The 288358-nt window shown below is 29.5% G+C and overlaps 10 protein-coding genes across 19 annotated transcripts; 6 read left to right on the forward strand and 4 right to left on the reverse strand.

The window, feature by feature from the left end:
- Positions 1–26731: 26731 nt before the first annotated feature.
- LOC135962326 (angiotensin-converting enzyme-like) lies at positions 26732–32663 on the forward strand. The gene is made up of 7 exons (XM_065514189.1): positions 26732–26815; positions 26887–27803; positions 30516–30861; positions 31005–31225; positions 31292–31432; positions 31494–31672; positions 32537–32663. Exons 1-7 carry the CDS (start codon positions 26798–26800, stop codon positions 32593–32595), a joined length of 1881 nt encoding a protein of 626 aa, XP_065370261.1. The 5' UTR covers positions 26732–26797; the 3' UTR covers positions 32596–32663.
- A 3570-nt stretch (positions 32664–36233) lies between these two features.
- On the forward strand, positions 36234–50510 carry LOC135962152 (angiotensin-converting enzyme-like). 4 transcript variants are annotated; one of them, XM_065513918.1, is made up of 9 exons: positions 36234–36748; positions 36812–37094; positions 41922–42669; positions 45051–45414; positions 45479–45824; positions 46091–46311; positions 49880–50020; positions 50077–50249; positions 50321–50510. In XM_065513918.1, exons 2-9 carry the CDS (start codon positions 37068–37070, stop codon positions 50335–50337), a joined length of 2037 nt encoding a protein of 678 aa, XP_065369990.1. In that variant the 5' UTR covers positions 36234–36748; positions 36812–37067; the 3' UTR covers positions 50338–50510. The 4 variants fall into 4 exon arrangements, with proteins under 4 accessions (XP_065369990.1, XP_065369991.1, XP_065369993.1 ...); XM_065513919.1 differs by having other exon boundaries at positions 36234–36577; XM_065513921.1 differs by having other exon boundaries at positions 36234–36504.
- An 18790-nt stretch (positions 50511–69300) lies between these two features.
- Positions 69301–175937, reverse strand: NKAIN (Sodium/potassium-transporting ATPase subunit beta-1-interacting protein). 5 transcript variants are annotated; one of them, XM_065514188.1, is made up of 7 exons: positions 175452–175937; positions 111007–111144; positions 103926–104006; positions 102890–103087; positions 102765–102825; positions 87132–87186; positions 71685–71850 (listed from the first exon to the last, which is right to left on the reverse strand). In XM_065514188.1, exons 1-7 carry the CDS (start codon positions 175503–175505, stop codon positions 71838–71840), a joined length of 600 nt encoding a protein of 199 aa, XP_065370260.1. In that variant the 5' UTR covers positions 175506–175937; the 3' UTR covers positions 71685–71837. The 5 variants fall into 5 exon arrangements, with proteins under 5 accessions (XP_065370257.1, XP_065370260.1, XP_065370258.1 ...); XM_065514186.1 differs by having other exon boundaries at positions 71714–71850; positions 86645–87186; XM_065514187.1 differs by lacking the exon at positions 71685–71850 and adding an exon at positions 81310–81515.
- Positions 168968–171731, forward strand: LOC135959745 (piggyBac transposable element-derived protein 4-like). The gene is made up of 3 exons (XM_065510778.1): positions 168968–170295; positions 171277–171295; positions 171705–171731. The coding sequence occupies exons 1-3, from the start codon at positions 168968–168970 to the stop codon at positions 171729–171731; spliced, it is 1374 nt and encodes a 457-aa protein (XP_065366850.1).
- An 11221-nt stretch (positions 175938–187158) lies between the features above and the next one.
- On the forward strand, positions 187159–204322 carry uno (univalents only). The gene is made up of 2 exons (XM_065514191.1): positions 187159–188594; positions 203847–204322. The coding sequence occupies exon 1, from the start codon at positions 187287–187289 to the stop codon at positions 188592–188594; it is 1308 nt and encodes a 435-aa protein (XP_065370263.1). The 5' UTR covers positions 187159–187286; the 3' UTR covers positions 203847–204322.
- LOC135961442 (uncharacterized) lies at positions 193565–194313 on the reverse strand. Its single transcript, XM_065512942.1, has 3 exons — positions 194128–194313; positions 193820–193970; positions 193565–193758 (listed from the first exon to the last, which is right to left on the reverse strand). Exons 1-3 carry the CDS (start codon positions 194311–194313, stop codon positions 193565–193567), a joined length of 531 nt encoding a protein of 176 aa, XP_065369014.1.
- sand (sandman) lies at positions 203725–231083 on the reverse strand. Of its 2 annotated transcripts, XM_065514193.1 has the most exons (8): positions 230843–231083; positions 209271–209830; positions 206427–206554; positions 206122–206354; positions 204399–204667; positions 204212–204338; positions 204046–204147; positions 203725–203981 (listed from the first exon to the last, which is right to left on the reverse strand). In XM_065514193.1, exons 2-8 carry the CDS (start codon positions 209579–209581, stop codon positions 203910–203912), a joined length of 1242 nt encoding a protein of 413 aa, XP_065370265.1. In that variant the 5' UTR covers positions 209582–209830; positions 230843–231083; the 3' UTR covers positions 203725–203909. The 2 variants fall into 2 exon arrangements, with proteins under 2 accessions (XP_065370265.1, XP_065370264.1); XM_065514192.1 differs by having other exon boundaries at positions 203725–204147.
- A 5030-nt stretch (positions 231084–236113) lies between these two features.
- On the reverse strand, positions 236114–250371 carry sut1 (sugar transporter 1). The gene is made up of 7 exons (XM_065513415.1): positions 249684–250371; positions 242567–242671; positions 242338–242498; positions 240491–241085; positions 240201–240413; positions 240026–240128; positions 236114–236747 (listed from the first exon to the last, which is right to left on the reverse strand). Exons 1-7 carry the CDS (start codon positions 249837–249839, stop codon positions 236491–236493), a joined length of 1590 nt encoding a protein of 529 aa, XP_065369487.1. The 5' UTR covers positions 249840–250371; the 3' UTR covers positions 236114–236490.
- Positions 250372–254990: 4619 nt separating this feature from the next.
- slv (saliva) lies at positions 254991–256444 on the forward strand. The gene is made up of 5 exons (XM_065511752.1): positions 254991–255246; positions 255307–255384; positions 255457–255683; positions 255796–255971; positions 256040–256444. Exons 1-5 carry the CDS (start codon positions 255167–255169, stop codon positions 256157–256159), a joined length of 681 nt encoding a protein of 226 aa, XP_065367824.1. The 5' UTR covers positions 254991–255166; the 3' UTR covers positions 256160–256444.
- A 3365-nt stretch (positions 256445–259809) lies between these two features.
- Positions 259810–269926, forward strand: Topors (Topoisomerase I-interacting protein). Of its 2 annotated transcripts, XM_065511353.1 has the most exons (5): positions 259810–261049; positions 261126–261482; positions 265586–266007; positions 266080–268480; positions 268545–269926. In XM_065511353.1, exons 1-4 carry the CDS (start codon positions 260433–260435, stop codon positions 268473–268475), a joined length of 3792 nt encoding a protein of 1263 aa, XP_065367425.1. In that variant the 5' UTR covers positions 259810–260432; the 3' UTR covers positions 268476–268480; positions 268545–269926. The 2 variants fall into 2 exon arrangements, with proteins under 2 accessions (XP_065367425.1, XP_065367424.1); XM_065511352.1 differs by having other exon boundaries at positions 265586–268480.
- Positions 269927–288358: the final 18432 nt, after the last annotated feature.

The following is a 288358-nucleotide window of genomic DNA, read 5'->3' on the forward strand; positions in this document are numbered from 1 at the left end:
CTAAGATGCCTTAAACTGTTAACAGCCACTGCATCTAAACCAATTTGCATCTTATTTCATTGACTTGTATTTATTATTATATTTTATGAAAGATCTTGTGAAATTAATTGAATAAATTAATTGAATTTAAAAATAATTTAAATTAATCTGATGGTAAAATACTAAATATATGATTTAACCAAATGCTCTTAGAATTATAAGCGTAAGTGGAAATCTAAACACAAATACAACCGCATGTCAAATAAGTAAATTTTAAAATAAACATTAAGCATTAGCATTGATTACAAATGTATTTAATTCCATGTTAATACCTACTTATTAATAACAAAAGTTATTAGGTTGTTATCTAATTGTAGAAGAAACAAAGAAAAATATTTGAATTATTACATTCGAATTCATATTTATCATACGCCACCTGGTAAATAGATGCAACAAAAGGTTCAACGAAACGTATGAGTGTTATGGGAATTATTTGTAAATGTTACTTATACGTTCTAGTGTTCTACAATAGTGTAATTAATAGGGTATTCAATCGATTAACCTTTAATCGGTTAACCGATTAATTTTGGACGGTTAACTGTTCGAATAATTTGAAATTGCCGATTTTCAAATAACAAATAAACCGATTAATTTGTGTCGATTAACCGATTAACCGAAATTCCTTTTTTTGCACATTTTTTTTGTATTTATTTTTCCATTTCAATTCAAATACAAATTAAAATTAGATATTTTTTGAACATCCAATAAACATGTTTAGTGAGTATGTATAACAACTGACATATTTAATTTACATGTATTTAAAACTTTGTTTGTATTTACATGTATAGACGAAACTTTTTTTTTGAAATGAGTCTTTTATCATAACTGAACGAAACTATTAAATTAATCAATATCTAAAACAATCCAAAAAGGAATATTCTTGATTTCTCCAAAATATACAATCAGCGAGAGAGTTTTTCCAAGAAAAGTTTTATTAAATCTAAAGAAAAAAATCGTTTAAATTATATTCTTTTTATAAAAGATTATTTCAGAAGATCTCACTAAAACTATAAAAAACTCACACAACGCTCATTTGCTGCAACAAATTCATAATTCAAAAAAAGTCGTTTCGAGAAAAACATCTTTGAATATTTTGTGACATTTTACTATTTCTTAAATAAATTTTCAACCAGTCATGCGATTTCAGAAATTTAAATAGGAGATTTTAATATCTTTCTAACCTGTATTAAACCCAAATTTTTACTTATCAAATAGACGAGAAAACATGAATTTTTACAATGTTTACAACAAAAAAACACCCTCACACAAAAAATAATTTATTTTTTTGAAAACTGATAAAACTATATGAAAGATTATAAAACAGCACATATTTTGTATTACTCAGTTCAATAAACACGGAAATGATCTCAAATACCTTATTTGCCATTTTTTATGTTTTTGTATACAAACTTCGTTTTTGTATTTTCAATTTGAAATGAAAATATAAATTATTCGGTTAATCGAATAGTTTTAAATTAACCGATTATTAACCGATTAAATCTAAACCTCGATTAATTATTTGCTCGATTAACCGATTAAACCAGAAACCCGATTAATTGAATACCCTAGTAATTAAGTAAGGGGTTTGAAATATTGTAAAGTTGAAAAAGATATAAATCGTTGTTTTCTTGTTCTAAATAAGGTATAACCTAAAGACACTTATTTTCTTCCAACTACAACCCAGTAGTAGCTAAAACGTTACGTCTATGATGAAATGCAACTTTTTAAACTTGCAAATGCTTAAGGGGTAGTTTTGTATAAAAATACAACAAAATTCCGTTATATTTATAAAAATACTCACGCTTGCATATGCACTCTCACACTCATCTACAGTTATATACAAACAAACATACATACGTATGTATATTAATAAATGTATAGGACAATCTCTCACACTTTCACTCAAATTGCAATTGAAATATTCTAGCAGAAAATAATAAAGAAATCAACTCGTATAGGCAGCCGGAAAACATATATTATAAAATTGTAGCAACTATGACGGTACACGTAGTTATTAGCTGTGAACTTTTATAAAACCAAAAAAAAAAAACAGGGGGCTATATTGATTTTGTTATTCCGTGTGTCACTCATGGAAATATTGTTTGTAGATCCCCTAAATTATATAAATATATATATGCACTGGGACCTTAATAAATTCTAAGACGATCTAGCTATATCCATCCTTCCGTTTGTTCGTTGTTGGCCTAAAGGGTAATATCGCTCTCTCAATAAAACAATAGTGTAAAAGCATATACACCATTATTTTTTTAATGCATAATAATGTACATAACTGATTTTATATGTGGTCAAAATTTGGTGAAATTCTACTTCCACAAAGTGGTTCAAAAGATCAATTGAAATATTACTTTTGTAAAATTTTAAACTCAATTATTACGAAATGGCAAACAAATTATACACTATTGTATTATTAAGGGGACGATATAAATGAAAACTTTCTGAAAATAAAATAATTCCATCCGTCCGCTTTCAAAAAATAATTTAAATGCATTAGATCCTAAATGAAGAGACATATAAAGTTTTTTTTCAATTTAACGATTTTAAAAACAGTTTTCTCTCAGAATTTCCTAAATTGAACTCAAGTTTTTGATATGCATATTTTAATCAGTTTAAAATTAAAAACATATCGTTAGGTTAATGTGCAAATGTATAAAATCAACTGTTTTAAATATGTTCAAATTCTGTTAAAGCATTTACATGTTTTTTATGATTTAAAGTGATATAGAATCACAGTTTAAAAGAAGTGCGTTGGCGAATTATAAATTAAAAACAACTTATGATGATTTGTTCTATTTTTGTTTATTTTTTATCCACTTACTAGAGTTTGAGTCGGAAAAAACCAACCAATTGTAATGTATGAAAAGATAAAATCACTGTTGATTGTTACTTTTTTTGTTTAAAATTTGTTATTTTTACAAATAATATTTATTCACTCTATAGATTGATTTCTATAAAGAATTTAGATATTCTTAAGTTTTTTAACAGTAGTATTATTTATTAATTGCGGTAGCCATAATATGTTTAAGTTGCCATTCACATGATTGTATCAATCATATATATGATTGTGGTAAATAAATATATTTTTATGGCAATGATGTTGTTCTCAGAGTATGATAAACATAATCCGAGAACAACACAATATTGCAAAGTATTAAATCATAAAGATGGTTGCCACAAACATATACTTAATTACAATATTATGCATGATTAATACAATCATGTAAATGTTAAATTGAAACATATTTAGTTGCCGAAATCATATAAATAATTACAGTGATTTATAGTTTCTATTAGCACTAAAGTTACAATCAAAAGCAATGTTGGCTACCGTTACCCCTAAAATAATCTTTCAGTTCTATTAACGTTACCGCTGATCTACCGTTACCGAAAAAACTGAAATTACCGTTACCGCTATTCTTTAAATAATTTTAAATTATGAAAATACAAATTTCTGATTTCAATAAATGAACGACTCAAGACAATTTGGAAAAAAGTGAATTTGTTATCAACCTTAATTATCAAATCCTAAAGCAAACCTTGGTTTGCTTTATGATGTATCCCAAAATATTTTGGATCTAGTGATAACCGTTCGTGATCTGGACCATTTTCAAAAAAAGCATTATTTTTTTTTAGTTTTTTGAAAATATTTGTATTTTCTCCCAAAACAACACATACAACATCGTGTATCATTTGAAAGTGGTCTTCCAGTCGCATATACCTATGTCAGCTTATTTTTAATTTTTGTGAACTTATTAACCATTTAAGTCAGATCTTACAGCTACCCCGCTCAGCTACCGTAACCGAATTATCGGAAAATACCGTTATGCTATTTTTACCGAAATAATCCAAATTAGAGTTACCGTTACATTTTAACAGTTTTGAATCAGTAGTCAAAGGAAATCAAAGGCAATGTAGCAACGCCTTTGTTATCAGTAGTCGAGATGATAAAAAAATTGAAAATTATCAAATATTTCCTTAAAAAATGTATGACCAACGTTCTTTGATTAAAAAAATAATAATTAATCCTCCGTTAGTCGCAACTGATCTGGTTGATATAGGCAAACATTATTTTATTATAAATTTTTTTAAACAGCCTAAGTTTTAAGCTATTTTTTGATAAAAATATATTTTTACTGCAATTTTATTTTTGTTATTCTTTTAAATACTTTGAATTTAATAATGTTTCTATGTTTTTGAAATAAAATGTGAAGAGATTATTATCAAACGCGACTTTCTTTTGTTGATATCAAATTGATACATTGCACATATTGGTATCATTGAAAATGTAATTTTCTCTAGATTTCAATTATGTAAAAATATTATAACCCACCGAACAAATTAAAGTGAAAAATACTGAAATAAAAAAATAACAAAAATGGATTTTTTTTTAATTTTTTAATTATTTTATCAGTCATTTAAAATACATTAAATTACATTATATGTAGTGTTTATAAAAAACTGACTTTTTAAAAATCCAGTTTGTCGGTCTACCGAAAATTATCCTTTTTAGAAAACCGGTTTTTCGACTTTCTGATATGAAAGAGAAAATGTTCCAAGTTTCAAAAAAGGACAGATAAGATGCAAACGCACTTCATTTTAACTGTGATTATTTGTCATTATAAATCTTACCAAATAATTAATAAAACTCCATTATCAGGTTTCAAAAATATTTCAAATCATGGATTTTAGACTGTTTATTTCTGAAGAGGAACTTTGTTCACTAAGCTAACAAAATTATTAATAAATGATTAATAAAAAATGCAACAAAACATGAGATTTATTGATTTTAGTCCCAAATTTTAAAAACCGGTTAACCGAGTGATTAACCGGTTAACCGAAAATTAATATTTTAAATTAACCGATTCGCAAAAAACCGAGATTTTGAAGAAAACCCGGTTTTACGGTTAACAGGTCATCCGGTTTATAAACACTAATTATATGTGATTTTAAGAATAAAAAGTAAAATAAAAAATTAAAAATACATACATAAAATACTACAATTATTCTAATAACATAATTTTCATCACTACTATCGCTTTCATCTGAAATTGATGTACTTAAGAATTTTGATAAACGTTTTTGAATAAAGGCCTAAAATTTTAAAAATTTTACATAATCGAAAACCGCAAAATGTTAAAATAGGATATAATTCTATGCATTCCCTTCTTTAATCAACATAAAATTGTAATGGGCATTTTAGCGCATTTATGCTACTTTTTTACTTCCAAAGAACTTTTTCATGTAAAAAAATTATAATAATAGTTTGTTCGGAATTTACTAAAATTTAAATACGTGCATTCATAATTTCTTTAAAAAAAGATCACAAATCAGTTCCCAACAATATATATCAATGTTATTAATACAAAAAAACTATTTTATTCAATAATGAATAAGATATTTTAATAATGAAATATACACCTTAATATTCCATTTTTAATAGATATTAAATGTAGTATATGTTCTGAACAAACTATATGTAGAAAAGTGTCCTCTTTCCAATGACATATCATTTGTTTTGTAAAACGCATTTTTAATTTATCGCCACAAGTCACCATATCGCTGCCCCTATGTGCATTACGACTAGTCTCGATTGAAAATCATTGCGACTAACGGAGGGTTAAAACATCAAAACAAACATTTTACTGAGATGATAATTTAGAAAATTTTCACAAAAAAAAAAGAAAACAATACAATGCGATCACATTTTCGCAGAAAAAATTTAAGTGATAAAATCAGTCATATAGAAGAGATGTTACCATTTTGTTACCATAAATCCAGAGAGTAATAGAGTGAAAAATTGCATTTTCAAAAGCTTTCATATAATATTAAAATAGAAAATTGTTTCTTTGGAAAAAATATGAATTGTATTTCTTTCTCTATTGTATTTATTTGATTTCAAATTTGACTATCTCTTTTTATTCCTCTCCAGATTCGAACAATTTCTACCCCATAGAGCGAAAACTAGAAAAAACTGAAACAAAAAGATTACTGAACTAAATTACGATTGTAGGACCTACACTGTAGGTTTCGTTTTCACATAATTCTATGAACTAATACATTCTCAGCAAATAGATTTTTGATAACTGAGTTTGGTACTTGACAGGAGAGTTTCCGATCTATGTGTATTTATCTATGATTTAAACTCTGGAGTTAACATTAAAATGTTATCATGAACATGAATAAAAGTCAAAATATTGAGAAAAAATACAAATCTTTATTTAGTTACAAATTAAGATAAACTTTTATTTATGTTTTTGTGGAAATAACGATGATTTTTTATCAACAGATGATTTCACAAAGTTGAAGAGACTAATGAGACTGGAGTTAAATTTATGGGTGTTTGAGATAGTATGTTCCTTTTAACAATGGGCAGATCTCATCAATTGGTTTCTCGAAATATAAGAGACACCTTTTTAAAAATTTCAAAAAACTCAAAAGATTGTCTTCTATTTTAAGAAATGCTAAGTGAGGGTTAACATAGGGTAACATATAGACGAGACGTAATTGTCAAAAACCTAACTCTGTTGTAAAAAACCTAACTTTGGCGTCAACAAAATACATGCTAGTCAATGTATTTTGTTGTTGTATCAGACATACATACATATATATGATTTGTTGTATTTTTGTTTGACAAATCGGAGTGTCTCGCCTCTATTTATAATTCTCTATGAATGCAAATTTAAACGATTGAAACTATTATGAGTTGGTAACCGATTTACATTTGGAGAATTTCGAGAAAATTTTTTCGGTCACAAATTTATTAAAATTGTTTCATAAAAAAGTATATTATAGCCTATTATTTAATATTTAAATTCCGATTTTTTTTATTCGGCATTTATTAATCGAATAGTTTTTTATTCTAAACAGAAAATTTTTATTCATTCGAGTAAAACTAATATTTTTATTTTGTATCTTCTTTCAGTTTTGTCAAAAATAGTTCAAATATTCCAATAAATTGCAAATATTGTATTTTTTAGCCATAGAGTAAAATATATTTCTCTATCTTTCTTGTATTTAACATGTATTTCTTTCGTGCAGCCACCATTTTTTTCTTTTTTTGTACGACCCCTCTGTGAAACGTTTCGTTTGCACATAAACAATATTCACTATTACCTAAGATTATTGTAACCAAGATGATTAAAAACACAAATTAAAAGAGTACAACCAAGTAAAAATGCTAGATTCATATATGACGACTATTATATACCATTCATCTTAGTATGCATTAAAATAAATTTCAAAGATATTTTTTTTTTAAGAAACAATTTTAATTCTGATTAATAGGCTTTAACTATCCACAGAACTGGGTATTCTAGACATTTCCAAAAATCGAGGTAGTCGTGTTTTGTTGCTCATGAGCCGATTTTTGTGATTTTCAATATTAAATTTTCGAATGTTGCAGTAATATGTTGATAAAGATTGAGGTCTGTATGATATATGGGGCCTTCAGGAAGATAGATGGACATCGTTATAATGACCTTTCCCAGCTATAAGGATCCATATACTTACACTTAATAAATATTGTAGAAATAGCAAACGGAATGACAAACTAATGTACATATTTATGCACATACCCTTGCCAATCATGGAAAAGTATATAAAAAGCAATTGAAAAATGTTGCTCACGCACTAACGATAGCAATTGCTGTCTTTACTGGGTATTGTTTTAACTCTTCTTGTTTTCCTTATTCTATCTTTGCTGCTTGTAAGTATTCTGTTGTAGTTAGAAGAACCGTACGTATTGCTGGCAAGTACTGGTGACTTAAAGACACCCTGACACAGTGACTGACTTAAATCGTTGTAATGTACTACATACAAGCAAACGATACTAAAAATATATTTTGTATACAGTGTTGTCAATGTTATGAAATTTAGGGTTTTTGTAAATGTTCCTTTAATTGGATTTGTTATTTAGCATATATTTTAAAAATTTACATTGTATGAGGGATGATGTTGAAATAATGTTGACAGTATATGGTTATTTTTTTATTAATATAAAAATTTTTGGTTTTTGGACAAGAAAAAAAGTAAATAGGGCCTAAACGATAGGACATAGAAAATGTTTCTCTTTTTGACGATTTTGAAAAATGTTTTCTTTCAGTATTTCGTAAACTTAACTTAGTCTGTTACTTCTTATACATATATTTAAATAAATCACTCCACTTTTAAATTACTAAAATGTACAATGACAAGAAGTGGTGTAAAGTTGGTACAAAGATTTAAGTTCATATAAAACTTTTTCATGTCCAATTTCGTGATGAAATTAAGACATGTATAAATGTTCAAATCATTTTCTGAGGGGAAACTTGTATGGGGACTAGGAACAAATATTGCCCGATTTTCACTATACTTTACAATATAATTTCAGAATACTTAGAAATATTTCCTGTGATTTCCTAATCCAAAAACATGTAAAAGAAAAAGTATCAAAAAATTAGTTTTTTTATTTCATGTTTAAGAAAATCGAAAACTCATATATCCTTAAAGTTCATCGTATGGAAAGATTAGTTTAAGAAGCTAGAAATATTTCGCATTCTAAAACAAGTAACAAAAGTATTGTCGGTCAAGCCCGACCATACACTAAGTAAAAGAGCAAAAACATTTTTCTTTTAAAATTTCAATAATTTATATTTTTGAGTGATTTTCGGAAGTGGGCCTTATATGGGGGCTATGACCAATTATAGACCGATCACCATGAAATTAGGTCGTGTCTATATAAAGTTTACTATGTTGAATTTTGTGAGTATACCAACATTTTTAAGCGATTTATGCACGTTAAAGTGATTTTCGGAAGCGGGTCTATATGGGAGCTATGAATAATTATGGACCGATCGTAACAAAATTTGGTGACATGAATTTTGTATATATAAAACTTATTTGGAGATCAATTTGTGGAGATACATTTATAAATTAAACATTTATGACCGATAAAGTCCAATTTCGGAAGGACATTTTGCTAGGTGAAATAATTTACCGATTTGAGCCAGTTTCAATAGGCTTGGTCCTTGGGCCGAAAAAATAATATATACCAAATTTGATCGAAACATTTTCAAAATTGCGACCTGTACTCTGCGCACAAGGTTTGCATGAACAGCCAGCCAGCCAACCAGACGGACGGACATCGTTCAATCGACTCAGAAAGTGATCGGTATACTTTAAGGTGGGTGTTAGACTAATATTTTTGGGTGTTACAAACATCTGCACAAACGCATAATACCCTCCCCACTATGGTGGTGTAGGGTATAATTAAATCACTTGTTTATTTTGAAATCTAAATTATCTGTATTTTCATATTTCAATTTGTAAAAGTCCGTCCTTATTTTGCCCTTTTTCGATTTTCGAATGTCACAAAGTCTAAACTTGTTCTCCATCATCTAAAAACCTGGTGTTGAAAATTTTATCAACATCGAATTTTGGGTCAAAGTTCAAAATTTTCAAAAAATTTTACTTTGACAATAACTTCTAATAAAAAATTGTTTTTATACACACTGTAAACATTTTGTGACATCGATAACTCATTTTAATTTGAGACGACAAAAAATATTACATTTTGAAAATTGTGGCTATCAGCGCAAAAGTGGTGTAACCCCAAACGATTTAATTAGTATGGTAAATATTTGTTTGAATTTAATTTCTTTGGTGAAGATTATTTTAATTGTTTTGTACATAATTTATAAAAATAACTTTAAAATTTATAGTATTTTTGTATTTTTTAAGTTAATATTATAAGAAAAAATTTAAAATAATAATCAAGTTACACCACTTTATGACAAATTTATTATGAAATCAATCAAAATACATAGTACAAGAGGTATGCATTATCTATCTCATCATAATACACCACATCCCTGACAGTTCTGGTGCAATTCAGATTGCTATCAAAAGTGTAATGTACTGGTGGGATGATCGGCTTTTCCAATGGTCGATTTTTCCAATGGATCTATTTGTGTTATGGTCACGACTGCTTTTTTAACATTTACTTCGTTAAAGAGGGTATCTTCATTGTTAGAATACTTTAGAAATTTAATTATCCACTGAAGTTTCAATCACACCACTTTGGTGTTATTAACCGAAATTTTTCTGTTGGTTATATTTTTTTCCAGCGATTTGGAAGAGTAAAAATTACTTGCACTCATTCGTATTATCTTATTATTATTTCGAAACAGTTTTCTGGAATGTATATTTCTTTAAACAATTCTTTTTTTTCTATTACACCAAAATCCACTGATCAAAAATTGAATCGGCTATAAAAAAAGTACTGATTATTATACCCTACACCACCATAGTGAGGAGGGAATTATGCGTTTGTGCAGATGTTTGTAACGCCCAAAAATAGTAGTCTAACACCCACCTTAAAGTATACCGATCGACTTAGAATCACTTTCTGAGTCGATTAAGCGATGTCCGCCCGTCCGTCTGGTCGGCTGGCTGGCTGGCTGGCTGTCCATGTAAACCTTGTGCGCAGAGTACAGGTCGCAATTTTGATATTTCGATCAAATTTGGTACATATTCGGCTCAGGGACTAAGCCTATTGAAACTGGCTGAAATCGGTCCACTAATTTACCTAGCCCCCATACAAATGTCCTCCCGAAATTGGACTTTATCGGTCATAAATGTTTAATTTATATATGTATCTCCACAAATTCCGCTCCAAATAAGTTTTATATACACAAAATTCATGTCACCAAATTTTGCTACGATCGGTCCATAATTAGTCATAGCTCCCATATAGACCCGCTTCCGAAAATCACTTTAACGTGCATAAATCGCTTAAAAATGTTGGTAAACACACAAAATTCAACATAGTTAACTTTAATATAGACATAAATCACACGACCTAATTTCATGGTGATCGGTCCATAATTGGTCATAGCCCCCATATAACCCCACTTCCGAAAATCACTCAAAAATATAAATTATTGAAATTTTAAAAGAATTTTTTTTTTGCTCTTTTACTTAGTGTAGGGTATTATATGGTCGGGCTTGACCTCATCTGATCAAACCAAATTTTCGATTGTATCGGCTCGAAACTGTTTAATGGCAGAGTTCAATAAATGACAGAGTTCAATCATTCCAATAAAACCAGAAATTTGAAAGAAATAATCAAATACATTATGTTGTGTGCAAAAATGTTTTTTTTGGCTCCATCTGCTTTCGAATACCAAAAGGTGGCCTACTACACTTACACCACTTCTGCGCTGATGACCTCAATTTTTTTTAACGAAATTTTGAAATTGTTCCTCAATTCTATTGGGTTAGCGTGGGATAGAATAGAAATCTGCGAATTTCGAGGAAATTTAATTTTTATCTCAAATTATATCTTAAAAATACATTTTGCATTACAGATTTAAAAAATATTTAAAACAAAGGACTTCCACAAAATCTGTAAATGAAAATTTGTACTCAAACAAAAGTTCGAAAGAAACTCTTTATTATATTTCCAAAATCAAAATAAATTTTATCTGTTAACAATTTCGTTAATGAATTCATTATGAATTAATTCATAGGCTAAATTCCTTTGTACTTCAAATGTATTGAATGCATTCCTAAATGGATTAATTGAATCATTAAATGTTTCTTTAATTCTAAACCACTACATTACATTAGCTTTGACTGATTAAATTTTCTTCAATTCAAATCTATTACAAACATTTTGTTCAATTCATTTTGCAAATGATTAAAAGATGAATTAAACCCCAACTGAATGAAGAAAACATATTTTAATTCAATCTGTATTGGATTTGAATTAAAAAATTTAGTAATTTAAAAGTTAAATGAATTCCGTTATGAATTGATTCTATTATGAGTTAATTCAACGATAAATGAATTCTATTAATTAAAAGCCCTTAAATAAAGTTAAAGAGTTAGTTTTTTGGAGCGGATTTATGAAATGAATTACTGACATTTTGTAATTCCGAATTAACACTCTAGTGAATTAATTAATACGAAGCACTGGGTATTTTCTTGTATGTTTTGGACAATATATTGTGATATTATTTTTCTAAGTGTTTTTACGAGGTAGACAATTAAATGAATTTCCTGTTGTGGAATCTTTACACTAAAATTTTTGCAATATTTTATTAAATTTACTGTTTGATTCCAGATTTAGTAAACATTTTACAATAGCTGCATACTTGAAAATTGTTATAATTGAACTTGAACCGGAAGCTGGAACCATATGCAGCACCTTACGAAAATTGGGCCACCCAGATTTAAATCCTTGTTTTTTTTTTAATGCCCCTCATAATTTTTTGTTCGAAAAATAAAATTAAATCTTTAAAAATATAATTTCATTTAGAATTTTTTTTGAAAAAAATTTGAATTTTTAAAAAAATTAAAGATTGTAAAATATTAGTTTAATTTCAAATGAATTTATGGAGACAAATTTTAATAAAGTTAATTTTATTTTCTTTTCTTATATAAATAAATATGTGTGAAAATCCAAATTGGCATTACTGTTTATACGAAACTGCTCTTTCAACTGGAGCTCCAGTGAGTGAGCGTAAGTATGCGTGAGTTTGTGTGTGAGTACAAATATGTTCGTAACGAAGACCAGAATGAGTGCGAGCAAGTTTTTGTTTTTATTGCTGGCTTTTTATCCTGTTTCGTGTCGTGTGCTGGTATGCAACACTTTTTGTTGTTTTTCATCGACTGTAAGTGTGTTAGTGTGTTTGCGTGTTTTATTGTAGTTGCTGTTATTGTTGTTTTTAGTTGTTATTCCTTTTTCTTGGCTTTTTCATGTTGGTCTTTACAAAAGAATCCTACATTGCGTGCGTATGGGTGTGTATGAGCAGGAAGCTTTAGGCATGTATGAGTATTTGTTGTTTTTTTTTATTCTCCCCTTTTTAATCAAAGAGAGTAAACTCACTTTTGTTTCGTTTCTTTTTTTTTGCAGTTGTTAATTTTTATACATTCTTTTTTCAAATTTAAAATGTAACGAGAGCGCACGATTTTTATTTCCAAAAAAAAAAAATAGAGCTGCCGCGTAGGAAATGTAGGTTAGTTTTTTTTTTCAAAAAAGGTATAAAATAAAACAAGAAAACTAAAATATTTTGATTTTTTTTGTTGTTTTAACTTTTTTTTATTATTTTGAATACATTTTTTAGGTTTAACTATAATTTCTATTTAAAATTTTCTTATTTTACACTTAAACTTTTTAAAAATATTAATTTAAATAATTTTTTTTTGGGGTTTTTAGTATATTTTATTATTTTTAAACACTTTTCTAGTAATTATATTATTTATTTAATTTTTTTATGTTGTTTTCTCTAGTTTTATATTTAAGCACACAACATTTCCTTTTAATAGTTCGTCGGCGACTGAACAGTTTTTCCGATTGACGTAATCCTTATGGCTACAAAAACTAGTAATTTCCCCATATTTGTTGGCCCTTTTATTATGAGTAACTAGACAACAACTCGAATTATTACTTCTCTCTTAATGGTACATTTTCGGGCATTTACACTCTCTTGTGTTTATTCTCTTTGGTATTGGTTGTAAGAGAAATCCTGTGAAAATGTTAAATGTTAAAGTGTGTTTGTTTGGTAACCTGTGAAGATTGGAGTTGCCAGGATAATGAAAATAAGCACAATACTTATAGCTTATAATAACATTAACCCCAACAGGCAAACGGCCATTGCCAGTCCTTTCTAGAATTGTATAGTGACCCAGAATATATATAAAGTGTGATGCATTTAGAGTTATTTTTATACCATTCACAATCATATATTCACTTATATATACCCCATAAGTGTGACTTTCCATTTGTAATTACTACATTTTTAATTTGCGACACCAGCTCACAAATGCATGAAATATAAGCAAAAAACAACAACTACCTCGAATTTTTAAATATTTTTTACTCCGGATTACTAGTTACCAACATAGACAATATGGATATCTAATGATAGACATTTCAAAGATCTTTTCAACAACTTATATATCGTTATAGATGTTTTAACTTACAATGTGCCAAAATCGGGAAAAATATTTTTAACCCGAATTTTTTTTTTTACAAAATTTTTTTTCTTTTCAATCATATCATTTAAAATAGAATTGGATGTCGGAATCTTTATCATGATTCCAAAGACCAATCTCAAACATTTAATTTTTATCGATAATTTCATTCAAATGTTTCCAGCGATAATGTTAAATTTTCTATACCTCGGTACCTCGCGAATTACGCGATTAATATTCGCTTCGACGAAGACTTTTGGCTTCACAAAACCCCATAAAAAACAAGTAAGAAAGTATGGCCGGTCAAGCCCGACCATATAATACACTACACTAAGTAAAAGAGCAAAACCATTTTTCTTTTAAATTTTCAATAATTTATATTTTTGAGTGATTTTCGGAAGTGGGCCTTATATGGGGGCTATGACCAATTATGAACCAATAACCATGAAATTACGTCGTGTGATTTATGTCTATATGAAAGTTATTTATGGTGAATTGTGTGAGTATACCAACATTTTTAAGCGATTTATGCACGTTAGAGTGATTTTCGGAAGCGGGTCTATATGGGAGCTATGACTAATTATAGACCGATCGTAACAAAATTTGGTGACATGAATTTTGTATATATAAAACTTATTTGGTGCGGAATTTGTGGAGATACATATATAAATTAAACATTTATGACCGATAAAGTCCAATTTCGAAAGGACATTTGTATGGGGGCTGGGTGAAATAACGGACCGATTTCAGCCAGTTTCAATAGGCTTGGTCCTCGGGCCGAAAAATAATATGTACTAAATTTGATCGAAATATCTTCAAAATTGCGACCTGTACTCTGCGCACAACGTTTACATGGACAGCCAGCCAGCCAGCCGACCAGAAGGAAGGACGGACGGACATCGTTTAATCAGAAAGTGATTCTAAGTCGATCGGTATACTTTAAGGTGGCTGTTAGACTAATATTTTTGAGCGTTACAAACATCTGCACAAACGCATTATACCCTCCCCACATTGGTGGTGTAGGGTATAAACACTTAAAATAGAATTGGATAGCGAATTTTTTTTTGACTCGAAAGAATTCAAATGTTACTTGCTACTATGTCTAATTTTTGATCATTCTTTCAAGCATTGTTAACGGTATCTCACATAACCTGCCAAAAAATACGGTGTTGCGGTATCACGCGGTCTAAATAGGCGACAATATGACAGGGAAATTATCTGCTCACTAAAATGATTTCTCAAATTACAATGACATAAAACAAATGTCGCCTGAATTTACTTGATCCGCTGATTTCGAGTATATTCAAGTATGTCTTAAAAGTGTTGGATTTCATAACTCTTTTCGACAAGATTCTAACGTAAAATTCACCAAATTGTACAATCGAAAGCAGAGAACTTTTTACGACACATTTTTAGAATAACCTGAAATTTCATGATTTAGTGATTTTTCGTGAAGAAAATTTTAAAATATAATTTTAATAAAATTCGAACCGATTACTCGAACCGAATTTCAAATGTAATATAGACCAAAAGAACTTTTCGTCAACGGAATGATAACACTGATATACCGTTATTTCAAAAATGGATGAGGTTGCACAGCATATATTCGCGTAATTCAAAAACGGTTTAGTTTATTGAATAAAGTGAAAAAAACCGAAATTCTGCAATAAAATTGCCTTTTAATACGTTTTTAATATTCGCAGTAGTTTTAGAAATATAAATTTTTATTTGGCAAAAAAATATTTTTTTACAAAATTTTCGAAATTTTTGGTTTTTAAAACGACATTAAAAATTGGAAAATGTATTTTCCACATATAGAGAATGAAGTTCCAAATTAAAAAAGCCTAAATAATTAAAATCTGTCCACAACTTTTAGTTTTATTCACAAAAGACAATATATGTACATAACTCGTAGTAATTAGCTACATCTTGAAGTGTTCTTCTATGTTTAGTACTCCAATAATCGGCAATGGAGTAAATTTTCAGTTTGTTGTTGATTTTGAATCCATACATTTTAATAGTAGAAAAGATAAGATATATTCATTATATATCAACGTTTAGGAAATTGTGTCTTCTTTTCAAAAATGTAAAAAATTTTTAAGAATTAAAAAAATTATAGAAGACTTTTTGTAAAAATATAGGAAAACATGTTCAAATGTTATTAGGGAATATTTGCTTCATCTTTTGTTTATAAAATCAAAAATTGTGGAGAGATTTTAATCATTTAGAGCTTGTTTGGTTTGGAACTTTATTTTCTATACGATTAACAACGTAGCCTTATTTTTCAATTTTTCTTGTCGTTTTTAAAAAACAAAAATTTCGAAATTTTTCTAAAAAAAGATTCATCCAAAAGCAGGGAAATTGTGTACATTGAAAGACGATTTTGTATGCCTGAAATGCTGCTTAATCGATATAAAAGAAAATCATTTTTGCACCGACTCATTACTTGCGTTGTAAAATGGATTCATTACGATAACCCGAAGCATAAGAGATCATATGTGAAGACCGACCATCCAGCCGAATTGAAACTAAACCCAAATATGCATGGTGCTAACGTAATGATCTGTATTTGATGGGCCCAAAAGGGTCATATCTATTATGAGCTGATGGAAAAGATAAGATATACATATTATATATCAGCGTGTAGTAAATTGTGTCTTCTTTTCAAAAATGTATAAAATTTTTAAGAATTTAAAAATTCATAGAATACTTTTTTAAAAACTATGGAAATAAAAATTTTATTGTTGATTTTTTTAGAAAATTTTAATTTCTGAAATGCGATAAAAGTTTTGTTTATGAATCGTTTTTGATTCGTTCGTTTGTGACCAGATCACTTCATTTGATTTTCGGGTATCATCATTTTTTTGAAGGTTTTTGCGTAATAAAAATAATGGCGTCCTTTTTTTTGGAAAATTTTCGCTCTTTGCGCCCCCTGTTGTGTGTTTTTGGAACTATTTTTAAGGATTCAAAAAACACCAATTGTATTAATTTTTGATGGAGAATCGACTGGTGAATTCATATTTGCAATATATTCAAACGTTTTTGCTCTACAGAAAAATGTGCTCAAAATGCGCGTCTTTAGGTGCGTTGAACCACCAAAGGACGCCATTATTTTTATTTACGCAAAAACCTTCAGAAAAATTATGATATCCGCAAATCAAATTTTTGAAATTAACTCTAATGTATATAGTATATAGAAAAGTGAAAAACAAATTAGGAAATTTAAAATTTTTAAATTATTTTTCTTCAGTAGTACTTCCCAAAATGTTACCATTCATACTTGGCGTAGTAAAAAAGCAGAAAAGCTATTTATTGACAAACATTTCAATTTCTAAACTTTGGGTCCTTTAGGCCCGCCACACCATAGTGTTTGAAGTCTAAATTCAAAACTTAAACTCAGCAACACCAAGTCCTGGATTTTATTAAAATCGAAATATCAGTTTAGAAGTTACAGATTTGTTTCCACTTTTTTTCATTTCCCCCACTGCACTATGGTTTCAAATCGAATTTTTATGGCATAAATTAAAATAATCATGTCAGAGATTTAATTTCAGCACATTTAATGTCCATAGCATATAAATAAATTTAAACAAAAAATTGTCAATTGGACTACGCCCACTAAATGGGAAGGTATCCAAACTGAATTATTTTTTTATAAGTAAAAGCAATTAAATACATTTTGATTTTTTTTGTTACTATTCTGATTTTTATTGATTTTTTTAAGAACTGACTCTATTAGTATATGATATTTTCGCCCGTTTGTTGTCCAATTCGAAAGCATAAAATTACAATTGTGGGAGTTTGCTGAAAAATGCTGGTGAGATATGAATATACATTCAAAATACACACTTTGGCGAACACTACCACATTTAAACTTCCATGCAAGTTCGTGCCCAAACACAACTTTTGGTCCACGATACTTATAGGTTATGGCGAGACTAATCACAATATCAAGAATTACGACAAGGACTCAACAAAAATAAAATTCAAAAATATATAATGAAACTATTTACCTTGGGCTCCATTTGCCATTTTTGAAATACTTTATAACTTTATTTGTTAAGGTTTTCTCATTATACAATTGTAACACTGTTTTAACACTTATTTAAGAACACGTGTTTAAACTTTCAACTTTGAAAGCCTAGCAGACCGGCAGTGTTGCCAACTGTTTTATTTAAATATATTTTCTTGATTGCTTGAAGTGTTGCCTTTAGGAAAATAAATGAATTTTTACCAATTTTTAAAATATTTTTTTTTAATTTTTGGCAAAAAAAATCGATTTGGGACCATAGTGCACTGTGGGCTGTGGCACTATTTACCTGGTGATATTTTATCAAAGAAATTATCCAGTTTGGAAAGGGCTGAAGCGGTAATTATTCCTTTAAATGAGACAACTTTTATTTTAGATGCATTTAGTTTAAGTTTTCTTTTCGATATTCCGAATTTGTATGCGTGTAATTTTTAATAGGGACCAGATACTTGTAAAGAACTTCTTTTATTTTATTCGAATTATTATCAAAAAAAAACGTTGTCAAAAATTAAAAAAAAAATTTGTCAACTTAAATATATTTTGAAGCCACACATGTAAGGGTTTTTTTCAAGTGCGTACTATCTAAATATAACATGTTTTGACAGTCGGATAAGAACTGATTTTTTAAATGCTGTAGACACATGGTGCGCAACTTTTAGAGGCCTATTGTGAGCAACTTTGAGAAGCCGCCCACTAGCCCGTTTTCCAATTACGAACCCAGCTTCAGAATTGTTTCCAAAATATAAAGTTTCTACACTACTGTGCATTTATAATAACATTTGCAAAATATGAATAATGTGAATCAGTATGTACTCAAACCCTAAATTCAATATGTAGTCGTATGCAAACTTGATGGTATTTAAAATTCTTGTTCTTTTATTTAAAAAAAAATGCTCTTAACCGCATGCTGTATTTTTTTTAATATTATTGCTCTTTGCTATTATCAGTTCAGGCTCAACTCTTGATTCTGCGACAAATGCTGTTGCTGTTATCGTGATTTTTTTTTTGTTTGTTCTGTTGTTGCTGCTGCTGGTAAAGTAGTTTCCTAACCTAACCTAAAAGGAAATTGTTTGTGTGGTCGTGTATATTGAAGAGACGCGCCAATTGAATTACTGTTGATGTTAAGTTTAGGGTGAATGAAAAAAATATATAAAAAAATTAATCAAATACTTGTGTATAAAAAAATTTGTGTTTAAAATAATTCGTTTTAAATGTTTTCTAAAAACTAAAATCCCTTTATTATGATTTGTAACAGTTTTTAAAGTAGCTACCGGCTTTAAAAGTATGTAACAATGTAATTGTAATAGAGTTAAAAAACACTCATACACACACTCTTTTTTTGGAAGACAGAGAGCAACACACAACAAAACTAAATATCCCCCTATAATGCTCCTGCATTGCAAACCTGGGAATAAGGGCAAACAAGAAAAACACAGACACACTCACTCACTCACCAAATCTGGCAACAAAAACAAAACACAAAAAATATATAAATAAAACAACTACAAAAAGCACATTAACTTACAATTTCACTTAAACATGTGATATTATGATGCTATCTGGAATATCGCTATATACGAATGTTTTTGTATAAGAGTGTGTGTATTTAGGGTTTCACTCATACAAAAAATGAGCACAGGAAGCTCAAACACACACAAAGCAAAAAAGGAGAGAAAATTGGATAATCAAAGCAAAAAGTAAAAAAAAACGAAATAGAACAGAACAACAACAAAATACAACGATAAATATTAAAATAAATGGTTAAAATGTTGTATGTAGCTATATATAAACACATATACATTAGGTAGGCCCCAATTTCGAACTTTTTGGATTTTAAATGCCCCAAAGATGTAAAATTATTCTCCTTCATACAGAAAACAAATGAAGAAAATTTTAATATTTGATACATATCTCACTAAGAGACTAAAAAAGTCTTCAAGGAAAATATCTAAGCTTTCTTTTGAACAAAAAAATAAAAAAGGGGCCATTTTTTAATAAAAAAAAGTCAACAAACATTTTTATTTTGCAAAAAAAATCAAAAATTGTATGTTTTGAGTTAGAAAACATTTATTTTGATAGCAATTCCACTAAGCGACCAAATAGGTCTTTAAGGAAAATATCTAGGCTTTTTTTTAAAAAAGTCAGAAAAGTTTTTGATTTCGGAAAAAAAATTTCAAAATTTCTTTCTTTTTTTTAAAAAAAAAGTCCCATTTTGAAAAAAAAAGTCAAAAAAGTTTTTGAATTCGGAAAAAAAAATTTCAAAATTGCTTTAATTTTTTTGAAAAAAAGTCAAAAAAGTTTTTGATTTCGGAAAAAAAATTTCAAAATTTCTTTCTTTTTTTTAAAAAAAAGTCCCATTTTGAAAAAAAAGTCAAAAAAGTTTTTGATTTCGGAAAAAAAAAAGTCAACATTTTTTTTTTTAATATTTTATTTCGAAAGATTGAAAAAATAGCTATCTATACTATTTGGGACACATTTTCCTATGATCAATAGGTAATAAGTTACATGGATGAGAAAAAAAACACCTGCTTGGGTAAAATCCCCCCTCAAACTCAGAGATAATTTACTGAGAGACAAAGAACCTAAGTCTGTTGTCAAAAACCTAAGTCTTGCAACAACAGAATACATGTAAATCCTTTTCTTGATTAAACGCTTTTTGGCCAAGTTACCAACGAATTTAGATATTTTGAGTTTTTATACAAAAAATCGATTATAGGTCAGAAATATGAGCTCCTTTTCTTGATTAAACGCTTATTGGCCAAGTTATTAATGAATTTAGATATTTTGAGTTTTTATATAAAAAAATCGAATTTTGGTCAGAAATATGAGAGATCAGAGATCGAACTCATTTTCCTGATTAAACGCTTATTGGCCAAGTTATTAACGAATTTAGATATTTTGAGTTTTTAAATTAAAAATCGGTTTTAGATCAGAAATATGAGTGATCACAGATCGAGCTCCTTTTCTTGATTAAATGCTTATTGGCCAAGTTATTAATGAATTTAGATATTTTGACTTTTTTTATGTAATATCGATTTTTATTCAGAAATATGGGTGATCACAGATCGAGCTCCTTTTCTTGATTAAACGCTTATTGGCCAAGTTATTAACGAATTTAGATATTTTGAGTTTTTTATAAATATCGATCACAGATAGAGCTCCTTTTCTTGATTAAACGCTTATTGGTCAAGTTATTAACGAATTTAGATATTTTGTGTTTTTATATAAAAAAATTGATTTTCATTCAGAAATATGGGTGATCACAGATCGACCTCCTTTTCTTGATTAAACGCTTATTGGTCAAGTTATTAACGAATTTAGATATTTTCAGTTTTTATATAACAAATCGATTTTCATTCAGAAATATGAGTGATCACAGATCGAGCTCCTTTTCTTGATTAAATGCTTATTGACCAAGTTATTAAAGATTTTAGATATTGTGAGTTTTTATATAAAAAAATCGATTTTTGACCAGAAATATGAGTGGCCAAGTTATTAGAGATTTTAGATATTTTGAGTTTTTATATAAAAAAATCGATTTTTTAAAGAATTTAGATATTTTCAGTTTTTATATCAATTTTTGTTTAGAAATATGAGTGATCACAGATCGAGCTCCTTTTCTTGATTAAACGCTTATTGTCCAAGTTATTAGCGATTTTAGATATTTTGAGTTTTCAAATAAAAAATCAATTTTTGTTTAGAAATATGAGTGATCACGGATCGAGCTCCTTTTCTTGATTAAACACTTATTGGCCAATTTATTAGCGAATTTCGATATTTTGAGTTTTTATATAAAAAAATCGATTTTTGGTCAGAACTATGATTGATCACAGATCGAGCTCCTTTTCTTGATTAAACGCTTATCGGCCAAGTGATTAACGAATTTGGATATTTTGAGTTTTTATATAAAAAATCGATTTTTGGTCAGAAATATAAGTGATCACAGATCGAGCTCCTTTTCTTGATTGAACGCTTATTGGCCAAGTAATTTGCGATTTTAGATATTTTGAGTTTTTATATAAAAAAATCGATTTTTGTTCAGAAATATGAGTGATGACAGATCGAGCTCCTTTTCTTGATTAAACGCTTATTGGCCAAGTTATTAGCGATTTTAGATATTTTGAGTTTTTATATAAAAAAATCGATTTTTGGTCAGAAATATGAGTGATCACAGATCAAGCTCCGTTTCTTGATTAAACTCTTATTGGCCAAATTATTAACGAATTTAGGTATTTTGAGTTTTTATATAAAAAATCGATTTTTCTTCAGAAATATGAGTGATCACAGATCGAGCTCCTTTTCTTGATTAAACGCTTATTGACCAAGTTATTAACGAATTCAGATATTTTGAGTTTTTATATAAAAAAATTGATTTTTGTTCAGAAATATGGGTGATCACAGATCGAGCTCCTTTTCTTGATTAAACGCTTATTGGCCAAGTTATTAACGAATTTAGATATTTTGAGTTTTTATATAAAAAATCGATTTTTGTTCAAAAATATGAGTGACCACAGGTCGAGCTCCTTTTCTTGATTAAACGCTTATTGGCCAAGTTATTAACAAATTTAAATATTTTGAGTTTTTATATAAAAAACCGATTTTTGTTCAGAAATATGAGTGACCACAGATCGAGCTCCTTTTCTTGATTAAACACTTATTGTCCAAGTTATTAACGAATTTAGATATTTTGAGTTTTTATATAAAAAATCGATTTTTGGTCAGAAATATGAGTGATCACAGATCGAGCTCCTTTTCTTGATTAAACACTTTTTGTCCAAGTTATTAACGAATTTAGATATTTTGAGTTTTTATATAAAAAATCGATTTTTGGTCAGAAATATGAGTGATCACAGATTGAGCTCCTTTTCTTGATTAAACGCTTATGGGCCAAGTTATTAACGAATTTAGATATTTTCAGTTTTTATATAAAAAATTGATTTTTGTTCAGAAATATGGGTGATCACAGATCGAGCTCCTTTTCTTGATTAAACGCTTATTGGCCAAGTTATTAATGAATTTAGATATTTTGGGTTTTATATAAAAAATCGATTTTTATATAGAAATATGAGTGATCACAGATCGAGCTCCTTTTCTTGATTAAACGCTTATTGGCCAAGTTATTAGCGATTTTAGATATTTTGATTTCGATTTTTCTTCAGAAATATGATTGATCACAGATGGAGCTCCTTTCTTTGATTAAACGCTTATTGGCCAAGTTATTAACGAATTTAGATATTTTGAGTTTTTTAAATTAAAAATCAATTTTTGGTCAGAAATATGAGTGATCACAGATCGAGCTCCTTTTCTCGAGTTGACGTCTATTTTCCAAGTTATTAACGAATTTATAAAAAATCTATTGTTGTTTAGAAATATGAGTGATCACAGATCGAGCTCCTTTTCTTGATTAAATGCTTATTGGCCAAGTTATTAACGAATTTAGACATTTTGAAACGTTCGGGTGTTGCGTTCGGTGATCCCCGGAGGGCAGAATACAATAATGAGGTGAAAATGGTGATTTGGTCAGAATTTCCCATGGGTGCAACGATGGGTGTGATATTCAAATAAAATTTGCAAACTCAGTATCTTGTTTTAACTTAACAATGAACAACTTCTAGACCTCGAGAGCATAATAAATCGGGAAAATGCTTAATAAGGCCACCCTAATACATACATATGTATATATATGTATATGTGTATTGCTGTTTATGTATGTGTTTGCGTGAGTACAATGTGTATGAGTAAGAGCATAAAAGAGTGAATAGTTAGTGTGAGTGCTAATCTCATGCTAATCACAATCATAAATTAAATTATTTTGTTTGTTTCGAATGAATGAAAAAAAAACAATGTATGAAAAACACCAAAGAATAAAGTTGTATTTTAATATAAATTCATGACGTTTGCATTAAAAATCCTTAAAATGCAAATAATTAAGGCACACAAAAGCTAAAACAACAATTTCAGATGTCAAATGGAGATTAAAAGTTGACCAATAAATAAATAGGCCAATTTAATTAATCCTTAGGTTCACAAACTAGTTTTTTTTTTGTTTTGTTTTTGCAGAACTAAAAGCCAAACACACTAGGTGTTGTAATAATAAGTACATTTTATATAAAAGTCGTGATATTATTAAACAAAATTAAAATTAACTGTTTCTGGAATATTCTCTGCGAGTTGTTAATTTTTCCCTAATTAATTTACCACGTAAAAAACATAAAGTTGACATTTTATAAATCAATGAATAGAGGATTTAGTCTATTTTTCAAAAATATATATAACTTTGGACAATTAAAAAATTCATGGAAAAATATGACAAAAAATGTTTTATTGCGTTTTTGCAAAGATACAAATTGTTCAAATTGAAATTAAATTTTTATTTATAAAGTAATTAAGAACATATTCGGCCATCTAAAATAGGTTATTATATTTTGATATTGACTATGCGATTTAAGAATTTTTGCCCTAAATTTGAATTTTACATAAAATCTAGCTGACCCGACAGACGTTGTTCTGTCAAATTAAAAAAATGCTTGTGTTCGATTTGTGAATTTGTGAGAAGCGATTTGAAGTGGGTAAAAATAGTTTAAAAAAAACGTATTGTTGAATTATAACTTTTATTTATATAGGTTTTGGTTATGTTTGATTTACATTTGATTTTAAAATATATACAATGAATCTTATGGTCATAGTATAAAATATACATAGAAGCGTTACTGAGAGACAAAGAATATAAGTCTGTTGTCAAAAATTCAAGTCTTGCAACAACAGAATACATATAAATCAATGTACATATTTTCAGAATTGAATTTTGGTCTGAAATATGAGTGATTAAAGATCGAGTTCCTTTTCTTGATTAAACGCTTATTGGCCAAGTTACTAACGAATTTAGATATTTTGAGTTTTTATATAAAAAAAATCGATTTTTAACCCAAAATATGAGTGCCCAAGTTATTAGCCAATTTAGATATTTTGAGTTTTTATATAAAAAATCGAGTGATCACAAATCGAGCTCTTTTTTTTGATTAAACGCTTATTGGCAAAGTTATTAGCGAATTTAGATATTTTGAGTTATTATATAAAAAATCGATTTTTGGTCAGAAATATGAGTGATCACAGATAGAGCTCCTTTTCTTGATTAAACGAAATGTAGATATTTTGAGTTTTTATAAAAAAAATCGTTTGTGTTCAGAAATATGAGTGATCACAGATCGAGCTCCTATTGTTGATTAAACGCTTATTGGACAAGTTACTAATGATTTTTGATATTGTGAGTTTTTATATAAAAAAAATTCGATTTTTGTTCAGAAATATGAATGATCACAGATCGTGACCACAGATCGATGTATTTAATAAGTGGACGTAAAACTTTTTCGGACTATTGCGAACATTAACAAAAAAATTTGCAAAATCGGTCCAGGCGTGCGATTTTGGATATATCGAAACAGAATTGGCGTGGTCAATTTTTCTTTCAGTAAAAACTTAATTTGGATTACTATGAACATTTAAACAAAAAATTAGCTAAATCGGGGCAGCTATTTTTAGATTTTGAATAGAGTGGGCGTAAAGTGGGCGTAGACGATTGTTCATTCCGTAAAAACCTAAGTTGGACTATGACCAACATTTTAAAAAAAAAATTGTCTGCATCGGTCTGGCCGTTCTCAACTGATGCAACGACATTTGATATCTTATTTTTATAGATAAGCGTTTTTTGGATGGACCTGTTCCCCTCAGTATCAACAATTTTCAAATTTATTTTCATTTAAAATATTTAATAGAAAGTTGGCTTTTCAAAAAGTATAAATTCCTAATACATTTTCCTAGAAATTTTTTAGATAACTTAAAAAGAAAAAAAGTATATTTTTCCCAAAAAAAACTAGTGAAAAATCGCTTTTTTTAAATTCAAATGTATATAACAATTTTTAAATAATTTTTTCTTGATTTGACATATATATACCTTTGTTGTTTATCCAATAAAAGAAAATCGGAAAATATTTTCAGCCGCTGTTATCAAAAAAGTGGAATAGGTTGGGTACAAATTTTGAAAATTTAATATTCAAATGCGAATATATCCTAACTTATAAGAGATAATTCATAGCTAAGACAAGGAGATTCTATATATGTATTTTTTAAATCGGAACACATCGTTTTAAAAATTTAACACACTTGAGGTGTCCTACTTTGGGGACCTCTGGCCCGACCCCTGGTTGACCCATCCAAATTCAAAAATTAAACTCGACAGCACTTCTTCTTTACCCATGTCAAATTTCATTCAAATCGGAGTAAGGGTTTAGAAGTTACAGATTTATTTCCCTCTTTTTTTCTACCATTACTTCACTAAAACGAACTGATCGTAACCTATGGTCTCCAGCAAAACAGAATTGCTACATGAGAACCTCTGAATATTTTTTTCGTTTGCTTTTGTTGTGTAATTAATTTTTAATATAAAATAATTTGTATTAAAATTCTCTATTCCTAATGCAGGGCAAATATTAAGTAAAATTGTGTGTATTGTGGAATATTTATTTAAATAAAGTTTCTTAAGAAATTTTGAGCCTCACTGTTAGCATCATGGCACAGGTCTACGCAAAGGTTATCACTAGAATTTATACAATTCAAATTTTGAATACATACTTGTGCAGTATTTGTGAAAAACTTTAAATAAACAGAAAAATAAAAACTCACTTTATCTGTTAGTATTTCAGTTGTCATTTGGCAGCTGAATCGAAAACTTGGACAAATAATATAAAATAATTAAACATGGCCAACATACTCAAGGTACTTACAAAAATAAAATAAAAGTAATAAATTAAAATACAAATTTAATTAACATTCCTCTATTTTATTAGTTTTTGGCCTTCGTCATGGCCTACATTGCAGTAAGCCAGGCCCAAAGCTTCTATGATCAAACCAGACCACTCTATTTGAATGAAACCTGTGCCCAACAGCTGCTGTTAGAAATCAATGACATGTATTGGAAGAGTGCTACGGCTTACCGTAAATTTGCCGATGACACTTTTGCACCCGAAATATTGATGCGTGAAAAATTGCGTCCCTACTATCAAACGATGGAAAAATTTGACTGGCAAAACTTTCAAAATCCCATAATCAAAAGACAATTTGAGGTTATTTTAAGAGGTGCCAAATATCCTCCCCTAAATTATGACTTCAAGAGAGCCACACAAACTTTGAAAACCATGTCAAGGCGACGATATGTATGCGATAAGAATAGACCGCGCAAGTGTCAGTTGGCTTTTGTACATCAAATTAAAACGATTTTCACCAACAGCGACAATTTGGAGGAAATCAAATGGTATTGGAAAGAGTGGCGCAATAAAATGCCGCAAGACATAAAAGATGCCTTCCACTACTATATTGAATATTATCAGAATATGTCAACACCGGAAATGCCCGCCTCAGCCATTTGGTATGATCAATATGAAGATCCAAATTTCATTGATGAATTGGAGGGTTTAATGGATGTTATTCGCCCATTCTATCGTGAGTTGCATGCTCATTTGCGTCATGTGTTGCAAGTGCGTTATGGAAATGATGTTATTCCGCAAAGTGGTCTGATACCTCATCATTTAATGGAGCAGGCCTTGTATCAGGCATGGAAAAAAGATTCCGTTCTGCGTAATCCCTTTCCACAGAGGAAACTGCCTAATTTGCAAATGGAAATCGATGGAGTGGGATATTATCCTTTTGATTTTGTTAATATGAGTGCAACCTATTTCAATACATTAGGTTTTGCCAATTTGACAGAGTAAGTTTTGTTATTACAATATATTTTTAAAGCTAAAACAGCAAAAACTTTCAGTGACAAGTAATAAGTTAAAATGCTAAATTCTGACATTTCACTAATATTTTGTGAAAATGAGCAAATTAACTTAATTGTAAATAAGTTCGAACAGAATACATTGATTTTTATGGTCGATATCTCATTTCGTTCCCATTACATGTGGCATTGCGAAGAAGCAATAAACCTGAACAATTTTTGCCGTTTCAGATTTTTCATGATTTTTTTAAAACAAAAAAATTTCCAATTTTCACATAAAAAATATATTTTTTGCTTTAATTTCTTAATATAAGTCAGAAACTAATGAGCCGATTGAAATAAAATATATATATGAAAATCTGCACATAGGACGAGGAAATTGTTTTCAAAATTCAATCAATCAAAAAAAGAACATTAACTACTCAATTTGATGTATATCAAACAAAAAACTAAAATTTTGTGAAAATGAGCGAATTCACTTAATTGTGAATAAATTCGAAAAAAATCAATTAATATTTATGACCGATATCTTATTTTATTCCCATTACATGTAGCTTTGTGATGGAGTAATAAATCTGAACAGTTTTTGCCGTTTTCTATTTTTCATGATTTTTTTAAAACAAAAAAAATTATATTTTCACGTAAAAAATATATTTTTTGCTTAAATTTGTTATTATAACTCCGAAACTACTGAACCGATTGAAACTCGATATACATATGAAAATTTGTACATTGCACGGTGAAACATTTTTCAAAACTCAATCAATCGAAAGAAGAACATTAACTACACAATTTGATGTATATCAAACAAAAAAAATAAAATATTGTGAAAATGAGCGAATTCACTTAATTGTGAATAAATTCGAAAGCAATCAATTGATATTTATGACTGGTATCTTATTTTGTTCCTATTGTATGTGGCTTTGCAATAAAGTAAGAAATCTGAAAATATTTTGCCGTTTTCGATTTTTCATGATTTTTTTAAAACAAAAAAATTATCAATTTTCACATAAAAAATAAATTTTTTGCTTCAATTTCTATTTATAACTCCGAAACTGTTGAGCCCATTAAAACGCAATATATGCATACAAAATTGTAAATAGCATAGGAAAAATGTTTTCAAAACTTAATCAATCGAAAGAAGAACATTAACTACTCAATTTGATGTATATCAAACAAAAAACTAAAATTTTGTGAAAATGAGCGAATTCACTTAATTGTGAATAAATTCGAAAGCAATCAATCGATATTTATGACTGATATCTTATTTTGTTCCTATTACACGTGGCTTTGAGATAAAGTAAGAAACCTGAAAATTTTTTGCCGTTTTCGATTTTTTATGATTTTTTTAAAACAAAAAAATTTGATTTTTTTAAGTTAAAAAATATATTTGTTTGCTTCAAGTTGTTATTATAACTCCGAAACTAATCAGCCGATTAAAAAGTAATACATACATAAAATATTGTAAATAGCATAGGAAAAATGTTTTCAAAACTTAATCAATCGAAAGAAGAACATTAACTACACAATTTTATGTATATCAAAGAAAAAACTAAAATTTTGTGAAAATGAGCGAATTCACTTAATTATGAATAAATTCGAAAATAATCCATAACTTTTTATGATCAATATCTCATTTTGTTGCTATTACATGTGACTTTGCGATGAATTAACAAATCTGAACAAATTTTCGATTTTGGATTTTTTATGATTTTTTAAAACAAAAAAATTTGCTATTTTCACGTAAAAATATATTATTTGCTTAAATTTGCTATTATAACTCCGAAAATTCTGTGCCGCTTGAAATGCAATATATATATGAAAATTTTGTACATAGCATTAGGAAAATTATTTTAAAATTCAATCAATTGAAAGAAGAACATTAACCACACAATTTTATGTATTTCAAATAAAAAACTAAAATTTTGTGAAAATGAGCGAATTCACTTAATTGTGAATAAATTCGAAAAGAATCAATCGATATTTATGACCGATATCTCATTTTGTTCTTATTACATGTGGCTTTGCGATAAAGTAATAAATCTGAACAATTTCTTCCGTTATCGATTTTTTTAAAACAAAAAAATTAAAAATTTTCACATAAAAAATATATTTTTTGCTTCAATTTCTTATTATAGCTCCGAAACTGTTAGGCCCATTGAAACGTAATATATAAATGGGTTAAAGGTTATGTAAATCTTAATTTTTCTAAGTTTCCTTTAATAACATTGGACTAAGGATTTTTGAGTTATCATTAATTATGTGGAGAAACGTCTAAACAAATTATAATTTTACTTAAAAAGAATTTTAAATTTGGACCATATTTGTGCTATTGGTTTAAAAAGCCTTTAAATTTTTTTCGGTTTTGTTGCCTTGAGTAATAAATAAGTCTTTCAATTACTTAATAACTCACTTTTCAATGACTACTACATACTTAGAAGTAGTCATATATTATATGACTACTTCTAAGTAATGCAGACGGTATGTAGTAGTCATTGAAAAGTGAGTTATTAAGTAATTGAAAGATATTACCAAGTTTTTGCTGGGTTCTGAATATATAAAGAGTAATCAAGTTTAAAACTGGAAATAGTCCGCAGGTTGTAACTCAGCTCTCATTATTCTATATTTAACTCTGTTTGAAGACATTAATTTCTCTTAAAAAACGAGAGTTTTAACCAACAAAAATCTCTTTATTTACAGCGAATTTATGCGTGATCATTTCATTGAAATGGAACCCGGTGAGGGTGGTCCCGATTGCAAATCACGCATTTTTACTTATGGCGAAATTGAACTCAACTACTGTCCCAAGGTTTACTACAAAAAGTTATTGCAAACCCATGGAGATGTCACCCAAATACAATATGCCTTGATGAAGAACAATTTACGTGTAGGTTTGAATCAAGAAGCCTGTCCTGGTTTCGGTAATGCGATGGGTGAGGCCATTATTTTGTCGGTATCAACACCACAACATTTGCAAGAGTGTCTAGGTCTATTGCAAGATTATGATTATGATGATATATTGAATTTAAATAGACTGTATCGTTTGGTAAGTAAATATATTTACTGTATATATAAATATAATTTATTTACATACAAACTCTTATCTCATATGCTCTTTCTATCTCTTTATAAATACAATACAATTTGTTGTTCCATATTTATTATTAAATTAAATTCAAACTCTTCAAGGCCGTTCATACAGTGCTGTCCATACCCACCTACTTTGTGCATGAAAAATTATGGTTGGACATTATAGACAAAAAGGTGACACCCGAAAACTACAATTGCCACTACTGGAATCTCATGGAGAAATATATGGGAGTTGAAAGACCCGTAGAAACTCAAGCCAATGCCTATGATATGCCCTTTAAATTCTATGAGGGCATAGTTGATCAATTTAGCAGCACCAAGTGAGTATTTCATAAAACTCTAATAAAATATTAAAATATTCAATATATTCCTTATTTTTTTTATAGAAAACTATTTGGTGAATTTTTGGGCTATCAAATCTATAGAGGCGTGTGCTTAAAAACTGGCGAGTATATCAGAGGCAATGCCTACAAGACCCTGCACAATTGCGATTTTGATAACAGTAAACATGCTGGTGTTATATTCAAGTGGGTAGCTTTTGTTAACAGATGATAAAGTAGAATTTAAAAATGTTGTTTTCTGATTTAGAGAAATGATGCAGGCTGGTTCCACTAAACCCTGGCGTGAAATTATTCAGCATCTAACCATACAAAACTTAAATAAACTATCTGCTACTCCATTCATGGAGTATTTTGAACCACTACACACTTGGATCGGTGAAGATAATTTGGAAAAAAATCTACATGTTGGCTGGATGACAACAAATCGTAAGTAAATAAATAATAGTTATTTTCTTAACAATGAATTACGAAATTTATTTATAAATAATTTTATACCATTAATATTTGTCATTCCGTTTGAAATTTCCAAATTTTTTTTTTCATTTACGATATAGCCATGTCTGTTGAAATCAACTTTCCAAAAAAGTCCCAAAATAACTTACAAACATGATTGATACATCAAAATGTCGGGTATAGTCCTGGTTCGTTTACAAATGTCTGAGATATAAGGAAATCATGACTATTTCGTTTTTTCACCAAAAATGTTTTCAATATTTATCTTAATAACAAATTTAAAAAAAAAATAATTAAAATATTTTCATTAATTTTTTTTTTTAAATTTTTTAGTGAAAATAATTTTATGCTAAAATTTTTTTTTTCAAATTAAATTTTTTTAATTTAAAAAAAAAAAATAATTTATTAGTGAAAAAAATGTTGTATTTTTTTGATGAAAAAAGTTCTGGTTAAAAAATATTTTTTTCCCGATTTTGACCCATGGCTTACAATGGCGTTATATTCGTTGCAAAGGACTTTGAAATATCTATCATTAGACATCCATATTGACTTACTAATCAAGATATAATTAAAAAAAATTGGTAAAAAATAGAGGTTGTCCTGGTTTTTTCCTTATATTGGCATTTGTGGGCCGATTTGCTCGATTTTAGATAGTAACCAAGCCGGTCTATGTATGTGAATTATTTGGGGACTACCGCTATCTATAACGATCCAGAATATACATATATACTTTGTGGGATCGCAAATGAAACATATAGAAATTACAAATGGAATAAAAAACTGTCACTCATGGTGAAGGCTATAATAATGATTATTTTATCTTAAATATTTTTTCAGAATGCCGGCGATCGAATGCCTTTAACGCAACCGCCACTTTTATAAATGATAAATTTTAAAAGAAAATGGATATTTGCAGTGAAATTGTAAACTATAAGTGCGTCATTATTTTTTATTAGAAAATTAACATTGTAATTAAACAAAAATAAAATTTAAAAACATAAAAGACAAACATCTGAAATTTTTAAAACTAATTTTCAATAACAACTTGAAAAGTATCATCCCAAATTGTTTTAATATTTAAGACAAAATCAAAATGTGTACCTTATAAAATATGATAAGAGTCTTTCATTCTTCGCTTGCTATCATTAACTGAGATATTATTCAAATTTTGTATTCATTTGAAAAGCATATCGATGCCATTATGTATGGAATATAACATAAAATGTCCGCCGTATCTTTCCTGAGTGTCATACATCCAAAATGTTCTATTTTCCATGACTCCGGAGCTGTGGTTTCTTATTTGCATAGACCTGCGACTTAAGAAAATCACACAAAAAAGTCTATCGGGATCAAATCAATGGATCTCGGTGGCCAGTTCACATCACCTCAACGTGAGATGACCATGCAGAATTTCCAATGCGCCGTCCGGCTGAAACCACATGTCCATATCATCCACTTGAGGCCAAAATAAATTGGTAATCATCGACCTATAGCGCTCGCCGTTGACGGTGATGTCTAGGTCAGCATCGTTCTCACAAAAATATTGAGTTTCAAGAGATCGCTCTAGAATCTCTAGTTGATTTGCATCGTCCCAAATTCGGCAATTTTGTTTGTTGACATATCCACTGATCTGGAAATGGGACTCATCGCTGAAGATGATTTTTTGATGAAAATTAACGGAACGTTGTCCGAATAATTTGATGTATAATTTGGTGTATGATTTAAATATATACAATTTAAAATGGTTAATAATTTCTATGTCATTTTGAAGGTTACATATCTGTCATCTTTTCTGACTTAGTTATTGAACCTTCTTGCAGTGTAAACAACAAAGTTTTCTTTTGCTTCGAAAATGTCGAATTTTGTCCCAAGAAAGCGTCATATGAGGGAAGTTTTGCTTTACTTCTTTAATTTGAAAGAAAAGGTGCCGCTAAAGTATACCGATTGCTCACCAAAGCTTATTGCTTATTTGTGAGGTTTAGAAGTGCTGATTTTGACAAAGAAGTTAAAGATCTACCAGGTCAGACGAAAAATGTTGAAGACCAAGAATTGGAAGCATTATTCCATGAAGATTGTGGTCAAACTCAAAAACTTGCTACTCAAGCAACAATTTCAAAATGTTCGCAAGCAGCAGCTTTATCCAAATGCAGATAAATGGGGTACCATACGAATTGAAGCTGAGAGACCCTGAAAAACTATTTTATATGTCCAAATGCTGCTTGAAAGCAATAAAAAAAAAAAGTGGATTCACCGAATCATTACTTGTGATGATAAACGGTGATTCTGACACGCAAGAAAATGATCGCCCAGGCCAGCCAACGAAGATCGGATACCAATAATTGAAGAATTGCTGTCAAATTCAAAACATTTGCAAACAGCAGGTTCTTCCAAAAGCTAAGAAATAGGGTATCATACGAATTGAAACTGAGAGACCTTTGCGCCGAATCATTACTTGCAATGAAGAATGGTGATTTTGACACGGAAGACAAAGATCGCCCAGGCCAGCCAAGAAGATTGTTGCCAAAATGAACAAGAGATTGCTTAATTTGGGAGCTACTCAACCAGCAATTTCACAAATTTTTAAAACTTGAAAGAAGGTTTTGAATGTTTGAACGCTATAAAAGAAAATAATTTTTGCACCGAATCATTTCTTGCGATGAACAATGGATACATTACGATAACCTGAAGTTTAAGAGATCATATGTGAAGCCTGGCCAACCAGCCGAATCGATAACAAAGCCAAATATCCATGGCTCGAAGGTAATGTTCTATATTTGGTTGGTTCAAAAGGGTCCTATCTATTATGAGCTGCTGAAATCTGACCAGACCATCACAGGGAACCTGTATTGAACGTAACTGATTAGCTTGAAAAGATCATTGACCAAAAAATGCCCAGAAGATGAGGCCAGATATAAAACTGTAATATTATAGTAAGTTGCACTACCTGTAAAAAACTGTTTCGAATGAAGTGGTTGGTATGTTTTGCTTCAGCCGTTTTATAGTCCAGACCTTAACCCGTCTGGCTACTATTTGTTTCGATCGAAGCAGAACGCTCTTTCTGGCATACGCTTCACTTTGAACAGAGTATACGATATTGACTTGCTTCGTTCTTGGCCTCAAAATGTGAGAAGTTCTTTTGGCACGGAATCCATATGTTACCAGGAAGATGGGATAATGTAATAGCTAACAATGGCCAATACCTTGAACAAATTTATATTTAAACATATATTTCAAAATAAAAGCTAAACAATTTAAAAAATTACGCAATTTTAAGTCATACAATAAAACAATTTTATCATTTGGCCGTGTTGTTGAACGCTATATCCGTCCATGATGATTTGGCAAAACAAACTGTATAAATGACAGCTAATTTGACAGATGCAGCTTCAACAATATGGGCGCTATTGGAAGACCCTATTCCCTATTGGAAGACCCTTTACATCAGGAAAGAATAAAAAATCCTGTCTCTTCCTCTGTCTTTGCGTTATCGTCTAGAGTTGAGACGATCATGCAGAAAATCTTTCATTGTAATGATCTAGATCTTGCACAAAAATCTACCAAATTTGTTGAAACCTACCAACTACATACGAGTATTTATAACCAACACACAATATAACAGTGCACCACAAGGCTTGTAAAAATTAAAATTTTAAAATACAATCTCCAAATCGTCTTTCACATTATCTATGGACGAAAGGGAACTCTCACAGAACTACTTCAACGTTGATACCGCTCCTCTCTCTTCTCTAGAAAAGAAAACATTTCTATATAAAATTCCTCCCTTCTCTAAAGGAGACAATTTTGCTATTGAAAATTCCTCCATTTTCTAGAGAAGAAAATTTTTGTACAGACATTTTTTCTCTTATCTAAAAGAGACAAATTTTCTATATAAAAAGTCTCTCTCCTCTAGAGGAGACCAATTATAGGAAATTTATCTATTCGTTAGTTGAGACAAAATTACTGTATAGAAAATGTCTCTCTTCATAGCAGAACCAAATTTTATCTATAGAAATTTTCTGTCTTATTTAGTAGAGAAAAATGTTCTCTATAAAAATTTCCTTTCTACTATAGAGGAGACAAATTTTCTATAGAACATTTCTGCATTCATCTTTTCAACTTCTCTATTACGTTTTATTCTATAGAAATTTTCTCTCTTCGAGAAATTTTCTATGGAAGGAATATTGTTCACTGATTTTCTAAAAAAAGTTTCTAAAGATATTTTTTATGAAATTGTTCTCTTTATGAAGTAGATTTAGTAAATTCATTCTACATTCTCTAAATTAGCTATATCAACAAATTTTATTGAATGAATTTACTATAATCTATTACAAATTATTTCTTTGTGTATTAGGAACTACAGCAAAAATGTAAGTACAAAATAAATCCGCATTTCTTTATGAGAGAAAAAACTATCAAAATCCAATTTCTGCTCTAACCATGATAAGGCTCTGTTCTGTGTATATTCAAATCAGCTCTGACTGAGGTTAAGCACATTTTTCAAAAATTACAATTCAAAGTCAGTGTTGCGTGAGATGTTGATCGTTAAACATTCAAATAGAAAAGCAGTCGTATTTAAATTCAACACAAAATAGAAAAACAAACAAACTAAAACAAAAACGTTTTAGAAAAAGGATAAAAGTGCTTTAGCAATGAAAACAAACCTACAAAACCTCTAAAAGTCATAGAAAATTCATTTAATGGCGCAAAGTTGTTGTGTTTTTTTAGCGATAAGTATAAAATGAAATGTTTTAAGAATCCAGCAAATACTTGTGCAATCCAAAGTTAAACAGTTGAAATAAATTATTGTAGGTCTTTAAAAAAAAAAGAATCAAGGAGAAACTCTAAATAAATATTTACGTCATATTGTTCTGGATCAAGGTCATTTAATACATTTTTTTTGTGTAACATATTCCAAAATAAATAAAAGCTTTAAAAAAGAAATAAAAAAATAGTTTTACATTTAACGTACACACACAATCGTCAACAGCAAAACTCTTGAATTTTAACATTCACTTGAATGGTTGATGGATGGATGGATGTATTTGTTGAGTATGTGTTCGGAAATTCTTATCTTATTTTGTATTTTTTTATATTTTTGTATTTGTTTGGTAGTGTGAATAAACTATGGAATAAAAAAAAAGTTGAAAATATAATCAAGGAAATGTTTTTATTTCTGCTCTCACAACTTTTTGCAATCATTTTTGAACAACAACTACAAATAAAGGCAAATAATCAAAACAAACTATAAGAAGAAAACAAATTTGAACTTAAAGTTGAATAAAATAAACTATGTACATTGTACATAAAACAACAACAACAATAAATAAAAAACGGAAATAAAAGTTTTACAACTAGACACACAAAAAAGATGAAATCCATCTCCTTTCAAATAACGGTAAGTACTAAATTACATGAGTTGTTTTCCTAAAATTGCCCTGGGCACTTTGGTAATTTGTTGGAGTCACTCAGCAGTTTACTTAAAAAACAATTTATTTATTTATTTGCAACAGAAAACATTCGAGGCAAGGGATTATCACTTTCATTATTCAAACATAATGCAGTAGTTAGCTAAAAATGCTTTAATTTCAAGCATACAATTTTGATGAATGCTGCCAACAGCTTGATAGATTTGATGGACTATATAGATTTGATGAATCTATCAGTTCTATGGATAGATTTTTTTTAAAAAATTTTAAGTAAAATTATAAATTTTGTTAGCTGTTTCTCCACATAATTAATGATAACTCAAAAAGGGTTAATCCGATGTTATTAAAATAAATTTAGAAAAGTTGAGATTTACATAAACTTTAATCCGTTTATATATTGCGTTTCAATCTGTTCAGTAGTTTCGGAATTAAAATAACAAATTGAAGAAAAAAATATATTTTTTATGTGAAAACAACAATTTTTTGTTTATTAAAAAACTCATGAAAAATCGAAAACTGAAAAAATTGTCCAGGTTTATAGCTTACAAGCCTGTACTTTGAGTGAAAATTTTACAATTATTTTGTTATTGTAACAAATTCCCACTCAAAGTACACACTTGTGAAAATGAGCGAATTCACTTAATTGTGAATAAATTCGAAAAGTATCAATCGATTTTTATGATCGATATCTCATTTTGTTCTTATTATATGTGGCTTTGCGATAAAGTAATAAATCTGAACAATTTATGCCGTTTTCTATTTTTCATGATTTTTTTAATACAAGAAAATTTGCTATTTTCACGTAAAAAATATATTTTTTTGCTTCAATTTGTTATTATAACTCCGAAACTATTGAGCCGATTGAAACGCACTGTATATATGAAAATTTGTGCATAGAATGGGAAAAATGTTTTCAAAATTCAATCAATCGAATGAAGAACAATAACTACTCAATTTGATGCATATCAAGCACAAAACTAAAATTTTGTGAAAATGAGCGAATTCACTTAATTGTGAATAAATTCGAAAACACTCAATCGATATTTATGAGCGATATTTTGTTTTGTTCCTATTACATGTGGCTTTGCAATGAAGCTATAAATCTAAACCATTTCTGCCACTTTAGATTTTTCATGATTTTTTTAAAACAAAAAAATTTGCTATTTTTACGTAATAAATATATTTTTTCCAATTTCATATTATAATTCCGAAACTACTAAACCGATTGAAACACAATATATATATGAAAAATTGTACACAAGAGGGGGAAAATGTATTCAAAACTCAATCAATCGAAATATGAATATTAACTACTCAATTTGATGCATATCAAGCAAAAAACTAAAATTTTGTGAAAATGAGCTAATTCACTTAATTGTGAATAAATTCGAAAAGAACCAATGGATATATTAGATCGATATCTTATTTTGTTCCTATTGTATGTGGCTTTGCGATAAATTAATAGATCTGCACAATTTCTGCCGGTTTTTATTTTTCATGATTTTTTTAAAACAAAAAAATTTGCTATTTTCACGTAAAAAATATATTTTTTGCTTCAATTTGTTATTATAACTCCGAAACTACAGAACAATTGAAACGCTATATATAGATGTGAATTTATACATGGCATGTGGAAAACGTTTTCAAAATTTAATCAATCGAAAGAAAAACATTAACTACTCAATTTGATGCATATCAAGCAAAAAACTAAAATTTTGTAAAAATGAGCTATTTTACTTAATTGTGAATAAATTCGAAAAGAATCAATGGACATATATGATCGATATCTTATTTTATTTCTATTATATGTGGCTTTGCGATAAATTAATAGATCTGCACAATTTCTACCGGTTTTTATTTTTCATGAATTTTAAAAAAAAAAAAATTTGCTATTCTCACGTAAAAAATATATTTTTTGCTTCAATTTGTTATTATAACTCCGAAACTACAGAACAATTGAAACGCTATATATAGATGTGAATTTATACATGGCATGTGGAAAACGTTTTCAAAATTTAATCAATCGAAAGAAGAACATTAACTACTCCATTTGATGCATATCAAGCAAAAAACTAAAATTTTGTAAAAATGAGCTAATTCACTTAATTGTGAATAAATTCGAAAACAACCCATAAATTTTTATGATCGATGTCTCATTTTTTGCTATTATATGTGGCTTTGCGACAAAGCAATAAATCTGAAGAACTTCTGGCGTTTTCCATTTTTCATGATTTTTTTAAAACAAAAAATTGCTATTTTCACATAAAAAATATATTTTTTGCTTCAATTTGTCAATTTGTCACTACGAAACTATTGAGCCGATTGAAACGCAATATATATATATGAAAATTTACGCATAGCATGGGAAAAATGTTTTCAAAATTCAATCAATCGAATGAAGAACATTAACTACTCAATTTGATGCATATATCAAAAAACTAAAATTTTGTGAAAATGAACTAATTCACTTAATTGTCAATAAATTCGAAAAGAATCCTTTGCTTTTTATGATCGATGTCCAATTTTGTTGTTATTACATGTGGCTTTTCGATGAAGCAATAAACCTGAAAAATTTCTGGCGTTTTCGATTTTTCATGATTTTTTTAAAACAAAAAAAGTTTGATATTTTCATGTAAAAATATATTTTTTGCTTCAATTTGTTATTATAACTCCGAAACTACAGAACCGATTGAAACGCTATATATATATGAGAATTTATTCATGGCAGGTGAAAAATGTTTTCAAAACTCAATCAATTGAAAGAAGAACATTAACTACTCAATTTTATGTATATCAAACAAAAAACTAAAATTTTGTGAAAATGAGCGAATTCATTTATTTGTGAGTGAATTCGAAACAAATGAATCGATTTTTATGATCGATATCTCATTTTGTTGCCATTATATGTGGCTTTGTGATAAAGCATTAACCATTAACAATTTCTGTCATTTTTGATTTTTTCATGATTTAAAGAAAAAAAAAAAATAGCTATTTTCACGTAAAAAATATATTTGTTTCTTCAATTTATTATTATAACTCCGAAACTATTGAGCGGATTGAAACACAATATATATATGAAAAATTGTACATAGCATGGAGAAAATGTTTTCAAAATTCAATCAATCGAAAGAAGAAGTCAATACTCCATTTGATGTATATCAAGCAAAAAACTAAAATTTTGTGAAAAAGAGCGAATTCACTTAATTGTGAATAAATTCGAAAAGAATCAGTCGATTTTTATGATCGATACCTTATTTTGTTGCTTTTACATGTTGCTTTGTCAAGCATTAATAAATGTGAACAATTTCTGGCGTTTTCGATTTTTCATAATTTTTTTAAAACAAAAAATTTTCTATTTTCACGTAAGAAATATATTTTTTCTTCAATTTATTATTATAACTCCTCAACTACTGAGCCAATTTAAACGCAATATATAAACGGATTAAAGGTTAAGTAAATCTAAATTTGTCTAAGTTAACTTTAATATGTGGAGAAACGCCTAAAACATTTTACTTAAAATTTTTTTTAAAAAAAAACCTCTCCATAGAATTCAAAATTTGTACTATTGGAACCACAATACATCAAAATTGTGTAGTCGTTTAAAAAGTCTCTAAAATTTTTTTCGATTTTGTTGATTGTTCTCCGCCTTTTAAAAACCAAATGCTGAAAATTTGCACAAAATCTGTTAACGTTTCGAACATAGATGGAAACTAGATATCTAGAGATATTTTGAGGCCAAGAACGAATCAAGCCAATTTCGGATACTCTGTTCTGAAGTGAAGCGTATACCAGAGAGCGCATTGTGCTTCGAGGCACAGTCTGGACTATAAGCGAGAGAGGCAAAACTTGCCAACCACATCATTCTAAATACCTTTTAACAGGTATGACAAAAAACGAATCGCTTCAAACGAATCAGTTGCGAACAGGTTCGTTGTGATGCTCTGGTCAGAATTCATCAGCTCATAATAGTTGGGATACATTTGCTCCCACCAAATACAGAGCATTTCCTTAGCGTCATGGATATTTGTCTTCGGTGTCTATTCGACTGGATGGCCGGGTTTCATATACGATCTCTTACACTTCTGGTTATCGTAATAGATCCATTTTTCATCGCAAGTAATGATTAGGTGCAACAATTTTAATTTATCTTCAAGCATCATTTCGTTCATGCAAGTACTCTCGGATTCACTTAGTACTATATTTAATTTCCCTAGTTTTGGATGAATCTAAACGTTTTGAAATTGCTTGAGTAGCTCCGATTAATTTTGCAAGCTCTTACTTAGTTTTACAATAATCTTCATGAAATAATGCCTCCAATTCTTGGTTTTCAATCTTTTTTGGCTGGACTGGGCGATATTTGTCTTCCGTATCAAAATCACTTCTTAACCGCACAAATCATCTCTCGCTTCGGTGAGCAATAGGTGTGCTTCAGAGTTTTTTCAAATTGAAGAAGTAAAGCAAAACTTCCCGCATATGACGATTCGTTGGTTCAAAATTCAACATTTTTGAAGCAAAAAAAAAACAAACATTGTTGTTTGCACTATAAAGCTTAGTAAATAAGTGAGAATAAATAACAGATATGTACCTTCTTCCCTATAAAAAAAAGTTTGACTTCATTATAGAGTGCACAGAATACATATATTCCAACAAATGTCCTTTAAAAAATTTTCTCTTTTTTATACATTTTGTACAAAAAATTGTCTTACTTCAATTTAAATCAATTGCCTCTTAAACATTTAAAACTTGTATGCAAAACTTGTTTGTTTGTTTGTATTTACATAAATGTTTCTTTTCAGTTTGTTATTTTTAGCTTGGCCCTTTGCCAAAGCACACCATCATCCAACAACAACAACACCACCAACACCTTCAACTCTACAGCATCCATCTCCTCAAATTCGAAGAACACAACAACGACATCCAGCAACATTAAGAATGCATCACTAGCAACAGCAACAATAGCAACGACAAATGGTACAAATGCCACTGACAAATACCTTCATTCCTCCGTTTATGAAGCTCATGCTTCAAAGGCATTGGATACGGCGATTAAGCGCATGCAATCCATTTACAATCGCAAACGTGAACTCTTCTATAGTCTTACACAGGGCAGAGGATACAGCGTTAATCAAGCACCCATCAAACAGGAAATAGACAGAGACTATCATAACCTGGTCTACGAATTGGCAGGTAATCTCAGCGTTATACCAGTGCAACAATTAAAAAATCCAACACTGAGACGGCAGGTGCAGCGACTCTCGAAACTGCAATTATATGGCCTGGGCAGGCGAGACTTTGAGCGGGCCAAGGAGCTACTGCACACCATGCAAACATTTATAACATCACGTTTGGTGTGCGTCCAACAGGACTGCACCCAGCAGTGGGCCATGGTGCCAACAATTATTGGACACATTGTGCGTACGAGAAACTATATGGATTTGGAATATCAATGGATTAAATGGAGACAGGCATTGGCTGAACGTGATTTAGGCAAATCAACATTTATCGATTTTGTGCGCCTGCTGCGTGTTGCTGCCACCTATAATGGTGAGTACAAGTGATTGTCTGATTGAAATGATTGGAGTGAGAAAAAAAACATCAAAAGAACAGCAACAATAATACTTAAAACCAATTGATGCAGAATTTGAATTGAGAAAATTTTGCATAGGCAAGTGGTCATATCCATGGCTGTTAATAACCATGACAACTATGGAGAAAAATACTTTTTAGATTTTTGCAAAGATAGGAATGCAATTAAGTAGGTCAACGTATGGGATTTGTTGCACAAAATCTTTCAAGAGTTTTTGTTTTTTCCTACTTAAAAAGTCAAGCAAATATTAAGAAGACAAGAGAAATTTTCTATAGAAAAATGTCTCCTGCTAGACAAGAGAAATTTTCTATAGAAATATGTCTCCTGCTAGACAAGAGAAATTTTCTATAGAAAAATATCTCCTGCTAGGCAAGAGAAATTTTCTATAGAAAAATATCTCCTGCTAGGCAAGAGAAATTTTCTATAGAAAAATATCTCCTGCTAGGCAAGAGAAATTTTCTATAGAAAAATATCTCCTGCTAGGCAAGAGAAATTTTCTATAGAAAAATTTCTCCTGCTAGGCAAGAGAAATTTTCTATAGAAAAATTTCTCCTGCTAGACAAGAGAAATTTTCTATAGAAAAATGTCTCCTGCTAGACAAGAGAAATTTTCTATAGAAAAATGTCTCCTGCTAGACAAGAGAAATTTTCTATAGAAAAATGTCTCCTGCTAGACAAGAGAAATTTTCTATAGAAAAATGTCTCCTGCTAGACAAGAGAAATTTTCTATAGAAAAATGTCTCCTGCTAGACAAGAGAAATTCTCTATAGAAAAATGTCTCTTGCTAGACAAGAGAAATTCTCTATAGAAAAATGTCTCTTGCTAGACAAGACACAATTTTCTATAGAAAAATGTCTCCTGCTAGACAAGACACAATTTTCTATAGAAAAATGTCTCCTGCTAGACAAGACACAATTTTCTATAGAAAAATGTCTCCTGCTAGACAAGACACAATTTTCTATAGAAAAATGTCTCCTGCTAGACAAGACACAATTTTCTATAGAAAAATGTCTCCTGCTAGACAAGACACAATTTTCTATAGAAAAATGTCTCCTGCTAGACAAGACACAATTTTCTATAGAAAACTGTCTCCTGCTAGACAAGACACAATTTTCTATAGAAAAATGTCTCCTGCTAGACAAGACACAATTTTCTATAGAAAAATGTCTCCTGCTAGACAAGACACAATTTTCTATAGAAAAATGTCTCCTGCTAGACAAGACACAATTTTCTATAGAAAAATGTCTCCTGCTAGACAAGACACAATTTTCTATAGAAAAATGTCTCCTGCTAGACAAGACACAATTTTCTATAGAAAAATGTCTCCTGCTAGACAAGACACAATTTTCTATAGAAAATAGTCTCTTGCTAGAGACAAGACACAATTTTCTATAGAAAATAGTCTCTTGCTAGAGACAAGACACAATTTTCTATAGAAAATAGTCTCTTGCTAGAGACAAGATACAATTTTCTATAGAAAATAGTCTCTTGCTAGAGACAAGATACAATTTTCTATAGAAAATAGTCTCTTGCTAGAGACAAGACACAATTTTCTATAGAAAATAGTCTCTTGCTAGAGACAAGACACAATTTTCTATAGAAAATAGTCTCTTGCTAGAGACAAGATACAATTTTCTATAGAAAATAGTCTCTTGCTAGAGACAAGACACAATTTTCTATAGAAAATAGTCTCTTGCTAGAGACAAGATACAATTTTCTATAGAAAATAGTCTGTTGCTGGACAAGTGTAAATGTATCATTGAGTTTTTTAACAAACATTTGCATCACCTTAACTAAACCTATTAATTTGTGTGCGTTGCTCTAATTCCTATCTGCCTCTTAATTATGACCTCTCCAGTCTAATCAGAAAAACTTTGTCTCATCTTAGCCAGTGGCATCATCATTATTATCAACCTTATAACGTTAAATATATTCCTTTTGCCATATTTTCAACTGCACACATCTTAGGGTGGCCCATATTTTGCACTTTGTAGATTTTCGAATATCCCAAGGTAAAAAATAGTTCTCATTACATATTAATTTGTTCATCAAAAATCTATAAAAACCCAACTTCAAAATAAAATAGGCAACCTCTAAAGATTATCCGATTTTGATGAAATTTTCTGCATTTGGTTGACGAGAAACAATTTTAGACCTAGGAAGCATCGAAAATCCCAAATGTTTTTAATAAAGGCCACCCTAATACACATGCAACGAACATGCATGTATCTATGTATCTGATGAGTTGCAACATTGCCATGTTAACAATTCTCATTCCGGGCTCCACGTAGTATAAAACATTTGTCTGACTACGATTAAAGAAATTTAATTAATTTCAGGTCATGTTACACCATCTCGCACTTGGTATTTGTATTACGAAACGGAGAATTTCCAACGTGAATTGGAAGATGTGGTATGGGACATAATGCCATTATATAAGGAATTGCATGCATACTTACGCTACTGGGCGCGCAAAACTTACAGTGACTCATTGACAGCATCGGATGGTGCTATACCAGCACCCGTAATGGAGCAAATGTTAATGCAAGCCTGGCATCCGCGTTCAATATTTCGCACTCCCTACCCCAAGAAACAATTGCCCACCGTCAAACAGCGGCTGGAGGAAGTCTATGTGACACCGGTTATTATCAACAAAAAAGCGGCCGAGTTCTTTGAGTCGTTGGGTTTGAATCATATGTCAGAGTAAGTTAAACAATAATTATGAGAGAATTCATTATATAGTTTTGTTGTATTTCTTTTAATTTAGTGCTTTTTACCAAAAATTCTCTCGCCGCATGAATGACGATGAAATGGGTCCAGAGTGTAAATCTGAAGTTCATTACTTTCCTCCCGAAGTGGCTTTGCGCTATTGTCCCAAACTCGACTATAAAGTTTTAATGCAAATGCATGGTTATATGGCCGAATTGCAGTATAATATCTATAAGAAAGAGTTACCCTTTGGTTTGGATCGTGAACCCTGTCCTGGTTTTGGCAGTGCTTTGGGTGAATCATCTGTTATTGCTTCGGGAACTCCACGTCATTTGAATCGTTTGCATATCTTAGTCAATGCCAGTTTACCAGCCGAGGAATCAATGAATCGTTTGTTCCGTATGGTGGGTGAAATCAAGAGCCGAACTACCCAGGCATAGAGAAATACACATAGAGCGGAAACTAGAAAAAAATTCAAACAAAAAAATTACTCAACATAATCACACATACGAGTGTTAGTTTGCTTTACTAATAAATTCTCACCACATAGGTTTTTGACAACTGAGTTAGGTCTTTGACAGTTGAGTTTCCGATCTATGTATATTTATCTATAGCCCCAGGTATTTTGCTTGTTTTATTTGTTGATTTTTTTATTGCGTTTTCTTTCTAGGGTGTTCACACTTTATTGGCCATACCCCAGTATTTTATCAACGATAAGTTTCTGGTGGATGTCATGGATGGCCGTATTGGTCCTCATGAGTATAATTGTGCTTATTGGCGTTTACAGTATAAATATGCTGGCGTGGTACCACCTCATCGTCGTACAGAAAAACATTTTGATCCAGATTATAAGTTCTATCGTGGTCTAAATCCTGAGAAGCCGAATACAGCGTAAGTGGTTTAATTATAGTTTTTTTTTTAGAAAATTTCAATGAATGAATCTCACAAAAAGTTACTTCAAAACGAAAAAGGAAAATCACAGAAAATTTTAACATTTAAAACAATAAAAATAAATTCCATTAAAAAAATTACGTAAAATTTACCAATGCATTTGTTAAATTGTTAAAAAAAATAAATAAAAAGTGGACGCAGAAGTTGTGGGGCACGTGGAAATTGATTGAATGCTATCAGTTATCTCGTGCGACCTTTTAAATTTTACTGCTGAGATCAACAAATAAGACTCGTATGAATTGTAATTTCAATTAAATGTTTAGCAATTCAATTAAAACTTTAGCAAAAATTATTTCTATTGATTTTGGCTTGTGACAAAACACGACAAACAACAACATGCCCTGTATTTGGCTAACCAGATACATTACCAATAACTCAATTACCAACTTATAATAATGTTATGAAAAATTACCTATCCATTACACATGAACTGAAGCCTAATAAAAATGCATGGCATATTAGAAAGATCAGCTCAGTATGTTTTAGACATTTTGCAAGCATCATTGCAAATTGTCAGTCTTAAGAGAATACTACAACTACCATGCACAGCGGGACAGAATCAAATTTTTTTGGAAATAAATCTGTCATTTCTACACGGCTGGTCCGATCTGGATTAAATTTGACGTGAGCATAGTCAAGGAGTATTTGAGTTTATTAAAATGGTTCCTACAAATGCTCCAGGGCCGTCAACTTAGGGTACCATCGGCATGTACAATTTTGAAACATGTGATTTTTAGAAAAAACATGCATGCCAGTGCTATTTATCTCTTACTATCTGACATCCCCGGCTTTGCTCGGTAGTTATTTATGAGGAGGCAATAAATATATTAAAAATTAAAATTTCTGAATTTTTTTTTTCTTTACAAACCATCCTCTGAATATTTCGAATCGAAAAAAAAATAATCCAAATCGCTCCAGCCGTTCTCACGTGATGAAATTATACACATGGACCATTTCATTTTTATACCCTACACCACCATAGTGGGGAGGGAATTATGCGTTTGTGCAGATGTTTGTAACGCCCAAAAATATTAGTCTAACACCCACCTTAAAGTATACTGATCGACTTAGAATCACTTTCTGAGACAATTATACGATGTCCGTCCGTCTGGTTGGCTGGCTGGCTATCTATGTAAACTTTGTGCGCCGAGTACAGGTCGCAATTTTGAAGATATTTCGATCAAATTTGGTACATATTACTTTTTTGTCCCAAGGACCAAGCTTATTGAAAGTGGCTGAAATCGGTCTAATATTTCACCTAGCCCCCATACAAATTTCCTTCCGAATTTGGACTTTGTCGGTCATAAATGTTTAATTTGTACATGTATCTCCATAAATTCCGCTCCAAATAAGTTTTATATATACAAAATTCTTGTCACCAAATTTTGTCACGATCGGTCCATAATTGCTTATAGCTCCCATATAGACCCGCTTCCGAAAATCACTTTAACGTGCATAAATCTCTTAAAAATGTTAGTATATACACAAAATTCATAATTGGTCATAGCTCCCATATAAGGCCCACTTCCGAAAATCACTCAAAAATATAAATTATTGATATTTTAAAAGAAAAATATTTTTACTCATTTACTTGGTGTAGGGTATTATGCGACAATCTCTGAATGGCTTGACCGACCATATTTTCTTACTTGTTATATATATAGATAATTTCCGAGTTATAGACATTTAAAAATTGAAATTTTAAAATTTTTCGATGCCTTGGTACGGAGTATTTTTGTTAGTTAGACAATTAAATTGACAATAATAAACAAGAGATATCAATTATGGATCCATAAATAAACGAATTTCAATTTAAAAATTCCAAAAATAGTAGATTTTTGCTGTTTTTTTTGGGAGAAAAGATTACTTACCTTTTTTTTTATTAAAAAAAACTCTCTTTAAGAACATATAACACTTTGATGTTATTCTGTAAAGTATCTTTACGGAGAACATTTTGGTTAAAAAACATGTGCTATTTTTCGAATATGTCGCCCCTACGCCCATCGGAATTTGACCTATTTTTTTAAAAAATTTCAATTTTGGGCCACATATTCCAAAATCCCAAAGTCGGAATTAAGTAACGGAAAGCAGCTTTGGAAACCTTGATGTGTTCCCTATTTATGGCCAAAGTATTTTCCCAGCCCCAAAGGAAATGTGGACCATCTGAGCAAAATTGTAAAAAAATACCATTTTTGGGATTATCGCTCCAATTTTTAGGAACTGCGGAAATTGATCTTTTGACAATTTTATTACATATTTATTAACTTTCTAAAACTAAAATTTTGTATCAAAACTTTAATAGCATTGGAAATATTGGGAACAATTTGAAATTTGATTCATATTTATTCCGAACTATTTTTTTTTTATACGTGAGTGGCAAGGGTATATATAAGTCTGTCGTTCAGTTTGTAATTTCTTTATTTTTCATTTGCGACCCCATAATGTATATATATTCTGGATCGTTATAGATAGCAATGTCGATATAACCATGTCCATCTGTATGATGAAATCATCTTTCCGTAGCACCCAAATAACTTACATACACGATTCATACATCAATATATCGAGAATTCTTCCTTCTCGGTTGCTATTTAAAATCGGCCCACAAATTACTGAGATATAAGAAAAAACCGGGACAACCTCGATTTATGGCCTATTTTTTATCTATATCTGGATTGCAAAATCATTAATATAGACAATATGGATATCTAATGACAGATATTTCAAAGTCCATTGCAACGATGTATATAAGGCTATAGTGGACCTACAATGGGTCAAAACCGGGAAAATAATTTTTAACCCGATTTTTTTTTAATCAAAAAATTTTTTTGTCATACCTTTTTTCCAAAACCAAAAATTTGGAAAAAATAAATGTTTAGAAAACATTTCGAAAAAAAAAATTAAAATTTGTTTACCTTATAATATTTAAAAAACTTTATTTTAAAGTATAATTTGGTGAATAAGATTCGGGATATATAAGATTCGGCACAGCCGAATTTAGTACTTTTACTTGTTGTTTAGATAAATTAATTTTTGGGCTTACAAATTTCAAGTCAATATCTTAATTAGATTCAAAAATATGTCACTTTAAAACTCCGTCCTACAATTGGGCCTTATTTGGCAATTTTCCCATTTTCAAAGATCACATTAATCAAAATTCAAATGCTGCAAACTTGAACAAATTCAGATAACGTTTAGAGGTTGGACATCTTCTATTTGCCATTTAAATATTTAAACACTCCAATTAATCACAGATTAAGCATAATTTCTCTTAAGTCACAGTATTTATGAAGTTATTAACGATTAAAAATATCTAAGTTTTTATACACAAAATCGATTTTAGGAATAAAAAATAAGTGATCACAGATTGTCATTCAAAATTCCTTAAACCAATCATTTTAACCAATGATTAGAAAATATTATTTTAGCAATATGCTAGCTAAATTAAATAATTTAAATCTTTTTTCCATTAAAATCATTATGAATACAACTTATTAACTATTTCCAGCAAATTCCTATCCGAAGTTTTGGGTTTCAATTTCTATCGCAGTTTCTGTTTGGCTAGTGGCGAATACAAACCGGGTAATACAGCTTATCCGCTTTACAATTGTGATTTTTATGGCAGCAAAGCAGCGGGAGATATAGTCAAGTAAGTATCCCAACTTAAGAAATATTTTAGCACATCAAATGTATTGGCCATTTTAGAAACGTCATGCAAATGGGTGCCACCAAACATTGGCGTGAGGCTATGGAAAAGGCAACCGGTGATAAACGTTTGAGCGGCAAAGGTGTGGTGGAATATTTCGGTCCTTTATATGTTTGGCTTAGGGCTCGTAATAAGGAGCTGGATGTACAAAGTGGCTGGGATGATGATCCAAGTAAGAATTATTTTTTTTCATTCAAAAACTGTTTTTTAAATTTTACATTTTTCTTTGTTTTATCTTTGCAGATTGTGGCAGTAATTAAACCAGCACATAAGAGTAATAATTGCATTTTAATTATAAAATGCTGTTATATTCAGTTGCACAAACATACATTATATAATAATATATTTAATCAATGGTATTTTCCTTAAGTATACGATATTACATAATATGACTATATATATAATAAAGTTACTAAATAATTATGAATTTGAATTCAAATTAGTTACATATTCGACCGTACCTTATCTTTTATATAATGATAGGTTGTGTTTTTTGTTTTTCGGAGTAGGTACGATTAGAAAAAATATGATACTTGGTATAAAACTTGTTAAAATTATTTGATTTGGTTAAACATTACCAGTGTTCGACTCAGAAAGTGATTCTGAGTTTGTAATCGAGGCAATCAGCCCACAAATGGCTGAGATATAAGGAAAAAACCTGGACAACCTCGATTTTTGAGCTATTTTTGATCTGGATTACTAAGTCAAGTAAGCCTTTACCAAATCATACATTCAAATACAATTTTTAAATATTTTTAGGTAAACAAAATTAAAATTTTTTCTCAAAATAATTTGAATTTTTTTTTCGAAATTGTTTTTTAAGTTATTTTAAAACAGTTGTTTCCAAATTTTTTTTATTTTTTTTTAAATTTTTAAATTTATTTTATTCTCAATTTTTTAAAAAAAAATTTAAGAGAAAAAAATTTTTTGAGGAAAAAAAATTCAGGTCAAAATTTTTTCCCGATTTTGACCCCTTGTAGGATCCATATCCATATCGTCTATATTAATGACTTAGTAATCCAGATATAGATCAAAAATAGGCCAAAAATCTAGGTTATTCCGGTTTTTTCCTTATGTCTCATTTGTGGGCCGTTTTTGTCGATTTTAAATAGCAACCGAGCCGCAAGAATTCCCGATATATTGATGTATGTAAGTTATTTGCGGGCTACGGAAAGTTGATTTCAACATACAGACGGACAGACGGACATGGCTATATCGAATATATATACTTTGTGGGGTGGCAAATGAAAAATGTAGAAATTACAAACGGAATGACATACTTATATATACCCTTGCCACTTATGGTGCAGATGTTTGTAACGCCCAAAAATATTAGTCTAACACCCACCTTAAAGTATACCGATCGACATAGAATCACTTTCTGATTCGATTAAATGATGCCCGTCCGTCTGGTTGGCTGGCTGTCCATGTAAACCTTGTGCGCAGAGTACAGGTCGCAATTTTGACCAACGACCAATCCTATTGAAACTGGCTGAAATCGGTCCATTATTTCACCAAGTCCCCATACAAATGTCCTTCCGAAATTGGACTTTATCGGTCATAAATGTATAATTTATAAATGTATCTCCACAAATTGCGCTCCACATATGTTTTATATATACAAAATTCATATTACCAAATTTTGTTACGATCGGTCCATAATTAGTCATAGCTCCCATATAGACTCGCTTCCGAAAATTACTTTAATGTGCATAAATCGCTTAAAAATGTTGGTATACACACAAAATTTAACATAGTAAACTTTCATATAGACATAAATCACACGAACTAATTTCATGGTGATCGGTCCATAATTCGTCATAGCCCCCATATAAGGCCCACTTCCAAAAATCACTCAAAAATATAAATTATTGAAAGTATGGTCGGGCTTGACCGACCATACTTTCTTACTTGTTTTCTATAAAATAAATCATTATTTTTAAAAATTGTATCAAAGTTTTTCATAACTATAGAAACATATATGTTTGATTGATTCTAAAGAAAATATATTTCATTAAAACCGGTTAACCGTCTTACAAAAACCGGATTGTCTAAAAACCGAATAGTTAAAAAATCGAAACTGGTGCAGTTTACAAAGATGAAAAAACCGGTTGACCGGTTTTCGATACTCTAACTCCAAGTTCTCGTTTCGTGACTCTGGGTTCGTGTGAGATCGGTAGTAAGAAATCACCAAACACGTCATGTTAATTCATTCTCTCACCAAATAGAAGAGATATTCAAAAAGCATTTATATGGAAAATTATGACTTCAAGTTGTGACTTAAAAATACCATGAATATTGCGAAAAACTGGTTTTGTTAAAATTTTAGATTAAGATATCTCAATGAAGGAATAAGATATAACAGAGGTTATAACTTTATTTTTAAGGTAATTGGTAGAACTTTCAGACGACATAACAAATTTTATAAGTAAAGGTGAATTCCCCCGGTTATAAAGTCTCGAATATGGTGAAAATAGAGTGTCAGATTCGTATTCATCGTACCTGTGGACGCGTCCGGTAGCATTTCAGCTGATGCTTTCCGATACAGTTAAGTATCAACGAACTGCAGTTACATAAGTTCGTTGATACTTATCAGCCAGGCGGAAAAGTTATGGAAGTTATTTATGTTGAATTTTGTATGTATACCAACATTTTTAAGCGATTTATGTACGTTAAAGTGATTTTCGGAAGCGGGTCTATATGGGAGCTATGACTAATTATGGACCGATCATAGCAAAATTTGGTGACATGAATTTCGAATATATAAGACATATTTGAAGCGAAATTTGTGTAGATTCTTATATAAATCAAACATTTATGACCGATAAAGTCCAATTTCGGATGGACATTTCTATGGGGGCTAAGTGAAATAATTGACCGATTTCAGCCAGTTTCAATAGGCTTGGTCCTTGGGCCGATTGAGACCTGAGACTTTGCGAGACTTTGCGCACAAGATTTACATGGACAGACAACCAGCCAACAGCCAGACGGACATCTTTTAATAGTCTCAGAAAGTGATTATAAGTCGATCGGTATTTTTGGGCGTTACAAACATCTGCACAAACGCATAAAAATCTTATTATAAAATAATAAAACAGATTTTATTTTGAAACATTTGTACAATATAAATTTATTCAAAGTATTGACCATTGTTACTTATGACCTTTTCCCATATTTCTGACAACATATGGATTCCGAGCCAAAACAACTGTTCATCTTTTGAAGCCAATCGGATACTCTGTTCTAAAGTCAAATGTATTCCAAAGAGAAACAAATAGTAGTCGGACAGAGCAAAGTCCGAACTATTAGTCGGATAAGGCGAAACTTCCCAACTTCTTCATTCTAAACAGGTATTAGAATATTTGGCCTAGTGTTGTCATGATGGAATATTACAGTTTGATGTCTGGCCGCATATTCTGGGAGTTTTTCGCTAAATGCTAGCGAATCAGTTGAATTCGGTACAGTTTCTATGTTCAGATTTCTGCAGTTCATAATAGAAAATGAAAATTTGGCTATAGTGTCAATTCGCCTGATTAGTCGGGCTTCACATACCATCTCTTACGCTTCTCGGGTTATCGTAATGGATTAATTTTTTATCGCAAGTAATGATTCGATGCAAAAATGATTTCATTTTATAGCGCTCAAGCAGCATTTCGGATATGCAAAATCGTCTTTCAAGGCTTCAATTCGAATGATACCAAATTTCCCTGCTTTTGAATGAATCCAGCTGCTCGCAAACATTTTGAAATTGCTGCTGAGTAGCTGCCAAGGATTTTGCAAGCTCTTGTTGAGTTTAACAACAATTTTCATGGAGCCACCAATTCTTGGTCCTCAAAGTTTTTTGGCTGTCATGGGCGATCTTTGTCTACTTCTGAACTGCACAAACCATCTCTCGCATGTTGAAACCGATAAAAAGTAAAAATTTTAAAAAAATTCATTGGTGTTGAATATAAAAACAAAATATTAAAAATAGTACTTAGAATTCATAAAATGTTTCAGAATTTTCCAAAAATAAAAATTGTACTTAAAATTTAACTTTTGACCTTAAGGCCAACACATTTGAAAATAAAAACACAAAAGTTTTATAATCCTTAGCCTTCCATTATTTTCTAAAAATCACATTGCTCTGTAAACCATTTACACAACCGAATGACCTTCCCTACACACCCAACATCTTGCTATACAATCAAATTATCTAGATAGAAACAGAAAAAAAAGTAACATTTAAGTATCATTGAGATATTTCTTTTATATCTTTACTGCATATTATAAATGAAATGATTGTAAAATACATTTAATTACAAAAATGACACTGGTAAATTGGGAACCAAAGAACGTTAGTCTTTCTTTTGCAACCCGATAAGAGCAGAACAATTCTGGGGTAGGGGAGGCACTAAAGAAATAAAGAAAACGTTTTGTAACATTTAAAGCATCAATGGTCATTGTAATTATGTTTGGTTTTCATTTTCCAGTTTGAGGTGACAATGTTAAACTGAAAACATATGTATGGTAGCAATTTGTGAGGTAAAACCTTTACCCGCATTCAACTATTCAAAACATATGTATACTGCTTCACTCCATCCATTGGCCATTAAACATTATTAGTTTTGGTTTTCAAAACAAAAGACAGACAGACAGTCAGGAAAGGAAAGGACAGGACTCATGTGTGTATTTGGTAATATTGACATTTAAAGTACGAACGCACATACCTACTTGCATATTAGAACATTAGGGAGGTCCGATTTGTATGGATTAAAGAAACATTTCGATGTGTCCAACTGATATCTACAGGCCAATCTTGAAAAATTGCTGTCGAATGCGCAACAAAAGGGTATCGAATTCGATTGATGAATGGGCGTTAAAAGAGACGGAATGTGGGAGGACTACGATTACCACTTATAGAATATCCAAATATCAACCTTTCCTGCAAGGAAAAGGACCAGTACTATCTTGGAAGAAGCACGAATAGTCTTCTTAGAGCTTTACTTACTGGGCACTGGGTCAGTATACCGAAAGTTAAAAGAAGGAAACTCGCACTGGCTCAGGAAATTTCTCTGATAAACTTGGCCTCTTGATTTCTCTTAGATTGATTGATACCTTCAACGATTTTCTCACGAAACTTATGCTATTGATACGTGGATATTCGTAGATATACAGGCTCATAACCCCATCGTTATAAGGCCAAAATATCTTCTCATTTAATTGTATTCCCTGGCCGATCATGAAGACACCCGAGGAAAAAATAAAGAATGCGTATATGATTGATGGATGGGTGTTAAAAGAGATGGAACTCAGGAGGACTACGTCTTTCCTGCGCGGAAAAGGGCCAGTACTCTCTAGGAAAAGGCACAATTAGTCTTCATAGAGCTATACTTGCTGGGTTCGCTATTATCCCACATATGTCAGAAGGTATTTCATGACAAAGAAGAGAACGAATCGCTACAGAATCTTTTACAGTATCTGAAATGTCTGACAGATATAGTCAAATACAAGGTGGCGCAAAAGTAATCCTCCTATCAGAAAATGCTATCAATTTTGCGATTGGCCCCTAATGTCAGTTCTCTTTTGACATTTGTGTAGTAAACACATGCGAAATACACATTAATAAACAATGTTACGATACACTGCTCCAGAACGCGGAATATTGCCGACTATTTATTTGACCAATAATCGGTCGGTGACCTTGGCACAACGTGAATTATATCGCAGATTTCCTGGCCGTCCAACGCGTACGTAATTAAGCAAAATTTACGCTTCTGTTGCACTGAAAATCCACGTGTAACCCACGAAGAGCCAATACACCCGCTCAAAGTCACTGTATGGTGTACTGTTTTCGCTGGAGGAGTCATCGCACCTTTTTGAAGTCGCGGGTTTATGTCAACAAGCCTCAGACTCTTGCAGCTCTTAAAGACAATATCCGTCAAGAAAGTGAGGACCTATCGCCGGAAGTTTTGGGCAAAGTGGTTGAAAATGCCATAAAAAGGGCTCAAATAACAATCAACTGAGGCGGCGGCCATTTACATGACATCATATTCTCGACTTGATGCAAAAAAAAATTAAAAGACCAAATAAAAATAATCCACAAGAAGAATCAAAGTTTTTAATTTTTTTTTTTAATTACAGCCAAAAAACATCGGATGTTTACTTTTGCACCACCTTGTATATAGACCTAGTTGGTACTCAAACCGCTAGATGTAAAAAGTTGTCCGGATTAGAAAATTCCAAATGAATTATGTGTATGAAAAACATGTCTATGGTTATTGAAGTGAGTCTAACGATATCCGTGTGTACTTCCTAATTGCGAGGAACCATTAAATCAAAGAATTTAGAAATTTTTAAAATATGGCTCCCCCCTACTACAAACCATAAACCTTGTTCAGTAAAATTGTAATTTTCAGGTCATGTTACAGCCACCATCCATCTCAACCACTGGGTATTTTTATTGCAAAACTAGAGGCTTATCAGTGTGAGCAGATGTGAGGCTGAGGAAAAATTTCATTATGTTTTAAGTAACAAAATCCTTTAATTTATTTTAAATTATTGATGACTTCAAAGTACTTTTTGGAAACGAAATATTACAAAACATTATTTAAAGGTGGCTGGCTTAATTGTATAATAAGATGAGGCCATGAAATTGTCAGCATTATAAACGTTTTGTAAACTCTATAATTAAATAAAGTTTTTTTTGGATATTTGAAATAATTAAAAAAAATATAACAATTCATATGTGTAACGAAAAGTACTTAAAGATGTTTTAAATGAAGAATATAACTTTAGTTTTTTTTTATTAAAACCTAGATTGAATCTTACCTGTTTGCAACATACAAAACGAGTTTTTGTATTTTCTTTTTTGCAAATAAAAAACACATTCAGTTTTTGATTTTTATTTTATTTTTTTTACTTTTAACTTAAAAGAGTGCAATATTTTAACGAATTTAATTTTCGGATCAGTTATAACTCAAAATATCGACTATTGCTTTGAAGCAGAACATAAACTAGATTTGTTAAAAAATCTTCTATAAGGAATAACATTTTAGAACTAAATGATTCAATTATTTCCATCGATTTAGTCGATAGCTGTGGGTTGAACTTGGAACTTTTTTTACTCATACCAAAAGCTGTCTTTTGAATCGATGGCACAATATCGACTGACCCTCCATAATGTCTACCGTTTAATTAAAAGAATCAAGAGGTCCGGCAAAGTTAACTCTATAAAAATTAAAGACAACTTTTTTAAATATATAAAGAAATTTAAATCCCTATTATTGTCATTATTTTCTATTGATATTTATAACCCTACATATTGCCATGTTATATACCTTAATAATTCCTTTAAGAACTTAAATTCGTTTAAGCCGATCAACTGGAAAAGTATTTTTTTAGTAGGTTGCAAATCGAATTATTCAGTCTTAATTATTGAATTTTTCTGTTGTGTATAAACTATTTTAGAATCGAAAAAATCGATGGAAATAAAATGTTATTCCTTATAGAAGATTTTTTTTAAATAAACTATTTCATTCAAGTTATTTTTTAAATTTAATAAAAAAAAAAAATACACTAAATATTTTGCCGTTTAAAAAATGCGTGGTCAAAATTAATCAAAATTGTAAAAAAAATTTAAAATGGATTAACTTACTACTTTCTAATACACACATATTCTTAAGTCTGCTTCCTTTAAAAATTAAATTTTTATCAGCACTGAAATTGACAAGGTTTTTTATGATTTTAAAAGTTTGGGGTCATTTTAACCTCAAGCTTCATTAAGGGTTAATTTCCATTTTTAAGCATCTAGTAGTAGACTTTATTTTATATTTTTTTGAAGTTTCACCAAAATCGGCCCAAAAATGTATAACATTTTTTAATCTTTCCATTAGAAATTGCAAATATTGAAAAAATTTTCCAAAAATATATAACATTTCGCTATCTTTCCATTAGAAATTGCAAATATTGAAAAATTTGACATTTGACCTTTACGATTAAAGGTTTAACGTTTTCCAATTTTAGTAAAACTTTCATAGTATATTTAGAATTACCTGAACTATAATATTCTAAATAAGTAGTTTCTACTTAAAATTCATAACACTAAGCAAATTGAGCTCATTCGCCAAAATATCGCCATATAATTTATTTTTCTCGAAAATTGCAGGTACGAAAAAACTATAAGAGATATTTTCATAATTTTTTCACATTTGTAATCCCTATTATATTCTCAATAAATCCCAAATGAGATAATCAAAAAATTCTGAAATTTGTTTAATAAATTTTTTAAAAATTTTAAAATGGAGTTTTGAAACTGCCATTAAACAAAATTATTTTGGTCAACCTGCGAATATGTTAACGGTATCCTACGAAGTTAAAAACTCATATACAAGTAAATATTGATATATTTTAAGTAAAAATTGGATTTTATTTTAATATTTCTCAAAATATGTTAATTTTGTTCTTACATTTCTTGTTCTAGTGGCCTGAGACACATTAATGGCCTGGGAAATTTTTAATAATTTTAACATTTTTTAAACTATTGCTGGTTTTTATGTCTCATTAGAAAGACAATTACGTACAGATTTCTATTCTTTTAAATTAAATTGCAAAGTAATTTTTTAATGCCAAAATTTAAAAAATTGCATTTTTCCCCATGTAAATGCATTTCAAAACTTCAAAGGGCTTGCAGCACACGTCTTAATCCAAGCCGATTTACCTAAAAATTTTCCAAGATAATTTTTTTTACCAATGTTCACCAAACTGGAGACTGAGACTGGCCAAAATTCAACTATAGTTTATTAACCCTTATATGTGTGACAGGGTATCCGGGTAACATTTTGAAATTTAATTGCAATTTTCTCTGTATTCAGAATTCCTAGGCGCTAGAATCTTTCTGAGAACTCATAACCTTTGTTTATATTTATTTTTTATAATGAACACTTTTGTGTCTCGACTTGGGAGGTAGTGGTAAATCATTTTACATTTTACCCCCTTAACAGGGTACCCGGGAAACTCCATAGAAATTATATGGAAAATATTACTCATACGCTCACAACACAATATTGAGTACTCTTTCTACTTGCTGAATTTATTTGAGTACACTGTGTATATATGTAAATGGGAATCACCATTTATTGAATTGACGTTAGGCTAAATTAAAACATTGTTCTTGCATTAAATAATATGGAGCATTCGTATATAGTATATTGCCCAATAATATGAAACTTCATTTGTTCGGTGTGTGGTACCCGGGTACCCTGTCACCCTGTTAAAGGTGTTTTCTGTAAAGGGCCACCCTAGTGTACACTCCTGCATTGTACCTGGTGAAAAAAATCCTTGTCCAAATGCGGTCGTATTTTTCAAATTCTCATTAAATCGACCCAATAAGTTGACATAATATTCGCCATTGATTATTTTATCGGTTTCAAGGTAGATCGCGTGTGTTGGCTGACATACCTTGGCGCCAATTCACTGCGATAAACCCACTGTTTGGTCTCTGGTGTGTTGTGGTGAATCCACGTTTCGTCCACCGTTACGGTGCAAAACCTCGTCCGCATTGCGGTTGAACTCCCCACACGATTGCGTTTGTTGTCGATTGTGAGCAAACGCGGCACTTATCTTGCGGAAAGCCTTCTCATATCCAAGAGATCATTCAAAACTGAAACCATTGAGCCAAGTGTGATGCCTATGGCTTCCGCATACTCTCGCAATTTCAATCTCCAATCGGCCAACACCATATCGTGATTTTTGTTGAATTGTTTCGGGCATCCAGAGTGTTTGACATCTTCGGTGCTATTACAGCCACAATCACTTTTTTTATAATTGAAATTGATGGTGCAGAGTTTATTAACAAGCTAACCCCCATCTTCTCAATATCTGGTTATCGTTTTTCGTAACGATAAACCTCCAATTAACATTTTTTTTGTATGAGAACTGTTAGTTTATCGTCACGATAAAAAATAACCAGAGATTGAGAAAATGGGGGTAAGTCTTGGTTTGACTGATGTTTATTTTTACCGCAAAAAATAATGCATTTTTACATTTTCTCCAGTGTTGCCCTTTAAGTTAAAAAGCGGAAAATTCAAAAAAATTCATGGACTGGTTGACCTGTCCTGGTATTTTAAAACCATAAAATAGCTTGGACCAATATTGGACAACCATACAAATTGTATACTTCTTTTCTTATTCGAACATTTTTCGCTTAATTTAGTTTTAACAAAATTCGCAGAACTTCCCGTGAATAAACATATTTTTTATTATATTCAAGGAATTACACCAGATTGTTAGAGACCCTGAACTAAATGTTACAAACGTACATAAACTCCTCTTAGATGCCCAAAAACATTGGAATTAATCTGAATGGGAGAGGACATTTAAATAGCTGGCAAGTTTTGAAAGAAAATTAGAACTCGTTTAGGATACCAATCATTGAATTTTATACCCACCATCAAAAAAGATGGGGGATATTTTGATTTTGTTTTTCCGTCTATAACATATCAAAATATTTGTTGCTGACCTACATTAGTATTTATATTCTGGGTCCTCATAAGATTCTAAGTCCATCTAGCTATGTCCATCCGTCCGTCTGTCCGTCTGTTGAAAATATGAAAGGAACTAGCTTGTTGAAATTTTCCTCAAATACCCTCTTGATAAGGTTTGCTTGGTATTAAAAATGTACAATATTGGTTCTTGATTTCACCTAGCCCCCATACAAATCTCCCCTTGAATACTATTTGAGTTGTCATGAAATTATCCAGTAAAGTATGACGATAATCGATCAATATTTGTCCCTTGTCCTTATACAACATGAACATGAACATTTTTAATTGTCTTAAAATAACACTGTCCAACAGCATTTTTGAAACAGAATATCGATCCTATTATTCTGAAAGTTCATGTTGAGTAGATCATTTTTGTAGAATAAACTTATAGTCCAGATGGTCTGAATTTTTTTTTACAGTTGGTAAAATTTTTAATTTTTTTATCGAAGGGAAAACAATGTTGTTAGTTAATGTCTACGAGAATTCTTATTGTCAGAGTTATATTGTGAAATTTTATGGGGATTATTTTTGTGGAAGATCTTAACCCTCTATCTCCTCTCTTTAGGTGTCAATTTGACCCTTATTCGAGAAAATTAAAAAAAGTCCTTTCAAAAAGGACATTTAAGGATTAAAATATTCTACGAACATTTTTGCCGGAAAATTTTAGTGGGGGTCACCAAACATACCAAAATTGTAAATGAAGTTCTTTAAGCTTAATTAGCGAAACTACTAGCCACCTTGGGTCTCACAGTTTTTATAAAAATCGCCAAAAATCTATTTATGATCCAAATAAGCTGATATTTAAAATATAAATAGTCCTAGAGAAGATCTATAAAAGCATATATACTTATTTAGGCTATCGCTTTTAGGTCAAGAATTATTTAGGTTTATTTATTTATTTTTTAATTTTACTAGATCTCTTTTTAGTTTTTTAGATATGTCGGGCCTACGGCGCACAGTGAATAATATAAGGAGAATGCATATCATAATTATTTTTTGTAAATATTTGAAATTATCCATTAAACAAGCAATAATTATTTGCAGAAATAATAGTTATTATGTCAACAGAAGTATTCGAAAATGGCGACAGAACACACTACTTTCGACTTTAAAGATTTGGGGAGTTAAAATTATACAATATTCAAGAGCGTATTTTTAATATTTATAATTATTTTTTTTAGGATTGTTATACCTTGTTGGAAATCTTGTCCAGATTCTATTTTGGTTATGAGTTTTGTATATGTTGTTAGCAGATTTGAAATTTATTCATTTGAAATATATAATGCTTTATGGCTTAACTTCACAACTTTTACTAGGATTTTAGCTGTTGGCGCCGTTTGCCAGCGATCCAGTACTAACATAGAATCATAGCTTAACTTATTACCTAAAAGATATATCAAAATTAGCTGCCTTTTGGTGCCTATAAACAAATCGCATGCAAAAATGTTGAGCAACTCAGAAATTAAAAAAGAAATAATCAACATTTTATTGATTTCAGTAGCTTTTCATTGCTTATTTTCCTATGATAGCTTATAAAAATTTATAACTATATATACAGCAAATTTAGTTCTTAACAAAACAGTGTTTTATTTTTTTCTCCCTCAGTACATATGAATAAAAAAAACAAAAACTAAGTATAACAAAAAATTTTGTACAATTTTTAATTTACAAGGTAAATTTTTTCGCACTTTTTTATAAAAAGTTTAATAACTTTTGCAAATATACACCGATTTTAACAAGTAATGTCTCATTTTTGTCTATATAAAATTATCTTTAAAACACTGTGCAAAAAAATAGCTTTTCATAGAAAAAAATTAAAATAACAATTGTTGAATTTGAAAAATTACGAAAAAAAAAAATGCGAAACTTTTTATAAAAACTTACATAATTTCATGAAATATGCAGACATTTATTAAATAACTATTTGATGCCTCTCCATAATTGTTTAAAATTTTGAAATCGGTCTAAAAATATGTGAGTTAGAGGTACTATAGTTCTGTTACTTTTATAAAAAATCTCAAAAAAAAATTATAAATGTATTTTTAAACGTGTATAACTTTTTTTTTAATAATTCGATTTTTATGATTTAAAATACATATTAAAGCTTAAAGTCCCACCTATTCAACATATAAATCTTACAAAAATCCTCATCCATTCAAAAGTTACAGATTTTTGATCCGAAAATTACCAAAATTTTCCACTGTGCGGTGGTTCGAAATTTTTTATTTCAAATAACACCTATACTTCGAATACTATAAAAATAACTTTCTAACAGTTATCTCGTCCCTATAAACAGTTACACGCATCCAAATTTGGAACATGTAAAAATGGCCGTATTTTTTATACCCACATATTGATGGTGGATATTCAAGATTTGGCACAACTTTGGCGGCCACCCACTAGGCCCCTTTCCAACTACCTGTAAATACAAATCAACTCAGAACCACTTCAGCTCTGAATGTTTTAAATTACATAAAGATATCACAACTCGATCAGGAGCTAGCTAATTGATTCCAAAATAAAAGGTTTCTAAACCACTGTGTGTAGCTCAACTAACTTTGTACAACTTTTTGAGATCAAACACAATTTTTCTAAAAAAAAAACTTTATTTAACACTCTATAAGTTTAGAAACACTAACTCAAAACATAAAGTAAAATTTTAACATTTTCAACTTTTTAAACCTATGAAACCAAGTTTCATTAACACTACTGCTGCCTGGCGAAATTCCTTGTCATTGAAAAATTGTATTAAACCAATAACCATAGACAGCATGGAAGTAAAACAACACCTCTCCCCCACATAGTTCATGTCAACTGAGGAGCATATAATTTTGCTGCTCAAAAGTCTTAAATACTTTTCTACATTCAATTTGCCTACTCTATGTTCAAAAATGCCTTTAACTAAGCCCTAGCAATTCTGTTTTCAGTTTTTTTCACATTTACATTTTCCACATCATTTCCCAAAATGTTACTAAAGTTTTCAGTTTTCATTACACTTTTTTCCAATGTCGTTATTTTTGTTGCTGTTTGCTGTAGTTTCTAAGCCTGTTTATTTATAAAAAAACAGAAAAAACTTTTAATCAACAGCACACTCACTGACTTATTCACATACACACAAACACTCATATATATATCCTTTATCCTTTTTTCGAATTTTTGCAAACAATTTAAGTTTGTCAGAACCTTTTACGTTGGCATTTGCCCAAAAATATAAAAAATTGTAAATAAAAAGGACCTTTTATGAGAATCAACAAGAAAACAACTCAAAATGAGTGGAGCTATCATGGTTAAATACTTATTATAGTGTTTGTTGAGAAGGCTATGATGGCAGAGGGGAACTAAACTATAAAAATATTTGTTTGTAATGATTTGATAGTGCTGTCGGAGAAATGAGCAGGATTTGTTTATTTGAAACAAAAGGTTAATGATTTAGAAAGTCAACAATACAAATACTTATAAAAATGGTTTACTAAATGCTCATTTCTAGGACTGCCGAAAACAAGGATAACCCAGCAACAAATGTTGCAGGTTTGTAAGTAGGTTCGGTCTGTAATTAAATTTGGTCCATATTGGGGAGTGTATTATAGGTTTGTGCTGGACTCAGAATCACTTTCTGCGTAAATTACTTTAATCATCTAAAAATTCGCATCAAATCCAATAACTCTATTTGAAATATTGTTATAAAATTTAACATAAATAAGTTAAATTTTTCTACAATTCCCCATGGCCAGCAAGCCAATCTTCCGAGAATTATTTTAAAGCTTCAAAAGAATAAGTTTTATACAGAAAATCTCGCTTTTAAAATATAATTTTTGGACTCAGAGACCTTAAATACAGCCACTAAATAATTTTGTTTAGTTAGGTTTGAATTTGGACTTGAAAAGTTGTCCTAAACATTTCTTTCTATGGCTGTAAAAATGTAAAAAGTCGCCATGACAAACAAACAAGTATTTCAAATGTACTGCTATACAACTCTCCTAGTAACTGCTAGAAAGTCTTGTAGACATTTTTCTTATAGGTTGCTGTCCACAATAAAAGCTCTTAAATAACAGTACAGCAATATAGGTAGCTTTTACAATATGGTTTCATGATAAAAGCTAAAGCTTTGAACAAAAATGTATATTAACAACAGTTGGATGTAATATTTAGGGATGGTAAATACTATCTACACAAATCAAAGTTTATACAAATTATCAAAAATTTGGGGTTGTTTTAAGCTTCCTACAATACACAGTGTATCTTCTATACTACAGGTGCGATTACAAAGCGATGTAGGAACGAATCGTACAGGACTAGTGACCACACTTTTAGAATACAAGGCACATTGGTTTAGAAACATTTTATTTTTTTGGAAATAATTCGGTATCTCGGGAACTATTAGATGCCCATGGAATATATGAAAAAAACGTTAAAACTTTTGAAATTTTGCAAGCTCCTCAAAGCTTCTGAAGAATAAAAAAAAGCTTTTTTGAAGTATTTGGTATTGGTGAAAATCTCAGTTCTTGAAGATTAATACCTTTATGAAACTAAACCATTTTATGAATTTTTCGGACATCATTTACCTTAAAAACTAAAAAAAAATATAATATGGTGATTTTCCATGAAGTAAAATATAAAAGTTGAATTACCCCCAGTAACACGAAGTCTGGTTATGGGTTAACTAATAGTTATACTGACAGTTTTCATACAAAAATAATTTTAACCGACAGTACAACTATTAGTTTAGGCATAAACAGGCTTCGTGTTAATGGGGGTTAATGTAAAATTTTAACATTTAAAGATATTATAACCAAATTTTGAACTAATGTAAATCCAAGTGTCCTTAAATCAATGGTATTATAATTTTAGACATTTTTTATTTTCAAATTCCGTGAAAAATGTGTTCCAATAACTGAGTTTTTTTGAAAAAAGTGCCTACAGTGACGTTATTTACCGTGTGATATTTAAAATACTTTGTATGTATTTAAATAAGATATAGGGTTATGCAAATATGGAGCTTTTTCGAGGATCGGTGCTTTGCATTTTTAGAGTTTTTTACACAAACCTAAAATTGTTTTTTAAAATTGGCCAAGTTTTGATAGATCTGGTGGGGACTAGGTCCGCTTAAGTGAGCCAAATTTTATCTTACATGCTTTTACATTAAGTTCTCCTTTCGAGTCGTATAAAAAATGTATATAGACCCGAAGAAAATTTGTTTCTACACAGAGAATAGAGATTCGTGATAGCAACCGAATTTATTGCCAATCGAATGATTCGGTTGTACACATAGAATTTTTCGGTTCTATCAACAGAAAGACAGTTGACAAAGAAGAATTTCGATTAAAGCAACCAAACTTTTGTTACCCCTTTTAAAATTCTATAGCCACAACTGTAAAATTCGGTCACAAAGGTAGAATCATTCGATTGGCAACAAATTCGGTTGCTATCACGAATTTGTTTTCTCTGTGTGCAAAAGAAAAAATATATGGGGTTTTTTGGGGGAAAACGTAAAATATACATGTTCCAACATTGTATGCGTGTAACTTTTTATAACGAGATAACTGCTAGCAAGTTGTTTTTATTATATTTTTATCGGCAATATAGTCGATTTTTAAAAAAAAATTGACATTCCGTAGGTCCGGCAGGTACCGTGAAATAGCTCCCAAATGAAATAACTCCCAATGAAATAACTCCCTATGAAATAATTCCCATCAAAAATGAAATAATTCCCAAACTTGAAAAATGAAATAACTACCAAAGGGTAAAATGAAATTACTCCCAATAATCGGCGGTTTCATAATTTTAAAAATATTACTCCCAAAAAAGCGAAATAACTCCAAATGAAATAAATCCCAATAGAAATTAAATAATTCCCAATCCGAAGCAATTTATTTATGTAATCTAAAATAAGGAACTTCAGAAGTGCAATTATTCTTCGCTTACCAAACATTTTTTGCATTGCGGGCATATGGCGTAGCGCAAAGTTTTACTCCTCTGGGATGTGTCAAAAACTGGCTTCACTTAGAAAAGATTTTTGCATTGACGGCCTTCGGCCGGGCTCTAAAGTTTTCTCCTCTGGGGTGTATCAAAATCTGGCTTCGCTCAGAAAAGATTTCTTTCATTGCATAAAAGTTTTATAATATTTCAGAAAGCCGATTTTCATTTCGCACCAGATTAAGAAATCGTTGCAACCTGACAAAGGCCGACGATGTAAAAAGAATATTTTCTGAGCGAAGCCGGTTTTTGATACACCCCAGAGGAAAAAACCTTTGTGCCCGGCCAAAGGCCGACAATGCAAAAAACTTTTCTGAGTGAAGCCAGTTTTTGATATTTATGGGTTCTGCTTTTGCAAAGTAGAACCCAACAAAAATGAAATAACTCCCAATACGTTGAAATAACTCCTAATTCCCAAAATAAAATGAAATAAAACCCAACAAAAAATTCATTGGGAGTTGTTTCATTGGGAGTTATTGCATCATGAAATAACTCCCAACAAAAAATTATGAAATAACTCCCTATGCGTTAGGAGTTGTTTCATAATGAAATAAGTCCTAAGTTGTATGAAAAATTTGTTGGGTGTTATTTCATCTTTTCGTGGGGAGTTATTTCACGGTACCGGTCCGGCATTTCTAAAAAAACAAAAAAAAAAGATCAAGCAAATTTAAAAATAAATAAATAAGTCTAAATCTTCAACTAAAATAGATAACACAAGTCAACAGCAAAAAAAAGGCTTCAGTAACCACTATATAGATTTGATGCATCATGGTTACCTAAGTACAAAAATGTTAAAGTTTTTAAATTCTATGATTTTTTTCAAAATTTTTTTTTCTAAAATTGTGAATTTTTTTAGATGTTTTTCTACATAATTTATGATAACTCCAAATGGGTTAGTCCAATATTATTGAAGTTAATTTAGAAAAGTAAAATCGGTAAAATTTTTGTCTACATTCCCGGGTACCCTGTTATTCCCGAAATATATAATACTACTATAAACTATGAATATTATAGCAAAATTTCATATAAAAACTTAGTATTATAATCATTATATATAGACCTTCGAGCTTAATTCAGTAAAATCTTAATACGTAATTAAAAAATGTCAGCCTTTCATTTCATAAATCCATTCTCAATATCTAATTCTTTAGCTTCCTTCAAAAGCTTCATTTAAATTGAATTAATTTTGAAGTTAATTAATAATAGAATTTATTCAAACTTTGAATGATTATATTTTTGTTGATTCAAATCTACTACAAATTGAGTTAAAATGTTTTTTTCTTCATTCAGTTTTATTTAGCTTTTAATAATTTTCAAAATGAATTGAAAAAAAATTTCTTAAGCCTTTTAGTAAAATGAATGAAAGTGTAAAATTTATGTTGATCTGGAAAATTTCCAAATTATTGGATTCAAAGGTGAATTTTTATAATAAAACATCTGCAAAACACATTCATTATAAAGCTGTCATTGTTACCAAGGACTATTCCTTTCAAGGCCAAAATCAATTCTATCAAAAGTAGGGGACTTTGTTCTACTAGTGTTTTCTGGAATAATTCGCACTGGTCAATCTTGGCATTGAAGATTATTCACCTTTATTTCTAGATCGTGTAGTTTTCCATATGTTTTTTTGAATGTTCATTCGAAAAACCCCAAATAAATAATAATAATAATAAGCGGTCTATTATTGCCTAGATAGTTTCGTCAGTTTTTAATTCCCGGGAATCCCGACTAAAAATCCCGGGAATCGGGTAGTAAAAAACTGGCAAAATTCCCGGGAAATTTGTAACGGGAATTCCCGGTATGAAAACCCTATTGAAAATAGCAAATTTTTGAGTTTTAAAAAACTTATGAAAAATCGAAAACGGCAGAACTTGTTCAGGTTTATTACTTTATTTATTATTTGCTTAAATTTGATGTTATAACTCCGAAACTACTGAGCCGATTAAAACGCAATATATAAACAGATTAAAGGTTTTGTAAATTGGAAATTTTCCAAGTTTATTTCATTAATATCGGACTAACGCTTTTTGAGTTATCATAAATCTACAAAAATTAGCAATTTAAAAAAAAAATAAAAACAATTTTTAAAAAATCTATCCATAGAATTAAAAAATGTTACCATTAAGCTTTACTAACCACTATATCAAATCTATATAGTGGTTAGTAAAGCCTTTTTTTGCTGTTGACCTGTGTAATTTATAACCCGGACCTCGGTACCGTCAACAAAGTCAAAAATTTATAAAATACCATTTTTGGGAATTTGGAAAAGTTTTTTTTGGGGAATTTTGGGATTTTCAATAACAAATCACAAATTTGTTTTTCACTTTTGAATTTAGCTTACTAGTTTATATAACTGTAAAATTTCATTAAAAACGAATTAAAAAATATAGAAAACTTTTTGCAAAAATTTGGAAATAAAAAATTTTAACTAATTTTTTTTTGAATTTTTTTATTTTTAAAATGCAATAAATGATTTGTTTATGAATTGTTTTAACTTTTGTGATGATGGGTCCATAATTGATCCTACCCCCCATATAATCCCTATATCAGAAAAATATTTTATTGTCTGTAAATAAAAAAAAATACCCACATATTGATGGCTGGAGGGTATTCAAGATTCGTCACAGCCGAATATAACACTCTTACTTGTATCGGTCGTGATTGACACATTCATGGAATTGCCCATATGTTTTTAATTTTTACCCTACAATTAAAACATTTAACGTATATTTTGGAAGCAGTTTTTAGTTTTTCTTTATTTTACAAAATTTTAATAAATTTTTAAGTGTTTACAAAAAAAAATAATAAAATAATTTTCAAATATTATTGTTATAATAATTTAAAATCATCGTTTAAAAAAAAATGCTAGCAATATTTACAAAAAGTACTTTGGTAAAATTGGTTTAATTGAAAAAGAAAATAGAAAATTTTAATTTAAAAAAATCAATATGAAATCAGAGAAAATTCCTTTAATGATTTCAGGCTTAATATTAATAATATATAGGAAAGATTTTTTAATATTTTTTAATTAATTAAAGCAAATGCAATATTTCTGCTATGTATTTAGTAAAATATGGTTTAAAACTAAATTAAACTTAATATTTTATATAAATAAAATCTATTTATAGTTTTAAACTAAAATTTTTAAATAAATTTAGGTTTTTTCTTTTGTTTTCAATCAATTGTATTTAAATACAAACTTAAAGCTATTTTGGGGGGAAGTTTTTGTTAAATATTTTTTGTAGTTGTTTTTAGAGAGAGAGAAAATAAGTCAACTTTCTGTCAAATATCAGCTGCATAAAATCTCCAAGTTGTTGTAGTTATCTGCTGACATTTGACAAGAGATATGAACAATTCAGGGAATGTCATCACGAACCCTAAATTTACAGCTGTCAAGTGCATTGTCCTTGAATAATTGTTATGTCTGTTAGGATTTAGTTCATAACTCATAATGCAAAGAGAGTTTCAAACAAAATCGTTTGAAATATTAACACGGATTTCTCGGCTTTGCTTCACCTTTACAAAATAGTAATTGGCCAATAAATAAATTTTGGATTTTTTGTTGCTTAACTGGTTTTTGCAATAAACGATTCAATTAAACTAACATTGTATGCACTTTTTTTCTCTGTTACAATCTGATCAGCTATTGATTGTGGTTTTCGTTTCATATTTGATAATTTTAAGAACTTCATTGACATTCGAGTTTTTTACAGTTATGTTCGGTCCCTGGGGGCTATGAGAGCCCAACAATGCTCTAAATGCATACGTTAAATTGTATTGGTTTAAAACGTTGTTAAAAATTTCAAAAATCAAAGTTGTTCTCTTGGAAATATTATTTTCTTTCTCTTTAAAAACAAACTACTAAAGGCAAATTGGTGTTATATTTATGGACGGTGTTCCAAGTGATGATGCAAGGTGGCTTTAAAATTTTCTATTCTCGGTGTTACATCGTTGTCTCCGAATCAGGTGGTGTATGATAATTAAGATTATAGGCTGGTGGTCCACTATTTAAGAAAGCCATTGAACGTATGCTTTCCCGGGAGGCAGTACGTTTATGGAAAGGTATCGGCTGAGGCTGTGACGAGGTGTATGGTGGATCTGGCAAGGGTGGTGGAGGTGGTAGGCTGTGCTGACTTAATGATGATTGATGCAAAGGATGTTGCTGATACAGTGGTGGTGTGGAAGGTGATTCATGGGGCAGTTGTTGTTGTTGCTGCTGCTGGTGAAACGATGAAATGGCCGGTGAAGGTGGTGGATGTTGGGTGGCAGAATTTTGTGCTGTATTACTGGCCACTAAACTCACAAAGACATTTTCCGTATTATTTGAGGATGTCATGTACGAAGACATGGGTCTAGCACCATGAAAATTCGAATAACTAGATCTTACCGAGGGTGGACGATTATTATACAACTCATCGACATGTTCACCATCGTTTAGGTTGGTGGTTGAATGTTGATAGGTAGGATTATAGTGGCCACCCCCCAAAGAGGGCGTTAACGTTAAAGTGGGTGATTGTGGCTCATCGAGAGTGGGTATGGGAGAGGGTATCTGTTGCATTTGCTGCCATTGTTGCTGTTGCAAATAAGCTGTCTGGGCATTGGTATTGTAATAAATAGGATCTGGTGGTATATTCTTGCGAAATGATTGATAATGATTATTATTGGTCTTGGTGAGACTACCACCCACAGCCACAGACGAGGATACAGCATTAATATTATTGTGTATTTCCTGATTCAATGACTGCAAGTTGGAGGCTGTCAGGGCAGGTGTTGTATCCTTGTGATGGAATGAACCAAACTGCTGCTGTGGCACCGTCTGTTTGGGATGGTGACCATGTATATGCATGGTAGTTTGCTGCTGTTGATCCAATAGTTTGGTTACGGGATTTTGATGATATTTACGTCTGGAACTTCTGGTGCTGCTTCTGGAATGAGTACCCGTAGAGCCGGCTCCTGCTGACCCTCCTCCTCCACCTCCTTCTCCTCTTAAGGTATTTTTATGGCTGCTATGGCTGGAACTGCGTCTACTGGCCGTTGATTGGCGGCTATTGCTGCCCCTGTGCATAACCGAGCGCCTTTTGACTCGTCGCGGTGTCATGGGTTTGGGACTCAATTCGCCGTTGTCGCCTTCTAAGCCGCCACCACCACGTTCATGCATTTGCTCGTCACCATAATCGAGTATAGTATCGGCTCGACTTCTTATGGTATCCAAACTCGGTCCAAACTCAATCGAGTACAATGACTGGCGATGTTTCGATTTCTTATTAACATGCTTCACTGTTTGTTTTAATTTTTTTGTGGGGAAATAAGAGATTAGAAAAATTTTAATTAGTATGAGAGTTTAAATTTAATTTTATTACATAGATGTTTGTGAAAATAATTTTGGAAAGCACAGTGGAGAAAATTATGGAGTTTTAAAAGCTTTAAGCCTTGCAATTGTAGCTTAAGCTTTTTATAGAAAGTGGTAAAGTTTTTAATTCAAATAATTTTTAATTAAATTAAATTAGTTAAAGCTTAATGCCAATTGCAAACCTGCTTTTGGTAAATATATCTTTAAAGCTATGAAAAAGCTTTCTAAAACTTCATTTGTATTCATAAATGAAATTTTTAAGCTCTTATCAATTGATGACAAATGTTCAAGCTTTAGAGTAGATTAAAAAGCTTGAAATGGAATATATATGAGTAATTTAAAGTTGTTCAGCTTTCGAATGAAATTTTAGTTAAAAGCTTATATAAAGCTTTCTTCGTTTATTCATAAAGCTTAATGATTAAGTAAGAAATATTAAAATTATTTAATTATATTTAAATTATTTATATAATTTGTCAGGACTATTAACAGTTTAAGTCCAACTCAGCATTTTTAATTTATAATAATGTCTATTGACAAATATAAACTTTAAACTTTAAGCTTTTGTATTTAAATTTTTAAAATGTTCTCCAAATTTCCACCACTAAGCTTAATTTAAAATACAATTAAGTTTACCTTTTTAAATGGTGTTAAATAGATAGAGAAATTATACATACAAGCTAAATAGTTGGTTGATTTATTTTTGTTCTGTTATCAAAACTACAGGGTTAAAGAAATTAGTTACAAATAGAACGTTTTTTTTTAAACTAAAAAATACATATTTTTTTAAATAAAAGCAGCAGGAAACCACAAAAGATTAGAAACTAAATAAATAAAAAATCATAAACAAAATTAAAATAAAACAAAGAAACAGTGTTAAGAACATTCGTAGAATTGAATTCCCAATCACCAATTTCTTGCCTCTCACAAAATCACCTAGTGGTGCAGAAAAACAAAATTTTATTTTTTTTAAGGACTTTCATTTTCTTTAAATTTAAGTTCATCTTAAAATTATTGTTTATTTTTCGAATTAATTTGTTTTTTTTTTTTGTATTTTTTACTTAAATTTATTTAGTTTTTACAAAAAAATTGTAATATATAGAATGTTTTTAAATCGCTTAAACGAAGTGGTAATTATACATTCAAAGTTTTCGTTTTAGTGGGTTTTTAATGCATATATTTAGTTGGTTTTTTGTTTATATAATTAATTAATCTCTAACTAGGGAGCTTGAAGTTTATTTAATTTTTTTGTTTTTAAAAAAACCTTCCACTTGTCATTTTCAAGCTTTAAACACATTGATTACAGCAGGCTACTGACCACAATCTCTCAAAAATTAAATACAAACGTTTATATGAAGACAATTATTTTGACGTCATCAAAGCTACACGACTATTTACACAACCACCATTGTGGTTGTAGCCTACTTAAGATAATTTCTATTTTCGTAGGCGAAAACGAACAATATTTATCGAAACGTCAAACTTCAATGTCAGCTGGTTACAATGTTGCTGTCGATTTCATGATAATTAAGTAGATGACTGCAGGACGACGAATGCTACCAACGGTATTTGTAGTCGTGTAGCTGTTTAGCCTGCTATAATCTATGTGTTTAAAGCATCATTTCAATTGTAATTCCATCAAATTAAAAATATTTCTTCGTGTTGCTTGCAAAATGGCCTAAAAATTGTCAGGAGAGCCACAAAATTGTTTATTTTTTATGTTAAAGGCATAGAAATTTATATACCATACTTTGTGTTAACTACAGAATCAATAGAGATGTTTGAAAATATTTTGAATAAGGCCAAATCATATATTGTGATTTACATTTAAGTCGTTTTGCAGACAATTTGCACGACAATTTTAGCGTAACCCATAGATATCTCACGGTCCTATATTCAGTTGCAGACAATACAACTATATTCCGTAATTTCAGTTTTCAAAAAACACAAAAAATTCTTGAAAAATATAGTAAACTTCAAGGTTTTTTCAAGTTTAACTACTCCAAGACAAGATAATTTATTAGCAAAAGAGTTTAAACTAAAATTGAAAATTAGTTCTCGTACGGTTAGCCGCAGAGCAAATGATGTTGATTAGGGCTTCTATAGCTCTGTGGAAAAACTTCTTATTTCTAAACAAGTAAGAGTGGTATATTCGGCTGTGCCGAATCCTATATACCCTTCACCAAATTATACTTCAAAATTTTAAATATTTTTAGGTAAACAAAATTTAATTTTTTTCCAGTTGTTTTTTATTTTTTGGAAAAAATTTTTTTAATTTTTTTTTTTAATTTTAAATATTAAAATTTTTTTTTTGGTTTTTTCAATTTTTTTTTTGTGAAAAAAAAAATCGGGTTAAAATTTTTTTTTCCGATTTTGACCCATTGTAGGTCCAACTTACTATGGTCTTATATACGTCGTTGCAAACGTCTTTGAAATATCTGTCATTAGATATCCATATTGTCTATATTAATGTCTTAGTAATCCAGATATAGGTCAAAAATCGAGGTTGTCTTGGTTTTTTCCTCATATCTCAGCCATTTGTGGACTGATTTTAAATAGCAAAATTCTCGAAAGCATGTCTGACAGAATTATTGAAGATTTGGATCCCGAAGATATCTGGGGTCTTCAGAAAATTGATTTCAACAGACGGACAGACAGACAGACAGACAGACAGACGGACATGGCTTAATCGACTCCGCTATCTATAAGGATCCAGAATATATATACTTTATAGGGTCGGAAATGAAAAATGTAGGTGAAGGGTATAAAAAAAGTTGACATTGGAATACTATTCTCTATTCGGATGAATACTAAGACAATTTAAGAGGCCGTGATGGAAGACAGATCTCCAAGTTCACAAATAAGACAGTTTATTAAGGCAGTGTCAACATTATGGTGTAGGGCTGTTTATCGGAGCATGGTATAGCTCCAATTCATATCATAAAAGATAATATAACTGGTTACAGAAAAGAAAATATGCCCCTAGTTTGGAGATTCCAGCACGACAATTACACCAAACACAACTCTAAAGTTGTAACCGAGTGGTAACAATCCGCTGATGTACATGTTTTGAAGTAGCCTGACCAAGCGCTGGATCTCCATCCTATAAAAAGCCTATGGAAAACTGTAGATCGCAAATATCAAGACAAAATTGTAACACGAAGGAAGCTTTATCAGGTGTGCACAGTGGGGCAGAATCGAAATTTTTTGCAAATAAATCTGGCATTTATAAACGGCTAGTCCGATCGGAATAAAATTAGACGTGGGCGTAGCCAAGGAGTATTCGAGTTTAAGTTATTAAAATGGATTCTACAAATGCTTCAGGGGCGGCACTATGGGAGCTCAAACTAGGGTACCTTCGACATATACAATTTTTATACACGTGCCATTTTTTTTTTGTTTCCCATCCGATTTCAAAGATTTTAATATTTTTGGAAAGCGCAAGCACATGCTTGGGTGTGCTATTTATCTCTAATAAATTCCGAGTTAAAGGCATTTCAAAATTTAAATTTTAAAATTTTGCCATACCTTGGTCCGCTTTTTTAAAAATATAGGGCGTACTTTTGGACCAAATGGAGTCGAATTTTTTTTTGTTAATTAGACAACTAAATTACCAATAATACACAAAAGATTTCAGAGCAATATCAATTATGAATCCAAAAATAAATGATTTTCAATTTAAAAATTCCAAAAATAGTAGAATTTTGCTGTTTTTTGGGCGAAAAGGTGACTTAACTTTTTTTTTAAAAAAAGAAAAAAACTTTCTTTATGAAAATATAACAATTTCATGTTTTTCTGTAAGGTATCTTTACGTAGAACATTTAGGTATAAAAAATATGTTCTATTTTTCGAATATGTCGGCCTTACGTCCTTCGGAAATTGACCTATTTTTTATCAAAATTTCAATATTGGGCCACATGTTCTAAAATCCCAAAGCCGGGATCAGAAAACTAAAAGCAGCCTTAGAAACCTTGATATGTTCCCTATTTATCCCCAAAGTATTTTCCCAGCGCCGAAGGAAATGTGGACCCTATGGGCAAAATTGTAAAAAAATAAAATTTTTAGGATTTTCGCTCCAATTTTTAGGAATTGCGGGATTCCCTTTGTTCGTTTGACAATTTTTTTTCACTTTGTTATTTAGAATAATAAATTTAAAAAACCTTGAAAATTTCATTGAATTCTGCTGATAACTAAAGATTTTATTACATATTACATATTTATTGAGTTTCTAAAACTAAAATTTGTATCAAAATTTTAATAGCATTGCAAGTATTCAAGCCTGTCACAGATCGAAAGTGGAATTCAGAATTCAGCTTCTTCAGAAAAAGTAAAACGAAAATTTCTTTCGGAATGAAACCACTTTCAGTTTTCAATGTGGAATTGATATTTCTTTATATTTATTTGTTTTTCTAAAAATTTTAATCAATTTCTGTACCAAAAACTTCACTTTTTTCAAATATTAAAAACGTTGTCAAATTAAAATCAGAAATACAGAATATTTAAATATTTTTTGAATTAATAAGTTACACGGAATCTGAAGACTTAAAACGAAATCGATCGGAATAAAAACTACGGAATTGAAACCATTCCGAACAAAACGTGTGACAGGCCTGATTAGGACCAATTTGATTCACATTTATTCCGAACTGATTTTTGTTGTTTAGATAGTTAATTTTTAGTCTTACAAAAAAAGTTCAAGTCAATATCTCAATTAGATTAAAAAATATGCCACTCAATCTTTCGAAAATATTGCACATTTTCAGATTTTTTTTTTTTGATAAATATTCTCAATATTGTATTCAACAACAAGTCAAAGGTTCTGACTAGTTTCATTTTATACATTAGTTGGGATGTTTTGCCTCATCCACATTATAGTCCAGACCTTGCTCCGTCCGTCTACTATTTGTTTAGATCGATGCAGAGCGCTCTCTCTGGGATACGCATTACTTCAGAACAGAGTGTCCGAAATTGGCTTGATTCGTTATTGGCCTCAAAAGATGAGCAGGTCTTTTGACTCAGAATCTATATTTTGCCAAAAAGATGGGAAAATGTCATAGCTAGCAATGGCCAATACCTTGAAGAAATGTTTCAAAAAGAAAGCATTTTTAAGTTTCAGATATACAATTGAAAAATTCTGAAATACAATTTGAAAGTTCTGAAATAAATTTGAAATTTCTGAAATATTTTTGGAATTTTCTGGAATAGATTACTGAAATAAAATTCGAAATTTTCTAAAATATATTTTGAAATTTCTAAAATTCTGAAATAAATTTGGAAATTTCTGCAATAAATTGAAATTTTCGGAAATACAATTGCAAAATTCTGAAATATAATTGGAAATATTTGAAATACAATTGAAAATTATATAATTATTTTCGTGATATCAATGAATTAATTCATCGCCTTGTCTTAACAAGTAGTAACTTATCAGAACATTAGCATTTTATCTTGTTCCTTTGTAATGAAAATTTATTATTTAATTATTTTGTTAATTTTAAGTTCAAGTGGAAGGTCATTTCCATCAAATTCGTCGTAAGCCTTATAGTCAAAGGCTCTCTCTGCGAATTTGTTTTAAAAAACTAAAACTAAACAACTTTAAATTAAACATTGAAGCTTGTTAGTTTTTAATTTCTTAATGTTTTTTTTTTTTTGTAATAATGTTAAAGTTAAACTATAGTTTTTATTTTAAAAAATATTAGTTAAATAGTTAGAAATATATTCTAAGTTTTCGTGTTTTTTTATTTTTTCATTTCATTATAACAATTTTAATAGTTTTTCTTGGTTGTTAACAATTTAAATTTTTTGCTTTTATTATTAATAATATTTTTATTAATTTTTTTTTAATTTTTTTTTGTAAATAATTAATTTTACATTAATTTGTTTTATGTTTTTCAAACTTGAAGGCATTTCATATATAATTTTTCTTTAGTTTTCGGTTTTTTTTTTCAAAAAAGCTTTATTTTTTCCATAAATTTTTTCTTTTCTTAAGAATTCAATTCCTACACATAAAACATTTAATTATTTAATATTTTCTTTTATTTTATTTTTTTGTTTAAACATACATAATTTGTTTTAATATATTTTTGATTTTTAAAGTTTTTTCTTTTGTTTTTTTTTAATATCACAGTTGAAAATAATAAAACAATTACATTTATTTGTTAATATATAAGTTTTTCTTTTTTTCTTTGTTTAATAATAATTATTTTCTTGTTAAGAAGGCTAAATTTATATAATAAAAAATTTGTTTTTTTAGCTCAGCTAAATTCAGCTTTATTTTAATAAATTGAACAAAATGTTTAGCTGCTGGTTTTTTTAAAGAGCACAAAGCAGTTGTAATGTAAACTGCTATTTATTTAGTAAATAAAAAAATTAAAAATTTGTTTTGTTTTTCTAGCTTGGATAGTGGTTTTTAAAAGAATGATATTTATTGAAATTTTGCTTTCAAGTAATCAGGACTTTTGCTTCTTAAATTTCGATATTATTAGGACACTATTGCTCTTCAGAGCTGATCACTACATTTCACAATTGATCATAAATTTATTTTTGGCGATGTTTTAATAAAATAAGGGGCTACCACTAAAATTTTAGATTTGAGTAAAAAATTCTGAAAACGCCAAGCACCGATCCTCGAAAAATCTCATTATTTATATAGCCCTATTTGTTACTGAAATAAATACTAAATTCTTTTACTATCGCACTGTAAATAATGTCACAGTGGGCCCTTTTTTCAGTTTTTGGAACACATTTTCACCGTTTCAGGAATTTCGGTATTTGGAAACAATAAATGGCAATAATTATAATACCATTGACTTAAGGATATTTAGATCTATATTATTTCCAAATTTTGTTACGATATCTTTAGCCGTTAGCATTTTATAATAATTCAAATTTTATATTTATCTTCATGGAAAATCGTTTTGTGTTTAAGGTAAATGATATCCGAAAAATGTATAAAATTACTTAATTTTACTAAAATATCAATCTTCAAGTCCTAAGATTTTCATTAATACCAAATACTTATATAAAAAGCTTATATTTACTCTTCAGAAGATCGACAAATTTGCCCCCTTTGAAATTTTTTTTTTCATATATTACATGCAAAATGTGTTATGTTCCTTCAAAATGTACAATGAATGTCGGCCTTATATGATCAAGATTGGATAACGTGGTGGGCCGTGATCATACTGTTAATTATTTTCCTATTTTTCGCTATTGCAGCACAACAGAGAAAAAGTGTGCACTTGATCATACTTTTTTAACAAAAAAATCTTTGTTTTTTTTTTAAGATATAAAGTGATTTTTATAAGCTATTTAGAGTACCTAGACACAATCACATTGTATTAATATGTTCCCCTTTACCTTAGTTACAACTTTACTAAATATTGTTAGTGAAAAAATAAGAGTCCGTAAGTTATTCTAAAAAAAAGTGAAAAAAAGTTTTTCTTACAAATTTTTTTTTCAATAAAAGGACACGAAATAGCTAATTTTTGGCAAAAAAATCTAAACTAAATTTGTTTGGTGGACTTTTAGTTATATTACTACCATATATAGTTGAGCGGTATCACCAATTATCAATTAGTTGTTGGCCAAAAACTGATGACAACTTTTTTTGAGGGTCCACCGATTTTCAGAAACTTTGAAGGACCATAAAAAACCATTGGTCATCAAAATTGGCAAACGGAGTATAGGGCTTTACTACCCTTTGGTAGTAGAGTCGAACCTATACTGTCACGACCGTGATGACACCAAGTCTGAATTAGTTGTTGGCAAAAAACTGATGATATAATTTTTTGAAGGTCCAATGATTTTCAGAAACTTTGGAGGACCATAAAAAAAAATTGGTCCCCAAAATCGCCAAACTGAGTATAGAGTTTTACTACCCTTTGGTAGTAGAGTCGAACCTATACTGTCATGACCGTGATGACACCAAGTCTGAATTAGTTATCGGCAAAAAACTGATGACAACTTTTTTTGGGGGCCCACTGATTTTCAGAAATTTTGGAGGCCCATAAAAAAACATTGGTCTCCAAAATCGCAAAACTGAGTATAGGGTTTTACTACCCTTTCATAGTAGAGTCGAACCTATACTATCATGGCCGTGATGACACCAAGTCTAAATTAGTTGTTGGCAAAAAACTGATGACACCATTTTTGATGGCCCACTGATTTTCAGAAATTTTGGAGGACCATAAAAAAAAATTGGTCCCCAAAATCGCCAAACTGTGTATAGGGTTTTACTACCCTTTGGTAGTAGAGTCGCACCTATACTGTCATTACCGTGATGACACCAAGTCTGAATGAGTTGTTGGCAAAAAACTGATGACACCTTTTTTTGATGGCCCACTGATTTTCAGAAACTTTGGAGGACCATAAAAAAAAATGGTCATCAAAATTGTCAAACTGAGAATAGAGTTTTACTACCCTTTGTTAGTAAAGTCGAACCTTACTCTGGTTTTGGAACGGCTGGGTATATTAAATAGAAAATTAAATTTTTGGCACTGAAATATTTGAAATTAATCTTATTTTAAAATCAACTAAGCTATAAAATTCTTTTTATTCAAACGTTTTCGATCTTTTTTTATTCAGTATGTTTTCTAGCGATTTATTTATTTCCTTAAAAAGCACCACAATTAATAAATCGCTATAATTAGAAAAATCTCAATAAATTTCATTTAAAAACCACTTTAATTCCATGTTATCATGTTAGTTTCTTAATTTCCTTGTATTTTATTTAATATTTATAACAAATTTTGATTTTTTTGTATTGTTTTCAAATCACTGGGTTGTCTTATAATTATTTGCTTTAGATTTATGTATATCATTTGTAAAATCTACTTTATTATTCCCAAAAAAAAGCTTTCTTTCTGTTTTAACTCACTTAGAATCATTTTCTCAATCTCTGATTATATTTTCGGTAACGATATACTTTCAATTAATATAATTTTTAAATGAGAAATGTCAGTATATCGCCACTTTAAAAAATAACCAGATATTGAGAAAATGGATTTTAGATTTAGTTTTAATTTTTGCAAATTTCTTAAAAATTTAAATTTCCACAATTATTTCCTTTTAAAGAAATAATTTATTTAAATTTTGAAATTTAGTTTTTTGATCGTTAATTTCAGTTGCTATCTAACAAAAAAACAACAAAGAAACCAACTTATATTTTACACACATCAAACATTAACAAAATAAAATTGTAAGTCAATATTTTTTAAAAAAATTTTGAATTTTTAATAAGAAATAAAACAAACAACACAACATACACACACTTCTTGTTTTAGTACACAACATTTAGGAAACAATATAATGTTGTAAGATTAGTACAAAAGTAAATTTATTTAACAAAATATTTATATTTATAATAAAAAACTGAAACAATACTATACAGCACTTTATTTTTTATTTATTTGGCAGCTTAAGGCAGGCAGATTTTTAAAGTCTAAATGAGAACAAGTTCTTTAACGAGTCTAAGTTTAAGCAAGAGATCTCGGGCATCAAATGAAACCTTAATGCATTTTCTTTTCATTTTCATGGTTTTTTCTTTCTAGCTTAAAACTACATTGTTAAACGTCAGCAATCGCAGTCTATCAGGCTAAAACAGAAATAAGTTTTACGATACGATACTCATTTGATAAACGAAATAATTTGAAAATAAAAAAAATTATACATCACATTTAGCGATTAACGAAAAAGTATAGAATAGTGCAGTTTATCGGGCGAAATGTTGTGTATTAATGGGTGAGAGCAATGAAAAGTGATTTAACAGTTTTTTAAGACAGCAAGAGAGAGAGAGACACATATTTTAGTTTGATGAGTGAGTTCAAGGCGAAATTATATTCCAGGTAGAGTCAGCGGCGAATTAAGGAAAATAAGAATTCAATTCATTAATTTTTAATATAAGGAGTTTGACATTCGAAACAACTCTCAAACTGTTTCTTTAATCTAGTACGAAACTGTCGTAGGCGTATGACGTTTACGCCAACCACGATAAGGGTGATTGTCAAACTCTATAAATAAAAAAATTAATGAATTTTCTCCTATTTGCCTGAATTTGCCACCTACACCATCTGGTACATAAATTCGCCTTGGTTTAAATAAGTAATTATTCAAGGCGAATTCATGACTGCATTTCGAATACAATTTGTTTTCTGTCTTGTCTTTCTATACGGAGTTTAACAGCGATAGTTGTGGGATATATTTTGTATAAGGACATTCTCGCTTTAAAATTGTATAAACAAAAAATAATCCGCAGTTTTAATGGGACCACCTAAAGGCGTATTCATTATAAAGTGGAGACGATTGCAGAGCTCGATCTGTCAAATTCACTAGAGTTTGTTGTTTCAAATACTACAATAGACGCAAAAACAACAGGTAGACTTTGAAAGCATGTGGGTTTTGTAAATGTTGTAGCAAGGCGAATTTATATACATGGTGTCGGTGGCGAATTCAGGAAAATACGAGCGAATTCATTATTTTTTTATGTATGGAGTTTGACATTTGACACAATTCTCTTATTGTTTCGAATGTCAAACTCCATATATAAAAAATTAATGAATTCGCTCGTATTCGCCTGAATTCGCCACCGACACCACCTTGTATATAAATTCGCTTTGTGTTGTAACATGACTCTCACCTTATAACGAATTCGCCTTAAGCCACCTTGTATAAATTCGCCTTGTATTTGACAACGAAAATACAAAATTATTTTGCGTCATTTTCAGCATAATAGCCTTGATGACCAAATTTTGTAGCCAATCGAATGATTCGATTATATTTTGACATATTTTTTCGGTTCTTGCTAAAGAAAGTCAGTTAAGAAAAACGAACTATAATTGAAATATCCGAATATTTGTCACTTCAACTTAAATTTGTCAGCCAAAACAGTAAGAATTCGGTCACTAAGACTGATTGATTTGATTATCAACAAAATCGATAGCTGATGATCTAAAGCAGTGATCACATAGAGAATGTGTTATTTTGAAGGTATCTTGGCGGAATGCTCTAAAATTAACTTCACTTTCAGGATATCGTATCTTGTTGTTATGAACTGTAACTGTTATGAACTGTAACTGAGAATCCAATGAAATGTCACGTACGAATTTTTTGTGTCCGCGTGAAATATTACGCTTTGATATTTTTCAAAAGTATGAGACATGAAAGCTAACAAAACAACTGGTTGAAGTTTAAGTTTTCTCAGGTTCCGAATGAGACTCTACCCCTGCAGAGTAGATTTTCTGTATGACTTAAAAAAACAGGAAATATGGCTGACTATTTTATAGAAGAATATGGAGTAAAATCGGAAAGAGCAAATGTCTGCTATCAAAAGCTAATTAAACAACGGTTTGAAGTTTAAGTTTCCTCAGATTCCGAGTAAGAATCTACATCCTGCAGATTAGATTTTTTGTATGTATTAAAATGAGGAAATATGGCTGGCTACTTTATAGAAGAACATGGAATAAAATCGGAAAGAGCAATTCTATGCTACCAAAAGCTAATTAGCTTAGGCGGTCGATAATGAAATTTCGAGTGTCTTCTCAATATCTAGGTTAACCAAAGAATTCGGGAGTCTCTAAATGAGATATCTAAACATTCTAGGATAACGCTAGGGTCCCTAGTCATGGTAACTGTTATAACCTCTTCCTTGGCATTCCTCTTCCGTTGGTCCAAAAGAAACTATTTGGGCTTGCTCAGATTAGGTGGTTTAATCAAATCAACTATGCTATTGCGAGATCGCCTTGTCACCTATGTGATACTGATGAAGTGAAACATATTATTGAATTCCATCGCAAGGAAACTAAATAGAATAGCATGCCATGAGACTGAGGTTACTACAGAAATCGTCATTAGGAGAATGAATGTTTGACCTTTGCCTCTAAAAGAGATCGTATTTTAAAGCCCCATGCTTCTTATTCTGGGAACAGCTATCGATTATGAATTTCAGATACATCTACACATTAATGAGAATATCTGACAAATGTGGAATAAAATACTTTCTGCTAACCTCTTGGGTATCACAAATTGATCAGTTTTTGATGGACCCAAGTAAGTAGCTTCAAGATACAACTTCACTAAACTTATCTCTGGTTAAAAGTTCCAAAAGTATTCTTGAAATACGCAGTATTACTTTCAGAAAATTCAGTGGTAAAATTTTGAATTCAAAAACTAGTTTTCTGAAACAAATCATCTACCTAAAATTAGTAATTGCTCTACAAAATGACTCACTACTTGTTCGCTTTCAGTGGCTCGTTAATTCGCCACTCAGTTTACATATATTAAAAACTTGTAACGGAGTATTCAAATAGCTTAATATTTTCAATTGAAACCTAAAGCTGTCAGTCTAAATTAAGTTAATTTTTTTAAACTATTTTTTATTAAAAATCGTTCAGAACTGTTTCTTATTTCAAACACTTTCTAATTAATTAAACAAATTATGAGTTGCAAAAGCTAGTTGACATACAATCTGAATATCTCCATCATGTGTACAAATCTAAGGAACATTTTAAGGTGAAACCCTTGGCATAAATTCATCGCCATATAATCATGCTACTCTAAGCTGGCTTTAGCACATTGAGGGCCCAGCAGTTTAAATAAAATACTTCCCTGGCTGCAAAACATTTTTTTATTAGGAATGAGTTTAAAAGAGATTTATAAAACTTTCTGAAGCAGCCAAGATCTATTCAGTTTCTTTTTTTAATCTCTTATATTTAAAGAAATTCAAGTAGTTTCGTGTGAAAATTACCCACAACAAGGGTGAAGTGTGAAATCCCTGTGGCACGCCAGGAAGTATTAGGTCTCGTACGACATGGCACTCAATGTGTTATACTACTTTTCCTACTAAAATACAAATATTGAAAAAGTTTGCTCTTTGTAGGTCTGTATTATCAAAAAATTATTCTATCTACGTTTTAATGCTAACAGGGGACAAAAATTTGTTTAGGCTGCATAGCCCAATTTGCGATCATTGGAAATATTATTACGAATGACACCCTCACCTCCCGACATGGAATTACAATAGGAGCGTGGTCTGATTTTAACACCATCTCTGCGGCCACTACGACGATTGACATGTGGGGCCAGCTCTTGTTCCTGATCATGCTGACTCTCTTTAGTATTAGAGCGTTCATTGACGACAGCCCGCTCCTTATCTCTTAGCGAACCATTTGTATTTCGGGACGACGATAAACGATCATGAGATCTGGCCTTCGAAATGGTGTAGGTGTGTATGGAACCATTGTCGGCTGCATAGCCGGGTGGTGTGTCACGTATTTGATCACAAAAATTCGCCGAACTATTGAGTGGGGCATGAGATCGTTCGTTGTGCGAATTTTGCTGACGTTGACGTCTAGCTATACGCGAAGCTACCGGAGATCTCGGTATATACTGAGTGGGCATGGCATAACGTTCGGTTACCTCGGGCGAGAGATCCGGATAGGGAGCGGTGCCAGTACGTGGCTGAAATATATGAGGTCTAGGCTGGGGCGGAGGCGGTGGTGTTACCTCCGAGGGTGACAAAAATTCCGCATTATACGAAGCCGGCACTTTGGGCAGCGGTATGTTAGTAGGTCTGGGTGTCTGCTTTTGGGCTGGACAAGCTGAATTTTGCCTATAAGGTGTGGGTGAATAGGCCGGATGGAAAGGCAAACCGTTTTGCTGATACAAAGCTCTTTGAGCTGGATTAAGATCATGGGGAGTTAAAGGCTGTAAAATAGCACCATGTTCCAGTAGAATACCAGAGTTGTCATGATAATTGTGAGGCGTTATTTGTGACGAATTATTATTCGGACTTGTGCGCAGCTGCTGATGGTTACTGTTATTGTTCAGAGAATTTTGCGAATGCCTAGAATTCAAAGAATGAGGCGAATTATTGTTCTCCAGCAGCTGGGCAGAAGGTGTTAGAAAGTAATTACCCGGTGTGGGTTTGGTAAAGGGTACATAGGTTACACCCTCGTCGGCCTTAAGGTTTTGTATGGAAAAATTATCCTCCTCAAAGGATTCATCAAATTGATTGGACGTGGTTTCGTTAAAAATTTCTGAATATTTTATATCTGGACGTTGGGCAGCCGAACAGGCCGAGGCGGCAGCAACTGCATTTGCTGCACTAGAGGCATGTTTAAAACTACTATAGCTGGACGATTTGGCCGGTTTAGGTTTGGAATGTATGCGTGCAAAATGTCCTTCACCAGCACCGCTATGAATGGCGGCCTGTGAGGAGAGATGTTGAGACTGGTTATTATTTAAACTATTGGTTAAACTATAGTTACTGTTACTTAGCGAACTGTTCAGGGCATTGCCACCCGAACCCAAACTGGTGGTGGCATTTTGTTTCAAACTCGAATTCAAGTTTTGTGTGGAATTTTGCAAAGAGGCATAGGAGAGAGACGGTGTGGTGTCTTGGGTGGGAGACTGGGTCAATAGCATTTGTCTCCTAGAACCATTAACATACAACTGATGATCGGCCTTAGCTGTGCTATCATCATAGTAGGCCGGCATGATGGGCTGTTTCTGGGCCAAATCGATATTGGCCGGAAAGATACTGTTGGTGGAAGTGGGCTGAACTTTGCGACACTGCTTAGGACTATAGAGCATGTGGGTTAGAGAGTTACTGGCATTACTAGGATTAGGTGTAAAACTACGGCTAGTGGGGGACATGTTGCGATGTCGCCGTCTATGATGATGACTACTACCGGTATTAAAGGGTTCAAACTGACTACTGTTACTAACCAAACTACCATTAAAACTGCCCTCTCCTATAACAGCGCCCCTATTGCGACTCTGGGAATTAGAATGTTGTTGTTGCTGTTGCTGATTATGATGATGATTATGATGTGTGTGTATTAAGAAAGTGTTGCTGTTGCTGTTGTTTGCATTGCTGTTGTTGCTGTTGTTGCTATATCTATTGCTATTGTTATGGCTAATGCTGTTGCTGTGTTGTTGGTGGTTGCTGTTGTTGTTAGTTGTTGCAGTTGTTGCTGATGTTAGAATTTGTTTATGAAGAGATGTTTGCTGAGAGGATGAGAATTTTTTTTTCGTTGCAGTTGGAGTAGTAGTAGAAGTAGTAGTATTTGTACAAATTGCATGGTTACTGTTACTGAGATGATTGTTACTATTACTGAGAGTATGGTGAGTATGATTTTGATTTTGATTCTGATGCTTATTTGAGAGCATAGTGGCACTGGCTGATGTCGGTATGCTTGTATAGCTCACGTACATTGGATGGACCACCGTGTGTTGTGGACTCTTGGCATCACCATTCATGAAATCGACTGCATTTTCATCATCAATCCGCCACAAGATATCGCCAGCATATAGAATTGTGTTCGAACGATTTCGAAATACACACCCACACAGAAGAGAGACAGATAGAGGTTTGTGTGTTCGTTTTTTGTTTTTTGTTTGTAACATAAAATGAGAAAAAGAGAAGAACATTAAATGATTAAAAATGCATTTAATGTATCTTTCTTTTCTTTTTAATTTTTACTTAAAACTAATTAATTAATTTGATAATAAATTGTAAGTAGTAACATGTTTGTGGGCATCTATGTGTGAGGAATTGTTGTGGAGAGTTTATGATGATATTTGGTTATGATATTTCGGGGGAGGAGGCGGGGTTTGTGTTATGATATATGGGACATGATGTTTTATAGAATGTTAACTGGGAGTGGGAGTGGTTTTGGTGTTACATTGAGTGACATTATTATGAATTTATTATTTTACAATAAAATTTTGATTTTTTTTTTTTGAAACAACTCTTCATATACGAGTATTTAGTTATGATGAATTTCAGACAATACACACAATACAAAGAATAAGTAGTAAATATATATTAAGTTAAAAATTATTATAAAAAAAGGTATAAATATTTGTGTAAATACTCAAGCAACATGAATAAATTTATATGTATATAATTAAGGGTAAACACAGCAAGTTTTAAGAAATTTAAATTGGATAATCAAAAGATGGTTTAACAAAGGCAAAAAAATTAAAGTTCGCTTTTCAAAACTCTTGGAATTTTCTCATATAAGATTGTCATTCGGTTTGTAATTTCTACAATATTTATTTACGACCCAATAAAGTATATAAATCCTGTATTCCACCACAGACCTTGGGACATCCGATTTTGACCATATTAGGTAAATACTTACACTTTCGAATCATGTGGATTTTTCCATTTTTTAGTTTGTCATTCCGTTTGTAATTTCCACAACATAATTTTCCGACTCTATAAAGTATATATATTCTTGGTCCTTATAGAGAGCGGAGTCGATTAAGCCATGTCCGTCTGTCTGTCTGTTGAAATCAATTTTCTGAAGACCCCAGATATCTTCGGAAACCAAATCTTCAATAATTTTGTCAGACATGCTTTCGAGAAGTTTCCTATTTAAAATCAGCAAAATCTAATGATAGATATTTCAAAGACCTTTGCAACAACGTATATAAGACCATAGTAAGTTGGACCTACAATGGGTCAGAATCGGAAAAATATTTTTTAACCCGAATTTTTTTTTCACCAAGAAAAAAAATTTAAAAAAAAAAAAAAGTTTTAAATTTGAAAAAATAATTTTAATTTAAAAAAAAATTTAAATTTAAAAAATTTTAAAATAATTCGAAAAAAAATTTTACAAAAAATTAAAAAACAACTTTGGAAAAAAAAATTTTGTTTACCTAAAAATATTTAAAATTTGTATTTTGAAGTATAATTTGGTGAAGTATAAGATTCTGCCGAATATAGCTCATTTATTTATTTTTATTAATTTCGAAAAAACCGATTTTATTCAAGATTTAATTTTGTTTAAAAATCAAGAAAATTACATGGCCTGTAATTTTAAATACACAGAGAAAAAAGTTTTGACTGTGATAACCGAATTGGTAGATAATCGAATCATTTAATCTTAATCAAAGAATTTTTATTAAGTGACAAAATTCGGATATTTTAATCGGTTGCCAGAACCGAATTGGCTACAAATTAGCTCATCACAATGAATCTGTTTTCCGTGTGTACTCGTATTTTATGATACCCAAGTCGTTAAGAATAGCGACCCTATAATTCTGAATGGACATGTTGAGTATATCATTTTTGTTGAATAAACTTATCTGAAAACTGATCTGAGTTTTTTTACAGTGGATCAGAGTTTTAATTTTTTGATCGAAGGGAGCATTATACTAAATGAAAAAAATGTTGTAAGTTAATGTCTGAGAGAATTCTTATTGTCAGAATCATATGGTGGAATTTTATGGGGATAATTTTTGTAGAAGATCTTAACACTCTAGCTCTTCTCTTTAGGGGTCAATTTGACCCTTTTTTCGAGAAAATCGAAAAACGTCCTTTCAAAAAGGAGATTTAAGGCTTAAAATGCCGAAAGATTTCAGTGGGGTCACCAAAGACAACAAAGTTGTAAATAATGCTTTTAATGCAAAGTTACACACCATCTTGTGTCTCACTTTTATTTAAAAAATCGTCAAGAATCCATTTATGATCCGAATGAGCTGAAATTTAAATAGTCCTTGAGGAAAAAACACATATGCAAATTATCTCTTTTAGTTCAAGAGATATTTAGGTTAATTTATTTATTTTTATTTTGTTTTTTTGTATGGGTCTAAATCGAAATTTTTTTGGAATATCAGTTATATTTGCGATAAAATTCTGAACAAAATAAAAAAAGTTATCTCGTCCGCATACAAATTTCAGGCATCCAAAGTTGGAACATGTAAAAAGGGCCATATTTTTAAGTTTTTTCCCAAATAGTCCGTATTTTTTTCATTATAAAAAAAAATTTCTTCGGGATTATATAAAATTTTTTATAATTGAAAATTGTGTAAAGTAAAATTTGGCTCATTTACACGGACATAGTACCCACAGACGTATCCTAACATGGCCAATTTAAAAAAAAAAATTCAGTAAAAAATTATTAAAATATCAAATCACCGTTCCTCAAAAAAGCTCAATATTTGTATAGCCCTATATCTTACTGAAATACATGCAAAGGTTTTTTACTATCACACGATAAATAACTTTACAGTGGGCACTTTTCTGAAGAAACTCAGTTTTTTAAACACATTTTCCCTGTTTAAGAAATTTCGATATTGGAAAACAAAAAAAGGCAACAATTGTAATGTCATTGATTTATGGATATTTATATCTATATTATTTCCAAATTTTGTGATGATATCTTTTACCGTTAAAATTTGACATTAATTCAAATTTTATATTTTTCTTAATGGAAATCACCATATTTTAATTTTTTTTAGCTTATAAAGGAACATTACGGCCTTAAAATTTATAAAATTATTTCATTTCACTAAAATATTAATCTTCAGGTCCTATGGTTTTTATCAATACCAAATACTTATATAAAAGGCTTATAATAACTCTTCACAACCTCCACAAACATGGCCCCCTTTCAAAAATTTTACCATTTTTTCATGTATTGCAGTAATTAAAAAAAAACCTAAATATCTTTTGAATTAAAATAGATAACATACACATGTCAGTGTATTTTTTATAGACCTCAATTACTATTTTAAATTTCAGCCCATTCGGATCATAAATACATTTGGAAATTTTTTTTAAAAAAATTGAGATCTGTCCTTGAGGGGCCACCGACTGGCCCCCATTCCCAGATGCACAACTGTATATCAACTCGAAAACACCTCAGCTCTAACCCTGTGAAATTTCGTTACGATTTACTTACACCTTGAATGCGTCGTAAATCGAAAACATGCCAAATAAGGGCAACATATGTTGTTATCAAGATGACATATAAATAGCTGGCTAATAAATATTTTTTTGAAACAACAACTTTAACTGATATTAACTCATTTTTTTATAAGATTTATTTATCGCTCTTCAAATTTAAAGACTTTAAAACTTGCTGTAATTTTTACCCAAATTTATATATATTTTTTTCTTTAAAAAAGATATTTAATGACACATTATAACAATAATAGTTCTGGTTTATTTAGTTCTATAAAAAATAATCTTAATTTTGTTTAATTTATTATTATTTTCATTTTGATATATTTACAAACAAATTATTAAAGAAAAACAAAACTAAATAAATAGTAAATGTAAAAATACAAACACACACATTGCAATTTGATAAAAAAAAATGATATGAAAACTTTTCGTTGGTAATGAATTTTTCTTTTTTTCTAAATATATGTAAATTAAACTAATTTTACACAATTAGGACACACACATTTAAAAACAATTATAAAATGCAATCAAATTTGAAATTTTTGATTTGAAAACTTTAATGAGAATTTTTAATTTAGTTAAATATAATGAAAACTGGTATTATTTAGTAGTGGGAAATTGAGGGGTGAAAATATTTAAAATAATAAACAAAAATCAAAAATACTAACATGCAAATTGTTGTAAAAGTATTCATGCCATTCACAATAGGTAATAATCAACTTAATTGCAATAATTTGTATTGAAGACTCAACTTTTATAAAATACTAAGGTTAAATATGTAAGAAATAATTGAAAACAAGGGTATATAAGATTTGGTTATGAATTTTTTAAAACAAAAAAAAATTGATATTTTCATGTAAAAAATATATCTTTTTATATATATGAAAATTTGAACATAGTATGGGGAACCTGTTTTCAAAATTTACTCAATCGACAGAGGAACATTAACGACTCATGTTATGTATATGAAATAAAAAACTAAAATTTTGTGAAAATGAGCCAATCTCTAATTTTGAATAACTTCAAAAATAATTAATCGGTTTTTATGAACGATATCTCATTTTGTTGCTTTGCATGTGGCTTTGCGACCAAGCAATAAATCTCAACAATCTCTACTTTTTTCGGTTTTTCAAAATTTTTTTAAAACAAAAAAAGGTAATATTTTCACATAAAAATTATATTTTTTTGCTTAAATTTTTTATTATAACTCCGAAACTACTGAACTGATTGAAACGCAATATATATATGAAAATTTGTACATAGCATAGGGAAAATATTTTTAAAATTCAATTAATCGAAAGAGGAACATTAACTAATCAATTTTATGTATATCAAACAAAAAACTAAAATTTTGTGAAAATGAGCGAATTCACTTAATTGTGAATAAATTCGAAAATAATCTATCAATATTTATGATCGATATCTCATTTTGTTCCTATTACATGTGTCTTTGCGATAAAGTAATAAATCTGAACAAATTCTACCCTTTCGATTTTTCATGATTTTTTTAAAACAAAAAAATTAGCTATTTTCACATAAAAAATTTATTTTTTGCTTCAATTTCTTATTGTAACTCCGAAACTACCGAGCCGATTGAAGCGCAATATATATACTTTGTGCATAGCCAGGGAAAAATGATTTCAAAATTCAATCAATGGAAAGAGGAACATTAACTACTAAATTTTATGTATATCAAACAAAAAACTAAAATAAAGCAATAAACCTGAACAATTCCTGCCGTTTTAGATTTTTCATGATTTTTTAAAAACAAAAAAATTTGCTATTTTCACGTAAAAAATATATTTTTTTGCTTCAATTTTTTATTATAACTCCGAAACTACTGAACCGATTGAAACGCAATACATATATGAAAATTTGTACATAGCATAGGGAAAATATTTTTAAAATTCAATCAATCGAAAGAGGAACATTAACTAATAAATTATATGTATATCAAACAAAGAACTAAAATTTTGTGAAAATGAGCGAATTCACTTAATTGTGAGTAAATTCGAAGAGAATGAATCGATTTTTATGATCGATATCTGAATTTCTTGCTATTACATGTTGCTTTGTGAAACGTTAATAAATCTGAACAATTTCTGGCGTTTTCGATTTTTCATGATTTTTTTAAAATAAAAAAAATGTCTATTTTCAAATAAAAAATATGTTTTTTTCTTCAATTTGTTATTATAACTCCGAAACTACTGAGCCGATTGAAATCCAATATATTAACGGATTAAAGGTTATGTAAATCTCAACTTTCCTAAGTTTATTTTAATAACACCGGACTAACCGTTTTTTAGTTATCATTAATTATGTGGAGAAGCGTCTAACAAAATTTATAATTTTACTTAAAAATTTTTTAAAAAAAATCTATCCATAGAATTGAAAAATTTTACCATTATTGTACTTAGGTAGCCTTTTTTTGCTATTGACCTGTGTAATCGATAAAGTACTATTTTGGGAGTACATTCGTATGGGGGCTATGTGAAATAATGGACCGATTTCAGCCAGTTTAGGATTCGTTCTTGGGCAGAAAAAATGAGTATCCCAAATTCGGTAGAAATATCTTCAAAATTGCCACCTGTACAGATTGGCATACTTTAAGATGGGCGTTATACTAATATTTTAGGGCGTTACAAACATCAGCACAAACGCCACTATCGTGGTATAGGGTATAAAAATAGCCTTATATATAAAAATAAATTGTAATTATTGTAATAATAAAGTTTTTTCACAAAATATGGAGTTAGCCACTTTAATTTCTAAGCTTACGATGTAAATTTTACACACAACCTAACCTTAGTATTTTATTAAAAGTTAATGAATTTTTAAATAAATCTCTAGCGACCATATAGTATGTTAGTTTGAAGTAGTAATTAATTAAATAAAGCTATTTTAACACACAATATTTTGTAATAAACTCAATCTATGTATTAATTAAAATAAAATATTTATTATTGTATCATAACTACATACGCGTACATTTTTAATAAACAAATTATATTTATATAATGGACTCTTTTTTTTTTTTGTTGTTTGTTTGTTTTGTGGAACAATTTATTAAACCAAAAAAATAAAAAAAACATTATTAAAATAAAACAGAAACACACACAAAATACAGAATTTGTTAAAAATGAAATAGGGAGATGATAGAGTAGAGTAGAGAGAGAGAGTATGAAGAAATGTTTCTGTTTAAAAGAATTATAATTATTATGAAACCCACAAGCATTTTATTAAAATTAAATTATATATATGAATATGAATGTTTGGTATATGGATTTTGTATATGTGAAGTAAACAGTAGAATTTCAATTATATAATAGAGTAGAATGAATAGGAATAAAAAAAATATCAAAATGTAAGCTATGCAACAGATATTACAAGGCTGATAGGTAGGTGTACAGTAAATAACAAAAGTTTTCGTACACAACATTAGGGTGGGCCTTAATTGCACTTTTCGGATTTTCGATAATTTTTCTACGTCATCTAAAACTCAAATGGTGAAATTTTAGAAAAATCATCTAACGTTTAGAGTTTGAAAATTTTATTTGAAATTTCCAGTTAATAAATGTTAAAAATAAATTTCAATTGGAAATAGTTTAAACATTTCATTTAACCATTAAATATTTGGGTGTATGATTAAAAAATTAGCGATTTTTTCAAAGTTTTAGCTTTTATTTTAAGACAATTGTACAATATAAATTTATTCATAGTATTGGCCATTGTTAGCTATGACCTTCATTCTGGCAACATCCCATCCCATCATTTTGGCAACATCTGGATTCCGAGCCAAAAGAACAGCTCATTTTTTGAAGCCAAGATCAAATTAAATCAAGCGTATTCCAGAGAGCGCTCTGCTTCGATCGAAACAATTAGTAGTCGGGCGGGGCAAGGTCTGGACTATAAAACGGGTGATTCAAAACTTCCCAACCACATCTTTTTAAATAGTTTTTAACACGTCCGAGTAATATCATGAGGGAATATTACAGTTATATGTCTGGCCGTATATTCTGGATGTTTTTCGGCAAAAGCATTCTTCAAACGAATCAGTTGTGTTCGATCACAGGTTCCCTGTGATGGTCTGGCCAGATTTCAGCAGTTCATAATCCTGTACCATTTACCAAAAGGAGAGTTATTAGACTCATAGAACCTACATTGAATGGCTCATCTATAGGATTTTTTTACAGAAAATATCTTAGGTTTACACTTGATACGACTCTCACTTATCCAACACCATCAAAAAAGCTCTATGCTAATATATGCCTGGTCTTTTATTGCCGCCTTGGCATGGTGGAATAAAGTTGAAGAGATGACTGCGACATCATTTCTTGATAAGGTCTATTGCCTCATCTGCATTTCAATTACTAGGTCCCACCTACACATCCCACCTTTACATATATTTATAATGGAGAAAGCCTATAGGAGTGTATCCAGATTACGGAGGATATCTGGTTAGGCACATGCACATTCTAGGCATCTTTGGGAATGATCCTAGTATTGCAGTATCCTAGTATTGCAGTTTTAGGTATAAGGACCCTTGATTATTCTGGTGGCAAGATAATGCCAAGAAAGTGTGGTTTACAGCAGGTTCTAAGCAGGCTAATGGTGAAACTGGGGCTGGTATTTATGGATGTTTAAGATCAATATTAAGGACTACTAGGATATTTGCTATGTCGGATAGCTAGAGCCTTATCATCATATGAAGTAAGGTCTGGGCCGTTACTGCGTAACTCAATCCGAGAATGAAGATGTTCGAAATTACATTGTAATTCGAAAATACTTCCTTTCGAATCGAATTAGGGAGTAACCCCTTGGTATTGTTGTGGACTGTTGGACTTCTTTCAATGAACTCGACGCGCAGAATGGCGCAGGTAACTGGCCATGAAGGTAACTGGCCATGGTCTAGCCAACACTAGCGCCCGAGGCTCATTTATAGGTCCTGAACCGTTCTTTGTCATCCCACGTGGATACTATGGAAGGTATTCGTTCTTGAGTTGAATCGGAATTTGACCGATTTTGGCCCAGGACCTTATACAGTCCAAACGGTTCATTACTCTATCCAAACGTAGATCTTAGTTGTTGCTATCGCTCGGAAAGGGTGATTGCAGAATACTTTCTGTATTATTCACCGGACACTGGTTTAAGGTATCACCATTTTCATGCCGAAACCTCTGAAAATTTTCTATGCGACTGCCCAATGCTGCCAATATGCAGAACTAAATGACTCGGAAGAGACTTTATGGCCCTGGGGGACGTATTTGTTCTTTCATCAAATAGTTGGCTTCATACGTAGTCTGCACAAAATATCCTATGGTTCGCAGTGTGTAGAGCCTCGCTCCCTCAAAATACAGAGAATTGTTTAGCGCCATGGATATTTGGCTTTGGTGTCGATTTTTCATCGCAAAAATTATGTTCTCTTATACCGTTCAAGCAGCATTTCAGACATTCAAAATCGTATTCCAATGACTCTCAGTTTCAATGCATAGGTACTCAATTTCCCTGCTTTTGAATGAATCCTGCTGCTTGCTAACATTTTGAAATTGCTGCTTGAGTTGCTCCCAATGATTTTGCAAGCTTTTGTTGGGTTTGGCAACAATCTTCTTGGTCTTCAAACTTTTTTTGCTGGTCTAGGCGATCTTTGTCTTCCATGCCAAAATCACCACTTTTGAGCCGAACAAACCATATATCGCACGTTGATACCGATGGAACACATTCGCCTTAAGCTTTGGTGAGCAAATTAAAGAAGTAAAACTAAACTTCCCGCATATGTCGCTTTTTTGGCACAAAATTCGTATTTAATTTTTTACATTTTTTTTTAAACTATTTCAACTTTGACCCAACACATGAAACTTCAACCTCTAAACGTTATACGATTTTTCTGATTGTTTTTTTTTTTGATTTTTTTGACGTTTTATTTTTTTAGATGATGGATAACAATTTTGGGCCTTGGGACCATCGGAACAGTGCAAAATTAAGAGCCACCCTAATATACACAACCTCAAAAGTGAGTAAACACCAGTGAATTATTTGATTTTTAATTAAAATTTAAGAGTTTTGGCTTGTTGCAGATGAGGCCGAATATTAGGTTCGGTTTAGGACTCTAAAGTTTTTCATTATTTTTAAAAATTACTACAATTCATTGGTATTTACTCACTTTTGACACCCATAGTATATATTTTGAATATAATAGAGATTAAATTTGTGATGGTTTTATATTCAACTGCTTTCAAACAAAATATTTATGAATAATATTTGAAAACTTTACAATTTTCATTAAAGTATTCGGTAATAAAAAAATCTAAAAATTCTCATTTATATAATTGAAATTCCTCTGTACTTAAAATGACCAAAAACAATAAAAAAACACAACATGTAAAGTCTTTTATTTAGCCCCACTATTATTTTATTATTTCCCTCAAAAATGATTTTTGCTGATAAATTTAACATAATTTTATTAAATACAAACATGTATAAAACACAAAAATAATAAAACGAAAATTCAAAAATAAAATGTTTAAACTAAATATAAAATAACTAAAAGGGTTTGTCCACATGCTGAAAAGAAAAGCATGTGGAGTAAAGGAAAAAAAACCAACGACCACCAATCTACCTAACAATCATGTCAAGGTAATATTCCTACATGGTTGTCGACGGAAATTACAATTTTATTTCCGTTTTGTTTGCACTTGGGCGTCAAGAAGAAAATAACAATCAAAATACATGGTTAGAGGGTGATTAATGGTATTTTCCCTAACAATTCCATAGTGGGTACTACTCGTACACTCACATTTAGTTTAGGTTTTCTTACATGGCTTTTATCTATTTTGCATTTTACTTTTACCACCACCGACCGTAAAAGGAGGAGCATTATTGCAATGCATATGTGTATCTTTGGCTGTTTGTTCAAAGCGTATTGTCAATATTTATCAAAAGATAAAAAAAACGAAACGAAACTACAGGCGAGCAAAAAAAAAATGAGAAACAGATGGCGGTATCAATTCCTATGTACAATGTATACAATTTAGTTTGGGGAACAGTGGTTGGCAAAGGTCAAATATGCAGACAAATATTTTTAGATTTATAAATTACATTAGCTAGTGTAGGTTTTAGATTAATTATTTCATATCATTGGTTTTAAACGTTTTAAAATACTACCGAAATCAGAAATTGATGCCAAATATGGTTTTGTAACTTAAAGCTCTAATTATCAATTGAGAGAAAGCTTAAACAACTGGGGTATTTATGGGCAGAGAAGACATCCGAACATCTACATTTTAGCCAAATATTTAGTAACTAACTAAACACTTTAGCATTCAAATAGTTGAACTAAAAATTTTATTTTTTTTTTGTGCCAGAGGTTATCATTTATACATAGAAACCAATTTTAAAAAAGTTGGCCTCAAAAGCTCAAATATAAAAGCTTCCTCAACTCAATTTGAACTATGACATGAAACTCTGCACATTCGAAGCAACATACAATACTAATAATCATTGCTGCTACAAGCTAAAGTAAGCTAATATAACATTATTGTAAATAGTTGTTTCGAGGTTGTCTCATAATTTGGTCCATAATTTTATTTCTACTGAACTAATTTCACTGGTTTTCAATACCAAACTGTCTAGGATAATGATAAACATTTTTTTGTAAATCTCCTTATTTTTGGTTGGGTATTTTAGATGTGACCATGATTTACACACACATATAGATAGCTAAATCTTTTTAAATGAGAAATGAATATATTACTCATTCACAACTTTTGGTTTTATAAAAACAAATAATTTACGAGTGAATATAAATCATCTTTTAAGATTAGAAAACTTTTAGATTTCCAAATACTTAGGCGATCAAAGGGCAGCGATCTGGCTAAGGTATTATAGGATATATAGGACTGTATTAATTTATTTCTGAAATGCCGAACATCCACAAAGAGAGATTCAATAGTCACACTCATCAATGATGATGGACTGGCAGAGATACAGGCAAAGCACGTTGTATGTGATAACCAGCTATCAGCCTGGAAGAAGGAAAGAAGTATCTGGTAAGTTAATCTTTCGACAGCAGGTTCTGAATATCCACCATATAGGGTTCTATAAGTCGATTGTTCGAACAATCGACTTTTTGCTGAAAAAAGTCGAAATCGACTTTTTGGTCGGAAAAAAGTCGAATATTCGATAAAAGTCGAAAATAGTCGATAAAAGTCGGAAAAAGTCCAATAGTCGATAAAAGTCGTAAATAGTCGATAAAAGTCGAATAGTCGATAAAAGTCGAAAATAGTCGAAAAAAGTCGACATTTTAGATTGTTAAAAAAATATTTAATTTCAACATTAAACTAAAACTATTGCAATTTGGTACACTTGCATTTTTTGTAGTGTATGCTAATATAAATAATAAAACACAAAATTATTCCAACATTCTTCTAACTATTATCGCCTTGATAAATTTTATTTTTATTGCTAAACATTACAAAAGTCGCATCAATAAATGTACAAACTATATATTTTGTACAAGAAATGGTAAAAAGTTGTAAAAGTCGAAAAGTCGATTTAACTAAAAAGTCGAAGAGTCGACTTTTTAAAAAACGAAAAAAGTCGAAAGTTCGAAAAGTCGACTTTTTAAAAAACGGAAAAAGTCGAAAAGTCGACTTTTTGATTCAGCTATAGAACCCTACCACCATAAAACTTGATGGAATACACTTTTTATGAAGAACTGTAACTGCTTTTATCATTGAATTCATATCAGATGCGACTAATAATCTATTTTACTATTTATGATTCAATATTTCGTCTATTAGTTTCTACTCGATTGTTATGCTTCACATAAAATAAAAAAAAAACAAACACAAACCGCGAAGCCTTTTGGCTTGTCTGCAGAAAACACTCAGAATATTTGGCGGGAATCGAACCCGCAACCCTCAGACTAATAGCCTACCAAAATATTTAGTCTATCGCGCAACGAGTGGATTGGAATATATGTTTGTCATTTTGTTTGTCGGTTGAAATCAACTTCCCAAAGTTTCCTGATATCGGACGGAATTAAATCTTGTATCAATCTGTCTATATACATACAGAGAGCCTCAAAAGCGAGTAAACAGCAGTGAATTTTTTTAAGATCATGAAAATCATTAAATCTTTTTTTTCAGAACCGAATCTATTATTCAGCCCAGTCTCCAACAAACCGAATCATTTAAATTGTAATCGATTTTAATAAAAAATTTAATAATTTGTGGTGTTTACTCACTTTTGAGGCTCTCTGTATATAAAAGACTAACATTACTGAGTGACTGACTGATTCAACATCACCCAGCCCAAATGCCAAAAGCTAGAGACATGAAATTTGGTCTATAGCTTCCCCTATCCCTATGTAGATTCACTAAGAAAGAATTTTGGGAAATGCGAACTTCTAAACTAATACAGATACAGTGAATATTTAAAATGCATATTTATGCATTTAAAAAATGAGTAGACAGCTGTTTGGTACTTTTATGGGATAAATCGGGTAAAACCTGTATTTTGGTACTATTTTTGCACTCTATGTACCTTTTAAACCAATAAACATCGAAATAAATTTAAAATCGTATTCTTTACTTATCAAAAAATACCAAATATAAATTTGGTACTTTTTGGAAATTCGAACTTTTGAGGGTAAAAATTGTATTTAGTTTTGGTGTTTTTTGTTTTAATAACATAGGTATAGACATATGAATATTTTATTATGAGCTACAACTACAATGCTTCAATTTATTTGAATAAAATTTGTATCATCTCAATGGGAAACAAAAAGTGCCAAATAGGGATAAACATGAAAAAATACACTTTATTCAAAATTATTAACACAATTTCCTTTTACATTTTAAACATTTGTACTTCCAGTCATACCAATATTAACTAACAGAATGTAATTTGGAACTCTAGGGCGAAGTTGTAAATTTGTCAAAATCCGGGTAAACAGTTTGGTACTATTTTAAAACATATTTTTTCTGGAGCTTATGAACACAGATTTGAATCGTTTGAGACATATCGGAGTCACAAAATAAATTCGCCAAAATTGAGTATTTGAAAATTGACGTATGTTCAAAAGTAAAAAGGGAAATTGGAACTTTTTTACTATTTTAAATTATTTAACTTATCGACAAACAATAAGCAGATATGCTTCAGAGTGAAGTAAGAATCAAGAATAAGGGTATCAAAAGGAGAACTAATGATACTTTTTCGATATTCTAGCGGTACTTTTCTATAATAATGGAGTAAGTATCGAAGAGGGATTTCTTCTGGTACTTTTAAAATTATTTATAACAATCAACCTGATATCACGAAAATATACATGCTCCTGACTTGGACTCCAAAAAAGAGGTATTACAGGTACTTTTTACAAATAGTACTTTTTGAATATTTTATATTAATGGACCTAGAAACATGAAATTAAGCATAAATGGCGGTACTTTTCTATAATAATGGAGTAATTATCTAAGAGGGAGACGGTATGGGATCTTTTCTGGTACTTTTAAAATTATTTCTAATAATGAACCTAGTATCACGAAAATATACATGATTCTTAATGAGTTAGAATTCACTAAGGTACTTTTTACCAATAGTACTTTTTGAATATTTTATGTTAATAGGCCTAGAAATACCAAATTAAGCTTAAATGGTTCTGAGTGAAATTCCGAAGAGATTTAGACATACATGATCCTGCATGAGTTAGAATTCACAAAGAGGGACTTATTGGTACTTTTTCTATTTTTTAATGGTACTATTAGTTTTTTCTATAATAATGGTTCCAGAATGGCCCTAAATGAGAAACGACAGAGGGGTAATTAATACTTAGTACTGTTACGAAATTGTATTCGAATTAAAATATAACTTTTCCTAACGTTTAGTTTCAAGATGCATCATGTTTCTCAACATTTCTATTTCTGGAGACTTCCAATTGTGGACAATGTTGTTTACCTCCCGATTAACAGCAGTAAACATAACAGTGGACCTTATTAACATAGCTGTGGAATATACAACATTGAATAAAAGCTTTAAGTGGATCATTGTAGAAATAGAACTTTCAAGAAGCATCGATAGATGTAGCTGGAAACATCTGGATGGTAATGCAGTGTATATAAGGTGGACGTGAGAACATCAACCAGTTAGACTAATTTAAAGCATCGTTAAGTAAATATAAATTAACTGTCTTACAGTGTGCTTTATAAGTTGTGAATTGTAAACAGAGTTGTTACAAATTTTATACTACAAAACTGCTTTTATTTGCAATCAAAAGAATACGGTTTATTTAAAGGAAATAAACCACCGTTTTTAAAAGGTCAAAACGTAACAGTACCTTCCTTTTGATGATATTTTTGGAACTGATTTATTTGAAATGGATACCAACGACATGTGGTTTCAAGGGGACGGGGCTAGGTGCCACATTGGAATACTGCAGGAGAGAGTTTTGAGGGCTTCTAATTTTTTAATGGTGAAATTTCTTCTTAAATGAAGTTGTAGTTAGTATTCTAACTAAAACCAAACATGTGTTCTAGAGATCAATATAAAGATAGACAAATTTAGAAGGAAAAACTTTGAGACCATTAACATTTGGTAGACTTCATTTGAATTAAAAACTATTTTAATTTGCAAATATTGTGAAAACAATTTTCAAGTGTCTTAGCCACTGTTTTATTTTATAAACAATATCCTTGAAGTCTTCTTTATGTTGTATGGCTGCCATTCAAAATAAAATAAACAGACATATTTGTATAAATATGTACATTCAAAGAAGACAGTTTTAAAAATAACATATTTACTTTGTATTTAATATATATACTAAATAAACAAACCTATTAGCTAAATAAAAATATATAAAACTAAAAATATATTCATAAGCAAATTAAATCATCAAGATGATTTTAGTAATTCATCATAAAAAAAAATCATTTTGACAATCAGCCTGACATTTGATTATTTCGAACTTGGTAACTGGATCTAGGGCAAACAAAAGACTCTAACATGTTGTGCTTTTTTTTTTTCTTTGTTATAAAAATACCTTATAGTTTTTACTAAATCTATAGATATATTAAAGTAAATTTAAACTAAACTAAATAATAAATTAAAAAATTTGTTTTATATTGAAAAAGAAAATTAGAAATTAAAACTTACATCTGTCATCTTCATCTAGGAATATGTAACTTATTAAAATGGCTCCCAAAATACCAAAGAACTAAAAGAGTTTTAAAGAAAAATTGTAAGTAAAATAATATTAATGGTTAATTCCAGTTTTTTACCGCTAAAAGACATTGTACGCCAGAGTGTACAACTTCCACTATGTCGTAGGTTAGTAGACAATCATCTACAGTTTCGGGACGTATAGGACGATAGGGATCCTCTGAGGTTATATTTGTATTATAGATGGGCTTACAGCCGTAACCATTCACTTCAAACCAGGAGACACTGCCAGTACCCAGATTTAGTAAATCGCTGTCCTAAAAAAAGAAAAACGAAGTAAAAGTTAAACAAGATTGATTTATTTATTATTGGCTTAAATGTTCCTAAATTGAGATAAATAACTTTATTGTATTTAATAAGTAAGAAAGCTATATTTGGCTGTGCCGAATATTTTATACCCTTCACCAAATGATAAATATTTTTAAATAAACAAAATTAAAATTTTTTTTTTTTCAAAATTTAAAAAAAAAAATTTAAATATTTTTCCAATTTTTTTTAATTTTATAAAAAAAATTATTTTTCAAATTTATTAGTGAAAAAATATTTTGAAAAAAATACTTTTTTGTTAGAAAAAAATTCGAGTTAAAAAATATTTTCCCGATTTTGACCCATTGTAGGTCAAAACAAAATTTAAAACATTTTTTTTCCAAAATTTAAAAAAAAAATTTAATTTGTTTCCAATTTTATTTTTAATTTTTTCAAATTTATTAGTGAAAAAATACTTTTTTGTTAGAAAAAAATTCGAAAAAATTACTAAATAAAACATTTTTTTTTCAAAACTGTTTTTCAAAATTAAAAAAAAAAAATTTCAATTTTTTCCAAATTTTTTTCAAATTTATTAGTGAAAAAAAATTTATTGGGCCGATTTTATTGATTTTAAATAACAACCGAGCGGGGAGAATTCCTGATATACTGATGTATGAATCATGTATGTAAGTTATTTGGGGGCTACGGAAAGTTGATTTCAACATACAGACGGACAGATGGACATGGCTATATCGACTTCGCTATCTATAATGATCCAGAATATATATACTTTGTGGGGTCGCAAATGAAAAATGGTGAAGGGTATAAAAATATTCCATAACTACTTACTCTGTCCAGTGTCCCCACATTTAAATAGAAACATATTAAAAATGAATTCCAACCAATCCATAGAAAATTCCATATTAAATACTAAAAATAGAAAGAAAATAAAACAAATAAAATTAATATGTTACTCATACGAAATAAATAAATGTGATTTCAATAGGATATAAAATAAAACCTAACAATTGAATAAATGATTAATGGATTTTTCTTGTATAAAAATATTTATGTTCGAAAAAACTTCAATTTCATTAATATTCATAAACACTTGAGATAATCATGCAAAACTTATTAAATAAACACAGCAAACAAACATTTTATTTCTATATTATTTATGTATATTCTTTCTATAAACAAATCGATAAGATAAGATACCAAATACAAAAATATTGATATGAATGTGTGATGAAATTTTTTTTGGGGGGCTGTAGGGTCCTAAGAGCCCTCTTTATCTAATTTTCATACAAGTCGTGTGTGTTTTTAGTTTTTAGGTCAATATTTAACCTGCTCTTCTGTGCATTGTTTGTGTTTGATTTTGATTGTAATAAATTTATAAAAATGATTTGTAATCAATAAAAATTACAGAATGGCAGACAGTACAGTGACAGACGGATATTAATGGCGTGTGGCCACAAAACAATAAACTATACTTTTTATGATGTGACTACATATTTTTTTTTTATTTATAGTGTGTGTAAAGGAAAATTAATATACAATATTTTATACAATACATACGATTAAATAAAAATATTTGAAAAATATATAAAAAAAGTATCACTCATCAAAATCACTATCAGCCTATTTACATTAGGGTCAGAGCTTCGAATTAATGAATTAAATTTTAGCTTAATTCACTAAAATCTTAATTCGGAATAAAAAATAATGTCAACCATTTATTCCATTAAGCCATTCCCAATATCTAGTTATTTAGATTCATTCAAATGCTTTTATTTAAATAGAATTCATTCATCTATGAATTAATTCATAAAAGAATTCATTCTAGATTTGAATGAATCAATTTTTGTTAATTCAAATCTAGAAATTGATTTAAAGTAATTGTTCTGCTTTTAATAACATTGTCCAACAGCATTTTTGGAACTGAATAGCGACCCTGTAATTCTGAAAGAGAATGGTGAGTAGATAATTTTTGTAGAATAAACTTATAGTCCAGCTGGTCTGAATTATTTTTTACAGTGGGTCAAAAATTTTGTAAGTAATGTCTGAGAGAATTCTTATAGTCGGAGTTATATTGTAGAATTCTATGAAGATCATTTTTGTGGAAGATCTTAACCCTCTAGCTCTTCTCTTTAGGGGTCAATTTTATCCTTTTTTCGAGAAAATCATAAAAAGTCCTTTCAAAAGGGACATTTGAGGATTAAAATATTCTATGAAAATTTTTGCCGGAAATTTTCAGTGGAGGTGGATACCAAAGTTGTAAATAAAGCCTTTTACGCTTAATTAGCAAAATTACACACCACCGGGTCTCACATTTTTTAAAAAAATCGCCAAAAATCCAAGTATGATCCAACTAAGGTAAAATTTAAAATATAAATAGTCCTTTTCCATTAAGATATTTTGGTTTTTTAAATTCTGAATAAATTCTGATTGATTTTGATTTTTTCGAAAAAAGGGTCAAATAGACCCCTAAAGAGAGGAGCTAGAGGTTTAAGTTCTTTCTTAAAAATGATCCCCATAAAATTCCACAATATAACTCTGATAATAAGAATTCTCTCAGACATTAACTTACAAATTTTTTTTCAGTTAGTATAATGCCCCCTTTGATCAATTCCGGCCAAAAATCCATAACTTCTTTATTTCTTCATAAAAATGTTTGAAATTTGGTATTTGTATTAGAATAAAATAACCAACCGATCGATAAATATTGTATTGTTTCTGAAATTCGACAAATAACTAAAGACAAAGGAACTTCGATCACTGTAGATGATCTATAAATATATAAATATTTCTGCAAGAAGTTACAATTCTAAAAACAAATCTTTAAACATTTTTAACTTAGGACTTGAACCAATGAGAAAAAGGTACGGAATAAAATATATTGTTACGTTTTAACCTTTTCAAAACGTTAGTTTATTTCTTTTAAATAAACCGGATACTTTTAATTGCAAATAAAAGTTTAGTAGTTTAAAAATTGTAACAACTCTTTATTTATTCAAAATGTACAACAACCACAGAATTAAATAGCCACTCAATGTTTTTTATACACGTTTATAAATTCTCAGAAATACAGACACAATTTATAATGTACACGAATTTACTTGAAAAACACAACACACTTTAAGGCACTCAGTTGATGTTTATTCGAAAAGCGTCTCTGATAAACTCTCTAACGACTGCAACCTCTGCCACTATTTATAACACTGCCATCTGCACTAGGGATATAACTATTGACAATTTTTGCAAATATGCAAATTGGCATAGCATAGTCGAATAGAGCATTAAAAAATATAAAAAAACCACGGTGTTATTTTTTCGCGGTTGTTAAAAAAGTATTTTCAATTATTTTGAAATACAATATATTTTATTTTAATAATAACTGCGGACAGACTTCAAAAGATAACAGATATGTTACAGTTTGCTATTACAGCACTGTTATTTGAAAGCATTATGCTACTTTTAAATCAGCCCTTAAAATCGTTATATTTGAATTCAAGTACAATTTCATAACAATATGTTATTTAGCTGGCGAAATATTAATTAGAAGAATCGCAATTTATAAACAAAATATTAACTTAGATTAAAGTGGAGTTGAATGTGAGAGAATGTGATTTTGAAACGTCGTCGAAAGTGATATTGAGGATGACATTTATAATGATTACATTGAAATAGATGAAGGCCATGATCTTAAAATATATGTATATAATTAATGATGTTATTAACTGCGTACGTAAGTGTTGCAAAATATTTAATAAATCGAATGATAAACAAATTAGAAACGTTCACTGACAATGATATCAAACTTTGGACAGATTCCCTTTATTGTGTAATACGCCAAGATCACTTTATTAAGCAAAGATTCGGCAACGTTGATACCCTTGATGTATAATACAATTTGTTATAAATAATTTAGAAATAGTGAATAATTAATTTACTAAAGAATTAGTTAATCAATTTAAAACCCGAATTAATGAACGACATAAAAAAGTTCTGAATACGTTTATATTGTATTTGAATTCAGGATCATGTCCAACTAGCTCAAATTTTTTAAAACAAAGCTCCAAAGCGGAAACTAAAGGGTTTGCTAGTCAATTGTTTTGTGGATTGGTCGGGAATTAATCTGATCAGAATATTTCTGTTGAAAATTTAATGATGGACTTTGTTTTCGAATGTTTTTTAACATTATCAATACTTGAATTGTTAACTTTAACGTTATTTTTTGTTTTTCTTTAACAATAAAATATTAAAAAATGGACATCAAAACTTCATTCTTTACTTTTTTAAAAAAATTAAATTAATCGAATAATTCGATTAATTTTAAACGTGTGATCGAATTATTCGAACAAGTTAAAATCTCTTATTCGAATTATTCGTTTTATTCGAACAAGACAAAAATCGAATAATTCGAATACCCTAGAGGCACTGAAATCGTCTGGTTTTTAGAATGACAGATAATTGCTGCTGTAAATTATAGTACTTACTCCTGATACTTTACAGTATTAGATGTAATTTACACTTAACCTCTAATAGCCCCTTTTAATTTGTTCTGGCATTTCAAACTTTTTTAAAATTTAGTTTCTATAGATCTAAAACTAGTTCCTAATCACTTCACTTTTATATAAAAAGAACACACAAAAACTCCTTAATAACTAAGTGGAATGGTTAACTGCTAACTGTTTTATAAAAGCATGTGCTACTTTCCAAAAAAAAAACTTTAAAGAAAAAAGCACAGGCTACTTCAATTCAAATGTAAAAAAAATCACATTTTTCTAATATTAAAATGACAAGAAAAAAGCTTTGACTTTACAGCTCTTTAAATAACCATATAGCTACTTTATAGCCAAAATAATTATGATACTGTATATTCTGAAGTGTTAAGAAAAATTTACCATCAAAATTTTATAAAAATAAAACCAGCTAGACTATTAGTTTATTCTACAAAAATGATCTACTTAATATGCTTTTTCAGAATTATAAAAGTCTCAATTTGTTGGATAGTGTAATTTACAAAATGAAATTGACTTTAGCCTTTTTGTAATATATTTGAATTAAAAACAAGTAAAAGAGCTTTATTCGGCTGTGCCGAATCTTATATACCCTTCACCAAATTATACTTAAAAATATTTTTTTTAAATACTTTTATTTAAACAAAATTAAAATTTTTTTTTAAATTGTTTTTAAAATTTTTTTAAACCGAGCCGGAAGAATTCCCGATATATTGATGTATGAATCATGTATGTAAGTTATTTGGGGGCTTGATTTCAACATACAGATGGACAGACGTACATGGATATATCGACTTCGCTATCTATAACGATCCAGAATTATATATACTTTGTTGGGTCGCAAATGAAAAATATAGAAATTACAAACGGAATGACAAACTTATATATACCCTTTTGCCACTCATGGCGAAGGGTATAAAAATGTAATCATTCATTACATTTTTAAAGCTATTTTGTAATGGATTTGAATTAAAGAAAATTTTATTGATTGAATAACAATAATGAAATTCTTTTTGAATTTCCCGCCTCTTAATTGAAAGTGCAACACTGCTCTTGTCAAAAGGCATCTGTCAGTTGACTCCTGTCAAAATTTGAACAAGCTGTGTTATTTAGTTTGTGTTTGACAGTCATTAATAGCAGACTATCGCGTGAATTGAGGAGAAAATGGAAAAAAGTGAATTTCGTGTGATCATAAAGCATTATTTTTCGCTTAAAAAACCATCACCCAAACCAAGGCTAAGCTTAGTAAATACTTTAGGAACTCTGCACCATAAATTTCAATGGTAAAAAAGTGGTTTACTGAATTTCGTTGTGGCATGGAAGATGCCGATTGTTCTGGACGCCCATTTGAGGTATCTACACCCGAAACAATTGAAAAATTCTGATCGAAGATTGAAAGAACGAGAGATTACGGAAGCCATAGGCATCTCACATGGCTTAGTGGTTTTAATTTTGAATGAACACAGAATAATCGAATAAAACGAATAAATGTTCATATATATTTAAATTTATTAAATTGCTTAAAATTTTTCATAATTTCAAATTTAAATAAGTAATAATGACTCACAAAAATTGCATTATTTCTGAAATTCGACAAATAACTAAAGACAAAGGGACTTTCGATCACTGTAGATGAGTGTTCCGATAGCTCCTTCTATAAATATATAAATATTACTGCAAAAAGTTACAATTCTAAAAACAAATCTTTCAAAATTTTTAACTTAGGACTTGAACCAATGAAAATAAAAGGTACGGAATAAAATATTTGTTATTTAGCTGGCGAAATATTAGAAGAATCGCAATTAATAATCAAAATTTTAACTTAGATTAAAGTGAGTTGAATGTGATGGAGAATGTGATTTTGAAACGGTCGTCGAAATTGATATTGAGGATGACATTTAAATGATTACATTGAAATAGATGAAGGCCATAATCTTAAAATATATGTATATAAGTGATGTTATTAACCGCGTACGTAAGTGTTGCAAAATATTTAATAAATCGAATGATAAACACAAATATTGCAAACTAACGTTTTGTTGCAAGAAAAGCATTCGTCTTATACATGATTTTGAACATCGTTGTACATCTTTGTCTAACATGGTAATAAACTATTTGCGTATTTGTAAATGCGTCAATCATGTACTGCCTGACTTCAAATTAGCCACGTTCACTGACAATGATATAAAACTTTGGACAGATTCCCTTTATTGTGTAATTCCCCAAGACCACTTTATTAAGCAAAGATTCGGCAACGTTGATAGAGCTTGATGTATAATACAATTTGTTATAAATAATTTAGAAATACTGAATAATTAATTTACTAAAGAATTAGTTACTCAATTTAAAACCCGAATAAATTAACGACATAAAAAAGTTCTTAATGCGTTTATATTGTACAAAGCATAGCTCCAAAACGGAAACTAAAGGGTTTGGTATTCAATTTTTTTTGTAGATTGTTCGGGAGTTAATCTGATCAGAATATTTCTGTTGAAAATTTAATGATGGACTTTGTTTTCGAATGTTTTTTAACATTATCAATACTTGAATTGTTAAAAATCGAATAATTCGAATAGTGGGTATCCCAATTAAATCATTTTATTAGCAAAAGTAGCCACAAGGATTTTCTTTTATCTGTGCAGATAATCAAATTTGGTTAGGGTTCAATAAGTCGATTTTTCGATTGTACGAACAACCGACTTTTACTGAAAAAAGTTGAAATCGACTTTTTGGTCGACTTTTTTAGAAAAATTGTTTTGATCACTTACTCATTGTAGGGTATTATATGATCTATAGTATATTGAATGACTATACTTTCTTACTTGTTTTTACACTAAGATTTGGTAAAAAGTAAAAAAAAAATCGAAAAGTCGACTTTTTAAAAATCAAAAAAGTCGAAAGTTCAACTTTTTATTTCAACTATAGAACCCTATTATGTAACGCCTTAAATATGTTACCCCAAACTCAGAATACATACCACTAATATTCAAAAAACTATTATTTGTTTATTTTCTTTGCAACACATTTGTATACTAAATGTATATATCGTTACCTTAAATGCAAAACAATGTAACAACAAAAAATCCAAAATCTAATGTTTGATAAATAACATAAAATGTAATAAAAGAATATTAAATCTTAATTTCGAAATGTTAATGTTTAAAGACTAAATATGAGATATTAAGTTTAATCAGAGATACTTTTCATTTTGCAATGGTTTTTTGTTCATCCACTTTAAACATTTTTGAAATGAAGTTACGTTATTTTACATTTTAGGTGACGATATGTATGGATATTGTTGTTTAAATGTTACAAAACTTTGTGATAACAATTACACTAAATAGATATGTACATTGAAAATGTGTGTTAAAGTTAAATACAAATAGAAATAGAATGGAAAAACTTACCGTTATTATATATTTTATTCTAAAATGATATGCTCCATAAAATCCAAATATTATAAATAGAATGTGAAAAAAATTAACAAATATTGGCGCCCACATGTATCCAAGAAAATCGAATACTTGGCGTTCGATTATAGTTATCTGGAAATAGAAGAAGGAAAACAAATCAACAAAAATTTATTTAGAGGAAAAACATGAAACAATTTTCAAAACAATAGAAAAGCAATATTTATTTATATGTGGTGTATTTAGAAGAGAGGAAGTCAAAAGTTTAGTGCGAGTAAATAAGTTTATTTTATTTGTTATGTTTTGTTATAAATATTATTTAAAAAATAATTACATACAAAAAAAAAAGAAAATATTTGTATCAAGGTTTTTCCTTATTGTTTTAAATATTGGGGGTAGTATAATGGGGAATTTAAATAGTTTTTATTCATTACATGAGTTAATAGAATTTTTTGAAAGACAAAAGAAAAAAAATAGCAAAAGCTTTCATTACCATATACGAGTAGTTTATTAATTGTAATGAAACTTCAAAAGGTCGTGTACATTAGTGTGATTTCAAAATCTAATAATCTCGTTATAAGTTTTACAGTAGACATAAAAAACGTTATAAAATTCTTCATTTTAAATATTTTTCAAACATTTTTATTGGATTTATAATGATAAATAATCACAGTTTCGAAAAAGTGCGACTTATAGGTGCTGCGATAGACTAGGTGATACTGTGCTGAACTATCAGTCCGAGGGTTGTGGGTTCAATTCCCACCCAAGACTTTGGGGGTTGCTGCAGATTAGCCAAATAGCTTCGCAGTTTGTGCTTGATTATAAAAAAAAAGTCCTTTTTTGGACTTGGCTCATTTTGTATCACTTATTTTGTACTTTTTCTTATAAGAATTTTTTTTATTTTTATCATTTTAACACTGCTATTTGATTTAAGTCTCTATTGTCACAAAAATTTGCTATTAAAAGACAATGAAGCAACGTTTTTTGATATCAGTAGTCGAAATGATAACAAATTTCACATTTTACTGAAATCTGAAAATCATTTCAACACCGGGGTCAAAGGTTGTAAGGTTTAATATTCACAATATTTTATTTTGAACTTTACAGAAATATTACATGAGGTCTACAAATTACATTTTACAGCTCAAGGTTTTTTAGCAGCTTGGCTTTATCTCAAAATATTTTAATTGCGAAAATTATTTAAGTTTTTAAAAATTCGCTAAAAAAAAATATATTTTTTTTACATTTTAAAGGGGTATAACTTTGTTAATATTTGATGAATATTATAATATTTGTTCTCATTTGACAGCTTAAGGTGTCTATAATAAAAGTGTGGAATATTTATTTTTAATAGCTCAAATCTGTCTTAAGTTATTTGATATAGAAGACAGATAAAAAAAATATATTTTTTTTAATTTTTCTATAATTTTTATATATTTTCTATATATTTTTCTATAGTCTTGTAACATTATTGATACTTTATGAATCTTTGAGATTTTGGCTTTATTTGAAAGCTCATACATTTTATAGCATAATTGTGGTATATTAAATTTTAGCAGCTTAGTTCTATCTCAACGAATTTTCAATGTGAAAATTACACAAATTTTGAAAATCATAGTTAAATAATTAAATAATTTATTGTACACATTTTAAAGGTAAATAATTTTGTTAATATTTTATTAATCTTTTAAGATTATTTTTAATTTGTCAGGTGATAGTGTCTTTAACAAAAGTAAGGAATATTTCATTTAAAAATCTGTACCACATTTTAAGTTATTTGAAAAATAAAAGAATTCAAATTATTTTTGATATTTTTCTATTTTTTTTTTTGTATTAATTTCAAAGTCTTGTAACTTTGTTGATAATTATGAGTTATTTTAAATTGAGTTATTTTAAATGAGTTATAAGGAATATTTCATTTAAAAATCTGTACTACATTTTAAGTTATTTGAAAAATAAAAGAATTCAAATTATTTTTGATATTTTTCTATTTTTTTTTTGTATTAATTTCAAAGTCTTGTAACTTTGTTGATAATTATGAGTTATTTTAAATTTTTATTTCATTTGATAGCTCAATATCTTTAATAAAATATTGTAGAATATTAAATTTTAGCAGCTTAGCTCTACCTCAACGAAATTTCATGTTAATGTTAAAATTACACAAATTTTGAAAATCATCCCAAAAAATAATTTTTTGTACACATTTGAAAGTTAAATAATTTTGTTAATATTTCATTAATCTTTTAAAATTTTATCTTATTTGTCAGCTTCTAGTGTCTTAAATAAATGTGTGGAATATTTTATTTTAGAAGCTCAACTCTCTTTTAAGTTATTTTAAAAATAAAAGAATTAAATTTATTTTTGAGATTCTTCTTTGTGCATGAATTTCAAAGTCTTGTAACTTTGTTGATAATAATGGGACTTTAAAAATTTTAATTTCATTTGATAGCTCAATGTTTTTAATAAAATATTGTAGAATATCAAATTTTAGCCACTTAGCTCTATCTCAACGAATTTTCAATGTTAAAATTACACAAATTTTGAAAATCATCCCAAAACATAATTTTTTTTACACATTTGAAAGTTAAATAATTTTGTTAATATTTCATTAATCTTTTAAAATTTTATCTCATTTGTCAGCTTCTAGTGTCTTAAATAAATGTGTGGAATATTTTATTTTAGAAGCTCAACTCTCTTTTAAGTTATTTAAAAAATAAAATAATTAAATTTATTTTTGAGATTCTTCTTTGTGCATGAATTTCAAAGTCTTGTAACTTTGTTGATAATATTGGGACTTTAAAAATTTTAATTTCATTTGATAGCTCAATGTTTTTAATAAAATATTGTTGAATGTAAACTTTTAGCACCTTAGCTCTATATCAACGAATTTTCAATGTTAAAATTACAAAAATTTAGAAAATCATCCCAAAAAAAAATATTTTTTTTTACACATTTGAAAGTTAAATACTTTTGTTAATATTTCATTAATCTTTTAAAATTGTATCTCATTTGTCAGCTTATAGTGTTTTAAATAAATGTGTGGAATATTTTATTTTAGAAGCTCAACTCGCTTTTAAGTTATTTAAAAAATAAAAAAATAAAATTTATTTGTGAGATTTTTCTTTTTGTATTAATTTCAATGTCTTGTAACTTTGTTAATAATTTTGGGATCTTTTAAATTTTAATTTCATTTTATGCTCAATGTTTTAATAAAATATTGTTGAATGTCAACTTTTAGCAGCTTAGCTCTATCTCAACGAATTTTCAATGTTAAAATTATAAAAATTTTGAAAATCATCCCCAAACACAATTGTACACATTTGAAAGGTAAATAATTTTGTTAATATTTCATCAATCTTTTAAGATTATATATCATTTGTTAGCTTATAGTGTCTTTAACAAAAGTGTGGAATATTTTGTTTTAGAAGCTCAACTCCCTTTTAAGTTATTTAAAAAATAAAAGAATTGAATTTATTTTTGAGATTTTTCTTATTGTATTAATTTCAATGTCTTGTAACTTTGTTGATAATAATGGGACTTTAAAAATTTTAATTTCATTTGATAGCTCAATGTTTTTAATAAAATATTGTAGAATATCAAATTTTAGCAGCTTAGCTCTATTTCAGCGAATTTTCAATGTTAAAATTATAAAAAATTTGAAAATCATGCCCAAAAAAATGTTTGTACACATTTGAAAGGTAAATAATTTTGTTAATATTTCATCAATCTTTTAAGATTATAACTCATTTGTTAGCTTATAGTGTCTTTAACAAAAGTGTGGAATATTTCATTTTAGAAGCTCAACTCCATTTTAAGTTATTTGAAAAATAAAAGAATTCAAATTATTTTTGAGATATTTAATTTTTTTTTTTGTGATAATTTCAAAGTCTTGTAACTTTGTTGACAGTTTTGGGATCTTTTAAGTTTTAATTTCATTTGATAGCTCAATAATTTTAATAAAACATTGTTGAATGTCAAATTTTAGTAGCTTTGCTCGATCTTAACATATTTTAAAAGTGAAAAATACACATATTTTTAAAAATTTTCTCTATTTTCAAACCTGGAAAAACCCCGTTGAAACCAAATTTAGCCCACACCAAAAGGTCATTTATATCTCTTTATAATATTTATAATTTTCTATCTCCTCTATAGAATAAACACCTAAATTTGAGTTTAACATATACAGATAAAACTCCAGGCAACGAAAATCTACATATTATTTCCACTTTCAATCAAACTTTAGAATAGTGTTTTTTTATATTTTTTGTTTTAATTTTCCGCAAATAAACGTCTATTCAAACTTCGCTAATTTAAAACAGAAAAGAGGAAAACAAACACCTTTTGTCAAAAACAAACGAACAAAACCCAACTATAAACCAAATCGAAGTGAACCAAAAGTTTTTTTTTTTAATTTAATTTATGCCAAAAATGCAGTCAAGCGTTCAACTTAATTTGCTAACAAACACTAAAAACTCGCATCACAAAATATTGCAGCGAAAAAGAAGACCCCTCAAATTTTGTAAGGGACAATAAAAGCATTTTTAATAGCATTTGATACTTATATGAACTTTGTAATGAAAGGGTTAATCAATTGGCTACTTTGCACTTAACAGTTTATCTGGAGTAGGGTGAATTGTCTGTTAAGTGTCCCTAAGTAATGGTTAGTTTAAAGTTGTTTATGCTATTCTAACAAGTAGAAATCTATTGCAAAGAAATGTTATAATTTTAGTTAGTATGTACGCAAATACGTAGTCGTATAATTGATTGCTGATATGAAACTTGGTATTGGACTGACTATTTATTGGTTTGTCGCTTTGTAGTTTTTATCTGATTTATTTGGAGTCTATTAACATTCTGCTAGCACCCTCATAGATTAAAATAACTATTTAATAGCTAGTAAGTCTACCATGGTAGTGCAGTTGTTATCAAAAACTGCATTACCATGTGTAGATTACTTTGTATCAGCAGCTAACAATTGACAGCCTTTGGCAATTGACTTCCTCATACGACACTCTCAGTAGTTGATAGTAGCTAGATGAAATCTTTAGTTCGTGAACAATCATCAGAACTGCTGGGTATATACTCCCTCCCTCTCTCTCTCTCTCTCTTACAAACATTAGGAGTATTTTCCATTTATTTGAAATAAAAACAAATGATTGTTTTTCTATCTGCTATAAAAACAAACCATGTGGTTGTTGCTGTTGGCTTTGTTGATTTTCGTCAAAAAAAATTTAGGTAAATTGCATGAATACTAATAAAATTAGAACAATTTACAAGAGAGTTTATGTGTTTGTAAATAATAAAAAAAGACACACACTCACGTGCAAGTGCAGGCACTGACAGGCAGATGCAAAACTAAAAGCTATTAAACAACAACGATGGGTGAATGGATGAATGGTTGGTTGGATGTACCAGGCTAACTAACACACTATCTGCTGTACAATACTCTTGGCCTAGACAACAGCAAGCCTACAATCATGCAATACATTTGTGTAAAATATTAGTAATTTTCAGTTTGTAATTGTTGTTGATTTTATACAACATGTTTATCAAATATTGTATAATACATAATTGTTGTTTTTGTAATAAACATTTACAAAATACAATGCAACACATTACCCTGCAGCTTTTTGGAAGTAGTTTAATTACTGAACGCTATAAAAGAAAACCATTTTTGGATCGAATCATTACTTGCGATGAAAAATGGACCCATTATAATAACACGAAGTGTAAGAGATCGTATGTGAAGATCGGCCAACCAGCCGAATCGACACCAAAGCCAAATATCCATAGCGCTAAGGTAATGCTCGATATTTGGTGGGAGCAAAAGAGCTGCTGACCAGACCATTACAGGCAACCTGTACCAAATGCAACTGATTTGTTTTAAGTGGGCATTGGCCGAAAAATGTTCAGAATAATCGGCCAGACATGAAACCATTATATTCCATCATAGCAACACTCGTCCACATTTTGCAATACCTGTATTTAGAATAAAGTGGTTGGGAAGTTTAGCCTCACCCGCCTCATAGTCCAGACCGTTCGGCTACTATTTGTTTCGATCGATGCAGAACGACCTCTCTGGGATACGCTTCACTTTGGAAAAGAGTTTACGAAATTGACTTCAAAAGATGAGCAGTTCTTTTGGCGCGGAATCCATATGTTTCTTTCTTTTAAAACTGCTGGGTAATTATAGTTTTACTGCTCATATTGTATTGTATAATTGTTTGAATATTTAGTATTTGGCAACAATCTTACTGGCCAACAATATTCAAGTGTTTTTTGTTTAATAGCAATAATAAGTCTTTGCTACCATGTAGCACAAGAGAGGGAGTAATTGTTAAGGGGCTGGGGTAAGGTGCTGGTGAAAAATTAGCCAACATTTGGTTTGAAATCTTAATAAGTGTTTAGGTTAATTAAATCCGGAAACATTTGTATGTATGTGCTGTAATCAAATAAAAACATATTGTAATTAATAGAAATTTACTTGTGGTCTGCAAAAAAGGCCCACGTGTTTTTGTTTTTATCAAATTTTCGGAGTAGCCAAAAAAAGTTTCTTTTTTGTATGAAAACCCTAGAAATGTTGCAAGTGATCCTGGACTACAACTTCAGAATCAGTGGAGATATTGGGAAATATATTAGTAATTGAAAAGATTGAATAATTGAAAAGAAGAATGAAGAAAATTTCTAAAGATTATTCATAGGCCTCTTTTAAAATACGATTGGTTTTACCAAGGACGTAATGTTACGTAAATATTCCATATTCGCTCATATTTCGCCCAATTAAAAAGCGATTTGAATGATCCAATATTGGTGGTTTTCAATACCATATTCTTGGTATATAATATATTAATGTATCAGACTTATCCGTCAGTTATATGGGAACTTCGAAGAGCTGTTTTCAGCAGACATATGAATCTATAGACACCGTGGATGGATATATAGCAGGGATACCCAAAGCTAAAACTGCAGTTGTTTCGGTGAGCGAGAGAGAACTGCACTTAAAGAAAAGTTTAGTGAACTATAAAAAAGATCTCAATATTTTTCAGGTTTTATTTGTTAAATTAATGAAGTCCACAATCTTAATAAAATTTTCGAAACATTTTTATAAATTGAATATTTTTTTATTACGTGCTTTCGATCAACTTAGTTTTAAATCTGAAATAGTAAACAAAAGTAAATTGAGAGAAAAAACGAAACAACAATTCAATCATATTTTACAACAATCCAAATATTTCTTTCAGTGGTCATGAGAAAATAGCAATAGCACATGAATGAAATAAACAAGCTTAGTGACGTCAACATTGACTAAAACTGATTGTATTATATGAAAATTGTATGTGATTTATAATGGAAAAGTCAATAATTATGTTTAAAACTTATTTTTGTTTAATAAAATAAAATGTATTTTAGGTTTTGTGTTATTAGACATATTTTACTTTATTAATTTACAATATTTTTGCTATATTTTAGTTCACGATTTTGATTTTTTATTATTATCTTATATATAAATAGGCCACACGTTTTTTTGTGGTACACTTTTAAGTATGTTATTGTCCACCAATATTGATGAAACATATATGGTTTAAAAGGTTATTTTCTCTAGATTTGCAGAACATCATATTTTTTTAAATTCTTTCCATGAAAGTGGTAAAAAGCGTTTAAAAGTGGTCGAATTTCGGCCACCGGCGATCCTAGTTATTATTATTATTATTGCAATTTTTGACTGCACACCACATTTTAATTTTTAATTAATTTTTTTATTTATTTTTCACTATTAGTTTTGAAATTTCATATAAAAAGTAAGTATTTTACATTCAAAACATAAGAAAACAATCATTGCTGACGTCACGAAAAAAGAGTAAAAGAGTACACTAAAATAACGGAATTGTCGATGTCGTAATCTTGTTTATTTCATTCATGGCAATAGCATGTGCATTCGTCGCTGTCTCAGTAACGAATAAACAAAAGAGAATAAGAATATTTGTGCGGTTGGTTAGCTTGCCCAGTTGTGCTATAAAATGGGCATCAGTGATCTATACTATAGATTCTATAGACACCTATATATAAATAAGGATCTATTACTCACGGTGAAGTTTAAATATTTTGTATACAAAGAAAAAGCAGATTCGTAGTAGTAACCGAAATTGTTGTCAATCGACTGAGTCTGCCTTGGTGACCGAATTTCATAGTTGTGGCTACAAAATTGTAAAAGGGGTAACAAAATTTTGATTGCTTTAACCGATATTTTTTTTATTTACATAATTTCTGTTGCTAAAATCGAAAAATTCTGTGAGTGCAACCGAATCATTCGATTGCCACTACAAATCTGTTTTCTCTGTATATAAACAAATTTTTTTTATGATCGTTTCGTAATTGAGCTTAACTATATTTTAAAGCCTACTTCCGGTATCCAATAAGATACTATTAAAATAGTTTTTAACAAATCCTTTTAAATCACTTTAGCTTCTATGGTTTTAACAAACTTAATGAAACCTATAATCCCAAACTTTCATTACTATGTCTACATATTGTAGACAATGTTTCTAAATAATAAAAATTACATTAAAGTTTGTGAGCACTAATTGGATTAAACATTAAGGGCTTTAATTTCTCTACGTCTTTGCTTTTCACTATTTGCTTACAAAATAAGATTAGCCGTGTTAAAAAAAAATATAAAATAAAACTAAAGTTCAATTTACCTTTTTCCGGCCAGTCAAGGAAGTCATTAAAACTCCCCCATAATAAGTAAATACATACTATGTATGTATAGTTAAATCTGTTAGTAGATGACCAGCACCACATACTTTAATATATAAATGTCAGCACATTACCCACCAGACCAAACCATAGAATTTGAGAAACTTTTCTAATAATAAAGGTTGTGAAATTATTACGAATTTTACAGATTTTTAAAATAACGAAATTATCTAATACATATCGTCAATTCCAGGATATACAGTTAGCCTCAAAAGTGAGTATACACCAAAAATTATTTGATTTTTTTTAAAGATAATGAAAATCCTAAAATTTATCCATCGATTAAAATTTTATAGTTTCGGTTTGTTGGAGTTTGGGTTGAATAATAGATTCGGTTGTGAAAAAAAAAGTCGGAATATAACGATTTTCGTGATCTTAAAAAAGTCTAAAAAATCGCTGGCGTTTACTCACTTTTGAGGCTCACTGTATATGCCAAAACTTGATCGAGGGTGTTTCAATGTTCACAATATTTTTTTCTCACATACTCTATGGAGCCGTATGCTGATTTCAGTTTTTCGTTATTGATTCGCTACTGATTCGTTAATGATATCGTTCTCAAATCTATGATAATTAAGGTTTTGCTGTTTTGAATAGTTTGTGATAGTTGTTCTCGATTGATTGTAAGATAAACCCTTATATATAGTTCAATGGTTCAAACGTAATTGTAGAGAATTTTAAAAAGAATTAAGTTTTGTAATAGTAAACAAATCTCCATCAATATCGCTAATGATTAGTTATCGATGACGTTCTCAAAACTCCGATAATAAAGGCTTTACTGTCACAAACTGAAGGAAAGGAGAACATTTTTCGAATTCGTTCTCGACTGTTTCTAAGATAAACGCTAATATAAAGTTCAATGGTTCGAAGGTAATTGTAGAGAATTTTAATAATAATTAAGTTTTGTAATAGTAATCAAATCTCGATCGGTATGGTTAATGATTCCTTCAACAGGTTTTTCTGATACAAACCCAGAGGCAGGTGAACATTTTTCGATTCGTTTGCGATAGTCTTTCTCGAATGTTAGTAAGACAAAAGTTCCAATAAAGTTCGATACTGAAGAAATATTCGAATGCTTTGGTCTGGTGGGTAGGAGGAAATGCTTTCCCATTAGAGAATGTATGGACATAAAACAGATGAGAGTGTAGAGTACTCGAGACTAAATTTATAAGTTTCTAAAGCATCATAAAAAACCTTTAATCAAACTAGGAAAATTAAAAAGTTTTTTTTATACCCTACACCACCATAGTGGGGAGGGTATAATGCGTTTGTGCAGATGTTTGTAACGCCCAAAAATATTCGTCTAACACCCACCTTAAAGTACCGATCGACTTAGAATCACTTTCTGAGTCGATTAAACGATGTCCGTCCGTCTGACTGGCTGTCCATGTAGACCTTGTGCGCAGAGTACAGGTCGCAATTTTGAAGATATTTCGATCGAATTTTGTACATATTATTTTTTCGGCCCAAGGACGAAGCCTATTGAAACTGGCTGAAATCGGTCCATTATTTCACCTAGCCCCCATACAAATGTCCTTCCGAAATTGGACTTTATCGGTAATAAATGTTTAATTTATAAATGTATCTCCACAAATTCCGCTCCAAATATGTTCTATATATACAAAATTCATGTCACCAAATTTTGTTACGATCGGTCCATAATTAGTCATAGCTCCCATATAGACCCGCTTCCGAAAATCACTTTAACGTGCATAAATCGCTTAAAAATGTTGGTATACGCACAAAATTCAACATAGTTAACTTTAATATAGACATAAATCACAAGACCTAATTTCATGGTGATCGGTCCATAATTGGTCATAGCTCCCATATGGGGCCCACTTCCGAAAATCACTCAAAAATATAAATTATTGAAATATTCGGGCTTGACCGACCATACTTTCATACTTGTTTAGATATGAGTTTGAAGCGATTTTTACTACCATCAAATCTATTTCAAGGAATTTTTGAAATTCATTTAAAGCTCTAAAATGGTAACTATAATTAAGGCTATGGCCTGATTCCGAAAATCACTCATTTTTCAAATTATTTTTTGAGTGTTATTCACAACGATTGCTCACCGAAGCTTATGGTGAATGTGTCCATCGGTTTCAACGTGCGAGAGATGGTTTGTTCGGTTCAGAAGTGGTGATTTTGATACAAAGATCGCCCAGGTCAGCCAAAAAAGTTTGAAGACCAAGAATTGGAAGCATTACTCCATGAAGATTGTTGTCAAACTCAACAAGAGCTTGTAAAATCATTGAGAGCTACTCAAGCAGCAGGATTCATCCAATAGCAGGGAATATGAATTGAAGCTCAGGTCTTGAAAGACAATTTTGCATGACCAAAATGATGCTTGAACGCTATAAAAGAAGATAATTTTTTCACCGAATAATTATGAAATGGATCCATTTCGATATCCCGAAACGTAAGAGATCGTATGTGAAGCCCGGCTAACCAGACGAATCCACACCAAAGATCCATGGCGCTATGGTAATGCCCTATATTTGGTGGGAGTAAAAGGGTCCTATCTATTATGAGCTGACAAAATCTGACCAAACCATCACATGGAAACTGTACCGAATACAACTAATTCGTTTGAAGCGAGCATTGGCCGAAAAACACCCAGAATATGCGGCTAGACATGAAACCGTAATATTTCATCATGACAACGCTCATCCACATTATGCAATACCAGTTAAAAACTATTTAGAATGAAATTGTTGGGAAGATTCGCCTCACCCACCTCATAATCCAGACCATGCCCCATCCGAATACTATTTGTTTCGATCGATGTAGAACGTTCTCTCTCTTGGATACGCTTCACTTTGGAACAGATTGATTCGTTCTTGACCTCGTTCTTGACCTCAAAAGATGAGCAGTTCTTTCGAATCGGAATCCATATGTCGACACAAAGATGGGAAAAGGTCATGGATAACAATGTCCCAGTTAATTTTGAAGTAATTTTAAGTCATACACCCAATAAACATATATTTTTTTTCATTTAAAAATTTAAAACTTTTTTGTTGAACCTCGTATAATTACAAACAAAAAAAAATATCTTGCATGTGTGCACTGCGCAATGTATGTATTCTCCATTAGGTTAAATAGGTTTATTTGTGGTCATTCTATTTATTACATTACATTATAAAGTGTGGCGTAGATGTTTTTGGTTTGGAACACTCTGCCACTCGGGAAAGTGTTAGAAAAAACATTAAACTCAACTATACTCCACCATACTCTACACTACACTAGATTTACATTAAATAAACATGCATAAACAAGTAGTTTACATTGAGGTTTTTGCTCTTTTATTTAGATTTTTCTAGTATGACAATTTCAATATGTTGTCGCCTTTTGTTTGGTTTAAATGGCAACAACGTATGTCTGTCTGTGGGTCTGCCTGCCTGTATCTTTCCTAGTTCCCTAGTTCATTTGCCTCATATTGCATGTATTCCAGAATTAAGTAAGTTTGTATTTTAGTTTGTTTTAAAGTGTAAAGTTTTTTATTTTTTTTGTAGTTACTGTAATATGAGTAGAGTTCAAGGAAATTAACTAATGCAGTAAAAATACATACATACATCTGTATATATAATACTTAGATTAAATAATACATATTTACAAACATATGTAAAAGGTATACATAGCTATGGTATAACTTGGTTTAAATGACTTATCTGGAGAAAGAAATAATTAGTAGTTTCAAACTGTTTATAAAGTTTATAAAGAATTTAATTTGTAATAAAGATTCTTGGTCTGATAGCAAAGGAAGCAAACACAGAACTAGTCCTGTAATTAGTTCTTCGGGAATGGGAACCTGTTCTAGTTCTAAAACTTTCTAGAAATTTTGTTAACTCTCATGGAACTATATGTAGAAGTTTCTCCACATAATTAATGATAACTCAAAAAGGGTTAGTCCGATAATATTCAAATAAACTTAAAAAACTTTAAATTCACACATCTTTCAATCCATTTATATATTGCATTTCAATCAGCTTAGAAGTTTCGGAGTTATAATTAGAAATTTAGGCAAAAAAAATATTTTTTACGTAAAAAAAACAATTTTTTTTGTTTTAAAAAAATCATGAAAAATCGAAGACGCCAAATTTTTTCAGATTTAATACTATATCGCAAAGCTACATGTAATAGGAACAAAACGAGATATTGAATCAAAAAATTGATGAATTATCTTCGAATTTATTTACAATTAATTGAATTCGCTCATTTTCACAAAATTTTAGTTTTTTGTTTGATATATATTTTGAAATAAACTTAGAAACATTTAAATTCACATATCCTTCAATCTATTTATATATTGCGTTTCCATCGGATCAGTAGTTTCGAAGTTATAATAACAAATTGAAGCAAAAAATATAATTTATATGTGAAAATAGCAAATTTTTTTTGTTTTAAAAAAATCATGAAAAATCGAAAACTTCAAAATGTGTTCAGATTTATTACTTTATCACAAAGCCAGATGTAATGGCAACAAAATGAAATATCGACCATAAAAATCGATTGATTCTTTTTGAATTTATTCACACTTAAATGAATTCGCTCATTTGACAAAATTTTAATTTTTTGATTGAAATACATAAAATTTTTTTGTTTTTAAAAAAATCATAAAAATTCGAAAACGCAGAAATTGTTCAGATTTATTTCTTTATCGCAAAGCCACATATAATAGGAACAAAATGTGGTATTGAACATAAAAATCGATTGATTATTTTAGAATTTATTCACAATTAAGTGAATTCGCTCATTTCCACAAAATTTTAGTTTTTTGTTTGATATACATAAAATTGAGTAGTAGTGTTCTTCTTTCGATTGATTGAATTTTGAAAACATTTTCCCCATGCTATGTACAAATTTTCACATATATATTGTATTTCAGTTTCGGAGTTTAACAACAAATTGACAAAAAAAAATTGTATGTGAAAATATAAAATTTTTTTGTTTTAAAAAATCATGAAAAAAATTGTTCAGATTTATTACTTTATCGCAAAGCCACATGTAATAGGAACAAAATGAGAAATCGATCATAAAAATTGATTGATTATTTTCGAATTTATTCACAATTAAGTGAATTCGCTCATTTTTACAAAATTTTTATTTTTTGTTTGATATTCATAAAATTTAGTAGTTAATGTTCTTCTTCCGATTGATTGAATTGTGAAAACATATTCGCCATACTATGTAAAAATTTTCATATACATATTTCGTTTCCATCGGTTCAGAAGTTTCCGAGTTATAATAACAAATTGAAGCAAAAAATATATTTTTTACGTGAAAATAACATTTTTTTTTGTTTTAAAAAAATCATGAAAAATCGAAAACGGCAAAAAAATTTCAGATTTATTACTTTATCGCAAAGCCACATATAATAGGAACAAAATGTGGTATTGAACATAAAAATCGATTGATTCTTTTAGAATTTATCCACAATTAAGTGAATTCGCTCATTTTCAAAAAATTTTAGTTTTTTGTTTGTTAATGTTCTTCTTTCGATTGAATGAATTTTGAAAAAATTTTCCCCAAGCTATGTACAAATTTTCACTTATATATTGTGTTTCAATCGGCTCAGTAGTTTCAGAGTTATAAAAACAAATTGAAGCAAAAACTATATTTTTTACGTGAAAATATAAAATTTTTTTGTTTTAAAAAAATCATGAAAAATCGAAAACGGCAGAAATTGTTCAGATTTAGTACTTTTTTGCAAAGCCACATGTAGTGGGAATAAAATGAGATATCGAGCATAAATATCGATTGATTGTTTTCGAATTTATTCACAATTAAGTGAATTCGCTCATTTTCACAAAATTTTAGTTTTTTGTATGATATACATAAAATTGAGTAGTTAATGTTCTTTAATATAACCGATTTGATATATAATTTGTAGAGAGTAAAATTACTGCATTACCAATGGATCCTGGTAAGTAAAAAAGAAAATTTCAACTTGTGTTTGCTATACAAATACGGTTCATGCTAATGTACTTGAGTACTGGGCTACACTTGCATGTTATTAGATTTAATTGCAATGTTATCGGTAACAAAAAACACGACTAATTTTAAATGAAGTTGGTTTATTTTAGCGATTCATAATCATTCATAATTTATAAAGTACGATACTGTTGTAGGTCATGCAACTTTTTGCCATTGAAATTATGTTTGATGCAATGAAGGACTTGTGACATTCATAAATTTTATAATATAAACCGCACTAGATGGGATCCTAGGTATAGTTATGAATAATAACACATTACACAGATATAGTATTTTCTACGATGAAGGTCCTTAGCACACTCTCGTCATCGATTGCTCACCGAGCGAGAGATGGTTCAACGTCCAAGAGATGGTTTGTTCGGTTCAGAAGTGATGATTTTAACACAGAAGACAAAGAACACCCAGGCCAGCCACGACTACTATTTGTTTCGATCGCAGCAGAACTCTCTCTGGGATACGCTTCACTTTGGAACACAGTATCAGATATTGGCTTGATACGTTCTTGGCCTCAAAAGAAGAGCAGTTCTTTTGACTCGAAATCCATATGTTGCCAGGAAGGTCATAGCTAACAATGATCAATACTATGAATAAATTTATATTGTACTAAGCAGATCAGCATGAGGCACTACTGCAAAATATCTAATAAAATCATCCTTTTTTTTTTGTTGAACACTGTAAAAGGTTAAGAATTTTCATGCCAACAATTGCCAGCGAAATCATGGTTAAACCCTTTATTAAATAAATTATTTAAGTGGACATAATGACATTGTACAAGTATTCAAGAGAGTGAGAGAGAGAAAACTCAGGTCAAAATAATTATTTTGTATTATACTTCTTACTATTTCTGGTCACGCAATTAATCCTTTGACTTAATCAAGTTGAAAAATAATTAAAGTTTACGTACAGTACTGGTAATTGTTTAGCAAATTGAGTAAAGATTGCCTGGGGCCTTATGAAAGGCCTTATAAGAATTTTAAATAGAACTCGAAATAGTCCAGAATATTGACAAAAAATTTAAAAAAAATCAGAGAGATTTGATTTGTTTAACAATATTTTTGTTTATTGTTATGAATTCTTAATTGAAAAATTATGCCTTTAAATCGCTACGGTATTGAGTAATTATGATTTTGTCGTGCTACCCCATAGAAGGGATTTTTGCTAATTCAAAATTCAAAAACATTACAATTTAAAAAAAAACCAAACAGTGATTGTTACTTTTTTTAAATTCAAGCATTTTAGAAGTGAAAACATTTAAAAACTGTATTATGTTACTGTTTCATCAGCATATTCTTCACTTATCAAAGTATAAAAAGTACGAAATTCGATTTAGTACTTTTTGGAAATTTGGACCTTTAAGGCGTAAAAAGTTTCTGTGTTTTGGTTACTTTTTATAATCATTTAAAACCAGGACAACCTCGATTTTTTACTTATATCTGGATTACTAATTCATTAACAAGGCAAGGATTTTCATGCACTAAAAAATTAAAAATATGCGCTTATAATATGCACTATAAAGAGAGAAAATAATGGACCGATTCTAACCAATATTCAATAGATTTCGACCTTGGAGCAATAGAAAAGATTGTCGAATTATCTTTGACAAAAAGACACGTTTTCGTTACATCATATCGAGCCCTTAGCGCCAAATTATCGTAAGAGACATTTTCAAAATTTTTTTTTATTGGAAAAATTTAAATTTTATGGACCGACTGATGTTTTAGCGTTCTCAGAATATAGGGGGTAAGATTTTATCGTAAATCAATGTTTACATTTTACAGTAAACGAATTTTATCGTAAGCGACACATAGTGGTATAGAAAAAAAAAGGAAATAAATCTTTAACTTCTAAATGGTTAGATTAGTTTGAATGAAACATGCGCAAAGAAGAAGTGCTGTCGAGTTTAAGTTCTGAATGTGGACCTCATGGGCCCACCAGGGGCGCGACCAAGGGTCCTCAAAGTAGGTATGGGTATGTTACATTTTTAAAACAATACTATTTCTTCGTTTGTGTTCCGATTTCAAAACAATTACACATATAAAAACTTTTCATCGAGCGAGACCTAGTCGTAGCTATTAATTACCTCTTATAGCTTAGGAGATATTCGCATTTGAAAATTAAATGTTCAATATTTTTACCCAACCTACTCCTGTATTTTTGATAACAGCGTATCCAAATATTTTCCGATTTTCTCCAGTTTTTCTTCATTCGACTAACAACATATGTATGTGTCAAACAGAAAAAGAACTGTTTAAAAACAATGACTAAGTCCAAAGTTATATGCATTTGAATTTATAAAATTTAAAAAAACTGATTTTTCGCTAATTTTTTGGGAAAAAAGAACTGTTTTTATTTTTAAGTTATCACAAATAAAATTTCTAAGAGGATGTATAAGGAATTTATACTTTCTGAAAGCTAAGTTTTCATAAAATATTTTAAATGAAAAAAAAATTAAAAATTTTTTTTACCGAAGGAACCAGGTCCATTAAAAAATACACCTATTTTTTATGTAAAATTAAACTTTAGGGCAAAAATTCTCAAATCGCATATTCGATATCAAAATATAATAAACGATTTTGGATGGCCCAATATGCATTTAATTATTTTGTAAAGGGTTCCGACCCTGGTATGGATATTATAGCCAAAAAACAAAAATTTCCATTTTTGGGATTTTTCAACACTTTTTTGGGAATTGCGGGATTGCTGATAATTAATTTCAAAATTCGTTTTTATTTTTCTATTTTGAAGAGCAAATTTTACATAACTGTGAAATTTCATTAAAAACTATTCATAAATAACAATTTCATTTCAATTCGAAAAATTTGTATCTATGCAAAAAAATAAAAAACATTTTTTGTCATATTTTTCAATAAAGTATTCCATGAATTTTTAATGCTGAATTCACCCATGAGTTTCTGAAACATTTTTTGTTCGGAACAATTTTTTTTTTATATGTACAGGCAAATCCCGGTATAACGAATCTCACTTTAACGAAAATCCGATATAACGTACAACAATATTTTTAACATTAACTACCTTATATAACGAACGTTTCAACAATTTTGTACTCGATATAACGAATGTTGAGAAAAATAAAACAAAATCAAATGAACGATAAAATTGTTAACATTGAGGGTTATATCAAGCTATCAAAACTGGCTCAAATAATCATCGATCTATAAAGAATGATGTGTATCCTCTTGTGAAAAATTGTTGATTAGTCGACCAGACACATTCCAGTTAAAAGAATTGCTTTAAAATCCAGAGCCCTAGAAATACAAAAAGGCTTTATAATGGTGGATTTCATGCAAGTGATATATATCTGTATTCAAAAAAATACTATTGAAGGCTTCTTAAAGAATCAGCATACAATTTACAGTTGAGCACAATCTAGCTCCTGATGTTAGTCTCAAAGCGAATAAAACTGATATCTATTGGTAAATAATACCAGATAAAATGTTTTTTACACTAGAGAAATAGTGCTCCTCCAGGAAGAAATTTATTGGAGAATAATAGACTAATAATTTTGGTTAACGCTAATGAATGTGGAACAAAGAAGATTAATATTTTCTTTGAAAGGCAAATAAACGCCGCTCTTTTCATAAAAAAGTGCTGTTGTAAATTATCTTCATTGAAATAATTAATATTTTTAATGGTAGAACCGGAATCCCTTTCAATGAGGGCTTTAATAATCCTTGGTAATGCCTCTCTAGTCAAGCTAATGTTACACAGCTTAAAACTTATTCATAAAATATATATCGATATAACGAATTTTTCGATTTAACGAATGGGCCTGACAACATATCGTTCGTTATACCGGGATTTGCCTGTAGTTTGAAGTCTCTCTCAAAAATAGAACGTCAAACTACATATAAAAAAAAAATGTTCCGAACAAAAAATGTTTCAGAAACTCATGGGTGAATTTAGCTTAATTGTCAAAGGTTATAAATATTTTTGAAAAATAGACAAATAGCTTGAACGAAATTATATTATATCTGATTTTCGTTTAAACTACATACAATTTAAAGACTGTCACAATTATACTTCCGCAGATATTCGAAAATAACTATTTACTTGATATGGGTCCCACACCAATTTATCCAATTTCAAACATTTTCAGCCAAGAAGCTCACAATGGAACCGAAGTAAATTCCGCGAAGTTTTGCGGCTTTGTATGCATTTGTGTCAGAGATCGGCCTAAAAAGAATATGAAACAAGGATCCTGGTTCGGCCCCTGGTTATTATTGAGTACTGACCAATAATAATTGACCCTAATAAGAAACCCATTACAAATTCAAATATTGTCATACGTAGTGTATTTGTATTTTCAATGACTGTAATTTAACTTATTAAGCTGCTATGAAATACCTAAAATCCTATGATCTAATACCTTAAAAACCTTCTTAAATAAAAACTGTTTATTTGCAAATAAATTGCATGTCATACAAAAACAAAAAAAAAGAAACGAATAACTAAATATAACGGTAATTCCCAAGAAAATCCCTTTTCTGCTGCTTGTTCGCTCAATTTATGTTTAATAAAACAATAAATAAACCATCATTCGTTCACACGATTTAACACACGACGACGACAATGATGTGTACGATTGTTTATGTGAGTGTGCATAGACAATTGCCGACAAGTTCAAGGTCTTAAAATTTTTAACGGTTTTTTGATGTTGTTTTCAAACTATAATTGTAGATGTACGAGTACATACATACAAACATATGAAGACGTCAGTCTACAAATGCAACAACAACTAGAACATAAACATTAAATTATTGCTCGTAAATATTTATGCAGATGATTTTGTTAAAGAATGGCTGGCAGAAACCAACAAACTAGCTGATTCGTTAGTTACTCGTTAATGTTGAACAGCTAAAGTAAAACATCATCACCAAACTCATGACATGAATCATGTTGAACAAACAAAAACAAATTGAAAACATACAAAATTTGTATTGAAAACAAAAGCGCCAATCAACACCCTCAGACACTTACTGGAATTAGGGTGTTTACAATATAGTGGGGAACTGCATAAATAGGGATTATAGGGAAGGGAAATATTAACTTGCGACAGCAGCAACATAATCCCAACTAGTATGATGAGGGTCGTTTACAGCTACAAAATAAAAATGTCAAATATAATTTATATTTTTTGCGAGAAACACCAGTGAAATTGAATTAAAAGAAAATTTTTAATGACATATGTACATTCATACAAATGTAAGTACTATATGTAACTATATAAAATCATAGAAATTTTTATAAACAAGTCATACGTAGTCCAACATTTCATACTCTGCTTTTATTTAATTTCTACCATAAAAAAAAACACAAAGAACGCGGAACACAGAGGAAATCAACGCAAAACCATTTTTAGCACTCAACAACAAAACCACTTACAAAAACCACAACGGTTATTTTAAATTAACGTACATTTTTAGTATAATTTTTATTAATTTGTATTTTTACACTGACAGCAATTTGGGTTAATTATGTTCTTTAGTTTACCGCATAAAAGAGAACATAAATTGAAATCAGAGTTAAAAGGGTTTTCCTAATTAACGTACAATTTGCACAATTTATGTTTGTTTCCAATTTTTTAATTGCAATAATAAAAACAAAAGAAATTTGGTTTATGTTTATTTTTGAAACAAAATAATGTATGTAATTTAACAAAGTAAAACTGGAAGTTATGTCTGAAGCAGAAATTGAAAATTACTTGTCCACAAATCTTAGTATTAGAAGTAACCATTTAACTGTTAAGAAGTATTAGAACACTTTTACTTTAATCAAGGTTAGTTTATTATAAAAAGTAAGAAAAAACAAGTAAGAAAGTATGGTCGGTCAAGCCCGACAATATAATACCCTACACTAAAGGTACGGTCACACACAGCTAATATTTGACGTTTATCGTCAAATATTTCATTGCCTGAATCTGACCACAAATAAAATTTAGAGCAAACAACAAAACAGATGATTTTAGTCAAACAAAATTATTTGTCGGCAAACAAAATATTTTCTTAATGTGAACAAAGTGTGACCACTAGCTACATAAATACCTAAAAAATATATAATTTGATCTTGCAAATATTTTTAAGGTTAAAGCACTTATTTCGAATTGTAAAGTAATCATTTTATTAGAGATTTATTGAATTTTGTTATCATATATTGAATTTAATTTTTCACTTTTTGTTTGACCAAACTGCTGCGAAAAAGAATCAGTAAATATATTTGCCGTGTGTTCACACTATATCAAACACTTTCATAAAATAATTGTTTGATCAAATAGAAAAAAACAGAAAATTATTTGCTCAGCATGGCGGAAAAATAAGAGGAGATTATTTAAATATTTTTCGTACTAAATTAAAGACACAAATTCACTATTTTTTTTTTAAACATAAATAGATATTCAATATTTCTTGAATATTTGTTATTTAAATTATTTTCACTAAATAATTGCATCAATAAATGAAGTCTTCTTCTTCACATAAAAGTCATTCAGCCTAGGATGACATACTGGGAGAAAAACTAATTGAAGACATGAAGTCTATGTTGCGATTTTTGCAATTTTATGCGATTTATATTTTTATACGTTTAACATAGTCTGATGTTTGATTATTTTTTATTTATACATGGAGTTTGTCTATTTTCAAAATTTAAAATTGCTCATATGTACATATGGAATATTAACTGAAATTTTACAGATTGAATTTAAAATCAAAGAAAATTTTTTATACATACATAAATAGTATGAATTGATTGTAATTAAAAAATAATTCTTAAACAGTATGATCTGTTTAATTTTTTTTTACTGCAGAAGAAGAATATGTCTAATAGCATTTTTCACTTTTCTGATTTTAGTATCATACAAACATTTTTATTATAAATTTTTAGATAATGCGATTGAATTGGAATTAATTAAAAATTTATGTAAAAAAGGTAAACATTTCCATAAAATTTAACAATATTTGTGAACATGTTCTTATTCTGAATGAAATAAGTTTGGAAAAAGTCGTGTTCGATTAATAATATGTATTAAAAAACCAATATGCATTTTTACTGGAATTCAAGTTGATAGCAAGTGTAATTCAAGCCTTGAGTTATAGTCAAGCAATTGAATTATAGTTGTATTACACTTTATTTCAATAGCATTCTCCAGTAAAAAGGAAACATAAATTCAAGCCATATGTTTTTTGTTTGAAAAATATTTAATATTTCAAATATTTTTCAAGTATAAAACATGATTACATTTCCATTCAATTTCAATTATGAATTGTGATAGTAATATATTTAATAAATAAACATTTAATAATTATATTATTAAATTGTTCAAGCTTGTGTTCTTTTCGCGATTTGTTTTCATTATTTAGCGATTTTTAATTTAAGATATAGCAACACTACTTTTGCGATAACACATGATGCAACAGATGTTATTTGACGCTGTTTGATCTTGCAAATGAATTGCTATTTTCTTGTTTGCAGTGCAAAAATATTTTGTGTTCAAACTAGAAACATAAAATATTTGACGCTTAAATAAAAGTACTGAAATTTCATAATTCTTTCAAATGTAAAGCAAAATCTGGTAATATTTTACTTTCTAGAAATGTCTTTTTTATTGATGAAATAAATTAAAGTTGTTTTGCAGCTTTATTTAATAATTATTTAGAACAAATATTACCATAAATGTGACCACAAGTCAAATATATTTTCCCCTTTGTGTGTTTGATAGTATTTCGGTGTAGTTTGATTAAACAAATATGGCAAATAAATGTGTACAGTGTGAACACAAAATCAACCCATGAATTATTTGATGTAGTTTTGATCAAACACATGAAACATCTTGTGTCAAATAATTTGCGTAGTCTGACCCTACCTTAAGTAAATGAGCAAAATAATTTTTCTTTTAAAATTTCAATAATTTATGTTCGTGAATGAATTTCGGAAGAGTGCTATGATGGGAGCTATGACTAATTATGGACCGATCGCCATGAAATTATATCATGTTATTTATGTCTATATGAAAGCTATGTATACCAACATTTTTAAGAGATTTATGCTCGTTAAATTGATTTTCGGAAATGGGCCTTATATGGGAGCTATGACTTATTAGCTATGACTTATTATTATTATCGCCATGAAATTTGGTTGTGTTATTTATGTCTATATGAAAGTTATTTGTGTTGAATTTTATGTATATACCAACACTTTTAAGAGATTTATACCCGTTAAAAGTATTTGGGGAAGTTGGCCTTATATGGGAGCTATGACCAATTATGGACCGATCACCTTGAAATTAGGTCGTGTGATTCGTGTCTATATTGAAGTTATTTATGTTGAATTTTATGTGTATACCAACATTTTTAGGTGATTTATGCACGTTAAAGTAATTTTCGGATGCGGGTCTTGTATGGGAGCTATGACTAATTATGGACGCATCATAATAAAATTTGGTGACATGAATTTTGTATGTATAAAACTAATTTGGAGCAAAATTTGTGTAGATACATATATAAATTAAACATTTATGACCGATTAAATCCAATTTCGGGAGGACATTTGTATGGGGGCTAGGTGAAATAATGGACCGATTTCTGCCAGTTTCAATAGGCTTCGTCCTTAGGCCAAAACAATTATATGTACCAAATTGTATCCAAATATCTTCAAAATTTCGACCTGTACTCTGCGCACAAGGTTTACATGGACAGCCAGTCGACCAGCCAGCCAGGCGGACGGACGGACATCGTTTAATCAACTCAGAAAGTGATTCTAAGTCGATCGGTAAATTTTAAGGTGGGTGTTAGATTAATATTTTTGGGCGTTACAAACATCTGCACAAACGCATTATACCCTCTCCACTATGGTGGTGTAGGGTATAATAAATCAAAACATAAAAAACCACCCCTTTCTAAGGTTTTGGTGGAGTGGTGTGGTTAGTTTACTAACCACCGTAGCTTTAAACATTAAAAATAATTATGATACAAAGTTTCGTAGCGTATAAATTTATATGAAATCTAATAATTTTGACTATATTTTCAGACCAAACAAACGAAATAGCAAAGTAACACTGAATTCGATGAACAATAAATACTCTGTGACTTTTTATTGTATGCGTGAAAGTCTTTCAAAAAACTTCGGTTTTCAATATTTTTAAATTAATATATTTACCCTGACGGCAAAGTTTTGCAAAAAAAAACATAAACAATGACTTCCGAAAATCTAATTGTTTAGCAAAATGCTAATAGATGCTAATAAACTATGTTTTAAAGACTATAGAAAAGGTGGTTAGTAAAGTGACCACTAAACCGCAAAGTGTTAACCAAATAACTGTTTTACATTTATAGAAATTGTGCTTGTGTATGTGGTTTTCATCATTTCTAAAATAAAAATTCAAAAATTGTGTATAAAAGTGATAGAAATAATTATTTCTATTTGGAAGTTAAATTACAAAGAAAGAAAATCAGCGATTTCAATTAATTAATTGAGGTTCCAAACAGTTAAGTTATGTGGAAAGAATATCTGAATCTTTTTTTACCAAAACCTGCTGTCTGAATTTATTGTCTAATTCATGTATTTTTTTGCTATTTATCTTTGCTATGGTTTCAATCGTAGGTCTCTGCACAGTCATATTTCAGTTTGAATCTCAATGCTTTATCTTGTCTTGGTTATATTTTAGCTTCAATGGTTGGTCTTTATACAGTAATAATATTTCAGCTTCCATTATATCGTCTTATTCTTGCTGCAAGCGTAGGGGTTTATATTGTCCTATTTTAGCTTAAATCATAATGTCATATTTTAGATTGAATTGTAGGTATTTTTATTGTAATGCTTTAGCTTTAATCGTACTCTTCTTATAGTAATATTTTAGCTTCAATCGTAGTTCTTTATATAGCAATATTTCAGCTTCATACGTAGGTTTTCATATTTCAGCTTCAATTATAATTGACCACGGCAACAAAATCGAAAAATGTTTAAAGGTTTTTTAAATCACTACACAATTTTGATGTATTGTGGTTCCAGTTGTACAAATATGGTCTAAATTTTAAATTCTATGGAGAGGTTTTTTAAAAAAAAATAAAAAAATTAAGTAAAATTGTGAATTTTTTAGACATTTCTCCACATAATTAATGATAACTAAAAAAGGGTTAGTCCGATGTTATTAAAATAAACTTAGAAAATATAGGATTTACATAACCTTTAATCCGTTTATATATTGCTTCGGGTTTTGTGTATATCAAACAATAAAACTAAAATTTTGTGAAAATAAGCGAATTCACCTTATTGTGAATAAATTCGAAAAAAATTAAACGCTTTTTATGATCGATATCTCATTTTATTCCTATTACATGTGGCATTGCAATAAAGCAAATAATCTGAACAATTTTTGCCGCTTTCGATTTTTCATGATTTTTTTTAAAACAAAAAAATTTGCTATTTTCACATAAAAAATATATTTTTTTGCTTCAATTTGTTATTATAACTCAGAAACTACTGGGCCAATTTAAACGCAAAATAAGTATGAAAATTTTTTTATAGCATGGGGAAAATGTTTTCAAAATTCAATCAATCGAAAGAAAAACATTAACTACTCAATTTTATGAATATCAAACAAAAAACTAAAATTTTGTGAAAATGAGCGAATTCACTGAATTGTGAATAAATTCGAAAAGAATCACTCGATATATATGATCGATATTTCATTTTGTTCCTATTACAAGTGGCTTTCCGATAAAATAATAACTCTGAACTATTTTTGCAGTTTTCGATTTTTCCTGATTTTTTTTAAAACAAAAAAATTTTCTATTCTCATGTAAAAAATAAATTGTTTGCTTCAATTTGTTATTATAACTCCGAAACTACTGAGCCAAATGAAACTCAATATATGTTTGAAAATTTGTACATAGTATAGGGAAAATGTCTTCAAAATTCAATCAATCGAAGAAAATCTCGAAAGAAAAAATCCTGCTCAATTTTATGCATATCAAACCATAGAGAATAGACATAGAGCGGAAACTCTCCTGTCAAAGACCTAACTCAGTTGTCGGAAACCTAGGTGATGAGAATGTATTAGTAGAAAAAACTATGTGAAAACAAAAACAACTGTCGTATGTGTGATTATTTTGAGTAATATTTTGGTTTGAGTTTTTTTTATGTTTCTCTATGTATCAAACAAAAAACAAAAATTATGTGAAATTGAGCGAGTGAATTGTTAATATATTCGAAAAGAATTAAACGATTTTTATGATCGATATCTCATTTTGTTGCTATTACATGCGGCATTGCGATAAAATAATAAATGTAAAAAACTGTTGACGTTTTCAATTTTTCCTGATTTTTTTAAATCAAAAAAATTTTTTATTCTCACATAAAAAATTAATTGTTAGCTTCAATTTGTTATTATAACTCCGAAACTACTGAGCCGATTGAAACGCAATATATGTACGAAAATTTGTACATAGCATGGGGAAAATGTTTTCAAAATTCAATCAATCGAAAAAAGAACATTAACTACTCAATTTTATGTATGTATATCAAACAAAAACCTAACATTTTGTGAAAATGAGCGAATTCACTTAATTGTGAATAAATTCGAAAAGAATCACTCGATATTTATGCTTGATATCTCATTTTGTAGCTATTACATGTGGCTTTGCGATAAAGCAATAAATCTGAACAATTTTTCGATTTTTATTAATTTTTAAAAACAAAAGAAATTGCATCAAGCGTAGGTTTTTATATTGTCATATTTTAGCTTCTATTTTGGGTCTTTATATAGTCATATTTTAGCTACAATCGTAGCTCTGTATTCTTTCTGAAGAAAAATTAATTTTCAATTATTTTTCAAACATTAGATTTCTGTTAAATTTCAATATTTTTCAATCCCTGCATGACATTTAATACTAAATGATTGTTCATGCTGGCACGCGTTAATCTTTAAAATAAATAAAGAAAATTAATTATTAAAAAAATATGAAAAATATAAACAAAATAACAAAAATAAAAAAACCGAGCCACAAAAGATCAACGAAATGAACGTGCTCAGTTTTGTGGTGGCTGTCAGGCAGGCAGACCTTACAGAGCTGGCTGGTAAGTAGTTTGTTTTTCTTTAATGGATGAATGGATAAATACATTCAATCTGATTTTTTTTTTCTATTTGAATAAATACTTAGTATGTGCAACAATACAAATGTATCTACACACTTGTAAACAAGTGTGTGTAAATAAAATAAATAGAAGAACAAAACAACAACAAATAGATACAAATATTTAAAAACCAGAAATCTAAAAAAAAATGTATAAAATTTTGTTTATTTTTATGTTTAACATTAGAATACATTTAAAAATTTCAAAAAATATTTTGCAATAAGTTATTTTTTCCCCTCTTCCAATTTTATATCTAGAATCTTAAGGCAACAAAATATTTTGAAAATTTCCAATAGAATTTAGCTGTTTCTTCTCTTAATTTCATTTAATATAATTTATCTCCAAATTGACCTTTCATGTTGTTTAGTGATTAAGTTCAATACAGAATTTATTTTAATAATTTCGTTTCATTAAATTTATTGCTAAATGGAATTCTATTTAATTGTTTTTATTTAATTTTTCTTTTTTTACTTTATTTATTCTACTGACCCCTTAAGATCGGGTTGTTTTTGAGAAATTTTTTTCATAAATTTTCAAGTATCTTTTAAAATTAGAACAAATAAATGTGTATGTGTCAATTAAGTTGTAAAATTTAAAATGTTAAGGCATAAATTAATAAAATAGATGTTCTAAAATGATTTGAAATATTTGATATTTTTTTATTAAATAAAATGTTGAAATCGTAAATTACAATATATTGTTCTAAATATTTTAAAATTAAAAAGTTTAAAGACAATTTAATTATCATATTGTTACGAAATTATACTTGAATTCAAATATAACGATTTTAAGGGCTGATTTAAAAGTAGCAGAATGCTTTCAAATAGCAGTGCTGTAATAGCAAACTGTAACATATCTGTGGGCATTATTAACATTGAATAAAAGCTTTCACTTGACTATTGATCGTAAGTTGGCAACGAGGTTTGCTGCGACCGTATATTCGAATTCGAATATTCAGTTAAAGAATATTGTAGAAAGTACACCTCAGATGACGTATGTATTAGAAAGCCCTAGACAGTTAAAGAGCAATCTAGAATGCAGATGTCAGTGTTATAAATAGTGGCAGAGGTTGCAGTCGTGAGTGAGTTTATCAGAATAAACATCAACTGAGTGCCTTAAAGAGTGCTGTGTTTTTGAAGTGAATTCGTGTACATTATAAAGTGTGTCTGTATATCTGAGAATTTATAAACGTGTATAAAATAAAACATTGAGTGACTATTTAATTCTGTTGTTGTACATCTATATATATAAAAATGAAATGGTCCATGTATGTAATGGCATCACGTGAGAACGGCTGGAGCGATTTGGCTGATTTTTTTTTTATTCGATTCGAAATTTTCAGGAGATGGTTTGTAAAGGAAAAAAAAATTAAAAAATTCCGGTTAAAACTCGGATTTTTTTTTGGAGTCCAGTCAACTGTAATAAAAAAAGCTCCCTAAAGTATGCAGTACAAATTTAGATATTTTATTTGCAAATAAATATGAATAGGCAGAAGTATGCGGGTTGGAGAAACTTGAAGAACTAACATTAGTAAATGCTACCAGGTCAACTAGTTTTAAATAAATAAAGAGTTGTTACAATTGTCAAACTACTAAACGGCTTTTATTTTTATTTGCAATCAAAAGTATCCGGTTTATTTAAAGGAAATAAACCAACGTTTTGAAAAGGTTAAAACGTAACAATATTATTTTCATCGTTCTGGCAACATATGGATTCTGAGCCAAAATAACTGCTCATATTTTGAAGGCAAAAACGAATCAAGCCAATATCGGTTACTCTGTTCCAAAGTGAAGCGTATTCCAGAGAGAGCGTTCTGCATCGATCGAAACAAATAGTTGTTGGACGGGGCAAGGTCTGAACTATAAAGTGAGTGAGACAAAACTTACTAACCACTTTATACTAAATAGTTTTTAACAGTTATTGCTACATGTGGCAGAGCGTTGTCATAATGGAATATTACATTTTCATGTCTGGCCGTTTTTCGCGCAATGCTCGCTTCAAACGAATCAGTTATGTTCGGTATAGGTTCCCTGTGATGGTCTGGCCAGATTTCAGCAGCTTATAATAGATAGGACCCTTTTTGCTTCCACCAAATACGGAGCATTACATTAGCGCCATGGATATTTGACTTTGGCGTCGATTCGGCAATTTGGCCGAGATTCACTTACGATCACTTACGCTTCGGGTTATCATAATGGACCTATTTTTCATCGCATGTAATGATTCGGTACAAGAATGATCGTCTTTTATAGCGTTCAAGCATCATTTCGGACATGAAAAATCTCTCGCTCATTGAACCCGATAAAACACATTCACCATAAGCTTTAGTGAGCAATCGCTGAGCTTCACAGGCACTTTTAATTTTATAAACATCCAAATAAATCCATACAAAACCATTACCATTCACTGTCTCATTAAATTAAACCCAACAATTTGTTTATATTATTTGTAATTTATGACATAATTTTAACCCATCTTACTTAATACAGGAATTCCGCATTACATTGACTAAAATATTGTATGAAAGCTAAACTAATTCGAGTGGGTTTTTGTTTAACAAATTTTGTAAAATATTCCACAAAAAAATTAATTTACACACATAAACATTTAAAGATTCTGCAATATTCTACATTCCTGTCTAATTTTTATTACTCGTTATTTGTTTGTACACAACTAAGCTGACATCATATTTTTTTAACGCCAATTTTCTTCGGCGTTATTTTTTTTTTAATACGTGACAAGTAATTTTGTCATTTCTATAAAAAAAATAAAATTCAATTAAGCCTCAGACATGGCGAAAAGTTCTAAATAGGCAAAGTGGCATTAAATCATCGTAACATTTTAATGCTGTGAGTGCGGGATGAAGAGTGTTAGGAAAAATTTCACAAATTTAATGATTTATTTGAATGAAAATCAGCAGGAAAATGTTTTTTTTCTTATTAAATCTCATAAAAACAATAACAGAGTGTTTGAACAAAGTTGTTTACTCTATCTTTGATGTACTTATATTATTCAATAGGGATGTTCTTTTGGCAAATTTCGAGGATTTCAAACAAAAAAGTAAAATTTTGTGATAAGCGAATTCACTTAATTGGGAATAAATTCGAAAAGAATCACTCGATTTATATGATCGATATTACATTTTGTTCCTATTACATGTGGCTTTGTGATAAAGTAATAAATCTGAACAATTTCTGCCGTTTCGATTTTTTATGATTTTTTTAAAACAAAAAAAATTACTATTTTCACGTAAAATATATAGTTTTTGCTTAAATTTTTTATTATAACTCCGAAACTACTGAGCCGATTTAAACATAATACATATGTGAAAATTTGTACATAAATCGGGGAAAATGTTTTTAAAATTCATTCAATCGAAAGAAGAACATTAACTACTCAATTTTTTGTAAATCTAACAAAAAACTAAAATTTTGTGAAAATGAGCGAATTCCCTTAATTGGGAATAAATTCGAAAAGAATCACTCGATATATATGATCGATATTTCATTTTGTTCCTATTACATGTGGCTTTGTGATAAAGTAATAAATCTTAATAGTTTTAGTAGTTTTCTATTTTTCATGATTTTTTTAAAACAAAAAAATTTACTATTTTCACGTAAAAAATACATTTTTTGCTTAAATTTTCTTTCATAACTCCGAAACTACTGAGACGATAGAAACGCTATATATATGTTAATTTATACATAGCTCGGGGAAAATGTTTTCAAAATTCAATCTATCGAAAGATAAACATTACCTACTCAATTGTATGCATATCAAACAAAAAACTAAAATTTTGTGAAAATGATCGAATTCACTTAATTGTGAATAAATTTGAAAAGAATCCATCAATTTTTATGTTCAATATTTCATTTTATTCCTATTACATGTGACTTTGCGATAAAGTAATAAATCTGAACAATTTCTGCCATTTTCGATTTTTTATGATTTTTTTAAAACAAAAAAATTTACTATTTTCACGTAAAATATATAGTTTTTGCTTCAATTTTTTATTATAACTCCGAACCTACTGAGCCGATTGAAACGTAATATATGTACGAAAAACTGTAAATAGCATGGAGAAAATGTTTTCCAAACTAAATCAATCGAAAGAAAAACATTAACTACTCAATTTTATGTATATCAAACTAAAAACTAAAATTTTGTGAAAATGAGCGAATTCACTTAATTGTGAACAAATTCAAAAAGAATTAATAGCTATTTATGATCGATATCTCATTTTGTTCTTATTACACGTGGCTTTACAATAAAGTCATAAATTTTTGCCGTTTTCGATTTTTAATGATTTTTTTAAAACAAAAAAATGTACTATTTTCACGAAAAATATATATTTTTTGCTTCAATTTGTTATTATAACTCCGAAACTACTGAGCAGATTGAAACGCAATATATATGTGAAAATTTGTAAATAGCACGGGGAAAATGTTTTCAAAATTTAATCAATCGAAAGAAGAACATTAACTACTCAATTTTATGTATATCAAACAAAAACCAAAAATTTTGTGAAAATGAGCGAATTCCCTTAATTGTGAATAAATTCGAAAATAATAAATCAATTTTTATGTTCAATATCTTATTTTTTTTCTTATTAAATGTGGCATTGCGATAAAGTAATAAATCTGAAAAATGTTTGCCATTTTCGATTTTTCATTATAATTTTAAAACAAAAAAATTTAGAATTTTCACGTAAAAAATTTATTTTTTGCTTCAATTTGTTTTTATAACTCCGAAACTAGGAGCCAATTGAAACGCAATATATATGTGAAAATTTGTACATAGCACGGGGAAAATGTTTTTAAAATTCATTCAATCGAAAGAAGAACATTAACTATTAAATTTTATGAATATCAAACAAAAAACTAAAAATTTGTGAAAATGAGCGAATTCACTTAATTTTGAATAAATTCGAAAATACTCAATCGATACTTATGATCGATATCTCATTTTGTTCCTATTACATGTGACTTTGTGATACAGTAATAAATCTGAAAAAGTTTGCCGTTTTCGATTTTTCATGATTTTTGTAAACAAAAAAAACATAATATATTTATAAAAAATTTAATATAGCAGGAGTAAAATGTTTTAAAAATTTAATCAATCGAAAGAAGAACAGTAACTACATAATTTTATAAATATCAAACAAAAAAATTGTGAATAAATTCGAAAATAATCCATAAATTTTTATGTCCAATATCTCATTTTGTTCCTATTACATGTGGCTTTGTGATAAAGTAATAAACCTGAAAATTTTTTGCCGTTTTCGATTTTTCATGATTTTTTTAAACCAAAAAAAATTTACTATTTTCACATAAAAAATATATTTTTTGCTTCAATTTGTTATTATAACTCCGAAACTATTGAGCCGATTGAAACGCAATATATGAATGGATCAAAGGTTATGTAAATCTTAACTTTTCAAAGTTTATTCTAATAATATCGGACTAACACTTTTTGAGTTATCATGAATTATGTGGAGAAAAGTCTAACAAAATTCAAAATTTTCCAAAAAAAAAATAAAAAAAAAATCTCCATAGATTTTAAAATTTGGACCATATTTGTACTACTGGAACCACAATACATCAAAATTGTGTAGTGGTTTAAAAATCCTTTAAAATTTTTTCGATTTTGTTGTCCTGTGTAATCGTTTAATTATTTGATCACATCGACAATTTTGCAAAGCAAAAAATGAGCAGTAAAAGCTCAAGAAATTGAACATTCTAGTTTTGTCCTTTATATAGATAATTCATGAAACTGCTGCAAGGTGTCACTGTGTATATAAATAGCAACATAAAGTTGCAGTCACTCAGTTTCAACTACATTACCAGTGTATACTTGCACATTATAAAGTCGCTTTTATTTGCATTTAAAAGAATACGGCTTATTTAAAAGAAATAAACCATCGTTTTTAAAAGGTAAAAACGAGACTATACATTTTAATTTTTCTCAACATTTTCACATAAATATTCAGTGAATATCCCTACTATATGCAAAACTAATGCAGTAATTGTTTTGTGCAAAATTAAAAAAAAAAAATGTTGCTGTTGTTTTTGTTGTTGTTACTTCTTACACACACAAACACACGCAAAACAAACTAAATATTTAAAACTGTGCTAAAAGTTCACTTTTACAAACATGTGACGACATACTTTTTGCCGTCTGTCGGTGGGTCTGGTTCTGGTTGTTGCTGTAATTGTTATCGTTGTAGTTCTAATATGACTCTCAAATAGAGAATATTTTCAGTTTATACAACAGTTCGTCGTAGCTTTAGGCAAATGGCCAAATGGTCAGAAATTTATAATCGTACACATGAACATCATCTAGAAAGCAGAGAAAAAAAAGTACCTTTTTCGTGTTGCAGACAACACAATAAAAAAGGAAAAAGGATATAACTAGAACATACACGATTATTTGGTTATAAAAACACTTTTTTACTCTACATATTCCATTCCAACAGATTTATAATATACGACTACAAATTGTTTTGTTTCTGTAGAACGAAAAAAAAAATATAAAAACAAAAAATATGTGAGAATGTACACGAGTTACAAGTTTAAATATTTATGGGTGTGTTCCAAATTGCACTAAAGTCATGTCATTCATAACGGTCATTACTTGATATGTTTTTTTTTATTTTTCTACATACATATTGTTATTTTATATTTTTTTTCTTTGTTCATATCTTGACTTGAAGTAAAATAGTTTTGTGTTAAAAAAAAAACAGTTGAATATTTCCTGTTCACACCATATGAGCTGTGTATAGCCTTTGAATGTCATGTCATGGCGCATTATATGGTTTGTTGTCATCCTCCAGTTGCCATAGACAAGAACCGTATGTGTCAACTGTATGTCAGGTTAATCAATCAACCACTTATATATGTATTTTATGTTTCTCTGGAATTGGGTCGTCATAATTTATTGCTTAGAGATTCTATGGAAAAATCTTAATAAGCCTAATTAATAGAGCGGAAAATTGGCAGGATTTTATATTGTTACATTTAATTTCATGAATTTAAGAAGAGGTCCTCATCTGAATGTTTCAAAACAAAAATTACATTAGAATTTTTATGGAATTTCTATGATTGTTAACCAAATATCGATATTTATATGAAAGATCTAATATCACTCATAGATCGTTAATAAGAGGTGCTAGAGCGAAAACGACAAAATTCTGTGATCACTCATATTTCCAACCAAATATCGATTTTTATATGAAAAATCTAAAATCACTCATAGATCGTTAATAAGAGGTCCTAGAGAAAAAAGGACAAAAATCTGTGATCACTCATATTTCCAACAAAATATCGATTTTTATATGAAAAATCTAAAATCACTCATAGGTCGTTAATAAGAGGTCCTAGAGGAATAAGGACAATAATCTGTGATCACTCATATTTCCAACCAAATATCGATTTTTAGAAAAATCTAAAATCACTCATATATCGTTAATAAGAGGTCCTAGAGGAAAAGGGCAATAATCTGTGATCACTCATATTTCCAACAAAATATCAATTTTTATACGAAAAATCTAAAATCACTCATAGATAGTTAATAAGAGGTCCTAGAGAAAAAAGAACAAAAATCTGTGATCAGTCTTATTTTCAACCAAATATCGATTTTTATATAAAAAATCTAAAATCACTCATAGATCGTTAATAAGAGGTCCTAGAGGAATAAGGACAATAATCTGTGATCACTCATATTTCCAACCAAATATCGATTTTTATATGAAAAATCTAAAATCACTCATAGATCGTTAATAAGAGGTCCTAGAAGAAAAAAGACAAAAATCTGTGATCACCCATATTTCCCAACAAATATCGATTTTTATATAAAAAATCTAAAATCACTTATAGATCGTTAATAAGAGGTCCTAGAGGAATAAGGACAATAATCTGTGATCACTCATATTTCCAACCAAATATCGATTTTTAGAAAAATCTAAAATCACTCATATATCGTTAATAAGAGGTCCTAGAGGAAAAGGGCAATAATCTGTGATCACTCATATTTCCAACAAAATATCAATTTTTATACGAAAAATGTAAAATCACTCATAGATCGTGACCTGTGATCACTCATATTTCCAACCAAATATCGATTTTTATATGAAAAATCTAAAATCACTCATAGATCGTTAATAAGAGGTCCTAGAGGAAAAAGGGAAATAATCTGTGATCACTCTTATTTCTTCCCAAATCTCAATTTTTATATGAAAAATCTAAAATCACTCATATATCGTTAATAAGAGGTCCTAGAGCGAAAACGACAATAATCTGTGATCACTCATATTTCCAACCAAATATTAATTTTTATATGAAAAATCTAAAATCAGTCGTAGATCGGTAATAAGAGGTCCTAGAGGAAAAAGGACAAAAATCTGTGATCACTCATATATCCAACCAAATATCGATTTTTATATGAAAAATTTAAAACCGCTCATAGATGGTTAATAACAGGTCCTAGAGGAAAAAGGACAATAATCTGTGATCACTCATATTTCCATGAAAAATATAAAATCAGTCATAGATCGGTAATAAGAGATCCTAGAGGAAAAAGGACAAAAATCTGTGATCACTCATATTTCCAACCAAATATCGATTTTTATATGAAAAATTTAAAATCGCTCATAGATCGTTAATAACAGGTCCTAGAGGAAAAAGGACAATAATCTGTGATCACTCATATTTCCATGAAAAATATAAAATCAGTCATAGATCGGTAATAAGAGATCCTAGAGGAAAAAGGACAAAAATCTGTGATCACTCATATTTCCAACCAAATATCGATTTTTTTATGAAAAATCTAAAATCACTCATAGATCGTTAACAAGAGGTCCTAGAGGAAAAAGGACGATAATCTGTGATCACTTATATTTCCAACCAAATATCGATTTTTATATGAAAAATCTAAAATCACTCATAGATCGTTAACAAGAGGTCCTAGAGGAAAAAGGACGATAATCTGTGATCACTTATATTTCCAACCAAATATCGATTTTTATATGAAAAATCTAAAATCACTCATAGATCGTTAACAAGAGGTCCTAGAGGAAAAAGGACGATAATCTGTGATCACTTATATTTCCAACCAAATATCGATTTTTATATGAAAAATCTAAAATCAATCATAGATCGTTAATAAGAGGTCCTAGAGGAAAAAGGACGATAATCTGTGATCACTTATATTTCCAACCAAATATCGATTTTTATATGAAAAATCTAAAATCACTCATAGATCGTTAACAAGAGGTCCTAGAGGAAAAAGGACGATAATCTGTGATCACTTATATTTCCAACCAAATATCGATTTTTATATGAAAAATCTAAAATCAATCATAGATCGTTAATAAGAGGTCCTAGAGGAAAAAGGACGATAATCTGTGATCACTTATATTTCCAACCAAATATCGATTTTTATATGAAAAATCTAAAATCCCTCATAGATCGTTAATAAGAGGTCCTAGAGGAAAAAGGACAAACATCTGTGATCACTCATGTTTTTATATGAAAAATCTAAAATCACTCATATATCATTAACAATAATCTGTGATCACTCATATTTCCAACCAAATATCGATTTATATATGAAAAATCTAAAATCACTCATAGATCGTTAATTAGAGGTCCTAGAGGAAAAAGGAAAATAATCTGTGATCATCACCAAATATCACTCATAGATCGTTAACAAGAGGTTCTAAAGGAAAAAGGACAAACATCTGCGATCACTCATATTTCCCACCAAACATCAATTTTTATAAGAAAAATCTAAAATCAATCATAGCAAAAAAAAGCGCAATAATCTGTAATCGCTCGATTAGATTTTTATAAATAAACCGATTTCAATTTCATCACGTTTTCATTAAAATTGTTTTACGTTTTTCGTGTTTTAGTTTGATAATGATGTGATCTGGAGATCTTTTTGTTAAACATTATATATTTTTTAACATTTTAATACAAAATTTTTAATTTATTCGAGTATGCATTCGATTACTGTACAATTAATGATCGAATAATTTTTTATTCTAAACAGAAAAATTTTATTCATTCGAATAAAAATTATTTTTTTCCTTGATTATTCGAATAATTTTTATTCGAATGAATCAAATTTTTCAGTTTATAATAAAAAATTATTCGATCATTAAAATTCGAATAAAAATTATTTATTCCTCGATTATTCGAATAACTTTTATTGGAATAATCGATTAACTTTTATACATACAAATCTGGAATCTAAGCTAAATGTTTCATATGACTTAACCAAAATAAATATACAATGATTTGTTAAACATTTAGCTTAGATTCCAGATATGTATTTATAAAAATTATTCGATTATTGGAATAAAAATTATTCGAATAATCAAGGAAAAAAATATAGTCGAATAACTCCCTAATAAATACTAACTTTTCCACTTAATTATAAAAAAATCGTATATTTTTTTATAATTAAGTTTTTTTTAAAAAACTAAATATTTTTTACGAAATTTTCGGTCTATTGAAAGTTCTCACGACCATTAGAGTAGAATGAGGACCATGCACCGTAGGGGCACATCTGCCAAATATTTCATAAAAACAATTTTGCAAAAACTGAAGAAATGGTCCCCGAGCCGATTCTGCACGAGATAACATTAACCGATTTGACTAAAATTTTCAGAGTTTGACTTTTATATACAGTGAAATAATAATCCGGCACTCCCTTATTTTTTAGATATATTTTTCATCACAAACCACCCTAATATAAGTTTATAAGTAAGAATATATGTATTTTATATAACACAACAATATGATTACTTCACCCACTTTGAGTCAATTAGTTTCAATTACAACCAACCAACATCAATTTCCAACAACGCAAATTCTATTGTAAATCATTTCTATAATTAACGTTTCTATCTAAGTACGAGTAAGAAAACTGAAACTAAAACTGGAAAATAAAATGCGAATAGAAACGTTTGGTTTGTCTGATTGTTCTTAAAGAAGAATTGTATTAAATAACCTTGGCAAAGTGTTCAGAGAGTTCATTTGAAAAACTATTAATTTACACACACACACTCGATTTATGTTACACACTAGTCCGTCATACAGCCAGTTTTTTTTTTTTTTTGCTTTTTAGGTCTTTAAGAATCGAAACACAACATAAATAAATTGACGCTCTGATGGACAATTCATTTAAATGTTTAATCATCAGTTCTAAACAATTTGGTTTTTAGTTAATGGTTCAACAAAACAAAAAAAACGTCGTTTTGAAAAGGTCACAAATGTTGTCAATTGTTGATAAACAAATAGAATTTTTAAGTTGGGGGCTTTTAAATTATTAAGAAATATATGTCTTATAATTGGCCATAAAAGGGTTAAATGTTTCGAGCTTCTTGAGGTTCTCACACCGGCTGTGATTGTGAACCCTGCAATTTTATTTTAATGTTTTGAATAACAAGCACTCATTGCTTTAATTTTATAAATACATATCATAAATTCTCGGTTATGGCTTTTAATGCATTTTAATTTCTTTGTGAATTTTATAATATTTTATTTTATCACGCCTATATTCGTGTGATGTGAATAAGTCTTGAATGAAATCCTCTTTTCATTTTAAATTAAATACAATAACTCCTTAAGAGTACTTCTCATCAAATAAAATTTACAGAATAAGAAAAACACTTGAATGCACTGAAAGAATATCTTGTTAATATTATGAAGTTTGCCTAAAGCAAAGTGATAAAAGCATGTCTGAACACGTCCACATCTCTATTATTAGCGATGAGCACAATAAAACTAAAAACATGTCCTTTCATTGCCGCTTTTAGGGCAAAAAAACCGCCATAGGGTGGAAAAAAGGGCAATATTTTGACCAAAAGAAAACGAAAATCAGAAATAGAGGAGAGGAGAGGTAGATGTGTGTAAAATTTAAGCAAGATTTTAATTTGCCTCCATTTGTACAGTAAAATGTTGCTAACCAAATAATAAAAAAAATATAGTTTGACAGCTGACAGTTTAGAGTTAGTAGAAAACGGAGCATTACAAAAGAGAATAACTGGTGAAATTTTTGATTTTTTGAGAAAAATCATTTATATTTTTAAACGTTCAGATCAGACGCGGATCCCAAAAACCTACAAGTTTTTATATAAAAAAGGAGAAAATGAAAAATGTAAAATAAATTTTAATTTATATGACTAAAAACGGAGGGATTAACAACAGATGGCGAATCTTTTGAAAGCGGTTTTTGTTTTTAATAACTTATAGTCATTTTGAAGGGTTTATATCTGTCACTTATTCTCACTTAGGTATTGAAGATTATAGTGTAAACAAGAACTTTTTTTGCTTCTAAAGTAACGAATTTTGTACCAACAAAGCGTCATATGCGGGAAGTTTTGCTTTACTTCTTTAATTTGAAAAAAAGTGCCGCAGAAGCACACCGATTGCTCACCAAAGCTTATGGTGAATGTATTCCATCGTTTTCAATGTGTCAGAGATAATTTGTTCGGTTCAGAATAGGTGATTTTGACACTGAAGACAAAGATCGCCCAGGCCAGCCATAAAAGTTTGAAGTTCAAGAGTTGGAGGCATTACTCCATGAAGATTATTGTGAAACTCAACAAGAGATTGAAAAATCATTGGGTTTCTAAGCAGCTAAATTCATCCAAAAGCAAGGAAATTGGGTACCATGCGACCTGAAGCCGAGAGAACTTCAAAGACGATTTTGCAAGTCTGAAATGCTGCTTGAACGTTATAAAAGAAAAATGTATCCATTACGATAACCCAAAGCTTAAGAGATCGTATATGAAGCCCGACCAAGCAGTCGAATTGACACCAAAGACAAATATCCATGGTGCAAATGTAATTCTCTCTATTTTGTGGGAGCAAAAGGATCATATTTATTATGAGCTGCTGCAATCTGACCAGACCATCACAGGGAACCTGTACCGAACGCAACTGATTCGTTTGAAGCGAGCATTGGCCGAAAACACCCAGCATATGCGGCCAGATATGAAATCGTAATATTCCATCATGACAACACATGGCCACATGTTGCAATACCTGTTAAAAACTATTTAGAATGAAGTGGTGGGAAAGTCTTGCCTCACCCGCAATAGTCCAGACCTTGCCCCGTCTGAATACTACTTGTTTCGATCGAAGCAGAACGTTCTCTCTGGGATACGCTTCACTTTGGAACAGACTATCCGATATTGGCTTGATTTATTCTTGGTCTCAAAAGATGATTAGTTCTTTTAGCTCAGAATTCATATGTTGCCAGAAAGATGGGAAAAGGTCGTAACTAACAATGGCCAATAGTTTGAATAAATTTCTATTATACAAATGTTTCATAATAAAAGCTAACAGTTTTGAAAAAAGTCCGCGTTTTTAATAGAATCTCTTAAACAAATTGTGTTCACGTTATTTCACAAAGTGTTATACAGCCTTATGTTGTGCAAATTTATTTGAGAAGTTATTAAACAAATAGTTAAACAAATTTTTGTCACATTATTGCACAAACTGTTATACAGAAATAGCATTTGTTGTTTTAAATTGTTGTACAAACTGTTACTCAAACTTGTATTCTGTTGTTAAATTGTTATACCAAATGAAGTATAAATTGTTGTACAAATTACTTTTTAAACTGTTATACAAACTATTTTAGAAGAAAATTGTTCTAAAAACTGTGATACAATTTGTTTTTATACAAAACAAATTATTGTCACTTTATTGTATAAATTTTATTCTGTTATACAAACTGTTGTAATGATTTGTTGTGCAAATTTTTATACAAATTGTTATATACATTTATATAAAACTTATATAAATATTCAGATATAAACTGTGATACAAGTTATTATACAAATTGTTATACAAATCGTTTTATACATTTTTATACTAATTATTATAAGTACTCATATATAAACTGTTATACAAACGGTTATACAAGCTATTATAAAAACTATTATACAAACTGTTATACAAACCGTTATACAAATTTGTATATACATTTTTATGCAAATTATTACAAGTACTCATATATAAACTGTTGTACAAACTGTTTTACAAACTGTTATACAAACTGGTATACACACATTTCACAAAAAGTTATACAAACTGTTATATACATTTTTATACAAATGGTTATAAGCAATATTTTACAAACTTTTATACAAATTTCTAAAATTATTGGTAAACTATTTTCAAAATTCAATCAAAACAGAAAACTAAAATTTTGTGAAAATGAGCGAATTCACTTAATTGTGAATAAATTCGAAAATAATCCATACATTTTTATGTTCAATATCTCATTTTGTTCCCATTACATGTGGCTTTGCGATAAAGCAATAAATCTGAACAATTTCAGTCGTGTTCTATTTTTCATAAGTTTTTTAAAACAAACTAATTTGCTAATTTCCCTTAAAAAATATATTTTTTGATACAAATTGAAACGCAATATATATGTGAAAATTTTTATATAACATGGGGAATATGTTTTTAAAAATCAATCAACCGAAAGAAGAACATTACTACTAAATCTTATATATATCAAACAAAAAACTAAAATTTTGTGAAAATGAGCGAATTCACTTAATTGTGAATAAATTCGAAAAGAATCCATAGATTTTAATGATCGATATCTCATTTTGTTCCTATTACATGTGGCTTTGCGATAAAGCAATAAACCTGAACAATTTCAGTCGTTTTCTATTTTTCATAAGTTTTTTAAAACAAACTAATTTGCTAATTTCCCTTAAAAAATATATTTTTTGATACAAATTGTTATTATAACTCCGAAACTACTAAGCCGATTGAAACGCAATATATATATGTGAAAATTTGTACATAGCATGGGGAAAATGTTTTCAAAATTCAATCAAGTGAAAGAAGAACAGAAGAATTAAATCAATCGAAAGAAGTACATTACTACTAAATTTTATATATATCAAACAAAAAAATAAAATTTTGTGAAAATGAGCGAATTCATTTAATTGTGAATAAATTCGAAAAGAATCAATCGATTTTTATGATCGATATCTCATTTTGTTTCCATTACATGTGGCTTTGCGATAAAGCAATAAATCTGAACAATTTTTGACGTTCTCGATTTTTCATGATTTTTTTAAAACAAACTAATTTCCCTTAAAAAATATATTTTTTGCTACAAATTGTTATTATAACTCCGAAACTACTAAGCCGATTGAAATGCAATATATATGTGAAAATTTTTGCATAGCATGGGGAATATGTTTTCAAAATTCAATTAAACGACAGATGAACACTACTACTAAATCTTATATATATCAAACAAAAAACAAAAATTTTGCGAAAATGAGCAAATTCACTTAATTGTGAATAAATTTGAAAATAATCCATAGATTTTTATGATCGATATCTCATTTTGTTCCTATTACATGTGGCTTTGCGATAAAGCAATAAACCTGAACAATTTCAGTCGTTTTCTATTTTTCATAAGTTTTTTAAAACAAACTAATTTGCTAATTTCACTTAAAAAATATATTTTTTGATACAAATTGTTATTATAACTCCGAAACTACTAAGCCGATTGAAACGCAATATATATGTGAAAATTTTTACATAGCATGGGGTAAATGTTTTCAAAATTCAATCAAGCGAAAGAAGAACATTACTACTAAATTTTATATATATCAAACAAAAAACTAAAATTTTGTGAAAATGAGCGAATTCACTTAATTGTGAATAAATTCGAAAACAATCCATCGATTTTTATGATCGATATCTCATTTTGTTTCTATTACATGTGGCTTTGCGATAAAGCAATAAATCTAAACAATTTCTGTCGTTTTCGATTTTTCATAGGTTTTTTAAAACAAACTAATTTGCTAATTTCCCTTAAAAAATATATTTTTTGATACAAATTGTTATTATAACTCCGAAACTACTAAGCCGATTGAAACGCAATATACATATATGTGAAAATTTGTTCATAGCATGCCGAAAATTTTTTCAAAATTAAATCAATCGAAAGAAGAACATTACTACTAAATCTTATATATATCAAACAAAAAACTAAAATTTTGTGAAAATGCGCGCATTCACTTAATTGTGAATAAATTCGAAAATAATCAATCGATTTTTATGATCGATATCTCATTTTGTTCCTATTACATGTAGCTTTTCCATAAAGTAATAAATCTGAAAAAATGTTGACGTTTTAAATTTTTCATGATTTTTTTAAACAAAAAAATTTACTATTTTCATGTAAAAAATATATTTTTTTCTTCAATTTGTTATTATAACTCCGAAACTACTGAGCCAATTGAAACACAATATATAAATGGTTTAAAAGTTATGTAAATTTACATTTTCCTAAGTTTATTTTAATAATATCGGACAAACCATTTTTGAGTTATCATTAATTATGTGGAGAAACGTTTAATAAAAATTCACTAATTTACTTAAACTTTTTTTTAAAAAAAAAACCTCTCCATAGAATTTAAAATTTAAACCATATTTGTACTACTGGAACCACAATACATCAAGTGGTTTAAAAAGCCTCTAAATTTTTTTCGATTTTGTTGCTGTTATTCATTTTTGTTCATTTTGTTATAAAAAATTGTTTTTTACATATCAAATCAACATGATCAATGATCATTAACCAAGCTAAAGATTTACATATCTTAATTGAAATAGCAATTGATTGGTTTTTTAACATTTTTTTAACAGAAATAAAGTACAAAAGTCAAATTTTTTTTTATAAACAAAAAGTGTTGCAACAATTATTACAATATTTGTATCTACATATTGACCATAATTGCTATAAATCAGATCAGTTTTTTTCTACAAGTGTATTCGCATTTCATAATAACGTTTCAAGCATTTTCAACAGCATTTTCATAATTATAGATAGCAAACTACACTCACACAGTTTTACTGGTTTACACAGATTAAAGTGTTGCTTTTCATATGACAATAGGTTGGTACTTATTTATTAGAATAAATAAATGCAGTGGAAATCTTATCTCTGCCCTGAATATATTTTGAAAAAATAAGAAAAATAAAATAAATCAAGCTTTCAAATTAATGTTTCAAATTAATGTTTGCCGAAATGTCAAGCTTAAACTTACATAGGTGGCCCAATAGACTAGACGATAGTGTGCTGGACTATCAATCGGGGGTTTCAGGTTCGATTCCCGCTAGAGACTTTGGTTATATAAGGTTTCCCGTGTAAAAAAGTTTTAAATTAATTTTAAATACAACTGAGCCGATTTTGGAACATTAAATTATTTAATTTGACAAATATTTTTTAAGAAATTCATTTAGACTTGAATTTAAAAATCAGCACCACCTTATTTAAATTTTATAGACATATGTATTTTTATATTCTATCTAAATACTTGTATGTGGTAAAAATATTTTACATTTATATTTTATGATAATTTTTGTTGTATGTTTTTTCTTTTAATTCAACTTGTTTCTTTGATTTTTGGTTTATGTGGGAAATTTTCACTCAAGCGTATAAAAGCGTTTTTCATTCTCTAGTAAAATGTTTAAGAAAAGCCAAAGAAATTAGGAAATATATGCTGGAATTCTTAATGTGAGTGCTAGCATAAAGAGAGACTTAACAAAATGAATTGTTGATTAACCCTTTAATAGCGCCGCTATTAAAAATGATAACAAATAATTTGGAAATAAAAATAGAAACAATAAAAATAATAATAAATAAATTTAAGCAGTGATAACCTTAAGCCACAAAATATGAAAATATTTATTTCCAAAAATAAATAAAAAATGTTATCTGTTAAATAACAAAAATAAATTTAAAAGGCTTCCTACTATATTTTATTTGAATTAAGATTTTTGATAATTTGTCAAGATTAGTTTTAATATTTTTTGTTTGTTTTAAATTTAATACCAGCAAAGGTATTTCAAATATTTATTTCAAATGTATTAATATTCAGTTTTCTTTTTTATGAAAATTTCATTTAAAGATTATTTGTCTTCTTTTTTTTCTTGATTTTTTTTTGTAAACATTAAGAACGAAAAAGCAAATAATCTTGATTTCGATGCATTACGCCAAATGATTTTATTGGTCTTTTGCCAAAATTCATTCATATTTTCATACAAAAAATTGGGTAAAAAAAAACAAAAGTAGAATAAACAAAAATAAAAGAAACAAAAAGATTCATAAATAAATAAATGTAGTAAACGAGCGAGCACCGAAAAATATACAAAATACACAAAAAAGAAATAGTTTTGTAGCAGTTTTTTGGATCAAGTTTAACTAATACATTAAACAGAAGCAGCAGCAGAATAGCACAGATACAATTTTGCTCTTGTTTCATTATCGAAATTGGTTTTGTAAAATATTTTGAGGTTTGTTTTATTATGGCAAATAATGAGGTCAACACAAAAAATTTTTGAGTTTAGATCCATATGGCCTCATCACATGTTAAATATAATAATTCAAATAATAAAATCGATTGAATTTTACAAATACTTTTGAATAAAACCAACAACTGCTACATCTACCTGACTCAAATAATCCAAATTATTAAAATATATGTAATACAGCATAGCAAGATTGAAATGATGAATGCATAAATATGTTTAATAATATTTAATAAAATATTTTTATGTCTTAACAACCAATAAATAATAAATATGTAACTTTTGTTGAAATCACTTGAACTAATTCATATTACAAACATGACAGGCAAATATTTTGCGTTATAAATGTCGCGTGCTAAATCAAACTAAAGATTGTAAACAAATCGAATTCAAATATTTCTACATAAAAAACAAATATCAACAAAAAACTGTATTGTATTGTACTTTCTTTAAAAAAAATCGCCTTAAAAAAATATGGTAACATTTTTCAGAGTTTTTCATTTTTCTAGATGCAGTCGAAAGTGAGTTCCATTAATTTGTGATTATTGCTAATATATTGGAAACAACAGAACGACAAAACCTATGGCAAACGAATGTCGCGTTCTTATATATTAATTCCTGTTGTTCCTATAAGGAGCATAGGGCTGTAAAAAGCGAATAATTCTCGAACAATTTGGTTCGTAAAATTAATAAAATATTAATGTTCACAATTACGAATAATTCTTGATAATTTTTCAAAAGCTAAATTCGAGAAATTCTAGAGAATTCACTATAGAGAAAAAATCTCTATCGATATCGCTACACAGAGAACACAGATTCATGATAGCAACCGAAATAAGTGATCGAATTTTACAGCGTTGGCTACCAAATTTTAGAAGGGATAATAAAAGTTTGTTTACTTCAACCGAAATTCTTCTTTATCAACTGACTTTCTGTTGATAGAACTGAAAAATTCTATGTGTGCAACCGAATCAATCGATTGGCCACAAATTCGGTTGCTACTACGAATCTGTTTTCTCTATGTAATGATTCGTTATTGTCGTTATCGAATCTCGGAGAATGAAATTTTTGCTGCCTCAGACTCAACATGTGTCGAATCGTTCTCGAATATTTGTAGGACAAACATTCGCAGTCATTTTTTGTTCATTTTCTTAAACAGACATATGTAGTCCTATCAAATCTTTAGGTATAACCTGAAATGGTTTTATTTAGTGATGGGAAAATATTGAGTATTTTGGTACTCAGTACTCAATACTATATATTTTTCTCGGTACTCACTATCAAAGAGAAACTACTCAATATTTGTAGAGTTGTATTTTTCAATACAATAAGAGAAAAACTTTAATATTTTTCAGTGAAAAAATACAACAAAAACTTAAACAAAAAATGTCTCAAACTCATCACGCATTTTACTAGTATATTCTCTGCTCACTTAGGACAATTTTGACAACTGAGTTAGGTGTTTGACAGTAGACTTTCCAATCTATGTGTATTTATCTATGGTTTGATACAGAATTAAAAAGTATTAAATAGTATCGAAATAAATAAATATAATTCTAGTTTTATTTTGTATTTATTCTTTAGTTATGACTTTTGTCGAAAATAATAAACAGATTTACACTTGTTTTATGATGGGAAATTTTCTTTTACTTCTTATTACTTTAAAAACAAACGAAACAGGTAGAAAATAAACATAATTGAGAATTTTGTTTAAACATTATCATGTTAGAACATTTCAATAATGAGGTATTTAAGATCAGCAAGCAGGTACTTTATTTTCTTTGCTTAACTTAGAAATTAAAGAGATTGTATTGAATTCTTTTTTGTGTGAGGATTTAAAAGTGAAAACACTTTATGATAAAACAATTTAAAATGAATGGAAACTATGTTATTTAGTAACACTCAAGCCTAAACACAAGATTAGAGTATAATATGGATAACGACAAATATTCCCAGAGAAAATTTCAGCTGGTCAGAAATTTGGTGACTACATTTGAATGTTTATTTTAAAGATTTGTATAGATATTAAGAAAAAAGAAAGAAAAACTGATTAAACAGAAAAATATGTAATTAAAAATCTTGAAAAAACACAGTTAAGTCCATAATAAAATCCATTTGTATGAATGTCTGTCTGTCTTTCAGGGTTTAAATAATTCTCTTTATGGTTGGTTTTATTTCTTTTCTAACATTTAGTTTTTATTTCTTATTAAACACAAATTGAATTGATTGTTTTAATGTCAAAGCAAAAATCAGATTTCATAAAATCATAAACCCTGTGTGTACGTGACTCGCCATAAAAGGATATTTGGTTAATAATAACTCCGTATACATAATAAATATTATTTGTTTTTTATATGATTTATGTCATTGGCTTTTACCTTTTTGAATTCCATTATACTACTTATTAATTGTTTATAAATTATTTCCAATTAAAGAGAAAAATAATACTGATTTTGAAAACAAAATAAATTTATGGATAACTTCCGTATAGATATGTAAGTAGAGGTATTCAATTGGATTGATCAAGGTTGTTACAAAATTTGAGTTTTTCAAAATTTTCACATAACTGGTGTAGGAATTAAAATAAATTATTAGAGAATTTTTGAATGAAATTGAACTTGATCCAAACAATGTTGGAAGTGCTTGAAAACAAGCTTTAAATGTCAAATTTTGTACCAAGAAGCTGTCATATGCAGGAAGTTTTGCTTTACTTCTTTAATTTGAAAATAAATGCCGCTGAAGCTTATTGATTACTCTTGGTGAATGTGTTTGATCGGTTTCAACGTGCGATAAAGTAGTGGTGATTTTGAAATGGAAGATAAATATCATCCAGGCTATTCAAAAGAGTTTGAAGACCAAGAATTGGAGGCATTACTCCATGAAGATTATTGCAAAATCATTGGAAGCTATTTATGCAGCAATTTTAAAACTTTTTAAAAGCAGCAGTCTTCATCCAAAAATAGGGAAATTGGCTACCATACGAATTGAAGCCGAGAGACCTTGAAAGACGATTTTTCATGTCCGAAATAAAGCTTGAACGCTACAAAAGATAACCCGAAGCGTAGGAGATCATATGTAAAGCCCGGCTAACCAGCTGAATCGACACCAAAGCCAAATATCCTTGGTGCTAAGGTAATGCTCTGTATATGGTGTAAGTTTCAATAGAATAAAACAGTTTGGGAGGTTTTGCCTCAACCGCTTTATAGTCCAGTCCTTGCCCCGTCCGAATACTATTTGTTTCGATCGTTCAAGAACGCTCTCTCTGGGATACGCTTAATTTTGCAACAGAGTATCCGATATTGGCTTGATTCGTTCTTGACTTCAAAAGATGAGCAATTGTTTTGGATCGGAATCCATATGTTGAAAGAAAGATGGGAAAAGGTCATAGCTACCAGCCAATACATTGAATAAATTTATATTGTACAAATGTTTCAAAATGAAAACTGAAAATTTGAAAAAATCGCAAGTGAAGTTTCTGCTGGGCTTCACTTACAATTTCAATATCGTTTCTTAAATATTGAAAAATTCAAAATGCTATTCAAATATGAGCAATTGTTAAGCACAAGGAATCATAATATAGAGCAGAAACTCCCCTGTCAAAGACCTAACTCAGTTGTCAGAAACCTAAGTGGTGAGAATGTATTAGTAGAAAAAACTAGGTTTTTGACTACTGAGTTAGGTCTTTGACAGGAGAGTTTCCGCTCTATGTGTATTTATCTATGTTAGGAATCAATTCTCAAATATTGAGAAATTCAAATATCGAATTCTCAAAAATCAAATTAATAAAGTATTGGAATATTTCAAAATACCTATTTTACTTTGAGTTTCCTTCTTCTAATGAACACCCCCCCATAGTTACTTTCTTGCATCTAAACAATTCTCAGAATTTATTGTTACTCAAATAATTTATGTCATTTTTGTTTAATAATTCATTTTGTTGTTGTTTTAGTTGATGGAAATTTCGTAAAAAAAAATATTGACAAAGACTAGAATTATGCATGAAGTTTGTTATTTTATTTTTATTTATTTGTTGCTATTGAAATGATTCAACACAATATAAAATTTTATATTAAATAAAAATCACGAAATATTAATATTAACTGATAAAAACTACTTGTATACATCATATTTTGAATGTAAAACTAGTGTTTTGTTTCTGTGAAATGTATGATTAGTGAAAGTATGTATATGAATCTAGGAAATAGAATGTAAAAGTTTTGTTAATCGTAAGCAAATCATTAAACATTGTAGTGATTGCTGGAGTTTAAAAAATCATGTTTAGAAAACGTTGGAAATAAATGTATAAAATGCTGACAATGTTACAGGTTTCAGCTTTTTAATGTTAAATCAAGCTAAACATTTATGCAAACGATAAGAATTTATAAAATATTTCGAAAGACATTTTTTATATTATTTAATCTTATCAGGGTTAAACTATTATAGTAACTAGTACTACTTAATGGTAACAAGATATCAAAGGTGTGGAAATTTAAAAAAATATGTGATTTTTTACATATAATCTCAGATAGAAACCATAATAAATATTGAAATATATGTTGTATTTTTTAATTGAATTTGAAGCCATTTGTGCAGTATAAATCATTATTTTATATCGACTGTCTATCCTGATCCCCTATGATTATATTTAAACTTAATTTTCAACATACATACTCAAATTTCCCTTTCCTTCTACAGTTCAAAGTTTACCTTCCATTGCAATGATGACACTCCAATAAAACCTTCCAAGTGTTATAATAAAATCAAATAAAATTTGTCTTTAATTTAATTGTTATAAAAGAATTATGTTATAGAAAAAAAAAACCAACAACTTGACATAAATAACTATTTCTACAGTATTAAGTTTTATTTTTTTATAAGTTTAAAATAAAAATTTTAAAATGATATTTATGTTTGCTCTGCTGCGCTTGCTGCACCTGACTCTTAAACTCTCTCGTGGCAGCCACACATCACTTTAAAAATGTGAAATAAATATAAAACAACAAGAGGAAATATAAACACACTCATGCTCACAGACAAATGGGGCCACTAATATTATTTTTTTTCTTATTTTATTTGCCTTTAGAGCTTTTTTATATGAGAAAACGAAATATTTTAGACGAAAAAAAAAACTGAATGTTTTCTTTGAAACTGAAAATAAACCTGTATGCAGCTGGTTTGAGAGTGTTTATAAGAAAAGTTTTGTGAATGAATTTCGTTTAAAAAAAAACTAACCAACCAACCAACCAACCGACCGAACGACCAACAACATCTTAACTAGAGGCTACAAAGCATCTTAAATACAAGCAAGTATATGGGGCTTTCCATGGTAAAATGTTTCTTTTGAACTCGGTTTTTGTTTTTAATAACTTATATGTCAATTTTAAGGATACATATCTGTCATTTATTTTCACTTAGTTATTGAATATTAGTGTAAACAATAACAATTTTTTTTCTTCGAAAATGTCGAATTTTGAGCCAACAAAGCGTCATATGCGGGAAGTTTCGCGTTACTTCTTTAATTTGAGAAAAAAGTGCAGCTGAAGTTCACCAATTGCTAAACGAAGCTTATGGTGAATGTGTTCCAACGGTTTCAACGTGCGACAGATGGTTTGTGCGGTTTAGAAGTGGAGATCTTGACACGGAAAACAAAGATCGGCTAGGCCAGCCAAAAATACTTGAAGACCAATAATTGGAGGCATTACTCCATGAAGATTGTTGTCAAACTCAACAAGAATTTGCAAAATCATTGGGAGCTACTCAAGCAGTAATTTCAAAACGTTTTCGAGCAGCAGGATTCAACCATAAGCAGGGAAATTGAATACCATACGAATTGAAGGCGAGAGATCATGAAATACGATTTTACATGTCTGAAATGATGCTTGAACCCTATAAAAGAAAATGATGGCACCGAATCATTAGTTGCAATGAAAAATGGATCCATTACAATAACCCGAAGCGTAAGAGACCAACCAGCCGAATCGACACCAAAGCCAAATAACCATGGCTCTAAGGGTATAATCTGTATTTGGTGCTATCAAGAGCTTGCAAAATCATTCGGAGCTACTCAATCAGCAATTTCAAAACGTTTTCAAGCAGCAGGATTCATTCAAAAGCAGAGAAATTGGGTACCGTATGAATTGAAGTTGAGAGACTTTGAAAGACGATTTTGCATGTCCAAAATTAGGCTTGAACTCTATAAAACCCAATCTTTTTGCACCGAATCATTACTAGCGCTGAAAAATGGATCCATTACAATAATCCGAAGTATAAGAGATCGCATTTGAAGCCCGGCCAACCAGCCGAATCGATACCAAAGCCAAATATTCATGGCGCGAAAGATAACGCTTGTATCGGTCCCTGGACACGTTGGAAACCAGGGTAATTGTATAGCAGATGAATTGACCAAAAGGGATAAGATGATGGATAAGGAGGCGCTCGATCCCTTTACTGATATTTCCCTTGCAAAATGCAAGATGGTTGTACAGCAGGGACTTTATGACTCTGCACAAAACAGGTGGACCAATGAATCCACCTGTGCTATAACGAGTTGGGCCGAATATGATGCCGGCAGGATGAATATACTTATGGAATTTCGTCGTGAGTAAATAGATAATTGTTTCCTTTATTTCAGGATACTGTATAATTGGGACACATGCTAGAAGACTGGGCCTACGTAGAAGCTGTCATAACAAAGTAGAGGAGGAGACTGAGTCCCACCTATTCTGTCAATATCCGGATCTGACAAACGTATCCTCGGATCCCCATTCCAATCGTGTTTAGATGAGCTATCAAGTATGAATCTAAGACGAATGCACTCCTTTATCAGAGAATATGGTTGATTCACCTAGGAGACAGCGGACGTATTATAAGTACCCTGCTGTTTACCTCTTGGGTATCACAACGGGATCAGTTTTGAATGGACCCAACTGAGCTGCTTGACGAGTTGCTGTCCATGAGCTGCTAAAATATGTCCAAACCATCACAGGGACTTGTTATGAATGCAACTGATTCGCTTGAAGCGAGCATTGAAACCTTAATATTCCATCATGACAACGCTCGTCCACATGTTGCAATACCTGTTCAAAAGTATTTAGAAAGAAGTGGTTGGGAAGATTTGCCTGACCCGCTTTATAGTCCAGACCGTGACCCGTCCGACTACTATTTGTTTCGATCGATGAAGAACAGAGTATTCGAAATTGGTTTGATTTGTTCTTAACCTCAAAAGATGAGCAGTTCTTTTGGCTCGGAATCCATATTTTGCCAGAAAGATGGGAAAAGGTCATAGCTAACAATGGCCAACACTTTCAATAAATTTGTATTGTACAAATATTTAAAAATAAAAGCTAAACATTTGAAAAACTTTCCCATTTTTAAGTTTTACATCCATTTTTTTTATAAATTTGTTCCTCCAAATCCATGGAATTGCCCATATATCCACGTATGCCTAAGAATCTGCATGTGTGAATGAATGTGTAGTCATGTGAACAGCTAAAAAAAATGTGATTGAAATTGTTAAGATTGCCTTAGGCCAGCAAATACAATAAAATGCTAAAAAGAATACTCACTAAATACGTGCTGAATCTAATGATTTTTTAATAAGATTTATTTCCTTAAATTGAAATGGGTCATTTGAATGAATATTTTAAATCTAATTTGATCATAACAGCAAAATATTAAAAGCAAATAAATACATAGTACTAGTACTTAGTATCTGATTCTAAAGTTTTAACATCCTAAGCTCAGATACATATTATTTTATTTCACTGTATGTACACAGAAAAGCCCTTTGACAAACGTCTTTTAGAAGATTTTTACTTGAGTATATGTATGGTTTGCTGCATTACTGCTGCAGTGGACATTTGGCAAATTTTGAAAAAGGAAAAAAGTGAAAAAGGAAAAGATATAAATGGGAAAAACAGTAAAAAGAAATGTACATAAAATACTCATACTCTAGCACATAAATTTGTATGTGTTAAAAACAAAGACGAGGACACTCTAATTATAATAGCAACCGCAAGCTACAGACCGCAATCGAAAAACTGACAGACAGACAGACACAGTTTAAATTATAAAACACGAGTGACAGACATGTGACAGCGGTTTGTTTTAATTGCAATTGTCATTTGTTGTTGTAACAAAATTTATGTTCTTAAATGATTTTGTTACATTTCTAGAATGATAACGGTATTCATCAAAAACATTTCCAGTTAGAAATAGTTTAAATAAATTAAATATTTCAAACGGGTTTACAAAGCTATTTTTAAAATATATTTACAAATAATGCCACAATTTTAATGACTTTGCCTTCACCATTTTAATTGTTAATTTGATGATGATATAACTCAAGTGCTCAAAAATAAACAAAATAGGTTAAACCTATTTGGATTAAAATACATATACTATATGTATGACAAACTTGATATGGACTTACCACTATGCGGTAAAAGATATATTCTACACCAATTGTATTTCAGAAGTTTCTAATTGTATTTCAGAAATTTCTAATTTTATTTCAGAAATTTCCAATTGAAGTTCAGAAAATTCTAATTAAATTTCAGAAAATTCCAATTGAATTTCAGAATTTTCTAATTGAATTTCAGAAATTTCCATTTGTATTTCAGAAGTTTCAATTTATACATACTTACAAAATTTCTATTTGTATTTCAGAAATTTTTAATTTTTCTATTTTTAATATTCGAAATTAATATGGAATTTTGAAATAATTTTTCGTCTTCAAAAGTATTTTGAACTAAATATAAACTTTTCCAAATTAATATCGAATATTCAAAAATCTGTTGAAATAAAAAAATTAAAAAATTTTTTTTAATTTTTTTTTATTTTGGAATTTAGAAATAATTTTTGAATTTTTAAATGACTTTTAAAATAAAAAATAGTTTTAGTATTTCGTCTTCAAAACTATGATTTTAATGAATTTACCAACATAATTTAAAATTTTCGAACTCAATTTTCTCAAATTTTCAAACATTTTTCAAAATATTTTTTTTTTTTTTTTGTATTTTATTCCTAAATTGTGATTTTATTTAATTTTTAAAATTAATTACTGAAATTCAATTAGAAACTTACGAAAAAGTTAAATACAAATTTCTTTCAGTTTTTAAGGTGGAATTGATATTTTATTTTAATTGTTTTTCTAAAATGTTTGACAATTCCTGTACCAAAAACGCTGTCAAATTGATATCAGAAATACAGAATTACACGGAATCTGAAGAACCTAAAACGAAATCGATCGGAATGAAGACTTGAAATTGAATTAAAACCATTCCGAACAAAATGTTTTTCTATAGTGTTATTGTTTTACACAATATTTAGGAAGATTCGTAATTTCTAACATGAAATTTATAGAAATTAATGTCCAAATTACTTCAAATCATGGTTTTAGAAATAAAAAATGTTTTCTATTTAAAGAAATTTTTAAAAATTTAAATTAATTGAAATCATGGATTTAAGCCTCAAATTACAAAAAAAAAAAGATTATTTAATTTTTATAATTTTATGAATTTTTTTTAATTAATTTCGAAAATTTTAAATTTATTTGAAATTATGTTTATAAGCAACGAAGCCTGAAAACTATTTTTTATTTTTCTTATTTTAAGAATCATGGTTTTATCGTTCAAAATTCAAAAGAAACATTGTTTTTAATTTTAAGAAATTTTTGAAAATTCGAAAATTTTTAATTATTGTCGAAATTTTCAGAAACATTGTTTTTTTTAAATATTTTTAAATAATTCGAAATTTGTTTCGAAAATTTGTAATTAATGTCGATAATTTATTGAAATCATGAGGTTTTAGGAACAAATAAAAAATCGAAATTAAATTTCGAAAATTCATATTCATAAAAAAAATACAATCTTCAATTAAGTTCTAAAAAATTAATTGAAATCATGTTTTTAAGCAACGAAATACAAAAGGAATTTTTAGTTTTTCTTATTTTAAGTATCATTGTCTTATCGCTCAAAAATCAGAATTTACATAATATCGACAATTATTTGAAATCACAGTTTTTATGAACAAAAAGTGTATTTTTTTTTTTGTTTAATTTCTAAAAATCGAGATTAATTTTGAAAATATGAAAATAAGTTCGAATAATTTAAAACAAAGTATGTACCAAAAAAATCTTGATTTTATATTTTAGCAACAAAATATATAAAGAAAGATATTTTTAAAATTCATATTTTGGAACAAAATACAAAAATATTTCTTTTTTATGTTTGAAAATTCAAAAGTAGGAACAAAATAAAATAACAAATTTTGTTTTCATACTTTAAAGGGGTTTTGAAAATTCAAAATTAATTTCGTAGTTCGAAAATTTATTGAAATCCTGGATATAAGGAACAAAATATAAAAACAAGTTTTCTTTTTCGAAATTTATTTCGAAAATTTGAAAACTCGATATTATGTTCGAAAGTTTGAAATTAAGTTGAAAAATTCACTGAAAACGAAATTTATTAAATTTTAGGAACAAAATACAAAAATATTTCTTTTTTTTGTTTGAAAATTCAAAATTCATTTTGACAGTTTGAAAGTTAGTTCGAAAATTAATTGAAATTTATTTTGATAGACGAAATCCTGGATTATTAGTAGATTATTGTAGATTTGTGAAAATTTTAAATAAAGCAACAAACACAAAAGAAATATAATACATATGTATGTATATGTATTTTAAAATTTTTTGGAAAATTCGATGTTATGTTCGAAAATTTGAAATTAAGTTGGTAAATTCATTGAAATCATAGTTTTGAAGACGAAATACTAAAATTATTTTAAAAGTCATTTAAAAATTCAAACATTATATCGAAATTCCATATTAATTTCGAAAAATTAAAAATAAATTTTTATTTTTTTGAAAATTAAATCAAGGTTTTGAGTAACAAAATATAAAAACTGTTTGTTTTATTGCAAGAGATCTTCGAATATTCGATATTAATTTGGAAAAGTTTATATTTAGTTCAAAATAGTTTTGAAGACGAAATACTTAAACAATTTTTTAATTTAAAAGTCATTAAAAATTCAAAAATTATTTGGAAATTCCATATTAATTTCGAATATTAAAAAAAGAAAAATTTCGAAAATTTCGAATATAAATTGAAATCACGGTTTTGAGTAACAAAATACAAAAACGGTTTATTTTTATTTCAAGAGATGTTTCAATATTCTAAATTAACTTCGAAAATTTCGAATATAAATTGAAATCACGGTTTTGAGTAACAAAATACAAAAACGGTTTATTTTTATTTCAAGAGATGTTTCAATATTCTAAATTAACTTCGAAAATTTCGAATATAAATTGAAATCACGGTTTTGAGTAACAAAATACAAAAACGGTTTATTTTTATTTCAAGAGATGTTTCAATATTCTAAATTAACTACGAAAATCTAATATTTAGTTAAAAATTAATAGAAATTATGGTGTTAAGGACCAAATACAAAGACATTAATTTTATCTTATTTAAACAGATTTTAGAAAATTGGAAATTATTTTTTAGAATTCGAAAATGATTTAAAATGACAAAAATAATATTATAAGAAATTTTTGAAAATTCGAAATTAATTTCGAAAATTTTAAAATAAATTCGAAAATTAATGGACAAAAAAAAATTGCCTTAGCAACAAAAACAGAAATTGTTTTTTTAAGATACTTAAATAATATATATTGAAATTACTTTCGAAAATTCAATATTAAGCTCGAAAACTAATTAATATCATGGTTTTGAGGAACATTAATATCTTATTTTAAAAATTATTTGGAAAAATCGATGTTGATTTAAAATTCGAAAATTAACCAAAAAGAAATTTTTAAAATTTCGAAAAAAATTAAAATAAATTCGAAAATTTATTTAAATCATGGTTTAATGAACAAAATAGGAAAAAAAATATTTTAAGAAATTTTTGAAAATTCGAAATTAATTTCGAAAATTTTAAAATAAGTTTAAAAATTAATGGACAAAATAAAATAATTGGCTTTAACAATTAAAAAAAAATATTGAAATTACTTTCGAAAATTCGATATTAAGCTCGAAAATTAATTGAAATCATGGTTTTGAGGAACATTAATATCTTATTTTAAAAATTATTTTGAAAATTCGAAAATTATCCAAAAAATACATTTTAAAAGTTCATAATTAATTTCGAAATAATAAAAATAAATAAATGAACAAAAAGCAAAAAAATATTTTTAAGAAATTTTTTATAATTCGAAATTAATTTCGAAATTTTAAAAATTAATGGACAAAATAAAAAAATTGGCTTTACCCTTTCGGCTTTAATGCGGGAATTCCCGTCATTCACTAGTCCTTAAAAAAACTAATGACTGGAATTCCCGCTGATATTCACAACAATTTTTTTAACTATTACAGCTGATTTTTGTTTTTTCTTTGGACGCAGTGAGAGTTGCTATAGTGCTAAAATACTTACTCTGAGAAACAAAACTCAATTCAACAAATTCTTATTGGAAAAATGTTTGGGAGAAAGATGTACGTTTTTGGTTTTTTTTTTGTTGTGTAAAAACGTCCACCATAAAATATATTGCGGGAATTCCCGTCAAACGTCCATAAGAAATACATGTACGTAAAATTAGTTGAGTTTCTGAGTGTAATCAGTTTGATAAACTAATTTACTGATAAAAAAATTATAAAAAATAATTTTGTAACGGTTTTATAACGTATTTTTCTTAAAAAATGAAAAATAAAAATTTGCAAAAGTGGGTGTCTGAATTATTAGAAGATTCTGAAGAGGAAATGTTATTGGATGATGACTTAACAGGATATTCGAGCTCTAACGACACCGGCGATGTAAGCGATGATAATGGTGAGCTAGGTGAATCTGATCAAGAAGATTCTTATCAGGAGGATGATGATACACTTTCTACATATATTGAAACATATGGTAATGAATCTGATGCAATTTGGCATGAGAATACAAAGTCGATACCATCGTTTCCATTTAACGAATCAGGGGGCGTCTGTGGCGAAATTCAAAATGACGCAACTCCGCGAATGGTATTTCAAAAATTTTTTGATGAAGACATAATTAATTTGTTGACTTCTTCATGCAATGCTTACGGAAAAAAATTGGAAAATAATGATACCAAACCGTCGACAAGAAAGCGACCTAAAATAATTTTTCCTGAAACATCAAAAGATGAAATGCTTAAATTTTTGGGCTTGTGCCTCCTACAGGGCCAGAACAGAAAACCATCCATTAAAAAAATGTTTTCAAAAAATAAATTGTACTACCAACTAGTATTTGCGGCTGTTATGTCTGGAAGACGTTTCCAGCAAATTCTAAGATGCTTTAGTTACCACGAGTCATATGAGCAAGTTAAATGGACAGGAAAGCTGGAAAAAGTAATACCGCTTTTGAATTTAGTTTTAAGAAGTTTTAGAAATAACTACAGACCTAATAAAGAATTGTCCTTAGATGAGTCTCTAATGCTTTTTAAAGGAAGACTATCGTTTAAGCAATACAATAAAGGGACACGTGCTAAGTACGGCATAAAGTTTTATGAACTTACATCAAATGATGGCTTCATTTTAAATGCTGAAATTTATGCAGGAAAAGTTATAGAAGATACGATAGGATCGAAAACAAAAACTGTAGTCTTGAAACTTATGGATTCATTTCTTAACCGTGGCCACCATTTATTTATGGATAACTACTACAACAGCGTTAAATTGTCTCAAACGCTACTTCATTACAAAACCCACACCACGGGTACCTTACGTTTTAATCGCAAGCCAAATCCTAAATGTATAACCACTAAAAAACTAAAGAATGGAGAAATGATTTGGAGAAGAACTGGAAATGTTTACGTTACAAAATGGAAGGACAAACGCGATGTTTTATCCATAACTACGGCACATCACCCATGTCTTATCGAAGTATCCAATAGAAGAGGCCAAAAGCAGATGAAACCAATAGACGTTGTTGCTTATAATGCAAGAAAAACTATTAGATGGTATAAAGAGGTCCTGTTTCATATCCTGGATATGGCTGTGTGGAATTCTTTTTTTAAGGCAAGGATCTCGTGAATTACATATCAAGGACGTCATCTAAAGCCACAAGTAGAATCTCCTTCAATAGATTTGAGTACTCAGCACTTCCCAGAAACAAGCTTTCAATAAAAAACTGCTTTAATTTAAAATTATCATTTAATGTTAGCATAAAAGTATAGTTTTTAATAAAAAATAAAAGATACCTTTTTAAAAAAACTTTTTTATTTTTCTTCATATTAATGACGGCATGTCCCGCAATTATATTCTGGGAGCTAAATAAACTTCAAAAAACTAAATGACGGGAATTTCCGTCCTTAAGGAATTCCCGCCATTTGTTATACACTGCTACATATATCATTGAAAAATTAAATGCGTGAATTCCCGACATCGCGGGAATTCCCGTCATTTGAACCACAGTTAAAAAAAAATGATTAAACGATCAAAAAGCGGGAATTGCCGCTCTTAATTTTTATATGAAAAAAATATGTGATTCTCTTGGTAGCTACAGCTAAATTTATGTGCGGCCGAAAGGGTTAGCAACAAAAAGAGATATTGTTTTTTTAAGATATTTAAAAAAAAATATTGAAATTACATTCGATATTAAGCTCGAAAACTAATTAATATCTTATTTTAAACATTATTTGAAAATTCGAAGTCAATTTCGAAAATCCGAAACTACATAAAAGTTCTTTTTGCTAAGAAAAATAACTGTTTTCATAAATTTATATTTATTTTCAAAGTTTTTTTTTTATTATTATGTTAAAGTAAATTGTATTTTGTTGCAAAGTTAAAAAAGAGTACTTATGTAAATACATTCAAATATATTTTGACCACATTATTTTCAGTAACTTTTTCTCTTTGCTTGTGCAGCCTGTTGACCCGATTGTAAATTCAATATTTTTCTTTTAAAACACAAGGCAAAAAGGAAGAGAAAACGACTGACTGACTTGGTTTGCATATAAATTGTAGGAACTACTTGTAAATAAAAACGTTTATTGTATGTTTAAACATGTCCACATAGTATATATGCACATGACACATCTACAGATACAAATTCTGCATTGAATTTCACCAAATCATTTGCAGTTGTAGCAAAAAGAAAATAAATATATAAAACAATAAAAGGAACAAATAAAAAATTAAAAAAAAAAAAATAATACTGAAACAGACAACATGATGTCTTTGTTCATGATAATGAATTTTTATGCTACTGATGACGTTTTAAAACATTTTAAATGGATGGATGTATGGGATGGGTTGTGATACACATGAATGATACACAAAAAGATGCTGACGATATGCTGCTGCTGCTGCTGCTCATGACTATGGATCATGATTCATGAACATTTGATGTGCTTCTTTTGTTTCGAAATTGAAAATTTAAAACATGAAAACAAGAACAGTTACTGATTCATATTAGAACAGTAAACGGAATATATCTATATAAAATCAGATATTAAATATATAAAACAAGTAATGTGTCATATATATATGATAACCTTAATTATAATATTTCAATATTATTTTGAAAAAATGTTAAGTCCGTTTAAAACAAAAAAAACTTTGCCTGTTAAAAGTATAACTTTCGTGAGAAAAGATGCTTAAAATCGAATGATAAAAAGACAGTTTATAAAAAGTTTTTTGTTTCTTCTGTAAAATTCATAAAATAGACTTAGCACTCTTGAAAACTAAGCTGGCGATATAAATATGTATGAACAAAATCTAAAAAATTCTAATCTTCAAACAAATTTCATCATTCTAAACTTTAAAAGCTTTACAGGCAGTCATTAAAACTTTTAAATTTCATGGGCAAAATCCTTTCAAATGTTTAAGTGCACTTTAGTTGAAATGTGTTTAAATATTTCATTAAGATTAAATATTTCCTTTATTACTTTTCTTTCTTACGTTGTATTTTTATGAATCAACTGGCCGTCATCAGGCTGACATCTACTGCTATATATATCTATATGAGCCAGTAGCTTATTTACTGGCTGCGTAAATTAGACGTCAATAAACATCAATAAATAGTTTTTTTTTAACATTTTTATTTCACAATTTATTTTCCATAGACTATGGTCACTGCAGTCATGAGTTAGTCATAGAAACTTGTTTTGACAGTGGTAACAAAGGGGTATAATACAAATAATCATTAAATAAACAAATAATGGTCAGAATTTTTAAATTTATAAAAAAGAAAATGAACATAACTTCGTTGTAAATACGTTTTAGATATAGATAAATAAATAAATACACATAGATCGGAAACTCTCCTGTCAAAGACCTAACTCAGTTGTCAAAAACCTATGTTTTTAGATAGAATTTGAGTTATGAGTTATAAATAACGTATGTGGAAAAAAATATGGAAAAACATTAAATATAAAATAAGAATATGAAAACATATTGGGTGTATGACTTAAAAATGAGTAATTTATTCAAATTTTTAGCTTTTATTTTGAAATATGTATTTGTAAAATATAAATTTATTTTCCCATCTATTTAGCAACATGAATTTCGTGCCAAAATAACTCCACATCTTTTGAGGCCAAGAACGAATCAAGCCAATATCGGATACTCTGTTCCAAATTGAAGCGTATCCGAGAAAGAGCGTTCTGCTTCGATCGAAGTAAATAGTAGTCGGATGGGTCACAGTCTGGACTATAAAGCGGGTGAGGTAAAACTTCCCAATCACTTCATTCTAAATACTTTTTAACAGGTATTGCTACATGTGGCCTAGCGTTGTCATTATGGAATATTACTGTTTCATGTCTGGAAGTTTTTTGGCCAAAGCTCGCTTCAAACGAATTGGTTGCGTTCGTTACAGGTTCTCTGTGATGGTCTAATCAGATTTCAGCAGCTCATAACAGATACGACCATTTGGCTCCCACCTTAGCGCCATGGATATTTGGCTTTCCAGTCGATTCGGCTGGTTATACGAGCTTCACATACGAACAACAAAGTTTTTTTTTTTGCTTCGAAAATTTTGAATTTTGTTCCAACAAAGCGTCATATGCGGGAAGTTTTGCTTTACTTCTTTAATTTGAAAATAAGTGCTGCAGAAGCACACCGATTGCTCACCAAAGCTTATGATGAATGTGTTCCATCGATTTCAATGTGCGAGAGATGGGTTGTGCTGTTCAGAAGTGGTGATTTTGACGGAAGACAAAGATCGGCAAGCCAAAAAAGTTAGAAGACCAAGAATTGGAGGAATTACTCCATGAAGATTGTTATAAAACTCAACAAGAGCTTGCAAAATCATTTCAAGCTACTCAAGCAGCAATTTCAAAACGTTTGCGAGCAGCAGGATTCATCAAAAATTTGAGAGTTTGAGTATCATACGAATTGAAGCTGAGAGATCTTGAAAGACGATTTTGAATGTCCGAAATGATGTTTGAACGCTATAAAAGAAAATCATTTTTGCACCGAATCATTACTAGCGATGAAAAATGGATCCATTGCGATAAGCCGAAGCGTAAGAGATCGTATGTGAATGCCGACCAACCAGCCGAATCGCAACCAAAGCCAAATATCCATGGCATTAATATAATGCTCTGTATTTGGTGGGATTAAAAGGGTCCTTTCCAAAAGCAGGGAAATTGGGTACCATACGAATTGAAGAGCAAAAATTGGAGGCACTACTCCATGAAGATTATTGTAAAACTCAACAAGAGCTTGCAAAATCATTGGGAGCTACTGAAGCATCAATTTCAAAACAAGCAGCAGGATTCACTCAAAAACAGGAAAATTGGCTAACACAAGAATTGAAGCCGAGATATCTTGAAAGACGATTTTGCATGTCCGTAATTATGATACACCGAATCATTACCTGCGTTGAAAAATGGATTCATTACGATAACCCGAAGCGCAAGTGATCGTAGGTGAATCCCGAATCGACAACAAAGCCAAATAACCATGGCGCTAAGGTAGTTCTCTGAATTTGGTGGGAGCAAAGGTTCCTTTCTATTATGAGCTGCTGAAATCTGACCAGACCAATACAGGGAACCTGTACCGAACGCAACTGATTCGTTTGAAGCGAGCATCGGTCGAAAACTCCCAGAATATGTGACCAAACCTGAATGAAGTATATTAGACCATATACTGTCCTTATCCAGACTAGGATTCTATAAGTCTATTGTTTGAAATCGACTTTTCAGAAAAAAGCCCAACAATCAATTACGTTACACCAAAAAAAAGTCGAAAGGTCGACTAAATAAAAAAAAGTAGGCAAAACTAATTTTTTTTTAGAAAAATTTTATAAAATGCTTGTTTCTCGTTAATAAATCTAGCAGCCATATATTAAAATTAAGTGATAATTGAAAAAAGTCGACTTTCAAACCTTTTAAAAAATCGAAAGTTCTAAAAGACTACGAGAATTTTTCCCGAAATTGTTCCTTTGTGGTTCTAAATTTCTATGTTTAATTTGATATTTGTATATTAGGATCGTCCTTATTTGCACTTTTGAGAAGTGATGGACAAATGCTAAACATTTTATTTGAAGTTCAAAGTGACAATATTTTCCAAAAAATTTAAAAATTAAATGTTGAAAAAAAGTCCAATTAAAAATTGTTGTTCTATTTAATATAATCATTGACGTTTAAATATAAATTATTAACTTGATACCAAGAAAAAATCATAAAATTTTATGATCCTGTAATAAACACTAATTGAGATTGAAAAATGTTTGAAGTGGGGACCGATTTGAATTTGGCGGAATTCATAGAAATTTAGTTTTTGGTCACAAAATTGTTAAAATTATTTCTTAAATAAAACATTTCTTAACATATTTTCTAATAGATATTTCATTTATAATTGTATTTTTGGGTAGCTAATTTATTTGACCTTATTAAACCTTTCAAATTTGGGCACAAAATTGTCCAAGACAAAAAAAATTTTAAAAGTATCAAAAATCAATTTTTGCACTCTACTTTGTTTATTTGATCCTCATACTGTTCAAAGTAATTTGAACATATATTTTGTACATCCTCGTACCACAGTGCATGTAGCACTCTTGTATAAAAAAAAAATCCTCAATATTGTAAAAATAATAACCACTCCATTGAAAAAACGTTTAAAAGTAAAATGAAAAAGAAATTGATAAATTAAATAAAAAAAAAACAAAGAAAATTGTACATATTTTACATGTCTGGAAATAAAATAATATTCAACTTACCATTTGAAGAAAGCATGTTGATAGTAAAAAGTGTCGTCGCGTACACGATCCCATGACATAATTATTAAACCATACAGATTATTTAAAGAAAGTTTAATTTAAATTTAAATGAAAAAAACAATTTCACTGGAAACACCTGAATTACTAGTACTTGATTGATATTGACTACTTATTGTTGTTGTTTTTGTTGCTGCTACTGCTGTTAAATGTTGTTGCTGGGATCGCGACACAGTCAATACATCATTATTACATTCATTGACTTCTTTGAAGAGAATGTGAGAGTAAGAGAGAAAAGCCAATTCAAGGGTATTTCCGGTTTATTATTTTTTCTTAATATTTATGTTTGTTGTTAAATGACTTCGTAGGATTCCTTGTTAACAAACAAAAAAAAAGCAAAACGTTGAACGAAGTTAAAGTAATTGAAGAAGATGAAGAAAAACTTCTGCTTTTGTTGTAAAACAAGTTGTTGTTTTATAAAAAAAAAATGTACAACTGGAAAAAAGAAACAAATATGAACTAATAGTGTAAAATAGTAGACTTATTTTAGTATCTTTAAAAAATGAAAACAGTTTAGTAGAATTTCTTTAAATTTTCGTTTAATTTGATGTCATTTCATTTCCATTTAATTCTTTTTGCACTTGATTTAAACACACACAATTTGATATATTACTAATAAATTTCTTTGTAAATTACGAAAAGCCCATATTGAATTTTTGTTATGACTCAAATTATATTTGATATTTTTTCGTTAGTAGTATTATTTATATTTCTTTATTTATTTATATTTTTTTTTGTGTTTTCAGGTAAAAAATACAACAACACACAACTTCAACAACCACAACTCACACTATTCCACTTTACACTAAAAATGCTGTTTAGGTTTGTTCGTGTGATAGCCAGCCATTATTCATATTTTTTTGTTGTCTTTCTTTTAACGGATCGTGTAAATGAGAGAATAAACAATCAATGGTTAACAGCAGTGTTGCCAAGGGCACCACAAATTTAACAAATTAAAAAGGGATTTAGTAAATGGCCCATAATCATAGTCAAAAATAAAGTACATTTTAGGAGAATTAAACTCGACTTTACTTAAGAGTGGACTTTACATCTATCATAGACAAGTTACAGTATACTTCTGACGCTGAAGTCGACTCTAAATGTAAAACTAGCTGAAGTTGGTTTTAACTCGTTTAACAACAGCATCAGCTGTTCTTCGCCGAGTAAAAAAGTTCGTCACAAAATAAAAAATGTTTAAGGTACAAGATATTGGTAGAGATTTTGCAATTATTGAACAGTTATCAATAAAATTAGTACCAAAATGTCGTAATTATGATATTAATCTTATCTTTTCCATTTTCCCACAACTTTTATTGTTTACATTTTTTTAATTTTGTATGTCAGCTGTTCAGCGTTGCCACTTGTCTGTTTTTTGTTGTATATTGTATGAAAACATTTTCTACATTTGCGGTGGCACCCAGTTAAAGTCGGTTCAATTTAAAACATCCTTTAATTTTGACTATGGTTGCAAATTAATAAAAAGAAGGTTTTTATTTTAAAGTTGTTTTTACAAAGAACCGACTTTAGTGTTTGACTATGATTATGGGCCAATGTATTCAAAAAACTTGGAGATTGAAAATTTGTATAAAAGTATTTTTTATATAAACTTTTATACTTGCTTATCTCTTACTATTATTATTATTTATGTATGCCTAACTTTGCAATTTTTGGATTTTCGATACTTCCATGTGTAATATTTAGCATTTTGTGTAAAATTTTACATTAATTTACATATTTTGTGTCAAGTTTCACAATTTGTGTAAAATTATACATTTTATGTAAAATCACACATTTTGTGTAAAATTACACATTTTGTGTAAAATTACACATTTTGTGTAAAATTACACATTTTGTGTAAAATTACACATTTTAAGTAAATTACATTTTTAATGTAAAATCAATGATTTTGTGTAAAATTTAATATTAATTTACACATTCGCAATTTGTGTAAAATTATAAATTGTAAATCACACATTTTGTGTAAAATTCAATGTTTTATGTAAAAGAGCACATTTTATGTAAAATCACACACTTTTTGTAAAATTACATATTTTATGTAAAACCACACACTTTATGTAAAATGTAAGATGTAAAAATTAAAATTACATATTTTATGTCAATTACATATTTTATGTAAAATTAATGCTTCTGTGTAAATTACATTTTTAATGTAAAATCAATGATTTTGTGTAAAATTTAATATTAATTTACACATTTTATGTCAAGTTTCACACTTTGTGTAAAATTATAAATTGTATGTAAATTACATGTTTTATGTAAAAGAGCACATTTTATGTAAAATCACACACTTTTTGTAAAATTACATATTTTATGTAAAACCACACACTTTATATAAAATGTAAGACTACATATTCTATGTAAAATTACATATTTTTTGTCAATTACATATTTTACGTAAAATTAATGCTTTTGTGTAAAATTACATATTTTATGTAAAGTCAATGATATTGTGTAAAATTTAATATATCGTGTAAAATTTTACAGTTTTTACAAATGCGTAAAATTGTATATTTTATTTAAAATTACATACTCGGTGTAAAGTTACATATTCTATGTAAATTCAATGATCATGTAATTTGTAAAATCACATATTTTATATAAATCAATGATTTTGTGTTAAATTTACATACAAATGCGTAAAATTACATAATTCATGTTAAATTGTGAATTTTGTGTAAAATTACTCAATTGTTGTAAAATTGTTCTCCGTCATCTAAAAATCCAATGCTGAAAATTTGAACAAAATCTGATAACGTTTGAAATTTTGGGTCAAAGTTAGGTTAAACAAAATATTAACAAAAATCTGTTCATTCCCGGAAATTAATGGGAATTTTTTAATACTAAATTGAGCCAAAAAAAAAAACATTTAATTTTTTAAATTGTTTTGAAAATTTTGCTACTTTGACCTAAAAAACGAAACTTCAAATAAAATGTGCAGCCTCTAAACGTTATTGGATTTTGATAAAATTTTCAGCTGTTTTTTTTAAATACAAATACATACCAAAATAATTGCCCACCTAGTATGCATATTTTAGGTTATTTTTATTATCCAATTATGTATGACATTATAAACAATTTGTAACGGCAACACTCCATACAAAACCTAAACGTTTGACAAGAAACAACCAAGACAAAACAAAACCTAAACAAAACAAAACAAAACAAGAAAGACCATGACAAAGGAAAGGTACAAAAGTAGCACTTTAGTTTGTTTTTGTAACAACAATTGTTGTTGCTTCTTCTGTAGATACATATATAGAATCTACAATGTAGATAATGAGAGTAAAGTAAAATATCAAACCAACGAAGTAGATTATTGAATTGTCTAAACAAAAAGACAACAACACTCGGTAATACTACACTTATTAAACGCTCTCATGTACAGAAATTTAAACAAATTTGGAAACAAGTTCATGTGGCCACAAAATAGGGATGTCCATAAGTACATAACATACGAGTGCAATTGTACTTTTTTGGTAGAATTCATTAAGGTTCTTATTTGGTCTTAATTTGATTGAATTATTTCAGGTTTTAATGGATAAAATACAAGATTGGCTAATGATTCGAAATGGTAATAAAGTAATGTTAACGCTAATTAAAACGATTTTATTCTCCTCATCAATAGATTGAATGATGGAGGAATAATCAAATGTTATCAAAAAAATATCAATATCAAGCAGCAGCTTCAAATTCGAAATGATGAATTTTAGCAAAGTCATTACCTAGGTGTAAACATGAACTCCGTGTAAATGGAGTTTCAATATATTCGTAAGCTTGTAAAGAGTGAGCCTATTCCAGCCGAAACTTATCCTTGATCCAACAAATTATTATGTTTTTAATCAAGTTAGCTTTTAACAAGTAAGAGAGCTATATTCGGCTGTGCCGAATCTTATATACCCTACACCAAATTGTAATTCAAAATAGAAATTTTAAATATTTTTAGGTAAACAAAATTAATATTTTTCCAAAATTGTTTTTTAAATTTTTTGGAAAAAAAAATTTTTCGAATTGTTTTAAATTTTTTAAATTTAATTTTTTTTTTTTAAATTTTAAAATCTTTATAGATTCGGCTGTGCCGAATCTTACATATCCTTCACCAAATTATACTTCAAAATACAAATTTTAAATATTTTTTTTTTTAATTTTTTGGAATAAATTTTTTTTCGAATTGTAATTTTAAATTTATTTTTTTTAAATTTGAAATTTTTTTTTTTGAAAAAAAATTCGGGATAAAATTTTTTTTTCCGATTTTGACACATTGTAGGTCCAACTTACTATGGTCTTATATACGTCGTTGCAAAGGTCTTTGAAATATCTATCATTAGGGCACTGCTACACGTTCAATATATATTGACCGCGATCCAGTATCGCGATATTTATTGAACGTGTAGTATGCAGTATTGATGGATCGCGATCCAAATTGCAGAATAACCTAATTTTGCGTGATCCAATAAAATGGATCGCGATCCAAATATCAGAATATATATTGAACGTGTAGCAGTGCCCTTAGATATTAATGACTTACCCCCATTAATACGAAGTCTGGTTATGCCTTAACTAATAGTTATATTGTCAGTTAAAATTATTTTTGTATGAAAACTGTCAGTATAACTATTAGTTAAAACATAACCATACTTCGTGTTACTGGGGGTTAGTAATCCAGATATATGTGGTCAAAAATCGAGGTTGTCCTGGTTTTTTCTCATATCTCAGCCATTTGTGGACCGATTTTGCTGATTTTAAATAGGAAACTTCTCGAAGGCATGTTCCTCAAAAAGTATTTTGTGTGCCAAGCCACTTGCAGTTATGGCAAGATAAGCCAATCATTTGTGAAATTAGACAAGATAAACATAGAAATATATATTACGGAGTGTCTACAAAAATGACTTATACCTTTCTTAAAAAAGCACATGTACCATGGGAGGCAAATCCACCCAACTGTCCAGAACTTCAGCCTGTGGAAAGGCTTTTATAAAAAAGGATTTAAAGAACACTGGAAAGAAATCTCATGTCCGATTTTATACGTAAGTAGACCACCTCGTTCAAAAAGGTAACGGAAGCAACTATAAAATCTGTAATGGAAGGATTTCCGGAAAGAGTGGATAAATTTATAAATACAGAATAATATGCCAATATTTTAATGTTTAATGAATTTGTACAATATTTGAATTAATTTGCGTATTTTTGAGAATTTTTATATTGAACAGATTAAGTTTTATTAAACTTAATACAAGTATAAGTTTTTTCTGACTCACTCTATAAAAAAACAAATTTCTTAAGAAATTTTTTGGATTGCAACCAGCTATTATTTGGACAACTTTCGTCAACCAACTTTGTGAATCTTCGAAAATCTTTTGAAAATGGTCTTGGAATGATTTCCAATTGTTTTACTCGAAAGTAAAGGATTCGATTTATAAAACACCAAATTCATTTTTAAAACGAAAACGTTACATTGATTCGGTTTACAGAAGGGAGGGGAAATGTTTAAATACTAAAGTACTTAAGCAACTTATTAGTACAAAAGGGAATTGCACAAAACGAGTACCTATGATGGCGATTTTAAAAGGGAGAAAGAAAACTTTAAAAGAACATACTAAGTACATATTTGTTATGAAATTTGAAATTCTTTTTTTTTATAACTGCCGAAATATTTATGTTTGAGCAAATGCTTGAATATTTGTTATTTTTTTCACTTTTTCATTTCTAATTAATCTATTATTAACAGGTTTGTTGACCTACACCAATAGAAAATACCAAGACACACATTTCTTTGTTGCTGTTGTTGTTTTAATTTTCTTTAAGAATTTCTTTTGAACTTTTCATGATTTTCTCATTGTTGTTGTCGTATGCGAGTGTGTGTGTGCAGAGTTTTTGTTGCTATTGTTGTATGATTCACAAGCACGTTTTATTTTGTCATTTCTTTTTTATTTTAATTTAAAATTTTATTAATTTTTCAAAACAATTTTTTGTGTAATTATTTATTTATGATGTGCACCTCTTTACGTCATAATTTATTTTGTTTTATTTGAAATTTTCTTCATTTAGGTATTTTTTTTTTGTTTCTTTCAACACAAAAATTATTCATCCGTTGATTACACAAACCACTCACTATATACTTTGATGTTGCTGTTGTTGTTATTATTGCAGAAGTTGTTTGTTGGCTTTCTTTAGATTTAATTATTTCGTTTTCTTTACTTTTTTTTTTTTGATTTTACCTATTATTCTTTATCTTTCATTTATTAATTTAATCATCGACAATTTCGTCATCACTTGTTAATAATATTTTTAGATATTTTGGGTTGTAATTATTTGATTAGAATGAAAACCAAATAGATTTTTGTTGTTATTTTTACTATTATTATTGCCCAATATAAATTTATTTACTTAATACAATAGATTTTTGTTACGGCGACCGACACTAAAACTGCAGAACGCGTACAACACCTTTCTTCGGCTTTTACTCGTCAAATGCTAAATTTTAATGTAGTGTATCTCTCGGATACCGTTTTCATTTGGCAGATACTTGCTGTGCTCACTTGTCGTCAGTTGTTTACACAAACACTTACACACACTCTCACTCTTGACCACACATACTCAAACACAAGTAGTTTCTCTCTCTATTTAAAACAGTGTGGCCAAGTATTTGCTAATAAATTTGCTTAAAATGGACCCCCTGGAAATGTTTTATACAATTTTAAAACAAAATTTGGGTATTTGTAAATTTTTGTTGTTAAAATTTATATTTAAAAACATAAATTAGAGCTGAGTTAATATCATAATAAAGTTAATATAGAGTTAATATTTTTTCAGCAAAATATGTATTTCAATCAGAGCTTCGAATTAATTATTTCGAATCTTTATGAAATCAAATCCAGTTCAAGTAATGTAAATTTATTATTTTATGTTTTCTCCCAACAAATTTTATCATGATAGATTTTTCCCCAAAGCCTGGGAAAAATAAGGTGAAATGGTAACACTGTTCTAGCATTCTCACAAAAGTTACCAGATGTTTAAACACTTTGGTGAACGTTATTTTAAAATTGTTGTTTAAATTTGTTTACCAGATTTTTAAAAATGTTTGTGGACGTTATTTTAAATTTCTTACCGCCTGTCAATACTTGACAAACATTTATCATAACAATTAATGACGTTTGTTGTCAAGACTAGCACTAACAATTTTGTCATAACGGAGCAATATACTAATCAATGGAGACTATACCAAGGCGTATTAACAAGGTGAGTGCATAAAATCAGCTGATTCTAAATTCGCCGTAATTTAATGTAGACTATATGTCAAACTTTGTTTATGTTTACATTTTTTATTGAAAAAAAAGTAAGCGAGTATTGTAATTTAAAAAAATATACAAATATTTTGTGAAATTTAACATTGAAAATTAAAAATAAAGAATTTTAATTATTGGCCATCACATCTTGCAAAACAGATATTGTATGTCGTGGCAATTGTTCAGACGAATCCGAATATCTTGAACTCAAAGCAGCCTACGTAACTGTCTGCAGTCATTTTTCGTTCTTCTCAAAGAAAAAAACAGCAACATTCTGACGAAATTTATGGCACTGCTGTGTGTTCATCATCATCAGTAAATAGTCTTAACCCTGCCTTCTCCTCCAATATAACCCACCCTATACATTCAACCACTGCCTTTTTTTCTCAAAACAACTACTTACGGAGTGGATGAGGTGTTATTACCCCCATCAGCAGCAGTAACTGCAACGATCAAACTACTACGATTTACCGTAGCAGTATATGTATGTACTATAAGTCATCATCCTTTAAATACCAATACCAACAACAGCAATAGACATAAATCGACGCCAATTAAGACGCCCTCTTTGTCTAAAACTATAGAGAATGAAAATACCAAACTCCGTAGATTCCGCTTTTATACACTAGAATTGGATTTAAGTTGCAATTTAAATGCCAGCATTATGATCAAAACTGTAGAATGTACCCTACTCGATAACACAGTGGCGCTGGATAACAAAACAGGACTAAAAAGTGAATGATAAGTAAATCCTGACCAAAAACCATTTTAGCAAATGTAGCCAAAAATTTGTAATTTTCGTAAAGTTTTATTCAATATTTTTACGCCAAATTTAGAGTACAATCAAATATGAAATTAAAAATAAAATTTCCAAAAAAAAACTTAAACAATTTGCATTTCACCATTTCACAAATTCCTATTGTTTCGTGGGACCATATCTGTAGTCAAATTACAATTCCTCGCCCGGTTGATTGTCAAAACGTATTTTATTTCCCTTACGTGTAGTATTCACAACAAAATCATTATTTAAATTGAACAGTAAAGAGCTCATGTACTTGCCATAGACTTTACCACGTCGAACAGCTTAATCTTGTGATACCTATAATTTCACACATTCTTCAGGGCACTATCCTTAACTAATACACCACAACCGATGGAGCCATTAGCAAATGTTTATCTGATTAAATAAATCATGATACTATTAATTAAAAATGTTAAGTTTTGTTTTAAAAATCGAAAAACCTTACACAAACATTATTGAAAGTGATTTGTTGGCTGCCTTTTTGGCCTATTGGAATCAACAGCAAACAATAACAAATTAATTGCCATTTGCGTACAGATGTAGAAAACTCCTACTTTATGAGGCGTGGAATTTCTATACGTGATGTGGGATTTTGTGGATCTAATGCTTCCAATTCTTCAAAATGCTTGACACAAATCCGCATCGCATTCACTTACTGCCAAATAAGAGGGACTCTGTCTAGTATTGCATTCGGGCATGCAGCCACAGGCCGGGAAACGATTCTTGCAATCACTGTTTCAAATTTTGCCAAGTTAATAAGTTTTCATTGTGCTAAGGAACTCATTTGTTTAGAAGCCGAGGTCAACGTGCTTTTCCTTACTTAAATAATTTAAATTTCAATTATTTTCACATCCTAAACGAATCAAAACAAACGACTTCAAACTAAAATTTTAATTCGCTTTTATTTTGTTTATATTTTAATTCGCCTTGATTTTGACATATTGTCTACATTTGAACAAAAACAAAGTGCCTGTTGTTTTTGCCTTGTTGTATTTGTTGCCGGGACGCACTCACCTTGTTAATTCGCCTTGTACAAAAGTATGTATCACAATTCTTGAGAAAAATGGGCTTGGGATGACAACAATAAAATAATTAATTAACAATAATCAACTATGACAACAAATCCTCCATTTTAAAAACCTTTACCATGAGAGATAATAAGGGCGAATAATTTGTGACCTAATAAAGAATGGATCTTTATATACAATACAATGGAAACTTTTCAAAAAGTCAATAAAAGTGAAAAATTAATAAATACAAAATTAACTAAAATGTTTTAATTATTATTTTATTGGCAATACAATGGAAACTTAGGTTTAATGTTTACACAAATTATCAGACCCATTTAGAGACTCTGTATTTTGTTGGATATCGCTTTTTTACTTTTATCCTATGAAATATTTTACAAAAAAGCCGCTCCGGGGCCATCAACAACCACGACCACATATGCCAGCTGGGTCTAAACTTAATGACCTACTGAGATATACAATGGCTACAGGTTGGGTCTAACAATTTCGACATTTTAATATACATTACGATCTATTCGAGCGCATTAAACTGCCAGGTAAACCAACCAATGCACAGTGGGACAGATGAAAAAAAGTGGAAATAAATCTGTAACTTCTAAACGGATATCCCGATTTTTAATAAAATATCATGGCTATAGAGGAGGTGTTGGTAAGTTTAAGTTTTGAATTTGAGCTTAAAACACCGAGGGGGTACCGAGCCACAATGTCCCAAAGATTTGTTGTCGATTCTATTTGAAAGATTTTTATAGAAGAAATCTTCAAAAAACATTGCTATAGCGATATATTATCTCTTATAGTTTACGAGTTATTCGCATTTGAAAATTTTAATTTTTTTTTACCTACCTTAGTCTGCTTTCTTTCTATAAAGGATCCAAATCTTTCCCGATTTTCTTGAAATGTCTTTTTTAAATTAACAGCAAATTTATTAATATTCATTAGAAAGAATGGTTTAAAAAGCTCTACTGAGTCAAAATTGTGTGCAATTAAATTTAAAAAAATTTAAAATTATTTCTTTTTCGCGATTTTTTTTTTGTCGAAAAAAGTATATACATACTCACATTAATGTTTAGTTATACAGAAAATAAATGCAAAATAAATAATGTGTTTATATTTTTCTGAAAGGTAACATTTTGGGAAGTACTACAGAAAAAAAATAATTAAAAAATTTGTATTACTGCGAGGTCCAGAGCCTTCCGAAGTAGACCTAGTTTTTATATAAATTTCAAGTTTAAGCCAAATTTTCTTAAATCACGTAGCAGATTTCAAATAAATGAAATTTTTTTTTGTGTGAACCAATATGTTCCTCGGTACCGTCAAGAGAGTCAAAACTCTAAAAAACACCATTTTTGGGAATTGTGGGATTGTCAATTTCTTTTCACATTTGCAATTCATAAATTCATAAATAAAACTTTTATTGCATATTAAAAATTAAAATTTTCTAAAAAAAAATCAGCTAAGATTTTTTATTATCATATTTTTGGAAAAAGTTTTCTATCAATTTTTTAATTCTTAAAAATTGTATACATTTTTGAAAAGAAGACACAATTACTACACGTTGATATATAATATGTCCTTTTCACGAGTCTCACTAGCACAACCATAGTCCCTATCTATACTTGACAAATATTTCTCATAACAATTAATGATGTTTGTTGTCAAGACAAAGTTGTCTGTGCAAAAGCACTAACAATTTTCTCATAACCCCCTGTCTATACTTGACAAATTTTTATCATGATAAACGTCAAAATGGTTGTCAAGATAAAAAATTATCAGGTATAGTCTCCATTTATTAGTATTATTGCTTCGTTATGACAAAATTGTTAGTGCTTTTGCTAAAACAACTTTGTCTTGACAACAAATGTCATTTATTGTTATGATAAATATTTGTCAGGTATAGACAGGGGTAACGAAGCAATAATACTAATAAATGGAGACTATACCTAATAATTTTTTATCTTGTCAACCATTTTGACGTTTATCATGATACAAATTTATCAGGTATAGACAGAGGGTAAACTTTAACACATATTTATTGTAAGTATTTGTCATAAAATGTTTAAAAATACAAACATTTTCAATTAAAATGTTTTAGAAAACCCGTTAATACATTAACAAATATATTTTCTGTTTCACGCGCCCTCTATATGTCAAAAACTGTAGTGTGTAAGTAATTTTCTGGGCAGCACTTATTTTCTAGAATTCATCTGGCAGCATCATTTATATTTATTGTGATTCAGTGCTGACAATTCAGCAATTTTTTGACTATGACAAAGAATTAAAATCAATACTTAACAAATTAAAGCCTTATTACTTTTAAAATAGAGTTTTTAAGTAATTACATTAATTTAAAGGGATTCATTTAAATATTTATATTTTAATAAAGCAATAATTCAGCAGTAAACATTATTTTATAGCAAAAGATAGGACACGTTAAACGGGTTTTTATAAGTTAGCATCACTGATTGATGTCATTGTTTTTGTTTGAAGTTTTTCTTGTTTATCACCCGGCTAAATTTACAATTTGAACCTTAAATTTAATTTCGTCCACGATTTGTGTATTATTTTTGTGTAATTTTAAATCTATATAAATTCTTAAGTATTTTTACGTTTTGCTACTTCAATCAAACATAAATCTACATGTACAATGGCAATGAAAAAAGAAAAAATCCCAAAACAAAATTATCGCATCAAACTGCTGGCAGGAAATAGTGTAATTTTATTGGAAGCTGACAATTATGAATCAGAAATTTTTATGCCTCAAATAGTAAATGGTCGCATAACATTACTAAATATTATACCTAATCGGCGATGCTGTCAAGTCTCCAAAACAAATGTTATGAATTTTGCCAAAAAAGAGTCAAATGAGCAAAAAACCTATTTAAAGGAACAAAATGTGATGAAATCTAGAAAATTGGGCAGAATGTCCTCGGATGGGCAATATTCTGTAATGTGTGCTCCTTTAGCCAACAGCACGCCGGCTAGTGTCAAACAGAGAAACAGTTGTGGTAGCATGCCTGCACAACGATTTGTGAGCCCGTCGCCTTATGGAAAGTCAACAGATTCCTACCTACCAACGCCAGAACCAGTGAGACGAGCTGTCGCCGCTAGTCCTACACTTTTGGATAAATCTCAGCATAATCTGCCACCAGGCATTAAGGTAGCTCGAATTTATCACAACTCCATGGAGGGAACACCCAAAAAAGTGGGACGCTTAGTAACATCTGATAGAAATATTAGTGGTAGGCACAGCTCCGCTAATGTATCCTTTTTAAGTGGCAGCTTTAGATTACCATGTTCTCCTGCCATATCTACAAATAGTAACAATAGAAGATCCGCAATCTCAACTCCAGCTGATTCTATTGCAAGATGGCAAAAAGTTTTAACACCCGTGCGCACCTACACCAGAAATTCCAAAAAACCCATCATGGTACGCCGGCCCGTATCAGTAGGAAGTGCCAAAAAAGCCTTAAAATCGTCTAAAGTAATACCCACTTATCTGGTAAATCCCACACAAGGACCTAATGTAACACAACAAATTGAAATGAGAAAACGTAAATTAATAATTGACAAAAAAGTTGGCATATCACCGAAATCATTCAAAAGACAACAAAGAGAACCTGTGGAGTCATATAAATCACCTGCAAACTTATTGCATCCACATTCCTTAAGTTTACAAATGCCCTGTCGATTTGTGAAATCGATGGCTATGAGTGCTTTCGATTTATTAACCAATTCAAATCGTCATTGCCGCATGACGGCTAAATTAAATCAACAATTTCGTAAAGGCTGTGTGAATAAGGCTTCCTCCACCTACAGTAAATATAAACTATTGTGTTCAGTGCCGCAACTCCAGCAAGATGAACAGATTTTAGAGCTGAGTCGCATCTCATTGCAGTCGTCGGACTCACCACCAGATACTTGTCAAATCAAGAGAACCTCTAATAATATTTAAGTATGTACCTATTTGTTTTTGTGAGAATTTATGTTTGTATATATTTCGTAGTTTTTTGTAAAGTTTGTATTTGGCATTTGGGAACAGATCAGAGCTTCGTATTGGTTAATTCAGAATTAAAAATTCAGCAAATCATTTCATAAAACCATTACCATCATTTTATTAGAAATATTAATATTAATTCACCCTTTTTGAATGAAAATATTTTTTCTTCATTGAGTATTGTTTTTGCTTTGCCTGAAGAAACAATTTATCATTCAAAACTTTTTTAAAGCTATTTTTTAATGGATTCTCATAATACATACATTTAAAGTACAAAGGAATTAAGCCTATGAACTAATTTATAATGAATGCATTAACGGAATGTTTAAGAGTTAATATTTATTTTGATTACGAAAATGTAATTAAGGATTAATACTTTCGAACCTTTGATTCAACCATTGAATGATTAAATTTTTGTTAATTCAAAGCTAAAACAAATTGAATTAAAATATTCTTTCTTCCTTCAGTTTTGTTTTGCTTTTAATCATTAAATTGAAACAAATTAACATAATAGATTTGCATTTAAAAAAAAATAGAATCATGCAATCAATTTTATTAAACTATTTTGTAATGGATTTGAATTAAAAACAAATAATGAAATTAATTCTCATCTTTAATGGAATGTTTGAGAGAAAAAATTAATTTGATTTCGAAAATATAATTAAGAATTAATTTTTTTGCAACCTTTGGGGTGGATAAGCCAACGAGCCTGAAATCTGCCATAATGTCATCATTATATTTTGGCATAAACTTTTCTTTCCTGTTAATCATTTATTGATATTAGAGTTTTAACAGCTTTTCTTAAAATCCTGATCAAAATTTAAAAGTTTACTTGTACAAAAACACAGCATTTTTATTATAGAGTCTAATCCTTAAAGTTCAAATGCATATATAGAAATTCCAAATAACTGTATTTAAGAAATCTAAATTCTTATGTTTTTGTATAATCTTTAAAGTGGAAATAAATTTCAAAATTTATTAAATAAAATTAAGCAAAAAAAAAATTAATAAGGGTCCTCATGTAAACGCTTAAATGCCTCGCAAACTGTGCAATCTGTGCATTTTTACTCTCGCAAATGAACTGTCAAAAAATGTATGCATTTGATGAATCAGCTGCTTTTGTTTACTTTTATTAATAAGAAATAAAAATCAAATAAAATATAAAAATGTTGTGCATGTGAAAATTGTGTAACTTTGGAACAGAATGATTGCATTAAATGGCATTGTGTATGAAAACATTAATCAACAGCTAAAATATAAACAAAATCTTGCAAACTCTGTATATCACCGTTTGTTCCAAAGATTTAACTTTCATTCAACATTTTTAAAATTAAAATTTATACAATTTGAAAAATTTGTTAAGGCTTTTGTTGAATTTATTTTTATTTGACATTTATATCAAATAGAGAGAAATTTAATGTATAAACTTGCACAAAATTGATAAGGTGGGTTCATGAAACACGTCGCGCAAATTTGCACAATTGAACAAATGGGAAACTTAAGCGTTTAAATGAGTACCCTTAATGAAATTAAGGGCTCGGTTATGTAAATGAAGAATTAATAATAAAAAAAAAAAAATTATTTTACAATCATTAATAAAAAACTGATTAATTTATGTTATTCATTACATCAGATTCTTAAAAAAGAATTAACAAAATTTATTATTATTATAACATATTTATATAATATCATTGATTTTGTAGTTTTTAAGTAGGCTCCGCATAAAGTCTTATAGCAATTTTCCAAAGAAATATTTATTCTACCAACTACCAGCCTTATTGATTGTCCATTTACTTAGCAAAATACTATCAAATCTGAATATTGCTTCCAAAGTTATCACAGATTAATGTTAGTTTTTATATGGATTTTATATAAATAACTTGTGAACAAAAGCACATATGACTTTTTGTTGGTGCATCCAGAATATGCAAAATATATTACAAAATCGTATCTAATGAAAATAAATACTATTGAAATAAAATGTATTTTTTCTGCCTTTTTTTTCTTTGCAAGAGGAAAGTCCCAACCATGGAAAAAGCTTTACTGAGAGGAAAAAAAACGTAGGTTTGCTTTCCAAAGCCTAACTCTTGCAACAACTAAATAAATGTGCAATGGAAACTTTTCAAATATTTTGTAAATAGGTTACAATCTAAAAAAATTCTTAAGAACAATTTTTTAAAACAAGTGCTGAAATACAATCCGGACCAGGGGATTTGTTGACGTTAAGTCGGGATAGGCATAGTACAAGATACAGTGGGTATCATAGGCACCGATTGACTGCAGTCGGCAAGAGATGAATTTGATGAGATAATGTTTGTCAAAAGGTTTGTCTTTTCCTTAGCAGAGGAGGAATTGAAGCACCGGTGTTGTTCCGAATCTTCTTGACAAAGGACCAGAAACTTTTGCTGTTTTTTGGGGCATCAAGTATTCTAACTCGTATGCGATGTTCGTAGCTAAGGGAGTGTTCGTAAATGCAGTAAACTTGTGCATCACTGATGCCACGACCTGCAAACTTTTGCAACATATAACTTATTGATGCATTGGTTGCACAAATTTGCGGCATCACTGCCAACAATTTGCATTAAAAAACGTTTGACGTAAAGCAATAATCGCAAATATGCTTTTTTCGAACGCTAAACTTTTAATTTGCTGCAGTGATGCAATCATACTGAATTTACGAACACACCCTAAGCCTTTCGCGATCGAGTATCACTGCGCACAGTCATACGGAGATGATCAGTAAGGGGATTTTTGATTCTGCACCAATTTCGAAATGCCATATTTTTAGTTCTAACTGACTCACGACAAGTTCTATTGAACCAACATTTGTCCTTCTTCATTCATGGAAGAGTTTTATCCCCAACAGAACCGTGTTCACTGTCATCTCGGCAGCTGCGTCAATGTTATCGTCGAGGAAGCACTAAAATTATCAATTAAACTTTAGAGCTCATTCCATGGTACATAAGTTTCATCATCCATCACACATAGAGATGCCAAACGGGGAATCCCGTTCTCGAAAATACCGGAGTTTTCGGGATTTCTTTAACCCCAAAGCCCGGGATTTTTTAATTTTAAATCTCGGGATTTTCGGGATTTTCCAAATCCCGTTTTTCATAAATAAGGGAAATTGTCATTTTTGTGTGCCTCTTTTATGCATTTTGATATTCTACATGCCCGAATATCGCAAAGTAATGTTCAGCAAATTGTTAAGCTCAACTCCTGCTACAACATAGTTAATAAAGGAAAGGTATTTTTGGTTTTCCTAGAGAGGGGCTGTGGAAAATCAATTCTTCACATTTTTTTGTAAGTTATCTAACAAAACTCAATTTCAAATGAAACTGCTTTTATCTCAGATGAGGAGCTCGAACAAAATGAAAATATTTCGATTGCTAAAATGCCCAAAAAACAATAACGAAACCAAATTATAATGTAGATTTGCAACTTGCAAAAGAAATAGATCATTTAATTTCTGAAGGAACAAGAGGAAAATACTTGCAGATTTGTTATAAGTATTTGCAAACGGTTTTGCCAATATGAAAGATGTTTTTCGGCAGCAGCATATGTCGGAAACAAAATTCGTTCCAGAATGGCAGACGAAACCATAGATGCAATAGTATGCTTTTTAGTGTCTAATAAAAATTAACTGCTAAATAAAAAATTTACTTTCAATTGTAAAGACATAATTATGTACGTTTCTTTCTTATAATTTTCGGGATTTTAGATTTCCCGAAAATTCTTTACCAAATATCGATCACCGGGATTTTCAAAAATCAGTCCCGATAAGCATCTATAATCACACAACAGGTGTACTATTTTTATACCCTTCGCCAAGCGTAGCAAGGGTATATATAATTTTGTCATTCCGTTTGTAATTTCTACATTTTTCATTTGCGACCCCACAAAGTATATATGTATATTCTGGATCATTATAGATAGCGAAGTCGATATAGCCATGTCCGCCTGTCCATCTGTATGTTGAAATCAACTTTCCGTAGCCCCCAAATAACTTAAATATGTCGGGAATTCTTCCGGCTCAGTTGCTATTTAAAATCGACAAAATTGACTCATAAATGGGTGAGATATAAGGAAAAAACCAGGACATCCTCTATTTTTACTAAGTCATAATATAGACAATATAGATATCTAATGATAGATATTTCAAAGTCCATTGTAACCATGTATATAAGGCTGTAGTAAGTTGGGCCTACAATGGGTCAAAATCGGGAAAAATATTTTTTAACACGAATTTTTTTTCATAACATATTTTTTGTCATAAATTATTTATCCAAAAAATTTTTTTTAAAAAATATTTTAAAGTATAATTTGGTGAAGGGTATATAATATTCGGCACAGGCGAATATAGCTCTCTTACTTGTTTTTTATAAAATTTGACCTTAATTTTTTCGCTCGTTCTTTTATTTATAAGTTCGTTACCGCATTGCGATCTGCAACTTTTGGAACTTTATACGACTTCAACCCAGCATTAGCTTTGGCTCTACGCACAAACGAATCAGAGCATTTAACTTTGCCAGCTGCTTTTCTTATTGAAGTGTTCGGTGCTCTTCGAAAGAGTTGTTCGACTTCTTTTGCCTTACCAATATCTGTTAGACCTTTTTTTTCTTCTTGATCCAGGTTTTCTTTCAATGTTCAAGTCTTCCTTACACTGTTTAATGGCTTTGGAAACAGTGTGATGATGAAAATTCAGATCTTTTGCTATTTCTTTCAGTTTTAAATATTTCTTCACTTACTTTTTTTCGCTGTCCATTTTGATTGAAATAATGTTGAAATGCACTTGCCGAGTAATGCAATTTTTTTTTATTATTTTGCTGCACAATTAATTATATTTAAGAATTTTACAAATATTTATCATAAACAAAGCGATTTTAATTAACTTAAGTTTGAACTTGAATTTGAAATATTTTATGTATTCAAGATTTCAATAAGCACTCGTTAACCCATGTTTGTTTATTAATGCAATTCTCATCGTTTGTTGCATAATCCTCAGGGCAATTGGCCAAAGTATGATACCATACGCATATATCCATATATATGGGATAGACATCACACTCATAATTATTATTTAATTTGATGAAAGAAAATGTTTCCTCTATAGTCTTGTTGTCTGAAAAAACATCGCTGTTATTAAATTGTATAAATCTAATTATTAATACAATTAAACTTACCGAATTTACTGCAAATTTCAAATGCATTGTTATACATTAAATTAAAATTAGCATCCGTTATCTGGGCATCCAGAAAGGTTTTGACTGCAACTAAATCAATTTCAGTACCATTATAAATTTCAAATTCTCTATACATGCAATCTAACAGACACTATTTTTAAATAGAATAAACATAAATTTATGCAATCAAATTTATATGTATACAAAATTTGTTTTATAAAACTTTAATAAATTTAAAAATTCATTATGAAAAATTCCTACGTTTCTTGTTATTTAATTTTTAGTTATGTGAATTTAGCTTCTTATACCTCTTCCGAGAATGTGTCATTCTCCAATAAGACATCTATACATGGTTCCGATGTATATTTCGGGCGACCCCTGCAACAGCCTATAAATTCTTCATCTAAAAGAATAGGCTCATCAGCACAATTATCAGCCCAACACAACACTGAAAAACTCAAAATAATCGCAATAAAATAAAACTTAAACTCCATTTCAAATAATTCTATTGCTTTTGGATGCGTTAACAAATCGTAACTAAAAATTAAATCACTTCTTTCAACAGTTTTTAAATGAACGAGTACATGTTAAATTATTTCATTAATTTGTTGAAAACAAATTTTAATTATTTTTATTTCATTGGAATTTTTTTTAGCATATTGTTTCGAATATTATGACCAGCATGCAATATTATTTTTAAAAATTATTTTTATTGATTAGAGGTGATAATAAACAAATTGATGGGGTAATTGGGTTTGAGTTAATGATGCATTTAATGGCAAAAATTGTTAATTTGTCATTACATAGAGTATCGGCCATAACTAAAGCAACCCCTCAGTGAATTTTTTCATATTACTTTTTTTTATAAAAACGGTATTCAATTCAAAAAATATGTAAAATTACAATATGATTTTGGTTATAGTTTTTTAATAAATACAACTTCTGGTGGAATTTTTTTCTTGTGTTTATTGTTTTTTTTTCATTTGTTTGAAATACCTTTAAAGAGTTAGGTCAAAGACCTAACCAGTTGTCAAAAGCCTAAGTGGTGAGAATGTATTAGTAAAAAAAACTATGTGAAAACAAAAACAACACTCGTATGTGTGATTATTTTGAGTAATTTTTTATTGTTTGAGTTTTTTTCTAGTTTCCGCTCTATGTTCTCTATGGTTTTAAATTTCTAATATGTATTATTTTCATTTGTTAATATATTTATTATTAATAAACAAATACTTTTAAAGTTAATAGTTCAATAAGAGCATCTTAAAATCAAAAAATATTTAAAGCTAAAAAATAAAACTTTGTTTTGGATGACACAAGCACTTCTCTTAGGCATAGAAGATATTAAGTTTTTTTATGGTGTCTTGCGATATTCCTTCCCAGACTATTTTAATTGAAATATATCATCCTTATTTCGGCAATTTTAACTTTTTATTTTGATATTAACAATCTCCCATAAGTTCTCAATAAAATTGAGGTGGGAAGATTAAGCAGGCCAATAAATAACTTGAATCTTATTGCTCTGTAGCCAAGTCTTACAAACCTTGGAGGAGTGCTTAGGATCGTTATCTTGTTGGAAACTCCATATAAGTGGCATCTCTTCACTGGCATATGGCAACATATCTTTCAATTTATCACGGAACATGAACCGATCCATAATCCCATCAATTTTATGAATTGGTTTTTAATATTTTGCAATACTTAGGATTCAGTCTTTCTCCTTTTGGTCTGCGTACATGCCTTATTCCATCGGAACCTTTTAAGTTGTATTTGGATTCGAGAGAACAGTACCGTCTTCCATTTATGAACACTTCAGTCTATGTGGGCTTTGGCAAACTCCAGTCTTGTTCTTAGCTGATATAAACGGTTTTTTTGCTGGTCGTCGGCTGGATAATCCTGCTTCTGCTACTCTTCTATGGATTGTTCTTTCGCTAACGCATAATCTCAAACTTGTTCTTACTTGACTAGCTGATGCTGTCGGATCTTTTTGTATTGCTCATTTGATCAAGGTGGTTTTACGCAGACGTTCTCCAGAATGCACCGCTGATATGCGTCCAGTCTGCAAAAACTTTGAAATCAGCCTGGAAATTTTTTACTCAATTCATGACGTGATAAGCCCGTCTTCAATATCTTTAATTTTAAATTCACTGGAGTACTTGAAACTTAAATTCTACATACTACGCCTTCCTTTATTTTTTTCCAATTAACTCTCATTGCAAATATACAGTAGCGTAGTCAAATTTTTAAACATCTTATAATAGGGTGCTTTTGTTTTGGCCGTTGCGTTTTGTGTTTTTATGTGATTTATCATTTTAAATTAATTTTTCATAAAATTATCTTTTACTACATGAATATTATATGAACATCTTCTTCTTCTAATATATAAAAATGAAATGGTCCATGTATGGAATGACTTCACGTGAGAACAGCTGGAGCGATTTGGCTGATTTTTTTTTCATTCGATTCGTAATTTTCAGGAGATGGTTTGTAAAGAAAAAAAAATTCAAAAATTTTTTGTGTCCAGTCAACTGTAATAAAAAGGCTCCCTAAAGTATGCAGTACAAATTTAGATATTTTATTTGCAAATAAATAAGAACAGGCAGGTGTATGTGGGTTGGAGAAACTTGAAGAACTAACATTAGTAAATGCTACCGGGCGAAGCCGGGGCGGTCAAAAAGTTTACAATAAAAGTTAATAAAATATATACAAAATACATTCCAAAACAGAATTTTTATCAAAAAAATTATGATTTGAAAAAATCCATTGAGTGCTTTAGTTATGGCCAATATTGTATATCTGGATTATTAAGTCATTAATATAGACAATATGGATATCTAATGATAGATATTTCAAAGACCTTTGCAATAGCGAATATAAGTCCATAGTAAGTCGGACCTAGAATGGGTCAAAATCGGGAAAAATATTTTTTAATCCGAATTTTTTTTCATAATAAGTTTTAAAAAAAAAATTTTAAAAAATTTTTTTTTTTAAAAAAAAAATTATTTTTTGTTTTTTATATTTAAAATTTTTATTTTAAAATATAATTTGGTGAAGGGTATATACGATTCGGAACAGCCGAATATAGCTCTCTTACTTGTTTTATTAACAAACTAGCTGACCCGACAGACGTTGTCCTGTCCAAGCAACAACAGCATACATGTAAATCAATGTATGTATATATTTTGAGTTTTTATATAAGTAATCGAATTTTGGTCAGAAATATGAGTTTTTGAATTTTGAGTTTTTTTTTTATAAAAAATCGATTTTTGTTCCGAAATATAAGTGATAACAGATCGAGCTCCTTTTCTTGATTGAACGCTTATTGTTCAAGTTATTAGCTATTTTATATATTTTAAGTTTTCATATTAAAAATCGATATTTGACCAGAAATATGAGTGATCACAGATCGAACTGCTTTTCTTGATTAAACGCTTATTGGCCAAGTTATTAGCGAACTTTGATATTTTGAGTTTTTTTATAAAAAATCGATTTTTGGCCTGAAATATGAGTGATTACGGATCGAGTTGCTTTTCGTGATTAAACGCTTATTGGCCAAGTTATTAGCGAACTTTGATATTTTGAGTTTATTTTATAAAAAATTGATTTTTGGACAGAAATATGAGTGATCACAGATATCGAGCTCCTTTTCTTGCTTAAACGCTTATTGGCCAAGTTATTAGCGAACTTTGATATTTTGAGTTTTTTTTAAAAATCGATTTTTGGCCAGAATCATTCAATCATTGAGTGATTACGGATCGAGCTGCTTTTCTTGATTAAACGTTTATTGGCCAAGTTATTAGCGAACTTTGATATTTTGAGTTTCTTTTTTAAAAAATCGATTTTTGGCTAGAAATATGAGTGATCACAGATCGAGCTTCTTTTCTTGATTAAACGCTTATTAGCGAATTTTACTACGAACATTTAAAAGAAAATTAGCCAAATACCCATTTTCCAATTTTATGTAAATCAAAAAAGTGGGCGTAGAAGTGGGCTTGGTAAATTTTTCCTTCAGTAAAAACTTAAATTGGATAACTACGAACATTTAAACAAAAAAATAGCCAAATCGGTGTAGCCGTTTTCCAATTTTAGATAAATCAAAAAAAGTGGGCGTAAAAGTGGGTGTGGTCAATTTTTCATTCCGTAAAAATTGTCTAAATCGGTCCGGCCGTTCTCAACTGATGCAATTACCAACGAACGACAATTGATTTTTATTTATATAGATTATAAATTCGGAATTGAAAATATCCAGCCATTCATTCCATAAATCCATTCCCAACATCTAATTCAAAGGCTTTTATTTAAATGAAATTCATTAAATTTTTGAATTATTAAATTTTTGTTAATTCAAATCTAATACAAATTGAATGAAAATATATTTTCTTCTTGTTTTATTTTGATTTATGTGCTTGCCCGTCTTTGTTTTTATTTCAATAAAAAAGCACATGTAAAATTTCCACTCAAAGTACTTGCTTGTTTTATAAAAACAGCACATTAAATCAGTTTACAAAATGAATTGAAAAAAATTTACTTAAGCATATCTGTATTAGATTTATACTACATATTTAAAGCTATTTTGTAATGGATTTGAATCCAAGAAGATTACAAAGGAATTTAGCCTATGAATTAATCCATAATGAATTCATTAACGGAATGATTAAGAGATAAAATTTATTTTGATTTAGAAAATGGAATTAAGCATTAGTTCTTTCGAACCTTTGTTTATATAACTATTTTTCTCAAGAATTGTGTTAATCGATAAGGCATAATTTTCAATACAAAAATTTGTTTGTCATCGATAACACTATTTTGCAATTGAAAAAATTTATATTTTTATTTAGAAAAATTATTTTTTTATTCTGCAGATCTAATTTTGTTTAATATTCTTATTTTCTAATATGCATGTCAATATTTTCTAAAACATTTTTTTTGTATAATAAATATTTTATTTATTTTTCTTCAATTTATATAACCAAGCCTTAGGGGCCATTAATGGCTAATAAAAGCTACTAAATAAAATAATTAAATATATTAACTTTTAACAAAAATAGTATAAATAAAAATAGTTAAAAACAAGTAATTACAAAATTATTAACATTTTTTTTCTTTTATGCAAACATTTAAATAAATATAAATGTATATATAATTTAATAAAAAAAATAAAAAATATAGTTATCAGACCCTTTTTTTAAATCATTATATAATAATAAAACAAAAAAATTATAATGCATGAAAGTGCATATCTTTTAAATTTTGAGGAATAGTTAAAGAGAAGGAGAAAAAATTATAAATCATGTGTAATTACATAATTCATTAGTTTTCTTCGAAAGGCATAAGGCGAAGATGAGAAACATCTTAGATCCCTAGGTAGTGTATTCCATATTCTTGATAATCTTATCTGGAATGATCTTTCAAATATTGCGGAATGAAAGAGTGGATATAAAAATTGAGGGTTCCTATCAGAGTTTATCAAATGAAAGTTGTCTACTATATAATCAGGGAAACCGTTTACAAAAATCTTGTAAAAAAATATTAATAACCTTATAGCTACATAATTATGAAATGAACATCGAAGGAATCTGTCCACAAAGGGAGTTACATGGTGACGTATTCCCAAATGAAAAACAAATCTCACGATTCTATTGAAAATTATTTTAAATGTAGCAAATTCACGACCCGTAGTACCAGAAAATACTTCTATACAATACAAAATATGTGGCATCAATAAAGCATTAGCGACACGCATTCTAATAGAAAATGGAAGATATATATCAAGTGAATATAACCTTCTCAATAAAAATGATATTCTGGAAGAAATGCTGTTAATATGAGCTTTAAAATTTAAGTGATCATCAATCAAGACACCGAGACATTTCATCCTATTTACAAATTCAATACATGTGCCATCAAGTGTAATATCCATATTATCAGTTCGGAAACCAAATCCCATTAATTTAGTCTTTCTTGAATTAAGTTTAAATCCATTTTCAGAAGACCAAGTTAAAACTCTACTAATAATATAATTAACTCCTTCCTTTAAGACATCAGGAAACTGTGAGTCTGCATAGTAAAGAAACTGAACGTCATCTGCATAGACAAAAGGCCTACAAGGTAGACCATTTCCTATATTCAGAAGGTCATTCAAGTACAACATAAATAGTAATGGCCCAATAACAGAGCCTTGGGGTACACCACTTACTACACGAAGTATTGGGGAGTTGGAGTCTCCAATCGAGACATACTGGCTTCTACCACATAAATAAGAATATATAAGCTTACAAGCCAAAAACGAAAAATCAAAATGCCGCAATAATTTTACCACAAGTCTTGAATGTATAACCCTCTCAAATGCTTTCGATAAATCAAGAGAGATAAGAACAACATTCTTGCCTTTATCTACAAAATTTCGTATTGAATCCGTTAAACCAACAAGAAGTGCACTGGAACTATAGCCACATCGAAACCCAGATTGGGCTGAATGTAACAATGAGTTACCATCAAGATGAAGCAACATTTGTTTCATAAAAATATGTTCAACAACTTTAGCCAGAATCGGAAGGACAGATATCGGACGCAAATTATTAAAAGAAACAGAATCACCTTCTTTCCTTATAGGAACTACTCTAGCCATTTTCCATTCTACGGGAAATACCGATGTAGTAATGATTGTGTTAACTAAATGAAGTATATGGGAAGAAAGAAATGGAAAAATAATTTTTAAGAATTTCAACGACAACCTATCATGACCTGATGCATTCGACTTAATTTTTCCAAAAGCTATATATAGATCCTCAAGATCCACACAATGGAATGAGAAAGCTCCTACAGTGTTATCATTTAGAGAGTCAAGTGAGAAAGGTACATCTTCATTTTGACATGAAACAAAATATTCATTAACTTCACTAGGATTTACAGTAATGAGATCATCTCGAGTCTCTAAACAACCATTATTCCTTAAGAAATTCCACATTTTCTTCGGACCAAAGTTCTGAAACATAGTTGAATAGGCACGCTCCTTAGCTACTTTAATTACTCTCTTAGCTCGATTTCTATATTCACAATATATTGTCCAATTTCTATGATTCCTATTTCGGAGATAATATTTATAGGCTATATCCCGTAACGAGATATGATATAATATATTAGGCGACTTAAACCAATTATCAGTTTTAAAACAAATCTTACGCCGCACAATTGGTACCAAGGAGTGCAAAATATCAACATTCGACATAAAAACTGATAATTGAATATTTACGTCCGCAGTCGAGTACATACCACAAAAATCTAACGAATCCACAGTATGTACCAATGCTTCCATATTTAGTGCATTATAATCGGGATATGAGACATATTTTGTGAATGATTGAGTAGGAATATCAAGAGAAATATAAATAAAAGAGTGATGAGAAATACCTGGACATTGCATTTGACCAGATGTACCAACAACAAGAGAGGGGCTCAACAGAAAGTAATCGATAAGAGAAGTAGAATTATTATTAATATCATAATGAGTAGGAGCCGAATTATGATGACAAATCAAACCCATACCATGACATATCTGTCTAACTATATTAGAATTTCTAGAACAAAACATATTTATATTAAAATCTCCCATAATACAAACATTAGTATACCTAACAATTATATCACCAACAATTTCATCCATAATATTAAAATCACCCTTAGGTAAATAAACCACACCTATTAGAATCTTTATTCCACGTAAGATTATTTCAATAAATATTGATTCAAATACACCATACCTATCAGATTTAAAAACCACCTTATATTTAATATTCTTAGATATAAGCAAAGCTACTCCCCCAGCCCTTACAGGTCTAGGTCTATCACTTCTACACATATCATAACCAGAAATATTGACAGTTTCAGTCAAAGTTTCCGGCTTAAGCCATGTTTCGCTCAGACCCACAATGTCAAGAACATTACCACTAAGAATGTTTCTTATCTCATTTAATTTAAATGAAGATGAGGATGTACTAAAACTTTGAATATTATAATGACCGATCTTTAAATGTCCCACAAAGTTTAAAAGATTAGTACGAAGCACAGAGTTGTTGCTACATACTGGACCCAAATTAACAAAGGAATCCATAATAAATATATATAAGAAAAAAGCTGATAACTATATACAAATTAATAATATAATAATCTGACGTTAAAAAAAATGTAACTTCTGAGATGAATAATTAATATAAATTAATAAGTAAGAAAAATATATATAAATTGCAAATAAAAGCTGATATACAAAGTTCAATAGAGAGAACATAACATTCTACTATTATATAAAACAATGAAATATATGGATTGAATCATTTATTCAAAATGAAATTCATATATTATCAAAGTTTTATAATGCAATATTTTCATAAAAAAGAGAGAAAAAAAATCATTTTACAAAGCTTCGACAAGATAAAAATTTCATGATGAATATAATGTATGTAAATAAATAGGTATATACTTGAGCTATCTCCAGATTAAAGATTATTTGCAGAAGATAATGAGCAGTCATTCAATTCGTCTCCCTCAAGTAATTTTAAACATTGATCATATTTCTTATAACTTAGTTATGAACTTAAATGTATCTAAATTATCGTTATTTACAAGTTGTTTTTTTTTATTTTAATTACTATTTTTTGGAGGGATATGTATGCTAATCAATTATATTTATATACAATATTAAAATTTAAAAATATATTTTGGAAATTTGTAATTTTAGGGTCAGATTTAGCAAAACGACTTGAAACAACCATAGAGAATAGACACAGAGCGGAAACTCTCCTGTCAAAGACCTAAATCAGTTGTCAGAAACCTTAGTGGTGAGAATGTATTAGTAGAAAAAACTATGTGAAAACAAAAACAACACGTATGTGTGATTACTTGAGTAATTTTTTTTTGTTTGAGTTTCTAGTTTTCGCTCTATGTTTCTCTATGGAAACATCTTTGAAAATTTTTGTATGAAAAACACTCAAAAATTATATGAAAATTGATTCGGAAACACAACAGGAAAGCAATTTTAAAATTTTTGCATGAAAAACACTCCGTTTTCAAATATTTTTGAGTGTTTTTCATAAAAAAAAATTTAAAATTGTTTTCCTCATATAGAAAAACAATATATTACATAGATCGGAAACTAGAAAAAAACTCAAAGAAAAAAATTACTCAAAAAAGTTACTCATACGAGTGTAGTTTTTGTTTTCACATTTTTTTACTAATACATTCTCACCACTTAGGTTTTTCTCTATGGTTAGGTCCATAGAGAAAACACATAGAGCGGAAACTCTACTGTCAAAGACCTAACTCAGTTGTCAAAAACCTAAGTGGTGAGAATGTATTAGTAAAAAAAACTATGTGAAAACAAAAACAACACTCGTATGTGTAACTTTTTCGAGTAATTTTTTTGTTTGTTTTTTTCGAGTTTCCGCTCTATGTTCTCTATGGTTAGGTCTTTGACAGTAGAGTTTCCGCTCTATATGTATTCTCTATGGTTTTCCTGTCGTGTTCTGATTCAGGCACTTAGTTATTTTCTACAAAAATATGAAAATTGTTTTTCGGTCGTGTTTCCGAATCGTACTTATGAATGTGTAAAATTGTAGTAGTAAATTTTAAAACTGTTCTATAAATATATAATTAATATACTTTACATTGATACTTGATGTTTGAAAAATATCAGCCCAATTATGAAAAAAAAAATCACCTGCGATTTTTTCCCTTTTCTTAATTTTATCATTGAATTTGAATAGGAAAAATGGGAAAAGGAAAAAAAATCCCGGGGAACTTTTTTTCATAATTGTGCTGTATGAAAAGATAATAATTATAATAGTATTACAAAAGAATAACAATGAGTTAGATTTAAAAAAAAAACACCTACTTATTTAAAACGATTTGCCATATTTTGTCTACTTAATTGATTGTCTTAAATATAAATTAAAATTATAGTATCCTAATAACTTAAAAACTACATAAAAATTATAAGACCATCTTTAAACCGATCTTTAATGTCTCTCGTTTTTAGTCGTCTCCCTGGAACACATAGCGTGGCATGAATAGTAACAACATTCGTACACTCCAATATTACTCATCTTTTCTTGCAACGGAAACAGGCTTTAAAAGCTCTTTTAAAGGCTCGTATATTGTGAATAACTTGTTCCTGAAATTTGGAAAATAGTTGAGAAAATCTCCAGAAAAAAGGAACATATTAAATAAATACCAACCTGCATTAAGTTAAAACACATAGCAATCAAAGCCATGCCCAGTAGCAGATAAACGGCACACAAAATAAAGCTCACTTCTACTTTGTCTTTGTCAGCAGTTATCTAAAATAGTTGTTTAGTTATAATATTAATCATTTCCTAAATGAAATAAAAAACAAATACTAACCACACGATCGCCCGGCACTAGATCACCAAAACCAATACTGCTTAAGGATATAAAACAGAAATAACTGCCATCCAAATATCCCCAAGATTCCCATTGGCCAAACAGCAGGGCACCCCATAAAATATAACTGAAAAGAAATTGAAATAATTGTTATGAATTGTTGTTGAAAGTAAATGGATTAAATTACCTTATCATTATGAAGACACACACAGTCAGTGGTACAGTTATCTCATCTGTACTACCTCTTATCTCACGTTCAATATCGGAATCGTCCTCATCATCAAATAAATCTAAAACATTTATGCCATTGATTTCACGAACATTGTCCCGGCTTCTGGACGAAGTGGATGAACTACCACTCTCATCGCTGTAGTAACTGGTGGCACTGTCTGAAGTATTGCTACTGCTAGTGCAGGAATCATATTTACTGCGTCTAGACTCTTCCATGTCGGCCAACTAAATGGAAATACAATGCAATAGTTATAATTATGACTTAATGATTGCCTGATGCTGTAAGTCGAACGTATCGTTCCACCATTAATCGGTCGTATAGAAATTTCAGACAGATGAGTTCTACCCAAAGATTCGTAAGAATTAATTCACAATTAAATTTTCAAAACTAATTTAATATATAGAGAGCGAGAGAGTGAGTAAACACCAGTTTTTTTTTTTGATTTTTTAAGATCATGAAAATCCGACTTAAATCTTTTTTCCAGATCCGAATCTATTATTCAGAGCAATCTCCAACAAACAGAAACTTTTAAATTTTAATCGATGGATAGATTATCTTAAAAAAAATCTAATAATTTGTGGTGAGTAAACACTTTTGAAACAAATTAATTCGTTGTATTAATTCCTCAGTACTCCAAACGTATTGATTGCATTCCTTTAAGAATTCATTCTTTATAGAACAAATTCCTTATTTTATCAGTCAAGTTTCCTTTAGTTCAAATCCATTAAATTTGTTTTAATAAAGAAAGCTTAAGAAAAAATATTTTAACTCAATTTGAATTAAGAAAAATTTAATCATTCAAAGGTTGTATGAATTCTATAATGAATTAGTTCAACGATGAATAAATTCTAATCAAATGAAAGCCTTTGAATGAAGCTAAAGAATTAGATTTTGGTAATGGATTTATGGAATGAATCCCTGACATTTTTATACCCTTCACCTTCGTGAGAAGGGCATATATAATTTTGTCATTCCGTTTGTAATTTCCACAATATAATTTTCCGACCCTATAAAGTATATATATTCTAGATCTTTATATATAGCGGAGTCGATTAAGCCATGTCTATCTGTCTGTTGAAATCAATTTTATGAAGACCCAGATATCTTCGGGATCCAAATCTTCAATAATTCTGTCAGACATGCTTTCGAGTACTTTCCTATTTAAAATCAGCAAAATCGGTCCACAAATGGCTGAGATATGAGGAAAAAACCAGGACAACCTCGATTTTTGACCTATATCTGGATTACTATGTCATTAATATCGACAATATGGATATCTAATGACAGATATTTCAAAGACCTTTGCAACGACGTATAGTAAGTTGGACCTACAATGGGTCAAAATCGGAAAAAATATTTTTTAAACCGAATTTTTTATTCACCAAAAAAAAAAAAATTTTTAAATTTTAAAAAAAAAATAATTTTAATCTAAAAAAAAATTAAATTTAAAAAATTTAAATAACAATTCGAAAAATTTTTTTTTCCAAAAATTGAAAAAAACAACTGGAAAAAAAAATAAATTTTGTTTACCTAAAAATATTTAAAATTTGTATTTTGAAGTATAATTTGGTGAAGGGTATATAAGATACTTGTTTAACTCCGAATTAAGAATTTAGTGTATTAAGCTCAAATTGAATTAATTAATTCGAATCTCTGGTTCTACCCATCAATTACTTACAGCTTTGCTCATCATCAATTGTCTGATTTTACGACGTTCTCTTATCAATCGTCTTCTTGCCACTCCTGGACATATGCGACAAAGACAAACTTTCGAATAAATCCATTTAAACGATTTAGCCAAAACGTCACCAATATTAGAGAGATATAAAAGAAACAGCGGCATGCCTATAATGGCATAAACAATTGTAGCCAATTTGCCCCAATCGGAACGTGGCGAAATATTGCCGTATCCTAGAAAAATGTATAAAACAATTTATTAAAAAGAGTAAATAAATTAATAGAATCAACGGCACCTTAACATACCTATGGTCGTTATAACGGTTAGAGAATATAAAAATGCTCCCGAAAAGCTCCATTGTTTGTTAATGTCTTGACCCACTAAATGATTGTGTACTACCGATCTTTGAAACTCTAATAAAATTTCATTAACTCTGCAAATAAGAAATGGAATAAAATATAGAATAGATAAATTAGGAATATACAAACAACAAATAATATAAAAGGGTTACAATGTCGTAGGAATTTAAAACTACAAAAACATAAATTAACAACCCAAGGAAACAATCTGTAAATAAATATGTATGTACTACAAAATAGTTTTAGGCCGGGTAACTTATCAAAATTTTAAACATAGTTTAGGCATGTTTAAATATATTTTTCGATACAAATAAAATATTTAAACATTGATTAAGCTTAACTATTTTAAAATTTTGATAAGTTACCCGGCCTTAATAAATGTTTTTTAAGAAATTTCCTCGAAATCCGCCTATTTCAAATCGGTCCCTACGCTAATCCATAATAGGTACTATCGTTATAATTAGCATTTTTAATCGTCGTTTAGTTTTTATTAGAATCGAAAAAAAAATATTTTTTGAAATTTCGTTTGAAATAAATTTGGAAAATTTAAAATTTGGGATTTGAGATATTTAAGATTTTTTTGGTATAGATTAGACAAATTTAATATATTGGGTGTATGACTTAAAAATGCGAAATTTTTCCACATTTTTAGCTTTTATTTTGAAACCTGACCTTTTTCATCTTTTTGGAAACATATGGATTCCGCGCCAAAATAACTGCTCATCTTTTGAGAACAAGAACGAAACCAGCCAATTTCGTATACTATGTTCCAAAGTGAAGCGTATCCCAGAGAGATCGATCTGCATCGATCGCAACAAATAGTAGTCGGACGGGGCATGGTCTGGACTATCAGGCGGGTGAGGCAAACTTCCCAACCACTTCTTTCTAAATAGTTTTTTACATGTATTGCAACATGTGGCCTAGCGTTTTCATGATGGAATATTACGGTTTCATATCTGGTATTTTTTTTTGGCCAATGCTTGCTTCAAACGAATCAGTTGCGTTTGTTACTGGTTTCCCGTGTTGATCTGGTCAGATTTCAGCAGCTCATAATAGATGAACCCTTTTGCTCCAACCAAATAGAGAGGATTACCTTAGCGGCATAAATATTTGGCTTTGGTGTCGATCTGACTAGTTGGCCGATCTCTTACGCTTCCGGTTATTATAATGGATCCATTTTTCATCGCAAGTAACGATTCGGCGCAAAAATTATTTTCTATTATTGCGTTCAAACATCATTTCAGACATGCAAAATAGTCTTTTTTTTCTTCTTGGACGAGAAGTCAGGGGATGACCCCTACTCATGCAAAGTTTTTTGTTGGAACTAGGAAAATAGGGAGGAAAGAGGGAGTAGTGCTGTTGAAAACGACAGGAAACACATCAGCGGGAAGTTTGTTCCACATACGTACAGTTCGGCTAAAGAACGAATTTGTGCGGTACTGTGTTGTGCGATCCACCGGACAATTGACCACAAAGAGATGTGTTCTTAATGAAAAACGTATATTACGTAAAAAGCTTCGGGTATCAGGAACAAGTTTCCTAATTTCATGCGAACATATTCCATTGTAGTACCGATAGAACAGTGAAACGCAGCCCACATTGTGACAGTGCTCCAGCGAAACAATAGAGTTAGCATACCTTACTGTCACCAATTATCACCTTCGCCTTCTCCTATACTCGGTCGAGAAGCTTCAAAATTTACTTTGAAGCACCGGCCCATACATGAGAGTTGTATTTTATTTTCGGTCGGATATTGGTCTTGTAAATATTGAGGAGATCAGATGGAGTGAAGTAATTCCTATTCGTCACTTGAAAATTGTGTTTAGACCACCGGACATCACATTGTATTTTCATGCCCAGAACATCAAGAGCGTCTGATTCCACAATATTTACACCACCCATAAATACAGATGAAGGGACAAAGTCTGTCACATGACCCCATTCAGAGATTGTCAGAAGGTCCCGATTAAGGGAATCATTCAAGTTTTGCCTCATTGCCTCAATCTCCGATAGGCTTGTTCTGTAATTGAATGAATGCAATTGTTACTGTAATCTGCAAGAGAGGGTTGGAAGTTTGACGTAGAAGGTCGTTTAGAAAAATAAGAAATAGAGTAGTTTGATTAGCTCAAAATGATTTTGCAAGCTTTTGTTGAGTTTGACAACAATGTTCATGGAGTATTGCCTCCAATTCTTGATCTTCAAACATTTTTGGCTGACCTGGGCGATCTTTGTGTCTTCCGTGTCAAAATCACCACTTTTGAACCGAAACAACCATCTCTCGTACATTGAAACCGATGAAACACATTCATCATAAGCTTTGGTAAGCAATCGGTGTGCTTCAGCGACACTTTTTTTCAAATTAAAGAAGTTAAGCGAAACTTCCCGCTTATGACGCTTTATTGATACAAAATTACACGTTTTCGAAGCTAAAACTAATTTTGTTGCGTACAATATAATGTTCAATAACTAAGTGAGAATAAATGACAGATATATACCCTTCAAAATGACATACAAGTTATTAGCAACAAAAACAGCGTTCAAAATATTCGCAATCAATCTATTTTCAATCCCGCATGTTTAAGTCATAAACCCAATTATGAATAAAACATCCTCTGAAGTTTTTTTTCTCTTTTCCCATTTTCAACATTGAATTTGAATAGGAAAGATTGGAAAAGGGGAATGGAAATGTTTTTTTAGAAATATTATTATCGTTATGCTTAACAGTTTAGTTAGTTATCTTAGAAATGTTTTTTACAATATCATTATAAATCTATAAAATGTATTATTCACCTTCTCTTATACGATTGGGCATCATAAAATCCTATATTCTCCGCCGTCTCATGCCATATGCGCTCCAAACACTCGGCTGTGAAATTTCGTGTTAGTAGACCGTACTTTTCGGGTACAACATCTTTGTTGACTTCGTATTCGAAAATTTCGATCGCCTGGAATATAAAGGCACCACCAATTGTATACAATATTACCAGCAATATAATGCCAACATTACTGAACATAAACGCCGTAAATTTACGAAAATGATCCTTGAAACGTTGAAAGGGAGGTTTCTCTTTGCGACGAAATGAATTACGAGGTGTGGACATTTTTTACGCTCCTGGTATCCTTAACGGGTTTTGTTGGTTGGTTGTTTATACACAGATTTAGAGAGTTTGTGTTATTTAAATCTTCTTCGATATTTTGTAAATGGTTTCAGAGGTGTTTTATGATGACCTCTCGAATTTGATAAATTATATTTGGTTTTCGTGTTGCTTGACATTCTCTGTATTGACCATCAGTTAGTTGGTTTAGAGGGGACAATAATGATTTAACGGAAAATTTCAGAAATGTATAAGCTGTAAAAAGGGAATTATATTATTATTTAAAATGTTTTTAAACACTTTAGTTATAGGGAAATACAAATAGAGCGGAAACTAGAAAAAACTCAAACAAAACAATTACTCAAAATAATCACACATACGAGTGTGGTTTTTGTTTTCACATAGTATTTTTTACTAATTCATTCTCACCATTTAGGTTTTTGACAACTGAGTTAGGTCTTTAAAGCTGAATTCACCCATGAGTTTCTGAAACATTTTTTGTTCGGAACAATTTTTTTTTTATATGTAGTTTGAAGTCTCTCTCAAAAATAGAATGTCTAACTACATATAAAAAAAAATTGTTCCGAACAAAAAATGTTTCTGAAACTCATGGGTGAATTCAGCTTGACAGGAGAGTTGCCGATCTATGTGTATTTATCTATGACTTTAGCTATTAAACATTTAAATCGATAAAAATATTGATTTCTCTATCAAATATTATTATATTTATTTGAATTGTTTTTCCACATGTCTAATTAATATTTTCATAACAATATCTCTGAAATTCATAAAGATTTATTAGTTTTTCCAGTTCTTTTTTTTAAATTTAATTTAAACATATTAAATATTATTACATGTTTGAGTACGTTAGCATTTTGTAATAATTTTCAAACAATTAGCAAGCGAGTAATTAAATACATTTGTATTTATTTTTAAAAGCCCCCCAGTGTGTTTGTGTATACTTCAATTTTTCTCACCGATCAACAGATGTTACAGTAGAAAATAATACTAATTGCAAAAAAAAAAAAAAAATGAACAGAAAAACTAATTACAATTGGCATACGATTCAGATGCTTAATTGATATTCAAAACAAATCAAAATACAACATTTATCAAATGAAAAATTCTACAAAAAAATATTGAAGAACTAAATAGCCAAACCATATCAAAACATTTTATTATCGGTACCCAACAGTGTTGGGTAAATTATGTTCGAGTAAGAAAATAATATAGAGAATGTAATAAATTCCATTGTTTAATTAAAATATCGTTTAGTGTTGATGGAAATTATATCAATCATCAATTTTAATTAAATTTAAATATATTTAAACTTAAAACAAGCTAATTCATTGTGTATAGTATATAATTTATTTATATTATATTAAATTCAAGAGGTTTTTATACTTATTTTTTTTTAATATTTACAGAGGTCGACATCAGTAACAGTTTTGTTTGAAATCTATTTTTATTGCTATGTACCAAAAAAACATGTTGTTGCGATGTAAACTTGCAAAATTATTCATAAAAGACAATAAAAAAACATTGACAAAAGTCTACATACGACCACAGCATGTCCTTGTTTTTTTTTAATACTAACAGATAAGCATGCAATTTATTAAGTCTACAGTTCAAACAATATTCAGTAACTTTGAAAACACTGGTAGAGTTAAAAACAAGCTGCGAAGTGGTCGCCCAAAGAAACTACATCGTAGAGATGTAATCTTCATTTTAAAAAAAGTCAACAAAAACTCAAAAGTAAATACCACAAAATTGGTCAAAGAACTCGCAACAAGATCAGAAGTTATTGTTCATTCACGAACAATTCAATGAACCTTAAATAATAATCATCATAATATTAATAGGCAAGTCGATTTCTTTAGACCCCTTTTACGCTCACATTATACATTCAATTTGGGAAAGAAATATACCATTTTAAAGGGATTTATTCACAGAAGTGCAGAATATATATTTTATTGAAATCGGTTCAGTTTTTTAGGAGTTATAAGCGTTTAAAGATGTTACTAACACATATGCAAAAACGTGTACATGTGAACCTTAAGCTAAAAAGTAAACAAAGCATTGCGTGTTTGTCCAATTTGTTGTTGTAAATAAATAAGAGAAACAATTAAACAGTATTGATTTCGCTCTGTTTTAAGTGAGAGTTGTTATAGAAAACAATGAAGAAGAAGATTTTAATAATTTAAAGTCGCTTGAAAGAAATATTTTGAAGGTTTTTTTTATTTTCTCAATATGTAAATAGTAAGTAAATAGTTATTTTATAATATCTGCAGAACTATAATTGTGACGGTCTTTAAACTTTATACGAATCAATTTCTTATCACTGCATGAAGTTTAAGCAAAAATGGGACGGATCGGAATAGGTGGCGAGTCACCTCCCATACAAAGTAAATAGTTATTTTTAAATATTTTGTGAGCTATAATTATTCAAACTTTGTATAAATGGCTCTTTTATCATTTTGCATAGTTTCGCTGAAAATTTTAGGGATTGGAATAGTGGGCGTGGCACACCCTAACAAAGTTAATATTTAATTTTGAATATCTGGAGAATTATTACAATTATAAAAGTGTTAAAACTTTTTACGAATTAATTTCTTATTACTGTGCGGAGTTAGCTGAATATAGGCGAAGTTATATTAGAGAGCGTAGCACCTCCCATACAAAGTAAATATTTATTTCGAAAGTCTGGGGAACCAAAATGGAGGGTCGGTAAAGTAGGTGAGTCACCTCCCATACAAAGTAATAATTGCAAGATTCATCAAACTTTGTCCGCATAGATCTATTACCATTTTACAGAGATTGGATGAAAATGGTCGGGATTTCATAAGTGGTCGTGGCAATTCCTATACAAAGTAAATAATTAATTTCGAATATCTGGAGAACTATAATTCTAAAAGTATTTAAAATGTGTATCAATCAATTTAATACCATTCTACGGAGGTTAGCTAAAAACGAATTTATTCCTGATCCTTTTTACAAAGTTTAGCTAAACGTGATCGGATTAGTAGGAATGACCCCTCCCATATGAGTTATTTTTTACATAAAATACATAAAAATGGGTGGGATCAGTGGTATCTCCCATACCAAATTAGTTATTGTTTGAATATCAAGTAAACTGTAATTGAGACATTCTCCACATTTTGCATGTGTTATTTTCATATCATTGTACGTAGTTAGGTTGTATCAGAAATCCATTCATATTTCTTAATTTTACTAGAATAGGGGTAGCGAAGTGCACCGGGATATGCTAGTGGTAATTAAAGCAGAACTCCTCGTAAATTAGCGAACGGATCGCAAACTTCGTTTGGAATTCGCCCAAAAGCACTTTGAAAAGGACATGGAATTCTGGAAGCCAGCTTTGTTCACTGATGAGTTGAAGTATAACATATTTGGATGTGATGGGAGAGATAAAGTATGGCGCAAAACAAATACAGCAATGGATCCGAAAAACTTACTCGCTACAGTTAAGCATGGTGTTGGCAGTGTGATGGTTTGGTGTACTGTCGCTGCTTCTGGAGTGGGAAAATTAGTGTTTATTGAGGATAATATGGATCGTTATCAGTACAAATTCATTTTGGAACAAAATTTCAGAGCATCTGTTGATATTTTAACTCTTGGTTAAAGTTGGATTTTTCAGCAAGATAACGATACGAAACATTGGTCTCAAATTGTCAAAGATTGGCTACTCTACCGTGCCCAATGATAATTGTACACACCGAAAATCCGAAAACATCTTATTACTTAAACCAATGTTAAAGGAGAACCATCCAGAAGAATGGCAAAATATAACGTCCGCAGAACTAGAAAATTTAGTTGCTTCGATGCCCACAACGAAATATTGAATTTAATGAAAATTTTTATTCGCTGAAAAATGTTTATTTAGTGTACAGATCGTATGTAGACTTTTGTCAAAATTTTTTTTTAATTTTTTGTGAATAAAAGTTGAATTAATTATAAATTTAAATATAGAATTTTGTTATATTACTAAAAATGCATTTGAAATAAAACTACATCATTACTTTTACTTATTATGGTTTAGAAGTCCGCGAGTTACAAAAATAATGGTCGTATGTAGACTTTTGTCGGTCACTGTATATATTAAATGGCATAAAATTTTGTTTTATAAAATAATTATTGGGTGTATGACTTAAAAATGCGTGATTTTTTAAAATTTTCAGCTTTTATTTTCAAACATTTGTACAATATAAATCTATACAAAGTTAGCTATGACATTTTCCCATCTTTCTGGCAACATATGGATTCCCATCATCTTTTGAGACCAAGAACGAAGTGAAGCGTATCCCAGAGAGAGAGCGTTCTGCATCTATCGAAATAAATAGTAGTCGGACGTGGCAAAGTCTGGACTATAAGGCGTGTGAATCGAAACTTCCCAACCATTTCATTATAAATAGTTTTTAACAGGTATTGCAACATGTGGCCGAGTGCTGTCATGATGGAGTTTTATATTTTCATGTCTGGCCTCATATTCTGGACGTTTTTCGGCCAATACTCGCTTCAAAGGAATCTGTTGCGTTCGGTACAGGTTAACTCTGACGGTCTGCCCCGATTTCGACAGCTCATAATATATAGGATCCTTTTGCTCCCACCAAATACAGAAAATTAGCTTAGCGCCATGGATATTTGGCGATCCCTTACGCATCAGGTTATCGCAATAGATCCATAGATCCTGTGCAAAAATAATTTTCTTTTATAGCGTTCAATCAGCACTTCACACATACAAAATTGTCTTTCATGGTCTCTCAGCTTCAATTCGTATGATACCCAATTTCTCTGCTCTTGGATGAATCCTACTTCTTGCAAACATTTTAAAATTGCTGATTGTGTAGCTCCCAATGATTTTGCAAGCTCTTGTTGAGCTTTACAACAATCTTCATGGAGTAATGCCTCCAATTCATGGTCTTCAAACTTTTTTGGCTGGCCTGGGCGATATTTGTCTTCCGTGTCAAAATCACCACTTCTGAACTGCACAAACCATCTATCGCACATTGAAACCGATGAAATGCATTCACCATAAGCTTCGGTGAGCAATCTGTGTGTTTCAGCGTAAAGTAAAACTTTTGGGGAATGCAAAAGAGGTTTTTTGAAAGAATAGAACAAATTTGGCATAAAGTTGAAATTTACTTAAAATATAGGTCTACATCGGAAGGCTCTACACCGCTCAGTAATACAAATCTTTATAAAGTGTTGCCTTTAAGAAAATAAATACATTATTATACCCTTCACCATGAGTGGCAAGGGTATTTATAAGTTTGTCATTCCGTTTGTAATTTCTACATTTTTCATTTGCGACTAGGGTTTTTAATTTCCCGACCTTTTTTGATTCCCGGGAATCGGTAAAATTTTTCTCTACATCCCCGGGTACCCGGCTATTCCCGAAATATATAATAATACTGTAAACTATGAATATTATAGCAAAATTTCATATACAAACTTAGTGTTATAATCATTATATATAGAACTTCGTAGTAATTAATTCAATTTGAGCTTAATTCACTAAAATCTTAATCCGTAATTAAAAAATGTCAGCCTTTCATTTTATAAATCCATTCCCAATATCTAATTCTTTAGCTTCCTTCAAAAGCTTCATTTAAATTGAATTAATTTTGAAGTTAATTAATAACAGAATTTATTCATATTAAATTTTTATTGATTCAAATCTACTTCAAATCCTTTTAAGTAAAAGGAATGAATTCAATACATTTAACTGAATAGTTAAGAGATAAAATTTTATGTTGATCTCGAAAATTTTCAAATTATTGGATTCAAAGGTGAATTTTTATAATACAACACCAGCAAAATACACTCATTATAATGCTAACATTGTTACCAAGGACTATTGATGTGTTTCCTTTCAAGACCAAAATCAATTCTATACTTGAAAATACCAAATGGTGTGCCGCGATCAAAAGTAGGGACCTTTGTTCTACTAGTGTTTTCTGGAATAATTCTCACCGGTCAATCTTGGCATTGATGATTATTCGCCTTTATTTCTATATCGTACAGTTTTTCATAAGCTTTTTTAAATGTTCATTCGAAAAACCCCAAAAAAACTATTATTGCCGAGATATAAACGAAAAATTGTAAAAAAAAACTTTTCACTTTTTTTTAAACCAAAAAAAAAATAGAGTTCTAACATGTTTTCTTTGTAGTTTCGTCAGTTTTTAATTCCCGTGAATCCCGAATAAAAATCTCGGGAATTGGGTAGTGAAAAATTGGCAAAATTCCCGGAAATTCCCGGGATAAAAACCCTATTTGCGACCCCACAAATATTCTGGATATAGTCATGTACGTCTGTATATTGAAATCAACTTTCCGTAGACCGCAAATAACATACTAACATGATTGATACATCAATATATCGTGAATTCTACTGGCTTGGTTGCTATTTAAAATCGAGTAAACCGGCCCACAAATGGCTGAGATATAAGGAAAAACCCGGGAAAACCTCAATTTTTGTCCTATTTTTGATCTACATATATCTGGATTACAGTCATTAATGTAAACAATATGGATATCTAAGGATAAATATTTCAAAGTACATTGCAACGATGTATATAAGGCTATGAACTACTAAGTTGGACCTGCAATGGGTCAAAATCCGTAAAAATATTTTTTAACCCGAATTTTTTTTTTATCAAAAAAATTTTTTTTTGTCTTAAATTCTTGTTCCAAAAATTCTAAAAAAATAATTTGGAAAAAACTTTTTTTAAAAAAATTTTTTAAGTATAATTTGGTGAAGGGTATGTAAGATTCGGGACAGCCGAATATAGCTCTCTTACTTGTTTTTAGCTATATCTGGATTACAAAGTCATTAATATAGACAATATGGATATCTAATGATAGATAATAATATCTATTAGATATTTCAAAGTCCATTGCAACGATGTATATAAGGCTATAGTAATTTGGACTTACAATGGGTCAAAATCGGGAAATTTTTTAACCCGATTTTTTTTTGCCAAACTAATTTTTTATTCACTAATAATTTTTTTTAAATTAAAAAAAACAATTGACTTTTTTTTTAAACAATTTTGAATGTTGCTTTTGTTTTCTGTATAAATAAATATTAAGAACTTTTTTCAAAAAAGTTATCGAAAAAATAACCTTTTTAAATTTTTTTAAATTAAATACACATAACTTTTTACTCAGTATTTATTTTGAATACTTATAAATTTGTTATAAATTAAAAATCATATACATATGTATTTCAAAAAGATCGGGAGAGATTTGGATCAGCTATTATCAAAAATCCAGACTCATGTAGTTAAAAAATTAAAATTTTAATTTTAAATTTTTTTTAAAAAATAAAAGGTGTCGTCAAACGGTTAATATTTTGTAAATTATATTCTTCCAGGAACATTACTCATGTTGATGAAATTAATAAAATTACAATTTGAAACTGTAGGGTACTTAAATAACAAACATTATCCAATTTTTCGCTATCATATACGCTTAAATCAATAGTATTTTGTTTGTACAATATTATGTATTAATTTACTATCCATTAAATATATGTATTTAAAATTTATTAAATTTCCTTTAATTTCCATCCACACTTCACTATATTACCGTGCGAAAAGAAAAACAAAATATTGTACAAATTGTGAAGAAAGAATGCAGTGCTGTCTGTAGTGGATCGAAAAGACGTGTCGAAACAAAAGAGCGGGAATTCGAGGTACAAGAACAATATAACGCATACTTTTGATATGTTTATTTTCTGTTTATTTGACTTTTAAGTAAACAACAGTTTAACTACAAAATACTCAAAGGTGTAAAATAAATATTCGATTTGTTAGTCTTTCGTTTTTTTTTTGTCTTTAATTGATGTGAATGGGCATGATAATTGTTAAAAGAAATTTAAAACAGTCATAAATATAAATTACAAATGGAACAAACAAATTGGAGCAAAAAATCTCTTATTCTAAAAATAAAATTTATAATTTGCCGGTTTAACAATTTTGTTTTATAACCTTCAGCCAAGTATAGACAAGTAGTCTTTGACAACACCCAGCAGTTCTAGAAGATTGTCCTGATCTAGTGATTTTACCTATCATTTACCAAACTACATTTTTTTCAGAATAGGCTAAGAGGCAGAATAAAGGCATCATTTATGACAGAAAAGAGAACACCATTAAATTCCCTAAACTTCCCCACCAAAATTTCTCTAGAATTTCTAAAAAATATTCCCTGAAAATATTTCCCGATTAGGAACCCTAGTAAAACGCCAACAAATAAGCACAATAGGTACACTCAGTAGAAAATAAGTTCTCAATTATACAATACTTGTAACGTCAAACAAAAGAAAATATGAAAAAAATCAAAATCAAAGTTTTACGTTATAGGGGCAAATATTGAAAACTCTCCTTAGTGATTCTACCTTCTACAATTATTGTATCATGGAAAAAACTAAAAAAAAAAATCAAACAATATTCAGAAACACGAAAGGAAAACAATTTTCACTCAGTTTTTAAATAATTTTTGAGTGTTCTTAATACAAAAATTTTGAAATTGTTTTCCTCTCGTGTTTCTGAATCAGGCCCTAAGTGAGTCGCTCTGTATTGCTCTATTTTTATACCCTACACCTTCGTGAGAAGGGTATATATAAGTTTGTCATTCCGTTTTTAATTTCCACAATATAATTTTCCGACACTATAAAGTATATATATTCTGGATCTTTATAGATAGCGGAGTCGATTAAGCCATGTCCGTCTGTCTGTCTGTCTGTTGAAATCAACTTTCCGAATCCCCCAAATAACTTACATACACGATTCATACATCAATATATCCGGAATTCTTCCGGCTTGGTTGCTATTTAAAATCGAGTCCACAAATGGCTGAGATATAAGGAAAAAACCATGACAACCTCGATTTTTGATATCTGGATTACTAAGTCATTAATATAGACTATATGGATATATAATGATAGATATCTCAAAGACCTTTGCAACGACGTATATAAGATCATAGTAAGTTGGACCTACAATGAGTCAGAATAGGAAAAAATATTTTTAAACCGAATTTTTTTTCACAAACATTTTTTTTTTCGCTAAATATTAAAAAAAAAATTTACATTTAAAAATAAAAATTTTAAAATTTAAAAAAAAATTTAAATTTTTTTTTTCAAAAAATGAAAAAAAAACTTTGGAACAAATTAAATTTTGTTTACCAAAAAATATTTAAAATTTTTATTTTGAAGTATAATTTGGTGAAGGGTATATAAAATTCGGCACAGCAGAATATAGCTCTCTTACTTTTTTCAATTAGTTCCTTAATCTCTTAAATCAAATTTTTATAAACAAAATTATGGTGGGCAAGCACTTAAAATTTGTCAAACACCATCTCAATATTTTATTGTGTCATAGAAAATGTCAACAATTCAATAAATTTCAGTAATAAATATTAACAATTGGGTCAATTATACAAATATTTTTATTTTGGCTAAAACAAACGGCAATAATTAAGATTTATTATAAATAAAATTTATGTTCAACCATGTGGTTTAGTAATACAAATTAAGATTTTTAAAATTCCTCTACATGTGCATTATATTCCACATATAAGAAATTTCTGATTTCAAAATTAATCAAATAAATTTATATTAAGGCAGAGCTTCAAATTAATTAATTTAATTTTAGCTTAATTCAATAAAATCTTAATTCAGAATTAAAAAATATGTCATTCATAACATAAAAACATTCCCCACAAAACAAATTCAAAGGGTTTTATTTGAATAGAATTTATTCATTGTTGAATTAATTCATAATAATATTCATTCAACCTTTGAATGATTAAATTTTTGTTAATTCAAATTAAATTAAAATATTTTTTCTTTATTCAGTTTTGTTTAGCTTTTAATCATTTAAAAAATTTATGGGAACAATTTCTCTAAAGCCTTTTTGCAATAGATTTTAATTGAAGAAAAATTTAATCACTCAATACATTATTAAATCTATTTTTTAATGGCTTTGAATTAAAGAATACTTGAATGATTCAATAAGGAATTAATTCTATAAAGAATTAATACTCAAAGTAATAAATTCAATACATTTGAATTACTGAGAAATTAAGCTTATGAATTAATTCGTAATAAATTCATTAACGCAATGTTTAAGAGATAAATTTTAATTTGATTTTGAAAATTTAATTTAGAATTAATTCTTTCGAACCTTTGCATTCATGTATATCTTTAAAAATGTATTAAAAAAAACAGATACAACTTTATTTATGTATTAATGTATGTACATAGATTTTATTTCATTTAATTATTTTCAACATTTTTAAATTTAAATATTCTACCATTAAAATAGAAAATCAATTAGCGTTTAGCATAAATATTTGTTTAAAAAAATAAATTTGAATTGTATTTTGTTAAGAACATATCAAAACAAATCAAAAATGTATTGAATATTTCAGTTGAACAATTTTATTTAAAATGTTGAATGAATCGATACATCTTTCACACTATGAATATATGAACGCACGTGTGTGTCTAGTATGATTTGTACCTGTGTGGAATGTGTGAAAGAATGTTGAGGTAAAGAATAAAATGTTTAAAGCAAAAAATATTTTTAAATACTATTGGTCAACTCACAAGTTCTCCTATCATGTCATATTGTCATAATGTCCTAATATTTCACACTGGTTTAAATTTTGTTATTGCCTTTCAAGCCAATTCCTAAAAAGAGAGAGGCTAACAATTCAGAGGTACCGCAAGGCTCCGTCCTTTCTCCAGCTCTATTTCTTATCTTTCTAAACGACCTTCTACGTCATTGCCATTCATATTCATTTAATTATATACCAATCGCGTCGGAGATTGGGCCAAAAAAGCAAAACATGAATGATACGCTTAACGAAGATCTTGTGAAAATCTCTGCATAGGGTTGAGCGAATAGAGTCGATTTTAATGCACGCAAAACTCAATGCTGTACCTTAACGCGCAACAGATCATGTTGCTCCATCTGTGTTGTAAATATTAAAGAATCAGAAGCTCTTGATGTTCTAGGGATGAGTATTCAGTGCGAAAGAAGCATTCAAGTGCCTTGGTTTTCTAAAACGGTGTAGGAAATACTTCACTCCATCTGATCTCCCTACCACTTATATTCAACCCAAAATGGAATATAATTCCCATGTGTGGGCTTCGAAGTCTATTTTGGAGTTACTGCGTACAGGAGAGGGCGAAGGTGGTTACTAGTGACAATAGGGTATCCAGCTCCATTGACACACTAGAACATCGTCGCAATTTGGGTTGTGTTTCAATGTTTTACCGATACTACAATGGTTTGGACTCTGCTGAAAATATGGAACTTGTTCCTGAATCCCGTAGTTTTTTACGCAACATACGTTCTTCGGCAAGGGCTCATCAATTCGTTGTCGACTGGACAGTGGAATATGCTTCCTCCTGAAGTCTTTCCTGTCACTGTCAAATCAAATTTCCACTAACACTACTCCCTCCCATAACCTATTTTCCTAGTTCCAACACCATGCATTGCATGAGTAGGGTTCATCCAATTCGGTAGCAAATTCTAAATTTGCTAAATTTTTTAAAAAAATTTTTAATTTACATGGATGTATAGAAAACATTGGTATTATAATTTATAATTAATTCTAGAATAATAATTTAAATTAATTATTTAATCACCTAAAAATCTAAATTCATAACACTTCCAAAACATCGGCAATAAGTTATTACGCCCTCGTCATCGTACAGTCAGACATTGTAGGGTACGCTGCGTGTAGACACACGAAAGAAAAGATGAAAAAGATTTTTTTTTCAATATTTTTACTTTTAAATAGTGTGAGTTAATTAATGATGGCAAACATTAGATACTTTTGGATACCAAAATGTATAGACTTTAAAAATACATTGATGTCCAAACTAATCTTCTACCAGATTATTTAAAAGAACATTTGTACTTTATGCAAAAAATAATAATAATAAACCAAACAAAATAGAAAAACTCAAACCAAAATATAAATAAATAACAATAAAAAACGAATAAAATATACCGGAAAAATGTTAAATCATTATTAAAAAAAAATGCTTAATATTCTTAATAAATTATGTTTAAAGCTAGAATAAATACTCACATAAGTGTTTAGAATTTTGAGAGAAATATATATTTTTTTAATATTCTAAAAAGTGTTTTTTTTTTAAATTTGAAAAAGATGGGTGATTAAAAAGATTTTTGTTTTGTTTTATGATTGTTGAAAATGTTTCAACATGATTATACACTTAACCTTATTTAATAATTTAGAAATATTAGTCACAACTTTTTAATAATACTCCTATGATTTCATTCAATACGAATGACGACAGGGCAACAAAGTTAATCATTCCACATTAACTCAGTGACTGGTTTTTATGACAAACTTTTGAAATAATAATAGAATTTTATAGTCAATATTTCTTATACATACATCAATAAGAAAGAATTAGAATCATGTGTATCCTTGTGACCCTTTACCCATAACTTAGTAAAAACTGTTGATTTAATAATTGAATATTTATCACAAATAGTTTTTTGCTTGAATCCAGCATTAAAATCGTTTATTATTTTGGTTTTTAGATTTTCACTAACTATTATTATACCCATCATCAAAAACGATGGAGGTATATTGATTTTGTCATTAAGTTTTGTAACACATAAACATGAGGCCAATGCATTAAGTTCGAATATTCGTAATGCCTTCGAATTCAGTTGGAAACTAAAGACAAGGAGGCCGAAGAGGGATGTACCCTGGTGTCACAATGGTCTTTAGAAACTAAGGGTAGACGCAAGACGACTATTCAACAGAGCCAAACATACAGATGACTGGATCACCTACAAAACGGCTTTCATCGAATAGAAGAGAAAACAGGAGATCAAAAATATCAATGTGGCGTAGCTACTGCGAGAATATTGATAATCTCCCAGAAGCTATTCGGCTACAAAAGACCTTATTTTGGGATCATACCAATGGTCTCTGTATGCTGAAATGTCCAGATGGTATGTACACTGAATCAACGGAGGAGACCTGCAAACTTCTCCTGGATACTAATTTTCCTGGTTCAGTCCAATTCCGATTTAGACATAGCTTCCCTCAATTTCCAAAAGTAATCGCCGGTTGATATGTAGAATCTTTGGTGTAGAGCGGGTAAAGTGGGCCCATTCAAATTCCCAGGAACAGATGGAATTTTTCCATGTAGTGGTCTTTGTACCTAGGGCTGGGGGCTAGTCTGAACAACTGCCAAATTCGTACAGACCAATTATTCTTAGCTCATTTTTCTTGAAAACGATGGAGAAACTACTCGATATCCTCATATAAGGGATGCTAGTTTGCTTATCACCCTAGTAAACTTAAGGTGGCTGCCATTCATCATATGACGACGCTAATCAAGAACAATACGTCATAAGGTGAAATTGATCTAGCACTGGATATAAAAAGGGCTCCTTACTTTATAAGGAAATGAATTTTGGAAGATCATCGAAAATCATTAGGGCAACTAGGGGATGTCTACAAGGAGGCATATTATCGCCTCTATTGAGGACTCTAGTTGTCGATGAACTTTTGGAAGAACTTAACAACTTAGGATTCCGTACATATGGTTACGACTTAGTAATTTCTGTTACTGGGTGGGATGACGTAACGATATAGGAAAAGGGGTTGATCATTAATCCAGACAAGACAATTGTTGTACCATTTACAAAACGCAGAGTTATTAGACTCATAGAGCCTATTTTGAATGGCTCATCTATATGGTTTTCTAAGTAGGCAATATATGCCTGCCAGCGACTTTTTGGTAAAACGTGGGGGGGTTAAAACCGAAGATGATTTACTGGTCTTTTATTACGGTTATAAGGCCAGTAATAACATATGCTGCCTTGGCATGGTGGAAAAAAGTGGAACAGATGACTGCGAAATCATTACTTGATAAAGGTGATGAGTCGATAATCTGTGTCTCTATTACTGGGTCCATGAGGACCCCTCCCACTCATGCTCTGGGTGCAATCCTACATATCCCTCCCTTACATATATGGAGGAGGCCTATAGGAGAGCATCTAGATTATCGATGATATCCCGTGTAATGCCGGGTATTCTGGTTGGGCACATGCACATTCTAGGCATCTTTGGAAATTATCCTAGTACATAAAATATCACACTATAAGTCACTAACTTTGGTGTTACATAGGAAGTTTAGGGTCCTTATACCTGAAAGGTACGAGTGGTTAAATCAAACACGGTGGCATGATAATGCCGATCAAGTGTGGTTTACTGATGGCTAATGGCGACATTGGGGCTGGCATTTATGGGCCCAATTTTCAAAGAGGTATCCCAGTGGGAGATTTACTCCATCCTTATATGCTCCAATGAATGTTTAAGAAGGAGATTAAGGAATACTAAGATATATTTGTTATGTCGGATAGCCAGGCTGGTCTTAGAGCCTTATCATCATATGAAGTGAGGTCTGGTGTTGTTATGGACATCTGGACATCCTTGAATGAACTCGTTGCGCACAATGAACTCACATTGTGCTGTATACCTGGCCAGGAAGGTCATGCTGGCAATGAACGCCCTGACGACTGTCTTATCAACAGAGGCGCCCGGCGCAGGTTCTGAACTGTTCTTTGGCATCCCAAGTGAATACATTATGGAACGCATTCGTTCTTGGGTTGAAGCGGAATTTGCCCGATTTTGGGGTAACCAGGACTAAGACAGTCCAAACGGTCCATTACCTTATCCACACGTAGATCCCAGTCATTGCTTCCGCTCGGAAAGGATGACTTGAGAATACTTATTGGATTATTCACCGGACACTGGTTTAAAGTATCACCAATTTATTTTAGGTAATGATGATGATTTCATGAACTTCATGGCGAAAACTCTGAACATATTCTATGCGACTGCCCAATGCTGGAAATGTGCAGATCTAAATGGTTCGGAAGGGCGAATCTCGGAGTGAATCGGTCATTAAATACCTATTTTGATGACCTCGACAAATCTTATTTTTTTGAAGGGACAAACAATTTGAAGAAATGTTGAAATATAATGATTTTTTATCCAAAAACCGGCCTAGTAATCCCTAGATATGAATTGAAAAAAAATCAAAAATTAATTTTTTCGAACCTTTGATTTCAATAAATTTAAATGTGGTAAACAGATATTTATATTTTCATAATTTTAAATTCTTAATATAACCATGTCTATTCCTGTTTTCACTTTCACCATTCATCCTATTTTTGAAAGCATAATTACAGCAATATTATATAAAATAAAATTTCGAAAATTATATAATTAAGGTTCAAAAAATTACGTGTAAACATTTATAATTCGAAATGCTGAGAAAATTAGATGCTATTGTTGTAATTATTCTTCCAAAAATAAGGTAAATGGTGAAAGTGAGAACAGGAATAACCCTGAATATTAGCTGCAACTGAGTTACAGTTATTTCAGTGATTTTAGCTTAGCTTTCGCTGTAGCTGATCAATTTTTATGCCAACTCATATACATTTTTCACCACAGAACATTATATTTTAAGCTGCTCACCTTCGAATATAAAAATATTTCAATACAATTTGGCATCCAAAAATAATATTGTACAACAAATAAATACATACTACATACATATTTTGAAATCATACATGAAACCTGGCAAAATAATAATTAATTTTAATTATTGTTTTAGCAAAAACAAACTAAAAGAAGAGAAAAATTAAATTGACAACTGTCAACCACAAAAATATCGAATGTCAAACAAAATTTTGAAAAAAAAATTATTATACAACATCCAATAGTACAGCATACATACAAACATACTTAAATGAACACAAATTTTATAAAACATTTAACGAAAACAGAAAAAATAAATAAAATATTGAAACAAAAATTCAAACTCAAACACAAACACACAACAAAATTGATTTAAAACTAAAACAAAATTCAAATGGTAAATCATTAAACAAAAACGTGCTATTTATTCTTAATGAAATTTTGTATATTTAGATTTTGCTATTTCTACTCCAGACAGTATGTAAGTTTGTTATACCATTTGTAACCTAGAGATAGATGGAAGTTTGTCAATGGTACCAAAGCATAAAGTACTTGAATAATTATTTTTTAGTACTTGATACTGTATATTTTTTGTTTAAAATTCAAACCAGAAATTTTATATTTCTGGAGATTTTCTACTTTTATTATTATTATTTTTTTTATTCAATTTTATGATCAACTATTACAATTTTTATAATCTGTTTATTTGATAATGTTTTTATTTTAAATCTTACTTTTTTGTATGTATTTATATTTTAACAAGAAAAATACTACACCACAAATATCAACAACAACATCAAGATCTCAAAATCCCATAACATATACATAAACTAATAATAATAAAAAAAAAATAATATTTATATGACGCGATTATTTTTGTAGTTTTCTTTTTTTTGAAAATTGTTTAGAAAATTCAAAGCAAGAAACTGAAAAGGAATTTCTTTGATATATTCAAATACTCGACAATACACTTTTGCACTTTTACACACTACAAAAACCATATGGATTTAGTTTTTTGATCGAATCATCAACAATTTTCAACCACAGACGTCATAAAATAAATGTTTAATAACAATTTCAGGTTTGTACGGGGAAAATGTATGTATGTAATTAATTAATATAATCTTTAGATTTTGAAATACATTCTAGTAAAACGAATGCCATGTTGCTGACTTTTCCATAATTTTTTTTAAGTAAAAGTGATCACAGATTGATCTTATTTAAAGTATTTTAAAATAAAGATGTTTTAAGTTATTTTTAACTATTTTATAATACAATAAATCGATTTCAGGTAGTAGCTTCATAGATTCTGAATAAAAATTCACAAGACTGCACTCGAATAAGGAAATGCCAAGAATATCCAAACAAGTTTGAGTGGTACTATTTGGCCTATACCTTATCTTAAATACCTGAGTTTTATAAGAACCGATTTGGCTATCTTTTTTAGATATATTCTAGAAACCATTTCAGACGGAAATATTTCTCTAGAATAACCATAAAACACCAAATTATACTTTAAAATATTTTTTTAAATATTTTAAACAAAATTTAAAATTTGTTTTCAAAATTATTTTTTCGATTTTTTTTTTGAAAAAGTTTTTTTTCTAATTTTTTTTTGGAAAAAGAATTTATGACAAAACAAAATTTAAAATTTTTTTTTCAAAATTATTTAAAAAATTTTTTTTTGGAAAAAGAATTTATGACAAAAAAATTATTTTGATGAAAAAAAAAATTCGGGTTAAAAAATATTTTTGAAATATCTATCATTAGATATCCATATTGTCTATATTAATGACTTAGTAACCCAGATATAGGCCAAAAATAGGCTAAAAATCGCGATTGTCCCGGTTTTTTCTTTACATCTCAGCCATTTGTGGGCCGATTGTCTCGATTTTAAATAGCTACCGAGCCGGAAGAATTACCGATATAGTGATGCATGAATCATGTACTATGTAAGTTATTTGGCGGCTACGGAAACATACAGACGGACTTATGGACATGGCTATATCGACTTCGCTTCTATAACGATCCAGAATATGTATACTTTGTGGGGTCGCAAATGAAAAATGTAGAAAGTACAAACGGAATGACAAACTTATATAGGGTATAAAAATGGCAAAAGATCTGAAGGTTCTTTGTCACACTATTTCAAATGCCATTAAAGGTATTTATAGACGGCAATACTGAGTATTAACACTTTTCAAATTTAAAATATTATTGAAATCAGTCGGTATTTCAAAAAATCGTTTCGAAAAAACATTTATTGTTTACACGATAGTATTACAAATATTTTATTTCTTTGTTGATTGATATTTTTCTGAAAATTTTATTTTTATTTTATATTTTCTTGTCATTTTTATTTGCCTTACTTGTTTTTATAAATACATACCCGATACATATGAAAATAAAAAGTTTTTGAATTGTTTTAAACAAATTTTTAATACCGACCGTAAATCAAAAAAATCATTTGTATTTTTTGAAAACCTAATACAAATTTTGTTTAGACGATGAAATTGTATTATGATACTTGAGTTTTTGACAAATATTAATACTCAGTATTGTCGTCTATAAATACCTTAAACAGTAGAAAGAAGACTTGAACATTGAAAGAAAACCTGGATCGAGAAGAAAAAAAGATCTAACAGATATTGCTAAGACATAAAAAGTCGCACAACTATTTCGAAGATCACCGAACACTTCTATTAGAGAAGCAGATCGTATAGTTAAATGTTCCGATTCTTTGGTGCGCTTAGCCAAAGTTAATGCTGAGTTGAAATCGTATAAAGTTCCAGATCGCAAAACAACAAGCGAAAAAGTTGAGGTCAAATTTTATAAAAACAATTAAGATAGCTATATTCGGCTGTGCCGAATCTTATATACCCTTCACCGAATTATACTTCAAAATAAAAATTTTAAATATTTTTTTAATTTTTTTTCGAAGTGTTATTTTAAATTTTTTAAATTATTTTTTTTTAATTTTAGTAAAATTGTTTTTATGCTAAATTTCCAATTTTTAATTTGATAAATTCACTGAAATTTATTGTTGGGGGATAAGCTAGTTCCTATGCGCATTTCACTGGTTGCTTAGGCCAGATCATCAGGAAACCTTTTCCCAAAAGGAGTTAGAAAAACTAAAGATATTATACAAATAAAACTATAGAGTGTTTGAGAATTACAGACACTCAAGCTTTATTTGTAAAAATATCAAAGCTTAAACAAAACACCAACAATAAACCGTGATTTATCTTTTCTTACATTTCCTTATTTTAAATTTTTTTTTAAATTTTAAAATTTTTTTTTTTTGATTTTCAATTTTTTTTTTGGTGAAAAAAAATTCTGGTAAAAAATATTTTTTCCGATTTTGACCCGTAGATACAACTTACTATGGTCATATACACCGTTGCAAAGGTCTTTGAAATATCTATCATAAGATATTCATATTGTCTATATTAATGGCTTAGTACTCCAGATATAGGTCAAAAATAGGTAAAAAATCGAGGTTGTCCTGGGGTTTTCCTCATATCTCAGCCATTTGTGGACCGATTTTGCTGATTTTAAATAGGAAACTTCTCAAAAGCATGTCTGACATATCTGGGGTCTTCAGAAAATTGATTTCAACAGACAGACAGACGGACGGATAAGGATCCAGAATATATGTATATACTTTATAGGGTCGGAAAATTATATTGTGGAAATTACAAAAGGAATGACAAACTTATATATTCCCTTCTCACGAAGGTGAAGGTTATAAAAATACACCTGTTTCACAACTTCCGGGTCAAGATTTTTATATGGCTAAACAAGCTGATGTTTAAGAACAATACCGGACAGAAAACCAAACAAAATTCCCCAAGAAGTTTCTAGTGTGACAGGCCATTTGCAGTTGTGACAAAAGAAGCCAATCATTTGTGGCACGATAAGCACAGAAATACATATTACGGAGTCTCTAAAAAACGGCTTTTCCCTTTCCTAAAACAGCACAGAGTGCCTTCATATTTCTGGCCCGATTTGGCATCATACCACTATTGAAAAAAAAGACCTTGAGTGGTCTTCAAGCAATAATGTCAATTTTGTACCACGGGAAGCAAATCCACCCAACTGTCCAGAACTGTGGAAAGGTATTGGAACTGTTTACGCCAAAACAACACTTAGCGATTTTGCTCATTTCCCTTCAATTCCTATTTTTCCTTAATATATATAAATGCAGAATGCTATGTGTTGCAGTATACAATCATTAGTACTAAATCAATCGTAAAGTGTCATAAATACTTCTTTTCGCGAGAGATTCAATTCTACCGCTAACCTGTTCAGATCGCTATCCTAATCCTATTGTTCCTTATGGTAAGAATCCACCTTTCAAATAATTTAATATATAATTAGAAAAATTCCTAATTCATTTGTTTTATTCCTTCATTTTCATATTGTTTTTTAAATTATTCTGAGTACAAAATCTAAACGATTTTGTTTCGTCTCAGAGAGTTTGAACATCTCTTCCAATTATCCAGCCTTTTCCCCCTTCACCCAGCTTCTCAGCTCAACAGGAACCTTGTAATAAAAGCATTAAAGAACATAGGAAAGGTATACCAGGACATGTACGATTTTAAGCGTAAGTGGACCACCTAGTCCAAAAAGGTAACAGAAGACACTATAAAATTGTTAATGGGAGGACCGGAAAAATTTAATAAAAGGGGGTGTTGATTCGCACTTAGAAATGAGCTGAATGAAGCTGTCTCTAAAATTATTTATTTCGTAAATTAATCGTACATTTGAAAAGTTTGTTTCGGATTTTCTCTAATGTTTCGTTTATCAAAGTCAAATTAATTTGTTTCTCTTAAATATTCTGTTAATGAATTCATTATGCATTAATTCATAGGCTTAATTCCTTAGTAGTTCAAACGCATTGAACTAATTGCTTTGAGAATTCATTATTTATTAATTCCTAATGGAATCATTCAAGTTTTCTTTAATTAAAATCAATTACGAAATAGCTTAAAAAATTATTGAATAATAAAATTTTTCTTCAATTCAAATCTATTGCAAAAAGGCTTAAGTCATTTTTTATCAATTAATTTTGTAAATGATTGAAAGCAAAACTGAATGAAGAATGGATGGCTGAGATTTTTAATTCTGAATTAAGCTCAAATTGAATTAATTAATTCAACATACTATCGTATTTATCATTTTAAATTGAAACACCAAATAATTATAATGAATACACCACCGTTTCGGATAAATCCGATCGGGTCATTAATCGATTAATTGAAATATCAACACTAAAAGCTGGAAAACGCACACACTCAAACACACACGGGGTATAAATAATTCGGTCTACTCGATAACACTCCTTCTTACATGTTTTCCATTTATTTTCAAAACATTATTTTGATTTTTTTTAGTAGGCATTTGCAGTGGGATTTCATAATTAAGTTGTATTTATTTTTTTTTAATTTCTTTCTTAATGATTTTGTTTTTCAAATTTTTTTGCGGAACATTAAAAACTTATATTACAAATGAAAAACTATTTAAAATAAAAACTATTTATTTTAATATTTAAAAAAAAGAACAAAAATAATGAAACATTTAAAAATGAAAATTTATTTTTAAATTAATCTTGATGAGAATTTTCATGTATTTTCAAATTTGTTTTCTTGTGGCTGGCTGCTCTTTTAATATCTCATGCCACTATTTCCACTCACTCACTCGCACTCACGCCGTAATTGCTTTTTTTTGTTGTGTTTGTTTAACGGTTTATTCTTGCTCGTTGTTTTCGTTTCATAGTCGCCGATCACCGTTTATCTTCGAATATTGAAAATTTCCGTTATTCACCGTTTGCCAGAGCGCACGTTACTAAATGTTGTGTTTGATTTTCCTTAACGAAAGACCCCAAAAATGAAAATTTGTTTCTCCCAACACAAAATGTGTTTTCGATTTTCTTATATACATCATAAAATCGCATATATTTTATTGACGTTCTTGTGTTTTTTTTTATATTTTTCACTTGTGGCGTCATTATTTTGTTCACAAAATCGTGTCTGTTGTGCACTCGACGATGATGATGTTATTCGAAATGTTTATAATCAATATATAAAATTTTGGAAATAACAAATCATTACGCTTTCAATTAGACTTTATTAACGGGAAACAAGAGAGAGACACTTGTTGAATTTATGGACCACAAAATATGGTTAATAGTTTTTTTTAACATATTCGGAAAAAGGGAAAACAAATTTGAAAAATTAACTTCGTGAAAAACAAGAATTAATTCTTTCAAAACAGAGGTTTATATTTATATTTCTAAAACGATTGCGAAGATTAAAAACGTGTTAAGCCTTAATTAAATTTAATTTTATTGCGGAATTTTTTCAATTTATTCAATAAACTAAAGCATTTTTGTGTTACGCGAATATATGTATGTATGTTGTGCAACCTCCTCCATTTTCGAAATAACGGTATATCTCGAAAATACGAGCTAACCTAAAAAAACGGTTGGCACCACTAAATTTAGCGTATCCGAGTTAGTTTAAGCCGCTGGGTGCCCCTCTTGACAGAAAAAAGTGTCAATTTCATGCAGAGTGTTATTGATCGATAGTTACAAAATCCAGTGTAAGATTTATGTGTACTTGAAACAGATTTGTGTCAACATTTTGTATAGGTCCATATTCCGGGATGAAATTTACATCAATCAATATTTGGACGAAATTTACCCTTACGTCTTTCTCTCGAGGCTCTATCGTGCCAACAACAGACGGACGTTCATAGATAGATGGTCTTTAATTTTATAAGGACTCAGAATATATGCTTTTTGGTTCTGCGTCCAAAATTTCTATATGTTACTAATGGAATGACAAAATCAATTTTGTCATTCTATTTTTTTTAACATAGAATTTGAATAGAAACAAGTAAGAGAGCTATATTCGGCTGTGCCGAATCTTATATATCCTTCACCAAATTATACTTCAAAATACAAATTTTAAATATTTTTAAATAAACAAAAAATTTTTTCCCAAAGTTGTTTTTTAAATTTTTTGGAAATTTTTTTTTTTAAATTAATTTTTTTTTTTTAAATTTTAAAAAAAATTGTTTGGTTTTTTAAATTTTTTTGGTGAAAAAAAAAAAAAAAATTCGGCTTTTTTTTCTCGATTTTGACACATTGTAGGTCCAACTTACTATGGTCTTATAAATGTCGTTGCAAAGGTCTTTGAAATATCTATCATTAGATATCCATATTGTCTATATTAATGACTTAGTAATCCAGATATAGGTCAAAAATAGGTAAAAAATCGAGGTTGTCCTGGTTTTTTCCTCACATCTCAGCCATTTGTGGACCGATTTTGCTGATTTTAAATAGGAAACTTCTCGAAAGAATGTCTGACAGAATTATTGAAGATTTGGATCCCGAAGATATCTGGGATCTTCAGAATATTGATTTCAACAGACAGAGGGACAGACAGATGCTATCTATATAGGGTCGGAAAATTATATTTCCGTACTGGGAAAACATCATACAAAACCAATGAAAATAATTCCCGGGAATTCTCGCACAATTTTCCAGGATTTCGGGATTGAAAATTTTGCGAAATTCCCAGGATTTTCCGTCTGGGAAAAACATCATAAATTCTCGGGAATTCTCGCACAATTTCCCGGAATTTCGTGATTAAACATTTTCCCAGGAAAGTACTCTGGTACCCAACACAATCCGATTGTGTATAGTTCCAATAATGCTTCTAGAGCCCTTTAACAGTTCAACACTATGGTCGACATTTACTATCCGTTTTGATCTTACCAGGGAAGACTAAAAGAGTCTAAGCAAGTTCCTATCCGCCACACTTCCCACATAGTTCTCAATTGGCAGTAAGTTAAAAAAAATTACTAAAAAATCTTTACATCTTTAATTGTTTACTGCATAGATATGGAATTGTTTCGTTTTCGTTTGAACTATTATGTTTGGAATTGAGTTACAGTAAAAGGCTTAACCTTTTTTAAAAATGGTTACATAGATTTTAATGTGTAGAAATCAATTCAGTCAAAAAGCGAAAAACTTAAAAGGTGGAATTATTATTTACACTTTTTTCATATGCGACTCCATAAAGATAGCGGAGTCGATATAGCAATGTCCGCCTATGTATTGAAATCAACTATCCGAAGCCACTAAGATTGCTATTTAAAATAGAGGAAATGCTGAGATCTAAGCAATTTTGTTCACCTAAAATTGGTTTCTGAGCTTTTCTTAAAGTATATATAAATCTTATAATAAATGTTTGTTTTTTTTGTATTATTTTCTTTCCACAGAGACAATCCATCACAAATTCATCGCTTAATGCCGTGGATAAATCGAGATATTGTGTGTTTGCTAAGACTGACGCAACATGATGTTACCACCGTTTTAAAAAAAAATTTTTTTTTTGAAATTGTTTTTTAATTTTTTTAAAAAAAGTATTTACCAAATTTTAAAAAAAAAATTTTTTTTAGTTTAATCTTTTTTTATTTGGAAAAAAATGTATGACAAAAAAAATTTTTGATGAAAAAAAAAATTCAGGTTAAAAAATATTTTTCCCGATCTTGACCCATTGTAGGTCCAACTTATCTACATCGTTGCAATGGACTTTGAAATATCTATCATTAGATATCCATATTGTCTATATTAATGATATAGTAATCCAGATATACATAGATCAAAAATAGGTAAAAAATCGAGGTTGTCCCGGTTTTTTGCTCATATCTCCGTTATCTATGGACCGATTTTGCTGATTTTAAATAGCAAACTTCTCGAAAGCATGTCTGACAGAATTATTGAAGATTTGGATCCCAAAGATATCTGGGGTGTTCAGAAAATTGATTTCAACAGACAGACGGACAGACAGATGAACATGGCTTAATCGACTCCGTTATCTATAAGGATCCAGAATATATATACTTTATAGGGTAGGAAATGAAAAATGTAGAAATTACAAACGGAATGACAAACTTATATATACCCTTCTAACGAAGGTAAAGGGTATAAAAATGAGAAAAGGGAAAAAACTCCCGGTGAATTTTTTTTCATAATTGGGCTGTATATAAAAACAAGTAAGACAAAATATTCGACTGTGCCGAATCTTATATACTAGGGTGGGTCAATTTTTTTCACTACTAAGCGTATAGCAAATTCCTAATCTACGGAAAATTCTAAGAACTTTTCCAGAAGAAACCATGGTTCTAAAATCAAAATCGAGCTTCCGGTTTTTTACGAGAAGATTTGGAGCTCAAGACCTCTTTTGCTAGGAGACCTCGGGTATGTTCTATTTTAAAAATAATAATATTTCTTCGTTTGTGTTCCGATTTCAAAAAAATTACATATATATAGAATCTTCTCGTCGAGTACTACATATAACACCTCGTAGCTATCAATTATCTCTTATAGCGTAAGAGATATTGGCATTTGAATAATACATTTTTAACATTTTTACCCACCCTACTCCAGTTTTTTGATGACCGCGGTTTCAAATATTTTCCGATTTTCTCTATTTTTAATTTATAGGACTAACAAGAAATGTATATATAAAGAAAAAATTGATTAAAAATAATGACTGAGTCCAAAGTTATGCTTAAATTTCAAAAAATTAAAAAGGCGATTTTTCGTTATTTTTTTGGGAAAAAGGTGCTTTTATTCTTTTTAAGAATATTAAGAATATATAGCTACGAGATGTTATATGTAGTACTCGACGAGAAGATTCTATATATATGTAATTTTTTTGAAATCGGAACACAAACGAAGAAATATTATTATTTTTAAAATTGAACCTACCCGAGGTCTCCTAGCAAAAGAGGTCTTGAGCTCCAAATCTTCTCGTAAAAAACCGGAAGCTCGATTTTGATTTTAGAACCATGGTTTCTTCTGAAAAAGTTCATAGAATTTTCCGTAGATTACGAATTTGCTATACGCTTTACCACGTTTTTTGGGCCCGAACGAATTGACCCACCCTATTATATACCCTTCACCAAATTATACTATAAAATAAAAATTTAAATATTTTTAGGTAAACAAAAAATTTTTTTAGTTTAGAAAATTTTTTTTCGAATTGTTTTTTTTAAATTTTTTTATTTTAAATTTAAAATTTTTTTTTTGGTTTTTTAAATTTTTTTTAATATTTAGCCAAAAAAAACTTTTGTTGAAAAAAAAAAAATTGGGTTCAAGAATATATTTTATGATTTTGACCCATTGTAGGTCCAATTACTATGACATAATAATCCAGATATAGGTAAAACAAGTAAGAGAGCTATATTCGGCTGTGCCGAATTTTATATACCCTTCACCAAAATATACTTTAAAATAAAAATTTTAAATATTTTTAGGTAAACAAAATTTTATTTTTTTTTCAGTTGTTTTTTAAATTTTTTTTTTAATTTTAAATTTCTTTTTAATTTTTAATTTTTTTTTTTAATATTTAAAATTTAGTGAAAAAAAATTTTGGTGAAAAAAAAAAATTCGGGTTAAAAAATATTTTTTCCGATTTCGACCCATTGTAGGTCCAACTTACTTAACTTATATACGTCGTTGCACAGGTCTTTGAAATATCTATCATTAGATATTCATATTGTCTATATTAATGATTTAGTAATCCAGATATGGGTCAAAAATCGATGTTGTCCTTATATCTCAGCCATTTGTGGACCGATTTTCTCGATTTTAAATAGCAACCGAGCCGGAAGAATTTCGGAGATATTGATGTATGAATCGTGTATGTAAGTTATTTGGGGGCTTCGGAAAGTTGATTTCAGCAGACAGACGGACATGGCTTAATCGACTCCGCTATCTATAAGGATCCAGACTATATATACTTTATAGGGTCGGAAAATTATATTGTGGTAATAACAAACTTATATACATATACCCTTCTCACGAAGTTGAATGTTAATTTGATTCGATAATTAAAATTTTGAATTTTTATGCTGAAAATTTTGTAATTTGAAAGTGTTATCTTTCGAATCGAATTTTGTATATAAAAAATTCTTTATTATTAATAGTAAGTATTACACATTATTATTATTAATAGTTAATTCTTAAAATTTCTATGTACATAGGAGATATTTAATAAAACAAATTTTAAATAATTAAATAAATTTATCTTCTAAAATTTCTACAAAAAATTGCTTTATAAACTAACTATGTATTTCTTTTTATGGATTAATTATCACTTTAGTTTGTTTTGAACAATTCTTTATGTTTCTAATTAAATGTATTTATTATTATAAAAATATATTATATTGTTGAAAATTTTAATTTGAACTTGAACACTTTACTTGATTGTAGGTTAAACATTAACTTAAATCTTATTAAATGTATTACAAAATAAATATTAATATAAAATTTATTGCAGCACTTTAGAACGAAAACCTTTGGCTACCAAAGGAGCTACTTCTGAGGGATCTTTACCGCGGGTTTCAGGTAAATATAATTTTGTTAGGACAAACAGCAGAGCACATGTCACCGAAAACGGCAAGAATACAAAGGCACCCCAGGCATTGGATAGTGGAGGAAAAGCCATGCCGATTATAAAATTACACGACCAAGAAGCTAAACTGCCCATGGACATGGCAACAGGACGGGGAGCTACTTCAAAGATTTCTGCAAAAAAAAAAAGAAAATAAATATTAAAAATTTATTTAAGTAAATGAAAATAAAAGTTAAAGGCATAAATAATATCAATGAAACATATTAATTAAGTTATCATCACGTTTCGTTTTCAGTACGCCAATTAATCAATTATAAGCAAGTACATTGGCTTGTACATTGAAAAATAACGTATGTAGTGTATGTTTACAACATCTCAGTCGTTTCAATTTAAAACAATTAAAAATGATACCAACTGATTTGGAAGTGTGCAGAATTTGTAGCACGAGTTTTAAATATAGAATTATTTAGCAAACATATTGAGTATCACGTGAATTGCGAAAGTATCTATAAATACAATATACAGAGTGAATGTGATGTGATGCATAAATACTCGTATAAATAAGTAAAATTGTTTTAATTAAATTGAGACTCATTTCTGCTGATTTCTTTGTTTATCAATAAATTTTGCTTTGACGCAGTAACATGAATGTACAAGTGAGTACTTTGTTAATTTATGCATGTTGAGGCATATAAACTTAGCAAAATAAAGGAAAATAAATATGCCGAGGTTAATTGGCTGATTCAATTACTATTTTTAATAAAAATTCAACTACAAATTGGGTTTGATGAAAACATGTGTGATAAAAATGCAATTTATTTTTTGATTCCAAAGTGCGCATTTTGAAGATTGCGTTATATTCATTTTTTTTGTTGGGAACTAAATACAAATTTCATCAAAAGGGTCAAAAAAAAGTTTAAATAATTATAACTCACTTCAAATCCAAGAGTTACTGAAATTGCAACTTATTCAAATACATATTATTAATTCAATATTAGATATAGAAAATTCTTTAAATTGTTACAAAATCCTAAATTCGAAATTATTGCCCAATAATGGTCTTCCTTATTTAGCACTTTATGGATTTTCGAGTACTCCCAAGTACTAAAATTAATCTCCATCATCTAAATGCTGAACATTTTAGCAAAATTTTATTTGAAGTTTAGGGTCAAAGTTTCATTATATTAAAAAATTAGATAATATTGTCATAATGTCCTAAAAGATTATAATAGTTTAAACAAATTGTTATTGTACTTCAAAAAAAAAGGTTTTATTTAATGACAAAACAATAAACATATCGCTCATTTGCTGCAACAACGTCATAATTCAAAAAAAATCGTTTCGAGAAAAACGACTTTGAATGTTCTATGACATTTTACTATTTCTTAAATAAATTTTCAACAAATCATGCGAATTCAGAAATAAAACCTGATTTAAATAGTAGACATTAATATCTTTCTAATCTGTATTTAACCCAAATTTTTACTTGTCAAATATACGAGAAAACATGAATTTTCATTTTGACGTTTACAACGAAAAAACACTCATACAAAAAATAAGTGACTTTTTTTAAAACTGATAAAACTATATGAAAGACTAAAGGAACGGCGCATATTTTGTATTTTTCAGTTCAAAACACCCGGATTTTGAGTTATGACGTTGTTGCAGCAAATGAGCGATATGCACTTCTTATTAGTTTAGAACTTTTTTGTTTGAAACACAATTTGTTTAAACTGTCATAATATATTAGGACATTATAACAATATGACCTAATAGCAGACCGTGTGAATCCCCCAATTAAATGTTGGAAAAAATCTAATTAAAAATTGCTTTTATATTTTATTTACTATGTAAGTTTAAATATACTACAAATTATTTAATTTGATACCCAAAAAAATCATAAAATTTTATTGTACGTGGCTCAAAAAGTCCATGCCTTTTTTAATGAATATAGTCTCCCTTAAGCTCTATATATTTTGTCCAACTTTTATCTAATTTTTATATGCCTTCCAAAAAAATAAAAATTAATCGAGGTCATCAAAATAAGTATTTTTATATAAGTTTGTCATTCTGTTTGTAATTTCTACATTTTTCATTTGCGACCCCACAAAGTATATATATTCTGGATCGTTATAGACAGCGAAGTCGATATAGCCATGTCCTAGGAGCTACTTTCCGTAGCCCCCAAATAACTTATATATGTACATGATTCATACATCAATATGTCGGGAATTCTTCCGTCTCGGTTGCTATTTAAAATCGACAAAATCGGCCCACAAATGCCTGAAATATAAGGAAAAACCGGGAAAACCTCGATTTTTGGCCTATTTTTGATCTATATCTGGATTACTAAGTCATTAATATAGACAATATGGATATCTAATGATAGATATTTTAAACACCATTGCAACGATGTATATAGTAAGTTGGACCTACAATGGGTCAAAATCGGGAAAAATATTTTTTAACCCGAATTTTTTTAATCAAAAAAACGATGTTTAAAATTAAAAAAAATAAAATTGGAAAAAACGTTTTTTTAAAAAAAATTAAAAAACAATTTCGAAAACAAAAAAATGTAAAAAACTTTATAAAAAAATTTCGAAAAAATATTTAATTTTTTTTTAAAATTTTTTCTTTTCGAAATTGTTTTTTAATTTTTTTTTAAAAAAAGATTTTTCAAACATTTTTTTTTTAATTATAAAATTGTTTTTGTTTGGAAAAATAATTTATGACAAAAAAAATGTTTGATGAAAAAATCTAAGATTCGACATAGTCGATATAGCTCTCTTACTTGTTGTTAGATGATTTCATCGTTGAGACATTTCTTCAGAGAATATGGCGGAAAAGGAAAGCATTTTGTAGCATAATTCATGGATTTTTGCCATGGAAACTGCACATTTGTGTAGCCTTTTCATGTGAGATGCCTATGGCTTCAACAATCTCTTGCACTTTCAATCTCCGATCGGCCAAGACCTTACATGAAAATATTGTCAATACAAAGTCGATTTTGCATGTGAAAATTAACTGAAATATGGACGTGGCCATAAGTCGGTAAATAGTGGTACAAATGGAGCCGATTTTTAATATTAAAATTAATTAAAACATAAAAATGGCTGTAAGAGATTTATGCCTATTAAATTGATTTTCGGAAGTGGAAGTTTAATTTGGAATTATTTTTTAGCTTTTAACTATGTTTGAAAATATTGCTATTTTGACTCAAAACATGGAACTTTAATCAAATAAACGTTATCCTTTTTTACAAAAAATTTCAGCATTTGGTTTTTAGATGTTTTAGTCAGTTAGGTAAGTGTCTTCTTAATAATGGCAGCTTTTTGAATTCGAATTTTTGTTGAAGCAAAAGGGAACTTTGTAGGTAATTTTATTATAAGTATTTTTGTTGTATTTATACCCAACTAACTAAATATGTTTAAAAACAATTATTTCAACTTACCAGATCCAATAAAATATGGAATGGGACCCAAACCAAATTGATAAAAGAATATATAGCCCATAATGCATACAATACAAGCCAAAGGGAACCAACTAGCAGCTTCCTGAAAAAATATTAAAAAAACAATTAATTAAAATCTTCAAAATATTTTGCTCCATATAAAACCAAAACTTACAATATAATTTAAAATAAAGGCAATGATGAATAGGAAGACGGCACATACAGCACTGGAAAACATCATTAAAGGACGGCGATTGACTTTGGCCATTAGCATGGGGCCCAAAAAGGAAGTGGCCAAATTTAGGCAACCAGCACCTAAATTAGCCCACTCGGCATCAGCAGTAGAAAGACCAGCTTTTTCGAATATAGACACAGAGTAATAGAAAATCTAAAAATTTTATGAAATAAAAACATAAATTAAAATATTTTCATTATAAAGTACTTTGTATTGCACTTCATACATACCGCATTTATACCCGACAACTGCTGGCCACCATGGAAACAGCATACTATTAACAAGGGTAAAAATAAGGCCGGATCTCTTAAAACCGAACCAAAGCTGCTAGTTTGTACTTTAGCATTTAATTCCAAATCCATTTCATCAATTTCTTGTTTAATTATCTCCGTGGCATTGGGACCTCTTAAACGTAGCAGCTCACTGTAAGCTTGCTCCCGATCACCGCGTACTATATACAAATATTTCGGACTTTCGGGGAAATAAAATGATGGCAGGTAACAGATTATTACTAGAACTATATAAAAACTTAGGGCATAATGCCATAGTTCGGCAGTTCCGAAAATATTTCGCAAACTAAAGACTTGACCAACAACAACACCACCCGTTACTCCAACCGCACAGAATACACCCATTGTGCCACGTAACGCTAGGGGAGCAATTTCAGTTAAATACATGGGTAAGGTGGCTGTTGTTAGGCCAGAGGCTAGACCCACTAGCAGACGTCCTAAAATTAACATTTCCACCGAGTTGGCCATGCGACAGAAGAAGAACATTATGGCACCCACGGCAAAAAGAAGGCCACTGATAAGAAAACATCCTTTTCTGGAAAAAAAAAATATATAAGGGTTTTAAATTTGTGTCTTAAATATGTTCAACAAATATTTGTTGTAAAAATATTTAAATTTTTGGCTTTTGGCGGTCCATATTTTGCACTTTTTGGATTTTCGATGCTCCTAAGGTCTAAAAATCCGTTAGCTAAAAATAAAATTCTGAAAATTTGAGCCAAATCGGATAACGTTTAGATCACAGATTACACAGATATGAATCAGCTGGAACCAGTAATATGGCAATAGAAAACAAACAAAAGAAAATGTCAAAATGGTTGCGGTTTGGAAAGAGGGACAGATATCATTGCCTATTGAAAATTGTATTTTTTTTCTCTCGCTCTACAAACCACAACAATTAAAAAGTGGTTGTAGAACATCAATGCTGTTCGATATTAATATTTTGACAACTGTCATTTTATTTTCCAAATTTTCTTTAAACGAAATTTCAAAAAATTTAAATTTTATTTTTCGATTTTAATTAAACCTAAATCAGGAATAAAACTACGAATTTTAACCGTTGTACCTATTATCGTTTAGCGTATGAACCGATTGTAAAAAATTTCTCGAAAAAAAATTCGCGTAAGACCCCTACTACCACAGATAATAGACATAGAGCGGAAACTCTCCTGTCAAAGACCTAACTCAGTTGTCAGAAACCTAAGTGGTGAGAATGTATTTGTAGAAAAAACTATGTGAAAACAAAAACAACACTTGTATGTGTGATTATTTTGAGTAATTTTTTGTTTGAGTTTTTTTCTAGTTTCCGCTCTATGCATAGAGAAATATAGAGCGGAAACTAGAAAAAAACTCAACTGAGTTAGGTCTTTGACAGGAGGGTTTCCGCTCTATGTCTATTCTCTATGGCTCTATGTTTCTCTATGCCTCCTACTTTGATAAAAAGACAAATATATTGTGCAAGCCATAGAGAAATACACATAGAGCGGAAACTAGAAAAAATCTCAACTAAAATATTACTCAAAATAATCACACATACGAGTGTTGGTTTTGCTTTTACATAGTTTTTTTACTAATACATTCTCACCACTTTGGTTTTTGACAACTGAGTTAGGTCTTTAACAGCAGAGTTTCTGATCTATGTGTATTTATCAATAGTGCAAGCTCAAAACGTTATCCGATTTTGCTCAAATTTAGTTTTTATATGACGTAGGACAATTTTAAACCATGGGGCATTAATTAAATCTGAAGAAAAATTGCAAAATAAGTACCTCCTTAATATGCATACTAACCTTCCAAACTTATTTGCAGCGCCAGCACCACCTAATGAACCAATAGCACCGCCTACTAAAAACACCGACACTATAGAGGCCCATAACATATCCAAACTTGAGTCATTTAAAAACGAGTCATAACGTTGAAGTAAACTTTCACGGCACCAGGATTTCACAAGCTAAAATAAATAGAAATTTAGTTAAATTGTTAGAAACAAAAAATAAATTAAATTAAAAAGCAACTTACACTAGCCGGACTATTAATTACACCTATACAGTAGCCCACCGGTACGGCTGCACCAAATGTAGATGCATAACCCACAAGTGTCAATAATTTACCCCATTGAGGTTTCTGAAAAAAATTAAAAAAAATATTAATTTAAATATGTAATTAATATAAACAGTTTTGTTTTTCATTGATACGGATGTTGTTATCATGTTTTTGAAAAAAAAAGTTTCCTTAAATATTGTTCTAATGAATACGTATTTATAATAAAATTACGAAACGTATTAGGCACGTATTGAGAGATTGATCTTTGACATTCAATACTTATTTAGTCATTAAATTTAATTACTTGTATTATACATATTCTGTTTTTATTTTTAAATAATAAAATGTATTATTAACTAATTAGGCCACTTGGGTGAAAGACTACACCATTTTCAAAATAGCTTTTTAATGCTATCAAAAAAAAAATTCTTTTAAAATTCTAATAAAACACTATTTTAATTTAATCTATTTATCATTTCTAAAAACATACATTGCGAATTTATTTAAAGAATTACTGCCTGTTCCTCCATGTCAAAAGGAAAGTGAATCGAATAAATGTTGTATAGAATTAATTCGAAAATGTTTTTAAAACTGAGGCAAATTGTTTCATCTTACATTTCATTCAATATAGAGGAACTGGGAGTTATCCTCCTTTAAAAGCTAAAAAATGTTGAACAAAATTTAAGAAAAATCTAATAATATTTAGAGAAATACGCATAGATCGTAAACAAGTAAAAACTGAAAGAGAAAAAATTATTAAAATTTTACATAGTTTTTGTACTAACACATTTCACCACTTGGGTTTTTAACAATTGAGTTAGGTCTTTGAGAAGAGAGTTTCCGCTCTATGAATATTTCTCTATCAGCCCAATTATGTAAAAAAAAATCCTGTGAGTTTTTTCCCTTTTTTATACCCTTCACCTTCGTGAGAGTTTGTCATTCCGTTTGTAATTTCTACATTTTTCATTTCCGACCCTATAAAGTATATATATTCTGGATCATTATAGATAGCGGAGTCGATTAAGCCCGTCTGTCTGTTGAAATCAATTTTCTGAAGACCCCAGATATCTTCGGGATCCAAATCTTCAATAATTCTATCAGACATGCTTTCGAGAAGTTTGCTATTTAAAATCAGCAAAATCCGTCCATAAATAACGGAGATATGAGCAAAAAACCGGGACCTCGATTTTTGACCTATTTTTTATCTATATCTGGATTACTAAGTCATTAATATAGACAATATGGATATCTAATGATAGATATTTCAAAGTCCATTGCAACGATGTAGATAAGGCTATAGTAAGTTGGACCTACAATGGGTCAAAATCGGGAAAAATATTTTTTAACCCGAATTTTTTTTTGTCATTAATTTTTTTTCCCAAAAAAATTTTTAAAAACTAAAAAAAAAATTTTAAAAATTTGGGAAATTTGGGAAAAAAAAATTTTAAAAAAAATTAAAAAAAAAAATTTAAAACAAAAAAAAAGTTTAATTTTGTTTAAATAAAAATATTTAAAAAAATTTATTTTAAAGTATAATTTGGTGAAGGGTATATAAGATTCGGCACAGCCGAATATAGTTCTCTTACTTGTTTATTTTTAACATTAAATTATAGGTAAACAAAAATAAAAAGCATAAAAAGAAAAAACCCTGGAATGCTTCGTATCGACACCTGAGTGAATTATTTATCCATTTCAAACGATTTTAAGAATGTTTAAGTTGCAGCCCCGCGCAGCATAACTCACTTAAGATCAAGCGTAAGTCCCGCTGTGATAACTCATCCTATGTTTCTTGGCCGCCATCATTCTCATCCTGTTGTTCTGTAGGTGTAAATCTTACTCAAATCTCCTCTAAGATTGTGAGAGAGAAGTTGTTCAGTTGTCTCCTCATCTTTCACATCGTTACAGCTTCTACCTTGCTATTTGCAAGAGAATCGTGCAGCTACTCTTAACAGGTTTCTTAGATGGAATCTAGTCCGATTTATCGCAAGTCTTGACCTATATATATTCATATTAGGCCAGACTTTTTTGGTTTCCTGGCAAGTGTGTTCTCTTTCCCATCTTTCTTTGACAATGAGATGTAGTTCGTGTGAAATATCAAATCCGAATTCGTTCCTGTGCAGTTTCCTTTAGTTTCGCTTTTGGGAATTCTAGAACAATCGGGCATTCTTTGATAATATTCGATCCAATCCAATGGGCGCTTTGCTATCGGTAAATACGTGGATAGGCCAGCTCGATATCCCTTGATGCTGAAGTTTTTAAGGTGCTACTTTTATAGCCATAATTTCTGATTGAATGAAGCTACCATAACACAAAAAAATCTCGAATATATACCACCCTTTTCATGTGATCTTGGTCCACCGAATATCTAAATGACATTCTGTGAAATATGGAGAGTGTAGTCATAGTCAGATCTATTCGGTATATTCGCCACTAAACCTGGATCGAAAACAGTTTGAAGTATATACTGTGTAGTCAACAGGAGGATCTATAATGACGGCATCTTGTTGGCTTGACCATAATTTCTCATAGCGGGAAACAAATAGCCGCAAATATCTGGTGGTAACCATTTAAGAATGACTTCAACGGCACTGTTTTTTGGAAATTTTCCATGACTATGTAGTATAGTTAAATGTGGCTGAATTTCCTTATTCAATACAAGGTTAGCAAATTCAAATCTGGCGTAATCTCGATAACGGAAAAGTTGCAATGACGCGTCATGACGGTTGACAATTTTAAACGGTATCGATTGGCAATATTCTTATAAATCGAAATAAAATGAATAATTTAGTGCTTTTGAAATTTTATTAGTCTTAATTAGTAGGAAATCTAAATGATAATATTAAAGGGGACCACCTGTCTGTCCCCTTTTAATAATTGCTGTTGCATTTTGAGTAATTTTGATTAAACACTGCAAATTATGCCCCCAATAAAACGATGTTTTTCTGTCGGTGTTTTTAATTTATGAATTATTATGTACGTATATAAAGATTTGATTTAATCGCTTACGTGTTTTTATTAAGATCTAAATAATGTTATTAACCTGATGTCTTAAAATCAAATTATATTAGTTGTTTAACTTTCTACGTTTAATCTAAAAACGTTTAAAAAAAAAACCTAAATCAAAAAAACTTGCATTGTTTCTAATGTACAACAAGTAGGAGGTAATCTATCGGCATTGATCGCATTATGGAATAATTTACAACACGCTTATCTATAGTTAAGTATTTGCTAGTTTAGCCTTATTATTTAAAATTACCACTTACCCACTTTTTACCACAAACTATAACTGTGTGTAATACAACTTTGATGATTCAAAAAAATAATTTTGAAAAAGCTTTTTTTAGTTCCATTGATACTTTTTATGCATGAATGGAACTAAAAACTACAAAAATTAACAAAACAATTAGAACCGATAAAAAGTTTTGGATCATATTTGAAAACTAATTCCGTAATTTCTGAAATTTACTATATTTTAATAGAAAACCTATTAAATTTGTAAAAAGCTTCATGTTTTAACGTTATTTAAATATTGAAATAACGGTAAAACATCGTATTTCGTTTTCTTACATATTCTATTTGTCTTAGTCTTCTTTCTTGCAGAAGTATAAAAGTTTCCATTGTTTTTCGAATGCTAAGAAGTATATCCACATTCTATATAAATGTTAAAATTTTATGCTTAAAAGCAATGAAATTTATTATATTTTAAGAGAAAACATATTAAATTTTAATTTAACATATAAACAAGTAAGAGAGCTATATTCGGCTGTGCCGAATCTTATATACCCTTCACCAAATTATACTTCAAAATAAAAATTTTAAATATTTTTAGGTAAACAAAATTAATTTTTTTTTCCAAAGTTGCTTTTTTAATTTTTTGTAAAAAAAAATTTTCGAATTGTTTTTTTTTAATTTTTTTTATATTTAGCGAAAAAAAAATTCAGGTTAAAAAATATTTTTCCGATTTTTATCCATTGCAAGGTATTTGAAATATCTATCATTCGATATCCATATTGCCTATATTAATGATTTAGTAATCCAGATATATGCCAAAAATAGGTAAAAAATCGAGGTTGTCCTGGTTTTTTGGTTATATCTCAGCCATTTGTGGACCGATTTTCTCGATCCAATTCCGGAGATATTCATGTATGAATCGAGTATGTAAGTAATTTGGGGGCTTCGGAAAGTTGATTTCAACAGACAGACATGACTTAATCGACTCCGCTATCTATAAGGATCCAGAATATACAACTTTATAGGGTCGGAAAATTGTATTGTGGAAATTACAAACGGAATGACAAACTTATATATACCCTTCTCACGAAGGTGAAGGGTACAATCTTGTTATATATAAATAGGTCACTCGTTTTTTATGGTACACTTTTAAGTAGGTTATTGTCCACCAATACTGATGAAACATATATGGTGTCAAAGGTTTTTATCTGCACAATATAAAAAAATATTTAAAAATTCTTTCCATAAAAGTGGTAAAAACCGTTTTAAAAGTGGTCGAATTTCGGCCACCAGGCGATCCTAGTAAATATAAATTTATATTTGGGAATACATCATTTTTTTTACGGAATATAGTTTACAAAAAATCTATTTATTGTATTGTCATTCACTGTATGTACTCAATTTTTTTTACTACTTTGTTAAGTTGGTTTTGAAACTTGTATAGCTATTTATAGAGGCTGAAATGGACTTTGGTGAAAGTACTTGAACAATGTGCACGAAAACTCGTAATACGCAAACTCTCCTAGAAACGAGTTCTGCCAGACGTCAAGTAAAAAAAGAGTGCATAAATTATACTATAACTATATACATGCACAACTTATATGTAAAGTACCCATAACCCTGCAGATCTAGGAGACTGTCCCAAATTAGTGATTACCTTTCATTTCCAATTGTATTTCAGAAGTTTCTAATTGTATTTCAGAAATTTCCAATTGAATTTCAGAATTTTCTACACCATTTCCAATTGTATTTCAGAAGTTTCTAATTGTATTTCAGAAATTTCCAATTGAATTTCAGAAATTTCTAATTATATTTCAGAAAATTCCAATTCAATTTCAGAAATTTCCATTTATATTTCAGAAATTTCCATTTATATTTCAGAAATTTCCAATTATATTTCAGAACTTTCTAATTATATTTCAGAATTTTCTAATTATATTTCAGAAATTTCCAATTATATTTCAGAAATTTCTAATTGTATTTCAGAAATTTCCAATTGTATTTCAGAATTTTCCAATTGTATTTCAGAAATTTCCATTTGTATTTCAGAATTTTTATTTTATACTTAAAAAGTTTCCAATTGTATTTCAGAATTTTCCAATTGTATTTCAGAAATATCCATTTGTATTTCAGAAAATTCTAATAGCAATACCAATGGATATTTCTGAAATACAAATAGAAAATTCTGAAATACAATTGGAAAATTCTGAAATACAATTAGAAACATTTTAAATATAAATTAAAAATTCTGAAATACAAATGGAAATTTCTGAAATACAATTGGAAAATTCTGAAATACAATTAGAAAATTCTGAAATACAATTAGAAAGTTCTGAAATATAATTGGAATATTCTGAAATATAATTAGAAAATTCTGAAATATAATTAGAAATTTCTGAAATATAATGGAAATTTCTGAAATATAAATGGAAATTTCTGAAATATAAATGGAAATTTCTGAAATTGAATTGGAATTTTCTGAAATATAATTAGAAATTTCTGAAATTCAATTGGAAATTTCTGAAATACAATTAGAAACTTCTGAAATACAATTGGAAATGGTGTAGTTGTATTTCAGAATATTCCAATCATATTTCAGAAATTTCTAAATGTATTTCAGAATACATTTATGTATGTAATTCAGAAATTTCCAATTATATTTCAGAATTTTATAATTGAATTTCTGAAATTTCCAATTATATTTGAGAATTTTCTAATTGAATTTCAGAATTTTCTAAATGTATTTAAGAACAGAAATTTTCAATTATATTTCAGAATTTTCTAATTGAATTTCAGAAATTTCCAAATATATTTGAGAATTTTCTAATTGAATTTCACAATATTTCAATTATATTTCAGAATATTTCATTTATATTTCAGAAATTTCCAATTATATTTCATAAATCATAAATATAGTTGAGAATTTTCTAATTGAATTTCAGAATTTTCTAAATGTATTTAAGAACTTTCTAATTGTATTTCAGAAATTTAATTAGAAAATTCTGAAATATAATTGGAAATTTCTGAAATATAAATGAAATATTCTGAAATATAACTGGAACATTCTGAAATTCAATTACAAAATTCTGAAATATAATTGGAAATTTCTGAATTTCAATTGGATTTTTCTGAAATATAATTAGGAATTTCTGAAATACAATTAGAAACTTCTGAAATAAAATAGGAAATGGTGTAGTTATTTCAACACGTGCATGTCCTAAGCAGGATGTCCTTTTGGATTACAATTATACTGGCTGATAGCTGGTCCAAAGTAGTCAACGAATTGGATTCACATTGATCAGCACATAAAAAGTTATTTCAACATGTACGGATGCGAATTTACCTCAAATATTCAGTTAAAAGGACATCTTATAGACAGTCCAATCGACAACTCTCCAATAGATTACTTCTGGTGGGTAAAATTATTACATTCTAAATTACTGTACAAAATAAAAGTTTAGAGTGACTACACTCTAGGTTACTTAGTGACATTAAAGAGACAATTCACTTCCCGCTAGGTTACATGGGATGTCAGTAGACTTATGAAAGAGGAAAATAAACTGTTTGAGAATTATTTCAACAAACATTGTATAAAACCAGTTTGTACGAATTACTCACAGAAAAAGAGCAGTACGAAATAAACGTTTAAAGTGACTACACTCTACATTACTTAGAGACACTTAAGTGACAATTGACTTCACTCTGAGATGTATAAAGTAACCAATTGACTTATATCTACACTACAAAGTACACATACATGTCAAATGACCCAAAATATATAAATTGTAGTCAGCCAAGTGGTCAGACATTTGTGAGGGAGACATATTGACTACTTGCTTAACTGCTGGGAAGTTATACACACCTCGATGTAACTCTTAATTCTGGTATTTTTGTTGATTGTTGTTATTGGTACTTTTTCGGTAGTACTTTGTTGAGTATTATTGACGATTTCCACCTTTGTGAGTTGTGGATATAAACGACTAGATTCTGCTTCTTCTTCCAATTGTCTTGGATCCATTGTATTGCAGTTCTTTGTATTTTTTTATTGTATTGCGATGAAAAAAAAGAACTCACGTGTATATAAAACACAAAAAAACACGTATGAATGTATGTCTGAATATAAAAATTTTAGACAGCTGTTTAACAGCTTAACAACAACAATTATGAGAATATTTCAAATTTTAATACGCTATGCTCTTTTATTTCTTAGCACAATGTGCTTTATCTTTGTTGTTGGTATTATTATTATATTATATTAACTAAATCAATTGTTTAGCCATGAGTAAGTCTACTTTTATTATAAAAATATTTTTTTATCATTTTATTATTTTTCATTTAAATTATATTTTATGCACAAGACTTTTTATCTTTTTTTTTTATTCCCCGGGTTTATTTTTCTTATTTTTTTTTTAATTTTTAGACACAAAAATAAACAAAAACCACTAAATATTTATTTTAAGAATAATATGTAGGTACTACTAATAAAATGTACGAAAGAATATTGCAATTTTTATTTAACTCAAAATTATGGTAGGTGCTCCCTTATAGGAGCCAACCAGTAAACTAAATCCTCTATCTCTCACAACATATTATTTTATATAATTAAAACGCATTCATATTCATATATAATATATACTATATACTTGCGTACATTTGTAAATACACAGATTTATTAGCTAAAGATACAATACAATGAAATTCTCTTTAAAGTTTTTGTTTGATTCTCTTTAGATACTTACAGTAGGTACACAAAAAAAAAACTAAAAGGGGGTGAAATTTTGCAGAAATTTATTCCCACAGTTCCAGAATTTAATTTTGTACAAATAGCAGCTAATGAATAGTATTATCGTCAGACAAGAATAATTTAGCACTAACATTTCCATTTAGCACTTCCCAAATTAGGAAGCATTTATGAAACCACGAAATCCTAAATCTTAAACTCCTTAAGTTACCTGCAATATTCACCTAAATATACTTAATTTATCCGTTTAGATGTCATGGATTCCTCCGATATTAAAAATAATATAAACAAGTAAGAGAGCTATATTCGGCTGTGCCGAATCTTATATACCCTTCACAAAATTACACTTCAATATAAAAATTTTAAATATTTTTAGGTAAACAAATTTTTTTTCCAGTTTTTTAATTTTTTAGAAAAAATTTTTTCCAATTGTTTTTTATATTTTTTTTTTTTTTAATTTTAAAAATTTTTTTTTTTAATTCTTAGCGAAAAAAACTTTTGGTGGAAAAAAAAATCGGGTTAAAAATTTTGACCCATTGTAGGTCCAACTTGCTATGGTCTTATATAAGTCATTGCAAAGGTCTGAAATATCTATCATTAGATATCCATATTGTCTATATTAATAACTTAGTAATTCAGATGTTGTTAAAAAAATAGGTCAAAAATAGAGGTTGTCCTGGTTTTTTCCGTATATCTCACCCATTTTTTGGCCGATTTTAACTAGCAACCGAGCCGGAAGAATTCCCGACATATTGATGTACGAATGTAATGTTATTATCATGTATGTAAGTTATTTAGGGGCTACGGAAAGTTGATTTCAACAGACGGACATGGCTATCGACTTCGCTATCTATAACGATCCAGAATATATATACTTTATGGGGTCGCAAATGAAAAATGTAGAAATTACAAACGGAATGACAAACTTATATATACTCTTGCCACTCATGGTGAAGGGTATAAAAATAGGTCAAAAATCGAGGTTGTCCTGGTTTTTTCCTTATACATATATCAGCCATTTGTGGACCGATTTTCTAGATTTTAAATAGCAACCGAGCCGAGATATTGTATGGATCGTGTATGTAAGTTATTTGGGGGCTTCGGAAAGTTGATTTCAACAGACAGACAGACGGACATGGCTTAATCGACTCCGCTATCTATATGGGTCGGAAATGAAAAATGTAGAAATTACAAACGGAATGACAAACTTATATATACCCTTCTCACGAAGGTGAAGGGTATAAATAGAATTACTTCACAATCTAAAGTAATTTCAAACTTTTTAACAATTTGAATTTCACAGTTTTAACTGTTAACCAACAGTACCATTATTGAAAACTTCTATTTATAAATTTCTAGTGGAGTATAACCCGGTTTACATTGTTCGATTTGCAATCGTTCTCGTTTCTTCTATAAAGTATCATTTTCGTTTACAATGTGAATTTTTATTACAGTTGATGTTAACTCTAACAGCGCCTATGATAAACTAACTCCCTGCAACTTGCTGTACCTATTTATATACACAGTGCCATATTCTATAAGCTTCATGAATTATCTAACGGACAAATCTAGTAGAATCCAATCCAAATCTAGAGCTTTCGGTGCCCTAATGTTTATGTTAGAAGCTTTGACAGTTAATGACAATGTAATGTTGGATGTGGAAATTCGTGTTAAAATCGTTAAATTTATATTGCGATTTCTTAACAATATTATTACATGCACTGTTGTATCCCTTGTAATTCTAATTCTAACTTCTCTCGTCAACAAAGTAAGAATTGCAGCGACAAACATCGCACAATGTAAATGGGGACTATGATAGAACATTCCATTTGTAATAGTTTTCAAATTCAAATTTCTATCATTCTAGAAATACAATACTTTCGGGTGTCTCTGCTATATAAAAACATGCAGTTTTGGTTATTGTGCCCACTCAAAGGATGAAGGTCTCAGAATGCTTATTGAGAAAAGAGGTGGATCTAGAGGCTGGTTAACAAACATACAAAAAAAGAAGTTCGGAAATTGAGAAACAGTATGAGATCAGGATCGTGAAAAGAAGAAATTTATAAACCAAAATTGTGATACTTTGAACAAACTAAAGTTCTTGGACGACAAAGACGGTGACGTCATTGGAATAACGTCAATATATAGCAATGTGGTAAATGGAAAATTTTTAATTATTAAAAGTTAAAACGTAACATCATTACCAAATTAATAAAAATCAAATTTGGGGTGTATATTCATGAAAAAATTACAAACTATGGTGCATTCTGCAGCCAGTTTTTGGAAATATACCATTCACATCCTGCTTTGTGTCACTTTAAGATGGATTATTGTGCCGACTCAAAGGATGAAGACCTCAGAATGCGAAAATTAAAGAGGTGGATTCAACGGCAAACAAACATACAAGAGAGAAGTTCGGAAAGTGGAAAATAGTATGAGGTCAGGATCGTGAAAAGAAGACATTTATAAACCGAAATTGTGATACTTTGAACAAACTAAAGTTCTTGGACGACAAAGACGGTGACGTCATTGGAATAACGTCTATATAAAACGATGTGGTACTGACTTAAAAGAAATGTTGGTTAAACAATGTTAAAATTTTTCGAAGGCGGCAAGGTTTGTGGAGCTTCTGAGGAGTAAATAGTATTTGATATTGGTGAAAAGATTGAAGATTGATATTTTAGTAAAATTAAATAATGTGTTCCAAAAACTGAGTTTTTTTTTAGAAAAGTGCCTACTGTAACGTTATTTACCATGTGATAGTAAAAAAACTCTTATAAGAAACATATAAAGCTGGAGGTCCACACCACGCGTTTTCGCGTCAAAGCGTTGCGTGCATTTCATACCTTCTTCGCATTCTACGCTTCAAGTTACATGCGATGCTTTTTAAGCGTCAATTTTTTGTTTTATTATTAAAAAAAACTTCGCGTTTTCTGCAGCTTTTATTTATTTTTTCACCATTAAACTTGTTTTAATTTATTAAAATTGAAAAATACACATTAAAAAAAGAATATAAATTGTCAAAATCAGCTGACATGTTCGTGCGCCGCTTGTGACGCTTATAAAAGTAGAAAGTAGATCTACTTTAAGCATTCTACGCGTCATGGCATTCTACGCTTTTGTACTTGTAACTTGCAGCGTACAAATATATTGATTGTACTTTTTTGACAGCCGCGTAGAATGCGAGAAAGCGTAAAACGCGTGGTGTGGACCTCCAGCTTAAGCGGTATTCACTGTTAAGTGCGAATGGTATTGCATCATTGCAAATGCAAAATTGTAAAGATTTTTGTGTGTATTTTGTTATTGGATTACGGTAAAATTTTGCATTTGCAATGATGCTAGACCATTCGCACTTAACAGTGAATACCGCTAAAGAGTTATACAAGTATAGAGATTGTTATTGGATTACGGTAAAATTTTGCATTTGCAATGATGCTAGACCATTCGCACTTAACAGTGAATACCGCTAAAGAGTTATACAAGTATAGAGATTTTTGAGGATCGCTGCTTTGCCTTTTTAGAATTTTTTAGTCAAACCGAAAATAGTTTTTCAAAATTGGTCAAGTTTGGATAGGTCTGGGGGATACTATGTCCTCTTAAGTGAGCCAGATTTTTCTTTTCACGCTTCCGCATAAATTTCTCTTTCCGGATCATATAAAAATTGTATATATTACCGAAGACAATTTTTTTCTACAAAAGAAAAAAAATATTGGGACGTTTTTCAAAAAATAAAAATACGACTCTTTTTACATGTTTAAACTTTGGATGGGTGTTACTTTTTATAGGGCGAGATAACAGTTAGCAAGTTGTTTATGTTTTATTTAAAATTTTAAAAAACTCAAAAAAGATCTAGCAAAATTAAAAAAAATAAATGTAAATATCTCTTGAACTGAAAGAGATAACCTACAAATGTAAGCATATTTGTTGTAGATCTATTCGATAGTAATACTAGATCGATAGTAATACTATCGTTTAAACAATATATGTTTTTTCCAAACCATTTTTTGAAATACCGAATGATTTCAATAATATTTTATATTATAAATACCTTTAGCAATAAAAATGAAATTTATCAAGGCGATAATAGTTAGAAGAATGTTGTAAGAATTTTGTGTAGAAAAAAGCTTTATTTTATAAACATTTATTTATTATTTACATATATTAGAATAGACTACAAAAAATACAATAGTTTTAGTATAATGTTGCAATTAAATATTTTTTTAACAATCTAAATAATCGAATTTTATCGACTATTTGACTTTTTCGACTTATGTGCAAATTAAAATCACAAATTTAACCGTATTATATTTTGACGGTTTTGTAATAAACACTACAATTGACACCACCTACAGTAATCAAAATTGTTATCAATTCTAAAGGAATGTCAGTTGGTCAAGAAAAAAGAAGAAGAATTTGTATTTATGTTGACGTAGGAAATTCATAAAGAATAATATTATTTTGAAATTTAAGTTAAAAATTCTTTACATTAAAATCTAAAGCATTACACAAAGCGATGACAATAATCTAGTCAGTAGCTGGAATAATAAATACTTAAAAGTCAGGAACTAGCTAGAGAGAGAACAGGATTAAAAACTTGCCGCAGAATGCATAATGTTGAAGGTTTAATAGCGCTACTGGAAACTACCGCGGTTGTGACCACTGTTTTGCAGTACTTATCAGGAGCGTAAGTGGTTCAAAGCTATAAAACTATGAATTTTTGCATAAAAACTATTTTTCCTTTTAGCATTATATGTCAAAAGTACATAAAAAAGAAATCAACCGGTGAATCTTCTGGATTTCCATTCATATGTGGCTTTTTATCGTAAGTATGGTTTTATTAGGTTTGTTCAAGTTTTTTGCAAGATATTTGTGTTTATGTTTTTTCAATAAATAGTTGTAGTTACTGGATTCACTATGGCATGTTAAGTGAGGAACGAAGTGTAGTTTTAGTTAATACCATTGGTGTGACCTTATTCTTGATATATACTCTGATTTATTATGTTTTTACCGTCAATAAGAATGCTTACGTTAAGCAGTTTCTGGTCGTGATAACTGCTTTATTTGGTATTGTGTTTTATATTAATGGAATTGCCGATAAAGGACAGGCTCAAAACTTTATGGGTAAGTTTTTACGATTAATTGAAACATCCATAATTATCAAAATTGTTAAATATTAGAATTTGTTAAATTTTCAGCAGTTCTGAAAATATTTTTAATGTGTGTTCTTTTTTAGGAATTGTTTGCTGTATTGTCACCGTTTGCTTCTTTGCGGCACCTCTAACAAATCTTTTGCATGTAATACGGGTTAAAAACTCAGAAAGTTTACCTTTCCCCTTAATTGTAATGTCATTTTTGGTGTCCGTACAATGGTTGATATATGGTATTATAATAGCCGATACATTTATACAGGTATGTTTTGTGTTAGAAGTTAAATAAGTTTCGAAAAAATCACTTTGTTTTTTTTTTAATTTTTCTAGCTACCCAACTTTTTAGGCTGTCTTTTATCACTAATGCAACTTTTCCTATTTGTTTGCTATCCTCCAAAAAGTTTTGCTGGTCAAGGCTATAAACTTGTAGACCAATCCGTGGTATTTTAAACACAACAACATGAAATTTTTTATACAATTATTAAGAAGAAAAAAAGAATGGCTACAAAAGACTTTTTTAACACAATTTTTAATTGTTCTTTAACTTTGAAATTGTATATACGTATTATTTTTTATTTGTTTAATTATTTTCTTTCGCTTTTCTGCTCTTATAAAGCGCCAGTATAATTTACTTAATATAAAATATAATTTAGAGGCTTAGAACTTAATTAAAAATTATATTTAACAAAAAATAATAATAAAAAACACTCACCTCTTTAATTGTTCCAGAAATAACAGTCATTATTTTATAATGGAATAACTATTTTAAATATTTTTTAGTTTTCTGGTTTCTTTCGACTATTGTCCACTACTGAAAGCAATTTGAGTTCTTATCTCAATGAGATCAAATTTTTCGACAGCCTTATCACAAATCAATCAATATTTTTATTGTACATAATTTAATTATTAAACGATTAAATAAATTATTTGTAACAGAAAGATTGGTTTTTCAGAGATATGTACAATTTGAAACGTTTCACAAGACTAAATTTTTTTTCCAACTGGTTTATTTTGAAACCAAGAACACAAATTCAAGATACATCACGTACTTTGTTATTAATGTTTAAGGTATTTATTTGTTAAATAATAATTAACATATGGGAATTTATTAACGAAAGAGCAATAACATTCGAAGTTAATTCTAAATAATTCTAAATGTATGACCGAATTTTAAAATGATCTTGCCGAATGTGCGGCATTACTCTTTGAATACCGGTTGGAAAAATATTTAAGGCAGAATTCGTAATAAAATCACTTGTTACAGTAGGTTATTTTTTGTTAATAAACTGCTACAGACTACACTTAAAAGCATTAATTCGTCTTATCGGTTGGTCACAACAAAATAAATACCAATAACTAACTATAAAGATAATCAAAATAATTGTTTTTTTGTTTGTTCTTTTAAGCATAAACAATTATAAAAAATTAATAGTCTTATAAGATAAAACCAATCTACAAATAAATAAAAAAATGACCACTCACACGCTGTTGTGACTTAATGAGATTGCAAAGAAATTTCAGTAAATCGAAATGGACTGTTGAAATGATTAATAAAAATACCAATTGGAATAATTTTCCTTATTGAACATTACACTCAGATACTTCTGCTACCATTTATGGCCTAGAGAGGTTAGGTTATTGGAAAACTAATAAATAAATGAATAACAGTGTTATTTTCTAATTGGAGCTACATATGTATATTCTTATCTGGGACCATAGTATATCACAACTGCTTCTAGAGTCAAGAAATAATTAGCAAAAATTTCAACGAATTTTAAAAACAAACAGTTATCTGCATGTTAATCTTATATACATACATATGTATGTATTTCAATAAAATATATGTAGAGAATTTTGTTTCATCGTAAATTAGCCCATTGGATCTTGTTCATCTAGCAATTTGTCACTAATATGCATATGTATGTATATTTAAATTTAGCTTAGACCCCTTTTACAATGAAGAAATTGAAAGGCAGACAGACGAAGTTTGTGGGCGAGGGGTTGAAGAGGTAGAGTGTGTCTGCCTTTCAATTTCAGCATTGTAAAAGGGGACTTACCCTGCAAATAATACGACTAGTACATACGCATGTAAAATATAGCCCATAATGTACTAGGTTCAAGAGTCTTCCAAATGTATTGAAAAAAGATGGTATGCTATAATATTTATTCGAAATTTAAAATAAGAATAGACAACGTCTAATGAAATTGTAAAATGTTTCTCACCATCACTCACTCCTAATCAAAGTAAATTTTTTGTACATTTTGTAAAAATATACATATTTGTAGAGAAAATATATTTTTAGCCAAGTCGGTAGTCGGCATAAATCAAGATCAGCGAAACAGCTTGCATTTTTATAATTTTGGTGTTGATAGCTCATATAATTAGAAGCACAAAACGTTAAGATTTTTTTTGCTCTCAGTTTAAGAGTTATAGGAATTTAAATTCAATACATACAAATAATAGTACATTTCTCATATACATATTTGGAAAAACAATCGTTATGGGTATCATTGAATAGTGCTACACAATACCTTTAATGTGATATACAATATGGTACTGCTTATTAATTTAACAAATTAATTGTGAACCAAAAATTCCTTTTTGAATTTATATGACAGTACTTCAGAAAATTTTGATATACAGAAAAGGTGATTTTAGCGAAGCCGGTGTTGGATACACCACAAAGTTTAAAGTAAGGCAATACAGAAAATATCAATATTAACAGAAACAAAAATTATGAAAATATAAACTGTTTCGGGGATCTTGATTTGTTCCCGATAGTTTATTTCGGTTGCGAAATTTTTATAGTTTAGACTGGTGAATTGTATGAAAAGCTAATAATCGATTTTCGATCAACAATTTTAAAGTCGATTAACCCAATAATCAAGGCGAATTCATACAAGGTGGTGTCAGTTCTACAAAAACAACGATTGGTCTTAACAAATGTTAAAAACCCAAAATGAAAAATTAAACAAATAAGTATTTAAACTTAATATAGTGTAGATAATTGAATAGTGAGGGCTTTACTTATTTATGTAAACAATAAATATTTTATTAATAAGCTTAGAATATGTAGATATTTAAATATAAAAACAAGCTTTGACAGTTGTTAGAACCAAAAAGCGAAAAAAAAAATTATCAGCTGTTTGACTGACTCCACCTTGTATAAATTCGCCTTTCCCAATAATTATTCTGTGTAATTATAGAAAATATTAATCATATTTTAAAAGAGTATCATAATTATGTACCTTATAATGATGTGATCTTTTAATAAAACGTAACGGCAAACAAAAAAATTATGAAAATTAGAAATTCGTTTTAAAAAATGAATTCCTCATAAATATTTTCGGCTGTCACCTGAGATATACTCTCACGGCACTGTTACGCTCGGGAGCAAGGGTATTTGCATTAAATGGTGACCAATGGAATTCATCCCTAACTGCTCCAACTCATAATAAGGTCTAATATTAAGCAATTGATGACCTCCCACTCCATTATTAATGAACGAGTAAACGTAGTTGTACATGAAATCATCCAGACCTAAAAATATCTGAATGATTACCCACCCGATATGGGTTTGGTTTGTTCAATGTATGAATCAGAACTCCCTGCTATAATAGCACTAATTGCAAACAAAACAACAGACCTTTAATCCAATCGGTTTCTTGGTCTGGTGACCATTCATTTATTTATGGATTTATGGATTTATCCCATTAGAAATTTTCGAGCTTGCAAGAAAAACTGTAATTACTTGAAAAATTAAAAGAAACAGTTATTCTTTATCTGCTGCTGTCATTTTGACACCACTCAAAGTGGTGTCAATAGAAAATAAAAAAAAAGAAAATTGTTCTATTTTAATCAATCTGGCAACTTTATACTCCGCAGGCTGACATCAGCAGCTCACATGCTCACGCCTGTGTATTTCTTACCGGAAATATTTGGCTGATGACCCCCCAAATTTAACTCGTAAAAACTTCATATTAAAAAAATGGTTTGGCTGATGTCAGCCGCTCATGTCATTATAATAGCCAGAATTGGCGATATGGCAACTTCACAGCAACTTTGTATTGCAAATATTTGAACACTTTACAACACTACACTGTCTAGAGTCAACGAAAGAAAATCACGATTGGAAAAAGATGTCTTATAAAATTTATAATTTTTAAATAAAATATCTACACAAAAATCAATAAAACCTTGTGATTACTTTGTAAAAATATTGTAATTATAGTGTGAACTTCAAGTTGAACTAATCGAAAGTGTTTGTAAAGTGTAAAAATCAATTGAAAAATGTGCTCTGTAGTACAAGACAAAGTAAAGCCATGAAATTTTTTCATATATGAATGAGTGTATTCGGAGAATTGAGTTTTTTTTTTGTTGAAATGAATGAGAAATAAATAGTGAGTAGTTTTAAAAATCATCTGTTAGAAGTAAAAGACAAAAACAAAAAAGAAATAAAACAGCATACATATTGTGCAGTTGGTGTATAAAGAAAATGTCAAAAACCGACGATATCGTTGTTATATTATTTGACAATAAGAATAGGGGAAACAATTTGGAAATGTGTTGTAAAAGGAAAGAGTGTGTGAAATAAAGTGAATAAAAGGGCAAGCTTTTGGAAAAAAAAATGATAGAATAGACAATTTTTGTGATTTTGGAAAATTTTATAAATAAATTTATATAAAGTATTTTAACAAATCGTAAAATCATTTTGTCTCATACATGGATCTCTTGGATAGTGTAATGGAGCTATTGAACAGTACACCCTCGCCACCGATCAATGTTGTTAATCACCAGCTGAATAGCAGCGGGGAATCCCTCTTATTGGAAAACAGTGCCGAAATGGAACCAAACAATTTAAGCCAAACGGCTGCACGAGTAGTAGCTACGGTCACTGCTGCAGCAGGTGAAACAATAGCAGCAGCACAAACGTTTAGCGAACGCAATTTGGAATTAAAATTACCAATTTTGTCGTCGAGTAGTAGTGATAGTGAATCTGAAGAACCTGCCAATCCCACAGCTGGCACATCGGCAATAGTCGAGGGGGAACGTGCTGCCTCTCCTCCACCTAATTGTGCTATCTGTTTGGGTCGTTGTAAAAACAAATGCTTCACGGATTCTTGTATGCATCAGTTTTGCTTCAAATGTTTGTGCGAGTGGAGCAAAGTGAAACCAGAATGTCCGCTATGTAAACAAACCTTTAAATCCATCATACATAATGTAAAATCAATAGACCAGTTTGAGGAATATCATGTTCAACCACCAACAGTACAGATAGCACATCCACCATTCGAAATGGATTTTCAAGAAATGCGTATATTTGGTGTAGTTCATCCAGGGTAAGCAACTCTACTACGTAAATATTCAACAATATTTATTTTTATAACCTAAATATTTATTTACTATTTTATTAAGGCACAATCGTAATCATGCTTGGAATGAATCTACTCACCGTCCCTTTTTCTATGGCGATTTCTCAGCCACATCACCTTATTCATCCGCTTCGACCGGAGGTGGTTCACTTTCTACCGCCAGCGGTAGCAGTAGTAATCGTTCAATTGCTTTGTCTGGCAATGGCAGTGGTTTACGCAATCAATACGTTTATCGTGGAGAATTATTGGATTTGTATCGTCAAGAATACCCGGGAGCCATTGCCAATAGTGGTACATTAAGCCAATTGTGGCGTCGTTATGTTTACGATCGTAAATTGTATGCCATGCCGGTGGCTGATATAACTGGACGTTTTCGTGAGAGCAGTGCTCGTTTTTATCGGTAAGTTATGGAATAAGGATCAGGTATTTTAATTATATTCTTTATACACCATTTTAAATCGGCCAAATACCAGTATTCGGTAAAAATTTTGACCAAATACCGAAAAAAACTTTTTTAAAGTAGAAAATATGAAAAATTTTAAAAGAAAAACATTTTGAATTCTAATAACTAGATAAAAACTTATATTTTATTGTAAAATGTCTAAGTTTCATGCAAAAACTGTCCCCTAAAAAAACTTTAATATGAAAACATAAGATTAAAGGAGTCCATAATGTAAAGTGTGTGTTGCAGTGTGACCAAAAATGAGATAAAACTGGCTCTAACATTAAAATAATAAATTTTTCCGTGAAAATTAATAGTAAATTTGAAAAGTTTTAATTTGTTTCTAAAAAAGTTTTCGGTTGGGCAATTAGTAATTGAATTCTTTATTTTTTCACAACTAAGTCCGGGTAACTTATCAAAATGTTAAACATAGTTAAGCTTAATCAATGTTTAAATATTGGGGTTTCCCGAATAAGTTAATTTCTCGGGAAACCAATTTAATTAATAATTTACTTTTAAGTTATATGTTCGCCATAGAACTATTTTTTTAAAATTTTTTTTTTAAATTATTTTAAACTTCCAGTTTTTCCCGGGTAAAAAATTAAAAATTCCCGGGACATTAATTTCCCGTTCGACAATTCCCGTACCCCAAACCTTAATTGTGTTACATCATTTCAATGACATCCTCCACACAGTCAATTAAGGTTATATCATCTGTTTCATTGTCACTATATCCTAGCTGGTTTAATGATATATTTGTATAATGTACAAACTCCGAAGTGTTTGACCAAGATATATAGATTAGTGTTAGTGTTCTTCTTTTCCCTTACTTTTTAATTTCCCGGGAAATCGGGATTAAGTTTGAAATTTGCCAGGATTCCGGGAATTCCCGCCTAGAACAAATTATTCAATTTTATGAATGTAGATTTCGTTAAAAAGTGGTTATAAAATGTAATTGGATACAAATAAAAAATTCATTAAAATTTAATATAAAAAGATAAACTGTCTCGTTTTATAATTTTGGTTATATACAGGCCTGTCACCCATTTGTAACGGAATTTCTATTGGATTTTGTTCTACCTTCGTTAACCATGTCCACTTTAAAGATGTAAACATTTTTTAATTAATTTTTTTTTTAAACTTATCAATTGAGCATTGTTTGCAGACCACATTAGCTAGTGTTTTTCCGGAAAATTCCGCAAAATTTTAAATCCCGGGAAATTGTGCGAGAATTCCCGGGAATTATTGTCCATAGTTTTATGCAGAGACCGAAAATAACGGGTTCACTATCATTTCAATGGTAAATTCTCATTCGCAGCCATTTAAAAATAATTTTTTGGGATATATCACTGAGAGAGTGATTTATTCGAGAAAATTTTAGGTTTGGGTTGAGAGAAACAGAAAAGAAACAAACACAAATAATCTGGATGAGTGATTTATAATTTATTTTTTCCGTAAAGGTCAGCATGTGACTTTTATTTGCGAACATGAAAAATAAACCACAAAAATGCATTTGATGTAAATCAACGCTTAAATATATAAAATTTATCAAAAGATTAATAACAAATTAAAATAATTCTCATTTCTGTTACTCAGACTTCATTACTTCATATTTAACATATTCTTTCCATAATTAGTTAAAAATTACTAAAAATATGTTATTGTATGTTATTGTAAATGTATTGTTATTGTAAATTAGAAAGTAACAGTTATTAAGAACAAGAACAAATGAATTGTTTATCTCACACCACACCATTAAAAAACAACAAATACGAATAAAGGTCATACCAAACCATTTAAATAAAAATCATTTTATAACTGTTATTTTCAGTGATTTATTTTTATCACAAAAATATAAATCACAACTTGGGTTTTTTGGTATATGGACGAGTTATTTTCGATCTCTGGTTTAATGTGATGTGTTTTGAACTTGATTTTCTCTAAAAGAAGCTTAAAGCTCGTAAATAAATGCAGAAGATTCATACAACAAAAAATGTTTAAAACGAATTGACAAATGACAAGTTCACAAACAAGTTCGTTTTACTTTTTGTGAAGAAGCTAATATAATTCTGTGACAGTCCTGAACATTCACGAGATTTTGGAATACTTTGAATAATGTACTTGTTATTGGCCAATTTGGCTAAAATCTTTTATGTAGTATGAATATTTTGCAATCGTTTTCGAGCTTTAAGCATCTTTTAGAGAAAGTCAAGTTCAAACAAGTAAGAGAGATATATTCGGCTGTGCCGAATCTTATATATCCTTCACCAAATTATACTTCAAAATACAAATTTTAAATATTTTTAAATAAACAAAAAATTTTTTCCCAAAGTTTTTTTTTAAATTTTTTGGAAAATTTTTTTTTCGAATTGTTATTTAAATTTTTGTTTTTTTTTCAACTTTAAAAAAAATTTGTTTGTGAAAAAAAAATTCGGATTAAAATTTTTTCCCGATTTTGACCCATTGTAGGTCCAACTTACTATAGCCTTATCTACATCGTTGCAAAGGTCTTTGAAATATCTATCATTAGATATCCATATTGTCTATATTAATGACTTAGTAATCCAGATATAGGTCAAAAATAGGTCAAAAATCAAGGTTGTCCTGGTTTTTTCCTCATATCTCAGCCATTTGTGGACCGATTTTGCTGATTTTAAACAGGAAACTTCTCGAAAGAATGTCTGACAGAATTATTGAAGATTTGGATCCCGAAGATATCTGGGGTCTTCAGAAAATTGATTTCAACAGTGGTGGCCAGGAATTTAAGACAAAAATTGTTTGCTAAATTCCATGTAATTGTCAATTATTTTTTCAAATATTTCCACAAATATGTATGCATGAGGACTGTTTTAACACACAAGTGTGTTTTATTCGACTGTGTCAATTCATACATATTCACCATGAACACATAAAATTTTTCTACAACTTGACGAAAATTTTTTTTTTTTAAATAAACATATTTTCTCACATTTATATCATTATAATTTTATTATTATAAAATATTCGGACCAAATTTCGTATTTTTAGTTCCATTAGTTTCGGTCATATCATGTTATTAACAGCGGATGTTCGCTGAGGTGGGTCAACGTATTTCCACATATCTTTGCCCATATATGTTTTACCGATTTTTCCAAACATTTTTCAGAAACTAGAAACATTAATACTAAATTTCATACCCTTAGATGTCCTTTTATTTTGGCTCTATCGCACTTAAAATTCAGTTGATGAAAAAAATTCAAGTATTTGTCTTAAATTTGTGACCATCACTGGTCGCAAAATTATATTTCCGTCCCGGGAAAACATCATACAAAACCAATGAAAATAATTCCCGGGATTGAAAATTTTGCGAAATTCCCAGGATTTTCCGTCTGGAAAAAACATCATATAATTCCCGGGAATTCTCGCACAATTTCCCGGAATTTCGTGATTAAACATTTTCCCGGGGAAGTACCCAACACAATCCGATTGAGTATAGTTCCAATAATGCTTCTAGAGCCCTTTAACAGTTCAACACTATGGTCGACATTTACTATCCGTTTTGATCTTACCAGGGAAGACTAAAAGAGTCTAAGCAAGTTCCTAACCGCCACACTTCCCACATAGTTCTCAATTGGCAGTAAGTTAAAAAAAAAATTATTAAAAAATCTTTACATCTTTAGTTGTTTACTGGAATTGTTTCGTTTTGGTTTGAACTATTATGTTTGGAATTGAGTTACAGTAAAAGGCTTAACCTTTTTTAAAAATGGTTACATAAATTTTAATGTGTAGAAATCAATTCAGTCAAAAAGCGAAAAACTTAAAAGGTGGAATTATTATTTACACATTTTTCATATGCGACTCCATAAAGATAGCGGAGTCGATATAGCAATGTCTGCCTATATATTGAAATCAACTATCCGAAGCCACCTAAGATTGCTATTTAAAATAGAGGAAATCGGCTTACACATTGCTGAGATCTAAGCAATTTTGTTCACCTAAAATTGGTTTCTGAGCTTTTCTTAAAGTATATATAAATCTTATAATAAATGTTTGTTTTTTTTTGTATTATTTTCTTTTCACAGAGACAATCCATCACAAATTCATCGCTTAATGCCGTGGATAAATCGAGATATTGTGTGTTTGCTAAGACTGACGCAACATGATGTTACCACCGTTTTGGAATCTATTAATTCGTCGCTGACACTCATGAATATACTATCGCCAGCTTTCCGGCGTCGCCTACAGCCGTTCTTAGGCACAAAAACAGCACATTTTATACACGAACTCAATAATTTTGCTCGTTCGCCTTACGACATGATTGGTTATGATCGTGCTGTGCAATATTCACCACAATCCAACAATGAGGAAATCGTCATTGAATTTACTACATCGGATGAATCGAGCGACAATGAACAGATCGATGTAGCCGGTGATGAGGGTGGCAACAATAACACAATATCGTCAACGTCACGTTCACGTTCCACAAATGCTTCGTCGATAAATGGTGGGATATTTGAATATGATGTTGTTCGATCACATCACAGAGTTTTTAATTCATATTTAAACCCTTTTACAGCTATTAATCTGACCATACACAATCGCCTGACATCAGCGGCGTCGGTGCATGCAGGCGGCAGTCGAGGGGGAGGCCTTAATGGCGGCAACAACGGCAGTGGTCTGAGTGATATACAAGATGACGTTAGTTTGGTCATTGACTTGAGAGGAGAATCGGATAATAATGAGACCACATCTACCGCTCAAGCGACCACAAATTCGTCGAATTACCAAAATGGCCAGAATGCTGGCACCAGTGAGGGCGACATTATAATGTCTGGCGCACAGCCAGCTGTATCGGAAAATATAGAATTAACTTCGGGCAGCAGTGATGAGTGTGAATTCATTTTAGAACGTAAACCACCTCACTTGCGCACACCTGAGATGGTTAGTTTAGATTCAGCTTCAGATTCGGATGTCGTTTTTATCGAAGAATCTAAGGCTTTGAACAAGACCTCGTTCAGCTCGAGTGAGGGTGAGCAAAATGACGGACCAAGTGATCACAAACCTCATAGTCGTCATCACAATAAAATTGCTGCTTTGGTGGAGTCTAAGAAACGTAATCATTCAGGAAATTTGGTTAAAAGTGAGCAGCAAGATACTCAGATAGAGGTTTACAATTTGGGTGCCAGTACATCGGCGGCCTTACGTTTATCTCTGCAGAAACGAGTAGATACATCGCATAGATCTGATAATGGAGCTAGCAGTTCGAGAGTTAGACGTGACAAGTATTCCTTGCGTAATAATAGCGACAGTCAGTCACGAACAGAGCGTCAAGCTCCCAAAAGACGAGGCAAATGTTTAGACAGTGAAAGTAGTCATTCCAGTACCTCATCGTCCACAACAATCTCGTCCAGTTCTTCATCCACAACTTCTTCATCCAATTCATCATCGAGTTCCAGTGATGAAGAGTATGTTGCCAGTACGTCGCAAAGAAGGAAGACATCTTCAGCTGGTGGTGCAGAGGGCGCTACTACACGTAAACCCGGCCACAAAGCTAAGAAAACAAAAAAGCGCAAAGCCAACAATAGTAACAACAGAAGAACAAATAAACATGATTCCAGAAGACGAAAGAAAACAAACAACGAGTACTCTAGCGATGATGATGACGACAACGGTCATATGGGTAAAAACTTTGCTCTCGTCATGGCCATAAATGAGCGCCAAAAAAGGCAAAATCAAAAGTGCAGAACTCAAAAAAGCAAAGCTCAAGAGAACAATGATGAGGAGGCCAGTGAGGGTGAAAACTCATGGCGTATAAAGGCCGTCATTGAACCTCTGCGAAAACAGCAACAGCAACGAGCAAAAAGTTCCCACAAGAGCAATGAGCGTAAAAGACAGCGCAAAACCCCCACACAACAACAGCAACACATTGAAATTGATACGGAACATAAAAAATATGAAAAGCGTCAAAAAATTGAAAATCAAACACAGCAAGAATCTGAATCACAATATGTTAGAAATTTCTTCAAAGTCAATGATGACACATCAAGCGATGAAAGTGATAATATAAATCTTGTACAATTAAAAACGAAATTGATCGGACAGGATCGCCATAAGGAGCAAAATGAGAATGGAACAAATACAAATCAAGAACAAGAAACTGTAGTTGAAACTACAACACTTGCAGAAACGGAGATGGCGAATAAAAATTGGAATAATAATGAAGGTGATATAAATGCGACAGTGACAGACACAAATACAAATACAGCAACAACAGTGACAACAATATCTACAACAAGTTCAGATCACTCAAACATTCCTACAACCTCAAATACATACAGTTCATATGTAATGACATATTCGCCTCCTACTATGCACTCAGCCGATGCCACAACTCATCCGGTAGCAACTGCTAGTGAAACGACAACTAATAACGTTGTCGAATCAACAACAACAACAACACAAAATGATTTACTTAATTTCACTGATGATTCCAATGATAATGAGCAGAATGAACGCACAGATGGTCATGATCATGTTGATGATCACGACAGCAACAGCACTTTGTATCACAATGATCAGCAACAATTACCTTCATCCTCGATGGACAACTACCATGATAACACACACGCCGACGATAATAATGAAGATGATTTGTGTGACGATGATGAGAATTTAAGCAACATGCCCCCAAACAAAACTCTAAACGAGAGTAATGTATTTGCTGATGGCACTAGTATGAGTACTACTACAACCGATACAATACTACACGATGCTGCCGAGCAAATCTCTTCAGCTGCCGTTAACTTTTATAATCCCCAACAGACCTTTAATACTGCCGACTTTGCTGATGAAAACTCAACGAATAGCAGCAGCTCCGATAGTTCTATGTCATCTTCTACTACCAGTCTATCGAGTAGTAGCAATAGCAGTAGTAGCAATACAAACAGTTATATAAATTACGAACAATCGTAAATGAAGTGAGTATAATTGTATATAATTGTATTTTTTGTGCTTATAATTAACAATATTTTTTCCTTACAGATTTAAATAGTTTCCACTACATAAAAGAATTAAAATAAAATTTTAGCTGCAAAACTCATCAATCCAATAGCAAGTACATATAGCATGAAATCCACAAAACGTTTCTAATTTCCCGTTTATTTTTAATTTAAACTATTATAAAACAATAAACCATATAAAGCATAATTACAATTAATTATTTAATAAATGCCGGAAAATCTTCTACTCTCCTACTACATATTACAAAGGAAAAAAAATAAGAAAAGAAAAATAAAAATACCTATTACTTCAATAGTTTTAATTAACAAATACCACAAATTATTAGTTTAATTCTAAGATTTAATATTTAGTTACTATTTACATTTTCAAAAAAAAAATCAACAAAAAATAAGTACACAATTGCATAATTAAGTTTATATATAAATATTTTTTGTATTCATTATATTGAAAATTAAAAGAAATTATGTTTAAGAGATTAACAAACAAAAAAAAATGTCTATTTAAAACTAACAACAGCTAAGTTAAATATAAAAATTTAACAATTACAAAAAAAAAAATTAAATATTGATTCGATATTTGTTAAAATTTCTTAAATCACATTACATTAGCAACAAATATGGCGAAGATTAAGAGATGACAACTTGTAAGGGATGATTAAATTACAACAATCATATTTGTCAGGCTTACCTTAATCTAACGCTATTAATCATCTACAGGATGTCAACTTAAGATCTTCAATATGCAAACATAAACAATTCAAATATACAATATTTTATAACTAAATTAAACATTTTATGTAAATATTTTTTTATTATTTATAATTACATTTTAATGAAAGGCGTTTTCTTTTTCTTTTTGCAAAAAACGATTGCTTTATTGCAGTTTAAAAAGTTTAAAATGTTGCCCTCTTGCTCTCAAACTGTTAACTTTACCACCTTTTCAACATCTATTTTTATGCATTCGAATTTTTAAGTAGTTTATATAAATATTGTTTGGATGTTCTAATTGTAAAAATTAATTCTTACAAATAAAATGCTAGAGTAAGTTGTTAAGAAGTTGAGTAAAATTGAGGGCAAAATATGTTATTATTTTAACTTTTTACAATTGCAAACAATTTGACACAAAAGAAAACGTCATAATTCATTGGCATCTTGCGAAATAGTAAAACAAAATCCCCACACTCTCATTTATAATGTTTCCTTTTTTGTGTTTATATATATATAAATAAATTCGTAACTATTGTTTATGCATTGTTCCAAGGGCTTTTTTTAATTTAGAACAAGAGAAAAATTTTATACTTAAGCGATATTTTACAAAAAAAAATTTAAATATTACAACTTACACATAAATATATAATATTTAAAACAGAGAAAAATACATAAATAAGTGTATTCAAATTATAAGTATATATGTGTTTTATTTCAAAAATAATGCTAAAGGTGTCGCTTTCTAAGATTGCTTTTAACAACAACTTTTTATTCTTTTTAAATAGATAAACAAGTGTATTGTGCATAATTTAAGCATATAAACCCGAAAGTGCAGCAGCAATATATTGAATTATAGCCGCAGAAGTATGAAATAATAATATAGTAATCAGTACTTAGTAGGCTCCCCCCTTTATTAACTACTAGTTGACCCACCCGCCTTCGCCCGGTAGCATTTATTAATATTAGTTCTTTAAGTTTCACCAACCCACATACACCTGCCTGTTATTATTTATTTGCAAATAAAATATCTAAATTTGTACTGCATACTTTAGGGAGCTTTTTTATTACAGTTAACTGGACTTACAAAAAAATTAATTTCAGAGTACTACCCGGAATTTTTGAATTTTTTTCTTTACAAACCATCTCCTGAAAATTTCGAATCGAATAAAAAACAAGAGTGCTATATTCGGCTGTGCCGAATCTTATATACCCTTCACCAAATTATACTTCAAAATTTTAAATATTTTTAGGTAAACAAAATTTAATTTTTTTTAGTTGTTTTTTTTCATTTTTTGGAAAAAAATTTATTTTAAATTTTTTAAATTTAATTTTTTTTTTTTAAATTTAAAATTTTTTTTTTTTAAATTTTAAATTTTTTGAAAAAAAAAATTCGGGTTAAAAATTTTTTTCCCGATTTTGACCCATTGTATTTCCAACTTAATATGGTCTTATATACGTCGTTGCAAATGTCTTTGAAATATCTATCATTAGATATCCATATTGTCTATATTAATGTCTTAGTAATCCAGATATAGGTCAAAAATCGAGGTTGTCTTGGTTTTTTCCTCATATCTCAGCCATTTGTGGACCGCTTTTGCCTATTTTAAATAGAAAAAATCTCGAAAGCATGTCTGACAGAATTATTGAAGATTTGGATCCCGAAGATATCTGGGGTCTTCAGAAAATTGATTTCAACAGACAGACAGACGGACATGGCTTAATCGACTCCGCTATCTATAAGGATCCAGAATATATATACTTTATAGGGTCGGAAATGAAAAATGTAGAAATTACAAACGGAATGACAAACTTATATATACCCTTCTCACGAAGGTGAATGATATAAAAATTAGCCAAACATACATGGACCATTTCATTTTTATATATATAGATGACCACCCGAACGAAGTCTTTTAGCTATACTTGAAGTCAAGTTTTTCAAAATTTGTACATGAATCTCTCTCCATTCGGCTTGCATTTTTATACCCTTCACCACCGTGAGAAGGGTATATATAACTTTGTTATTCCGTTTGTAATTCCACAATATGATTTTCCAAAAGTATATCAGCACAATTATGTACAAAAAATTCCGAATTTTTTCCCATTGAATTTGAATTAGGAAAAAAACTTCGGGGGAATTTTTATTCATAATTGGGCTGTATACAGTGGTTGACAAAACAATGGAAACTTTTCCAAATATTCCATATGTAGCCCAAAATTTAAAATATTTTTTTAAAATAAAAAATTTTTTTTTTGTATTTCTCTTGTATAGTTTTATTTATATAAATTAACTGAAAAACAAACAACATAATTAATTATATTCTGAAAAAAGGGCACAAAATTAAAAATATTCACTATTTCGCATCTGACAAAACAATGGAAACTTTTAAACTTCTGCATGAAAGAAGAGTAAAACGAAAATAATATTTAAAAGAACGAGGTAAAAAGCATCCTGTTTACAGTTATTTTATTTTTAAATTCTGGTAATTTTTCACAATTTCTTTTTCTAAGTTTTTCGCTTAATTGCTTTTTTTCAAAGTTAACGAAAATGGCTAAAGTTAAGATTTGTGAAGACCTAAAAAATAAAATAATTAACGATTTTAAAGCTGGTTTAAAACAAAAAAGTATCTGTGACAAATATTCAATAAATAAATCAGCAGTTTCAAAAATTATAAAGAAATTTCGTGAGACTGGTTCTGTAAAAACTCAAAATTTAGGTGGAAGACCTCGTAAGACTACTCCTAGACAAGATAATTTAATAGCGATAGAGTTCATGAAAATCCCAAAAATAACTCCTCGAGAGGTTGTTAATAGCCTAAAATTAGAAATAAGTACCCGAACAGTTAGTCGCAGGGCAAATGAGGCTGGTCTTGTTTGCTATCGTCCTGTGAAAAAACCACTCATTTCTAAAAAGATCCGTTTTGCTCGTCTACAATTTGCCAGGGATCATTTAAAGTGGTCGATACAGAAATGGAATACTGTCCTGTACTGTACTTTTCCGACGAATCCAAATACAATTTAAGAGGCAGAGATGGGAGAACATTTGTAAAACGACCAAAGGGAAAAAGATTAGATCAAAAGTACACAAATAAGACTGTAAAGTTTGGCGGTGGCAATATTATGGTATGGGGATGTTTTTCAGGGCAAGGTATGGGCCCAATTCATATTATAAAAGATACCATGACAGGTATAGGATACAGAACCATATTAAACGATGTTATGTATCCATACACTGAGGAAAATATGCCCCTAGTTTGGAGATTCCAACACGACAACGACCCGAAACACACCTCTAGGGTTGTAACCGAGTGGTTACAATCCAACGAGGTACGTGTTTTGAAGTGGCCTGCCCAATCGCCAGATATCAATCCCATAGAAAATCTATGGAAATTGTAGATCGTAAAATAAGGACCCAAAATTACACCAGTAAGGAATATTTATCGGAGGCGGTTATAAGGGAATGGCAAAATATTTCAAAGGAGACCATTGTAATTGGTTCAATGCATCTTTGATGTGTAGCAGTTATAAAAAATAAGGGATACCCAACAAAATATTGAGTTATTGCAAAGTTTAGACCATATTTGTTAAAATAATACCAAAGTTTCCATTGTTTTGTCAATGCCGTAATAAATTAATGTGCTGTTTTTCTATAGCGAACGAGTACTTTGAGTTGAAATTTAAAATGTGTTTTGTTATTGTAACAAAAACAAAATACATGTAAAATTTCCACTCAAAGCACTCGTTCGCTATAGAAAAACAGCATATAAGTTAATAAAAGTATACAAATAAAATACTACAAAAATGTTAAAATTTTTTAAAAAATTATTTCAGCTACTTATAAAATATTTGGAAAAGTTTCCATTGTTTTGTCAATCACTATATATTCTGGATCCTTATTGATAGCGGAGCCATTCGATTAAGCCATGTCCGCCTGTCTGAAATCAACTTTCCGAAGCCCCCAAATAACTTACATACACGATTCATATATTAATATCTCCGGCTCGGTTGCTATTTAAAGTCGTGAAAATCGATCCACAAATGGCTGAGATATAAGGAAACCAGGACAACCTCGATTTTTGACCTATATCTGGATTACTAAGTCATTAATATAAACAATATGGACATCTAATGATAGATATTTCAAAGACCTTTGCAACGACGTATATAAGACCATAGTAAGTTGGACCAACAATGGGTCAAAATCGGAAAAAATATTTTTTAACACGAATTTTTTTTCACCAAATTTTTTTTTCGCTAAATATTAAAAAAAAAAATTAAATTTAAAAAAAGTTAAAAACAATTCGAGAATTTTTTTTCCAGAAAATGAAAAAACAACTTTGGAAAAAAAAATTGTGTTTACCTAAAAATTTTTATTTTGAAGTATAATTTGGTGAAGGTTATATAAGATTCGGCATAGCCGAATATAGCTCTCTTACTTGTTTCCAAAAAAGTTTGAAGGATTTTTGTCATCTAGTATGGTCCACAGGTGTTCTATGGGGTTCAGATCGGGGCTTTGAACCGCCCATTCCAGTATTTCGATATCGTTTTGTTGAAAATTGTTTTATGCGACCTTGCTTGTATGACTGGCGACATTATACTGATGGAAGTTAAAGACCCCAAGCCTATTTCTATAACAATACGGTTAATATTTTCTTGCAAAATGCTAACATAATTTTTGTGTCGATTCTGACTAGTCGACCAACCCAAGAGGAAGAAAAGCAGCCTTAAGACTTCCTCCACCATGTTAAAATGTACAACAACAGAATTAAATAGTCACTCAGTGTTTTTTATACACGTTTATAAATTCGCAGAAATAAAGACACACTTGTACACGAATTCAATTGAAAAATACAACACACTTTAAGGCACTCAGTTGATGTTTATTCGAAAAGCGTCTCTGATAAACTCACTAACGACTGCAACCTCTGCCACTATTTATAACACTGCCATCTGCACTCTATATTGATATTTAACTGTCAAAGTTCGAATATTCTAGATCATACGCCATCTGTGGTGTACTTTCTACAATGTTCTTTAACTAAATATTCGAATTCAAACAGCGTTGCCAACTTACGATCAATGGTCAACTGAAAGCTTTTATTTAATAATGCCCACAGATATGTTACAGTTTGCACTGTTATTTGAAAGCATTATGCTACTTTTAAATCAGCCCTTAAAATCGTTATATTTGAATTCAAGTACAATTTCGTAACAGTATCATAAAGTGATGATTTTCTTAAACAAAATAACGTATGTATATGCTTTGAGTAATTAATTAATAAATAGTTTTTACCTTATTTTAGGTCGTATCCTAATTTTTTTTTAATAAATTTGTTACAATTGGATATTTTTTGCAGTCTTTATGAAAATTGAATGAAGTACCTTTTTTTAGTTTAAAAAAGTAGTTGTTAGTAATTAAAATAAAAAAAACAAACAAGTTTACGAATATGTCGTAAACTATAAGATAAGCGATAGGGACTTTTTTGTAGATCTCTTCTAGTAGATTCCATATACCCGAGGTACTTTATTTTTGTGCCTTGAGTCTTCACTCAAGGTCTAAACTCAACCATAGGAAATTTTATTAAAATCGGACTATCAGTTAAGAAGTTAAAGATTTATTTCCACTTTTTTTCAGTTCCCCCATTGTGGGTCGTCGCCGTCAAAATTTTAGAACAAAGGCTCGACTTTACAGATTTTTCAGTTTATGTGTCTTACTACGTTATACAATAACTAAAAAAATGCTTAAAGAACAACATATGTATTACTCTTCCCATTTAAGTATGGCAAAATGTATTTTTTTCCAACATTTTCCAACGTGTTTTAATAGAAACATTAAGAGCAGAATAAAAATCAGTATGTACATAATCGTAAGCATTAACATGAGTAAATTGCCAATTTATAGATATGTACTTAAACTTACTGAACAATATTTACAGAAATAAAACCACACACAACATATACACACTCAAAAATACTGACACATACTTTAACTATTAAAATCCGCTTAACTGTTTCCGTTATAGGTTTTTTTCTCTTTGTGAGTGTCTGTCTGTCAGTCAGTCTATCTAACAGGGTTTGTATTAGTATTCGTTTAAGTGTGCCTTAATACACAACTATTACAAACACTTACTTACACTCATTTACAAATAAACATATTGTTCTAATTACCAATTAACTTTAATATACATTCATGTGTGTGTGCATGTGTATCTGTGTGTTTCTGCTAACACAAACAAATAAAAACATACTGTGTTTGTGTAAATAACACACACACACCCCAAATACATACATACATATATAGTTCTAATTATGAACGGAAATCCTTTTTTGTATTTGCCAACAATTTTGTAAAAATACAATACAAGTTTCTCTAATTCTATTTTAATGATACCCTATATGAAATAAGGTTTTATATGTTAACATTTTATCATTATTTGTTCAAGTGTTAAATTGATACATGTTTTGGCAATTTAAAAAATTACTCAAAATATTTTTAAAATTTGTTGTAATTTACTAATATGTACCATAGCAATTAAATTATTACGAAGGTTTTATTTGTTAAAAAAAAATTTTGAAAAATAAAAAAAATTTTTAAAGATTTTGGAGAATTTTTAGGAATTTGCATTTCTTCCTAAGAATATTTTTTAACAAAATGAAACCCTAAATATTTGTTGTAGTATTTGGTTTTAATTAATTTAATTTTCTTAAAAAAATCAAAAATCTTAAGTATTTGTGTGTTATTTATCATAAAAATATCAGTAATATTTGAAAGACCATAAAATATAAAGTATACGTCACGTCTTCCATTTAATATATTTGCATGTAAATTATTAGCATATTTTTGGGCGAATTTTTGAAATGGCTGTTATACGTATGATTAATATAAAGTTGCACATACGTCTATGTAACTGCTTTTTGTTGGTTTAATATTTCGAATATTTAAAGCATACTTAGCAGGGAAATGTTATGCACCTATTAGGCGTATGAGTAATACTTCATTTTTGTAATGGTGACCTAAAATCTGAAATAATTTTTTAAAAAATTTTAACATTTTTGTAGTATTTTATTTGTATACTTTTATTAACTTAATTTAACAAAATACAAATGACATAATTAATTAAATTCTAAAAATGAGAAAACAAAATTAAAAGATTTCTTTATTACGGCATTGACAAAACAATGGAAACTTAGGTATTATTTTAACAAATATGGTCTAAACTTTGCAATAACTCAATATTTTGTTGGGTATCCCTTATTTTTTATAACCAATTAAAGAGTCAATGGTCTCCTTTGAAATATTTTGCCATTCCCTTATAACCGCTTCCGATAAATCTTCCTTCCTGGTGTAATTTTGGGTCCTTATTTTACGATCTACAATTTCCCATAGATTTTCTAAGGGATTGAGATCTGGCGATTGGGCAGGCCACTTCAAAACACGTACCTCGTTGGATTGTAACAACTCGGTTACAACCCTAGAGGTGTGTTTCGGGTCGTTGTCGTGTTAGAATCTCCAAACTAGGGGCATATTTTCCTCAGCGTATGGATACATAATATCGTTTAATATGGTTCTGTATCTTATACCTGTCATGGTATCTTTTATAATATGAATTGGGCCCATAAACATCCCCATACCATAATACTGCCACCGCCAAACTTTACAGTCTTATTTGTGTACTTTGGATCTAATATTTTTCCCTTTGGTCGTCTTACAAATGTTCTCCCATCTCTGCCTCTTAAATTGTATTTGGATTCGTCGTAGGACAGTATTCCATTTTTGTATCGACCAGTTTAAATGATCCCTGGCAAATTGTAGACGAGCAGATCGGTTCTTTTTAGAAATGAGTGGTTTTTTCACAGTACGATAGCAACCAAGACCAGCTTCATTTGCCCTGCGACTAACTGTTCGTGTACTTATTTCTAATTTTAGACTATTAACAACCTCTCGAGGAGTTATTTTTGGGAATTTCATTAACTCTCTCGCTATTAAATTATCTTGTCTAGGAGTAGTCTTACGAGGTCTTCCACCTAAATGTTGAGTTTTTACAGAACCACCGGTCTCACGAAATTTCTTTATAATTTTTGAAACTGCAGATTTATTTATTGAATATTTGTCACAGATACTTTTTTGTTTTAAACCAGCTTTAAAATCGTTAATTATTTTATTTTTTAAGTCTTCACAAATCTTAACTTTAGCCATTTTCGTTAACTTTGATAAAAAAGCAATTATGCGAAAAACTTAGAAAAAGAAATTGTGAAAAATTAGCAGAATTTAAAAATAAATTAAAATAACTGTAAACAGGATGCTTTTTACATCGTTATTTTAAATATTATTTTCGTTTTACACTTCTTTCTTGCAGAAGTTTAAAAGTTTCCATTGTTTTGTCAGTAGCGAAATAGTGAATATTTTTAATTTTGTTCCCTTTTTTCAGAATATAATTAATTATGTTGTTTGCTTTTCAGTTAATTTATATAAATAAAACTATACAAGTAAAAAACTAAAAAAAAAAAAATTTATTTTAAAAAAATAAAAATAAATTTTGGGCTACATATGAAATATTTGGAAAAGTTTCCATTGTTTTGCCAACCACTGTATGTACATATTTCAAATTAATTTCGAATTTTTGAGTTTGATTATTTTTCATGACTAGCCCAATTGAAATACATGCCAAAAAACTCTTTACGTGTTATTTCTGAATTTATTAGTAATAAGTGGAGGTTTTTAGATAAATAGTGGAACATCCATTACCGAAGATATTTGCGAAAAACAAAATAAAGTCATGGCCAAACATGAAAATATCAAAATTTAAACTTAAAAGTTTTATTAAATTATAAGAGATAACTTAGTGAAATAAACTTGAATTTTTTAATCTTTCTACTGACTTTTTAACAAAGTTTTATTCATTGAAATATGTCTGTATTCGTACAAGATACAAGCTCCTCTACGATTCGTTCATACATCATTTTACAATTAGACTACTAGTTTAGAAGATTCAATCTGTGCGGCAGCACAATCAATTTCGTATGAACAATTCAAAAACTCTAGTTTTCAAAAAAAGTTTCCATTGTATTGTCACTCACTGTCTAAGCAAATGAATAAATATTTTTTTTGATTTTGTATCCCGCATTGCTGTAATTAAACTTGTGTTAAGTTAAGCAGATTTTAACAAACATTTCCCAGCAGTTCTAGAAGACTGTTCCTAACGATTTACCTATGTATCATTTAGGGTGACAACTAGCTACATGGCTAGTTATTATACCCTTCACCTTCGTGAGAAGGGTATATCGTTAGCTTAGTACGCAAACGTGTCAAGTCCCATTTTTTTAATTTACAGGAGAGACAAAAAACGTTCTATCTTTTTTTGCTTTCAATATTCTTTAGATCTGTAAACGCAGTTCTCTCCTATTATCTGTTGGCTTAAAGCATCAGTTGAAAAAATAAAATAATTGAAATGTATAATTGATGAAATAATTGATTTTTATGATTTTGTGTTTTTTGGCTGGACTTATCACATTTTCTTATAATAAATTTTAATTTATAGTTTTATTATTTTACAAATTGGTTTTATTATTTTATATTATTTAAATACATAACAAAATACAGTCTTATTTCATTGCTGTAAAGGAAAACAACTCAAAATCTTAAATAAATTAGTTTTTTTATTATTATTTCTTCAAAATTTATTTGTTTTTATTTACAGTGAATTGTGTAACCACGCTACAGTGATTACAACGAAAAATGTTAATCTTCAAAGTATTATAGCAAATAATATTGAAAAAGTAGATTTAAATAGCATATTCAATGTTTTTTGCTGGACTTAGCACGTTTTCTTATTATTTTTTTTTTGTGGACTTAGCACTTTTGCGTATCTCTGAAAAATCATCAGTTTGAAACAAAATAACGAAATTTTTTTATTGCAAAATATGTATCTTATGTTTTACTATCTTTCTGCATCAAAATCTTAATTTCAGTCATAAGTGGACTTGTTACGTATGCGTGCTAAGCTAACGATATATAAGTTTCTCATTCTGTTTGTAATTTCCACAATATAATTTTTCGACCCTATAAAGTATATATATTCTGTCTCTTGATATCAACTTTCCGAAGCATCCAAATAACTTATATACACGATTCATATATCAATATCTCCAGAATTCTTCCGGCTCGGTTGCTATTTAAAATCGAGAAAATGGGTCCTCGACTTTTGACCTATTTTTTACCTATATCTGGATTACTAAGTCATTAATATAGACAAAATGGATATCTAATAATAGATATTTCAAAGACCTTTGCAACGACGTATATAAGACCATAGTAAGTTGGACCTACAATGGGTAAGAATCTGAAAAAAAATTTTAACCCGATTTTTTTTTGTTTTTCACAAAAACTTTTTTTCGCTAAATATTTAAAAAATAATGAAAAAACAAAAAAAAAATTATAAAATTTAATTTTTTTTTTTTTTAAATTTAAAAAATTTTTTAAAAATAATTTGAAAAAAAAATTTTTTCCAAAAAATTAAAAAAACTACTTTGGAAAAAAAATCAATTTTGTTTAACTAAAAATATTTAAAATTTTTATTTTGAAGTATAATTTGGTGAAGATTCGGCACAGCCGAATACAGCTCTCTTACTTGTTTTAACAAGATGGGTGTCAATTTACCGTTTTTGATTACTATGAGACTCTCTGCTAGCTAATACAACCCTGTAGGAAATGTCAATATTAAAAATGTGCTGATTTTGTGTATTGATTTTGTCAACAGTACTAGTTTCGAATTATACCCCATACAAGGCTTAGAGCTATAGACATTTAACATGTGCGTGTCATTGAAAATCCTCTAGTAACACTATGACAATTGACTTCCTATTGACTAGCTACTCCTCTGGGTCCATATGGTGAAATTAGAACCAGGATTTTCCTAGTACATTTCTATAACTTATGGAACTTTCCTGTAAGCAATGTCAATAGTAAATAGATGGTGTCATACTAGCGACCAGTTTTTGTCACCAGTTTTTTTTGTAATTTTTTTAATATTAAGGCCGGTACCCAACCAAATAAATTAAATCGTATACTATGTTTTAATGAGAAGTTTATTTAACAAAAATAAAACTAATAAACTAATTCACATCCCAAATTACATATAAATATTTATATTATATACTATATAAATTAAAAAATGTAGCACAGTTTCTGTAGAAAGTGGAACCTCCAGGCCTTCATCTTTTAAAATGCATAAAAGTTTACCATTTTTTTAATTTCTCGCATAAACTCAATTTTGGCACAGCGAGCACATCAACATTATAATTTTCTGCTTCCTCTATAGCTTCACTGAACACTGTTTCATTTCTTCCACTCAAAACTGTTTCGTTTAATTTTTATATTTTTAAACAAAATAATAATTTTAATGATTAAACTAACATTTTCCAAATATTAATAAAACCATGCACACGATGATTTTTAGTCAACCGGCTTTTTAATACTGAAAAAGAGAGAGCTATTGCGCAGTAGAATTTTTACACATAAATAATCAAACATAAATAATGTCAACAGCAGAGACATTGTATGGTGTACAATTAGTCGTCAATACTGTTGACCAAGTCAAGCGCGTGTCAATACAGTTTAACTATAGACATTTTCTTAAGGAATATTGACAGCTTGTTGACAATGTCACTAGATATACACCACATCTTTTGTCTCTGTACTTTTTATATTGACACAGAAATGAAAGATTGGAGACATTTGAACTAGTACTGTTGAAAAAAAGATATATGGACCCAGTCTGACTGCAGTGTACCTAACTGCTTGCTTGATCAGCTACATAACTAGTTATTTTACTGTACATGTACTAACTGATCTCAAATAGTCAGTTAAAAAGGCTTCTCATAAAGAGTCCAATAAAATATTGCTTGTAAACAAACCTTCTTCCAGACAATACTCCAATAGATTACTTCTGGTGGGTAAAATAACTACTTTTTAAAGTGCAGTACAAAATAAACATTTTAAGTGTCTACACTCTAGATTACTTAGAGTCACTTAAGTGACAATTGTCTTCATGCTAGATTACATGGTGTTTATAAAGTAACCAATCTCTCTGCACTACAATGAGCACATACGTTACTCAAAATATATAAATTGGAGTCAGTCATTAGTGACAAAAACTGCAGGGTTACAATACATACACCTAAACAAACAAAACACACTTATACTAAAATAAATATGTACAAACAAAATCACCATATGTTTGTTGTGGATTCCCAAGCACATGTGACCCAGTGTTTTTACAGTCATTATCAAGCTCAAGGACATGTCGTTAAATCGTTATAAGTCGTAAAATACTAGAAGAACTATGTAGAGGGTGTGTGCCGAGAGGTCATTAGACAAAGCAAACAACAATTCACAATAAATACATCAATTAATAAATGGTGTTTTATTTATTTGTTACTAATTAATATTGCATCAATACTCCTAGTTCTTGTAAATACTTATATGAATGTATATTGTATATTGTTACACCAATTAATAAATATTTTCCAATCATGGGAGGCTTAATTAATGGTATCACTATGATATATTTAACTATGGCCAATTAAGAGATCAAACCAAATTGATGGAAATAATGAAAATAGTACCAGGGGTCAGTTATTGATGTAAAGGGCGGATCAAATATTGTTAATTGTATTGGTGTAAAAAGAGTCTTAGGTAGAATATACTATTTTAGTAGCTTAAAGTTAATTTAAGTAAAGTAAAACACATAGATCGGAAAGTATAAAAAATCGAAGAAAAAGAAGCTCTAGGAATTTTTTTTAAATACTTCATACCCAGCAGATTAAAGACAGTAATTGTCACAAATGTCTTATCACTTGGCTGACTCGAATTTATATATTTTGGTCATTTGTGTGCACTTTGTAGTGCATAGAGAAGACAATTGGTTATTTTATACATCCCAAGTAATCTAGAGTGAAGGCAATTGTCACTTAAGTGTCTCTAAGTAATCTGGAGTGTAGTCACTTTAAATAATTCTCATACAGTTTATTTTTATTTTTGCTTAAATATACTGATATTGCATGTACCATAGCATGAAGTCAATAGTCACTTTAGTGTCGCTTAGTAGCCTATGGTGAAGTCACTTCAAACTTTTTTTGTACTGCACTTTATTTTACCCACCATAAGCGTTGACTACTTTCGATCATCTATCAGATAGTCACATTATAATCAAAAGGGTCAATTGACCCCCTGCTTAGGACATGCAAGTGTTAAAGTAACTAGTCACTTAGCTGATCAAGTAACCAGTTACAAAGCTAGTAAGATAACTGGCGCTATGTAACCAGTATGTGAATCCAATACGTTGCCTAGTTTGGACCAGCTATTAGACAGTCCCATTGTAATCAAAAAGAGACAATTGACTCCTTGCTTAGGACATGCCCGTGTTAAAATGACTAGTCAAAATGATGGGTTAAAATCACTAGTTCGGTACTGTCTTCTAGAACTGCTGGATAGTGTTGTGTTTAGTTTTGTACAGACCCAGTAGTTAAACAAGTTACTTTATACATCCCAGGTAATCTACCGTGAAGTCAATTGTCACTTAAGTGTCTCTTAGTAATCTAGAGTGTAGTCACTTTAAAAGTTTATTTTGTACCGCACTTTTTTTGGGAATAATTCGTACAAACTGGTTTTATACAAATTGTGTTGATATAACTCTCATTTTTTCTTAATTCTACTGATATATCAGGGAACCTAGCGTGAACTCAATTGTCACTTTATTGTCTCTAAGTATGCACGAGTGTAGACACTTTAAATATTAATTTTGTACTGCAATTTTGAAATAAATCTAATGAAGAGTTGTCGAAGGAAGATTTGTTTACAAGCAATCGATTATTGGATTGACTATTTGAGGTCAATTATCAGCCGTACATATTATAATAACTAGTTATGTAGCTCATCAAGTAACCAGTTGGGTAGTTAGTATGTGTGAATCCAATGCATTGACTACTTTACACCAGCTACCAGACAGTTTCATTGTAACCCACAAATATCAATTGACCTCCTGCTTACGACATGCACGTGTTTAAATAACTAGTCACGTAGCTAGTTATGTAACTAGTTGTCATCCTAAATGATAAGTGTAATCACTAGTTCGGGGCAGTCACCAAGAACTACTGGCGTAGTTTTTCCGCACTATGTAGTTTTCTATGGTAAATATTTCTAAAAATATGTAAATACATACATATTTACTTATAAAGTATATATTATTTTTGCTATTAATTGTTAACTAATGAGCGGATTATTTTGTACATATAATGATGTAAATAAAACTTATCTTGCTTTATAATGTCCCTTTTAGATGATCACAATTTACGACACACATTTGGCACAGTAAATTATAAAAGTGTGTTTTACGGCTTTACGTATTTAGGCAAATGTTATGTTTATATGAAAAAATGCACAAATTAATTTTCAACAAAATATTTCTATAAAAACTTGTACTAGAATATTATATTTATAGAAAACAAGATAACACGGATCGCTTTTTTATTTAAATAAAAAATTGTTTAATATCCTGGATTTATTGTAACTTTTGATTTTCATGTCAAGTGAACCAATTTTTAAAATCGATGTATTCCGATCGGGATGAAATTTCCACCAAGGTTAGACCTATTGGATAGTAATTAAGACACAATTTTTCAACAAGATCGGTCAAGAACTCTCTGAGTTATAGGAGGTCAAAATTTGACATTTTGTCCAAACATGTGTTTTTTTCTCATCCATGTAACTTATTACCTATTGTTCTTAGCAAAATGTGTCCACAAATAGTTTAGATATATATGTAGCTATTTATTTCTTCAATCTTTCGAAAAAAAATATTTATAAAAAAATAAAAAAAATTTTAATATTTTTTTTCCGAAATCAAAAACTTATTTGATTTTTTTTTTTTTTTTTTCAAAATGGACCCTTTTTTTTCTTAAAAGAAAGCTTATATTTTCCTTGAAGACCTATTTGGTCGCTTAGTGGGATGCGAGGTCGATATCTATCAAAATAAATGTTTTGTAACTCAAAACAAGCTATTTTTGACTTTTTTGCAAAATCAAAAACTTCGTTGTCATTTTTTTTTCAAAATGGGCCATTTTTTTATTTTATTTTTTTTGCTTAGGTCTTTTCTTTGAAAACCTTTTTAGTCGCTTAGTGGGATGCTAGTGGGATATCTATCAAAATAAATATTTTGTAACTCAAGACATAAAATTTTTGAATTTTTTTTGCAAAATCTAACTTTTTTTCCAAAATGGGCCCTTTTTTAATTTTTTTTCGCTCGAAATAAAGCTTAGGTCCATTCCTTTAAGACGGTTTTAAAAACGGCCCATTTTGAAAAATAAAGTTTTTGATTTTGCAAAAAAAGTCAAAAATAGCTTCTTTTGAGTTCCAAAAAAACATTTATTTTGATAGATATCGAACTCGCATCCCACTAAGCTACCAAATAGGTCTTCACGGAAAATATCTAAGCTTTCTTTTAAGAAAAAATGGCCCATTTTGAAAAAAAGTCAAAAAAGTTTTTGATTTCGGAAAAAAAATATTAAATTTTTTTTTTCGAAAGATTGAAGAAATAGCTATCTAAACTATTTGGGATACATTTTGCTAAGATAATAAGTTACATGGATGAGAAAAAACATATGTTTGGCCAAAATGTAAAATTTTGACCCCCTATAACTCAGAGAGTTTTTGACCGATCTTGTAGAAAATTTGTATCTGAATTACTATCCAGAAGGTCTAACTTTGCAAATTTCATCCCGATCGGAAGACATCGATTTTAAAAATTGGTTAACTTAACATGAAATCCCCCATATATGTTTTCCCATCTATACTGTAATTATTTGATTAAAAGAATCCAGCCCAAACGTCAAAAGCTAGATACAGTGGGGAGCTCAAATGAGTACATGTTTCTATTTTGTGCACTTCTTATGGAATAAAAATAAAACTAATAAAGCAAATCCAAATATGTTTTTCTGTCATTTATTTTATGTCTAATATGTAACAAAATGAATTACAATTCAAAACAAAAAACATCCAGTTCTAAATAAAAAAACAGACAAAACTAAAATAACTCGCATGTACTCAATTTTGCACCCCACAATAACTTTAGGGAAGAATTGCATTTTTTAAAAAAATTTTCAAAATCATTTATTACGTAAATAAAATTTTACACGCTTTTTTTGGAATACTCTCTCTCTTTCGTGCTCAATCCGATGTTAAAGCTTGTACAAATTGGAAGCAGTTAATCGGTATTGTTTCAACCGCCAATTCACGATTCACTAAAAATTCTCAATAGGATTGAACTCAAGACATTGAGCCGATAACTGCATTAATAAGAAATTTTTCTAGGAACACCATTCTTTACGATTTTTGACGTGTGTATTGGGTCACCATCCTATTGAAAAATTACTTCTTCTGCAGGATTTCCTCTTTTATATGCAAAAACGTGATGATGAGACTACAAAATCGGTATGGTGAGTCTGCAAAATACGCAGGTGGTTTTCTTTTCCCATTATTTCATTGATTCTTTGCATTGGTCCAAGGTGGCATCATATAAAGCAACCCCATATCATTACCGTGTTTTACTGTTTCCTTACTGTGTCACCAATTTTGAAAAAATCGGCGAAATAATGAGTTAAGAAGACTATCTGCGTATATTGAAGACTAATCATACCGAATTTATAGACTTGCCTTTCCGATTTTGTAGATAAGAGCATCAATCATGTCGAAGAAGTTATTTTACGAATTAAAGCACTCATCAAAAACTTTGATAAATGGTTTAGTGAGCAAAATTTCTACCGAAATAGTGTCCAGTTCGATATATCGACCTCAATACCTTTGTATTTTTCACATTCATCTTTTGAATTTGTAGATTATAATGCTTATCCTGCAGAAGAATAGAAACATGTACTCATTTCAGTTCCCCACTGTAATTGAAATATACGTTCTCCTTTCCTTATGGAAATACGTTCCCCTTTCCTTATGGAAATTCTTGAAATTCGACCTTTTTATTGGAGAAAACAGGTAAAAACTGTATTTTTGTACTTTTTTGCTTTTAAACCAACAAATATAGAAATAAATTCAAAATCGTATTCTTTACTTATTAAAAAATAACAAATAATAAAATTTTTGGAAATTCTAACGATTAAGTGGTAAGAATTTTATTTATTTTTAGTACTTTTTTCATAAAATAATGTTTTTTTTCCATAGAAATGCATATTTTATTTGTATAATTTCAATGGGGACACAAAAGTAATAAAAACGGGTAACATATTTTATTCGAAATTATCAAAGTATTGGCCATTTTTAGCTATGACCTTTTCCCATCTTTCTGGCACATATACGTTCCAAGCTAAAAGAACTGCTCATCTTTTGAGGCCCAGAACGAATCAAACTAATATAGGATACTCTGTTCCAAAGTGAAGCGTATCCCAGAGAGAGCGTTCTGCATCGATCAAAAGAAATAAAAGTCGGACGGGGCACGGTCTGGACTATAAAGCGGATGAAACTTCATTCTAAATACTTTTTATGGCTGGCCTTGGTTATCTTTGTCTTCCGTCTCAAATCACCACTTCTGAACCCCACAAACCATCTCTCGCATTTTTAAACTGATGTAACATATACACCATAAGCTTTGGTAAATCGGTGTGCTTCAAATTAAAGAAATAAAGCAAGACTTCGCGCATATGACGCTTTGTTGGTACAAAATTCGACATTTTCGAAGCAGAAAAAAACTTTGTTGTTTACACTATAATGTTCAATAACTAAGTGAGAATAAATGACAGACATAAAAATAAAAATCGATTATTAGTCTAAAAAAATCAAATATTTTAAATCGTTAATAACTTTGTAAATCTTATGATTTTAAAGAAAATAAGCTCAATCTGTGATTACTTTAGATTAGAAAATATTGTCACAAATAAAGTTTTATATAGAAAATTCTGAACTACAATTAGAAGTTTCTGATATATAAATCGAAATATCGGACACAGAATTAGAAAATTTTGAAATACAATTGGAAATTGTGTAGTGCTATCATCTGTTTTAAACCTTTTTGTTGGATTTTTGTAGGATTTATTTCAAATTAAAAAAAAAACATTTTAAAGTTTAAATTTATTTGTTTATTTTTGTATGAACTTTTTAACGATAAATAAATCAGCAAAACCTGCTAATTGTGAAAAGATATAATAAATCAAGTTACACACAGTTTTTAACAGTGATATACATATGTATGTATTTATTTGTATATAAGCGTGTGTTTGTTTATACACATGCCAATGTATTGTAATCCATGAAAAGGTTTTGATGGGCTCAGGATTAATAATAACAAAAGTTATATTGTACTTATTGTTAAAAGTTACACCAATCTTTTTTTTGCCTCTAGATTTCTACTTAAACTCACTCACACCCATGAACACATTTAAAACTCTCACTCACCAACATACAAATCCTTTTCCATTTCCTGTTGTAAGCGTGTGAAGGTTGGTTATTTTTTTTTTATTTTTTTTATTTTTCAGTAAACACAAGAAATACATATATTTCATTTTTAACATTTTTCATTAACTCAGGTGTTGGCTCTACGTGCCGGTATGTTCACTTTTTTCCTGTGCTACCTCTTCGCCGCTCACATTTGAAATGTTTATTACAAAGATTTGATAAATGTTTGCAAATATTTCTTTCGACATACAAATTTTTATATATATTTTTTTTTTGTTTCTGTATCTTTGTTCCCCTTTTTGTTGAATGTTACGCAACTGGCAAAAGCGTTCAACAATTTTATGTGTTTGTGAAAGCGTTTTGTTTAAATAACTAAAGGCAATTTCAAAGGCAACACAAAGTTTTGTTAACAATTTAAGTTGTTATCATTATTTCCGTGTACGTGCGTAAATTGGAATAGGAAGTGGATTCGGTGTAGGCAGCCTAACGGTCGAGAGCAAAAGAAGGAAATAACAGGTGATTAAGTGAATTGCTTTAAAGGTTTTTAATTTTAATTTCTTTTTACAAATAATTTTAATTGGAGGTCATTAAAATAATTTTGTTCTGTTAATGTTGGTTGGTATGCCAATTCTGATAATCGCCCCACCAACATATTTACTCAAATTTTAATCAAA

Source organism: Calliphora vicina, chromosome 5, assembly GCF_958450345.1.
Source record: "Calliphora vicina chromosome 5, idCalVici1.1, whole genome shotgun sequence".
NCBI lineage: Eukaryota > Metazoa > Arthropoda > Insecta > Diptera > Calliphoridae > Calliphora > Calliphora vicina.

Excerpts from the sequence above, each read along its gene's own strand:
- LOC135962326 (XM_065514189.1), top strand. Across the intron at positions 31,433-31,493 it reads CATGCTGGTGTTATATTCAA|AGAAATGATGCAGGCTGGTT; the intron begins GTGGGTAGCTTT and ends TTTCTGATTTAG. Across the intron at positions 31,673-32,536 it reads TGGCTGGATGACAACAAATC|AATGCCGGCGATCGAATGCC; the intron begins GTAAGTAAATAA and ends ATATTTTTTCAG.
- LOC135962152 (XM_065513918.1), top strand. The coding sequence starts at position 37,068 with ATGAAATCCATCTCCTTTCAAATAACG. Across the intron at positions 45,825-46,090 it reads TGAATCGTTTGTTCCGTATG|GGTGTTCACACTTTATTGGC; the intron begins GTGGGTGAAATC and ends TTTTCTTTCTAG. Across the intron at positions 46,312-49,879 it reads CCTGAGAAGCCGAATACAGC|CAAATTCCTATCCGAAGTTT; the intron begins GTAAGTGGTTTA and ends AACTATTTCCAG.
- LOC135959745 (XM_065510778.1), top strand. The coding sequence starts at position 168,968 with ATGAAAAATAAAAATTTGCAAAAGTGGGTGTCTGAATTATTAGAAGAT.
- NKAIN (XM_065514184.1), bottom strand. The coding sequence starts at position 175,505 with ATGGGATCGTGTACGCGACGACACTTTTTACTATCAACATGCTTTCTT. Across the intron at positions 103,088-103,925 it reads ATGTGGGGACACTGGACAGA|GACAGCGATTTACTAAATCT; the intron begins GTAAGTAGTTAT and ends TTCTTTTTTTAG. Across the intron at positions 102,826-102,889 it reads GCGTACAATGTCTTTTAGCG|TTCTTTGGTATTTTGGGAGC; the intron begins GTAAAAAACTGG and ends AAACTCTTTTAG.
- uno (XM_065514191.1), top strand. The coding sequence starts at position 187,287 with ATGGCAATGAAAAAAGAAAAAATCCCAAAACAAAATTATCGCATCAAA.
- LOC135961442 (XM_065512942.1), bottom strand. The coding sequence starts at position 194,313 with ATGGAGTTTAAGTTTTATTTTATTGCGATTATTTTGAGTTTTTCAGTG. Across the intron at positions 193,971-194,127 it reads ATGACACATTCTCGGAAGAG|TGTCTGTTAGATTGCATGTA; the intron begins GTATAAGAAGCT and ends ATTTAAAAATAG. Across the intron at positions 193,759-193,819 it reads TGAAATTTGCAGTAAATTCG|ACAACAAGACTATAGAGGAA; the intron begins GTAAGTTTAATT and ends ATGTTTTTTCAG.
- sand (XM_065514192.1), bottom strand. The coding sequence starts at position 209,581 with ATGTCCACACCTCGTAATTCATTTCGTCGCAAAGAGAAACCTCCCTTT. Across the intron at positions 206,555-209,270 it reads GCCCAATCGTATAAGAGAAG|AGTTAATGAAATTTTATTAG; the intron begins GTGAATAATACA and ends TCTTATTTGCAG. Across the intron at positions 204,668-206,121 it reads AATTGATGATGAGCAAAGCT|TTGGCCGACATGGAAGAGTC; the intron begins GTAAGTAATTGA and ends ATTTCCATTTAG.
- sut1 (XM_065513415.1), bottom strand. The coding sequence starts at position 249,839 with ATGGATCCAAGACAATTGGAAGAAGAAGCAGAATCTAGTCGTTTATAT. Across the intron at positions 242,499-242,566 it reads TAATTAATAGTCCGGCTAGT|CTTGTGAAATCCTGGTGCCG; the intron begins GTAAGTTGCTTT and ends TATTTATTTTAG. Across the intron at positions 236,748-240,025 it reads TCCATATTTTATTGGATCTG|AAATCTTTGAAGTAGCTCCC; the intron begins GTAAGTTGAAAT and ends TTTTTTTTGCAG.
- slv (XM_065511752.1), top strand. The coding sequence starts at position 255,167 with ATGCATAATGTTGAAGGTTTAATAGCGCTACTGGAAACTACCGCGGTT. Across the intron at positions 255,684-255,795 it reads ACAGGCTCAAAACTTTATGG|GAATTGTTTGCTGTATTGTC; the intron begins GTAAGTTTTTAC and ends GTTCTTTTTTAG. Across the intron at positions 255,972-256,039 it reads TAGCCGATACATTTATACAG|CTACCCAACTTTTTAGGCTG; the intron begins GTATGTTTTGTG and ends TAATTTTTCTAG.
- Topors (XM_065511352.1), top strand. The coding sequence starts at position 260,433 with ATGGATCTCTTGGATAGTGTAATGGAGCTATTGAACAGTACACCCTCG. Across the intron at positions 261,050-261,125 it reads TTTGGTGTAGTTCATCCAGG|GCACAATCGTAATCATGCTT; the intron begins GTAAGCAACTCT and ends TATTTTATTAAG. Across the intron at positions 261,483-265,585 it reads AGCAGTGCTCGTTTTTATCG|AGACAATCCATCACAAATTC; the intron begins GTAAGTTATGGA and ends TTCTTTTCACAG.